This window comes from Sus scrofa, chromosome 9, assembly GCF_054392235.1.
Source record: "Sus scrofa isolate SSC_HxYL_T2T_F1_AM1 chromosome 9, Sscrofa_HxYL_maternal_Yorkshire_Landrace_v2.0, whole genome shotgun sequence".
Taxonomy (NCBI): Eukaryota; Metazoa; Chordata; class Mammalia; order Artiodactyla; family Suidae; genus Sus; species Sus scrofa.
Window position 1 is genome coordinate 98060060 of NC_139391.1, and position 236195 is coordinate 98296254.

At 40.1% G+C, this 236195-nt stretch overlaps 2 protein-coding genes and 1 non-coding gene across 3 annotated transcripts; 2 read left to right on the forward strand and 1 right to left on the reverse strand.

The window, feature by feature from the left end:
- The first annotated feature begins 17324 nt into the window (after nt 1–17324).
- Nucleotides 17325–105859, forward strand: ABCB4 (ATP binding cassette subfamily B member 4). The gene is made up of 28 exons (XM_013989596.3): nt 17325–17336; nt 17851–18464; nt 21376–21427; nt 25055–25205; nt 34217–34274; nt 35662–35853; nt 37093–37264; nt 38925–39049; nt 42323–42494; nt 45610–45723; nt 46749–46859; nt 47081–47206; nt 49535–49738; nt 50099–50269; nt 58703–58864; nt 62684–62854; nt 66069–66215; nt 78256–78360; nt 80065–80142; nt 81415–81498; nt 82684–82887; nt 87169–87269; nt 88711–88851; nt 91901–92057; nt 93316–93513; nt 94983–95189; nt 102990–103136; nt 104708–105859. Exons 1-28 carry the CDS (start codon nt 17325–17327, stop codon nt 104909–104911), a joined length of 4380 nt encoding a protein of 1459 aa, XP_013845050.2. The 3' UTR covers nt 104912–105859.
- A 2119-nt stretch (nt 105860–107978) lies between these two features.
- Nucleotides 107979–152828, reverse strand: CROT (carnitine O-octanoyltransferase). Its single transcript, NM_001243217.1, is given in 18 exon segments — nt 107979–108830; nt 112068–112187; nt 112309–112402; nt 112492–112570; nt 114131–114254; nt 126930–127060; nt 127283–127390; nt 127468–127551; nt 129154–129255; nt 130554–130679; nt 131368–131461; nt 140137–140245; nt 143228–143352; nt 143526–143707; nt 145350–145474; nt 149156–149291; nt 152086–152175; nt 152420–152828. Coding segments are annotated over 16 exon segments (1839 nt in total). The 5' UTR covers nt 149271–149291; nt 152086–152175; nt 152420–152828; the 3' UTR covers nt 107979–108709.
- Nucleotides 152829–197079: 44251 nt separating this feature from the next.
- LOC146400045 (U6 spliceosomal RNA) lies at nt 197080–197186 on the forward strand. The gene has a single exon (XR_014816980.1). It is a non-coding gene; the product is annotated as a U6 spliceosomal RNA (small nuclear RNA).
- The last annotated feature ends 39009 nt before the right edge of the window (nt 197187–236195 follow it).

Sequence of the window (236195 nt, forward strand, 5' to 3'; positions counted from 1 at the left end):
TATTTATTTTTTTCTTTCTTTTTATGGCCACACCTGGGGCATATGGAAATTCCCAGACTAGAAGTCAAATAGAGCTGAAGCTGCCAACCTACACCACAGCTACAGCAACCCAGGACCCAAGCTTCATCTGCAACCTACGCCACAGCTTGCGGCAGTACTGGATCCTTGACCCACAGACTGATTGAGGCCAAGGATCAAACCCACATCCTCTGGCTCAGCCTCATCCCGCTGAGCCACAGCGGGAACTCCTATACCACATTTTCTTTTTCCAGTCATCCTTTGATGGTACTTAGATTGTTTCCATATCTTGGTTATTGTGAATAACCTTGTAGTGAACAGGTAGTGTTGATTTTATTTCTTTCAGATAAATACCCAGAAGTGGAATTGCTGGATCATATGGTAGTTGTAATTTTTAATTTTTGAGTAAACTCTACATTGTTTTCCATAATGTTAACCCACCAAATTTGTGGTAATTGGTTATAGTAGCCTTGGGAAACTGATACAAGCCTCAAATCAGGGAAGCTACACAAGATGATTTTATGTTATTTTATTTTTTTAAAAAAAGAAAGGTAATGAGGCTCTGAGTTGGGCTAGTGAGAACAGAGAAGAATGAGTGGCTGTGAGAAACATTCATAGCGTAGCTGTGAAAGGTGGAGGAGGGAAAAACTGGCTAGGAAAGTCTGTGCCATTGATGGAGATGAGCAGCTCTTTTAGGAAGAAGATGACTCGTTCATGTGGCTTGAAGGTGACATCATAGTAGAAGGTGTTTAGAAGTGTGGCCCTTGGGTACTAACTAAACACAGATGGGTACCACTGTGTACTGTCTGCCTGAATTCAACTTTGTTATTTTCCTAGGTATGTCCTAGGATTACCCATCTCTAGCCAACTCTAAACAATAATGGCGACTTCGTTCACCAGAATCAACTTCTGAATTTAGGCCCAAATGTGTTTCAATCTGCTTCCCAACACACAAAGCAGCCATTTGTTCTCGGGTCTCGATAATAAGTCTTTTGATTCATTTGCCTTACTCTCGTCTCCATTTCAGATGCCTGCTTCTAATGAACATTTTGACAAAAGGACTGTGTCTTTGCACCACTTTGTTCTTTTGTCTGGCAAAGTCCTTAGGATATAGTAGAGGTTCAATAAGTGTCTGTTTTGCCAAGGTTTTTTTTTTTTCCTTTTACCTAATGTGTACCTTCCTCTGGGTCAGTTTTGTTTTATCCAAAATTAACAACTGGGAGGTTCCCATGTGGCACAGTGGGTGAAGGATCTGGTGTTGCCACAACTGCAGTGTGAGTATGATCCTTGGCCAGGGAACTTTCATGTGGCGCCATTGCAGCAAAAAAAAAAAAAAAGAAAGAAAGAAAGAAAGAAAAAAAAGTATATATAGCGATAGATAGATAGATGATATATAGATAGGAGAGAAAGAAAAGAAATTTTTTAGTGTAAGCTATATTGAGTATTCTTATCTAAGGCCATATAGTTTTAGAAAAAAATAGAGAGGGGAACCTATCATTACCACAGACCTGTGACCCAGCATTACCCATGCTATCAAATAAAAGGGGAAGCCTTACAGGAACATGTCCATTATTAGTAAAAGAAAAATGTTTTTAAGAAATTTATTGGCACAACATTGTAAATCAACTATACTTTAATACAAAATTTAAAGAATAAATATGGCAATGTATAAAATTAAAAAAAATTAGAATAGTCTGTTAATAGTATTGTACCAGTGTTAACGTCCTGGGTTTGGATTTGTATTACAGTTACCACCTGCCGTCATTAAGGGAAGCAGATGAAGGGTACAGAGGACACTACAAGTTTTGCAATTTCTTGTGAGTCTATAATTATTTAACAACAAAAAGCTAAAAAAGAAATCATTTGGGCTAGAATCTAAAAAATGAGTAATTATCCAGGAAGTAGTGTGAGTGGGGAAGACCTGCCATAGGGATGAAGGGACAGCATTTCAAGTAGAGGAAACCCCCTGTTCAAAAGCATGTTGAAGCATTGAGAGAAGGATGTTGTGGTTAGAGCTGGCTGAGCAAGGCAGAGAGTGGCATTGGACTGTGCCCCCCCGGCCCCCTTTCTCTGGGAGCTCTGCCTGACAAAATGGAGTTTGGGGGTGCTCTAAGCTGAGGACCAGATCCCCACCTATAATTACCTCTCCCTCTGAGAACCCACCCACCATGCCATAAGCAGTAGCTCAAGATACATGGGGAGGCCACATGCCTTGACCCAGCAGAGCCCCCGTGTCCACAGCCAGTATCAAGTACCAGTGAGTGGGTGGGTGTCTCAGACTTCCAGCCCAGTCAGATCTTCAGATGACCGCAGCCCCAGCCAGCATCTAAGGGCACTTCATGCAGTAAGAACCACTCAGTTGAACCTAGTCAATCTACAGAACTGTAATGGATCCTCATGGAAACCATTCTTTTAAAGCAACTGATAACTTGGAGCTCCTGTCATGGCTCAGTGGTTAACAAATCTGACCAGGAACCATGAGGTTTCGGGTTCAATCCCTGGCCGCACTCAGTGGGTTAAGGATCTGGTCTTACTGTGAGCTATGGTGTAGGTTGCAGATGCGGCTCAGATCCCGCATTGCTGTGGCTGTGGTGTAGGCTGGCAGCTACAGCTCCAATTAGACCCCAAGCCTGGGAACCTCCATATGTTCATGAGTGCGGCCCTAGAAAAGACAAAACAAAAAAAAATGAACAAACAAAAAAATAATAAAGCAACTGATAACTTGAATGAGAAGTAATTCTAGCTACAGAGCCTATAATGGACTTTCACTTGCCTTAACTCTTGATCTTCACAAGCATCTCATAGACTATAATATCTTGGTGGGCACCTGGTTCACCATTGTACTCCAACATAATACCTTGCACATTGAACATCCTCAATAAAAATATTTGTTAAACGAAAAAAAAAAAAGGTTAAGCAAGATTTTTCAGGAGCACCTTCTGTAACAGCAGTCCTTTGTCCCACTTGGAACTCTTAACACCAAGGTGAAAGACCTCTGCCTTTGGAGTTGGGGAAATCAGAATAGCAAAGAGAAAAGCAGGAATGCTTACAAATATGTGCAAGAGGCAAAGATACATGATGAAATACTTTCATTTGGACTCTTTCAAAAGACCCAGTTTTGGTCACAAGGAAAAGTGACCTTTGAAATAGAAACTGAACATTTTTGCTTTCTCCACTAGGCAGCTATAGTTGAGTGTTTTCCCTCTCATTGATTGTTACTTGTTATGTGGAGAAGCCCCAAGACTCCCCTGTTGAAAACCTGGATTTCTGTTCTGGCTGCCTGTTTGTTACACAGATGAGTGTTTGGGCAAGTTATTTTCTCTAAGCCCTTAATTCCTTGTTCAAAGTTAAGGGATTCAGTAGCCACCTCACTGGAGTGCTTGATCACTAAATATTGTAATAAGGTATTTAGGACAACACTCAATGGATGGAATATAGCAAAAAAAAAAAAAAGTGTTGGTTGACTTCACTTATTATGTTTCTTGCTCTTCAAGGCCACCACTTCTCTCCCATGAAAAGGAAGTTCTGTTTTATATTCTTTTTTTCTCTTGACAATTTTCTTAAGTGCCTACAGACTAGATACTAGGAGTACAATGATAAAACAAGGAGCTCACGGTTGAAGGAGACAGGAAATAAGTTTAGTAACGTGTGTAGGTGCCATGATGCAAGACTTTTTGGGAAACTTGGAAAGAAGAGAGCCATCATTTCTCCTGGGAGGGCACTGAGGGTTATAAAAATTTCCTGGAGGAGTTCCTGTTATGGCTCATACACTTAAGAACCCTGTGCTTAAAAAATAAATAAATAAATAAATAAAGAGAGAACCTGATGCTATCTCTGTGAGCATGGGGGTTTAATCCCTCGCCTTGCTCAGTGGGTTAAGGTTAAGGATCTTGTGGGGCCGTGGCTGTGGCGTAGGTCAGCACCTGCAGCTCTGATTTGATCCCTAGCTTGGGAACTTCCATTTATGCTGCAGATGTGGCCTGTAGAACTGAGTATCTGACAGTAGAAAAAACCAGTCATAGAGAGCAGGGTAGAACAGCCTGGAAGGCTGAATCAGAAAGCACTCAGAGTGGGGTGTGTCAGGTGTTGAGTGTTGGGAGGGGTGGGTGGTGGCCATCACAATCTGAGAATTCAGGTAGAACTGAGTCTGAGAGATCAGGTAGAACCCAAGCCTCAAGGGCCTGCTGTGCTCTTGAAATAGTGGTTTATTTGAAATAGTAAGTGTTGAGATATGCCTTACTTTAGATGTCTACATTTCTACGAAGTTATCTATGCAGTGAGATTTTACAAAATAAATCACATTTAATTTCTTAAATTGATTAAGATGAACATAGCACCCTTTTGCAAACTCCTTAAGCAATGAAAGAAGAGAACACACTTTAGAAACCTACCTTGCAACCCATGCGCAAGTGCATTAACATGTAAGAGAGCTACTGTGTCAATATTTCAACCACAAGCCTCAGGGGTCACAACATCCAGCATCTCAAGACAAAAATCATACTACTCTATTTGGAGAAGAGGGGAAAAGACAGGGTAAGGGGAGAAGGAATTTTTTCCCTTTTTGGTGAAGAGATAGACGAAACTAAACAATATTATCAAGGTCATAATTCTAATATTTATTTCTGCAATTAAACAGGTTGCATTTAAGGCTTTCCTCTTCATCAGAATTTGATTATGAGAGGTTTTTTTTTTTTTTTTTTTTTCCATTTCCCAAAGACTTCATTGTTTCTTTTCAGTTCCTCTTGTGCAAAACATGTCTGTCATCATGGACAATGACCCCACTACTCCCACTCTTTAGAGTTTAAATAGATGACTCAGGCAATGAATCATTTTTCCATGATTGCATATGTTGCTTGGAAAAGTGGCAGTTATGGCCAAGTGGTGGCTGAGATGACCCAAGTTATTTGGAAAATACTATGGACACAATAATCTACCTCCTTAGACTAAAAAAATGGTCTAAAATTCTTTGAGGTCGGGGAGGCCAGGTCTGGAACGTGTGCATATCAACAAAACCTAGAAAGAAATATATCAAAGGGAAATGGTTGGGTTAAAATGAAAAAACAATTTTATGGATTTCCTCTGTGAGAGCAAATACTTAAGAGTGTGAGAGGCTAAATACAAAATATTGAATGTTTCACAAAACTTCAGGTTCACAAAGTAGTCTTTTGCATATACTTCAATTCTGAAAGCAATTTTTTAGAAGCTATATTTTTTCTCGACCATTAATACATGACTTTAAATTTCAAGTACATTTTAGATTCTCAAAACTTGCATTTATATCAGATGCAATTATACCAGTCTACCTTAGCCAAGAATTTGCATACTAGCATTGCTTATCAAGGCCAACATCATAAGTTAGCTATGCAAATTCTCTGCACCAAAGTCCCATATACTTTCTACACCTCTTCATGTTTATGTTTCACACCGTATTTTAATTCTTTACTTATTTTTCTTTCTGTTTACAGCTATTTAACATAGCTAAGGGCGAGGTCTTTAACTTGACATCTGTACGTCTTCTCTGTGCTCAGGGCAGTATCTTAACATAGGAGGCACCCTTTTCAAAAGAGCTGCATGAATCATAAATAGATACAGCTAGGCAGAAAATGATAGAATTAAAATATCTTTTTCCAGTTTCCAGATTCTTCCACCTTGAGACAGGTGCCAAGTACCCTCCCTTTGCCCTTCCATATTTACTCTCCTCCCCTTTCTCTACACTGCCCTCTGCCCAGGGAGATTGACCTCTGTGGGTTCAGCTAAAGGGGAGTCCAGGAGACAGCTGGAGGGGATCACTAAATATGAAGAAATTGGGTCTAAAATTAATAACCTTCCAAAACAGTAAGCACAACGCCAGTTTGGATTCTGCTGAATTCTACCATTTTAGAAGGAATTCTATCAATTCTCTACAATCTCTTTCAAAGGATAGAAGCAGAAGGAATTCTTCCTAACTCATTCTATAAGGCTAGCATTATCGTAATACCAAAACCAGACAAAGACATTACAAGAAAACTACAGGCCAATATCTCTCATGAACATAGATGCAAAATCCTCAATAAAATATTGAATCCAACAGTGCATGAGAACAATTATACACCATGACCAAACAGGCTTTATCCCATGTATACAAGGCTGGTTCAACATTCAAAAATCAATTAGTGTAATCCATCACATCTAAAGCCTAAAAAGAGGAGTTCCCGTTGTGGCGCAGTGGTTAACGAATCTGACTAGGAACCATGAGGTTGCGAGTTCGATCCCTGGCCTTGCTCAGTGGGTAAAGGATCCAGCGTTGCCGTGAACTGTGGTGTAGGTTGCAGACGCGGCTCAGATCTGGAGTTGCTGTGGCTCTGGTGTAAGCTGGCAGCTACAGCTCCAGTTTGACCCCTAGCCTGGGAACCTCCATATGCCACGTGAGTGGCCCAAGAAATGACGAAAAGACAATAAATAAATAAATACATAAATAAATAGAGCCTAAAAAGAGAAATCACATGATCAAATCAGTAGATACAAAAAAAGCATTTGACAAAATCCAACACTCATTCTTGCAAAAAAAAAAAAAAAGCAATAAACTGGGGAGAGGAACTTCCTTATTAACTTTGTAAAGACCACAAAAAACCCACACTTAACATCACACTTAATGTTAAGAAACTCAAAGCCTTCCCACTAAGATCAGGAAAAGACAAAGGTGTCCCCTCTCGCCATTCCTTTTCAATGTTATTCTGGATGTCCTAGTAATACAGTAAGTTAAGACAGGGAAATAAAAGGTAAACAGACTGGGAAGTAAGATATAAAACTGTTTTTGGTCACAGACGACATGATGTAGAAAATCTGAGAGAAGTGAGAAAAAAAAAAACCTTCTTGGAGCTAATAAGTAATTATAAAAATGTTATAGGATACGAGACTCATATACAAAAGTTATTTGCTTTCCTATACATATACCAGCAGTGAACATATGGAATATGAAATTAAAAACACAATATCCACATATCTATAAGTGAATCACTTTGTTGTGCAGCAGAAATTATCACATTGTAAATCAACTATACTTCAATAAAACTGTTTAAAAAAAGAAATAAAAGCACAGTATCATTTACATTAGCATTCCCCAAAGTGAAATATTTAGATATAAATCTAAAAAAAACCGCATAAGATATTTATGAGGAAAACTACAGATTCTAATGAATAAAATCGAAAAGAACTAAATGAATGGAGATATATTGCATGTTCATGGGTAGAAACACTCAATAATCCCAAGATGTCAGTTCTTCCCAACTTGAACGATAGATTTAAAGCAATCTCAATCAGGTTCTTTTGTGGATAGTCTAAAGTTTATGTGGAAGGGTAAAAGACCCAGAATAGCTAATACAGTATTGAAAGAGAAGAATAAAACAGATGACTGACAACATTACATTTCAAGACCTACTATAAAGCTACAGTAATCAAGATGGTTTGACAACCAGTCAGGTAGTTGCCAGGGGTTGGGCTGAGCAGAGATGAATAGGTGGAATACAGAAGATTTTTAAGGTAGTGAAACACTCTGTATAATACTGTGATGATACATGTTATACATTTGTCCAAACCAATAGAACATACAATACAAGAGTGACCTCTAATATAAACTATGAATTTGGGGTTATTATAATGTGTTAATGTAGGCTCAGTAATTCTCACAACTGTACTGGTTTGGTCCTGGATTTTTTTTTTTTTTTTTTTTTTTTTTTTGCTTTTCAGGGCCGCACCTGTGGCAAATGGAAGTTGCCAGGCTAGAGGTCAAATCAGAGCTGCAGATGCCAGCCACAGCCACAGCAATGCAAGATCTGAGCCATGTCAGCCATGTCTGCAATGGCAGATTCTTAACCCACTGAGCTAGGCCATAGAGCAAACCTGCAACCTCATGGTTACCAGTCGGATTCGTTTCCACTGAGCCACTCTGGGAATTCTGGTCCTCGATGTTGATAATGGGAGAGGCTGTATATGTGTGGAGGTAGAAGGTATATGGGAAATTTCCATAACTTTTGTTTAATTTGCTGTGAATATTAAACTGCTCTGAAAAATAAAGACACAAATCCCCTAAATATAATGAAAAATGTTGAAAACAGCATTGGAAAAATGATGCATTATTATAGGGAAAATTTTGAGTGACAGTGGCTCTCTCATCAGAAGCCACGTGGGCCAGAAGGAAGTGGAAAACCATTTTTCGAGTGCTGAAGGAAAATTTTCAACCATGAATCCTATATCCAGTGAAACTATCTTTTAGGAATGAAGGAGAAATGAAAACATTCTCAAATGAAGGAAAACTAAGGATATGTGTCACCGGCCGACCTACCCTAAAAAGACAGCTAAAGGAAGTTCTCTAAACAGAAAAGATATAATAAAAGAAGGAAACTTGGAATATCAGGAAGGAAGAACATGGTAAGCAAAAATGTTGTAAATAAAGCAGACTTTCCTTCTCCTGTTGTGTTTTCTAAATATTTTTTCTCTTTTTTCCTTTTTTTCTAAATATTTTTCATGGTTGAAACAAAACTTTATTTTTAAAAACTCTGCAATCTGATGTGGGTATAAATATATGTACAAAAAATATATAAGATTATCAGTCATAAATGGGAGGAGTAGGGAGTTCCCACTGTGGCTCAGTGGGTTAAGAACCCAACTAGTATCCATAAGGATGCAGGTTCGATCCCTGGCACTGCTCAGTGGGTTAAGAATCCAGCATTGCCACGAGCCGTGGTGTAGGTCACAGATGCAGCTCAGATGTGGTGTTGCTGTGTTTGTGATATAGGCCGGCAGCTATAGCTTGGATTCGACCCCTAGCCTGGGAACTGCTGTATGGGTGTGGCCCTAAAATATATAAATAAATAAATGGGAGGGGTAAATAGATATGAGGAAATTAGACTTCTACTCTTCAATCAAACAGGTAAAATGATAACAAAAGCAGACTCTGATAAATAATGTGTATATAATGAAATGCTCAGAATTTAAAAAGCTACACAAATAGTCATAGTCAAAAACATGCAGATAAATCAGAATGCAAGTCTAAAAAAATATTCAAGTAACCCACAGTCCCTTTCAGAAAATGCAAGTGAAGAAAATGCTTCTAATTCATTTTATTAAGCTAGTATTACCTTAATACTAAAACCAAAAATGGTGAAGGGAAGAAAGGAAGGAAGGAAGAAGAAAGAAAACTACAGACAGATATCCCTTTTCAATTTAGACACACAAAAAATACAATATATTACCATTAGGGAAACTGAGGAAAGTATATAGGGGATAAATGTGTATTCTTACAATGTATGTGACTCTATAAGCATTTCAAAAAGTTTTATGAAAAAAAAAACAGCAAATGAGAGGGATACAGAGATTTATAAATTCTCCCTAATACTAGTAGAGTTCTGAAAATAATGCACAGACAATTGCAAACCCAAGTTAATTTTGCTTGAGTAGATTTCTGAACATGTCATAAGCTTTAAAGTGGTTAAATACAGACATAATGTTACTTTTTTCTTTGTTAGACTATTTTAGATATATTGGTATGATATTAACAAATATTACAATCTATAGCAAAACAAAATGTAATATTTTGAAAAGATGCAGTTTTAGAATAACCTTAAGAGTCAACATAAATGAACTAAAGTGTAGTGACCCTAGCTGGTGCTTATTCATTTAATCTCTGACCCTGGCACCCAGCAACCCTTCCTGTCTACCCAACAGTTACCATAACTGTCACAGAGCATAAGAATTCCATTAGGCAATGTAACCTTGGAACTCTCAGTGTGCCATCACTCTGTCCTGGTGGAAATGAAATGATGTTGTGATTGGTAACAAACACCCCCACTGCTTTAAATCTTCTTATGGTACCTCTGCAAGTGCATACTGGTTTAAGAGGGTGTAAGGATAAGTTCATTGGAAATGTCAATGGAAGCCATTTTCATTGACAATCAGTACTACCCCCATTTTTAACATCTTATGAATGCCTTCCAGTGCATTGGGGCCAAATTACATGAATGTTGTAATAAGCAAAAAAAAAAAAAAAAAAAAAAGCAAGACCAAAAGGAAATTATTTTGGGGGGGAGATAAAAGGTCAAAGGTAGAGAGGGATTTTTGTTTCATTTTTCAAGCAGGTAAGAAGGTTTTAAAGGAGTTCCTGTTGTGGCACAGCAGAAATGAATCTAACTAGGAACCATGAGGTTGCGGGTTCCATCCCTGGCCTCGCTCAGTGGGTTAAGAATCCGGTGTTGTGTGAGCTGTGGTGTAGTTCGCAGATGTGGCTTGGATCTGGCATTGATATGGCTGTGGCGTAGGCTGGCAGCTGTAGGTCCAATGACACCCCTAGGCTGGGTACCTCCATATGCTGCAGGTGTGGCCCTAAAAAGCAAAAAAAAAAAAAAAAAAAAAAAAAAAATTTGGAGAAAATTATAGATGTAACTTGGTTTGAAGGAAGAGAAGACAGGAGAAATCAAGATTTGTAAACTCTAAGACAGAAGATTTAAAGAGAGGTATTGGTGGCAGAACCTTTGGAATGTAGTAAAGTGTGGGGACATGGAAATATAGTAGTCAAAGATGGCATCTAACCATCTACCTTCAGAGATGAAAAGTCAGAGAATTTTTAGCCACAAATACAATATACTGGGAGAAATATATTATAGTGGGAGAACATATTACCAAGCTAAAGGTCAACTGGACAGAGAACTGGGTTCATCAAAATTAATTTAGATTTAAATATAATATAAAATATTATATAATATGGTATATTCAATTATAATAATGTTATTATATAAAATATATAATATATTAAACACATATATTAAAGTACTTTGGTAGATGGAGTTTGTTCTTCCCTTTGACCCTTACAGGACACTTTTATTTATTTATTTTTTTTGTCTTTTTAGGGCCGTACTCTCGGCATATGGAAATTCCCAGGCTAGAGGTCTTATCAGAGCTGCAGCCACCGGCCTGCACCACAGCTACAGCAATGCCAGATCCTTAACCCACTGAGCAAGGCCAGGGATTGAACCTGCATCCTCATGGTTCCTAGTCGGATCTGTTTCCACTTCCCCATGATGGAGATTCCGTAAGGGACTTTTTTTCAATTTTTTTTCTAGGACATTCTTTTTTACAAGTAAATCTTTTATGCTATAGCTAAAAATATTAATCTATTCAATATGCATTTAATCAGTTGCTAATGCTGTGGGGATTAGATACATAGCCAGCATGGCTTCTGCCTGGCACTGGTCTTCTCCATGAAGTCCTAGTTCCTTTGTGTCCTCATTGCAAGGAAATTTATTTACTTTTTGTGTGCATGTGTCTTTTTAGGGCCACACTCGTGGCATATGGAGGTTCCCAGGCTAGGGGTCAAATCAGAGCTGCAGCTGTCACCCTACACCACAGCCACATCAAGGCCAGATTCAAGCTGTGTCTGTGACCTACACCACAGCTCATGGCAATGCCAGATCCTTAACCCACTATTCGAAGCCAGGGATCAGACCCAAGTCTACATGGTTACTACTTGGGTTTGTTATATCTGAGTCGCAACAGGAACTCCCTGATAAACTTTTTAGGAATGCCAGTTTCCACACCTTTAAACCGAGAATAATAGCTCCTTACTTGTTTACCTTAAATGTACTTTTTCTTTTGAGACTTGAATGATGTAATATATAAGTGTGATGGGCTCCATAACTTTGTAAAACACCATATATATATGATTTTGATACTGGTTTAGTCTCAGTCCATTTTGAGACAGAAACTAAGCCCTGTTTTTCTTTGTAGCCACCTGCACAGGCTCTGACACATGGTTAAGAGTGGTCAGCAAATGTTGGATAGTTCATTGACTAAAACAGAAAAAAATCTTTATGCTCATGGGTCTTACATACTATTGAGGTGACAATAAACTGCAAGCATAATCAATCATTTCATAAACTATATAGTATACTAGAGGGTGAAAAATGGTGCCGGAATGAAAAACTGACTAAGGGAAACTAAGAGTCTTGGGGTTATGCAATGCCATTTTTATTTATTTATTTATTTATTTATTTATTGTCTTTTTGCCATTTCTTGGGCCGCTCCCATGGCAAATGGAAGTTCCTAGGCTAGGGTTCGAGTCGGAGCTGTAGCCAGCGGCCTACGCCAGAGCCACAGCAATGCGGGACCCGAACTGCGTCTGCAACCTACACCACAGCCCACGGCAACAGCGGATCCTTAACCCACTGACCAAGGCCAGGGATCGAACCCGCAACCTCATGGTTCCTAGTCGGATTTGCTAACCACTGAGCCATGATGGGAACTCTGGCGATGCCATTTTTAAAGGGGAGGTCAGGACTGGTTTTACTGAAAAGATGATAAGGGAGAAGTGACTTATAGGAGGTGAAGGTTTTAGCTGTGTGAAGATTGCGGGGAAGAAAATTTGGGGCTGAGGGAACAACCAGCCCTAACCCTCTGTGATGGTACTCTGCCTCTCTTATTTGAGGAACATGCAAGAAAGCAGTGTGACTGGCAGGGGGTGAGACAGGGAAGGAAGTGTACAGTGAAGTCGGAGAAGTTATGGTGAAGGCGAACCCTTGTAGGCCATGACTCAGCATGAATTTGGGCCACTGGGGAGTTGTGAGGAGAGGAGTGACATGGTCTCACCCACATTTCAAAAGCATCACTCTGGCTACTGTGTGGCGAATGGTCAAAGGCAGGAGAGGAGGCAGAGACAGAAGCAGAGAGGCTGTTAGGAAGCTGTTAAGTCATTCAGGTGAGGGCTGAGAGCAGCTTGTACCAGGCTGGTGGAACTGGAGAGAGACATGTGTCAGATACTGGATATATTTTGAAGGTAGAGCCAATAGGATTTCCTGACAGAGTATGGGATGGAGAAGAAAGAGAAGAATTCAGGAAGACTCTAATATTTTTGCTGATCAACTGGATGGCTGGAGCTGCCACTGAGAAGGAGAAAAACCTGTGAGGTGCCAGCTTGGGGGAAAGATCAGGAGTCAGGGTTGGGCACATTAAACATCCAAATAGAGACGTCAGAGATGTAGTTGTATATATGATCCAGGAATTCTGGTAGGATGCCTAGACTAGAAATACAAATTTAGAAATTGTTGGATACCGATGAAACCATGAGACTGGCAGAGGTTACAGCAGGGGTGAGAATAGACAGAGAAGTCCAAGGAGTAAGCCATGGAGCATGCCATTATTGGTTAAGATGCTGAAAGGAAAGGCACAACACCAAAGAAGACTGAGAAAGAGTGACCAATAAAGCAGAAGAAAATCCAAGACATATGTGATATCCTGGACTTCAAGTAAAGAGAATATATCAAGGAAGCGAGAAAGACAAATTTGTCAACGGCTTGACTTTGTCCTTATCTGACTTGAGTCAAGCCAGATAGGGACAAAATCAAGTCAGCTAAGGACAAAGAATTGGCCTTTGGATTTAGCAATGTAGAGGTTATCAGTGACTTACAAGGGCAGTTTTGGTAGTGTGAAAGGGTCAAACTCCTGATTATAGTGGGTTTAAAGGAGAACAGAAGGACAGGAAATGGAGAAAGTGATAGAGATCACTCCTTTAAGAATTTTAGCTGAAAGGTGAAGGAAAGAAAGGTGATGGTAATTGCTAAGGAAAGTGGAGTCAGGAGAGTTGTTTTTTTTTTTTTGTTTTTTTGTTTTTTTTTTTAAGGGGAAAGACATAACAGCATGTGTGTACCCAACAGGGGTGGTCCAGCAGGGATGGAAAAGTTGACAATGTGGGAGACAGGGAATAATGGCCCTCAGAGAAGTCATTCTTGAGGGGATGGAATCCATAGCATAAAAGTACAAACAAAAGGACTGGCTGCCTGGGGGTGTTGGGGAGTGGCATGGATAGTGCTTTTAGAAAAACAAGTGAGAAGGCAGAGTGTTGGGTACAGATGCTGGTGAGTGTGCAAATGTCATGGCAGTTTCCTTCTGAACACTGTGATTTTTATCAATGAAATACGCACAGCACTTGAGCAGAGTGTGAAGATATGGAATGAAAGATAGGTGTCTGAGCAAAGAGGAGATATGAAGAAATGATCTAGGAAAGTGGAAGAGTGAATGAAGTAAGGAAACATGTATGACTATTGGGCAGCAAATGCTGGAGGCTACCAGTGGCAAAGACAGACAAAAATCTCTATTCTTATGAATCTTACATCTCACAGAAAAGTTGACAATAAATAATAAGCATAATAAATACATTCAAAGGGCCATCTCATTCCATGGTGAAACCATTCAGAACTTTTTGTGTTTTTCTTTAGCCATGTTCTACTGCATGGTGGAAGCTTGCAGAAATTAGATATTTTATTTTATTTTATTTTATTTTATTTTATTTTATTTTATTTTATTTTATTTTATTTTTTGTAGAGCTGCACCCACAGCATATGGAAGTTCCAAGGCTAGGGGTCGAATCAGAGCTGTAGCTGCTGCCCCACACCACTATCACAGCAACTCCAGATCTGAACGGTGTCTGCAAACTATACCACAGCTCATGGCAACACCCTGAGCTTAAGGTGGGATCCTTAACCCACTGACTGAGGGCTGGGATCAAACCCACATCCTCATGGATACTAGTCAGTTACATAACCTGCTGAGCCACAATAGGAACTCCAGAAACTTGATAATTTAAATTAGCCAGGGTTGAGGTTTTACCAAGCAAGCCTGATAAAGAGAAAAGGCAGGGGCCGGAGTTCCTGTCGTGGCACAGGGGAAACAAATCCAACTAGGAAACATGAGGTTGCGGGTTTGGCCCCTGGCCTGACTCAATGGGTTAAGGATCCAGCATTGCCGTGAGTTGTGGTGTAGGTATAGAGATCTGGCTCGGATGGGGTGTTGCTGAGCCTGTGACGTAGGCCAGAGGCTACAGCTCCGATTCAACCCCTAGCCTGGGAACCTCCATATGCTGTGGGTGCGGCCCTAAAAAAACAAAAACAAACAAACAAAACAACAACAACACAAAATTTAGGAATAGACAAAGCAGGGGGTTGCAGATGTTTGCAATTTGAGTTAAGAGGCAAGATAGTACACCAAAGAGTGAGGAACAGTTAAAAGTTGGTAAGATTAATGGATTGGAGGAAGAAGCTGTTTAGTCATCATTAACATTTGACCCATCTTCTCCATCGCCACTCACATCCCCGGTTAACGTGGTGGCTAAGGGGTTAGAATTCTGTCTGGGTTAGAATTCTAGCTCTGTCAATTGTAAGACCGCTATTCTGTTTCATTTTAATTTTGCTTATCCCTGTCCAAATCACATTGCCTCAATTGCTATACTTTCATTATAAAAATCTTGCTATTCAGTAAGGCACATCTCCAAATAATGTTTCAAAATAAAGGTGGATTAAATTTTCAGGGGGAAAAAAACAGAAAATTTACTGTCAACTGAAGGAAACACAAAAGCGTTATTCAGATAACAGGGAAATGATCCAACATAGTGGCTCTGAAATGTAGTAAGAAGTAAAGAACAAGATAAGGATAATAAATATATAAGTAAATCTAAATGGTAGTGACTATAAAGTACTATTATTATAAGGGTTATAAACAGATAGAAAAAAAGTAAAGTAACTGACAACAGTAATGTACAAGTCAGAGGTGGAAAAATGAGGTTTGAGATCCAAAAGAAAGAAAAAATTAAGATTAAAAAGAAAATGAAATGAACACAGAAAAAATAAGATCACATAGAGGAAGGACATTAATTCCTCATCAAAGAAAACAAAGCAGATGCATCTCAATATCCTACCTCCAAAAGAAAGTTATGATTTCTTACAAGCTGAGCATTGTCAAGAAATTTCCAGTTTATTTAGTGGCTTACATACCATTTTTGAATGAATGAATAACCAGATGGGTACACCAGGTAAGGTTTCATTGTTAACAAATAAATTGAAAATTAGCCCATGGAGTGGACTGTAACACTGGGAAACACATAAACACAAGCCCTGGCTCCTTTTTCCACAAACACCCTCTTGTTCTAGTTTCTCACATTTGCCCTAGATGCAGAATATACCTGATGAATACATATAGGGACAGCTTTGTGAATTGACTCTGAGAGATGGACAAGCCAAGTCTCATGCCCAGGTACTTTTTGTTTGCTTGTTTTTGTTTTTAATTCAGAAGTTTCCTACTTTCTCAACTACCCACCTTTTCACTCCTGCAAGATTTTTTTTTTAAACTAGAAACTAAACAGGCTACCATCTCTTTATAGGTATTGAGTTTTATAATGTCTTCCAGTCACCACCAAGTTTTCTTTCAAGCTAAACAGTTCGAATTGCTTTAGTCCCAGAGTATCTTAAAATGGTGATCTGACCACCTGTTGGAGGAATTCTGGTTGCTCCAAGGAAAGAATCTTCATGGTTGTGGTAGACTGGATAAGGAGAAAAAAAACATCTTTAGAAAAAATCTTTAATTCATTTCTATCACATAATTCCAGAACATGCCATAGTTTCAGTCAACTCCCAGCATCTCTTCAAATTAAGTTCTGCATAGCCCAAGGTAACAGGCAGAGCAGGGTGGAGATAAGCGGCATATTTTAGAGTGAGTGCCAGAGTGCTGGCTCCTCTCCCAGTGTCTCCTCACCAGCCTCTTCTCATCTTTTAACTATAATCACTTACTAGGTGCCTCTTATATGCCTGGCACTTTACACACATTATGTCTAAACCCAACACTTGTGTTTTATGGATTCAGAAACTGAATCAAGAATTAAATAAACTGTCCAAGGCTGGACATCTAGTAAGTAGCATAAATGAGATTCATGCAAGGGTCTGCTGATGACACCTCCTCCTGTAGGTTGCTTTGCTATAAGTTTCTCTGGGACGCCAAGAAAGCCATGGATGACTCACTTAATAAGGCAGCAGGAGCAAGGACCAGCAGGTAATCCTGCTACCTGGTTGGGAGGAAGGAAAGCCATAGGTGTTCAGTGTGCACAGTTTTAGGCTCAGTACTAACTCCTTTTACCTTCTTAGCTCTCTTACTCCTCACAGTGACTTGGCAAGGGAGATGTTTTGTCCTCAGGTTGCATATGAGGAAACTGAGGCTTAAGAGTAGTGAGCCAACTGTCCAAAGTCTCATAACCAGTAAGATGTGAAGTTTTTTTTTTTTTTTTAGATGTGAAGTTCTGAGTTTGAAACTCACTGGTTTCAAAACCATGACCAACATATTGCTCCCTATTTTAGACTCTTCCTTTGCCAAGTATGGAAAGGGTAATCAAGAGGGACAAGCAAACCACACGGGGGACTTAAGTGGGCGCTAGATGTAGAGACGATTTAACACATGGAGAAGTCCAAGATCAGAGGCGAAGCCAGAGGACTCTGGGGACTGGATTCCTGGTCTCGAGGATGCAGCTTCAGGTCAGACTTAACCCCTGCAGGCCTCAGTTCCTTATTGTAAAAAAAGGGGGTGGGGGTTCATGGAGTTCCTTGGTGGCTCAGCGGGTTAAAGACCTGGCTTTGTGTCACTGTCACTGCTGTGGCGCGGGTTTCTTCTGTGGCGGGGGTTGGATCCCTGACCCAAGAACTTCCGCAAGGCGCGGGCGGGGCCCAAAAAAGAGCGGGTTGTGAATTGGATCTCCAAGAGCCTTTCAGTCCTAAATGTCTGCGTGTTAAGTGTTAAGAGCGTTCTTCCTCTTCGGGGAGCTTTATGGGATGTTTCCCAGTGGCCTTGCCTGGCTCTGGCGGTTCTGTTTCCCGGGGACCACACCTGGGGATGCAGACTCGGGAGGCCAGATTAGTGCCCTTTCTTGGTCCTCGGCAGCCCCATGATTGGTGGGAGTCCAGAAACTGTGCCCCACATGGGTTTAACAAAAGAAAACTGGGCGCCGAGGGGGTGCGACAGTCACTTTGAGGGTCTCGGATGACCCGCTAGGCGAGGCTCTCGGAACACCCGGAGTCTCACGGGGCTGGTCGCCGCAGCTGGCGCCGAGGCCTGGGACTGGCGACTCTTACGGGTGGGCGGCGGACGGCGGGGGACCCTCGGCGGCGAGGGCGGCGCGCTGGGCCCTTCTCTACGCCAGGCCTGGGGAGCGAGCCGGGCGGGCGGCGGGAATGGCTCCCGAGGCCCGGGTCCCTCGCCCGGGGCGGCATCGGGAGGCGTTGCTGGGGCTGGACCCGCGGGGGGCGGGGGCGAAGCCACAGCGAGCAAAGTCCAGGCCCGGTGGCCCTAGCCCCGGCGCTCCCAGCGGATCGGCCAGAGACGCTCGAGGTCCCAGGTGAGGGAAACCGAGTGTCCTCAAACTGGGAGCGGGCGACCCTGGGGACTGCGGGCTCGGGCGGGGACAGCTCGACTCCACTTGGCGTCCTGGGACCCCGCCACCGACGCGCCGGCTTCCACCCACCGGGCAAGGGCTGTGAAGAATCTGGTCGATCTCCCCGATCCGGGGCCGGTGCACTTGAACCTAAGGCTGTGGTTTCTCCCCAGGCTGAGATGGATTCCCGGAGACCCGAGGGAGCGGAGACTGACTTTGAACTGGGCAACAACAGGTACATCACCAGCAGCCACTGCTTTTTAGTTACACGCGAATTCGCAGGGCCAAATTTGGCCGAGAAAAGAAGTTGAGACGATCTTTTGATGCCTTTGGCTTTTGTTTGAAGTTTCTTTAGAATCTTGAGGTTGAGACCTTACCCAAAGAATGTCACTGAGGTCCGTTTTGCAACAGGCTCAGGAAGAAGAGGCTGTGTTTAAAAGTGCCGGCTTGTCTTTGTGCGGGGTAATTCAATCAGTATCTCCGTGGTATAACAGGCTTTGCATTATGAAAATCACAACTTTTCCAAATTCATAAACATCGTCTGATCTTTCGTACTTCAAGAGCGTTAAACATCTGCTGTTGATGGTTATGCTTAAAAAAAAAGGAGTAAAGCAAAAAAATTCCTTCCTTCCCTCATTACTCTTCTTCATCTTTCTCTTACCACACCCAAACCTCTCCTCCCAGATATTGGTTCACTGTTTCTCCTCCCTGTGTTGTGAGGGGTGAGGTGGGGAGAGGTACCTTGAGCAGCCTCATTCTTCCATAACCTGAGTTTCCAAAGCAGTTTCTGTTCAAATATAAGAGGGAAACCTTTGCATTTCTTGATATGTGTCTTTCTTTGATTCCCCAGGGCCCTTGTTACCTGCACTTCAAGGGCCACAAGGGACCAGTCAGTGGCACGTTGTCTTTGTACCTCTTTCACTGTGGGAAGAGTGAATCATTTTCGCCTTCAGACTCAGTTTATGAAGTTGCTGTGGTCTCTGAGTTCATGCCAGGCCACTCAGAACTCATTGACCCATGTCATCCAGTAGTTGCCCAGAGGGACAAATTTATCAGGTTCTGTAGTACATCCTCAGGCTACAAGGGGCCTGATTAGCCAGTGGAAAACATGTCTATCTGATGGTTAAACTGAAGCATTATTTTAATCTGTTTAACTTATTCATACAGTGATCTCGCTATATTCCATGCACGTGCCATGGTATTCATTCATAGAAAATTGAGTGTGCCATGTAAATTTGGAAAACCCATGGATGGTATTGTTTTTACTGGAAAAAATGTGGTTTTCATCCACTGGCTGTTTAGGCTGGGATTGACTGTGAATCTATAAATAGATGGCATTTTCATGAAGCAGGCTATTTATGTATTGCTCTGGTTGAACATTTGATGGGTGTACAAAGGGAGTTATCCTTGCAAAAGATGCAGTGGCATAACAGAACCCATAGAACTTCTCAGAAGTGGGAGTTCCCTTCGTAGCTCAGCGGTTAACGAACCTGACCAGGATCCATGAGGATGCTAGTTTGATCCCTGGCCTCGCTCAGTGGGTTAAGGATCTGGTGTTGCCATGAACTGTGATGTAGGTCACAGACTCGGCTTGGATCCTGAGTTGCTATGGCTGTGGTGTAGGCTGGCAGCTGTAGCTATGATTCAACCCCTAGCCTGGGAATTTCCATGTGCAGTGGATGTGGCCCTAAAAAGCAGCAGCAGCAACAACAACAACAAAATGGTTCTCAGAAGTGGTACTCATAGCCTCGTGGTGGAAAGAAGATAGAAGAGGATTTCTTGAAAGAGAAATAGAAAAAGCTAACAGTAAGCTAAGACTGTGAGATTATGAATTTAAATGTAAGGAGACAAAGTGTTATAAAAAGCAGACCAAAGCTTATACATTAAAGGACGTGCAGCTCTCTTTAGTTATCTACGGCAAATTGGGAGTTAGTTAATGCTTGTTCCAATCATGCTGTTGCTGCCTATGGCACGTTCTTTTGAACATATTTTATTGCAGGTGTCTGTCCCTTGCTTTCAGCAAATTTTCTAGATCATTTGGGATCAAGTCCTATGAGTAAAACTCGATCACTTACCTGGACATTTAAGCTAAATAAATGCATTTTAGGTGAAAAGAATAGTCTGCTCTGCCCTTGTAGACTTTTCATTTATTGTATGGAAGAGAAATATAAATAATACATATGCTGAATAAGTGTTAGAAGGCAATGAATGCCATGGAAAAACAGTCAAGGCTAAAGAAATCAGGAGTGTAAAAAGGAAGTCGTTTGCAATTTTAAGTAGGGTAGTTAATATAGGTCTTATTGAGAAGGCAGTATTTGAGCAAGAAGTTGAAAGAAATGAGAAGAGCTGTGTGGCGTCTGAGGGGGACCATTCCTGGCAGAGGTAAGAAAGACCCTGCCAGGGAGTGTTCACAGAATAGCAACAGAGGAGACCAGGTGGCCGGAGCAGAGCAAGCAGGGGTGGGCAGGGGCAATGTAGACAAGAGAGGTTAGCAATTATGGGGGGCCCTAGAGGCCAATGTACACATTTTGGCTTTTACTCTGAGAAAAGTGGGAGCCATTGTAGGTCTTTGAGCCGAGGAGTAGCATGATATGACTTGAGTCTTTAGATGATTACTCTGGCTGCTGTGTTGAGGATAGACTAAAGTGGCCATAAGTGGAAGTGGGGGGAGACTAGGCAGGAGTTCTCCTGGGCTTTGGGGATAGCCATTAAAGTAGTAAGCAATGGTTGAAAGCTAGATGTATTTGGAATGCAGAGCCTACAGGATTTCCTGACACCACTCCCTGTAATCTTTCAGAAGGGTAGCCTTTACTAATTTTAGATCAATGTGTATTTCTTTAGCCAAAGAAGAATTAATTGATCTGGCAGACATTATTAACATATTCTTTCCTCTGTGAGCTCCTCATGGCAAGTGATCATTTCCCAGTTATCCAGAGATCCTTAATAGTACCTTGGACAGTTACCTTTGTACTTAGTGATTGCCTGGCAATGTTTGTTAAACTGGATAATTATGACAGTTTGTGGACATCACTGTTTCATATTTCAAAATATAGTAGTTGAAGATGATAACTACTCAGCTTTACATTCAATTGACTGTGAAATATTTTGTAAGAGTTTTAAATTCAATTAATTATATTTTTTTACAGCAACCAAGATAAAGCAATGAAGAAAGTAAATTTGATTGGACCATTAGCATTGGTAAGCTGCGCAGTATTAAATATGAATAATTTATGTCTTCATTTAAGTTTAAAGTCTTGGATCTGTAGTTATAGCAGTACTTTAAGATTGTCTATAGGCAGTGATAAATTTTCCCTGCTACACCCATGCTGTCTTCGGGTACTTCATTGTAGTTAATGGCTCACATTCTCAAGATGAATGGTAAAAGGAGTAGGGATAGTCTGGCCATGAGAGCAGTGCTAACTGGTGTGCAGGGAAATTTAAAATAGGACTTGTGTTCATAGCACCATATAAATCAGCCAATTTCAGCAAAATGCATCTCTGCCTTTGTTTCGCACAACCCCCCCCCCATGTAGCTTTAAATAAGCTTGCATATAAAGAAAGTGATTGTTAACTACAGAATTTTTTTTTCTTTTTATGGCCACACCTGCAGCATATGGAAGTTCCTGGGCTAGAGATTGAATTGGAGCTGTAGCCGTAGTCACGTCAACACTGGATCCAAGCCACATTGCAACCTGTGCTGCAGCTTGTGGTAATGCCAGATCTTTAGCCCATTGAGCGAAGCCAGGGATCAACCCTGCATCCTCACAGGCACTATGTCTAGTTCTTAACCCACTGAGCCACAACCAGCCCAGCAGTTTTTAAATGATTAAGAAATCTATGCTCACATTTGGTTTCCAGGAAAATTGACTAAATATGGAGTTCCTATTAAGCATTCAGGTGTATTTAGGACAATTCTCAGTGATTTTCTGCTGGTCCAAGGCAACCTAACATATTTTTGAAAGAAGTCAAATCTGTTTTTCATCCGTAATGTGTCTGAGAGAAGTGACCCAAGAAAGTGCCCACTTTTGGTGAATATGATGTGTTTCAAACTATAACAGGTATTATTTGATAACAAAAAGGTTGGTCTTAAGTGACATGTCAGCTGAAATCTCTAACTTATTAATTATGCAGATGAGAGGACACCAAAACATCCACACTCTGGGGCATCACTGCACATGTCTCATGTCACCACAGAGCCCCTGTTCATCTCTTCTCCTTAATACTTGTGATGCTTTTGCTTAAAAGTCTCTGTAAGAGTAATATTTTTTCAGTTTAGTGCTTTAGAGAATAAATTGTGCAACGAAATCTGGTCTTAATACACAGGTTTTAAATCTGCCTCCTATAGAAAACAAAATGTCACAGAGTAGATACATAGGAAAAACTTCATTTGAATCTAGAAGTTTAACCTGAAATTTAAAGGTAGTCTTTTAAACAGAATTTTTGCTGTTATTCTGACAGAAGTTCAGGATAAAACTGTATTTTATTTTACTTTTAAATTTTTTTTTTTTTTTTTTTTTTTTTTTTTTTGCTTTTTGCTTTTTAGGGCCGCACCCACTGCATATGGAGGTTCCCAGGCTAGCGGTCGAATTGGAGCTATTGCTGCCGGCCTACGCCACAGCCTCAGCAACGAAGGATCCAAGCTGTATCTGCAACCTACACCACACCTCACAACAACACTGAATCCTTAACCCACTGTGCGAGGCCAGTGATGGAACCTACATCCTCTTGGATACTAGTCAGATTCATTTCTGCTGAGCCATGATAGGAACTCCAATTTTTTTTTCTTCCATTTGCTCTTGACTTTACCTGCTCCCTTGGTTCCAGTCCAAGCTCTACCTGGCTTCTGACCCTTTGACTCTTTCAGCTCTCTTGCCTGCTACATGTGTTTAATGATGCAATTTGGCCTCCCCTGACTGAACTCCTGGAACTCTTTGGGAACAGCTTGCGTGCATGCACACACGCACCACACACACACACACACACACACACACACACACACACACACTACACACACACTATTTTCCACCTTGTGTTTTCAACTGCCAGTGTAGATTGACCCCATCTGACCCTGCCTCAACTCTCAAGGACACCACTCTGCCAAGCCTGACTCATCAACCATTCTCTTGATGACTGATCCTTATCCCTCAAAGGAGGTAGGGGAAATAGGCAGAGGGAAAGGTTAAAAAGAGGGGAAAGATGCAATGGAGAGAGGGGAAGGTACAGAAATGGAAAACTAAGAGGTAGTCTGGAAGGCAGAGGAGGAAAGAACAATGAGAGAGCCCCAGAGTTTGGTCAATCAGAAGTGGGGAGGAAAAGTGAGAAATTGGAGAGAACTGAAAATTGATTAGGGACAAAGTTTTGCTTTTTTTTTTTTTACTATTATAACACTGATCAGCTGATTAGTTCTTGGGTATTGTTCACATCACTGGAATAACTAGTATCACCCCTCCCCTCTGTAGATAGGACTAAGTCCAAGGTAGTTGGAGTGGCCCACCAGGCCTTTCAGGCCTCTCTCTAGCATCATCTCCCATGCTTTGTACTGTGCACTCAGGGATTCCACTGTGTGAAGTCACCTGAGCCCTCCATGCAGTATCTAGTCACCCTGCTGTTCTAAGTCTGAATACACCCTACTTCCTCTGCTCTCCCCAATTCTCATTCAGCTAATTCTCCCTTATCCTTCAAGATTCAGCAAAGAGAATCATCTCCATGAGCAAGACTTCCCTAAAGCACACAGTCAGGCAATCCTTAATGTTTGTGGCCCTTCACTATCGAGCTGCCTTCTAAAAGCTAACTTAAGCCTCTTGAAGGAAACTCATCCTCAAAACTTAGAGAATCTGAGTTTATAAACTCATTTATAATTCTCTCTCTGAAATATTTGGAATGTCTTTTTAAAGGGCTTTATTGGTGTGTGTATGTAAATGACATCTACCCCTAGCTGTTCTTAATTTACTCCCTCAAGGAGCTCCGGAAGATCAGACAGTATTTCTTTCTTTCTTTTTTTTTTTTAGGGCTGCACATGTGGCCTATGGAAGTTCCCAGGCTAGGGGTTGAATCAGAGCTGCAGATGCCGGCCACAGCCACAGCAACGCAAGTGGATCGGAGCTGAGTCTTCGACCTATATCGCAACTCACAGCAATGCCAGGTCCTTAATTCACTGAGTGAAGCTAGGGAACCAACCTGCATCATCATGGATACTAGTTGGGTTCATAACCGCTGAGCCACAGTGGGAACTCCCCACAGTATTTCTTAATGGAACCAAACCTTCATGCCATCTGATTATATCAAGTCATTTAACCAAATAAGATACTAATGAAATGGAGTTAGATTAGTTTCCTCACTGAATACAAAATAAAGAGAATCATGAAATTAATCTGTCAGTGATTTATTTTATTTTATTTTTTTGTCTTTTTAGGGCAGCACCCACAGCATATGGAGGTTCTCAAGCTAGGGGTCTAATTGGAGCTATAGCTGTGGCCTATGCCACAGCCACAGCAACACAGGATCCTAGCCGCGTCTGTGACCTACACTACAGCTCACGGCAAGGCCAGATCCTTAACCCACTGAGTGAGACAAGGGATCGAACCTGTGTCCTCATGGATGCTAGTCAGGTTCTTTTCTACTGAGCCTTGACGGGAACTGCAATCTGTCAGTGATGTAGATTGAAATTCTTTCTTCCCTAATACATTTATTTGCAACCATTACAGAAATACTGATCTTAATTAAATAAAAATCCAAAGAACATATCATTGCAAAAGAAAAGAAATTCTCTTACACAAGCTAAGTATTCTTCTCTTTCTTTTCTTTTCTTTTCTTTTTTTTTTTTAGTTTCGATACTCTGATTGGCAGGATAAATTATTTATGTCCTTGGGCACTGTCATGGCCATAGCTCATGGAGCAGGCCTCCCCCTCATGATGATAGTATTTGGAGAAATGACTGACAGATTTATTAATATTGGAGGAAACTTCTCCTTTCCAGGTAAGCATTTCTCTACCTAAATATATATATGGTACTTCTTTGGGTGAAAAATTAGAAATTGATTTTTGTATTCATTATCTACTTGCTTAATTGTTTGGACATTTGAGTGACTCCAGATATTATAGAAGGGGTTGTAAAATTCTCGTAAAATTCTCAGAAAATTCCTCAAATACTCATTTAAATCTCAACAAGTAAGCGTATGCTATTCAACTTTAAATATAGAATAAGGAAATATCCAGGAAGCTTTACATTGAAATAAACTAAGACAGTCAGTCTACTTGAGAGTGGTGGAGCCATGGCAGAGTATGTCTACACAGTGTCCATCACATCTGTGATTATTGATGAGCAGCAAAATACATTAGCATGGCAGTGCTTCTTAGCTGTGCTCAACTTATAGGTCTGTTTATGGTTTCCTTTTTTTCTCTTCCCTACCCTCTTTGCTAAAATTCTACCCACTTTCTGTCTCTAATATTTGGATCAACATTGTTGACTGGAAATTGATAAAACACTTTTACTAAAGAGTGAATGGAATCAATAAGAGAAGAATACACTTTGAAACTCACCCAAAGTACTATAATTATGCAACGGCCAAAGGACTCCCATAAATTTATGTCATCTATGCAAGGGGCCATGTGTCAGCGACATTGGAATGAGGTTCCAATGGACAAAGTTATTTTCATACCAGCCACATTTAACATGGGAACAAAGATATCCGTGTTTCCGTGCTTACTACCCAGCATGATGGCTCAGTTCCTCCCAAGAGACCCATGAGCACTAGGCTGGAAGACCAAGTGAAGCTTTATGGGTACACAGATGGGGAAATAGAAAAAATTGTTAAAGGAAAGGCAGCTTTTGTAATAAAGATACTGAAAAAAGTGGACACTGTCATTTAGATAACACTCAGTAAGAGTTTTCAGTGTTCAAGATGGAGAACTACGTATTTGCTTAGCATTGTAGGATTTAATTGTGATTACAAAGGAGAACAGCATTGCTTAGTTTATACAATAGGATTGCTTTATATAAATATTGATAATATGAATGCCTTTAAGAACTCTAGTAAAGGCATCCTTTGAATATTTAATGCAAGCTCCTACAAAAACAGTTTATTCTCTAGTACTGTTGTCTCTGAGAAGAACCTCTTTATAATAAAAAAATAAGGACAATAATAGCAATCTTTCATTGTGTGTGTTATGGGCTAAGTCTTATTTCACTTAAGCCTCACAACAACAATCCTACACAGTAGGTAATACTATTCTGTGACACATGAAGACACTGAGGCTTGGAGAGGATAAATAACTTGTCCAAAGTTATACAGCTGGTGAGTGTTGGGGCAGAATTCAAACCCCAGTCTTTCTGCCACCCAGTCCTTGCTCATGACTATATACATTATACTGCCAATATAAACAACTGTGCTTTATCTTTTAAAAAATATGTTTGAGAGAAATTTTAATGGATTACATGTGTTTTACCAGTGGCCAAAACTTTAACACAAAGACCATAAAGGTGCAGTTGAAGCATTATAGAATAGCTTAAAAAGTCATTAAGGAAATAAGGTATTTCCTATTTATTTTCCTTTTACTGCTCATAAGATCTATAGATATACAAGGTACACACACACATGGAGACACACACACAGACACACACATAGCAGGATGATGTCTGTATTCAAAAACATCAATAAAAATTGGTTTCAACTCAGGATTTTTGAAGAATCTGATTAATGGATGAATGGATAAACAAAATATATTATATACATACAATGGAGTATTATTCAGCCTTAAAAAGGAAGGAAATTCTGGGAGTTCCCATCATGGCTCAATGGTTAATGAACCGAACTAGTAACCATGAGGTTGAGGGTTCGATCCCTGGCCTTGCTCAGTGGGTTAAGGATCCAGTGTTGCCGTGAGCTGGGGTGTAGATCACAGACGTGGCTCGGATCCCGCATTGCTGTGGCTCTGGCGTGAGCCAGCGGGTATAGCTCTGATTAGACCCCTAGCCTGGGGAACTCCATGTGGCGTGGGTGCAGCCTTCCAAAGCCAAAAAAGCCAAAAAAAAAAAAAAAAAAAAAAGGAAGGAAGGAAATTCTGACATATGCTACAAAATGGATAGACCTTGAGGACATGATTCTAAGTGAAATAAAACAGTTACAAAAAGACAAATAATGTATTGTTCCACTTCTATAAGGTGTTTAGAGTGGTCAAATTCATAGAAACAAAAAGTAGAATGGTGGTAGCCAGGAGTAGGTGCAGAAAGAAATAGAGAATTGTTGTTTAATGGACATAGTTTCAGTTGGGGAAGATGAAAACGTTTTGGAGATTGGTTGTACAGTAATGTGCATATATTTAACACTATTTAACTGTACACTTAAAAAGGTTAGGATGGTTATATGTATTTTATCACAGTTAATTTTTTAAAATTTGATGCAATGTACTTATCACCAGGAATTAGCATTTGGTGCAGTTTCATTAGTGCTGTTTTTGTTTTTGCTAACTTTGAAGTAATTCCACAACTTTCTTGTTTGGAGTAGCTTGCTTGTTTTTATTCAGTTTCTAATTATGCAACTAAATTACTTTGAAGTTGGAATGGCATGCAGGTGCCCTGTACTGTACCCAGGGCCAAATTCAAGGTCTCTCTGGGGAATGGTGTGTGCAAGTTACTTACAGACCTATGGTTGTTGGAGTGATAAACTCAACAGAGTTATCAACATTAGTCTCAGTGGCCTCCACGTTAAATGATTCTTGGTCTTCTACAGTCATGTTTGTCATTAGGCATATTGCTGTCCTGGAGGATTTGAAATGAGAAGTCCCTTAAACGTTATTAATTCCAATGTCCCCTCTTTGATAAATTTGTAAAAATAATATTCTCATTCCTCTTTGGGGAAAATGAAACTGTTGTGTCTCAGAGTTTCTGTTGTGGCTCAGTGCTAATGAATCCAACTAGTATCCATGAGGATATGAGTTTGATACCTGGCCTCTCTCAGTGAGTTAAGGACCCATCATTGATGTGAGCTGCAGTATAAGTTACAGACGTGGCTTGGATCCCATGTTGCTGTGGCTGTGGCGTAAGCTGGCAGCTACAGCTCCGACTCAACCTCTAGCCTGCAAACCTCCACATGCCATGGGTGCAGCCGTAAAAAGCAAAAAAGAAAAAGAAAAGAAACTGTTGTATGTTACACTCTAAATCCAGAGAGCTCACTGATACATTTAAATTTTTTGAGTTTAGCAAAAATCTTGGGGGTTGAGAAAAGAGTATACTTAGCTATGCTTAGCTGAGCTTTCTAGCTCATCTCATAGAGATGATGTTTGTTTAGAGTCTATTCTTTCAAATGGTTGAGTCCTGGACAGCTAGACTAAACGGAAGCCAAAAGAGAAGGGAATGTTAGAAGGAAAAAAGGTTTAAATTACAAGAGGGTCCGACAATGACTTATTGTGAACAGAGCCCATCCTTGTCAAGAGAATAAAGCCTCCATGACAAGGTTGCTCCCTCACAATGACTCAATTGTGCAGAAACTATGCATAAAACATTCTGCCTCCCAAACCTTGAGAACAGAGTCATAGGAAACAATTTTTTCTGTGGGGCGTTAGGAACTTGATATTTTATGCCAAGTCTTTGGGACTGTAATAATGCAGGAGATTCTTTGGAGAAATTGATACAACTTGCATGTCTTTGCTTCCCTTTTGTAGATAAGAGGAAAAGGCAATTTTGAGCCCCAGTTACCTTCATTAATGACTCATTCTCCCAAAGCTGCCTATACAAGCACCAACTTTGTCTTTATGCTGAGTTTTTCTTTTTTTTTTTTATTTGCTCGATCAATAGTTTTTATTTTTTATTTTTTTAAATTTTTTTTATTTTCCCACTGTATAGCAAGGGGGTCAGGTTATCCTTACATGTATACATTACAGTTATATTTTCCCCCCACCCTTTGTTCTGTTGCAACATGAGTATCTAGACAAAGTTCTCAATGCTATTTAGCAGGATCTCCTTGTATATCTATTCTAAGTTGTGTCTGATAAGTCCAAGCTCCCAATCCCTCCCACTCCCTCCCCCTCCCATCAGGCAGCCACAAGTCTTTTCTCCAAGTCCATGATTTTCTTTTCTGAGGAGATGTTCATTTGTGCTGGATATAAGTGATGTCATATGGTATTTGTCTTTGTCTTTCTGGCTCATTTCACTCAGTATGAGATTCTCTAGTTCCATCCATGTTGCTGCAAATGGCATTATGTCATTCTTTTTTATGGCCGAGTAGTATTCCATTGTGTATATATACCACATCTTCCGAATCCAATCATCTGTCGATGGACATTTGGTTGTCAATATAATGAAAGAAGTCCTGGGCAGAATCAAGGAAGGCAGACATTGATTTACTCTGAGACTCAAAGTGGCAGTCAGGACTCCTTATATAATGTTTCCCATGTAATGCTTAAGGTATACATTTATAATTTGGGCCCTTCACTCATGAGCTTAAGACTTTGGGCAAATTAAACTCTGTAATCCTTACTGTTCTCACCTTCGAAAGGTAATCATAGGCTTACTGATAGAATTAGATGAGATGATATATGTCAAGTGTCTGGAACATAAATATTGGGGAAAACTAGCTGTAAGAACTTGGAAATGAAACAACCACTCTTTTTAAAAAAAAATTATAGTTGATTTACAATGTTCTGTCAAATCTCTGCTGTACAGCAAAGTGGCTGAGTCATATATATATATATATATATATACCCACTCTTCTCACATTATCTTCCATTATGTTCTATCACAACTGATTGGACATAGTTCCCTGTACTATATAGCAGCAGGACCTCATTGTCTATCCATTCTAAATGTAATAGTTTGTATCCATTAACCCCGAACTCCCAGTCCATCCCACTCCCTCCCTCTTCCCCTAGGCAACCACAAGTCTGCTCTTCATGTCTGTGAGATTGTTTCTGTTCTGCTCTAGTTTCATCTGTGCCATGTTTTAGATTTCACATGTAAGTCATATCATATGGTATCTGTCTTTCTCTTTCTGACTTCACCTAGTCTTAGAATCTCTAGTTCAATCCATGTTGCTGCAAATGGATTATTTTGTTCTTTTTTATGGCTGAGTGGTATTCCATTGTGTATATGTACATCTTATTAATCTTTTCATCTGCTGTTGGACATTTAGGTTGTTTCCATGTCTTGGCTATTGTGAATAATGCTGCAGTGAGCATATGGGTACATGTATCTTTTTGAATGAAAGTTTTGTCTGGCTAGATGCTCAGGAGTAGGATTGCTGGATCATACTGTAGTTCCATACTTATCTGAGGAGCCTTCATACTGTTTTCCATAGTGGTTGTACCACTTTACATTCCCACGAACAGTGGAGGAGGGTTCCCTTTTCCTCACACACCTTCTCCACCATTCGTTATTTGAGTCTTATTAATGATGGCCCTTCTGACCAGTGTGAGGTGGTACCTCATTGTAGTTTGGATTTGCATTTCTCTAATAATTAGTGTTGTTGAGCATTTTTTCATATGCCTGCTGGCCATCCTCATGTCTTCTTTGGAGAAATGTCTATTTAGGTCTTCTGCCCATTTTTCAATTTTTAAAATTATTTTATTTTATTTTATTTTTGCTGTTGAGTTGTATGAGTTGTTTGTATATTTTAGAGATTAAGCCCTTGTCAGTTGCATCATTTGGAACTGTTTTCTCCCATTCCATAGGTTGTCTTTTTGTTTTTTGTTTTTTGTTTTTAATGGTTTCCTTTGCTGTGCAAAAGCTTTAAAGATTGATTGGTTCCCATTGGTTTATTTTTGGTTTTATTTCTATTTCCTTGGGATACTGACCTAAGAAAACATTTGTACAGTTGATGTCAGAGAATGTTTTGCCTCTGTTCTCTTTTAGGATTTATTTATTTATTTATTTATTTATCGTCTTTTTGCCTTTTCTAGGGCCGCACCCAAGGCATATGGAGCTTCCCAGGCTAGGGGTCTAATTAGAGTTGCTGCTGCTGGCCTTTGCCAGAGCCACAGCAACATGGGATCCGAGCCGTGTCTGCAACCTACACCACAGCTCACAGCAACGCCGGATCCTTAACCCACTGAGCAAGGCCAGGGATCAAACCTGCAACCTCATCATTCCTAGTCGGAGTCGTTAACCACTGAGCCACTATGGGCACACCCTCTTTTAGGAGTTTTATGGTGTCTTGTCTTATGTTTAAGTCTTGAAGTCATTTTGAGTTTATTTTTGTGCATGGTGTGAGGGTGTGTTCTAGTTTCATTGATTTACAAGCAGCTGTCCAGTTTTCTGAAACAACCACTCTTAGATTCTGTTCCCTTATCTGTAAATGGATGAATTATATGTGAGCTCTCTAACGTGAATAAGCAGCTTCAAGAAATCCCCAGTTCTCTGTGATGGGGGCATTCAGGCAAAATTGGAGTTCTCCACCCTGACCCATTAAAAATACTTAGGGGCACTTTTTGGATATAGACTAAACCAAAGGTTTTGATTTAACTGGTCTTGGTCAGAGCCTGGACATCTGTATTTTTTCATGTTCCCCATGTGATTCTCATTGTCAGACAGCATTAAGAACTACTCAACCAGATTAACCCCCTGGAGGTTGATTATGAGACAGAAGCATAATACCTAGCATCTAAGAAGACCAGGTTGAGCCCCTTTCCAGATCTAATTCCGTGAGAGTTCCAGATCTAGAATTCCAGATGTAGTCCCATGACTCTCTTGGGAACATATACAACACACATTTGTCTCATCTTTGTCCTTGGGCAGTGGAAGTTCTTGGTATCCTGGAGCCTTTGGGGTTCCTAGAGTTACTAATGCGGAATTAGATTGCCATTCTTGTCTAGGACTCTGAGAAAAGAGCAAGGCAAATTTGGAATGTTTATAGATTCTTATTTCCTAGGAGGGAGGGACAATCTCAGTTATAATATTGTCATTGAGGAGAGATGAGTATTGAAGGAGAGTAAAACTCATTTTAGATTTCATCTGATTTCTAACTTCAGGGGGGGAAAAAAAGCCCTAAATACATATATCTTCAGGTTTCCCATGGTTTCTAACATTGATGATTACAAACAACACAGCTTTAGGATAGCTTGTCTGCCAAAAAGTTCCAATATGGCGTATCAAAAATGCCATACTGGAGTTCCCGTCGTGGTGCAGCAGAAACGAATCCAACTAGGAGCCATGAGGTTGCTCATTCAATCTCTGGCCTCACTCAATTGGTTAAGGATCTGGCGTTTCTGTGAGCTGTGGTGTAGGTTGCAGCTCAGATCTGGCGTTGCTGTGGCTGTGGAGTAGGCCAGCAGCTTCAGCTCTGATTAGACCCCTAGCCTGGGAACTTCCATATGCTTTGGGTGCAGCCCTAAAAGGACAAAAATAGACAAAAAAAAAAAAAATCCCATATTTATGAACTCAGGAAGGAAAGGAGCTTGCAGAACTGAATGGATATGCATACAGGTAAAATAGTGGCTGATTCCTCAAGGATCTAGTGTCTAATATAAGGAGCTAGGTTAATGAGCAGAAACACTTCACTATGAACATCTGTAGGGGGAACAATCTTCAGGGGAAAATTATGCCTCCATCAGGGCCACATGCTGGGTAATTGATCCTCACAGTAGTTTATGTTTAAAATAAATTTCTACCTTATCTCCCTTTGAAAGAAGGTAAGAATGATACACAGCACCCAGAAAATGTGACCTCAGGGCTATTTACAAGTGATAAAGGAATGTGGCCTAGTTTCTCTCCTAGCATCATGGGAAATGCGAAATGTCTTCCCTGGTATGTTTTCTCAGCAATACTGTGGTGATATTTTATCCTGTTGTTTTGTGAATGCAGGATCTGGGATGCTTCCTTTTCATTTTTTCACTTTGTGTTTTTAAAAAAGTGAGAATAGAAGTTCCCACTCTGGCTCCCTGGTATGGGCAACATCTCTGCAGCACCAGGATGCAGATTTGATCCCTGCTCCAGGACAGTGGGTTAAAGTATCCAGCTAGCTGTGGCATAGGTGGAAACTGCAACTTGGATCTGATCCCTGGCTCAGGAACTCCATCTACTGCGGGGTGGCCGAAAAAGAAAAAAAAAAAAAAAAAAAAAAAGCGACAATGAGTCATTACCACAGGAATCAGTCTGTACAGTATAGTGTCAGGAGCTGCATAGTATCGTGTTAAGACTTTCAACCTCCTTGCTAGCTGCATGACTTTGGGTGAGTTACTTTTTTCTCCCTGGGCCTCAATTTCCTTATCAGTAAAATGAGGAGTTATAAATAGTCCTGCCTGACAGAGTTATGAAAAATAAAAGAAATTAAGGCATGTAAAGTGTTCTGAACAATGACTGCCTGGCATGTAATAATTGCTCAGTAAATGCTAGCTACTATCAAAACACGGAAACCTAGAAAGGATCATTGACATTTTTATCAAATTAGTTCAAATTATAAGGCAATATATTTCCTTCCAAGTGATATTGCTTTAAAAACACCATAATACAGGATTACTGGTAAACAAAGCAGAGAATGCTGGATGCTGACTGATCGCCAGTGATCTAGGGACTTGTCTTGGAGCAACTCAGTTATCTTTCTTGTCTCTAGCTTTTCTTCCTTTGCAATGAAAGTAATTCTGCCTTTTTATCACTTATGTCTTGAGGAAGCATCTAAGGGAAAACACGTATGTAGAAGCAAGTGTCTGTACAGTGCTTTGAGTCACTAAGAAAAACATGGGCCCCCTATAACCTGTGTCTTCTGTGGGGACCATTTCTTTTTCCCTTCTCTGCCTCCTATGTGCCCTTCCTCAGCTCCTCTCTGCTGCCTTAGGAAGCTGCTTTGCTAAAGGCCCAAGGCTGATAGGATGGGGGCAGAACCTGTGAGGGCTTAACTTCCCCATCTGGACCCTAGAGTCCTACAACCGAAACCCTCGGGCCCTTTACACGAGTAAAGTGAAAAGAGGGACTTGAGTGAAAAGGAAAGAGAATATAGATTTAAAACCTGACATTGCCTTTCAAAAATGTCTTATTTTTATTCTGTTTCATTTTTTATTTAGTGAATTTGTCATTGTCAATGCTAAATCCGGGCAGAATTCTGGAAGAAGAAATGACTAGGTAATTGGCTAATATATATGTATATGTACTTATTTATGGTCTGTTTTTTAAAAAACACTTTACTTGAAAATAATTTCAAACTTATAGAGTTAGAAGAACATGCAAAGAGTCCCTGTATATGCTTTACCTCTTGTTATACTCTTTAATCTGTTATCATTTATACCCCCTCCCCTGCCATTCAAAGTATGTTGCACAGAGCATGGCCCTTTACTCATAAATACTTCAACATGTTTCCTAAGAACAGGATATTCTCTTTATAACCACAGTACAGTTATCAATTCAGTAAATTTCACATTGATGCAATACTCTGATCTAATCTACCATCCGTGCTCCAGTTTTGTCCTTTGACTCAGTAGTGTTGTTTATTGCATTTTCCCCCTCCTTCAGCCTTCTTAATAGAAATCCCAGAGTTCCCCTTGTGGTTCAGTGGTCATGAACCTGACCAGTATCCCTGAGGATGTGGGTTCGACCCCTGGCCTCGATCAGTGGGTTAAGGATCCAGCATTGCCACAAGCTGTGATGTAGTTTGCAGATGCGTCTTGGATTTGGCATTGCTGTGGCTGTGGCTGTGGCCAGCAGATGCAGCACCAATTCCACCCCTAGCCTGGGAACTTCCATATGCTGCAGGTGTGGACCTTAAAAAAAAAAAAAAGAAGAAGAAAGAAAGAAACCCCAAAACCTGTCACATAATGTTTGTATGTTTGCATATCAGTTAATGTTGCTGACTTAAATGAGTATTATCTGTTTACTCTAGCAGACCTGAAAGGCTTCTATCTGGAATAGTTTGTAAAGTTATATAACATAAATTTGAAAGTATCGAAACTGAACTTATTATTTTTAAAGATACTAACTTTCCTCTGCTTTAGTTAACACTTCACTCCAAATTGGTTTGAAGTCATGATGTTTTATATTTTACAAAAAGCTTTCAAATTCTGCCAGTTAGGAAGAGGTTTTCTTGCTCTTTGTGTAAACAATACAGGGGAAACTTACATTAAGACCCATTTTGCGTGCTCAATCTGTTTATTCTTATGTTTGCAATGTGTAAATAGTGGTGAACTGGTATACAAGCCTAGAATATTAACTATGAAAAAGTTAATATTTGTCTCTACAAATTGTCATATCAGTTTAAAGATGATTCATTAACACCATTATATTTTTGCAGTTAACCACAAAAGTTTCTTTTACCTTTGGCTGATAATTCAAGTGGATATATTTGTCATTGTCCTCTTATAATCGAATATAAAAGAAAAAAAATAATGTGTATTTATTATAATGTTTCAAACAGTCTTTGTGATATATCAGTAAACTTATTAATTCCCAATTCTGAATATTTCTCCCAAAAGAGATAAAGACCATATGTAAAAGAAACTTTCTAATTATTTTCCAGATATGCATATTATTATTCAGGATTAGGTGCTGGAGTTCTTGTTGCTGCCTATATACAAGTTTCATTTTGGACTTTGGCAGCTGGCCGACAGATTAAGAAAATTAGGCAAGAGTTTTTTCACGCTATTCTACGGCAGGAAATAGGCTGGTTTGATGTCAGTGACACCACTGAACTCAATACACGGCTCACAGAGTAAGTAGATTGTTAACATCACACTTTTATGAAGAAATTAATCTCTAGGAGTTCCCTTGTGGTGCAGCGGGTTAAGGACCTGGCATTGTCATTGCAGTGGCTTGGGTCACTGCTGTGGCATAGGTTCAGTCCCTCACCTGGGAACTTCCACATGTCATGAGTGTAGCATAAAAGGGAGGGGGAATTAACTGCTAATTGTGTGAAAATTTGTCAAGGGAAAATTTTCAATGAAAAAATAATTTATGAGGTTAAGCATTTGGTGTGTGTTGGGAACAGATCATCTGATGGCCATCTCTAGCATTTAGAGCCTGTGGCACAGTGCCTTTTCTTTACCCATTCGCTCTTTTTCCTCAGTTATATAGGAAGTGTATGAAGACTGAGGTCACATCCTTTAGTTGTTTATCTCTCGGGAACCTCAGCACAGGCCCAACCGCTTTTACAGTCTCAAAACGGCTGAGTGAGTGAATCAGTGGTTGAATGAATTCACAAAGAGGCTTATCTTAGTACCTGTTGACCCTTCATTTATTCAACAGATAGTTGAGGGACTTTTCAGTGCCCAACACTATTCCAGATGTTTGTGATATACCAGTGAACCAGACACATCTCCGACCTCTTGCTGCTTACCTTCCAGCAGAGGGAGACAGATGATAAGCTTTTTCTGACAGGAGGTCCTGGCAAGAGTGTGGTGTGCAAATGAGGGCGAAGAGGAGGGGAGTCTAGGGCATTTAGTGCCTGGCTGGCCTCCGTGAGGACCTCAGCTTTCACCCTGGGAGAAATGGGCAGCTGTGGATGCTTTTGATCTGAGCAGTAACATGTTCAGACTTCCATTTTTAAATGGTTCACACCAGCTGCTGTACTGAGAGTAGAGGGTTGAGAATAGCACCAGGGTTAGAACCAAGGAGCCAGGCTCCTCATTACTGTTGCCACACCTTTCGGAGCTCCTGCTTTTAAACAGATTGAGTTGTATGTTCAGCATGCTAATGCTTCTCTGTAGGATTAACTGATTGAATGCTATCAACTTAAATGGTATCAACTTCTTAGAAGCATGAACTAATCCTGAATTTCTTCCTTTGTACAATATTTAGGTGGGGAAGAATATCATTGGAGAGGCTATGACTGTGAAAGAGGCTTGCAGGAGTCTGAAAGTGTTTTGCCTGTCTCTGTGCTTGTTAGATGTCTGCTTCATCTTTTTCACTGAAGATCTCCTGCCTGTAACCACTTAGGTGTGATCTTTTTTAGTGACATCTCCAAAATCAGTGAAGGAATTGGTGACAAGGTTGGAATGTTCTTTCAAGCAGTAGCCACGTTTTTTGCAGGATTCATAGTGGGGTTTATCAGAGGATGGAAGCTCACTCTTGTGATAATGGCCATCAGCCCTATCCTGGGACTCTCTGCAGCTGTTTGGGCAAAGGTATGTGGAACGTGGGCATTTCCAGTTGTGTTAACCCATACAGATAGAGTTTTTGTTTTTTAAATTTTTGGATTTAGGGCCACACCCCCAGCATATGGAAGTTCCCAGGGGTCGAATCAGAGCTACAGTTGCCAGCCTATGCCACAGTTACAGCAACGCGGGATCCAAGCCACACTACAGCTTACGGCAATATTGGATCCTTAACCCACTGAGCAGGGCTGGGGATCGAACCCTCATCCTCTTGGATCCTAGTTAGGTTTGTTAGCACTGAGCCACGACGGCAACTCCAGAGTTATTTTCAATATGCAGGATTCTGGTACTTGTGCTTGTGCAGATCTGTGTTAAATGTCGTTTGAAACCACATCCAGAAGCATGTTGTCAAGAAGGACATCTTCCATCTAAGAAGGACATCTTTTTTTTAAATTTTTATTACAGTTATTTACAATGTTCTGTGAATTTCTGCTGTACAGCAAAGTGACTCAGGACATTTATTTTTAAAGTGATTCAAAAATGTCACAGTTATTAGCTCAATCACAGGTTTTTCACAGTTATTACTGTTATTAGGTAAATCTTCTGGCATAGTTAAATTATATATATGGTTATGTCCTCATTTAAGGAAACAATTTTAACATAAAATTTCTCCAAACTATTGCCTGAATATAAAACATTTAAATAACATTTTTATTTGTTCTCTTTATTTTTAATTGTTATCTATGATAGTTAAATGGCACTTTGCCTTTTTTTTTTTTTTTTTTTTTTGTCCCTTATCTTTTTATGTGCATACCCACGGCATATGGAAGTTCCCAGGCTGGGGATCAAATCAGAGCTGTAGCTGCTGGGCTACGCCAGATATTCAATATGCAGGATTCTGGTACTTGTGCTTGTGCAGCTCACGGGATCTGAGCTGTCTGCCACCTACACCACAGCTCATGGCAATGCCAGATCCTTAACCCAATGAGGAAGGCCAGGGATCAAACCTGCGTCCTCATGGATGCTAGTCAGGTTCGTTTCTGCTGAGCCACAATGGGAACTCCAACTTTGCCAATTTTTGCTTTGCAATAAAATCCACATAACTGGCTCTATTTCAGACACCACTCTGGAGCTGAGAAATTTTATTGGCAATTTTTGCTCATTCTGGGCTTGATGATTTATTTAATAAACTACCAGCAGCTCTTTTGTTTTGATTCTTCCTTTATAGTTTCTCCTGCAATATTTTGTTTAATCATCTTATTATTCGGGAGAATGTCCTGGAATAGGTCTGAAAGTATGGTTTTTATAATAATTAAAAATTGGGACATAACAAAAGAATGGGCAGTGAATCCTTTCCAAGCAGTAAGGTTTTATTTTAGCTTATTTTGCAATTAGCAGACAAAAGAACAGTAGTAGTTGCAGAACTCAATACTGTCCCCAGAAACACTAGAGAATTATGTGTGATTTCCTCTTCCCAACTCCTTTTGCGGAGCATGTCACCTACATGTCAGATCTAGCCTTTGGAGGCAGTGGAAGCAGCCATTGAATCTGAGGCACTGAGTGTTGTTTGCTCCCTGACCACAGTGTTTGGTAAAGGACACGGTTTGGGAAGAAAAAATAAGTTTAAAGAGATGATCAGACTGTCTTTAAACATTTTTCTGTGTACGATGAATGTTTCTCTTCCATCCAGATAATCTCGGCATTTAGTGACAAAGAACTAGCCGCCTATGCAAAAGCCGGTGCTGTGGCAGAAGAGGCTCTGGGAGCCATCAGAACTGTGATTGCATTTGGGGGCCAGAGCAAAGAGCTGGAAAGGTCAGGAACGTTCTTTGCCCACTTGTTCAAAGAACCTGCTTTTACATTTTGTTACGTATTCTCTCGTGGTATGTCTACTGCTTTCCCTTACCTAATGTTAACCCCTTATCCACAAAATATAGGCACTCTTTACTAATGGCTGGTGTTTAATGTCAGCTTCTAAAGCAGGGTTCTAACCTTTTTATGTTCCATAGACTCCTTTGGCAGTCTAATGAAACTTAAGGACTTCCTTTTTGGCACATGGAAGTTCCTGGGCCAGGAATAGAACCCGCACCACAGCAATGACAACCAGATCTTTAATTGGCTATGCCAATTAAACTCCATGATTTTAAATGCATAAAACAGGAGTTCCCTGATGGCTCAGAAGGTTAAGGATCCTGCCTTGTCACTGCTGTGGCTCTGGTTACAGCTAGGGCACTCATGGGTTCAATTCCATGCCTAAGAACTTCTGCAGGTCTTTGGCATGTCCCCTCCCCCTCACCAAATACATAAAACAAAATACGTAGGATTACAAAGGAAACCAATTATAGTGAAGTACAGTTATCAAAACATTTTAAAATTATGAGGCGGTAAATACACATCTCTGTTTATAACCTATTAAATACTAAGAGCTAACTGTGGGTCTAATAACCACTGTAATCTGAAGCAGGGTTGTGAGTAAAAGCAATTTCAAGATATCTGTAACAATTAGAACATGATATGAGGAGTTCCCTTTGTGGCTCAGCAGGTTAAGAACCCGACTAGTATCCACAAGGACATGGATTTGATCCCAGGCCTTGCTCAGTGGGTTGAGGATCCAGCATTGCCGCAAGCTGAAGCGTATGTCTCAGCTGGGGCATATGCGGCTGGGATCCCATGTTGCTGTGACTATGGCATAGGGTGGCAGCTGCACCTCTGATTAGATCCCCAGCCTGGGAACTTCCATATGCTGCAGGTTCGGTCCTAAAGAGAAAAAAAAAGGAAAAAAAAAGAAAGAAAAGAACATGATGTGAAAATGATCTGGAATTCTATTGGCAACAAAGTCACAGTTACTGCTAATATTATAGTGATTTGTTGCCTGCATTAATAATTAAAGGAAATGCTGTATTTCAGTTAGAGGTTAGTGAAATCAAATATATAAATTTTTCTCCCTTCAAGTTCCTTTGCCATGGATTCCAGGTTAAGTACCCTTGCTCTAAAGGAACTTGATAGACAAAAACTTAAATGCCAGAACAAAGCCCCCCTAATAAAGTCTACTCCGATCTATTTAATTGCCCCAACCAGTTTTCTTTAAATAATCCCTTTATATTATAGCTGAAGCATGATTCCATGTAAAGTATTTTCCTTTGCCATTCTACAGGACTCCTGATACTCACCACTCTTTGAAAGAGAAATTCTCTGGAAATTCTCCAGCCTTATAAGCAGATGTTCTCCAGCCTTATAAGCAGGAGTTCCCTGGTGGTCTAGCAGTTAAGGATCCAGCATTGTCACTGCAATGGCTTGGGTCACTGCTATGGCTCGAGTTCAATCCCTGGTCCTAGAACTTCTTCATGCTGTGGGTGCGGGCCAAAAAAAAAGCAAAAAATTTCCCATATCCTCTCTTTTTCATTCCTTCTTTTTTTCTATTCCTTAAGCCCTCTTCAAAACAGCATGTGCCTGGATCTCTAACCTCTTCCTTTTTCTCTCTCGCTGCTGCTTCCTGTACACAGTAGCCCACACAGACCACACTAACCCTCAATTGGACCTCAGGATGTGAGTGTAATTAGTGCCGCTCCATTAGCTGCAGTAAGCAAGCTGCCCAAGTGAAGGTAATTACAGCATGCCCACCACTGTCACCAGAGCCCCATGTCACCTTGGGCTGATGTCAGCTGCCCATACCTCTCGACCAGGCTGCCTGGGTATGCTGGGTGTGATGTGCTGGTTGTCTCCTCAACGACACAGCTTTGCTAAATGAATGCATCACCAACCCTGAGGAAAGAACACTGAAGAGCTGGGTGCTTTAAGTAATCAAAAGACATAAATTTTCATGGCAGCATAGATTTTTTAAAAAATTAATAAATTCTCAACATCTTATTTGGTTAAACCAAAAGAGATATGATGTCGTTTGTTTTTTGTTAGAAACAGGAACGCACTAATGTGTGTGATATTTTCTCCTTAAGTTTCATTGTATAGCCAGGGGATTTTTTTCTTTCTTTCTTTCTTTTTTTTTTTTTTTTTTTTAGATAGCCAAAATTAAGTTTTATACACTTTTTGTGTCTAACTTGGAAAGAAAGACTTTTTAAAATTGATGTAAACAAACATTGTTATTTAACAGAACCATTCTAGACATTTGTATCGTTATGTCAAATCCTAGAAGCCTACTATGAATTTTAGTTAATATTAGAAAATAAGACAGTCATAGAACGAGCAACACTTAGGAAGGGATTAAATTCTAAAATAATCTAAAAATATAGGAATAGGAATTATCAGGTTGTGCCAACTATGTGCCAGCAGCACCGTACTAACAACTTTCTATAGTTATCTATCAAACTGATGATCACTTTTACAAGGTAGGCCTTGGTAACTCCATTTTACAAGTGATGAAACTAAAATCTAGAAAAGTTGAGTAAGAACCTATATCCTCTAAGTAGTGACCACTTTATAACCTTGTACCGTGGCTTAACAGTTGTAGGTCAGCCCAGTTGAAAACAAAGCAAAACAAAATCTGAACCAAAGTTAAACAAAAAAGCAAAGCCCCAAATATAAATAACCAAACAAGTAAAATTTCTGTCTCGCATCTAATGGGGCAGCAGAGAGAGGGTTTTCTTTTCTCTAGAGAGGAAAAATTGAGCTGTATTAAGAATCTGTTTTAAGAGTTAGTGTTTACATTTCGTAATGTACTTTTATAGTATGTACATTTACATTTATATCCAAATAATATTTACATTTTGAGGTCTTTCCTAATTGGCTTGGTTTCTCTTCTTTCACCTTAACCTTGACTTATGGTGCTGGCCATGAAAGTGACGGTGAGGTTCTCCCAGGATTGAGACATCAGTCCTGGAATGGCCATGGGAACATTAGTGGGACTGGTAGGGACTGAGGAAGATGGATCCAGGCCAGTAAAAAAAAGGCTTAGATCAGCTCTAGTTCCAGCTGATCCTGAATCAGTTCAGTTCGCAAGAAGCCGGGTCTCTCACCAGGGGTTTCTTACTTTGATGGCTTTGTGCCTTAAACCTCCAATTATCCAGGAATTGAATATGATTCATATTTTGGGTTGTTTTCTCATTATAATGTGTTCCCCTCATTTTCTGGTAGGTATCAGAAACATCTAGAAAATGCCAAAAAGATTGGAATTAAAAAAGCTATTTCAGCAAACATCTCCATGGGCATTGCCTTCCTATTAATATATGCATCATATGCTCTGGCCTTCTGGTATGGATCCACTCTAGTTATATCAAAAGAATACACTATTGGAAATGCAATGACAGTAAGTCATTTTCCTAATATTTATGAAGAACCTGAAAATATTGTTTATCCATCTACCTTTTCTTTATTTTCCTCCTTTTCTAAGGATGAGCCATGATTATAGGCTTTTTTCTTTTGGTAAATCTTTGCTCTATCCTGTGGGAGGAGCTGGCCTTCTAGAATAAACAGGGCAGAATTATGAGTGGGGGGAAAGGAAAAAGCATGTAGTTAGACCAATTGAGAAACATATGCAACATATAAATAAATAAAAGTTGAATAAATTTATGAATGAACAACTATGGATTGGAGCCATCTTTGTTCTGCCTATGATTTTTATTATATAAGAAAGTAAACATTATTATTATTATTTTTGCTTTTTAGGGCCACACCCACGGCATATGGAGGTTCCCACGCTAGGGGTCTAATTGGAGCTGAAGCTGCAGCCTACACCACAGCCACAGCAACACCAGATCCTTAACCCACTGAGCAAGGCCAGGGATCAAACCCGCAACCTCGTGGTTCCTAGTTGGATTCATTTCTGCTGCACTACAAAGGGAATCCAGAAAGTAAACATTATTATAGATAAGTCGTAGTGTAAAAGAATGTTAAATTTACATAATCTAAAACATTTGTTGGAAATAAAAGATGAAAAGATATTTTAGTTTGTTTTTCTTTTTCAAAATGAAAATAGCTTCACTCATGATTATAAAAATAATATATCAGAGTTCCCACTGTGGCATGGTGGGTTAAGAATCTGACTGCAGCAGCTCAGGTGGCTGCAGTGCAGGTTGGATACCCAGCCTGAGGCAGTGGGTTGAAGTATCTGGCATTGCCTCAGCTGGCCCGGGGAATCCCTGGAATCCCTGGCCAGTGAGTGAATTGCTGTATGCCGAGGATGCGGCCATAAACTCAAAGTAAAATTTAAAAAAATAAAAATAATATACGCTAGCTACACAGAGGATTCAAATATTGAGCGTTTTTTTTGTTTGTTTTTTCTTTTCTTTTCTAGGACCATACCTGAGGCATATGGAGGTTCCCAGGCTAGGGGTCTAATCGGAGCTGAAGCTGCTGACCTACGCCAGAGCCACAGCCACAGCAATTTGGGATCCGAGCTGCGTCAGCAATCTACACCACAGCTCATGGCAATGCCGGATCCTTAACCCACTGAGCGAGGCCAGGGATGGAACATGAAATCTCATGGCTCCTAGTCAGATTCGTTAACCACTGAGCCACAACGGGAACTCCCAAATATTGAGTTTTAAATATTGGAAATTAGGAGTTCCCGTCGTGGCTCAGTGGTTAACGAATCTGACGAGGAACCATGAGGTTGTGGGTTCGATCCCTGGCCTCGCTCATTGGGTTAAGGATCTGGCTTTGCCGTGAGCTGTGGTGTAGATTGCAGATGCGGCTCGGATCCCAAATTGCTGTGGCTGTGGCTCTGGCGTAGGTCAGCAGCTTCAGCTCCGATTAGACCCCTAGCCTGGGAACCTCCATATGCCGTGGGAGCAGCCCTAGGAAAGGCAAAAAGACAAAAATAAATAAATAAATAAATAAAATAATGGAAATTATTTAGAGTTACTTGTGATCTAATAATCTTTATATACTTAATGACAGCTTTGGTGTCTTTCTTCCAGATCATTTTTAATATATAGATATATATATATTTTTCAAAATTGGTACTGTAATATGCATACCTTTTTGTAAATTTTTTTTTTTTATAAACCAGCCACATCTTGTGACCTTCTTGCCATGTCAGTGGCGATCAGGACAGCATGTAACTGCTGTTCAACTAGCAATCTTCTAAAATCCGCATTTCCCTGTGTTTCTGACAGAGAACTCTGAACACAGCTTGGGCCCTTGATGATGACCTGGGGACATTATGAAAATTTATCATCTCAAAATGTCCTCTGGGGTGGAACCTTCAGTCTCCATCAAGGTGTCGAGATATGTTTGGCTGGATGAGCTTTCTTCATTGCTGGGTCTATTCTTTCTCTTTTGGTCTCCTCTCTGGCAGTCAGCCTGAGCTCCTCACCTGTCTCCCCACCACTTCCTTCCTCATTTGCTGAATTTTACGAAGAAGGCAGATTGAATCCTGACTCTGCTCTCCACCCTTTGTGAAGTATGCTTCCTCTCTGGCCTGCTCTCCCCATGGGTAGTATGTGGACAGTGACTCCCCAGGAGGGCTGCAGGGTGGTGCTCTCGACGCAGGGAGAGCAGTGATGCTCTCTACAGAAGGACCAAGGGCGCTTGTGCATTGACCTAGTAATGTTGATTTCGGTAAAGACACTTTTGCTTCCTTTCTTCTTGGTTCTTCTTTGTATTGCAGACAGTTATAGATATTTGAGTTCTGGGTATGTGAAGTGTTATTGTTACCATTTTCTGAGGAAAGCCAAATTATAAGTAGGCCTTTCACCATGTCCAGGGAGAAAGGACTAATTTCTCTTCATTTATGTTTTCCTTGGTTCACTTATGCTAATTATCTGGATTCCTGAAGCTATATTCTTGGTTTTTCTACATCAATTTATTTTCTTAGTGAAAAGAATAAAAAGGGAAATGTGTTAACTTTGTTTAACTGTAGTACAGAATAGTTGTGTAAAGGAATTGTGTAATCTCAGGTGTGATTTCGTGTTTTAAAATATGTGATCTATTACTTTTTGTATTAAAAATCTTACCAAAATATGTACGTAAAATGGTACTTTTGAAGGAAAATTTCATGGGGCCAAAATCTACCATGTTTCATTTTGAATATTCTGTGTAATTCCATGCACAATTAGAGAAAATCATATAGGACTGGATAATAAGACTGATGGAAAATGTTTTCCTCTGCTGACAGTAGCTTCAGAATCAAGGAATTAAGTGAAAAATTTTTCAGTAGACGTCCAGGAGAAGAGCAAGAGATAGTTTGGCAAGCTAGACAAAAAAAAAAAAAAAAAACATTTTTGAGGTTGAAGAAAACCTTTTGTGCAATAAAATACCATATTAATGTTGTCAATTTTGCTTTTTCGCTGAAAAAATTTTAAAGCATCCAACCTAAACTTGATCGTTTGGGTAGTGTGTGATCCAAACAAATCATATCTGAAAGAATGATAGACACCAGAGTGGGGGCTTATCACTTTTCCTTGTGTTCTTTTGCTCAGGTCTTTTTCTCAATCCTAATCGGAGCCTTCAGTGTTGGACAGGCAGCTCCCTGTATTGATGCTTTTGCCAATGCAAGAGGAGCAGCATATGTGATCTTTGATATTATTGATAATGTGAGTCATTTATTATTTTAATGCTGAAAAAATTCTTTGAGTCTTAGATAATCTGGGTTTAGAATAAATGTCACCTGAAAATTAACTGTGTGAAATGAACCTCTCAGTATTGAATGAAAAAAAATGCCCCTTCTTAATATTTCTGCAAGTCTATCTTTACATAATCAGGTAACACTGATCTCATTTTGAGAAGGTACATCTGTGCTAGTGTGCTATTGGGTTCAAAGCAAAGATGTCTGTCTTCCTAGTTTTTCTCCTTTTCTCTATCATTTTGTAGCCAGGCTGAGAATATTATGATTTGTGTGTGGATGGAAAAATTATTGGTGGGACCAAAATTGGTAGTATGTTTTGCCGTGGGTTGCCCTCTTCAAAAAAAATGATCACTGTATGTATGGTATAATTTTGAATCAACTGTATTGAATAGGTTGTACTGAATGCAGTGAAAAAAAAAAGAAAATAGTTTTGATATATTAAAACACAGAGAAAATGCAGACTAGATAACTGAAATGTGATTGTTTAATCCAAGCAATTACTGTTTCATTAATCGAAGTCATGAAAAAATTGTTCAGCTTCTGCTTATATTGAAAGTTTACGTTATTCCTAAATAACTTGGCTCTAACCAGTTCTTCAATCTTCTCAACCCAGTCCATTACATTTATTGTTTAGGAATAAGTTAATTTTCACTAAATGCAAAAATATCTGGATATGTCAATTATAGTATTTTTATCACAGTTGTATAAACATGTATATTTGACAGAAAATTTATGAGGATATACCAGCGAAATAATATATGAAATTAAATGAATATATCCCTTATGTACTTTTCAAGAAAAGCCTATTTTCTGAGAAGGAATATTTCCTTAAGTACACACACAAACTCAGACAGTCTTCAACTTGTGTTCTGTCTCATATGAGGGGAATTATGCCATTCTGGGTCCTATTTTTGGAATTTGCTAAAGCACATTCCTTAAGAATGCAATTGTTTGTCCTATGATGGAATAGTCACTGGATTTTGTTTTATTTAGAATCCTAAAATTGACAGTTTTTCAGAGAGAGGACACAAACCAGTCAACATCAAAGGGAATTTGGAGTTCAGTGATGTTCATTTCTCTTATCCGGCTCGACCTAATGTCAAGGTATTGTAAGTAATAGTTACAGGAATTCCTCATTCACATTGATTGTTTAATCATCTTAAATAATCCAAAGTCTCCATTATTCTGATATGTATGTACTTTTTCCTTTTGGGGTTATATTCCCTTATTTGATTTTTTTTTTCAAATTTAAAATTGGATCACATTACTCCTCTTTTAGGCTTTTGATGTGAAATGTGTTCTTTTTCCTTTCTTTTCCCTCTTAGATCTTGAAGGGCCTCAACTTGAGGGTAGAGAGCGGACAGACGGTGGCCCTGGTTGGGAACAGTGGCTGCGGGAAAAGCACGACGGTCCAGTTGATACAGAGGCTCTATGACCCTGATGGGGGTATGGTAAGTGGGAAGAACCACATTCTCCAAAGTGGGAAGTCAGCTACCAATAAGCCCTTTGAAAATGTTTTTTTATTTTTAGTAACAAATTTGCATGTGAATCTAATTTTGGTAAAAAGATTGCAGAATTGCCATGCATCTGGGTAATGCCTTTAAGCCCTTGGGCTGTTTTAACAAAAGTATTCATGATAAAATCCAAAGAAGCTGGACAATGCTTTCCCCTGTCCCAACTAAGCTCTTCATAGCCCACTAGATCACTGGAAAAGAGTCATGCAAACCACTGAGAGCATTATTTTCAATGATGCCACTGGGTTTGGTCAAAAATATTCCATAGAACAATTGTTTATAGCCTGGCGTTCAGGGTCACAAGAAATCTTAGAACAGTAATAAAATTCATCAAAGACAGTTGAGTTTTCTTAAGTGTTGGAATATCTGGAGGGGAAAGTGGGATAGTCTCTAAAAAACGTCTGGTGATGTGGGGAAGAATAATAACCTAGGGTGAATTTTTTGCCCATATAAAAAAGTTATAAATCCAAATTTGCAGAAATGTCACAAGCAGGGAACTCACATGTACTCTTCGCTCAGATTCACTAATGGTTTATATTTTGACCCAGTTGCCTTATTATCCTCTTTCCCACTGCATGTTCATGTGTATGTATCACACACTCACACATACGTACATACATGCATATTTTTTTCTGAACCTTTGAGAGTGAGTTAAAGATATCATGCCCCTTGACCCCTATGTACTTCAGAATATATTTTCTGAGAAGACATTCTCTTACATAATCACAAAACAGTCATCAAAATCAGTATCTTTGACATTAATACAATACTAGCCCATAGTATTTATTCAAATTTCCTCAGTTGTACCAACTTTAGGACTTTGAATTTACATGATCTTGAAATGTAATCCAACAATCATAAAAACAGAAGTTTACAATTTACAAAGAAAAGCAAAAAGCATCAAAAGGCATTGAGATTCAATAGCGATTGCAAGAATGAATACAAAATTTTCCAGGATACACAAAGTATTTGTTAATTTTTTTTATAAAATTAGCAAACTGTCTTTGAAAAATCTGATATTACTGAGGAGAAATATAAGCCCATCCTCATTTCCTAGAGAAAGTCTAGGTTGGTTCAAGTGTAAACGGTTTTATTTATTTTTACAAAAGAACCTAGTAAATGCTAACCACTGTGAATAGCATTTGAAAACATCTTATTTTAAAAATTATTGGAGTAATACATTTTTTAAGAAAAAAATACATGTCAGCAGAAAAAAAAAAATCTCTTCAGAAATTCTGCAACTTAGAGATATTCACAGTTCATATGGTGACCTAGCAATTTTCTACTGTTGAAATAATAGAAGAAATGCCTAGTGGTACTGTTCACCAATTCTGTCTTTCCTTAAACCTCTCTCCAATAAAAATCAGTAAAATTATAATAAAAGAAATCAGTACATTAGACTAAATAATTTATATATATATAAGAAAACTATTATGTGTAATATTTTAGAAATTAATATAGCTAGGATATGAACATGCAGATCACTCACAAAGAAATCTAGATTTGTAATACATTTCAGGATATGTTCAGCCTCACTTATAATTATATACAAATTAAAACAAATATAACATACTACCACACACTTATTAAGTAGGAAAAAAACATTAAAATGATAAAACTCAGAGCTAGTAAATTACAGTGGGGCAGATATATTTATATATTCCTGCTGATGTAAATTATTAAAATCTTTTTAGAGGGTTGTTCATTCAGCCTTTATTCAGCAAATAATAAATGCCCAACATATACCACACATTGTACAGATGAATCAGTTGTTATGGGGGGGAGGAAATAAATCACACCCTTCATCCTGGTAATTCTCTGCTTTTACAAACATTCTTCAGTGTCCCATGAAGGAAGCCAAATATTCAGCAGGTGGGACATGCTAAAGTATCGTGTGTTACATATAGTAAAACATCATAATGCCATCAAAATGATATGTAGACCAGATAGGTAAATGGATATTTTTAGTCAAATATGATAATGGTAAGCAAAAACAATAGCTATGACAAAAATATATAACTCAGTATATCATGACTAATGGAGAATAAACCATCCATGAAAAAACTGTATATGTGAGATAATAAATATCAAAAGAGAGAATACACTTTTTATTTAGTCTTGCACATTGCTGTTTCTTTCCTATTCTCCTTTCTAACCATTGAAATAAGTTAAATGTTAGCTTTTTTTGGTAACAAATTAAAGAGACTTGATGTTTTATACATCAGATGATTTAAAATATTTACGGAAATATTTCTTTTTTTTCAGGTTACCATCGATGGGCAGGATATTAGGACATTTAATGTAAGGTATCTGAGGGAAATAATTGGAGTGGTGAGTCAGGAGCCAGTGCTGTTTTCTACCACAATTGCTGAAAATATTCGTTACGGCCGTGGAAATGTCACCATGGATGAAATAAAGAAGGCTGTCAAGGAAGCCAATGCCTATGAGTTTATCATGAAATTACCACAGGTAAAACCTCTGTTAATGCAATTACCCTTAAAATTAGAATCTTTCCTCGTGCAACTGTGTTCTTTCTTTCAAAGTTTAAGCTAATGTTTGAAAACAGATGCATTGTTGTCCAACTTTGTTAGGTAAGTCCATTGAATTATGCAGTTGGAGGGTTAAGGAGTATAGCCTGGTATACAAATCCTATAAAATTTTGTGCAGAGTATGTGTTAGCAGTTTTTTAGAATTCAGTATTATTTATTATAACTTGTGATGCATTGCAGTAGTCCAAATGAAGCTCCATGTTGTCTTCCTGAATTTCTAGACTCCATAGGTTTTTCTATTTGAAATACTGCAAGAGCTCCACCATGCTTTTTGTTGTAGAAATTTGACACCCTGGTTGGAGACAGAGGGGCCCAGCTGAGTGGTGGACAGAAGCAGAGAATCGCCATCGCTCGGGCCCTGGTTCGCAACCCCAAGATCCTCCTGCTGGACGAGGCCACGTCAGCACTGGACACAGAGAGTGAAGCTGAGGTACAGGCAGCTCTGGATAAGGTCAGTGGACTTTAGACACCTGAAGGACCAACCAACTGAAATTTTGTTGCAAATTCTTGTTAGGACTTTGGGAGTCTAGATTTAAAAGCATCAATGTGAGAGCCTCTCTCCTGTGGGGCTTTCTTGATTTCTCCTGTCAGCACGCATTGCAGAGAGAGGTGGGCAGCCCATTAACTGCCTTGCTTTGACTGAGGTGCAATAAGCCCCAGTCCAGAACTCTGCAGTGAGTCCCTTAGCTTGCTTTTTTCTTGCACACAGGCTAGGGCTTGATCAAAAGTCGTTGTAGTAATTGCACACAAAAAAAGTCTCATTACCTACACTGTGGTCCAGCTGAAAAAAAGGCTCAAAATACTTGCCTTATTTTGTAGGCAGTACCTCATCTTTATCTATACATGAAAGTGAATGGATGCTTTTCTGGAAATAAGGTTCAACTTGCATATTCGTCTAAGCATTTAAATAAGCGACATGTTTTAGAGCTGCTGAGCTCATGGGCCTGGCTCAGATGTTTCTAAATCTCTCACTTGCTGCGTCCAGCACTTCAGGGTAATGGGAGATCCTGAAAGAGGGATGGCACGGTATGACAAAACACACAAGACTCTTTTACAGTTAGAAAGTGGGGGACCAGGAGGTCTGGAGAACCTCTGGAGAACAAAGGTGCTAGGCTTTAGCCCTCAGGACTTTTATTAAGGAAGGTGATGGGATTAGTGGGATTAAGGAAGGTGATTAGTGGGCAAGACAAAGCTATCTCTTAGTGATATCAAAAAGGCATATCCTTAGGACATAGTGCAGCTATTTATAGAATAGCATGATTAATGCATAAGTCCTTTATCTTGTCTTTGAAGGAGACCCTGTACTTGAGAATTCTGAATGGCATACATGCTTTTCTGGCTTTGCCACAACACCAAGTTTGCTTTCTGCAGAGTTCCGCAGCTCAGTGGTCTCCAACATCACTACCATCTTTACTAAATTGAAGTTTCACAGGAAGACCCACTTTCAAGGTCAATGCTAATGTTGTCTGCAATAACAGCAGTATAAAAACTAGAGTCAGATGACACCGTGTAAAAATGGGTTTCAAATACATAAATATCATAAATATATTTGATTTGAGAGGCTTTACTAATAAAATGTACAAATTATTTGTCTTTCCACATTGCCTCCTGAAATTTTATTGACCAGTTTTATTTTATTTTTTGACTTTTATTGAAATATAGTTTATTTACATTGTGTTAGTTTCAGGTATACAGCAAAGTGATTCAGATATATATATGTACATATATTCAGATGTATATATCTCCTCTTGAAATTTTAGCAATGAGCTTTATGAACGTTATTTTCTCAGGAAAATTTATACTTGAATCCTAAATAAACACAACTGCCTTCTGTGCTATAAACTGTAGTTGTCATGCTTCTTGGTTTATCAGATTAATATTTTGGCTTATCTTATATAGTGTAATTTAATAATGAGAGATTATGATAATTATTCCTTACTAATTTTATACTGAAGTATATTGCTTTCATGTATATTAAGTCTCATGAAATTTCATGTATATTAATAGATTGGTATTAAGGAACCAATCTATAATCCATAGGAGATTTGTGTTTGGTTGGTTCATTAGAAATTATTTCAATCAGGAAATCATAAAAATAAATGCATGCATAAATTAAACAATTAATTTTAACTTATGTACAAATGGGCATTCATGTGTCAAAATAGATTTTTTAGCATAAAGTTAGGGTAGGATAAGAGAGAGATTGATGGGGAAAAAAGTTCTATTCAGCCCTAGGAGACAGGTCTCAACACTTTTGAGGATACAAACATTCAATAGACCAGCTCTTGCTGTACCAAAACAACAGAATTGTTGGAAATGTTGTTTTTCATGATATGAATTCTTTTTTTCCTTTTTTCAAAACTTTTTTTGGCCATGCCCATGGCATGCAAAAGTTCCTGGGCCAGAGATCAAACCCGAGCCGCAGCTGTAACCAGAGCCACAGCAGTAACAATGCCAGATCCTTAACCCACTGAGCCACAAGGGAGCTCCTCATGATGTGAATTCTGTCAGCTAAAGTCATAGCCTTCCAAGTTTTAATTCATATTTGGATAAATTACTTCACTCAGTTTAGTAATTTGTGTTCTCTAGGGTTATGGCCCATTCCTCAGTTGATAACCTTTTATATATTGCTGTTAAAAATAGCTGACAGGAGTTCCCGTCATGACTCAGTGGTTAACAAATCCAACTAGGAAGCATGAGGTTGCAGGTTCCATCCCTGGCCTTGCTCAGTGGGTTAAGGATCCGACGTTGCTGTGAGCTGTGGTGTAGGTTGCAGCCTCAGCTCGGATCCCGTGTTGCTGTGGCTGTGGTGTAGACCGGGGGCTACAGCTCCGATTCAATCCCTAGCCTGGGAACCTCCATATGCCGAGGGAGCGGCCCAAGAAATGGCAAAAAGACAAAAAAAAAAAAAAAAAAAAAAAAAAAAAAAAGCTGACAAACCACTCACAAGGTTTTTTTAAATCTCCAATAAAAGCCCTTAGCAGCTTGGGTAAAAGCACAGGCTGTGGTGCCAGACAGGCTAAGTTTGGGGGCCTGGCTCTGTCCCTTTCTAGCTGCATGACTTTGGGCAAATTAACCAACCTCTCTAAGCCTGAGATCCTGCAGAAGTAATTAGGGAGGAGGGGAGGAAATAATGTGTAGGATGATGGAAAAATTAAATGAGATACTGCCTGTAAAATTTTGAGCATGTACCTTGCATACAGGAAACAATGCTATTACTGTGGTGATTACCATTACCATGATTGTTATTAATTGCATTGATTGCTGAATGGGTTACCTATCACTACATAACAAACCATCCTAAATTCAGACTTAAAACAGTATTTCTGTGGATTGACTGGGTGGATCTTCTGCTGTTCTTACCTGCACATGTAAGTGTATTTACTTGGAGGGTTGACTTAGCAAAAATGGTCCAAAATGGCCTCACTCATATGCTGGCCATTGGTTAGGCATATCGTGTGGCTTCTTGTACTCATCTTATACCATGCTTCTTTACACAAAAGTCTTAGGCCAGTGTATCCAGAGGCAGAAGCTATAAAACATCTAGAGGCTTAGATTCAAGAACTCATACAATATCACTTTTACCACACTCCTGATTGCAGATAGTAACAAGGCTATCCTACACTGAAGGAGTAAGGAAACAGATTCTGTTTCTTGGTGGGTGAGCTGTAAAGAATCTGTGACCATATTTAATCTTCCACAGCATACTCTTGCCACAATTATTTACATTTCTCTCAAGTGCAAAATAAATTCACCTTTTCCTAAGACATTCGAAATATTTGTACAGTTATGACATCAGGTTCAAAGTCCAGTATCTGAGGATCTGTGGGTGATACAGATACGGATGAGATTCTTCATGTTAAGTGAAACTTGATCCAGGGAACTATGAGCTAAAGAGATGTTATCTTCCACACATATACCCAAAAACAATGGTATGCAGAGACAGGCTAATTATAACAGATACTCCTGTTCAAAAAGGAGAACAAGGGAGTTCCCTGGTGGTTTAATAGTTAGGGCTTGGTACTTTGACAACTGTGGCCCAGGTTCAATCCCTGGTCTGGGAGCTAATATCCCACATCAAGCTGCTGCACACTATAGCAACAAAACAAAACAAAAACAGGAAGCAGTTATTGATCCATAGCATTTCTGAAATGTATTCAGGTGCATGTTACCAGTGGGAAAGGGAGCATTCGTTGATTAAGGCCCAGTGCTACCTCCTGATAGTGGGTTCCCTAGTCCATTGTTCCTGGTTTGTAGATCCACCCCCGGGACTCTCAGATTCTTCCCCTGAGAACTTTTTCCTCTTGCATAATGGCCCATGTCTGCAGCTGAGTAACTTCCTCAGCTGGCTTTCTCTCCAGAGAAATTTGAGACCCAGAGGCCTCTTTACATTTTATGTTTTCTTAATTCTCTTTTAGTCCAAATGGATGAACTCTCAAAACTTTGTGAGTTTGCTTTGAATCTGAATGCGGTTCACTCAAGCCCCGTAATCTATTATTTTTTTCAGGATAAGCCTCTCTCTACTTTGGATTGCTTATGAAGCTGCCATTAGAAAACCCTTAAGAGTCTTAAAAGCCCTTTTATGTAGCTGAGAGTGTATTTTGCCTTAAGTCTTTAAGAGATGTTAACAAAAAATCCGACACCTACATCCTAGTATGAGCTTTGGCCTCATTTCCCTGGATGGCTGACAATTCATTTTCCAACCGAGCAAGTACTGGGTCTTCTATGTTGCCTCTAAATTCACTTTGCAAACAAAATGGCTTCTTCTTCAGTTCATCATTCTCTTCCTATACCTAACTGTTTACAGCATGGTGCTTTCAATATTTTACTTAGAGATCCTTAGCCAGATGTACAAGTTCATTAGGTAAAATATCTGTGTTCCCAGTTAGTACATGGAACAAATTTTCCAATTATTCTGAGGTTGCATAACCTGATCACTGCCTTTTCAGCCTCTAATAGCAATTTCCTGACTTGCCTTTCCATCTCCATTTGCACTAACATCACCTCCCTTCCAGCCACTGCCTTCCACACAGATCCCAAAGTGTTGTTTAAAACCAACACTTAGTGGGTTGGCAGGTGTGATTCCTCTGTTGGTTTTGCCTAGTCTCCCCAGGCAACTACTCTTCGCTCAGGGCCAGCTGGGCTAGAATGTTCAAGATGGCCTCTCTCATGTTCCTGGCAGGTGGCTCTTGCCTAGGGCAGCTCAGTTTTCCTGCATGAGGCATCTCATCTCAGATAGACTAGATAAGCTTCCTTTCCAGGTAGAATTCAAAGATGGCAAACACACAAACTATAAAGCCTCTTGAAGCCTATGCTTCAGAAATTGCACAAGCATTAATTCCTTCACATCTTTCAGTCAAAACACGTTACAAGTTCTGCCCAGATTTGAGGAGGTGGAAAAATAGACTCCACCTCTGAATGGGAGTGGCTGCAAAGTGTTTATGGCCATGTTTAACCTACCATAGTGGCTGCTGATAGTTTATAATCTGTCCATCCATTGTAATCTACCCAAACATTGGAAGATAAACTGATACATTTTTGCAAACAATAAACTGTGTTTTTAAAAGGGAACTCCTTCATTTCTCTACTCCCTGCAATGATACTAGCTAATCAATTGGCTGGTCTGTATAGGTTATAAACCAACTTTCTTTTTGAGAGTGAAAAGTTGAATTTTGTGATTATCTTTCCTCTGAGGAACATAAGGATGTACCACTGTTATATCTACTATTATTCCTCCCTGATTACCTATCCTGGGAGAATACTATTTTCCTTTTGTGGATCCTTTATACATTGATCAGTACCTCTTATGTGGAACCAACTTACTGTACTTAGCTATTTATGTATATGCTTTCTCTTTCCTAGAAAGAATAAACCCCCTAAGAGGCAGAATTAATAAATGGTTCATGTTTGTATCTCTAGAACACCTACTCCAGTGCCTTACACATAGAAAAACCTAAATAAATTTTTACTGAATTGATTACTATGGCCTAGCTCATTGAGATGATACATAGCTACATTAGGAAAAAAAACTTAATGACCCTATAAGCATTTCATTGAATAGACAGCAACTGTTCATTGAAATAAACAATAGGTTTTCAAATATGAAATCTGTGGGGGGGGGGTCATTTGTTTATTTGTTCATTTGGGTTTTGTTTTTTTGTTTGTTTGTTTTGGTTTGGTTTTTTTGGCCATGCCTGTGGCATGCAACAGTTCCCTGGCCAGGGATTGAACAAGTGCCCCAGCAGTGACAGTGCCAGATCCTTAACCACTAGGCCACCAGGGAACTCCTCAATATAAGATCTTAAAGAAGAATACAAAAACAGACTTGATATTTTGATTTTTAAAGAAAGTCAATAATCACATAGTTTCAGACCTACACTCATTCTCTCCTCCTCATCGTGTTTCCATAATGGAGGAGCAAGAAAAGAACAGAAATGATCCCGCAAAGTTTCATTTTACGCTTTTTTTCTTCAGAAGTTCCAGAAAGGTTAATGGATTAGTACTGTCTTTGTTTAGACCTGCCTTTCATCCCTACACATCCAAAATTTGTAGAAGTTCCAAATTTCTTAATAGTTGGTATCCTTGAGCCTGGGGTATTTATTTGCCAATGTCTTATCATCACTGGGGTGTTAGGGATCTCTGAGAAAATATTTCTTTGCATCAAATACCCTCTGCTCTGGCCAGTATTTCTTGGTCAAGGGTAACGGTTACTGACTTTGAAATTCAGAAATACCTACTTTGTTACTCCTGCACACAAATCATTCACTCATTAATCTGATTCCAATTCCTCTGTTTCTTTATGTTGACATAGCATAGCTATTATTATCATAATGATAACAATCACTGTTAGCAATTTACTCATCACTGTTAGTATCAAGAATATAAGTAGACTGATCAGATTATTTCCTATATGTCTTATCATACATGGACCAAGCCATGCACCTTCCACATCAGTGAATCAGTAAATATTTTTGAATATTTCTTTGGGGCCCATATGCTAAAAAATCAAAAAATAGTCTTGAATGTTGTCCAATGGAGTTATGCTTTAGTCTTTCGCTTTATGATTTAACTCATATATTTATTTAAACTCAATTGGTTATTTTAGAGTAAGGACTAAAGTAGAAAGACCACATTATTTTTCCACATGGCTACATTATGATCAGTACCACAGATTACATAATCCACCTTTTCTCTACTGATAGATGATGCATATTTATCATATACTAATTTTAAATGTTTTATGTCTATTTCTGAACTCTCTCTTGTTCTATTCATGAATTTGTCTATTCATGTGATAGCTTCCCTTGGATTTTACTGTTTTAATTGCTGTAGCTTTTTATGTTATAATATCTGGTGGAAATATTACCCTCTCATTAACTTTTTTTTTCAGAATTTTCATGAGTGGCCTTTTAAAAAAAATGAAATACAATTTGTTTACCATAAACTTCATGCTTTTAAAATGTACAGCTCAGAGTTCCCTGGTGGTGTAGCAGTTAAGGATTTGGCATTGTCACTGCTTGGCTCAAGTTCAGTCACTGGCCCAGGAACTTCCACATGCCATGAGTGTGGCCAAAAATGCTCAATTCATTGGTTTTTAGTATATCCAGAAGATTTTTCAACCATCACCATGATCCTACTGCATAATAGTTACATCATCCCAAAAGGAAACCTGGTACCCATTAGCAATCACTCTTAATTCCATCCTTACCCTAGCTCTTGGCAACAACTCATCTACTTTCTATCTCTATAGATTTGCCTACTCTGGACATCTAAGTGGAATACAATGTGTGGTCTTTTGTGACTGGCTTCTTTCACTTAGCATAAAATTGTCAAGGTTCATCTGTATTAAAATGTATATCAGTATGTCATTCCTTTTTCTGGCCCAATGCTATTCCATTGTGTGGATAGACCACATTTTGTTTATCTTTTGATCGTCTGAGGAACATTTGGATTGCCCTCAATTTTTGGCTATTATGAATCTAGCCTCTCATTTTTATCATTTTAACTACTTAGGTGAATCGGGCTATACTCTAATAACCATCCTAAGGATGTGGTTTTATTGCCTCAGGGTAGAAGTAGTCTTAAGAAGTTGTTAGCCTCATAAAATTGGGTTGTGAGGATCATTGTACAACTATCAATGTAATAAAATTTATTGAGTAATTTAAAAAAAAAGTTGTTAGCCTCATAGGGTTAGTGAGTATCAAAGGGAGTAACCATTAATAATGATGTAAAGCAAATAGCTTGATGAGCCTTTTCCAGGGTGTAAATGCCTGTTCATAAACCCACCAAGCCAACAACATGTGAGTTCACAGAGCTACTTGGAGGTCGATGTGTAGAGGTCAGCATCCATAAAAATCACCTGAAGCACTTGTTAAAAATCATAGTGACTGGCTCCGCTCTAGAGCTTATGGTTCAGATGGTCTTTGAACCATAATTTGAAGCATCCAGATCTCAGGGTACATTTTCTCTGAGGCTGCCAGCATGTAGTCTATCAGAATTATAATTAAAATCAGGCAGGAATCCTGTGGGAGTGCTCTGGAGAAGGCTGAAAAACTCCCAAACATGCTTCTGCTATAGTCTCTAACCTATCATATAATTCAGATCCAAGGCTCCTCACACAGGTATGAGAACACTTGAGAAAGGTTATAGGCTCCCAGAGTTATCCCAAGTTATCCATTCTAATACTGGAGGGGCTGGCCTCCTGTTGGGTCCCTAATTCAAATCTCCTTTTAACCTTTCATAGACAAGCGATGCCTTTGTGTCCTAATCACACGAGGATCCCCCCATCAGCAAGCACGCCATCCAAGTGCTCACTGTGTGATGTTTGACAGTTCCTCGACACTGTAACCCTGCTGCCCTCCGTGTTTGTCCTCTTCCTCTTCAGGCCAGGGAAGGCCGGACCACCATTGTGATAGCACATCGTTTGTCTACAATCCGAAATGCAGATATCATCGCTGGGTTTGATGATGGAGTCATCGTGGAGCAAGGAAGCCACAAGGAACTAATGCAGAAGGGAGGGGTGTACTTCAGGCTTGTTAACATGCAGGTATCTGCTTACTGGGAAGTTTTTCTGCTGTTTGCTCCCCAATGGAATATTCTTTACGTTATGAAAGTATCGTGCAGCTAACAGCATACTGGGAAATAAGTATCCAGGAAGATGCCTAAAGTATCCATCTCAGACTTTAATTCAGAGTTATTGAAACAATCTTTGAAGAGAAGGGTGAAGGAGAAGGAAAATAAAAGAAACTGCTAAAAACATTTTGAACTTAATCTTTACAACAGAGTGACAGAGTCAGTTGCCTGGGGAATGTGTTAAAACTAACAGGTGCTTTCTGTGGGGAGATTAGGAAGGATCAGAACGCTGGTAGAGGTGAGAGGGCAGTGCTGGGGTCTCTAGTGGTTGAGGAGGTCCTATGTGAGTTTAAAATGCTTCCCAGGTGATCCTAATAAAACTCATAGCAAGATTCTTGGCTCTAGGAAGTGAATAGTTTGGTTTTTCTTTAAAAAAAAAAAAAAAAAACTCTTCACTTTCTTTTCCCCAAACAAGTGCTACTGATAATTATTGGCTTGTCTTATTATTGAACTTTTTTGGGGCTTACTCACTTGAGCAACTTTGCAAAATAACCCAAAAATATTTTATTCTGTAAACGATTCTTAAATTTATAAAAGTATGTTCATTTGCTTTGATATAACGGTAACTAGTATGTACATATTTTTGTTCTTTTTTATTCATATTTCAGATCTACATCATTTGGATACTATCATTTTAATGTGTCCTCAGCTATAATTATATTAATGTGTAATAAACAGCTTAATCATTTCTCTAAAGTTGGATACTTGGTTTGTTTCCAGTATTTCTCTATCCTAGGTATTGCCCTTTGGTAGCACATTTTGGAGGTGGGGAGATCAAAAAAAATTAAATAAAAAATTTGCTTTGTTTTCTGACGAGTAATTTAACTCCTCTGAGCCTCTATTTCCACATTTGAAATATAAAACCATGTAAGGTCGCTATAAGGTTAAGAAACACCTGAATTTTCTTTTTTTAAAAAAAGCACTTTAAAAGGGAGAATTTGGAGTTCCCATTGTTGCTCAGGAGGTTACAAATCCAAGTAGTATCCAAGAGGAGGCAGATTCAATCCCTGGCCTCCCTCAGCAGGTTAAGGATCCGGCGTTGCCATTCACTGTGGTGTAGGCCACAGGTGCAGCTCAGATTCCGTGTTGCTGTGGCTGTGGCATAGGCCAGCAGCTGCAGCTCGAATTCTGCTCCTAGCTCAGGAACTTCCATGTGCTGCAGGTGAGGCCTTAAAAAGAAAAAAGAAAAAAGAAAAAAAAAAAAGGAAATATCTGTTCCTGTATCAGATTGTTTTTTGTTGGGTTATTTGTGATATTCTTCTTATAAGAAGTCCTTATATAAAAAGGAAATACTTCTCTTGCATGTATTGGAAGTATTTTTCCTGTTTTATGCTTTAATTTGGTTCCTTGTTTGCCTGATATAAAAGAGCTTTAAAATTTCATGTAATTTAATTTATATGTAATCCCCTCCATATCTTCAGAATTTGGAGTTGTTCTTAGAAAGGATCTTCACCCATACATCTTTTCAACCTTTTTTGTTTTACTTTTTTATAATTAAATATTTGAATGAGCTGGAGTATATCCAGGTGTAGGAAATAAGGGCTATTGGTTTTCTTTTTTTTTTTTTTCCCTTACTTTTTTTTTTTAAGGGCTGCGCCTATGGAAGGAAGTTCTCAAGCTAGAGGTCAAATTGGAACTGCAGACACCAGCCTACACCACAGCCACAGCAATGCCAGATCCCAGCTGCATCTGCGACCAACTGAGTAATGCAGGATACTTAACCCAGTAAGTGAGGCCAGGAATCACACCCAAATCCTCATGGGTTCATAACCCACTAAGCCACAATGGGAACTCCAGGGCTGTTGGTTTTAAATATATACTTTTTTTTTCTTTGTCTTTTCTAGGGCGACACCTGCGGCATATGGAGGTTCCCAGGCTAGGGGTCTAATCGGAGCTGTAGCCACCGGCCTACACCACAACCACAGCAATGCCAGATCCGAGCCATGACTGCGGCCAACACCACAGCTCACTGCAGTGCTGGATCCTTAACCCACTGAGCGAGGCCAGGAATCGAACCCACAACCTCATGGTTCCTAGTTGGATTCAGTAACCACTGAGCCAAAATGGGAACTCCTTAAATATATACTTTTTATCAACTGGTGAAAGTGGCTATCTTGGCTTTGGAGCTCCATGACTTCAGCACTCACTAAGTGAGGGCTTTAGGTAAGCGCCCCCCCCCCAAATACTATGAGATAGAGAGAGGGGGTTCTTCATTTGGAGGTAGAAGAAGTCTAAAACCAGAATGGGCTTATTGGAAGCGCTGCCTATTGAGATGGACCCCTTGATAGTATGGACAAGGTTATAGGAGAAAAAGATGAGAGAAGGCATTTATGCAGGTGGTTCAGTTTGACATGCCATGAGCTAGAACTTGGGGGAGCCAGGCTTGAGCATGTGGTGGGGATCCATGGAAGATTTTTGAGCTTGGGTGTTATTTGAGCAGGGCTACCCTTTAGGAAGGTGACTCTGGTAGCAGGGTGGGAGAGGTTGGAAGTGGGGATGGGGGCATCCATGACAAGGCTAAGCCTTTCATCTAGCTTGCGTGTCAGTTGGGTGATGGTATAAAACAGCTCCAGAGGAAAGCAAGTGAGGAAGTCCCCCAAGCAGAGCATATCATTGCAGTGAGGTCCAAGGCACCAGGTGGTCTTCTGTTAGGTGTTGAAAGCACAGGTGGAAAGTTTCGATCAAAGAAGATGCAGGGCTCAAGTTAGACAGCCTTCTGTGGGTGCAGTAAGGCACTAGCCATAGGATTGGCTTTGGGGACAGGACCTGAAGAGGAGGAGCAAGAACAGGACAAGACCACAAGTACTGAGGTCCTGGACAAGCCACTTAGATGTGGACTCAGACATGGTGGAAGCAAACAGAGAACAGAGACAAAGGCAGACTCCAGGATGACTGGGTTGATATTTCCTTATCCACCACTGGGCTGAAAGTTCCTTAAATTATCCCTCCTCCTCCTCTTGAAGGAGAGAATTAATCCCAAAGCCAGTCATGAGGCTGAACCCACTGGGCTGGTCACCTGGGGTGAGGTGTGGATGAATCTGAGCAGGACTTTGAGGAAGTTGATTGCATTCAGCCAGGCAAGGAAAGCAGTTTAATTGCCTCCCATGGGGCGTGACCAGCTTTTCCTTGTTTGTAGCTTTAAAAATGAGCCCTTGATAATGTTTCTATTTATTCTTCTGCCCTTTCATGGTGGTCTCTGACTTGTTCTCTGGATTCTTGCATATTGAAGAAATTCCCTCATACCTGCTGGATGGTGAAAAACCTGCCTTTTAATTTAATTTTATTTTTATTTTTGTCTTTTTAGGGCCATACCCGCAGCATATGAAGGTTCCCAAGCTAGGGATCTAATTGGAGCTACAGCTGCCAGTCTACACCACAACCACAGCAATGCCAGATCCTTAACCCACTGAGGAAGGCCAGGGAGCAAACCTGCGTCCTTATGGATCTGCGTCCAGATTCATTTCCACTGAGCCATGTTGGGAACTCCCACCTTTTAAATTTTAGACAATACTTTTATATTCCAATTTTCATAGAGTTCAAATTCAATTTGACTTTTCTGTCCTTTGCAACTTTTCTTCCTTGTGTTGGTTGATACACTTCTTGACAGTTTGCAGTGAACCTTGACCGAGAAGGTGTTATGGAACCTAAAAGTCTTGACACATGTGATATTCAAATGGCTCTCTGGTTCTAAACTTGGAGACACACACAATTCAACGTCCCGTTCTTCTTTTAGACATCAGGAAGCCAGATCCCATCAGAAGAATTTAAAGTTGCACTAACTGTTGAAAAGCCTCCGATGGGTTTGGCCCCAGATGGCCAGAAAACTCATTACATACTTAGGAATAAAAGCCTAAGAAATTCACGGAAGTATCAGAGTGGCCTTGATGTGGAGATCAATGAACTTGTAAGTTGTTTTTCACTTAATTTTTTTTTTTTTTTTGTCTTTTTTGTTGTTGTTGTTGTTGTTGCTATTTCTTGGGCCGCTCAAGCGGCATATGGAGGTTCCCAGGCTAGGGGCTGAATCGGAGCTGTAGCCACCGGCCTACGCCAGAGCCACAGCAACGCGGGATCCGAGCCACGTCTGCAGCCTACACCACAGCTCACTGCAACGCCGGATCGTTAACCCACTGAGCAAGGGCAGGGACCGAACCCGCAACCTCATGGTTCCTAGTCGGATTCGTTAACCACTGCGCCAGGACGGGAACTCCAGGAAATATCAAATTTTAAATGTATTTGTCAATGAATGGAAATCAATCCAATTAAAAAGGAATTTCCTCAAGTTCTCGCCATGACGCAATGGGTTAAGAATCCGACTGTGGCAGCTTGGATCCTTGTGAAGGTGTGGGTTTGATCCCTGGCACAGTGGGTTAAAGGATCCTGAGTTCTTGCAGCTGTAGCATAGGATGCAGCTGTGACTAGGATTCAATCCCTGGCCCGGGGGAATTTCCATGTGCCTTGGGTTGGGCCATAAACTTTTTTTTTTTTTAAATGGACTGCCAATGAAAAAAATCCAAAAGCATAGTCTTTGTGCTGAGATGCTTAAAATTAGATATTTTAGGAGCTCCCTGATGGCCTAGTGGTTAAGGATTCAGCATTGTCATTACTATGGCTCAGGTTCCATCCTTGGCCCTGGAACTTCTGTATGTCATGGATATGGCCCAAATAAATAAAAATTAAAAAGTAGATATTCCATTCATTTTTGAGATCCAGGGGTAAATAAGGCTTGTCTAAAGTAAGAGGCTCTGATATTTGGTTACTAGGTAGGATTACTCTTGATTGCCTATGCTAGGAAACCCAAAATAATATCAGTTTAAGAAAAACAAGAGGTTTATTTCTATTTTACATTAAAAAAAAATAGAGGAAAGAATCCCATGCTAGAATAATGGCTCCTCTATGGCTATCATGGATTCAGGCTACTTTTGTATTTATTCTCACTCTCCCAGCATGTAGCTTCCATTCTCAATGATCTGAAAGGGCTCCTGCAGCTCCAGTCATCACATTTGTGTACCAATCAGCAGGAATAAAAAAGATTTTCTAGAAGTCACCCACAACTCTTTAACTTATGAGTCCTCGGCCATAACTTATTCTTAACCACGAGGGAGGATAGAAAACTGAATCTTGTTGCTATATACATTGCTACTCTAAATAGGATTGGCATTCTCTTACTAAGAGAAAGGGGAGAATAACCAGAAAGACCAAAGTGTACCTTCTTTAATGTTTCTCACCTGAAGACTTGGGATAACATTATTTTGTTCGTTTCATGGTAGAGTAGTTGTCCATTGTGTATATATACCACATCTTTTATAAATGAAAAAAAAGACTTGGGATGTTATTAATTCAAGCTAACAGAAGCTTTTATAATAGAAAGGGAATCCATTCCAAAAAAAAGATATTTTTTTATTTTAAGAAATGGTTTGAGAATACAGTTTGATATTATTTATTAGTAAAAGCTGAGTTTACTTTTACGCTTGTGTTGGCCTGAAGAAGCTAATCCTACCAGGAGTTTATGTGTCTGTTTTTCTCTGCCCACAATATCATTTACTGCAGAGATGATGAGGGCTCTCTTAGAGGTCTTAATCTTGGTATATTTATGGAAAGAGGATAACAATTGTGTTATTGTAGAGCTGCATTATTGTAAGTAGATAGACATTTTCCCCCTTTGGGGCTACAGAAGTATTTTCTTCACATTTTCTCATTTATCTGGACATTTATGCTACTAGATCTTTAGAGTTTGGTATTTTAGAGGAGCTCTGTTCTTGGAGAAATGCACAGAGAAGAAGGGAGGTAGAAAATGCCACAATCAACAAGACGGTCGTGTCATAGAGGGAGAAATAATGTGCCCAAGGATGGGGGACATTAATCCTGATTAGAAGGCCCTGGGAAGACCTGTTTGCAAGTGATGAGCAGCCCAGCTCATTTATCAGGCTGGAGATCAGGACTAAAAGATAATGTTAACTAGGGATGAACCCCCCCACCCCAACCAAATGCAGAGAAAATGGGGGGTTTGAAAGAAGAGGGCTCAGTAGGAACTGTTCCTATATTCTCTTTGTCATAGACACAAATATGACCTTTTTTTTTTTTTTCTTTTTAGGCCACACCTGTAGAGTATGGAAGTTCCCAGACTAGGGGTCGAATTGGAGCCGCAGCTGTTGGTCTCCGCCACAGCCACAGCCACACCAGATCCTTAACCCACTGAGCGAAGCCAGGAGTTGAAGCCGCATTCTCACAGACATGATGCCGTGTTCTTAACCCACTCAGCCACAACAGGAACTCCAAGCATGATCTGTTTAAACAACCATGAGCCTGTGGGATTCCAAAGGCATATTCTGTATCTAGTTTAATGTTAAACCACCTCTGTAGTCACCATCTTCTTCTTTTTGTGACCTAAATCTTTCATGCTTAGCCAGACTTTAAGTTCAACATTTGCTGAGAACCCGATAGGTGCCAGGCATTGGGCTATTTCTAGGGATATAAAGACATAGTCTTGACCTTAAAAAAAAAAAAAAACCTCACAGAGACATGTAAACAAACAAATGAGGCAAGGCAGGGTGGGGGGTGGGGAATCACAAAACAAGCTAAGCTATGAACTAGAAGTCTGCAGAGGGACCAGCAGTAAGAGAGAAGGGGAGTAGTTACTTCAGTTGTGCGTTGGGAACGTGTAACAGAAGAGGCAGGGCTGGGCAGGGCTCCAGAGCAAGGAGACCAGACACAGACCCTTGAGTGCATCATGGTGCCTGGCGTTGGTGAGGACACTTACCCATCCATTCCCAGTTCTTGTCTCACATGACCCCAGCATCATCCCGGAGTTGAGCTGGGATTTGAATTCTAGGGCATTTTTGTGCCCAGATCCTTCTTCCACTTGCTCTGCAGGGGCTGGAATAGAAGTGGGCTGGTCACACCATGAAGATTGCTTCTGGGGTGAAGAATTCCTGCTCATCTGATGCCCTGCAGTCAACACATTGTTATCATTTTAGAACCTCCTGTCTGACCCTCTCATCGTTTGCTGTAGCCTGGTCATCCTCTGCTTCTAGTTTGCAAGGTCCTTGAGAGCGATGCCAGGCCTTATCTACATCCACGACCTCTGGTGACTGTTGTGTCCTGATATGTGTGTGTTTTAGGAGGAAAACGTGCCATCGGTGTCTTTTATGAAGATCCTGAAACTGAACAAAACAGAATGGCCCTACTTTGTTGTGGGAACTCTGTGTGCCGTCGCCAATGGGGCCCTTCAGCCAGCCTTCTCTATCATCTTCTCAGAGATGATCGCAGTGAGTCTGAAAGCAACCCTGCACAGTGTGGATTACATTGGTTCACCATGAAATCAGTTCTCATGCCAGCCTCATCACCGGGTGTATTTTGGAGTAAAGCGGCCTCAAATTAAACCAAGCCAAAGGTTTTAATTCCCTTCAGAGGAATGCTGTGAGGCAAAGGGAAAAAGAGCCAATCAGAGAAATTATGAAGTATAAAATCCCCGAAGGAGCCATTCTAATTTTCTCTCTGCATTTGGGTGAACTGGTGTCAGACAGGGATCCCCATCCTGTTTGTGGAGAGATGCACGTCTCACAGGATAGCGGCAGTGGAGGTAGGGGTGGAGGGAGGAAAGCAGGGAGAGGAGAGTCCACATCTCAAGTGTGTAAAAGGACAGGCTCTGGGCACAGACCGGCCTCACCACTTAATTGCTGTGCAAACTTGGGCACATGCTTTCCCTCGCCATGCCTCAGTTACTGTAAAGTAAACCTACCTCCTAGGATGGCTGAGGATTAAAAGAAATAGTAAAAGTAACTACACAGAAAGCATTTAAGAGTGTCTGCCTTGGATTTCCCATGGTAGCTCTGCAGAAACAAATCCAATGAGGAACCATGGTTTCGGGTTCAATCCCTGGCCTCACTCAGTGGGTTGAGGATCCAGCGTTGCCGTGAGCTGGAGTGTAGGTGGCACACGCAGCTCGGATCCTGCGTTGCTGTGGCCATAGTGTAGGCCGGCGGCTACAGTTCCAATTAGACCCTTAGCCTGGGAACGTCCATATGCCCTGGGTGCCGCCCTAAAAAGACAAAAAAAAAAAAAGTGTCTGCCTTGATGTAAGTATTCAAACAGTGCCAGCTAGCCAGCTACTACATCATTATTTAGCAATCCTTACAAAGCTTGCGGAAGCTGAGACTAAAAAGGAAAATGCATACTATGCAATTGTTTAATTACCTGGGGGATATTTATCACAGGTGATCAGAAATATCTAAAGCTCCATAAAATCCAACATTTATATTTTATTTTTTTAAATTTTCTTGAAGTATAGTTAATTTACAATGTTGTGTTAATTTCTTCTGTTATGTGGTTTCAGTTCCACAAATATATCTTCTTTTTCATATTCTTTTCCATTATGGTTTATCATAAGATATTGAATATAGCTCCCTGTGCTATATATAGATTCAACGTATGTGATATCATGTAGTATTTGTCTTTCTCTTTCTGACTTACTTTGCTTAGTATGAGAATCTTTAGGTCCATCCATGTTGCTGCAAATGGCATTATTTTGTTCTTTTTTATGGCTGAGTAATATTCCATTATGTATGTATGTACTACATCTTCTTTATCCACTCATCTGTTGATGGATGGTTAGTTTGTTTCCAAGTCTTGACTATTGTAAATAGTGCTGCAGTAAACATTCGGTGCATGTATCTTTTTTTTTTTTTTTTTTTTTTGCATCCTCCCTTGAGCCCCCCCCCATATCTCTTTGAATTACAGTTTTATCTGGATGTATTCCCAGGAGGAAGATTGCTGGATCATATGGTAATTCTGTTTTTAGTTTTCTGAGAAATCATCATACTATTTTCCACAGTGGTTGCACCCATTTAGATTCCCACCAACAGTGTAGGAAGTTTCCCTTTTTTCCACCCTGTCTCTGGCATTTGTTATTTGTAGATGTTTTAATGATGGCCATATTGACTGGTGTGCAGTGGTACCTCATTGTAGTTTTCATTTGCATTTCTCTAGTGGTTAGTGATATTGAGTGTATTTTCAGTTGCCTTTTGGCATCTGTATATTGTCTTTGGGAAAACAACATTTATATTTTATAATCTTAGTCAATCTCTAATATTATTGGAGAGACTTTTTGGTTAAAGGTGAATTATTCTCCATCATGTTGAGTTTATAATGCTTATGACTTTGAACATTTGTCTATGATTCAGACCACTAGCCAAAAAAATGAATAAATTAGAGCCCTCCAGCTGCTTTTAAATTTAAAAATAAGGCAATCCCTGACTTTGTTGCAATTCAAGAACTGTGTTGATTGTAGTTATATTTTGGAGTATCTCCTTTATGTCAAATGCTGCTCTAAGCACTGGGCATTCAGCAGGAAACAAAATAAACAAAGCCCTGCCCTCAATAGTTTAATTTCTATTGGGACAGACACACACCACACAAACTAGAGCCAAATATATAATGTGTCATAGGATAGCAAGTGTTCAAAAGCAGGATTAGGCAGTAGAGGGGCTGGAGATGGGGGTGCTGTTTCATGTAGTCTGGTGAAAAGAGACCTGTCTGGGCAGAGGCCCTGTGGAGTGATTGATGGCTGGTGAGCGGGGACCAGGGAGGAGTCCAGACAGAGGCAACAGTAAATGCAGAGGAGGAGAAACAAACAGTAAAATGTGAAGACACACACAGTCTCTATGCAGTGTTTCAACCCATGTTAATAGCTGTGTATTCCTCAAATTCATAGAGATAGGAAGTAGAACAGTGGCTTCCATTGGGCTGGAGGAGGGATAACAGGATGGGTAATTACTCTTTAATGGGTACAGAGTTTCAGTTGTGGATGATGAAAGGGTTCTGGAGATGGATGGTAGTGAAGGTGGTATTATGCTTGAATGTAAATGCCACTGAATTGTACCCTTAAACTCTACCATTAAGCCATTTTATTTTATATATATTTTATTGCAGTTAAAAAATCCCATATTCAAAACCTAGCTTTTTGGGGTTTGGTTTTTTTTTTTTTTTTTTTTTTAGGGATTGAGAAGTTTTATATTTTGTATTTTTAAATTTTTTTTCACTTTTTAATTTTTTTTTATAATAGTTGATTTGTCAATTTCAGCTGTACAGCAAAGTGACCCTGTCATACAACTGTACACACTCTCTTGCTCACATTACCTTTCATCGTGTTCCTTCACTACTGATTGGACATAGTTCCCTGTGCTATACAGCAGCAGGACCTCATTGTCTATCCATTCTAAATGTAGAAATTTGTATCTATTAACCCTGAACTCCCAGTCCATCCCACTCCCTCCCCCTCCCCCTTGGCAACCACAAGTCTGCTCTTCTTGTTTATGAGACTATCTCTGTTCTGGTGATAGTTTCATCTGCTCCATATTTTAGATTCCACATGTAAGTCATACCATATGTTATCTAGTTTTTTCTCTTTCTGACTTACTTCACTTAGTATGAGAATATCTATGTCTGTCCATGTTGCTGCAAATGACATTATTTTGTTCTTTTTTATGGCTGAGTAGTATTCCATTATGTATATGTACCACATCTTTTTTTTTTTTTAACTTTTTAGTGCCTCACTCCAGCATATGGGGGTTCCCAGCCTCGGGGTCCAATTGGAGCCACAGCAATGCCAGATTCAAGATGCATCTGCATCTTACACCATAGCTCACAACAATGCCAGATCCCTAACCCACTGAGCAAGGCCAGGGATCAAACCATGTCCCCATGTATACTAGTCAGGTTCATCAACTGCTGAGCCACCAAGGGAACTCCAGTACCACATCTTCTTAATACATTCATCTGTTGATGGACATTTGGGTTGTTTCCATATCTTGGCTATTGTGAATAATGCTGCAGTGAACAGTGTCTTTTTCAAGGAAAGTTTTGTAGGGATAGATGCCCAGGGAGTGGGATTGCTGGATCATATGGTAGTTCTATATTTAGTTTTCTGTGGAACCTCCATACTGTTTTCCGTAGTGGTTGTACCAATTTACATTCCCACCAACAGTGAAGGAGGGTTCCCTTTATGTCATACCCGCTCCAGCACTTGTTATTTTTAGTCTTACTAGTGATGGCCATTGTGAATGGTGTGTGGTGGTACTTCATTTTAGTTTTGACTTGCATTTCTCTAACAATTAGTGCTGTTGAACATTTTTTTCATGTGCCTTCTGGCCATCCCTATGTCTCCTTTGGAGAAATGTCTGTTTAGATCTTCTGCCCGTTGTTCAATTGGGTTGTTTGTTTACTTTTGAGTTTTATGAGTTTTTTGTATATTTTGGAGATTAAGCTCTTGTCGGTTGCATCTTTGGAACTATTTACCCCATTCTGTAGGTTGTCTTTTTTTTATGGTTGCCTTTGCTATGCAAAAGCTTATAATCTTGATTAGATCGTATTGGTTTTATTTTTGTTTGTTTTTTTTCTGTTACCCTGGGATACTGACCTAAGAAAACATTCATAAGGTTGATGTCAGAGTATTTTGCCTATGTTCTCTTCTAGGAGTTTTATGGTATCTTGCCTTAAGATTAAGTCTTGAAGCCATTTTGAGTTTATTTTTGTGCATGGTGTGAGGGTGTGTTCTAGTTTCACTGATTTACATGCAGCTGTCCAGTTTTGCCAGCACCACTTGTTGAAGAGACTTTCTTTTTCCCATTTTATATTCTTTCTTCCATTGTCAAAGATTAATTGACCATAGGCGTCTCTGTTTATTTCTGAGCTTTCTAATATGTTCCATAGGTCTGTATCTCTGTTTTTATACCAGTACTACACTGTATTGATTACTGTAGCTTTGTAGTATTGTCTGAAATCTGGGAGAGTTATGCCTCCTGTTTGGTTTTTGTTCCTCAGGATTGGTTTGGCAATTCTGGGTCTTTTATGGTTCCCTATAAATTTTTGGATTGTTCTAGCTCTGTGAAACATGTCATGGGTAATTTGATAGGGATCGCATTCAATCTGTAGATTGCTTTGAGTAGTATGGCCATTTCTACAATATTAATTTTTCCAACCCAGGATCATGGAATATCTTTCCATTTCTTTGAATCCTCTTTAATTTCCTTGATTAATGTTTTATAGTTCTCAGCATATAAGTCTTTTCACCTTCTTGGTCAGGTTTATTCCTAGGTATTTAATTTTTTGTGGTGTGATTTTAAAAGATATTATATTTTTATATTCCTTTTGTAATATTTAATTGTTAATATGCAGAAATGCGACCAGCTTCTGAATGTTAATCTAGTATCCTGCTACTTTGCTGAATTCATTGATCAGTTTGAGTAGTTTTTGGGTGCAGTCCTTAGGGTTTTGTATATATAGTACCATATTATCTGCATAGAGTGACAATTTTACCTCTTCTCTTCCAATTTGGATACTTTTTTGGTTTTTTTTTTGTTTTTGTCTTTTCACCATTTCTTGGGCCACTCCCATGGCATATGGAGGTTCCAGGCTAGAGGTCAAATCAGAGCTGTAGACACCGGCCTATGCCAGAGCCACAGCAACACAGGATCCGAGCTGCATCTGCAGTCTACACCACAGCTCACGGCAACGCCAGATCCTTAACCCACTGAGCAAGGCCAGGGATCAAACCTGCAACCTCATGGTTCCTAGTCGGATTCGTTAACTGCTGAGCCATGATGGGAACTCTGAGGATACCTTTTATTTCTTTCATTTGTCTGATTGCTGTGGCTAGGACTTCTAATACTATGTTGAATAAAAATGGTGAGACTGGGCATTGTCTTATTCCAGGTCTTAGTGGGAAGGTTTCAGCTTTTCTCCTTTGAGTATTACATTGGCTTTTATTATAATTAAATTAAATATAATTAATATAATTAATATAATTAAATTAAATTAAATGGCTCTTATTATGTTAAGGTATGGTCCCTCTATACCCACTTTGGTAAGAGTTTTTATCATGAATGGATGTTGGACTTTGTCAAATGCTTTCTCTGCATCTATTGAGATGATCATGTGGTTTTTGACTTTTTTTTTTGTAATTGTAGTGTATGACATTGGTTGATTTGCATATGTTGAACCATCCTTGTGAACTTGGGATGAAACCCACTTGGTTGTGGTGTATGATCTTTTTTATGTGTTGTTGCATTCAGTTTGCTAAAATTGTGTTGATAATTTTTATGTCTATGTTCATTAAAGATATTGGCCTATAATATTCTTTTCTGGTACTATCTTTGTCTGATTTTGCTATTCGGGTGATGATGGCTTCATAGAATGTCTTTGCTAATGTTCCCTCTTCAACCTTTTGGAAAAGCATAAGAAGGATGGGTATAAGTTCTTTGTATGTTTGGTAGAATTCACCTGTGAAGCAATCTGGTCCTGGACTTTTGTTTGTAGGGAGTGTTTTTATTACATATTCCATTTCATTTCTACTGATGTGTCTGTTCAAAAGATCTATTTCTTACTTTTTGATCTTTTTTCTTTTTAGGGTTGCACCTGTGGCATATGGAGGTTCCCAGGCTAGGGGTTAAATTGGAGCTATAGCTGCCAGCCTTCACCATAGCCACAGCAGTCCTGGATCAGAGCTGTGTCTAGACCTACACCAGAGCTCATGGCAATGCCAGATCCTTAACCCACTGAGTGAGGCCAGGGATTGAACCTGCATCCTCATGGATACTAGTCAGGTTTGTCAACCACTGAGCCGCAACAGGAAGGAACTCCTAAATGATCTTTTTCTTCTTGATTCAGTTTTGGTGGGTTGCATATATCTAGAAAGTTGTCCATTTCTTTTATTTGAAACTTTTTACTTATTTATTTTTTGGGTGCCCCTTGTTAGGTGGAGTCCCAGGCCAATAATCAGATCTGAGCCACAGTTGTGACCTAACCTGGAGCTACTGCAACATTGGGTCCCTAGTCCCTAATCTATTGGCCAGGGATCAAACTTGCATCCCTGCATTCCCAAGAAGCCACCAATCCTGTTGCACCACAGGAGGAAGTCCCCATTTCTTTTAGGTTGTCAAATTTATTGGCATGTAATTGTTCATAGTATTCTCGTATGGTTTTTTGTACTTCTGCAGTATCCATTGAGATTTCTCTTTTTTGTTTGTTTTTGTTTTGTTTTTGTCTTTGTGCCTTTTCTAGGACTGCCTCCTGTGGCATATGGAGGTTCCCAGGCTAGGCGTCTAATTGGAGCTGTAGCCACCAGCCTACGCCAGAGCCACAGCAACGCAGGATCTAAGCCAAGTCTGCAACCTACACCACAGCTCATGGCAATGCCAGATCCTTAACCCACTGAGCAAGGCCAGGGATCGAGCCCTACAACCTCATGATTCCTAGTCAGGTTCTTTAACCACTGCACCACAATGGGAACTCTGAGATTTCTCCTTTTTCATTTCTTATTTTGTTTATTTGGGTTCTCTCTGTCTTCTGGGTGAGTCTGACCAGGGGGTTGTCAATTTTATTTACCCTTTCAGAGAACCAGCTCTTGGTTTTACGAATTTTTTTCTGTTGTTTTTTTGTCTGTATTTTATTGATTTCCTCTCTGATCTTTATGATGTCCTTCCTTCTGCTGACTTTAGGTTTTGTTTGTTCTTCTTCTAATTCATTTAGATGGTGGGTTAAGTTGTCAATTTGAGATTTTTCTTCTTTTTTGAGGAAGGCCTGTATTGCTATGAACTTTTCTCTAATAACTGCTTTTGTGGCATCTCATACAGATTCTGTATGGTTGTGTTTTCATTGTCATTTGTCTCTAGGTATTTCTTTTTGATTTCATCATTGGCCTTTTTTTTTTCTTTTTAATAGCATGTTGTTTAGTCTCCATGTAGTTAGTTTTTTCTTATTTCTTTTCCTCTGGTTGACTTCTAGTTTCATGCTATTGTGATCAGAGAAGATGCTGTAAATAATTTCTATACTCCTAAATTTGTTGAGGTGAGTTTTGTGCCCTAGTATGTAGTCAGTCCTTGAGAATGTTCCATATGCACTTGAAAAGAATGTATATGTTTTTTGGATGTAATGTCCTGAAAATATCAATTTAGTTTAATTGTCCTATTGTGTTATTTCACATCTCTGTTGCCTTACTGATTTTCGGTCTAGAGGATCTGTCCATTGATGTGAGTGCAGTGTTAAAATCTCCTACTATTACTGTATTCCCATCAATTTCTCCTTTTATGTCTGTTGGTATTTGTTGTATGTATTTAGCTATTCCTATATTAAGATCATATATGTTGACAAGTATCATATCCTCTTTTTGAATTGGTCCTTTTATCATTAAATAGTATCCTTCTTTGTCTCTCTTTATTGCTTTTGTTTTATCTTTTTTTTTTCTTCTTAGGGCCACACCTGCAGTATATAGAAGTTCCCAGGCTAGGGGTAGAATAGGAGCTATAGCTGCCAGCCTATACCACAACCACAGCAATGCCAGATCTGAGCCACACCTGTGATGTACACCACAGCTCACAGCAACACTGGATCCTTAACCCACTGAGCGAGAGCAGGAGTTGAACCCGTCTCCTCATAGATACTAGTTGGGTTCATTACCACCAAGCCACAAGGGGAACTCCCTATGACCTTTGTTTTATGACCTTCTATTTTGTCTGATATGCAAATCTTGCTTTCCTGTAATTTCCATTCACATGAAATACCTTTTTCCATCCACTCACTTTGAATTTATATGTGCCCTTTGCCCTAAGGTTAGTCTCCTATAGGCAACATACTGTAGCCTTTTGTTCCTTGATCCAGTCTGCCACTCTGTGTCTTTTGATTGGAGCATTCAGTCCATTGACATATAAGGTAATTATTGATAATATGTATTTATTGCCATTTTAAACCTTCTTTTCTAGTCAATTATGTTTCTCCTTTGTTCCTTTCTTTTTTTGGTTGGATGATTTCCTTTTACTTTAGGCTTGTGTCCTCTTCTTTGTAGTTTCTGTGAATGCATTTTTTGGTTTTGATTTGTGGTTGCCCTGTTTTTCAGTATGTTAACCCCATCCTATATTTGCATGTTTTATCCTGATAGTCATATATGCTCAAAAACAGTCTAAAAAAAGAATCCATATTTTCTTACTCTCCTTCCCTATGTTTTATGATTTTGATGTCCTTTTTTACATCTTTGTGTTTATCCCTTTGCTGTTCTTTGTGGTTGTCATTGATATTACAAATAGGTTTTTTTTTTTCTTTAAGATCTGTGTACTGGCTTATTTAAGTGATAACTTTCCAGTTGTGATTTCCTCCATCTTATATTTTCTTACTTCTTTCCTATTTAGAGGAGACCTTTCATATTTCTTGTAGAATGGGTTTAGTATTGCTGTATTCTTTTAGTTTTTGTTTGTTGTAGAAATTCTTTATTTCTTCTATTTTAAATGATAATATTGCTGGGTAGAGTACTCTAGCCTGCAAGTTTTTCCCTTTTAGAACTTTGAATATATTTTGCCACTCTCTTCTGGCCTGTAGTGTTTCTGGAGAGAAATCAGCAGATAGCCTTATGAGGTTTTCCACGTAATTAACTGTTTTTCTCTTGCTGCCTTTTGAATCCTCTCTTCATCTTTATTTTTTGCCACTTTTAGTGTAATATGTCTTGGTGTATGTGTGTTTGGGTTCAACTTGTTTGGGGCCTTTTATGCTTCCTGTTTCTTGATATCTGTTTCTTTTATATTTGGAAAATTTTCAGACATAATTTCTTCAAATATATTTTCAATCCCCTTTTCTTTTTCTTTACTTTCTGGAACCTTGTTACGCATAGATTGGCCCACTTTATATTATCCCATAGATGTCTTAATATTGCTTTCACTTTTTTTATTTGGTTTTCTGTCTGCTGTCCTGACTGAGTGATTTCCAATATTCTATCTTCCAAGTTGCTTATTAGTTCCTCTGCATTATTCATTCCACTCTTCAGTGCCTTTAACTCAGCTTGCAGCTCTACAAATGAATTTTATAATTTTTCTTGGTTCGTCCTTATATTTTGTAGTTCCTTTCTAAAGTAATCTGCATTACTGTTCATATCCTTCCTAATTCCTTCAATATTTTCACTATCTTCTTTTTGAACTTGGTGTCTGTTAGACTGCAGAGGCCTGTTTCATTGTTTGCTCCTTCAGGGGAATGCTCCTATTCTTTAAACTGGGATGGTTCCTGACTTTCTTCATTTTGCTTATATTTTTCTTATTCTATGAGTTTAGGGAAACCAACTATTGTAGTCTTGGAGGGCTATTTATATGTGATAGCACCCCTTTAGTTTGTGAGGGCTTACTTTTTTTTTTTCTTATTTTGGTATGGTGTCTGCTTTTGGTTCGGATGCTTGTTGTTTCTTTCCTCAGTGTGTGCAGGCTGTTATCCCCTTGATAGGGGATGTGCTGTTGTGAGGCCAGTGCATGCTTCCAGAAAAATGGAGGTAATAGGCAGGGCCAGTAGTCAGTGCCTGGTTACTGGGCCCTGCAGTGGCGAGGACCTGTGGGGAGTTGGCACAGGCTGCTCCTGGTTGCAGGGAAGTGGAAATGACCCTCAGGGAAGTATAGGCAGTGCCCAGAGCCTTTGATAGTGAGGCCAACGGGTGGCTCTAAGTTGCAGTGCCCTCCTTCACAGCAACCCCAGAGGTGACTGGGGCCATAGGAGGTGCCTGTTCCCAGACCGCTAGTGGTGGTGGGCCATGGCCACCTCTGAGTCTGAGATGCCTGAGGGGGTTTGCTGCTGCCAACTTCAGCTTGCACAGGAGGCACCCTGCCAGTCATAACCTGTACAAGAGGTACCTTGCCACCTGAGAGCCTGTGCATGTACAGAGAAAGATAGTCCTATGGTGGTCTCGCCCCTCATCTCCTTACCGTCCCCAACAATGCCACCTTGCTTCTCCTGTGGGTCCAGACCTCTTCCAGCATTCCTTTGGCTGTGGCTCAGGTTGTGATGTCTGAGGGTGGTGGCATCAATGGTCTGTGGAGCTCCCTTCCTGCTTTACCTCCTCAGTCTGGGTGCTGTGCTTTTCTCTGAGGCTTTGAGTTTCTCCCTCTGGGACTGTGGCCTCCCAGAGTGTGAGTGCCTCTTCTCCTTGACTGCTCCCTCTCAGAAGTGCTGGACCCATCCTGATTCCTTTTTTTTTTTTTTTCTCTGCTCTCTTTTTTTTTTCCTTTTGTTCTACCCAGTTATGTGGAGGGTTTCTTGCCTCTTTAGGAGGTTTAAGGTCTTCCACCAGTGTTCAGTAGATGTCCTGTGCCATCATTCTACATGTAGTTTTTTTTTTTAATTTGTTTATGAGAGACCTTGAGCACCATATCTTACTCCTCTGCCATCTTGACCTCACCCTCAAAATGTAGTTTTTAAAATGTGATGCTCCAGACCAGGGGAGACAGGGGGTGTGGAGGAGGGCTGGATTGGAAGTTTGGGGTTAGCAGATGCAAACTTGACATTGCAGAGACAGCAGTGAGTGATGGCTTAAAGTGAAATCTTAATTCACTGCTCAGGAATTGAACCTGGGCAGCCTGGGTGAAAACCAGGAATCCCAGCTGCTAGACTAGGGGCTAGAGGCTAAAAGCAAAGTTGCCCTGATTCATGCCCCCATTGAAAACAAGAATGTTCCAAGAAGGCAAAAGCTGTAAAAAGAGGTACAAAGTTTATTATTAGAAGCTCATGTGGGAGAGCACTTGGAGAAGCAGTTTATTTAAGACAGAAGCAAGGCAGTAATACACTTGGAGAAGTGTGGGTGTGGGTGTCCTCCTGAATGAGGAATGCACCAGAGAGGTGATTTAAATCACATATATAGGGTAGTTCTTCTGGGTCTTTGTTTTCCTTTGGCCAAACATCTTGTATTATTTCCCACACCTCATCAGACCCAATACAATTTGAGCATCTTTTGGGCAAGATGGATTCTAGAGCAAGGGCTTATGAGAAGGTTAGCAGAACTTATTATGGTGTGGTGTCCACCCCTACTCCTTTTTGACCCTGAGGCGTCTCTCTGCACTTGGGTAGTCAGGGAGATCTCCTTGACCTCAAGAGTGACTGATTTAGTCATCTTACCTTTTTACTCCAGCAGAGCTCAGCTCCTGCCATTAACTTTATCCTTGAAGTGTCGAAATGAAGCAAGGCCTAATTTACTCAGGCTAACAAGTCCCAGCTCTTCTCAGCCCAGGGGTCCATCTACCCCCTACCTCAAACTATTATATATAGAATTGATAAACAACAAGGCCTAACTGTGTAGTATAGGGAATGATATTCAATATCCTGTGATAAACCACAATGGAAGAGAACATTTTAACTGAGTCACTTTGTGGTACAGCAAAAATTAACACAACATTGTAAATCAACTGTAATTCAATAAAAAAAATTATTAAAAATGTGATGCTCAAGCCATTTATGGGAAGAATAAGCAAGGCTCATGTAATCCAAGTGGGCATTTTAAATGTTCTTTTATAGGTTTTTGGACCAGGGGATGATGAAGTGAAGCAGCAGAAGTGCAACATGTTCTCATTGCTTTTCTTAGGTCTGGGAATTATTTCTTTCTTTACTTTCTTCCTTCAGGTAGGTACCTATGATTTGATCTTTTCATCATGTCTATATTCAGTTAGAAAGTATAGATGTATCTATTAATTAGATTTTATTAATTTCCTGTTAATATAGATTATCAACTACTCAAAACCCAATCAAGAAACAGGTGACCAAAACCTTAGCTTTTGGAACCTAGAACTTCCAAATCATAGACTGAAATGAATTGTAGACACAATTAGCACAAGGCACTCATGGAGGGCAGCACCCTCAACAGGAGGAATTGTGACTTCCCTGTATGCTAAATTATATCATGTTAAAGGCTGAAAAGGTGTATATACACACACACACACACACACAACTGAGTCACCTTGCTGTACAGCAACATTGATTACCAAGGAAGAAAACACTTGAATTCACAGGACAATATAAATTAAACTCAACTAGTTATACACTGGGAAGAAAACTGGTACCATGGCATTCTCTTTTTGTTACTTCTCACATAATACCAAGTAACTTCTCTGATTTTTTCCTTCCTTAATTAAAGAACTATTTGAAAAATGCACATTATATTGCATTTAGACATTGCAGACCTGGCCAAAATGGACTAGTAAGCCTTGCTGTGATTGTACTTGTCTCCCTGATTTTTACCAAATTTCCTTTGTTTCTTTAACTCAGTGAGCACCACACAGGCCTTTCCAGTGCAATCCATTAAGTCCACGAAATGAAATTTATTGATCATGCCCAGCATGCTTCTCCTTTATCACTGTTGAGCCAGTGGTAAAAGGAAGCCACACTTTTTATTTGAGAATTCATTGCCTTGCTGGTAACAACTCAAAGATCCAATCCAACCACAAGCCCTAGTGTGTAAGGGAGTGGAGTTTGTTACACACATGTGCCACATGAACACAGGCTGATGGGTAGAACTGTGGTGCCCTCTCGGGCCTGAGCGATCTGCCATTGAAGGCAGGGAGAGACCAGGGCCATCTAGGCCTGGACCCCGGGGGCAGACTCACCCTGGGCACTGGCCACTGATCCTCCTGGCTGAGTGAAGACCTTGGTTGTATCATCCTCAGAGAGCACCTCACATGTCTACACCAACACTCAGTGTGGCTGGAGGCTCCCCCACCCCATCCCAGATGCCCCAGAAGCAAGCCTAGCTGTGCACATCTGGGCTGCTCTCCAGTTTGAACATGGTATAATTCGAAACAGGCAAAGTATCTGGCAAGGATGCCGAGGGAGGAAGAGTAGCTTAGTGGTTTCCTAATCCGAGTACAGGTGGAGCTGTGACGGGAAAGCAAGCTCATTGGTCATTGGAGCTTGGTACGACGGACATCCTCCCTCCCTCTTCGCTGTGGGAGCCTAGGACCTTCCTGCAGAGAATGTTGTTACTTCCATTTGAGACTGTTTTGCTTAAAGTATTAGCAACACAATGCAAGTTGTAATTAAGTATCATATTATTCTCACTGAGATGTTGTCCTTGAGAGTTTGAAAGAGGAAGCCTATTTAGAATGGTTTGGATGCCTGAACGAGACACTTGCAAGGGTTCTTCCCATTCTATTGCAGACTACAGATTAAGCAGTACACGCATTTTCAGTTGGGACTTTGAATTCGTATTTGGTCATAGACTTTGAATAGAGGATTCATACCTAAGTAATATAGACATCCGTGTGAATACACCCACTTGTGTCAGAATGCTCATGATGATCAAAAGAAACAAAAGCTTCTCTTCTCCCCCAGGGCTTCACATTTGGGAAGGCTGGCGAGATCCTCACCACAAGGCTTCGGTCCATGGCTTTTAAAGCGATGCTGAGACAGGTAAGTGTGTGCACAGGAGAAGTTCTTTCCTTTCAAGCCTCTTCCTGTTCTTATTGGTGTCCTGCTGTTCATGTTGTGCGTCTCGGGTGTTCAGATGAGGACTGGTCAAGGCCCTGCAAGTTGTCCTGGTCCTTTAGCATCTGCAGACACATCAGGGTTTTTATGGGATTAGGTTTAACTTAGGTAGCTTTGGGGTTTATTTTGCAACTCTCTCTCTCCACATACTGTCCTTTCAAGGGCCTGTATCTCTTCTCTAGATTCTGTGTGGAACCTGGTGAGTCATTTGAGACTCCAAGATGCCTTTAGACAAAGGAAAGGGCGGTTGGCAGTATTCTTGTCTTAGAGTTGACCATACTAACTGAAGGTTTGACCAAATGTTGGTTATTGAGTTCTGCTTTCACATTAACTCACTTGTTAATTCACCAGAGCATGTGCTGATAGTGGGAACTATAAAAAGCATTATCTGCCCTCTTGGGGAGGTCACAGCCTAGTGCAGAGCATGTGGCAAAATGTGCAAACAGGAATTTTCTGTTTTTATAGAGAAGGCTTAAGAGAGGGCCAGACTGTTATGCATCCAGTTGACAGGAATTGGTGACATTCCTGCTCACAAAAGGGTGCGGAGCAGGTATCATATTTTGGGCAAGTCCAAGTTTGCAAACCTTTTTTCAGTGTCTTTTAAACTATTGCTATGCAGGAAAAGTCATTCTATATAACTTTATAACGTGGATGAGTAGCTTGTAATTAAACTCGCATCTAAGACGCTTCTAACCCTTGTTTCAAAAAATCAAAAACAAAAGCAAAACAAAAATGGGGTGAAAAAGCAGGGCTGTGATCTCACACCTGGAATTTATGAGAAAGAGCCGTGTCCAGCACAGCTCCACCACCCTCTGTGAGAGACACCACATCAGGGAGGAGGTGTCCATAGTACAAGTTGTGAGGATTGGGTGCTGGCCCCAACGTGCACCCACAGCCTCCTCGAAGGGGCTCTGGAGCACGGTGCAGCCTGGTTAAGCCCCGCCCCCATCAGCGTGCTCCCCTCCCCACCCCAGCAGAGCAGCGAGGGGCCTGGTTACTGAAGGGCTTGGAAGTGAGTGCTCAGGGCAAGGATCAGGGCTCCCCCCTGCATGTGAGGTCTCCCCTCAGCTCCAACACCCAAGGTAAGTGTGGGCATCTCCTCAGCACTGAAGGTTTCATCTGACTTTCTCTGCTTACTTTACTTTGGAACTAATTTAAAGGGTTTTGTTTTGTTTTGTTTTGTTTTTTGTGCCATAGGACATGAGCTGGTTCGATGATCATAACAACAGTACTGGTGCACTTTCTACAAGACTTGCGACGGATGCCTCCCAAGTCCAAGGCGTACGTATATCACCCTTTGCTATCATTTTTTTGTTTGTTTGTTTTTTAGGGCTGCAACTGCAGCATATGGAAGTTTCAGGCTAGGGGTTGGATTGGAGCTACAGCTGCTGGCCTGCACCACAGGCATAGCAATGCAGCATCTAAGCCACATCTGCCACCTACCCCACAGCTCACGGCAATGCTGGATCCCTGACCCACTGATTGAACCCTCATCCTCATGGATACGAGTTGAATTCATTTCTGCTGTGCCACAATGGGAACTCCTGCTACCATTTTTCTTGAACATGGTTTGGAATAAACATATGGCATAGCTGCAGCCATTAAGTGTCTTCGGCTGCAAATAACAGAAAACTGAAACTGACCTAAGCAATAAAGGAGAAGGTTAGACTTCAGGCTTAATTGATTCATTGGCTCCCAGGTGTCCTGAATGTGCCCTCTGACTGTTAGCTCTGAGTGGCTTCTGTCCTCAGGATTGGCTTCATCCTGAGGCTCGCTCCCTCATGGCCATAGAGTGGCTACCAGGAGCAACCAGAGCTACAAGCTTCCTTGTTTCCCATCCAGTAAAAGAAAGCGCACACCTGGACCTTAATCACCAAACAAACACTCTTCCCTTAAATCTGATTTGGACTAATTTGGGCCACATGCCCAACCCTGAACCAGTAACCATCTCCAGGGAAGGCCACTGAATCCCTGGTTTCTGTCCCTACAACAGCCTCCTTTCTGTGTGATGCAAACAGTACTTCAGCTTTATGCATGCTTTATGGGGGTGGTCTCTTGGGGTATGTACCTTTCCTAACAGATGGTCTTTTGGAGCTCATGAATCTCCCTCTTACGTGTTTGAAGCCAACAGCTTTAAAATGACCAGAGTGTCCAGGGTTAGTTTCCTTTTTAAACATTTCCTTCATGAAAAAGTGTGTGCACCCCACAGCGTCTCTCTAAAGCAGAGCAGCTGATGACTTGGTTCTGCAATGCTGAAGTTATGTGGGCAGGAGAGGAAAGCAAGTTGAAAGCACAGAAAAACCTGCAGAGCCTCCCAAGTTAGGCAGGTGTCTTGGGTTTATTGTAGTGAAAGGGAGCAGAAGTTAGCACAGGCGCAAAACCCTTTCTCGTGAATCTGACCAGGAAGTCAAGGCTGCAGCTCATAGATTTGCAACTCAAAACACAGCTCTTCTTTTGCTCTTGCAGGCCACGGGGACAAGGTTGGCTTTAATTGCACAGAATACAGCCAACCTTGGAACTGGTATTATCATATCGTTTATCTACGGTTGGCAGTTAACCCTTTTGCTGTTATTGGTCGTTCCAATTATTGCTGTATCAGGAATTGTGGAAATGAAATTGCTGGCTGGAAATGCCAAAAGAGATAAAAAAGAACTGGAAACTGCTGGAAAGGTGGGTCCAACGAGGCTTCAGGTGGTATCGCTATGATTTGTAGACGAGTCGATTGATGGCAACATGCATGTTTTTTTCAGGTTGTGTAATAGTTTTTTTAAATGTATAGTTGATTTACCGTTTTGTGTCAGTTTCTGCTGTACAGCATAGTGATCCAGTTATACATGCCTATGCATTCTTTTTCTCATACTGTCTTCTATCATGTTCTATCCCAAGAGACTGGATATAGTTCCCTGTGCTGTACACTGGGACCTCATTGCTTATCCTTTTTGAATGTAATACAACATGCATGTTTTGATACTGTTTGTTCTCACTACAACTACTTATTATCAACACTGTGTATGAAATATTTTACTGTTTCAATGTCTAGAACCTGAAAACAGGATAATTAATATAAAGCTTTTAGCTTGTAGGAAGTGCTTAATGTGTAGTTTTCAAAATGTTCTGAATTCTCAAAGTTTATTTTTACCTTTTACTTTGTATACTGATGCAATTGTTAGGGAAAAAGATACCCCTATTTTACGGGTGAACAGTCTTTAAGAAAGAGAATTATAAGTGAATCATTCAAAAGGACATTTGCCAGTACTTGAGACAGTTTTGGCCTTGACTGTGATTTCTGTAATGAAGTAAGGAGGCCACCAGAGGGCAGTAAAGCTCTGATTTGTGCTTCTAGCTAGACTGGCTATTGGGCACACACTTAACTTGGGCCTTACTTTGTGCCAGTTATTGTTCTAAGTACTTTTATGCGTCAACTCTTCCTCATGATAGTCCTAGGAGGCAGGTACTTCTCTTACACTCATTTTACAAATGTGGAGCCTGAGAATCAAGCAAATTATAAGCATGGCTGGGATTCAAATCTTGGTCTTTTTTTTTTCAAAGTTCTTTACTCTATGGCCTCTTTATATGGGTTTAAATGTGTCTAAATCAACCTATAAACATTTTATTTACACGTACATGTATTTAGATGTTTAAACATAGATTTCAGCCAGGACATGTTTTACCCTTATTCATGTAAATATTATGCTTTATTGAAACATTAGAAGGTGAAGCAGAGAGTGATTATAAATTGTGATAGTTTCTACAGTGCGGACATTTAGAAACTTCTTGCACAAACATTGCTGCATCTGGTCTTAATACAATTATGCGAGGTGGGGCAGAGACTATCTCTCCATCATGGGGAAGAAAGCGGTCAGAGGGTGGGTGACTTGCTCCCCTGTGTGGCATGTGAAGGGTGAGAGTAGATTCCAGTCAAGCATGTTTCCACCGAACAAATTATATCCGCTGAAAACCTTGCCTCTTTGGTCTGAACTGGTGTCAGGTGCAGTACATTGCAGTGTTAGTATTATCATTTTTTCCGTGAGGATTCCGCCTTCTCACACATGCCCTGCATCCCCTCCTGGGGTCAGAGTTGTGTCTCCAAGACAATGCGTGGTTCCCAGCCAGGTTCCCTCGGCTGCTGGCTGTGTAAACCTCAGGGCATCATTTTCGTCATTTCTTACACAACTCACTACTGAAAAAACACCCTGCAGTGTTCATTTCCTTTCTCTTCCTGAACCCTGCTGCTTTTCTCATTTCAGAAGGGAAATTGTCAATAGGTAGTTTGTCTTAAACTAGTTACATGAAAGAAATCATCTTGAATCGAGTTAAGATAATAGAATCTTAATTCTTTTAAAAATGGCAAATGACAATGAAAGTTGCCAGAGTTTGGGCAGGGGTAGGGCCGTTGGATTGGAGCAGTTTGGCAAACAAAACACCATCTTGGATCATCTGTCTTGGCCTGGCGGCTGCTCAGTGTACAATCCTGGAGAAGATCCTCAGCTTCTCTGGTCCTCACTTTGCAATCTTAGAACATTAGAGGAGTTCCCGTCGTGGTGCAGTGGTTAACGAATCCGACTAGGAACCATGAGGTTGCGGGTTCGGTCCCTGCCCTTGCTCAGTGGGTTAACGATCCGGCGTTGCCGTGAGCTGTGGTGTAGGTTGCAGACGTGGCTCGGATCCCGCGTTGCTGTGGCTCTGGCGTAGGCCGGTGGCTACAGCTCTGATTCAACCCCTAGCCTGGGAACCTCCATATGCCTCGGGAGCGGCCCAAGAAATAGCAACAACAACAACAACAAAAGACAAAAGACAAAAAAAAAAAAATATTAGAAACCGTATGATAATGTCCCAAGCTCCTTTCAGCTAGTGCTCTCTGGTTCCAGGGATCAGAGAATGAATAACCCAGACTGACCAGTCTGAAATACTTTCAATAGCTACTCTAACCTAATAAGGGTTTTATTTTGTTTTTTTAATGAGAGATTGAATGCTGCTAATTAACATTTCAGATTTCCAACTACAATTCAGTTTTGTATACTCGGTCAACTCTTGATTAACTCAAAATGAGGGTTAGAAAGAAGGTCTTAGAAACCGCCCTCCTCCCTGCCGCCCACCCCCCCCCCCATCCCACCACATCACTTAAAAAAAAAAGTTCCTGTTGTGGCTTAGTGGGTGAAGGACCCAACATTGTTTCTGTGAGGATGCAGGTTCAATCCCTGGCCTTGCTCAGTTGCTGCAAGCTGCTGCATAGTTCACAGATGCAGCTCAGATCTGGTGTGGCTGTGGTGTAGGCCAGAATCTGCAGCTCTGATTCGACCCCTAGTCTGGGAACTGCCATATGCTGTGAGTATGGTCCCAAATAAAGCAAAAGAAGAAAGGCAAGAAAAAAAAGATTTCTCATTGACCTGGGTACAGATTAGTCATGGTTCTAGAAAGTCTTAGTAGTGAGGGTGCTGGTTGCTGGGCTGGGAAGAGGTGAGGGGAGGCTCTATAGTAACTCTCTTGACTCAGGCCTAATGACTGAGATGAGAAACCAGAATTAACCCTCACAGCACTTACTCCATGCCAAAAAATTGAGATTTGAAAGCCCCCACAACTAGTTTCTCCTTGTGTAAATTACAAAGCCAGGGAAGGAAAAGAGCACAGTGCATTAAGAACAAGGACTTGGCATCAGGTAGCCTGATGCGGAACCTTCGCCACCTGCTTCTTAACTCTTGAGCTTTAGGCCAGGCATGTCCCCTCTCTGTGCCTCATCTGTTTACCTGAGCAAACAGAGTATGAACGTGAACCTTCTGGGGTGGTTGTGAAGCTGAAGGAGATCTGTCAGCTAAAGGAGGTAACAGCTGGCACAGGGTAAAGGCCAGGAGGTATTCTCTGTTCTGGCTATAACTGCTGTTAGATGTTTCCATTACGATAAAGCTACAGAGTATTACCGTACCTTATGTTACTTCAGCCTAAGGTATTAAATATCTGGCTTTCTTCTGGTTACAGAAGCTGAGCACGGAGATAAAAGTCTCTAAGCTGATAAGACAAAAATCTAAAAGGAAATCTTAGACTCCTTGCCCAGTGGTTTAGCTGACTCAGTGGCAGAACTCTGATTTAGACTAAGTAGCTGAGTTACAGATGAGTAACTTTAGCCAAGGGTGGCTTGGTGGTCGAGTCAGAAAACTGGCCCAGCAGGTGGGTTTGGTAGAAGGGCTTTGCTTAAGACCCAGAGAAAGGCAGGGCATCCAGGCGGCTCCTCATTTAAAGCCCCCAAGTCTCAGTCGCTGAACATTCAGACCAGCTTCCTACACAGACCCTGGTGACCTTCACCCTTAAATCTGCAGGCCCACCCAGGTCACGCAGCTGCCTCCAAGTCCAGGGAACTGAATCAGAGTGGCCTAGAGTCGTCAGGTGTCTTTCTCTGGCTTAATAATCAGGAGTTGTAGGCAAGGTCATGATGTTTACATTTGGGAAGTTCTTGATTGTGGGTAAATATTTTTTCTAAAAAGCAGTTCGCTTTAGGGAGGAAGTGACTGGCACCTCCAGGAGGCCCATAGAAATCACTTAGCCAAATTCTCTCTTCTAGGCTCCTCCCCTATGAAGAAAGCAAAGTCACAAAGGGGTTTTACAAAAGCCAGTCAAGTAACTGCCCAGTGGAAGGACTGGGAATGGAACTGGGCTTCCTGTGCCCACACCACCATTCTTACCCTATGCTGCTCAGTCTCTATGTTTAGCACAACCAGAGGTGCTTTTAAGATTGCTGGTTTTGTTGTAGACCTTGTCCTGAAGAATGCATTGTGCCTTTGCTTTCCAAATGAAAGGAATTTGAAACCCATCAACATAACCTTTGGGATTCTTTTGATAGAGCCCTAAGGGGTGTGTGTGTGTGTGTGTGTGTGTGTGTGTGTGTGTGTGTGTGTGTGTGTATAGTTTGTCTCAGAAGTAAAAGCCCCCCTTCTAATCAAGATCTGTTCTACATTACAGATTGCAACAGAGGCCATAGAAAATATTAGGACAGTTGTGTCCTTGACCCAGGAGAGAAAATTTGAATCAATGTATGTTGCAAAATTGTATGGCGCTTACAGGTAATGAGCATATGATTGTCCCCAAGAATTTAGTGTTTTCCTAGGCCGACTTATTGATTCTAATTTTTGTCGCTGCTACAAACAGTATGATTTTAAGGATGACTTTTCTTTTCAATAATTATCTCACTGAAAATAAGTTGCTTTTTGATGCAACTGGACCATAGGATTGGATTTTTACATCTCTTGTAAAAACATTAAGGTTGGGTCTCCAAGAGCTGAAAGGTACAGAGGGCTGTGCAAGCATTTGTTCATTGACTCAGGCAACATTAACCCAACTGGGTGATTCAAGATAAATATTCTTTTAGGAGATTGCTCAAGCCTTTGTTTTCAGTGGATTATGCAAAGGTGAAACTTATTGTTTGGTTAAAGTGTTTCCTTTATTCTCTGGATGAAGACCAGATCCATCCTACTCAGAAAACAAAGATGCATAGCCTATTCCACTGGTTTATAGCCAAGCAATTCAGCAAACCCCCAGCATCTGTTCACTACTTGCTTCCAGCCAAAGCCGATTTTATAAATATATTTGAGCACAACCTGAATCACAACTTTGTAGTATAAGAGTTTTGAACACTTCCATTTGAAGAGGGATAGTTGAAGTTCTCAGTGTATACACTTTCTTAGTTAGATATACCACTTGCAGCTACCTTTTGCTGTCCATTTGATATTTGACAGATGTCTGTCCACGGCATTTGTACATTGTTCAGTAACATTAAGTCTTGTAACACCATGCTCATAGCACAAAAGTTCAACTATCCACATCCATCATATTTTGAATTTCCCCTCTTGCCAAATGCCTTCCTTCTAACCTGAGAGTAAGTAAATTCTTTTTCTTCTGAAGGATTTAGAAAAATAAAGTAGCCAAACTAATAAAGGATAGCATGAGGTCTTGTTAGGAATGGTGCAGAAGAAATTGTGCTGGGGCTGGTGGGGTCTTGCTCTGGAAAGAACTTCTGGTGTGTTTATTAAACCTCAGTGACCTTACTTCTCTGAATTTAAGATGTGACAGACTATAGCCACAGAAGAAAAGACGATAAAGCAATCCACATTTAGGCAATTCAAACTATAGTCCTAACTTGGACATCCTTTATTTTGACACATCAATCATGTTTACATCATAAGGGTTGAATATCTGAGTTACCAGATAATCACATGTAATAATAACAGCAGCTATCATTTGAGCAACCACTATGAGCTGGCTACTATGCTAGATGTTTACCTTGTCTATTTCGATTTCAAAACAATTCATTATCACACTAGTTATCCCCATCTTAACACATCAGAAAACTGATGTGTAGAGAGGTGAAGTCACTTAAACTGATTATCACTAGGGGCAGAATTTAAACACAGGTTGGCTTGATTTAGAAGCTGTGCTCTTTGTACAACACAGTGCTAAGAGAGACTAAGAAAGAGATTGTGACAAATAAACCAATCTGCTTTTCAGGAATTCTGTGCGGAAGGCACACATCTATGGGATTACTTTTAGTATTTCACAAGCGTTTATGTATTTTTCCTATGCCGGTTGTTTTCGATTTGGTGCCTATCTCATTGTGAACGGACACATGCGCTTCAGAGATGTTATTCTGTAAGTACCTTTTAATATACTGAGATTAGTCCATAAATTTGCAATAGGTCCTTGCAAAAGTCTGGAGTAAACAAACTCACTTGTTTTATTCATTGAATTGTTTGTTTGTTTATTGCTTTTTAGGGCTGCAGCCATGGCATATGGAAGTTCCCAGGCTAGGGGTTGAATTGGAGCTGCAGCCATTGGCCTACACCATAGCCATGGCCACCCTGAGCTGCATTTGACACCTACGCCACAGATTGTGGCAACGCCAGATCCTGAACCCATTGAGCAAGGCCAGGGATGGAACCCATGTCCTCATTACCGCTGAGCCACAATGAGAGCTCCAAAACTCACTTGTTTTGAAAAGAGGTAGAAAAGATGAACCAGCTATAGAACTCTGATGTTGTCAGTATTCCAAGGACAGTTTATCTGAGTAGACAAAACTAACCAAGGTCATGAAACTGATCAGAAGCCAGAATTTTAGTAATATATAGAAGTCCAGTCAGGAGGATAGAAAACATTCTCAATGCAGAGATAAATCACAATTAGAAAACTGCTAGCATCCATGGAACCAATACAGAGTTTAACTAGCTTACTATCTATCTGCAACCAAATTGCCTTGATGATGGGAGGGAAATGCTTGACTGAAGTCTGGTAAAGGCTCTTCCCTAACCAGACCTGGGATGACCCTGCCAACTTTTGCTTCCTAGCCTTTCCTATTGTCTTGGTTTCCAAGGCCAGCTAATGGGATTTCAAAATATACTACATGCATTCAGGCCGCAGTCTAGTCTTGCCAAAAGGAAGCCATTCTTTGTATAGTCACTTGGCATATTTCTACTCTGACGGGGTGATTTTTAAAGCAGAAGCAAGCGACTTAAACACAAACAAAAAAACAGGGTCAAGACAGACAAAGTGAAAGTGTTTAAGAGCTATTCTTTTGTTTCCCTCCAAAATTAAAATAATCATGAATAAAGAATATATAACCTTTGCACCAGTCAGGATCCCAGCAGGAAACAAATGGCACAGCTTCTGGGGTAACCAAGGAGAGTTTGCCACAGGGTCTGTGAGCGTTAAAGATCAGTACTGCCCATCCAGGAATCACTAAGACCTTACTTAAGCCTAAAGGGCGAGAGGAGGGAAAGATTTTCAGAACCCAGCACAGGGGCCCTCTGTGGTCTTTGCAGGAAGAACAGTGATGCCACAATAACCCAATAAGAAAGAGGCCAACAAAACAAACATCATGGACCACTTCTTCAGCCCTCCTCTCCCTGGCTATGCTGTTTCTTGCCAAGGCCCATCGGGAACTAGAGGACCAGAAGACCTAAGAGGCAGACTGTAAAGGTCAGCCTCTTAGGCACAGAGGGGAATGGTGTAAAATGGAGATGGAAGAGCAGAAAGGTTTTGGAGAGACAAATGGAGATACCCAGCTGAGAATGGCAATGTGGAGTACTTGTATTGTCTAGGAAAATACCAGTAAGAAAATTGGTCCTTTTTTAAAAATGGTTTTATTTTTACCATTAAAATGCTAAATTCTGGATAAGTTAAATCTTTCCTACTAAAGTTGCATTACTGGCTATGTTAATCATTCTTTTTTTAAAAATTATAGTTGATTTACAATGTTGTGCCAATTTCTGCTCTACAGCACAGTGAGCCATGTATATATATATGTGTGTGTATATATGACTTTGTCTCTATCTCCCATCATGTTTTATCCCAAGAGATTAGATACAATTTCATTATTCTTCTAAATGTGGATTTTTGATAACCAACCATGTCAAGTATTTAAAGAAGAGCCATGCCGTACACCATCCCAACCCCCATGTACTTAAAACATATTTTAATATCTAAGTTTGGGAAAATACTGTTTTAAGTTCTCCATCGTTAATAGAGATTTTCCTATCCCCTCTTCTTTCTGGGGAGTTCTGGTGCCAAAAGTAAATAGCTTTGTGTAGATGTGATCTCCGACTCTCTATTCTTCCTGTAAGTTAGAATCCATATCCATTCTTTAAAGAGCACAGAATTGGAGACGAGACCTTTAGCTGAATTTCAGTTGCTTTTTCAGAGTTTTAGCAATGGTTATTCTACTTGTAAGTGAAAAGCTATTTGCACTGAAGTTTTTTTTGCCTGATAATTGTTTAACCTCCGCAACAATGATTATTGTTTGAGCAGGAGTGTGGAAGAAACCACAGACTGGAGGTCCCAGCTGTAGAGTCAATAAGAAGCCTCATTTCTTGTCTGGGACCAATCAGGTCCCTTAAGCACTCGGGGCTTCAGTTCTCTCCACTCTAAATGGCATGTACAGCTAGTTTGTGGAATTACCCGAGATCACAAATCAGATTCAGTTATCTGCCGGTCCTGAGAGAAAACTTTACAAAGTTACATGACATTAGAGTTCTCACTGTGGCACAACAGAAATCAGCAGTGTCTCTGCAGCACCAGGATGAAGGTTCATTCCCAAGCTAGCACAGTGGGTTAAAAGGATATGGTCTTGGGAGTTCCCATTGTGGCACAGTGGAAATGAATCCAGCTAATATCCATGAGAATGCAGATTCAATCCCTGGCCTTGCTCACTGGGTTAAGGATCCAGCGTTGCCCTGAGCTGTGGTGTAGGTCGCAGATGTAGCTCGGATCCCGAATTGCTGTTGGCTGTGGTGTAGGCAGGCAGCTGTAGCTTTGACTCCACCCCTAGCCTGGAAACTTCCATATGCTGCAGGTGCAGCCCTTAAAAAAGCAAATAAATAAATGAATGCTGTTGACACATCTGCTGTGTGTAGGTCGCCTTGGATCCTATCCCTGACCCGCAAACTCCATATGCCAAACAGACACAGTTACATGAAGTTCAAGAAGTGAGAAGCTCCTGAAGGAAGCCAAAAGGCAGTAGAGGAAAAGGAAACCCTGCCTCTCCTCCAGGGAATTCTGTAGAAATGTGTGTGGGTGGTGGTGGTGGTGGGGGAATGACTGAGGGAATAAAAACATCCATACTGGTAAGCAGTATGTCTTTGGACTTTCAAACATCCTGGAGCTAATGATATAAGCTAATTTAAAAAACTCCTCTGCTTCTGTCTAGGGTGTTTTCAGCGATTGTGTTTGGTGCCGTGGCTCTAGGACACGCTAGTTCCTTTGCTCCAGACTATGCTAAAGCCAAGCTGTCTGCAGCCCACTTATTCAGACTGTTTGAAAGACAACCTTTGATTGACAGCCACAGTGAGGAAGGCCTGAGGCCTGTGAGTTGCCTGTTGTCTGATGAGCCCTTAGTTAATTTTCTCCTAAAGGTTTGCTGTTTGCTAGATTGTAACTGCAGGATAAATTTGTACTGATTACACTGACATTAACTTTGCTAGTTTTGTGACAGCTACCAGACTACTGATATTTGGCCAACTTTCCTGGCATTTTAAAATTTCATAGGTGGTTGCAAGGATTCTCATGTGTAGCACATCAAAAGTAAAAAAGCAAAAACCAGGAGTTCCCATCATGGCGCAGCAGAAATGGCTCCGACTGGGAGCCATGAGGTTGCAGGTTTGATCCCTGGCATCGCTCAGTAGGTTAAGGATCTGACATTGCCATGGGCTGCGGTGTGGGTCACAGACGTGGCTTGGATTCTGTGTTGCTGTGACTGTGGTGTAGGCCAGCAGCTACAGATCTGATTCAACCCCTGGCCTGGGAACCTCTATGTGCTGTGGGTGTAGCCCTAAAAAGACAAAAGAAATAATAATAATAAAAAAAATAAAAGGCAGCAAAAAACAGCTCCAAACCCAGATGTGCTGGAACTGAATAATTTCCACAAAAATTGTGAGTCATTTCTGCATGGAAGATATGTGATTCTGTATTAGCAATCTGGCTTCGGTCACATTTTGTAAGGCCTGTGTTACACTTGGTAGAAGGCTACTTTATTCAGAGTAGGAGGAAAAAATCCTATCTCCTAACTTAGATCTGAATGTTCTTTGTGTTCTTTGTATGACACAAGTCACTGCACATTTTAATGCAGGAGAAGCAGCGTGGGCAAAAAGACATGGGGACTTAAACAGTTTTGGGGGACTTTACCAGGTATTTCGTGTTCTGAGAAAATTGCTGTGCCCAGTGAGTGAGATTAAGAGGCTGCCAGGACTCGAGACAAGGGCTATTCACGGAGACTGCCAGTAGAAACTGCTCTCAATCCCCAAGCCTTTGAGCTTTTAGCTATTGACTTGGTTCTGGCCACAGAATCATCAGTAGGGAAGATTAAATGTTTGTCTCAACCAAAGCAGAAGATGAGTTGAGATGTCCACTCTTGCTGCATGACTCTTTCAACTAACCTGTTCCCTCAGCTCCCATCTTTATGTTATATAACAACCTGCTACCGATACTGACTCGAGCCGGTACTTGTACTGAAGATGAACTTTCTATTTCTCTGCTATCGTCTTTGGTAACATTTCCTTGAAATTATGCTTTTCTTTGCCGTAACTGTCAGACCAATTATAAGAGCAATATAAATGTTATTTTTAGGATAAGTTTGAAGGAAATGTGACCCTTAATGACGTCGTGTTCCGCTATCCCACCCGGCCCAACGTGCCTGTGCTTCAGGGGCTGAGCCTGGAGGTGAAGAAGGGCCAGACCCTGGCCTTGGTGGGCAGCAGCGGCTGTGGGAAGAGCACGGTGGTCCAGCTCCTGGAGCGGTTCTACGACCCAGTGTTTGGAACAGTGGTGAGCACACTGACATAAATTAGTAACCTGACCTAAGGCAGTATTTCTAGTGGCTAAACCCATATTCCTATAACAGAAAACAAAAACTAGACAAGACCTGTAGTCCTCATTGAGAAAATGACAACATTTTATACACTCCAAACTGGCACCCCTAGTCAGACACATACTTGGGGACAATAGGGTCAAACATCTGGAATTGAGTCTAGTGAGAAAATACTGACTGTGAAGTTTATCTCTACCCTGTGCTGGGCCTTTGGAGCCAGCCTGATCCTGCTGTGTGAACACTCACTCACTCCCTGGGTTAGGAAGGTAAGCCACACACTCCTCCAGAGCTCTCCGTAGACTCCCACCCCTGCTCCTGCTTTGCCTTCTCTCTCTAACCTGAACTCAAGGCTCTCTTTGATCCTTACCTCCAGCTCTTGTGTATTTGCTTTCAGACTGATTTTGTGGCGTCCAGCCCCTGGCTGTCTTCTATAAGGGGAGACTCATCTCTTAGCAATAATAATGCCTGCATCTCCCATTACCTGGCAAGGGTGCCTACTGACCTAACCCAGGGAGCCCCCCGCCTCCAGTTAGACAGTCACCAGAGGGTTCAACCTTGTTGCGCTGTTTCTTTGTGGGAAGTCTTATGCTTCCACTACTACACTTACTCTAATGCCATGAATATAGGCAAACCAGCTCAACAACTCTGTAGGTAGGCTCTGCTAATTATTGTGGTGGGATCTCCTTTCTTGAGAGGTTAGGATGGGTTGGATTTGTGTCTGCTTCCTCACCCATGACCTTCTCTTTGCTGGAAGCTGTATTCTCACTTATCCTATCACAAGGCCCCTCTAGAACCACCATGCCTCCTGCTTACAGCAAACAGAAAATGATCCAAACCACCACCGCCAAAACTATTCTTCCAAAGATAAAGATATTGCCCTGGGAGCTCGTCTGCTTTCTGTTGAACTCTTGCCCTCAGTGCTCAGCGTCAAAAAGAGACATGGGGGAAGCTGAAGGCTGGTAGTTCTCAAGGGAAAGACAGATAGAGGCAGGACAGGAGAGAAGGCTCTTTGAGAACCTGGGGCCAGGCTGCTGATCTGCTGTTTCCCTGGTGTGCCTGGAGGTGGAGGGAAAGTTGAGTTGAAAGGTGACATCAGATACACGGAGGACTTACTTCCTAAAGGCAGAGGATGGTACACTTGCTTGGAGGAGGGCAGATAGGAACAAAGAATGTAGTATGGAAGGATGGGGCCAAATGTGCTACCGTTTTGCCAGGCAGAACAAGAAGGGAATAACCTAGTTACTGTAAAAAAACATTCTGTTGGCTGTCCGCCTCCAGTAGTGTGAAAACTTACAGCCCGAGAGGCTTGGGATTTTACAAACTGCTGTGGCTCCCTCCCAATGGGAAACCTAGACAGTAACTTAATGTCTAGAAAGTTACTTTGTTTTTAAGCCCATCTGATAGTTTGTGGACTCTGGTGTTTCAGCTGCTAGATGGCCAGGAAGCAAAGAAACTCAATGTCCAGTGGCTGAGAGCCCAGCTCGGCATCGTGTCCCAGGAGCCCATCCTGTTTGACTGCAGCATTGCCGAGAACATCGCCTACGGGGACAACAGCCGCATTGTGACCCTGGAGGAGATTGTGTGGGCGGCCAAGGAGGCCAACATCCACCCCTTCATTGAGACCTTACCCCACGTAAGTCAAAACGGTGACTTCCTAGGATGGAATCAGCATCAACTACAACTGTTGGCCCCCTCCAGCAGTTCCCAAGGTTAGACTCTAGTCCTTGGCTCTGACCTGGTACTGTGACCTTGGACAAGACTGAATTCCATGATACCAGGTTTCCTTACAGTAAGGGGAAAATGAGTCATCATGTCTACCTCACATATTATATGAATGTCCTCAGAAACAAATGAGGTGATATTAGGTCACCTCAAACCGGTGTTCGTGGGCTGCATTCTGACTGTAGCCATGTTTACTGTATCCCTTGTGGTGCTTTCTTTGTGAATTCAACATTTGAGATCATTAGAGGTTCTCAAGAGGTGTAAGGAATAGAGATCGTACGTACCCTTTCTCTAGTTTCCTTCAATGAATGACATCTTGCAAAACTAATACAAATTACAACCACAGTACTAATTTGATACTACCCACTGATCTTATTTAGATTTCCCTGTTTTTACTTGTGTGCATTTGTGTATGTGTGTATTTTGTTCTATTCCATTTTATTGCGTAAGTAGAGTCATGTGTCCAGTACCACAGTAAAGATATGGAATGTTTTCATCACCTCAAAGATCCCTCATATGCTTTTAAAACCATACACCACGCCTTCCCGCCCTGACTCCCCACAACCTCTGGCAGTCACTAAGTATTCTCTTATTTCTGTAATTTTATACTTTAAGGATGTTATATAAACACACGTACAGTGTTTAACCTTGTGAGCTTAGCTTTTTCACTCAGCACAATTCCCTGAAGCTGTTGTTTCTAACTATAGTTCATTCCTTTTTCTCGCTGGGTAGGATCCATGGTCTAGACACAGCTTGTGTGACTAGTCATCTCAAAGCACATGTAGGTTGTTTCCAGTTTTTGTCGATTAAGAAGAATAAAGCTGCCATAAATGTTTGTGTACAGGTCTTAGTGTGAACCTATTTTTATTTCTCTAGGATAAATGCCCAGAAGTGCAATTGCTGGGCCATATGATAACCGCATGTTTAATTTTATAAGAAACTGCTAAACTGTTTGCCAGAGCGGCTTTCCCATTTTTTGTTCCCACCAGCAAGTATGCATTCTAACAGTTTTTCTAAATCTTTGCCAGCATTTGCTATTGCCATTTTTTTATAGTGTTATAGTTCTCAGCATCTAAAGCTTTCACCTCCTTGGTCAGGTTTATTCCCAGGTATTTAATTTTGGGGGTGCAGTTTCAAAAGGTATTGTATTTTTATATTCCTTTTGTAATATTTCATTGTTAGTATACTGAAATGTGACCAATTTCTGAATGTTAATCTTATATCCTGCTACTTCACTGAATTCGTTGTTCAGTTTGAGTAGTTTTTCAGTGGAGTCCTTAGGGTTTTCTATATATAATATCAGGTCATCTGCATAGAGTGACAGTTTGGATACCTTTTATTTCTTTTGTTTGGATATCTTTTATTTCTTTTGTTTGCTGTGGCTAGGACTTCCAATACTATGTTGAATAAAAGTGGTGAGAGTGGGCATCCTTGTCGTGTTCCAGATTTATTGGGAAGTCTTTCAGCTTTTCTCCATTGAGTATTATATTTTTTGCGGGTTTGTCATAAATGGCTTTTATTATGTTAAGGTATGTTCCCTCTATACCTACTTTGGTAAGAGTTTTGATCATGAATGGACGTTGGACTTTGTCAAATGCTTTTTCTGCACCTATTGAGAGGATCATGTAGTTTTTTACTTTTCTTTTGTTAATGTGGTGTATGATGAACCATACTTGTGAACCTGGGATGAATCCCACTTGGTTGTGATGTCTGATCTTTTGTTGTTGTTGTTGTTGTTGTTTTGACTTTTTGTCTTTGTGTCTTTTTAGGGCTACACCTGCAGCACATGGAGGTTCCCAGGCTAGGGGTCCAGTTGGAGCTGTAGCTGCAGGCCTATACCACAGCCACAGCAATGCTAGATCTGAGTCATGTCTGAGACCTACACAGCTCATGGCAATATTAGATCCTTAACCCACTGAGCAAGGCCCGGGATCAAACCCGCATCCTCATGGATGCCAGCTGCGTTCGTTAACTGCTGAGCCATTACAGGAACTCCAAGTGTATGGTCATTATTATATGTTGCTGGCTGAAATTTTGTTGAGAATTTTTGTGTATATATTCATCAAAGATATTGGCCTGTGGTTTTCTTTTTTGGTGGTATCTTTGTCTGGTTTTAGTATTAGAGTGATGGTGGCTCCATAGAATGTCTTTGGGAGTGTTCTTTTCCTTCAGTCTTTTAGAAAAGTTTAAGAAGGATGGGTATAAGTTCCTCTTTGTATGTTTGGTAGAATTCACCTGTGAAGCCATCTGGTCCTGTACTCTTGTTTGTAGGAAGTGGTTTGTGTGTGTGTGTGTGTTTATTTTTCATTTTACTACTATTATTATTTTTTAATAGTTATTTCCCCAATGCAGTTTTTTTCCTACTGTACAGCATGGTGACCCAGTTATACATACATGTACACATTCTATTTTCGCACATTATCATGCTCCATCATAAGTGACTTGACATAGTTCTCAGTGCTGCACAGCAGGATCTCATTGCTAATCCATTCCAAAGGCAATAGTTTGCATCTATTAACTCCAAGCTCCCACCTACCCCACTCCCTCCCCCTCCCCCTCGGCAACCACAAGTCTATTCTCCAAGTCCATGATTTTCTTTTCTGTGGGAAGGTTTATTTGTGCCATATATTAGATGCCAGATATAAGTGATATCATATAGTATTTGTCTTTCTCTTTCTGACTTACTTCACTCAAGATGAGAGTCTCTAGTTCCATCCATGTTGCTGCAAATGGCATTATTTCATTCTTTTTTATGGCTGAGTAGTATTCCATTGTGTATATATCCACCATATCTTCCTAATCCAATCATCTGTCAATAGACATTTGGGTTGTTTCCATGTCTTGGCTATTGTGAATAGAGCTGCAATGAACATGTGGGTGCATGTGTCTTTTTTAAGGAAAGTTTTGTCCATATATATGCCCAAGAGTGGGATTGCGGGGTCATATGGTAGTTCTATATATAGGTTTATAAGGTATCTCCATACTGATCTCCATGGTGCTGTAGGCAGTGTTTTCATTACATAGTCATTTTCATTTCTAGTGATGAGTCTGTTCAGTTGATCTATTTCTTCTTGACTCAGTTTTGGTGGGCTGTAAGTATCTAGAAAGTTGTCCATTTCTTCTAGGTCATCAAATTTGTTGGCATATAATTATTCATAGTGTTCTCTTGTTTTTTTTTTTAATATATATCTGCAGTATCCTTTGAGATTTCTCCTTTTACATATCTTATTTTGTTTATTTGGATTTTTTTCTCACCTCTTCTTAGTGAGTCTGGCCAGAGGTTTGTCAATTTTGCTTATGTTTTCAGAGAACCAGCTCTTGGTTTGATTGATTTTTTTTTCTATTGTTTTTTTAATCTCTGTTTTATTGATTTAAAGATTTAAAGATCTCTGATATTTATGACGTCCTTCTGCTGACTTTAGGTTTTGTTCTTGTTTTTCTAATTCATTTAGATGTTGGGTTAAGTTGTCAATTTGAGATTTTCTTCTTTTTTGAGGAAGGCCTGTATCACTATGAATTTTCCTCTAAGCACTGCTTTTGCGGCATCCCAGAGAGTTTGAATGTTATGTTTTCATTATCATTTGTTTCGAGGTATTTTTTAATTTCCTATTTGATTTCCTCATTGATCCATTGGTTTTTTAAGTAGCATGTAGTTAGTTTTTCTCATTCTTTTCCTGTGGTTGATTTGTAGTTTCACTTGCTACTCTCTTCTGGCCTGTAGTGTTTCTGTAGAGAAATCAGCTGATGACCTTATGAGGGTTCCCTCATAATTAACGTTTTGTTTTTCTCTTGCTGCCTTTAGAATCCTCTCTTTAACTTTTGCCTTTTTTTTTTTTTTTTTTTTTTTTGGTCTTTTTGTTTTAGGGCTGCACCCATGGCATATGGAGCTACCCAGGCCAGGGGTCAAATCAGAGCTGCAGCTGCTGGCCTACACCACAGCCACAGCAATGTGGACTCCGAGCCGAATCTGTGACCTACACCACAGCTCATGTCAATGCTGGATCCTTAACCCACTAAGTGAGGCCAGGGATCGAACCCACATCCTCATGGATGCTAGTTGGGTTCACTAACTGCTGAGCCATGACAGGAACTCCAACTTTTGCCATTTTTATTATAATATTTCTTGGTGTGGGCCTGTTTGGGTTCAACTTGTTTGGGGCCCTCTGTGCTTCCAGTATCCTGATATGTTTTCTTTAGATTTGGAAAGTTTTCAGACATAATTTCTTCAAAGATATTTTCAATCCTCGTTTCTTTTTATTCTCCTTCTGGAATACCTATTATGTGTAGATTGGCCTGCTTTATATTATCACATAGATCTCTTATAATGCTTTCATGTTTTTTCATTTGGTTTTCTATCTGTTGTCCTGATTGGGTGATTTCCATTATTCTGTCTTCCTAATCACTAATTCATTCCTCTGCATTATTCATTCTGCTCTTTAGTGCCTTGAGCTCAGTTAGCATCTCTGCAAATGAGTTTTCTAATTTTTCTTGGTTTGTCCATATATTTTCTAATTCCTTTCTAAAGTAATCTGCATTACTCTTTATATCCGCTCTTAATTCCCTCATATTCATCCTTAATTCCTTTGGTATTTTCACTGTCTCCTTTTCAAACTCAGTGTCTATTAGACTGCAGAGGTCTGTTTCATTGTTTGCTCCTTCAGCAGAATGCTCCGGTTGTTTTAACTGGGCATGATTCCTGAGCTTCTTCATCTTGCCTATATTTTTCTTTTTATGTGAGTTCAGGGAAACCAAGCTGTAGTCTTGGAGGGCTATTTCTATGCAAGAGCACCCCTGTGTATTTTGTGGGGGGTTACTATTTATTTTTGGCATGGGAGTTTGGATATTCGCTGTCTCTTTTTTCACTGTGAACCAGCTGTTATGCCCAGGGTGCTGAGTGTGTTTCCAGGGAGAAGGAGGCAGTGGGTAGGGCTAGTAGTCAGTGTGGGGTTGCTGGGCTCTTAACAGTGGCAAGGACCTGCAGAAAGGTGGCACAGGCTACTGCTAGTTGTAGGGGCCTTGGAAGTGGTAATGAGCCTTAAGCAGATTTAGGAAGTGCCCAGAGCACTTAGCAGTGGCAGTGGCAGGGTGTGTGAGGTCCCAAGGGAGTGAGAGCAATAAAAGGTGATGTTCGGTTGCAGTGCCCTCCTCTTTGCTGCCCTCTGAGGTGACTGGGGCTGCAAGTAGTGCCTATTCAAAGACCCCTAGTGATGGCAGGCCATGCCCACCTCTGGAGTCAGAGATAACTGCAGTGGTTTGCCCCCTCCACCTGTAGACCATGCAAGAAGCACCCTGTCCTGCTTAGCCCATGCAGGAAGTGCTGCACAGGCTGCTCATAGTTGCAGGGTCCTGGGAAGTGACAATGATCGAGCATGTGGGTGCTGCTCAGAGTGTTTGGCAGTGGCAGCGGCAGGGTGGGTGTGTTCCCAGGGGAGTGACGGCAACAACAGGTGGTGCTCGGTTGCAGTGCCCTCTTTTTTGCCGACCTCTGGGGTGACTAGGGCCACAGGTGGATCTGGTTCACAGACCTGTAGTGGTGGCAGGCCACAACTCCCTCTGGTTTCTGAGATGATTGCTGTGGTTTGTCCCCAGCACCCATAGATCAAGCAAGATTCACCACATCTCACTTAGCTCCCAGCTGCCCTTAGCCCACATAAGAGGTGCCCAGTCTCCCACAGTCTGAGCAAGTGGCCTCGCACCACCTGTAGCCTGTGCCAGGGGTACCCTGCTGAAAGCCCACGTGTGCACAGGGAAATTCATTTGGCCATCTGTCCCTCCTCCTCTTGCCCTCCTCAGCAGTGGTGCCTTACTTCTCCTGCAGGCCTAGACCTCTTCCAAGCTTTCCTTGGGTGTGGCGTTCTCCTCCCCAGCCCATGGCACACCACCCCTTACCCCCTTAGGCTGTCTCCACACAGCCAACCCTAGTCCTCTCCTGGAACTGACCTCCAGAGCCTGAGTTTCAGCACCCAGCCTCTGCCTGAGTGTCTCAGGCTGTGGTGTCTGGGGCAGTGGTACAGATGATCTGTGCAGCTCTCACTCTGCTTTGTTCTCCTCAGTCCAGCTGCTGCCCTTTTCTTGGTGACATTGAGGTCCCTCATCTTGACTGATGTCCCCCTCTGTTAGGCGGCTTCCCAGGGTACGAGCACCTTTTCTCTTTCACGGCTTCCTCTCATGAATGCTAGTCCCGGCCTGATTCCTTTCCTCTTTTTATTTTGTTCTACCCAGTTATGTAGAGGGTTTCTTACTGTTCTAGGTTTTTCTTCTGCCAGTGTTCAGTATATGTTCTGTGCAAATTGTTCTACATGTAGATGTGTTTTTGGGAGAAGGTGAGCATGACATCTTAATCCTCCCCCCGCTAAAAATTTTAGTTTTACATTTTACATTTAAGTTTATGCTCCATTTTAATTTTGGTATAAGGTTGTTCAATGTTTCATTTTATTTTTGAAGAGCACCTGTACTCCCCAATTTCCATGGTACCCAACACTCCCTATTACCTTCTTGTAGCTGTTCTGACTGTAGCTAGATTGCAGTGAAGTCAATATGAATTTGAAAACTAAAGTAAGGGTTTAATGATTTTCTCAGTGACTAGTAAACATGAGTAGTCCTGGAAGATGACTTGAGAGCCCTAAAAGTGATGGCAGGGATTATTTATTCTGTGGCCCTCACCTAGCATCTGCAGTTGCACTGGATTAAGCTGAAGAGGAGCTTATTTTTACTGTCATATTCTGCTATAATTTGAAATCATACTCAAATAAGATTCTAAACTCTCCATGTTAGTGAGCGTTAGCAACTCTTAACACATAGTCTTTGACTTCAGTCAAGTAATGGATTTGACAGTGAACAGAAAAACTTTGAAGCTTCAGCTTTTGATTTGACATTGGACTTTCCAGGTCATTAGTTCACATGATGTTGAATGTATATGATATACACTGAGTTCAGTTCACTCCAGAGTGAGCCCACTCAGTTTATGCCTTTATTCATTCTGTGCTTTTGCAGCCTAGACTGGTCTCTCAATATGCAGCTTACCACCTTCTCCACAAAAGAATCTTCGCATTTGAGCTCCCCTTTTCCTTCTTTTCCCACCTTATCTCCATAATTGCTATGTCCCTCTTCTGATCTTTCATAGCATGTTACATAACAACCCATTCAGTACTTCCTTGACTGTATATTGTTACTTTTTTCTCTTTAGATAATAAATCCCTTAAGGGTAAGAAAAAGGCAAATTCATTTTTATACTTCCCACAGTTGTGGCATTATAGGAGTCAGTAAATGTTTAAGTGAATGAATGAGTTTGAAAAAGAATAAACTAGGCTCTATGTGGGTCATGTGACTATTTTAAAGTTAAAAATGTTAAACCTTAAACAGTAACTTGTAACCATTTCAGGACTCCAGTGACAGCAGGTCAAGTGACATTTTGATAATGGTGGGAATTGGAGAATTTGTTGCAGAATACCATTGAGAACTAAGGTCATTCATTTTTCTAGTTTGATTTTAAAAAGGAATGTATTGTTAAAAAAATTAAATGGGCAACTTGGTAATTATTAAAGACACTTTCTTGATTCTAAGTTTTTTTTTTTTTACAAGTAGAACCGTCTAAGACTTTTTTACAAGTAGAACTGACTGTCAAACGTTAAGAACTAAAAGTTTATTCAATATACTGTTAGGATTTTTCTGAGTTAGATGTTTATTAACTTTAGTAATGGCTAACTTGCAGAAATATGAAACAAGAGTGGGAGATAAGGGGACTCAGCTTTCAGGAGGTCAAAAACAGAGGATTGCTATTGCCCGCGCCCTCATCAGGCAACCCCGAATCCTACTGCTGGATGAAGCTACATCGGCTCTGGACACTGAAAGTGAAAAGGTATGGCCTCCAACCTCATGCTCCATTTAATTTCTAAAACAGATGTTTTTGTGTGATCAACCATGAAAATAATAGGTAAGCACACAAATAGCTCATACAGCTCAGTATCAAAAAAACCCACACAATCCAGTCAGAAAATGTGCAGAAGATCTACACAGACATATCTCCAAGGATGACATACAGATGGCCAACAGGCATGTGAAAAGTTGTTTAACAATGCTAATCATTAGAGAAATGCAAATGAAAACTACAATGAGGTATCACCTCGAACCAGTCAGAATGGCCATCATCAAAGTCTACAGATAAGAAATGCTGGAGAGGGTGTGGAGAAAAAGGAACCCTCCTACACTGCTGATAAAAATGTAAATTGGTGTGACCACTATGGAGGACAGTATGGCGGTTCCTTAAAAAACTAAAAACAGAACTTGCATTTGATTCAGCAATCCCACTCCTGGGCACACATCTAGACAAAACTATAATTTGAAAAGATACATGCACCTGTATGTTCACAGCAGCTCCACTTACAATATCCAAGACATGGAAACCACCTAAGTGTCCACTGACAGATGAAGCTTTAAAGATGTGGTATATGTACACAATGGAATATTACTCAGTCAGAAAAAGAATGAAATAATGCCATTTGCAGCAAGATGGATGGACCTAGAGATTACCATACTAAGTGAATTAAGTCAGGAAAAGAAAAATATATGATATCACTTAGATGTGATATATAAAAAAATGATACAAATGAACTCATTTACAAAACGGAAATAGACTCAGACATAGAAAATTTATGGGTACCAAAGGGGATGAGGGGGATGAATTAGGAGTGCGGGATTAAAATGTACACACTAGTATATACAAAATAGAGAACCAAATAGATAAACCAACTATTGATTATAGTTTCCTATACTATACTATTAAGTACAGTTTCCTATTGAGTAATTTTCTTACGCTCAATAAGAAACTACACTCAGTATCCAGTATGATCTATACTGGAAAAGAGTATAAAAAAGTATTATGTATATATAAAAATGTATAGCCTAATCACTTTGCTGTACATTTGAAACACATTGTGAGTCAGTTATATTTCAATAAAAATTTTTTAAAGGTAAGCACAGGAAAAAAGTAAACAAATGTAATAGTGGTTATTTTGAGGTAGAGTATTTTCATTTCATTTCTTCCAGAATATTCCAAATTTTCTAAAATTACCACATACTACTTTTATAAACAAAAAAATAAAGCATTCAAATGAAATAACATGGTGAAAATGTTTAATAATGGAAAAGCTGGGAAATAAAATACTCAATAAAAGTAAAGTTTAAACCATTTGTGACTAGCTATAAAATTTATAGACTTGTCAAGATTTAGTGTGAGAATCTGCTTTTATTATAAAGAACATAACTATGCAATATTAAATATGTAAAAACACATGCATAAAGCCAAAGATTCAAAGGGATATGAAATGAAAGGTAATTTTCTTTTGTATGGATGGTAAAATATTTAGATTTCCTTTACTGTTAAAACATATTTCCACAATTTTTAAGATAAGGCTTCTGTTTTATCAATAGATTGTCCAAGAAGCCCTGGACAAAGCCAGAGAAGGCCGCACCTGCATCGTGATCGCTCACCGCCTGTCCACCATCCAGAACGCAGACTTGATCGTGGTGATTCAGAACGGCAAAGTCCAGGAGCATGGCACACACCAACAGCTACTGGCACAGAAAGGCATCTATTTCTCCATGGTCAGCATCCAGGCTGGGACACCAAACTGATGAACTCCTGTTATAGTGTATCTTCAAAATAAATTCCAATCATTCTACAACTTTTGGTGACTTATGTAAGAAGTTTCTAAGTCACCATAAAATATAGGTATATTGTATTCCAGATCAAGGCAGAATATCCAACTTGGGGTTTGCTGTTACAAACAAGCATTTGAAATTTAGGAGTTACAAGTGACACCTAGCTTGATGAAGTATGAAAACAGCCTAGTTCTGAGTTATCAAAAACATGGAGGAATATTACTCCACCATGAAAAAGAATGAAATAGCACCATTTGCAGCAACATGGATGGACCCACAGATTATCATACTAGATAAGTCAGAGGAAGACAATTATCATGCGATATCCCTTATATGTGGAATCTAAAATATATAAAAGGACTATAAAAACTGACTCACAAATTCAAACCTATGGTTACCAAAGGGGAAAGGGAAGGAGGGATAAATTTGGGATTAACAGATATACACTACTATAAATAAAACAGAAAACCAACAACCATCTACTGTGTAACACAGGGAACGATACTCAGTATCTTTTTTTGTTTGTTTGTTGTTTTTTTGCCTTTTCTAGGACTGCTCCCGCGGCATAGGTTCCCAGGCTAGGGATCGAATTGGAGCTGTAGCCGCCAGCCTACGCCACAGCCACAGAAACGTGGGATCCAAGCTGTGTCTGTGACCTACACCACAGCTCATGGCAATGCCAGATCCTTAACCCACTGAGCAAGGCCAGGAATCGAACCTGCAACCTCATGGTTCCCAGTTGGATTCGTTAACCACTGCGCCACCAAGGGAACTCCTCAGTATCTTGTAATAATCTATAATAGAAAAGAATCTGAAAAAGAATATATGCATATGTATAACTGAATCATTTTGTTGTACACATGAAACATTGTAAATCAACTATATGTCAATAAAAATACTGTGGAGAAAGTAAAGAGAAAACTTTAGGTATATAAAACTAGAATTAGAAGAAGTCACGGACAAGGGGAAATTCTTATGGTCCCAATTAGCTGAGTAGATTACAGGGTAGTTTGGGAACAATTGTCCTTGTTACAAAGGAAAAATACATTGTTCAATAGCCTACTCTCACCCTTGGTAAAATTTCAAATTATTCTATTAGGGAATTGAGGTTTTTAAAAAAGAAATATATTCCCAGCTTTATCACCAGAGTCCAAGAGAAAATAGAATTGTCCTTAGACAAGCTAACTGCAGGCAACATTTGTCCCATCTAAAGCAAGAAAAAGGCACATTTTTTAGAATGTTTAAAATGCATGAGTAAAAACTGTACATATTATCTCAGTGCAATATAAAACACTGGAAGGAAACATCAATAAAATGCTGTTTCTAAAGCAACTGCATTACTTTTTACAAATAATCTTATTTTCCTAGAATATATTTTCCTAGAAGTATTTTTAGGCCAAAAAATATTCTAGGCAGCCCTTGGAAGCTAACCACTCTGAAATGTTTTTTCCTTTACTGCAGCAATAGCAATTCTCATTGCTGTGACAGGTCATTTAGCTATGTTATCTATTCACATCAGGTCTTGTATATGTAATAAGCCACAAGGAATTTTTCAAATATAACTATGTATAACAGTAGACTGAATTTCATTTAACCAAGAAAAAAGTGGGGCAAAGGGTATGTTACCCCGGTGACTCAAGGGGAAAATTCAACCAATTCTTGTTCACTTATTCTCACAGTTGCCTGATAAGGATCATGTCACATTTGCCCCTGGAAATTATGACTCAATAGGTATGGGTAAGGCCCAGGAATCTCTTTGTAAAAAGCATTCCAGTCAACTCAACTTCAGACAAATTAGAGAAACATGTTAAAGTATCAGTACAAAGAGGTTTCTCTGTGAGAAGTGGTCAGCTTCTAAGATACACAATTCTTTAGGTATTGTTTAAAAACAACAAATGATTCTAAGTGGCCTGGCAATCTAGTCAACAACTGTACTAATAAGAAGGTCCTAGTTCAGGTATCATCTTCCTAGTCTATATTAACTGTTAATGATATATCAAATGCCATAGAAGCCAACTCCTAGTGTTTTCACAAAGAAATAATAAACCAGACTTATCAAAATCAGAACATATGATTAGCCACAAAAAGACATATACAACCAGTGCACGAGACATATTGTAATGTTTGTGGTAGAATCCTGCAAAATGGCCCCTCAAAACCATGCCCTCTTGTGCCCACTCATTTACATTTACCAAGTCATTTATAGCTATTCCCTGGTGGCTCAGGGGGTTAAGGATCCAGCCTTGCTACTGCTATGGTGTGGGTTTGATCTCTGGTTCAGGGCATGGCCAAAAAAAAGAAAAAGAAAAGAAAAAAAAAAAAACCCACATACACAAAAAACAAAGTAATTTACAAAATTATCTGCTGCTGCTCTATGAGATAAAATCTTTTCCAGGAGTTCCCATCATGGCTCAGCAGAAACAAATCTGACTAGTACCCTCGATGATGCAGGTTCAATCCCTGGCCTCGCTTAGTGGGTTAAGGATCCGGCATTGCCATGGTGTAGTCCAGCAGCTACAGCTCTGATTCGACCCCTAGCCAGGGAACCTCCATATGCCTTGAGTTCAGCCCTAAAAAAAAAGATGAAAAGAAAAAAAAACAAAAAAAACCAAAAACCTTTTCCTCCTCCTAGCCAAAAGAATGCAGAACAGACATAGTGAGACCTGAACATGACTTCAGAGCCTAGGCCTTAAGAGACCTTGCAACTTCTGCCTTTCCCTATTGGAACATTCCTGGCACCAAATAGAGTCCACGTTAGAGTGCCAAATGATCAGCGACCACATAGTGTGTGCCAGCCACCGGGCAGTGGGTGAGGCCACCTGAGACTTCCTAGCCTCAGCCAGAATCCTGGTAACGGCATTTGCATCACTAACTCAGGCAAGACAGCAGCAGAACCATCCAAATAGGCACAACCGGCAGACACAATGGTGAGAGATGATCCACCATTATAAGCGACAGTAAGTTTTGGGTGATCACATAAGTGATCAGAAAGCAGAGGGTCAAACAGGAATCAATCACTTAGACACAAAACAAGAAGATATGTGATTCTGAGAATTTTATTTTCATTGAGTAGAAACTACAAAATTGAACAAAGGAAAAAAATCCTGAGAATCTGATTTCATACTTAGTTCTTTTAAAGTCACTGACTTTAAATATAAGTGCTTTAATTTTATACTCACAAAACTATAACAACATACTATAATAAATTTTGTTAGGGTTTTTTGTGTGTGTCAGAGGATATAAACCTCCTAACTACAACCTAATTCTTCTGCCTGTCCAACACAAACTCTTTCTAGAATAAATTGTAGTGGTCTTTCCGGAACATGGGCTTGTACCCCTATAGAATCAATCATTTCAGGGAAATTAGCATCCAATCATGGATTTCATATCCTTTGGCAACTAGAAAATTTAAAGTGCTTGAAAGACAGACCCTATGATGATGTTCAAAAAGAAGACTTACTGCCTATACAGGTACCAACAACTGTATTTAAGAGAGTAAGATCTGCATTGTTAAAATTGATAGATTTGCATTGTTGAGGCTTAAACTCTGCATAGTTCCATAGTCCCATCATAATTTGCATTGCTGCTGCAAGAGAGGAAGTTAAAAATATTTCTATTTTCTATGTCAGGATAAATTTAGAGAGCATGATTCTACTAATTTCTACATTTAACAAGTTTCCTTCACTCAATATTCCTATATATTTCACCAACCCACTCCCAGCACCTAGTTTCATGACATATTTTGCTAAATGCTTAGTAAATGATTAGTCTCTAAAGCTTAGCAATGTTCATCAGCTGCATCATATCATGGAAAGCACAAAAAACCTGCTGAACTAGCTTTTCTGCATCAGTTTCCGGACATGATTTCCAGGCTGTACAGGACACAAGAAATCTGTGAAGCACAAAGAATACATGGTTACATACAATGCAAAAATCAACAGAAAAAGCTCTGAGTGGTGGTGGTGAATAGAGCCATGGCCTTTATCCCCGCTGTTCACATAGGAAATAGATGAAATACGTACAGGATTTCCTGCTCACATTAGGTAAATGTAACCTGGCAAAATAGATAGTAAAGCCATATTTATATGTAATGCTAAGAAAAGCTAATTTACCACATGACTAGAATGACTAGAGCCTAAGGATGAAAGGGAACAACAAAAAACTAGCCAGAGCTCAAGAGTGCTCTGGAGTCAGGTCTTACTGGGTTAAACAAACCTATCTTTTCCTGAATAAGACTTTCCTAATATGCCCCAAAGAGAATGAGTTAGAGTATGAATTCACACTGCAGTGAAACTTGAACTATTTTTAAAGAAGAATGTCATGCTTGATAGTGCTTGAAGAAAATTTAATAATAAAATAGAGAAAGAGGGATAAAAGGAGAGAAAGGCTGTTTCTAGAAAAGCCAAAGGCAAATTCTTGAAACTAAGACATGCCATCCACCACCGTGTCCTTTCTAGCTCTTCCTGGTGAAGAAATCCCCTAACTGGCTGATGATACAAGTGGCCCCAGGAAGCTGAAATCAATAGGACAGAAGCCTGGCTTCTGGGGAGCAGAAACCTAGCCACCAACTCTCTTGGAATTAGCTGTCCCCTTTCCAGATACATGAACTTTCTACAGCAAAACATGCTTCATGTTCAAGTTAAAACCAAAATGTTGTGTAAAATAAAGCTTTGTGGATGACCATGCAATTTTTCTATTACTAAAAGACAGTAAAGTACACATCTTTGACATACATTTTAGATTAAGCAGAATGAAATAAAAACACGTTTTGGCCCATGTTTATGTGGGTCATATCTGGCCCAGTAATGATGAAACGGTTTGGTTTATATTTACTGAAAGATATACAGGAACCTACACCGAGTCCTGCCTTGTTTTCACCTAATGATTGACAATCACTAGGCATTTTCTAGCTACACTGTGCATATAATTCTCAAATATTTAGCATCTAAATATTTCTTTGCAAAGATTAACAATTTCTACTCACGTTAAATTTTTTAAAAATTCAGTTATCTTTTTAAATTACAGCAAGAACAATCTTTCCTATATGTCCAATTCATAAAAGAAATAAAGAAAAATTAGGAATAATAGAGAAATGGTTAAATTATGGAAATCCATAAGACTAGTCATTATTTAACCAACTATCCAGCATATTTAATGACATTGGGAAATGCTTGAAAAATAGAGAATGCAATTTAAAAATATGGCACTAAAATATTTAAAATATGATCTCAATTTATAAAAATTTATACACACATAACCTATATACACTATAGATTAAAAAGATAACAGTTTATTCTGTAATAGAAATGTTAACTTTTAATAATTTTTGCTATATCTTAACAAATTTTTTACAATGAGCATGAAGTACATTTAAAATAAAATGCTATTTCAAAAATAAACCAATTTTCTCCAAGTCACATATTTTCAGGCTTAACAATGAATAAAAAAAATTCTGTCCAGAGAATTTCCATGTATTACAATTGACAACAATTTTGGGTGTATACACAGTAATGACTCATAAACGTACGTATACACCTTGGCTCTGACCTCTTTGCTGAACTTCCTGATACATTCTCTTGTACATAAATACAACAAATGCCTGTATTAGCAGAAATGTCAACCACTATGTCCAAAACAAATTTGTGGAGTCTACCCTAACCCCAAACCCATTTCTCCCCTAATTTTCTCCAACCCAGTAAATGCCTCTATCGGAATCAGCAATCCATCAGTAAATCTTACTGGTTATACCCCCAAAATCTCTCTCAAATCCCTTCTCTCCACCTTGAGAGAACTGCCTCATTCAACTTATCATCCATGCTTCCTGATTTCCTTCATCTCATTCTTGCTCATGTTACTGTCCACCTAATTTATATTTCATACAGCAACCAATGGTCCCTTTCACGTGTAAATAAAATATTTAACTTTCACGTGTAAAATTGGTAAAAATGCCTCTGATTACTCTTAGGAGGAAAGCAAAAATATTCCTTACATGTTAAGAGGCCCTACATCAACTGACTACCCCAACCAACCAGTTCCTCCGGGAGTACTGTTTTGAAAGCTCTCCAGGTGATTCTCATGCGCACTCAGGGTTGAGAACATTGCCCTATCAGCTTGACCTCTTGTGTGCCTCTCTTCCATCTCTTCTACCACCTTCCCACCCCATTGCTAATTTATAGCTATACTGCCTTTGTCTTGTACCTTATAAATGCGAAGTTCTTCCCTCCCCCGCGACCTGTATACTTATGTTCAACACCAAAGTCATTGTGAAACATTTGCTGAGTGCAATAAATTTATGAGGCATTGTTACCAAGCTGGAGATACAGAAACAAAGACCCATGTTCCTGCAGGCTTACAGTGTAGGAAGCCAAGAAAGATAACATACAAACATACATACACACTCCTATCAGGTGGTTATAAATGTTAAAATGCAGCAGGTGTGTGGGGGGAAGGAAGGAATGTGTTATTTTAGGTGGTTAGGGAAGGCCTCTCAGATGAGACCATGTATTTGTATGACATAAGGGAACCATCCTTGCACCCATTTCAAGGAAGACACTACTAGGTAGAGGAAATCATGACAGTGAGGGCCTTTTGGAGGGAGCTTGCTTGGCAGGTTCAAGGTACAAGGCGGCAGTGCGGCTGGAGTGGAGTGAAAGGGTGACAGTGTTGAAGGAGACGGAGTCAGAAAGGCAGATGAGAGCTAGATGGTGCAGGGTCTCAGAGGAGGATCAACATCCTTTTCTGCATATAAACTAATTTACCTAGTCTCTCGTCTTGGCCTCAGTACTGTCTACGACTACACCAATCACCACGTGTTTATGTACCATCAGATTTTATCTGAACTTAAGATCAAACACCTTGGGTAGAATGAATATGGTAATACGTGTACTGATTTTTGTGGAGGATGATATGATTACTGAATCAACTTTAAATGATGTTCTGCACAAAACATCTAAAGGACTGATTTGACAAATGTCTCAAAAGCAGGAAAGAGAATTGTTTCAATGGCTAAGTGGTAAAAACAAATGTCCATGCAGCAAGTGACAAATGACAACACTATCATAACCACACGGTAGAAAAGAGATTCAAACAATAAAAGTGAGCACAGTAAGAATAAAAAGAGCAGCCTCACCTGTCATCTCTGATGTGATAGAAAAATCCATAGCCATTGTGTACCATTGGAACCACTGCTCCCTGGATTCTAAAATAACCAACCAGACTTGTTGAGAGGACAAAGTTTCCACCTCCTCCACTGTACAGAACAAAGAAAGGATATTTTATTAGGCTTACAGACGCTTACCTGGCTTCTGAAAAGCTTTTAACATTCAGGGAGAAAGAAACTGATGAAGTTACAAAAAACACAGTTCTATTACCTTCTGGAGAAAAGTGGGTCTGTAAAGAGTTCTGGAACAGGAAGACCTTCCTCTTTTGCTATGAGTGACAGACCTAAAAGATGACGGTCAAATCCTGTAAGAAAACCCCAAATCTCAAGTTAGAAAACAATTTTCAGCATGAGAGAATTTTTTTAAAAGTCAGAATAATTCTAGTGTGAGTACCTTTTCCAGCTGAACAATCTTTCATCATTTTATTATGTTTTGCAAAAGCTTCTAACATCTTGTGCTGCCGCTCAGAAAGCTGTGTTTAAAATCAAGAGATATTTCAATAACAAACTGTTCAGAAACCAAAAAAATAAAAAACCTGAGCTCAAAGTAATAAGGATCTGGGTAACTTGGGAGGGAAAAAAAACTTCTAGAAAGAGCCTGAGACATATAGACACATAGATCTGTGTCTCTTCCTTACTTCTTCCAATTCCTTTTCTTTCCTATAGGCCCTGTAACTTAATTTTTTCTCCAGCAACAAGAAAACAGGAACTGCGGGCAGCTCCAAAGTGACATTTACAAGTGTAAAGACAGAAGCAATTACGATTTCAAAACTAAAGCATAACCCAGAGTTCCCATCATGGCTCAGTGGTTAACAAATCCGACTAGGAACCATGAGGTTGCGAGTTCGATCTCTGGCCTTGCTCAGTGGGTTAAGGATCTGGCATTGCCATGAGCTATGGTATAGGTCACAGACATGTCTTGGCTCTGGCATAGGCTGGAGGCTACAGCTCTAATTCAACCCCTAGCCTGGGAACTTCCATATGCCGTATGAGTGGCCCTAGAAAAGGCAAAAAGACAAAATAATAATAATAATAAAACTAAAGCATAACTGTACAAAAATGATAATGAAGCAGCTCTAGTAAGATAAAATAACATATACATTTCTATGTCTATCAAAACTAAAGACACAAACATAATACCAAAATAGCAGTAGAAAATACCCCTTTGTCTAAATGCTTCAAAATAAGTATAAAACAAAACATACAAAGTTTTTCTGGTTCTAACACATGAAGAAAAGAATCTGACTTGAAAAATATTCAACCACATCAAGAAAAGCTTCCTCCTATCACAAGGGCCAAGATATGGAAACAACCTAAATGTCTATCAACAGAGGAGTGGATCAAGAAGATGTGGTACATACACACAATGGATTATTACTCAGCCATTAAAAGGAAAGAAGTAACGGCACTTGCAGCAACATGGATGGACCTAGAAGTTATCATGCTAAGTGAAGTCAGTCAGTGAGACACAAACATCATATGCTATCGCTTATATGTGGAATCTGAAAAAATGACACAATGAACTTTGCAGAACAGATACTGACTCACAGACTTTGAAAAACTTATGGTTTCCAAAGGAGACAGCTGGGGGTGGGGGAGAAGGGCTGGGGGTTTGGGATGGAAATGCTATAAAATTTGGTTGTGATGATCATTGTACAACTGTAAATGTAGTAAAACTCACTAATTAAAAAAAGAAAAGAAAAGAAAAGCTTCTTCCTGAAGGTACTTTGGCAGTCTGCATTTTATGGGTGTTATTCTAAAGTCAGATCAATAGTTGTGAAATACTCAAAGCATCGAGGAAATTGCCTAGAAGATGACACAATTATGCTTTTTGTGTCATATCTCTTGTTTCTAATTCTTTCTAAGTACACACTTCACGGGTAAAAGAACAAATGTTTGAAAATTTCAGGAAAAAAGAAAGATTTGAAAGTGTTCTACTGATCCAAGTAATTGAATAGGTTACTTATTCAAGGGCCAAGCTTCCTTTAGAACAAAAAAATAATCTTGTTAATTTTTTCTTTTCAAATACTCACACTGGTAGAAGGATCCTGCATGGACTGGCACCAACTAACTGCTTCTACTGTACATGACCGCATGGTTTCTGTACGGCCATGATAAAAGTATCTTGTCATAGCTGTTTCATAGCAGCAACCAGGGCTACAAGAAAAAATGAAAATAAGAGAATGTGTCATAAGAAAGAAAATGCTCTAATGTTATTACGGAGAGAGTTTACCTAATAAAGTGGGCTTTGGTCAGAGACTAAGTTCTACAATACAGATGAGAGTTGAGACTCTCAATAACCAAGAGGCCATATCAAAGAGCAAACAATACTCTGGTTTGGAATAACAGGAAATGTGTCAAAGGCTTGGCTGGGGAGTTCCCGTCCTGGCGCAGTGGTTAACGAATCCGACTAGGAACCATGAGGTTGCGGGTTCGGTCCCTGCCCTTGCTCAGTGGGTTAATGATCCGGCGTTGCCGTGAGCTGTGGTGTAGGTTGCAGACGCGGCTCGGATCCCGCGTTGCTGTGGCTCTAGCGTAGGCCGGTGGCTACAGCTCCGATTGGACCCCTAGCCTGGGAACCTCCATGTGCCGTGGAAGCGGCCCAAAGAAATAGCAAAAAGACAAAAAAAAAAAAAAAAAAAAAAAAAAAAGGCTTGGCTGCTGTCATGTTGTATATGTTGGTGTCTGTGATAGGTGGCCTCTAAGATGCCTCCAGGGATCCCTGCCTCTTGCTACTGACTCCCTGGTATAAGCCTTCAAGGTGAGTGTGAGATAGACTTAGTGTCTTCCTTCTAATGGAAGGAATATGACAAAAGTGAGTGATGAGATAGTAACTGTGAAATCAGATTACAAAGAGAGCTCTCTCATTTCCTTACCAAGAAGAGAACCAGCTATCATGCTGCAAGCTGCTCTACAGAGGTGCTCAGGTGGCAAGAAACCTCTGGACAGCAGCTGGGGAGGAAATGAGCCCTACTAATAAACATGTGAGTGAGCCTGGAAAGGGCTCCTCATGGAGGAATACCTTCAGATGAGGAAACATCCCTGGCTACACTCTAACTACAAGCTCACAAGAGACCTGAAGGCAGACAGAGCTAAGCTGCACCTGTATTCTTGACAAAAAAATGTTAGAGGATAAATGTTCATTGTTCTAATATGCCACTAAAATCTGGGGTAATCCATTACACAGCTATAGATAATACAGAGTCCTTGGCCTATAGTTCCCTCATATAGAATGTGAAGGACTGCAGAATTAAATAAAAGCATTATTTAAGAAGTTTCCTAGGTGCTGTTTCCCTAGGTTGGAGAATGATTTAATAATTTTGGTATAAAGTTCTTTTACTTTTCCACTGATAGGAATTTAGAGTTAGGAATTTAGAGTTAAAAGTTCAAATGGAATTAGAGTAAAAGGTCTGAACATGGGCATTAAGAGGGCTTAGTTATTGAGTCTCCTCTGTTCAGTGTTTCAATAAGACTGCCTCTGAGATGAAAGAGTATCCTTGTAAAATGTCAAGCAGAGAGTGTAAAAAATTTAAACCACTAAAATGACATACTTTAAAAAACAAATTAAAAATAAAAGCAGGAAGAATTAATGAAGTATTATCACTACTCTGCAACCTCTAATGAAATCATAGATCTTGTTAATGATATCAAACAGCCATTAAAACCACTGGGTAAAAATAAAATCAGAGAGGAAACTTTATAATGGACATTGGCTAACAACTAAACTTGCTCTCAATCTGAATGAGATGAGATAGGGAACAAATAACATTAATTATCTCATTTACTTTTATTTAAAAAAATAACTGATAACTAGTCTTAAGTTTCCAAATCTAACTACCAGCTTACAGCAAACATGGGAGATAGAGAAACAATGTTTAACAATTTTTTTTTTTACTTAAAGGGAAAATAAGATAATAATATAAATGTATGCTAACAGATACAATGTAACAAGATGCAGTCAAGAGTGGAGTACAGAGATGTATGAAAGCACAGTGTATACACTACTGAGATTAAACTGATATTATTCAAATTAGGTTCCTATAAATTTAGGATGTTAAATGTAACTGCCAAGACAGCCATAAGTAAAAAAGCTTTCAAAAACAGAGGAAAAGAAAGAATAGGGAAATCAAAATGGTACACCCCAAAAACTCCACTCAACACTAAAAAAGGCAGTAATGGAAGAACTCAAGAACAAAAACACGTAAGACCTACAGAAAACATAGCTAAACGGCAGCATTCTCCCTATCAGTAGTTATCTTAAATGTAAGTAGACTGAACTCTCCAATCAAAGGCAGTGATTGGTAGAAAGAACAAAAACCACAGTCTACCCTTACATGGTCCAAAAGAAATTCACTTTAGTTATTATTTTGGCCATGATGTGCAGCTGCTTGATGTGGGATCTCAGTTCCCAGACCAGGGGCTGAACACAGGCAGCAGCAGTGAAAGTGCCAAGTTCTAATCACGATGCCACCAGGGAATTCCCAAGAGATTCACTTTAGATATCAAGATACTAAAAAGTTAAAAGCACAAAGATCAAAAAAGACAGTAATCAAAAAAGTTGGAGTATATATTCTTTTTTCACTTTAAGTGGTTGTATTATTAGACAAAATACATTTTAAGTAAAAAGGTTGAACAAGACAAAAAGGACATTACATATTGATAAAAGCCTTAATTCATCAAGATATAACAAATATAAAGATACATGCACCAGGAGTTCCTGATGTGGTGCAATGGAATCAGCAGTGCCTCACCAGTGCTGGGACACAGGTTCAATCCCTAGGCTGGCACAGTGGGTTAAGCATCTAGTGTTGCCACAACTGTGGCTTACATTGCAACTGAGGCTTAGATGTAATCCCTGGTGCAGGAACTCCATGTGCATTGGGGCAGCCAAAAAAGAGAGGATTTGAACAACACTATAAACAATTAGACCAGAAGACATATATAGAATATGCCACTCAGGAACATCAGAATACAAATTCTTCTCAGGTGCATGCACATGGGACATTCTCTAAGATAGACCATCATTTGGTCACAAAATAAGTCTCAATAAATTTAACAAGACTAGAATCATACAAAGTATCTTCTTTAATGACAGTGGGATGAAGCTAGCAAACAATATCAGAAGAAAAACTAAAAATCTCACAAATACGTAGAAATAAGACAACACGCTTTTAACCAAGTGATTAGGGAGAAATCACAAGGTAAATTAGAATACACCTTGAGATGAATGAAAAGTAAAACACAACATACCAAAACTTATGGAATGAGGAAAAGCACTGTTCAGGGGGAAATTTATGGCTCTAAATACTTACATTGACAAAAGACCACCTCAAATCAGTAAACTAACTACACACTTCAAGGAACTAGAAAAAAGAAGAGCAAACTAGTCTCAAAGCCAGCAAATAAGAAAATAAGATTAGAGAGAAACAAACCACAGAAACGAAAAATAGATAAAGTTAACTAAACCAAAAGTTGGTTCTTTTAAAAGACCAACCAAATTGATAAGCTTTTAGCTACACTGACAAAGAAAAAGGGGGGGGGGTCTCAGACAAGATGGCAGAGGAGTAGGGGGACACGTTCACCCTCTCTCACAAACACAACAAAAAAAGCACATCTACAGAATAAATGACTCGCACAGAACAGCAACCAATCACTGGCAGAAGAACCTAAACTCCAATAACGGCAAGAAGTTCGTGACAGTACTAGGCAAAACAAGAGAAAAGAGGAGAGTGAGAGAAGGTGAATCCGAGCTGGACGGGCGCTCCCGAAAGGGAACTGAGGAGGAGAAAGGGATCCCGCACCCTGGAAAGTCACCTACTCGGGGGAAAGATCAAATGAACCAGAGGAATCTCCAGATGCAGAGAAGAGTGTAGCAGTAAGTTGGAGTACTGAAAAGCCGATCAAGAACCGAACAGACCATCTGAACTACGGACACAGTCACCAAAAACTGAGATGCCCGGGTGGGGGCTGGGCACCGAGTCCTCGGCTCCAGAGGTTAGTCCCCGGGAAAGGGCTGGGAGCGGGGGGGAGGGGGGGATGGAGCAGAAACTGCTTGGGAGGTCTAGAAACCGGTCTGTCAAGTTTGACGGGGCAGAGACTGCCTGGGAGACTAGAAAACAAAGCTGTCGCAGAGGAAGGGAGCAATACTCTAGGGGCGGGGAAGTGGAAAGCCGCATCAGAGGGAACCTGGGAGAAGAGCCTGCTCTGCGCCCATGCTGGGGAGGGGAGAGAAGAAGGGGTGGGTCCCCACAGAATACTCCTCACGCCACAGCAAGCTTACAGGCCCGCTAGCTAGCTGAAAGCTGTGCTTCCCAGTGCATCCCCTCCCCCCACCTCCACCACTCCCTACGCTCTCACCAGACCTGGGGCTGCCTGCCATCCAGGAGGGCTGGCCTCAACAATTGCCTGAAGCCTACCACCGCAGGGACTGTCCCTGCACAGGCCTGCTTGCCCTTTGGAGGGGCTACACTTCCGCAGAGCAGCACCAAACACCACCAGCCCCCGAGAAAAGGCCTGCAGCCCAGAAAAGCTAGAACAAGCCTAGCCAGGCTGTGAATAGATCTGCCTAATTCTTGGACGGTCTTTCTGAGTCGGGCTGCCCTGGGGAGGAGCCTCTTGGGTTTTCAGCAGCCCTGCTACCTGCCCAAGCCCCCAGGGGGTGCCGAGACCTAGTGGATCAGCTGCATAGGACTGCCAGCTCCAGGCAGGACCCCCTGCAGCCCAGAAAAGCTGCAACAAGCCTGGCCGAGCCATGAAAAGATCTCAGACGGTCTTTCTGAATCGGGCTGCCCTGGGGAAGAGCCTCTTGGGTTTTCAGCGGCCCTGCTAGCCTCCAAAGCCCTCAGGGGGTGCCCCACTCCCACGGAATAGCTGCTCAGCACCACCAGCCCCCTGGAGGAGCCCCTGCAGCCCAGAAAAGCTGCAACGAGCTTGGCCAGACTGTGAAAAGATCCACCTACATTCTCAGGCCGTCCTTCTGAGTTGGGCTGCCCTAGGGAAGAGCCTCTTAGGTTCTCAGTGACCCAGATAGCTGCTCCAGCCCCCAGGGGGTGCTGCACTCCTGAGGAATAGCTGCCCAACACCACCAACCCCCTGCAAGAACCCGACAGCCTAAAAACACCAGAGCAAGCGCTGCCTGACCGAGTGAAATCTGCTACCATCGTGGTGTGGACCTCCCAGTCCTGTCTACCCTCAGGAAGTCCTCCTTTGCTTCAAAGAAACCCTGTTAGCCCCATCAACACTCCAGAAAAGCCACACTGCCTCAAAAAAGATTGACCAACAACACCAGCCCTCAGGAAATATTCCACGGCAGTGACAAGGCAAACACTGCCCGATAACGGAGATTACAACTCCCTCAGGAGAAAGAAAACAACAAGCAAGATGAAGAAGCTGAGAAACCACCCCCAGTCAAACCAACAGGAAAACTCACCTAAAACAGTCAACAATGAAACAGATCTCTGCAGTCTGACAGACCTGGAGTTCAAAAGAGAAATAGTGAAAATACTGAAGGAATTAAGAGAAGATATGAACAGTAATGCAGATACCCTCAGAAAGGAACTAGAAAATATAAGGAGGAGCCAAGAAGAACTAGAACATTCATTTGCAGAGATGCAAACTGAACTAAGGGCAGTAAAAACCAGAATGAATAATGCAGAAGAACGAATCAGTGATATGGAAGATAGAATAATGGAAATCACCCAATCAGGTCAGCAGACAGAAAACCGAATTAAAAACAGGAAAGCAATATAAGAGAATTATGGGATAATATAAAGTGGGCCAATCTACGCATAATAGGAATTCCAGAAGGAGTAGAAAAAGATAAGGGGATGGAAAATATATTTGAAGAAATTATCGATGGAAACTTCCCAAATCTAAAGGATACTGGGTTCAAGATACAAGAAGCACAGAGGGCCCCAAACAAACTGAACCCAAATAGACCCACACCAAGACATATCATAATAAAAATGGCAAAAGTTAGTGATAAAGAGAGGATCCTAAAGGCAGCAAGAGAAAAGCAGAATGTTACCTACAAGGGAACCCCCATAAGAATATCAGCTGATTTCTCTACAGAAACACTACAGGCCAGGAGGGAATGGCAAGAGATATTTAAAGTGCTAAAAGGAAAAAATATGCAACCTAGAATACTCTATCCAGCAAGAATATCATTTAAAATAGAAGGGGAAATAAAAATTTTTCCCAACAAACAAAAACTTAAAGAATACAGCAACACAAAACCCAGGTTAAAGGAAATATTGAAAGGGCTTCTCTAAACCAAAAAGAAAGGAAGGAAAGGGAAGAAAAAAGAAAAGAAAAAAAAAAAAAGAAGAAGAGGAAGAACTAGGACTGAGGAAACTGCAATCAGAGAGCAGTCACTCAAATAAGCCAGCATACAGATTTAATCATGAACATGCTTCAAACAAAATAAAATTAAAAAGAAAAAATAAAAAAGAGTCATCAAAACCATAAAATGTGGGCAAGGGATGTTAGGAAATAAATACCCCTTTTTGTTTGTTTGTTTGTATGCTTCTCTTCTTAATTTTAATATAGTAATGAAGTGTTTGAACTTACAGGACCTTACAGACCAAACACACAATTATGGGAAGGGGTTAGCATACTTAAAAAACAGAGCAACCACAAGCCAAAACCAAACATTGCATTTGCAAAAAATTTAAAAAAAAAAAACAAAACACTCAAGCAGATAATAACAGGAGACCATCCAACCAAAAAAATAAATAAATAAATAAAGGAAGAATGGAGAACCATAGAATCAACTGGAACACGAGGTTCAAAATGGCAATAAATAATCATCTATCAATTATCACCTTAAATGTCAATGGACTGAATGCCCCAATCAAAAGACACAGAGTGGCTGAGTGGATAAAAAGGCAAAAACCTTCAATATGCTGCCTACAAGAAACTCACCTTAGGACAAAGGATACTTATAGATTGAAAGTGAAAGGGTGGGGAAAAATATTTCACGCCAATAGACATGACAGAAAAGCAGGAGTCACAACACTCATATCAGACAAAATAGACTTTAAAACAAAAGACATAAAGAAAGACAAAGAAGGAAACTACTTAATGATTAAGGGATCCATCCAAGGAGAGGATGTTACTATCGCCAACATATATGCCCCAAATATAGGAGCACCCAGATACATACAACAAATATTAACAGACATAAAGGGATATATTGATGAGAATACAATCATAGTAGGAGACCTAAATACCCCCCTCACATCAATGGACAGATCCTCTAGACAGAAAACCAATAAAGCAACAGAGATCCTAAAGGAAACAATAGAAAAGTTAGACTTAATTGATATCTTCAGGACACTACATCCAAAAAAAGCAGAATACACATTCTTCTCAAATGCTCATGGAACATTCTCAAGAATCGACCACATATTGGGACACAAAGCGAATCTCAATAAATTTAGGAGCATAGAAATTATCTCAAGTATCTTCTCTGACCACAATGCCATGAAATTAGAAATCAACCATGGGAAAAGCAAAGAGAAAAAACCTACTCCATGGAGTCTAAACAACATGCTACTAAAAAACCAATGGGTCAATGAGGAAATCAAGACGGAAATTAAAAACTACCTTGAAACAAATGATAATGAAGACACAACCTCTCAAAATCTATGGGATGCTGCGAAAGCAGTGCTCAGAGGGAAATTTATAGCAATCCAGGCCTTTCTCAAAAAAGAAGAAAGATCCCAAATTGACAACTTAACCCTCCACCTAAACGAATTAGAAAAAGAAGAACAAAGAAGTCCTGGGAGTTCCCGTCGTGGCGCAGTGGTTAACGAATCCGACTAGGAACCATGAGGTTGCGGGTTCGATCCCTGCCCTTGCTCAGTGGGTTAACGATCCGGCGTTGCCGTGAGCTGTGGTGTAGGTTGCAGACACGGCTCGGATCCCGCGTTGCTGTGGCTCTGGCGTAGGCCGGTGGCTACAGCTCCGATTCAACCCCTAGCCTGGGAACCTCCATATGCCGCGGGAGCGGCCCAAGAAATAGCAACAACAACAACAACAACAACAAAAAAAAAAAAGACAAAAAAGACCAAAAAAAAAAAAAAAAAAAAAAAAAGAAGTCCTAAAGTCAGCAGAAGGAAGGAAATTATAAAGATCAAAGAAGAAATCAATAAAATAGAGACTCAAAAAACAATAGAGAAAATTAATAAAACCAAGAGCTGGTTCTTTGAAAAGGTGAACAAAATGGACAAACCCCTGGCCAGACTCACTAAAAAGAGGAAAGAACCCAAATAACCAAAATTATAAATGAAAAAGGAGAAATCACAACGGATACAGCAGAAATACAGAAAACCATAAGAGAATACTATGAACAACTATATGGCAATAAGTTTGACAATCTGGAAGAAATGGACAATTTTCTAGAATCTTACAGCCTGCCAAAACTGAATCAAGCAGAAACAGACCAACTGAACAGACCGATCACTAGAAATGAAATTGAAGAGGTCATAAAATCACTCCCTACAAATAAAAGTCCAGGACCAGATGGCTTCACAGGTGAATTCTATCAAACATATAAAGAGGAATTGGTGCCCATCCTCCTTAAACTCTTTCAAAAGGTTGAAGAAGAAGGAATACTCCCAAAGACATTCTATGAGGCCACCATCACCCTAATTCCAAAACCAGACAGAGATACCACCAAAAAAGAAAACTATCGCCCAATATCACTGATGAATATAGATGCAAAAATTCTCAACAAAATCTTAGCCAACCGAATCCAACAACATATCAAAAAAATTATACACCATGACCAGGTTGGGTTCATCCCAGGTTCACAAGGATGGTTCAACATATGCAAATCAATCAACGTCATACAACACATTAACAAAAAAAAGTCAAAAATCATATGATCATCTCAATAGACGCAGAAAAAGCATTTGACAAAGTCCAACATCCATTCATGATCAAGACCCTCAACAAAGTGGGTATAGAGGGAACATTACTGAATATAATCAAAACCATTTATGATAAACCCACAGCAAATATAATACTCAATGGGGAAAAACTGAAAGCCTTCTCACTCAAATCTGGAACAAGACAGGGATGCCCACTCTCACCACTGCTCTTCAACATAGTTTTGGAAGTCCTAGCCACAGCAATCAGACAAACAAAAGAAATAAAAGGCATCCATATAGGAAGAAAAGAGATAAAACTGTCACTGTATGCAGATGACATGATACTATACCTAGAAAACCCTAAGGACTCAACCCAAAAACTCCTTGAACTGATTAATAAATTCAGCAAAGTAGCAGGACATAAGATTAACATTCAGAAGTCAGTTGCATTTCTGTATACCAGCAATGAAACATTAGAAAAGGAATTCAAAAATATGATACCTTTTAAAATTGCACCTCACAAAATCAAATACCTTGGAATACACTTGACCAAGGAGGTAAAGGACCTATATGCCAAGAACTATAAAACTTTAATCAAAGAAATCAAAGAAGATGTAAAGAAATGGAAAGATATTCCATGTTCATGGATTGGAAAAATCAATATTGTAAAAAATGGCCATACTACCCAAAGCAATCTACAGATTTAATGCAATCCCTATCAAATTACCCAGGACATTTTTCACAGAACTAGAACAAACAATCCAAACATTTATATGGAACCACAAAAGACCCAGAATTGCCAAAGCAATCCTGAGAAACAAAAACCAAGCAGGAGGCATAACTCTCCCAGACTTCAAGAAATACTACAAAGCCACACTCATCAAAACAGTGTGGTTCTGGTATCAAAACAGACAGACAGACCAATGGAACAGAATAGAGAACCCGGAAATAAACCCTGACACCTATGGTCAATTAATCTTTGACAAGGGAGGCAAGAACATAAAATGGGAAAAAGACAGTCTATTCAGCAAGCATTGCTGGGAAACCTGGACAGCTGCATGCAAAGCAATGAAACTAGAACACACCCTCACACCATGCACAAAAATAAACTCTAAATGGCTGAAAGACTTAAATATACGACAGGACACCATCAAACTCCTAGAAGAAAACATAGGCAAAACACTCTCTGACATCAACATCATGAATATTTTCTCAGGTCAGTCTCCCAAAGCAATAGAAATTAGAGCAAAAATAAACCCATAGGAACTCATCAAACTGAAAAGCTTTTGCACAGCAAAGGAAACCAAAAAGAAAACAAAAAGACAACTTACAGAATGGGAGAAAATAGTTTCAAATGATGCAACCGACAAGGGCTTAATCTCTAGAATATACAAGCAACTTATACAACTCAACAGCAAAAAAGCCAATCAATCAATGGAAAAATGGGCAAAAGACCTGAATAGACATTTCTCCAAAGAAGATATACAGATGGCCAGCAAACACATGAAAAAATGCTCAACATCGCTGATTATAAGAGAAATGCAAATCAAAACTACCATGAGATACCACCTCACACCAGTCAGAATGGTCATCATTAATAAATCCACAAATAACAAGTGCTGGAGGGGCTGTGGAGAAAAGGGAACCCTCCTGCACTGCTGGTTGGAATGTAAACTGGTACAGCCACTATAGAGAACAGTGTGGAGATACCTTAGAAATCTATACATAGAACTTCCATATGACCCTGCAATCCCACTCTTGGGCATATATCCGGACAAAACTCTACTTAAAAGAGACACATGCACCTGCATGTTCATTGCAGCACTATTCACAATAGCCAGGACATGGAAACAATCCAAATGTCCATCGACAGATGATTGGATTCGGAAGAGGTGGTATATATACACAATGGAATACTACTCAGCCATAAAAAAGAATGACATAATGCCATTTGCAGCAACATGGATGGAACTAGAGAATCTCATACTGAGTGAAATGAGCCATAAAGACAAAGACAAATACCATATGATATCACTTATAACTGGAATCTAATATCCAGCACAAATGAACATCTCCTCAGAAAAGAAAATCATGGACTTGGAGAAAAGACTTGTGGCTGCCTGATGGGAGGGGGAGGGAGTGGGAGGGATCGGGAGCTTGGGCTTATCAGACACAACTTAGAATAGATTTACAAGGAGATCCTGCTGAATAGCATTGAGAACTTTGTCTAGATACTCATGTTGCAACAGAAGAAAGTGTGGGGAAAAAATGTAATTGTAATGTATACATGTAAGGATAACCTGACCCCCTTGCTGTACAGTGGGAAAAAAAAAAAGAAAAAGAAAAAGAAAAAGGGGGGGCAAGACTCCAATTACTGAAATTAGCTATGAAAGAGAGGGCATTACTACTGATTTCACTGAAATAAAAAGGATTATAATAGAATATTATGAACAACTGTATATAATAGTTTGGATAGCCGAGATGAAATGGATGTATCCTGAGAAACATAAAAACTACCAAATGTGACTCAATTAAAAATAGAAATATGACTGGACATCTATAAGTATTGAGAAAAATCAACAATGAAAAGCCTCCCAACAAAAGTAAGTCCTGGATCAGACGGTTTCATTGATTAATTTAAGACTTAAAGAATTAACACCGATCCTTTTCAAACTCTTCCCTCCTTGTAATATGAGGCCACCCTGATATCAAAACCAGGCAAAGACACTACAAAAAAAGACACTATAAACCAATATCCCTTAACGAATATAGATGCAAAAATCCTCTACAAATTACCAGCAAACCAAATTCAGCAGCAGACCAAAAGGATGATAACCTTGACCAAGTGGGATTTATCCAAGAAATGCATGAATGGTTCAACATATGAGGATTGATCAAAAGTAATACCACATTAATAGAATGAAGAAAAAAACCTATATGACGATCAAAAGCAGTTAACAAAATCCAGCAATCTTCCATAATAAAAATCAAGGGAACAAGGGAACTTCCTCAATATGATAAAGGGTATTTATGAAAAATCCACAGCTAACATCATACTCAATGGTGAAAAACCAAAAACTTTCCACCTAAGATAAGTAAGAAAAAAAGGATGCCAACTTATGTCATTTCTGTTCAACATGGTACTGGTTGTTCTGGCCAGGAAAAATAAAAAATAAAAAATAAGGCATCCAAATCAGAAAGGAGAAATCAAAGCTATCTCTCTTCACGGATATCTCATCTTATATTTTAAAAAATACAAAAAAATCCACAGAAAACTGTTGGAGCTAACATACGAATTCAACAAAATTTCAGGATATAAAGTCAACAAGCAAAAATTGGTTACATTTCCATACACTACCAATAAATCATCTGAAAAGAAAATCAGGAAAAACAATCTAATTTACGATAGCATCAAAAAGTATAAAATACTTAAGACCAGAAGTTTCCACTGTGGTTCAGTGGAAACGAATCCAGCTAGTATCCATGAGGATGCAGGTTCAATCCCTGGCCTTGCTCAGTGGGTTGAGGATCCGGCCCTGCTGTCAGCTGTGGTGTAGGCTCAGATCCTGAGTGGCTGTGGCTGTGGCGTAGGCTGGCAGCTGCAGCTCAGATTCAACCCCTAGCCTGGGATCTTCCATATGCTGCAGGTGTGGCCCTAAAAAAAAAAGCAAAAATAATAAATAAATACCTAAATAAATAAATAAAATACTCAAGCTTGAAAATGTTTGTTGTTATGCAAAATGGAAACTACTTCTCTCAGAAGAATGTAGAGAAGTCACAAGTATCAAGGTAGTGAAAGACTGTGTCACAGTTGGAAACTCTAATAACATGATTGATAAAGTACAAATTAGGGCACAGCGCCTTGTGGGAAAAACATCAGAAAAACGTTGAGGATAGAATGGTAAAGATACACCCTTGGATTTAAAGATTCTGAAGAGGGAAAATGAATGGTCCTCACCGTCCATGAAGTCTATAATAGCCCAGCTGAAGTGCCAGCTGAATAAACGCATCAGGGTGAAGCTGCTTCTTCTTGGTTTGCTTTTTGCCAAAAGATGTAAAGGCATACACCACAAGCTGCAGGTCAGATGCCTGACAAAAATAATTAAATGGGAACAATGAAAGCCCACCTAAGAAGAATACCCTGATGATAACCAAATTATCATTTGCATTAATCATCAGACATAAATCAAAGTATTAAAGCTATAATTTTTACATGTTTTATGCCATCATACTTGGATGATAGCCAAATATTCATACATAGTAGTTAAAAGATAAAGTATCACTAATCAAAGAGAAATGTGAAAAGTCTACCTGCATGAAATACTGGGCTTTAGCTTGGTTGATGTCGTTTAATACTTTTTCATCCACAGTGAAAACAAGCTCCTCTGGAAGTGGTATTTCTCGTACTTTTTCTGAACCCTGAAAACAGAGATTTTAAAATATTTTATCTATAAAAATATGAGAAGAAAAGGGATGAAATATTTGTTCTAATATACCTTCCATCTTCCTTCGTTCTCCAAAACTTTCTGATCAATATAATGGCTGAGGTTTACCATAACCATCGCATCAAAAGGAGAATGCTAAAATAAAAATACGCAAGAATTTGAATACTTTATGTCAAGTTAAAATTTGACCCAATATTGTATTTTCACTTTCCCTCTACTCTTAACCCAATAAAAGCACAGAATTCTCAAATGCCTTATCCCTAATTATAGACCTATGGGTATTTTATGGAATAGTATGTAATTGAGGAACTCTATATTCTGATGATGATGGTAACTAACCCTTACATAACATGTAACAGTCAGTTTGACAATTTAGCATACAGTGAAACAAAACTCTCAAAATGAGAATAATAGGTAAAAACTGGAAAAGTAGAACTGTAAGCTACTTATGCAGAAATGGTCAATGAAACTATTAAAACCAGAGAAGAGAGCAGGCACAGAGGAAAATGGTTATGAATAATACTAAGGTCAGTTTTAGAATCAGAAAATAGAGAAGGACTGTTAAGAGAGGAAGGCAGTGCCAGCTCATATGAAAAATACAGTAGTCAGGAGTTCCCGTCGTGGCTCAGTGGTTAACGAATCCGACTAGGAACCATGAGGTTGCGGGTTCGGTCCCTGCCCTTGCTCAGTGGGTTAACGATCCGGCGTTGCCGTGAGCTGTGGTGTAGGTTGCAGACGCGGCTCGGATCCCGCGTTGCTGTGGCTCTGGCGTAGGCCCGTGGCTACAGCTCCGATTGGAACCCTAGCCTGGGAACCTCCATGTGCCGTGGGAGCAGCCCAAAGAAATAGCAAAAAGACAAAAAAAAAAAAAAAAATACAGTAATCAACTGCAGCTGACCAGTCAAAGAGAAAGGGAGGCAAGAGGTCAGAAGTTGTATAGCTGCTACACAAAGGGGAAGTTTTGAGGAAATAGAGAGGATATAACCTAGACTAAGAAGGTCAAGCAGAATCAAACAAGGAGCTAAAGAGAAAAAAGCTGAAGCAATAAACAAGAAACAATTTTTTGTCAACAGTGGACTCCTAGAAAGAGGAAATCTTTCAAAACAATTCATGGCAACTTTTCACCCTGATGAGTTACTACAATAGCATAGTTTCTATTACCTGCACATCCACCGCTCAACTTTCTTTGGCAATAATAGCTACTTTGTTTTTCTTTTCTTTTTCATTTTTTTTCCCATGAATACTAGTTGGAGTCATTTCTGCTGCACCACAATGAGAACTCCCAATACCAGACATTTCAACATCCAGAGGTAAATAATGTTCCAAAGATCATAGGTCATTTTAGAAAAAGTTACACAATTACTAGGTAAATCTAGAAATATATCCACATGCATTTCTCTGTGCACAGAACATATACATAGTGCTTTACCTTTTAAAATGGGTTGTAATTCTCAGCAACAGGTAATAGTAGATTTTAAAGCATTTATACAACATAAAAATATACGTAAATTTTGTTTTGCAGATATACACCAAACTGTTACCTGACTATAGAGGAAAATAATTTGTCCTATGCTCTGCTTTCACTGAGGAATTCCTAACTAAACCCTTGACTTTAATGCCATAAAGCTAAGAAGTATTTACTTATTCTACCACAGGACATCATTGGTATTGTAGATTACTGCCATTAAATTAACCTAAAAGAGTAAAAGGAAAAAATAACTTCAGCAGTTTACTTACATCACAACTACAGCCAAATACTCCATTAGAAAAGGAAATCAAGTTATAAGATTTGTCACCCCAGCGTACTGTTGGATTTCCAGTAAGAATCTCTGCAGTTACCTAAATACATTTAACATTTCCAAATTAAAAGGACTGTAATATTGGATTTTAAGTATGTATGTCTTAAATACACACATAATCATACAAGAAAAATTTCACTTTTCCTCTTTGGGTAAATCAAATGTAATCAAATGGTAAGAGTTCGACTCAAGAGATAGTAATTTTGGCCCTGACTTTAAACAGCACTCAAAATCCAAGAAATTCTATCAGAAAAGAGAATGCTGATACAATATTCATGGATGTTTAGAGAATATACAATTCAAAGAACAAGGCTTTTGCAATTTGAACAGTGTACGAGGCATTGCTAAGTTTAGTCATTAAACATAGTTACAAGGAAAATATTTCAAGATTGCATATCTCACTAAGCCTGTTTCTCAATCAGTGAGTTTTGGTCATTAGCGAGTCATGAAACCATCGTAAATATTCTTTACAAAAACAAAGTATGAAACAGAACATAAATATCAGAGTACATCGCAAAGTAGTTTTAGAAACTTCTAGAGTGTGTGAGCAATGAGCTATAATCTAATTATGTCTAACTATCAACTGCACTTCATTAAAACACAGTCTTCCTCAAGATGTTTGGTGATTCTGCTAAAAAAAATATATAGCTGAAGAAGAGGAAAATATTGGTTTCCAGGTACAATGCTTTCAAGTCTATTTTATTTTATTTCTTTCATTTAATATTGATGAATGCATTTATGAAGTAACTTCAGTGTTTTCAGAAGACTCTGAGACTCCTACAAATATTTTTATTACCTTTTATTCTTTCCCAGGAAATGATATGGCCCCAGAAAAAAGAAAAACAGGCCACAATAACCCCTGATTTCACTAAAGCAACTGTGTTCTAGAAAACCAAATGTTAACAATAAATCACAAGACTGATAAAATTCTTTGGACAGATTTGACCAACTAAGGTGTCAAGGTACATTGGTGTGAGTTTATAGGTAGGTTTCATGTAATCTTTGGTTATGAAAACCTCATTCATTCCAGTGTACTATGCAAATTTCCTGTATATACTAACAGTGAAAAGACTGGGAAACATTGACATGTGAGAAGCAAGTAATAATCAGACTTCTTTAAACAACACACAAGATATATCTAAAGGGACCTAAACAACGTGGCAAGAATTTACAAAGCATTATTTGTTTATGTATAAACTTCATTTGGTACATGTATATACATAGCTAAGAAAGTTTTAAGAGCCTTCAGGTAATAAATTTCTTCTCATGTTCAATATACACAAGAGTCCACCAAAAAAAATTTTCAGGAAGAAATAACAAACCAAGATGATTAAATACCTGAGAATAATCTTCTGGTGTTACATGTGGACTGCCATCCTCTAAGGAATATACCAGTAAACTGCTCTCAATTTTTTCTAACAGAGTCAAGTTCTCTGGATTAAGTCTAATCAAATACTCTCGTGCCTAAAGGGCAAGGAGATAATTAAAATGTTACAAGTTAAATACAAAATATCCAAAAAAATCTTAAAAGCTTCTCAAAAGGTTAGGGGAAAGGTTCATCAAGAAAAGTGTAAATGCAACACAACATTGTAAATCAACTATACTTCACCAAAACTTAAAGAATGCGAAAAAGAGTAGATTCAAGGACCTCTCTGTTCAGTCCTGAATAGGTTTTTCCTTCCATTGCATGGCTTGTAATGTAAAAAGTACACAGTTATGCCACCCCCCTAGATTTTCTCTAATTCTTTAATATTGTGCAATATTAAACACATTGCACATTTAAAGCTATTTTTTATCTTTGTTTCAAAAATGTGAACAAAGGGGCAGCATATACTGGATCTTAAAATTTGAAATTTAAATGTAAATAAAATAAAAATCATAGCATAATCCCCCCAAAGAGTATAAATTATAGTTAATAATATCATTATCATCATACATCATTCATTTTCAAATATCACTTGAAAGTTGCTAGAGAACAGGTCTTAAAAGTTATCACAAGAAAAAAGTTTCTAAATTTCTATACAGTGATTGACATTAAAGAGACTTACAGTGGTGATTATTTTTCAATGTATACAAATATCAAATCATTACATCGTATACTTGAATATACTGATTCTCAAATATACCGCAAAAGAAAAGTATAAATTATAACCTTAGCCCATCGAGTTCGCTCCTCGCTAGTTAGCGCTGCTATTCCTGGTCCATCGGGTTCACTGTGGCACTTCTTTTGGATAAATGTCAACTGCCTTTTGGAAAATTAAAAAAAGAGGATTCAAAAAAAATGCAGGCAGGTTGGAGTTCCCATCGTGGTGCAGTGGTTAACCAATCCGACTAGGAACCATGAGGTTGCAGGTTTGATCCCTGGCCTTGCTCAATGGGTTGGGGATCCAGCGTTGCCGTTAGCTGTGGTGTAGGTCGCAGCCGAGGCTCAGATCCCGCATTGCTGTGGCTCTGGCGAAGGCCGGCAGCTACAGCTCTGATTAGACTCCTAGCTTGGGAACCTCCATATGCCACGAGAGCGGCCAAAGAAATGGCAAAAAGACAAAAAAACAACCAACCAAACAAAAAATGCAGGCAGGATCACTAGCTACATGGCCTTTAATAGCTCATCAAGTTTATCAGTATTTAAATATGTTTTGATAATTATCCAAAGAAAGGGATAAGGTCTCAACAGCAAGGGATTTATTTCCTAGATCTACAATTTTTTTTTTCAGCCGCACCTGCGGCATATGAAAATTCCTGGGCTAGGGGTCAAATTGGAGCTGCTCCTGAGGCTTACACCACAGCCACAACACTGGATCAGAGTTGTGTCTAGAACCTACACTGCAGCTTGCAGGAATACCAGACCTTTAACCCACTGAGTGAAGGCAGGGCTGTAACTCCTAACCTCTGAGAGACAATGTGGTGTCCTTAAACGCACTGAGCCACAAGAGGAACTCCTACACCACATCTTTTATTTATTTACTTTTTTATTATTGTTTTTTTTTTTCTTTTTTTTTTTTTTGCTATTTCTTTGGGCCGCTCCCGCGGCATATGGAGATTCCCAGGCTAGGGGTTGAATCGGAGCTGTAGCCGCCAGCCTACGCCAGAGCCACAGCAATGCAGGATCCGAGCCGCGTCTGCGACCTACACCACAGCTCACGGCAACGCCGGATCGTTAACCCACTGAGCAAGGGCAGGGACCGAACCCACAACCTCATGGTTCCTAGTCGGATTCGTTAACCACTGCGCCACGAAGGGAACTCCTTTATTATTGTTTTTAATGGCCACACCTGTGGCCTATAGAGGTTCCCAGGTTAGGGGTTGAATCTGAGCTGCAGCTGCCGGCCTACACCACAGCCACAGCGATGCCAGATTCGCACCATGTCTGTGACCTACACCAAAGCTCATGGCAATGCCAGATCCTGAACCCACTGAGCATGGCCAGAGATCAAACCTGCATCCTGGTGGATACTAGTTAGTTTCTTCAACCCTCTGAGTCACAATGAACTTCTACATCTTTTTTTTTTTAAGTAATTTTGTGGCTTATTAACATTAAAAGTATATTTGATAATACCTGAAGTAAATAAATTTGGTGTTTGGCTAATGTAATTTATACTTTCAAAATTTAATACATGTTCAGGGTCTAAGTAAATACCCTGTATAATGGAGAACTTAAAAAATATTCTGGTAAATCTCACAAATATCATGCACATTTTAATCTAACTGAAAACTTTTTGCATGTATATGTAACAAAATATTTTATACCCAATTAATATTTGGGTTTAATCCAAAAATAGAAGTATTATGAAGTCAGTTTTAAATTTCACATGTGCCACTGTTATTTCTAATCATTATATTCTAAAGACTATTAGCTAAGGATAATCTATTCCCCCCCAAACACAGCATTCTACACTCCCAGTCTGATGAGTTTCAAGTATCTTTAAACATATGGCAGGTAAATAACAGGGTTCCTCCATAAAGAAATTTTCTTCAGTCAAAAATCCACCATTTAGTTTCAGCCCTACATCCTCATGGCATATGCTAAAAAATTACTTCAATTTAAACTCTTCCAAGGGTTTCTTAGAAAGTGCACTAACAACAGCTTAATAAATGGTCAAAAGGCACCCCTAGTAGCCATCCCTTATTTGTGACGTTCAAAACTGGAAAAAAAAAAATTACTGATTTGCATAATTTCCTTTATTCCTTAGTTATTTCTGTAACACTGGTGAAGAAATAAACTATTTGTTGCAAAATGCCCCCCTCTTTGATGAGGGCTTATAAACCAAACCATCTGGATCAACAGTCGGAGCAACTTGCCTTACCTCTTCCTGCTAACTTGTCTCTCCAACTCTGATTTTGCTTCAATTGCAAATAAAGATTTTAGAGTTAGTGGTTCCGTGGTAAGCACAGTAAGCAGCAAAAATTCTGAATGCTTAAGGAATAAAATCTTCCTCACTGTTTTTCTCCCTATGGTATAAGGTGCCGCCTTTCCAACTTCAAAGCACCAGTTCTGACTATTAAACTTCTTCCTGCTCCCTGATATGGCCATTTAATATTCAGCAGGAAATGACCATCTCATTAAAAAAAATGGTCACCAACAGAGCAATTACTAGGGAAAATGTATTCAACCTGAAATGACATTTTAAGTTTGATAAGAAAAGATCAGATAACAACTGCCAACTCTTCACCATTAAGAAGTCCATACTACTTAAAGTGATCAACAGCCAGTGTAATCCCTATCAAAATCCTAAGGCATTTTTTTACAGAAATAGGGAAAAAAATTCTAAAGTTCATACGGAACCACAAAAAACTCCACATAGTCAAAACAGTTTTAAGCAAGAAGAACAAAGCTGGAGGCATCATACTTCCTGGTTTCAAAATGTATTACAGAGCTACACTTATCAAAACAGCATGGCACCAAACAGACATACAGATCAATGGAACAGAATAGAGAGCCTAGAAATAAATCCACTTATACACAGTCAGCTGAAGTGCCAAGGGTACCAAAGAAGACAAGACTACACAATGGTAAAAGGACAGCCCCTTAAATAAAGTGTTGGGAAAATCAAATTCCTACATACAAAAGAATGGACCTGGATCCCTACCTTACACCACATACAAAAATCTTAATATAAAATGTGAAACAATAAAATTCCTAGGAAAAAACATGGGGGAAAAGCTTCTTGACACTGGCCTTAGCAAGCATGTCTTAGATATGACACCAAAAAGCATAGGACAAAAGTAAAAACAAACAAGTGGGATTACATCAAGCTGAAGGCTTCAGCACAGTAAAGGAAACAATAGAATGAAAAGACAACCTACAGAATGTGAGAAAATATTTGCAAATCATATATGTGATTATAGGTTAATATTAAAAATATTTAAGGAACCCCTTTAATTTAACACCAAAAAACTCCAAACAATCTGAGTGAAAAATGGACAAAGGAACTGAATATATATTTCTCCAAGGAAGATATACAAACAACTATAGGCACATGAAAATGTGTTAAACATTGTCATTATGGACAAGAATCCATTAACCAGAATGAGATCCCACTTCATATCTTCTAGGATTGCTACAATCAAAAAAGGAGATAATAAGTGTTTTTGAGAATGTAGATAAATTGGATCCCTCAAATATTGCTGATGTGAATGTAAAAGGGTGCAGTCATACTGGAAAACAGTATGGCAGTTCCTCAAACGGTTTAATACGGAGTTATGATCTAGCAATTTAACTCGTAGGTATATACCCAAGAAAAATGAAAACGTATGTCCACACAAAAACTATCTACACAAGTGTTCAAGGCAGCATTATATTCCCAGCAGCCAAAAAGTAGAAACAACACAATCCATCAAAAGATGAATGATTAAATAAAATGTGTTTTAGCCATAAATTAAGTATTATTCAAACAAAAATGGAAAGATATACTGACATATGCTACAACATGGTAAACATAACACTAACTAAAAGAACCTGGACACAAAAGGCCATATAAGATTCCACTTATATACAATGTCCAGAAGAGGCAAACACATAGAGATAGAAAGTCAAGTGAAAGAGAGAGAAAGGTTGCCTAGGGTTGGTGGGGTGGGAATGTTTGGGAGATATGAGAAGTGTCTGTTACTGGATGGGGTATGAGTTCGGGAGCAATGGGGAGTTACTGCTTATGAGTTCAGGGTTACTTGTAGGAGTGATAAAAATGTTCTAAAATTGATTGGGAAGATGAATGCACAATTCTGAATATTCCAAAAAATGATAAAATGCTGTCACTTTAAATGGGTGAAAGGTATGGTGTGTGAATTGTCTTAAAGTGATTATTAAAACCCAGAAAAAAATTGAAATGGTTCTTCTGTTGCCTCCTGTTAAAATATTACCTGCCTACTCAATCATATTGAATGTCTTTCTTTCTAAATCCAGATACCAATTCATACTAATTTTAACTCCAAAACACTTTCTGCATTTATCCTATGTTTAAAAAAAATTTTTTTAAATTGAAGTACAGTTGATTTACAATGTTGTGTTAGTTTCTGGTGCACAGCTAAGTGATTCAGTCATATATATATATGTGTGTGTATATATATACATATAAAGTGTATATATATGTGTGTGTATATAAACACATATATACTTTTTCAGATCCTTTTCCATTATACATTATTATAAGATACTGAATATAGCTCCCTGGGCTATACAGTAGGACCCTGTTGTTTATCCATTTTATGTATAGTGTCCCATCTTTTGAGGTTCCAACTTCTTCCTTCCTTCCTAGATGGCTGCTTAATACATTTCTCTTGAGGCTCCAACTCACTTAGATTCAGAATCTGACCAATCTATCTTATACTTCTGATATGCATCTTGTTTCCAAATAAAATTTCCTACATTCAGCAAAGGAAATAAAAAAAAAAAAAAAAAAAAAAAGACCTGGCAAGTAATCTCTTGAGCTCCATCTGCATATGAAAACAGAAATCAATAATTTCAATACAATTTAAATAATCAATAGAGAAAAACACAAGGCTACAAAGAGATTAAAGGAGGCTAACTCCTTGGGTATGAAGAGAGGAAAGGGAATGGGAAATTAAGAGAAAGGGCATCAAGTAGGAAGTATGACCTTGTGGAGACATGCAACCAGAAATATAAGGCATGAAGAATTCTTACATAAAAGGTGGAAAAGGCACAAGGCATTCCAAATAGTGAGCACATGCTAAGACCACAGATACCCTAACATGACAGAGCTGCAAGCAGAGAAAAGGGTAAGAGGATAGGATGCACAAGGACAAGGCTTAAGAGATGAATGGAGGTCAAATCCAGCTCACTGTTTAGGAACTGGGGCTGCATTCCAGTCGCTAAGGAATCATTTAAAAATTTTAAGCAGAGGTGAGATACAATCAAATTTGAATTTTAAAGCTACAGAACTGATGACTGTAGAGCATGTAGAGAGGCAAGAATACAACCTGTGAGGCTGAATCAACAGAGTTAAAACCTGAACAAATAGGACTTCCATTTATTTTTTAAGGGAAACCAGAAATCCATATTTTTATGTGAATTCTCTTCATTTCTAAATAGTGATTTAAGTTGTCTGTTAGTCAAGCAAAACAGGCCATAGGCTGAATTTAGCCCTCATATCACATGTATGCGATTTCTGGCAAAGTGGCTCTTGAGTAATCCAATTAATAAGCCTGATCTAATAATTATAAGTCAAATTTGGAACAAATTAAATAGCATAGTTGCAATGGACACGAACATTATTCAAGACACAAAAGCAAAATACCTGAAAGATGGATAACGCTGCCTACATCAAAATTAACAATATCTATTCAATTACCAAAAAATTTTGTTAACTGGAGGAAAATGTTTGCAATACATATAATTGATAAACGATTGGAGTCCAGACATGCAAGTAAGAATTTTAAAAAAACAGCCCAAAGAAAAAAAGGCAAAAGCAACTCAAAGAAAACACAGATCGCCTATAAACATATATAACAATGTCTAATTTCTCTAGTAATGAGGGATGCACCAATTCAAGCAACAACAAAAACCATTTTTCACAAGTCAGTTCACCACACTGTAAGTTTAACTACACTGTCTGCAATGATATGGAGAAGTGAGTATCCTCATAAAATACTGGCAGGGAACATAATGCTGCTTTGAATGACAACGGACTTCCTTTACAAATTCAAATGCAGGTATCCTATGATCCAGAAACTTCATTTCTAATAACATAGATACTTTCTCACAAATACATAAAGAGGCAAGCTTGAAAATGTTCATTGTTTGTTACAGCAACAAATGGAAACTACCTCAATGCATACTAACGGAGAAATGATCAAGCTACAGTATGTCCACTTGGTGGAATATTATACAACAGTTAAAGTGAGTAAGGTATATGTGTCTATTCCAATAAGAAAATATTACTATCTTATTGACTAAAAGAAGTGAACTGCAGAAAAATACCTAAAAGATCACTATTTCTTTAAATGTATAAAATTACGCTTTCTTCATGCCACAATCAAAAATCAATTCTACGGAGTTCCCATTGGGCTCAGTGGGTTAAGAGCCCAACTAGTATCCATGAGGATGTGGGTTCAATCCTCGCTTGGTGGAGTAAAGATCTGGCATTGCCACAAGCTGTGGTGTAAGTCACAGATACTGCTCGGATCCTGTGTTGCTGTGGCTGTGGCGTGGGCTGGCAGCTGCAGGTCAGATTTGACTCCTAGCCTGGGAACTTCCTTAAGCCACAGGTACAGGCCCTCCCCGCCCCCCCCAAAAAGAAACAACAAAAATCAATTCTAGGCAGACTGTTAATGTAAATGTGCAAAGGCAAAAAAAGAAAAGTCTAGAATGCAATATAAGCAAATAGCTTGCTCGAGTTCCCATTGTGGTGCAGCCAAAACTAATCCAACTAGTACCCATGAGGACTTGGGTTTGATCACCGGCCTCCCTCAGTGGGTAGGGGATCTGGAGTTTCTGTGAGCTATGGTGTAGGTTGCAGAAAAGGCTCAGACCCGGCAATGCTGTGGCTGTGCTGCAGGCCAGGACTTACAGCTCCGATTCGACCCCAGGCCTGGGAACCTCCATATGCCGCGAGTGTGGCCCTAAAAAGCAAAGAGAGGGAGAGAGGGAGAAAGAGAGAAAGAGAGAGAGAGAGAAAGAAAATATCTTCCTGACACTGGGTTAGGAAAAAAAATTTTTAACAAGATAGAGGAAGTATAATCTGTATGGTAAAAGATTGATAAATTGGACTAGGTTCAAATGAAAAACTTCTGTTGATCAAAAGACAATTTTAATAGAACAAAAGAGCACACATTAAACCAATGAAAAGCTCATATCCAGAATATTTAAGAAACTCCCACAACACTCTTACACAAGTGTTGAGTGTAAACACTGTGCTTTCCAAAGCACAACTACTTTGGGAAGCTGGCACCAACACAAGCTGAATGTATACATATGCCATGACTCCCTGAGTCCTCTCCTGCGTGTAATCAAATATGAATGTATGTGGGGCATCAAAGACTCGGACAACAATCTTCATAGCAGCTTTTTTGTACTGATAAAAGCTATAAGCAACCTAAGAGATCATGCTTGAGAAAGAGGGAAAAGCCCAGCAACGGGGAAGTAGTACAAGGGGGATTTCTGGAATAGTGGAAATGTTCTATGCCCTGACCTAGGTGGTGGCTGCATAAATATTTGGCGATATACTTCTATGTATGCATCTATACATGTTTGTAATACTCAATAAAAGTAATTTAAAACATATATCAATATATACAATTCAACATTTATAAGGCAATCTAGAAAATCTGTACTGTTTGTATATTAATATATCAAAGATTTCCTATTAATTTTTTTTTAAAAAGCAAGTCACTAGGTGTGATAAGGTACTATGTATTTATGTTTTTAAGAGTCCTTATTTTTTAGAGATCCATACTAAAATATTTATAGTGAAAGTATATTATGTCTGAGATTTTCTTTAAAATAACCCATGGAGGAGGTTGAGGGGAGGGGCAGAAGGAGGTCTAATTGAAACAAGATGATGAATTTCTAACTGCTGAAGCTAGGAGTTAATAACTGTTGAAGCTGGGGGATAAGTACATGGAGAAGCTTCATTATATAATTCCCTCTACATTGGAATATTTCTATAACACCAACTTAAATTTAAATATATAAAACAATATTCTATATATACATTATTTATATATACACACTATTTGTATGTATATGAAATATACATATATCTTCATATATGTAAATTCACTGCAACAGATCTGAAAGGAGAGAATATACCAAACTAGCAGTAGGGATTAAATTGGGGGCAAGGAATGGGATAGGTAATAACTATAATGTTTACTTTTTCTCTAGGGATAATATATTCATATACATTTAGTAAAAATAAAAGAATTTAAATTAAAAATAAAATACAGATTTTTTTAATTAGCATATATAAAATTCTTATTTCTCATCTTACTATTCACCTTGTTTTTTTTTTTAGGGCCGCATCCAAGGCATATGGAGGTTCCCAGGCTAGGGGATGAATCAGAGCTACAGCCACTGGCCTACATCACAGCCACAACAATGCAGGATCCGAGCCATGTTTGCGACCTACACCACAGCTCACACCAACACCAGCTACTTAACCCACTGAGCAAGGCCAGGGATCGAACCTGCATCCTTATGGATGCTAGTCAGATTCGTTAGCCATGAGCCACGACGGGAACCCCGCACTGTCCATCCTTTACAAAGGAAATTTGGGGGGGAGGGTACACCCACAGCATGTGGAAGTTCCTGGACCAGGGATTGAACCCAGGCCACTGCAGTGACAACACCGGATTCGTAACCCATGGCACCATAAGAGAACTCCAGCAAAGCTAATTGTAAGCATTTATTTTTCAATGCAAGCAAAAGCTTAAGGCCTAATGAGACTCAATAAAGTAGTTTGAAAACCTGAGAATCTCTGGTGGGGTGACCAAACATCCTTTGTGCATTACATCGAAGATAAAAACTCGACCTCGACACAGCACAGCAACGTGAGTTGGACAATACCCTTCACTCTCTGGAAAAAGAAACAGAGAACATAAGACTCAAATTTCTCAGAGGTGAACAAGAGTAAAGCTGCATATTTATGTCCAAGAGAAAAAGAATCATTCCCCTGATATTTTATTTATCATATATTCATCAAATGTATCACATTAATAAAAACACGTTAATAAGTGACACAATTTTAGTTATGTTATAAATACATACACTTGAAACCGCTCCACGGGAAACATCCAGGAATCCATCAAAGTTTCAAATATTTGTACATATATTTGAATCACTTAAATTCCAAACTACTGAAGGACTTTCTAGTTTTATGTATGTACAGGATGGGAAGGGAAAGGGTAGCAAAGAAACCCTGCAGGAGAGCTATTTGAATTAAGTTTCTTTGGGGGATGATTTTATTTTGTTTTATTTTATTGGTCATTTTAGGGCCACATCTGCGGCAATATGGAGGTTCCCAGGCTAGGGGTTGAATCAGAGCTGTAGCCATCGGCCTACACCACAGCCATAGCAATGCAGGATCTGAGCCGTGTCTGCGACCTACACCACAGCTCGCAGCAATGCCGGATCCTCAACTCACTGAGCAAGTCCAGGGATCGAACCTGCCCCAGGCACAGCCCCCCACCTCCAAAAAAAAAGACAGAGAGAGAGAGAGATGGGAAAATTCAAAGAAATGGAAAGATATTCCATGTTCCTGGGTTGGAAGAATAAATATTGTAAAAACGGCTATACTACCCAAAGCATTTCGGAGGTCAATTAGGAACTATTTTCAATGGACCTGTTTTTGAATTCAGTCTGTATTAGTATGTCTGTACATAAGTCCTTTAAGTTACAGTGTAAGATGGGGATTGATTAATAATGTTCTTCTTGATACAGTGGTTAAGCTGTCATGGTTAGTATGTTCTTGAATTTATGGCCATGTGAAAAAAGGGCATACGGATGGAGCAGAGTAGGCAGAGTACGTGTAGAAGCAGGTCTCTCTTGCTGGCTGCTCCTGCTCTGACCACCAAACACTGTATTTGATTGTGATCAGTACTGTGCAGATAATCTTCATCTATATGTGTTCCAAAAGTAATCTTAGCTCTTCTGTGCTTGATAATGCTGACTCCTAAATCTATCTGCAGTCCTGAATTCTCCCCAGAATTCCAAACTTTGCATCCAACTGCCAATGTACATCTCCACTCAGATGTCCAAATGGTACCTTAAATTCAACACAGTCTTAAGGAAACTTTTCCTTCCAATTTTTCCCACCTCATTACCCAGTACATCTATCTAGCCCCTAGATACTCAAGAAGAGTAACCTGAAGTCATCTCTGATTCCTCTTTTTCTCTTACATCTCACAATCAATCTACAAATAACTCTGCTAACTCCAAATCTAAAAATATATCCGGAATCTAATAATTATTCACCACCTCCACGTTACCACCCTAGGACATGCCATTAGCATGGCTCACCACTACTAAAACAAGCTTCTACCTGAGCTCCCTGCTTCTACATGTCTCCCTCCTCAAAATCCATTCTTCACACAGCAGGTAGAATGATCTTTTTAAAACATGTATCTGTTCATAGCATTCTTTTTTTTCAAAACCCACTACTGGTATCTATTCACATTTTAAGTAAAAGCCAAAGACTTTAGTTGGCTTACAAAGTACTGTCTCATCTAGACTCGAGTTACCTTTCCAATCTGCCCCTTTCCTTCTCACCTACTCTGCTCCATCCATATGCCCTTCAAACATGCCACATGTATTCATGCCTGGGAGATTCCCCTGCAACACATGAACATACCACCACCACCAACCACAACAAAGTGAACTAAACAAAAACAAAAATTTAAAAAAAAAAGTGTCAAATCATCTTATTATTCAGATCCTCAGGTCTTCCAAGCTGACTGCCTAAACTAAAACAGCCACACAGTTACTTATGTGGTCTGAATTGTATTTGTCATAAACTTGCTGATATTTCTTCATGTTTTCTGATTACATCAGCTTTATCTCTATTTGCACCTTTTCACATGGCCATAAGTTCAAGAACATACTAACCATGACAGCTTAACCACTGTATCAAGAAGAACATTATTAATCAATCCCCATCTTACACTGTAACTTAAAGGACTTATGTACAGACATACTAATACAGACTGAATTCAAAAACAGGTCCATTGAAAATAGTTCCTAATTGACATCCGAAATGTCTGTCTTTGCTACTGCTTTTTTCCTATCAATTTTCTCCTGTTCATCTTTTCAATTAATATTTGAACATTAAACTTTATGCCATAAATAACCTGGTCCCTTAATTCTTTCTTTTAATTCTGGCTCTTGCAACATCAAGGTAAATGTGCCTGGGCTTAAGGACATTAAATACCTAATGAGTTTTCACAAAGAGAAGTTGAGTTTTACTTGAAAGTAAATCATACCTCTCATACTATAAGCAAAACTGGCAAATGAAATTTTATTTTTATATAAAAATTTATATAAGAAAAAATATCCATTTATAATGACATTCTGCAGAAATACTCAATTATTAAAATTCTAAGAAAAAAAATTCTTGAACTAGAAGCCAGAATTTTCTATTTGAAGATATGCTAGGACACCAAGCAGAAAGTGCCATCAAAGTGACTATGAACACAGGAGTTCCTGTTGCAGCTCAGAAGTAATGAACATGACTAGTATCTATGAGAATGAGGGTTTGATCCCTGGCCTTGCTCAGTGGGTAAAGTATCTTGCGTTGCTGTGAGGTGAGGTATAGGTTGCTGATATGGCTCAGATCCTGTATGGCTGTGGCTGTGGCTGTGGTCAGCAGCTGCAGTTCCAGTTCAACCCCTAGCCTGGGAACTTCCATATGCTGTGGTATGGGTCCCAGCCGCAGCTCAGATTCCATCTCTGACCCAGGAACTTCCATGCACTATGGATATCACAGAAGAAACTGTGACAAATTGTAGCAAAACTACCCAAATCCCAATGCTTTTACCAAAAAAATTACATGCTTTCTACTTACCAGTCCTAAAATAATTCATAACTGAATCTCTAGTGATTCCTGGAACCTTGCAGGTGGCAAACAGCATCCGGAATTGATACATATCTAGAGGAGTATTTCCAACTTTTTGGACAGGTATTTTTTCTCTATTAAAACAAACCAAAAGAAAATTATATTGACCAAGAAATCATTATAGTACTTATAAACCAAACAGTCACAGCTATAGTATTCATCCCTAAATGCATAAATTAAGCTTCTTAACATTTGCCACCTGAGGCCTTACATAAATACATAACTAAATTCACCTAACTATCCTTACTTTCTTAATAGCTGCCAGTAGTTCAAGACATGCCAAAGACATATACTTCCTCTTTCCAGTTGAGTGCCTTCCTTTGGAGGCCAGTAGTTTTCAATATGGGGCGCAGGACCCGCAAAGTTGACATTCAGTTGTGACGGTGTACGAACATCCAGGTAGGCAACATTCAGCCACCACTCTTCCAACTGTAAGAAATTAAGAACATCAGCCTGATATTATTGATAATACTTACATGTGTAACTGCTGGGGGGACACTCTATTCATTTTCTTTTTCTTTTATTACAATGCTATTGTGATCATTTCTTTCTTTTGGAATTACAGGATCTTAAATAAGTACTATACAGTGTTAAAAACATGACACAAGAAAGCACTGAAACAGATACCTTCAGATAGATCATAATGAAATCACAAACACACAACAAAGCACTCTAGGTATGTTTTCCCAGAATACCTGGGGTACAAGAGATATTCCACGAATCCTCAATTACAACAATTACGAAGGCATTATCATGTTTCTTATTCAAGCAAAAACTGAAATACTAAATTAGAAATATACAATATTTTCAGTAGGCTTAAAACTAATTTAGATTTTTCAGAATTCCCATTGCAGCTTAGCAGGTTAAGAACCCGACTAGTATCCATGAGGATTCAGGTTTGCTCCCTGGCTTTGCTCAGCAGGTTAAGGATCTGGTGTTGCAACGAGCAGCAGCATAGGTCGCAGACATGGCTTGGATCTCTCATTGCTGTGGCTGTGGTGTAGGATGGCAGCTGCAGCTCCGATTCAACCCCTAGCTTGGAAACTTCCATATACCACAGGTGCGGCCCTTTAAAAAAACAAACAGACAAACAAAAAAACTAATTTAGATTTCTCACAGACACTGCTTTCTATGCGACCCTCTTTCACAACAGAATTTTACATTTAAATAAGTAGATCTCATCAAATTGCCCAGAGCACTTTTTGAAGAATGTGATGTCATAAACTATTATGAGTCATTTGGAAAAAGATCTAACTGAAAAGGATATAAGCAGAACAAACAACTTCTTTACCTTTGCCCTAATTTAATTAAGTCAATCAAGGCTCTAGATTGAGGAACAAAAATAAAGTATAAAATTTTCTAATTCCATCATAGGTATAAAAGGCTAATGAAAAAAGATCAGCCTGCTTTTCATTTCTAAAACTAAATGATAGTTATAATCATTATTTCTAGACTGAGGCAATATCTTAAATTATGAAATCTCATCCCCTGGTTGATACTACAGAAGCGGAGTAGTTAAAATGAAAAAGTCAAAGGAGATTGCTGTGATAATTATTGAGGATCTCAATAATTTTCCACAAGCAATCTTCTTCATCTAACTGAAACACAGAATACTCAGCCACTTTTCATTCCAATTTTGTAATGGCCCTTTTCTTCCATGCACTGTTTAAATATTTCTACGCCACCAATGTGATGTCCTATTTTAGTGTTTTGAGGTTTTTTAGGATACGATTATTTGGACAAAATGTTTTTCTCAAGCATGGCCTACAAATCACTAGGATCAGAACTACAAAGAACAGTTTTTAAAATAAGGATTTCTGGGCCCCCATTCCACAGGTACTGAATCAGAATCACTGGTCCTAGGAACTCTGAATTTTAACAAGTTCCCCATATAATAAGAGAGGAGCCCACAGACAACACTCAAAACTCCCCGGAATTAAGCAATTCATTCATTCTTTTGAATGATGAAAATGGCAACAATAAGAGTAAGGATTTTAAAATGAAAGCTGAGTACACTTTTATTTTCCATTAAGTATCAATATTCTAATTATAAATAAAATAACATAAATACCCAATTTCGTTTCCCTTTTGCCCTTTCGAGTAATTTCTTCTGCAATTTTTCTCCAATACCATTTTGAAATTTTTGGACAATTGCTTCAGTTTTCTTATACTCTTCTTCATTGGCAAATGGCTTTACTATAAAGAAAAAATATGCATTATTTAGATGTCAAGTACCACAAACTCAATTATTTTTACTTAAATCTTGAGACTCAGTTATATAAAGCAATTACATTTACTGGACCACAGACCAACAAATTATAATAGAGCTTACAACATGAAAAAGGCTGAAAAGCAATAATGCAAAATAGTTAAAAAATGAAACAGTGGATACTAACCATTTGCTAACCATTTCCCAAAAAATTATTTTAAAATCATTCTAGGTGATGACAGTTGAAATGACAGACATGACTATTATTTAGCCCAAAAGGAGAGTAAATCCTGTTTAGCCATGACTAGGAAAAGTTAAAGCTTCTTTCCATTAATGTTCAGAGTTTTAAACATTATGAATGTAAATGCAGTATATATGTAAATTTAAGTGTAAAGCCTTCTCGAGGCAGTTTAGGGTCCCCTGTGATCAATAATGGTTTCCTTCACTCACACACACACACACACACACACACACACACACACACACAAAAGGATCAGGGTTTCTAATCCATAAAAACCAAGTATTCTGAAAATTAAACTATGGAGATGAAAGTTAAGTCAGAAATCAAGGCACATTAATATCTTCCTTTTGTTTTATTTTGATTCTAAGTCTTATCTTAAAGTTAATTTAAATAGCTGTATTCAGAGAGCACAAGTGAGGTGAATAATCTGAATTTTTTTTTAAAAAGAAACAACAATTCCCAGATGAAAGAAAAAAAAATTTTTTTTTTAATCAGAGGGCTGCCAGTTAAACAAAGTGAACTAAATACATAAATTTATTTTTACTTCTAGAAATTTGCTAAAATAAGAGCATAACTAAAAAGGCATAACTTCATAAGGACAAAGAAAATGAAAGAAGAGAGGACAAGAGACAAGTGAAGCTTTTTTACAAATAAGAAAACACATGGGGGAGTTCCCATCGTGGCGCAGTGGTTAACGAACCCGACTAGGAACCATGAGGTTGCGGGTTCGGTCCCTGCCCTTGCTCAGTGGGTTAACGATCCGGCGTTGCCGTGAGCTGTGGTGTAGGTTGCAGACGCGGCTTGGATCCCACGCTGCTGTGGCTCTGGCGTAGGCCGGTGGCTACAGCTCCGATTCGACCCCTAGCCTGGGAACCTCCATATGCCGTGAGAGCGGCCCAAGAAAATGGCAAAAAGACAAAAAAAAAAAAAAAAAAAAAAGAAAAAAAAAGAAAACACATGGGAAAAAGGTGACTGACCACAGAATGGACAAAGTTAGTATCCAGAGCCTGGAGAGTGGACGACAGCGAGAGATGGGGTGGGGTTAGGTGCAAACTAACACACAACCCCAGGAAGGTTCTCCAATTCAAGACACATGGACTTTCAAAGGCAGGGGACAAAGTGACAACTGAATCAACATCTGCAGAAGCAGCAACAACCACCCCATCCACACTCAACCCTAGAGATCTCCTTCATGCTTGAAAGCAGGCAACTACTCCCAAGGGCAGTAGAAATCTGAAGGTTTACCCTCAGGAGAAGTTGTACCCAACAAGCAGAATACATGGATTCTAGCCCTCATTTTAAAAACGGGGATTACAATCAAAGTGTACACCCCAACAATGAGCCATCCCATCCTCTTCCCCTACACAGCCTCCAAAACACTAGCATTCAGGCTTATGCCTTCTTGACAAAAGATTTTCTTTGGGGAAACCATCAGTCCAAGAGAAAGGAGTACTGGTATCTGGATATGTCCTAATGGAACTGCTAGATCTCTGTCCCATTACCTACAAGGCTCATTGTAAGGCCCACCACTCACCAAGCCCTAGCCATGCGCATAGGGCTCCTAGTAAGCTTTTTAGGGTCAGACTCTTAAATATGAATGATGAAAGATTGCCCGATATTTGAGAAAAGACTCTCACATGAAAGTCACAGAGAAGAAAAAATGAAAAAAAGGATTGATGATACCTAACAGTAAATAAACCAAAAAGGAACAGGCGCCAATAATGAAAGGAAACAATTTATTTTTTAATTAAAAGCTTCACCCAGAAAGATCTAGATCCAAATAACAGGAGTTTCAGAAAGACAGGGTTAAGAAAGGAGGAGAAAACTATCACAGAAATGATATTTTTAAAATTTCCTAGAGCTGAAGAATGTGGCTTTTTAAACTAAAAGAACCCATTGAGTATTCAGAGAAATAAATGAAAAAAAACCCATGTACCACAGAACATCACTGAGATATTCAGAATAACAGGGATAAAGAAAAAGATTCCAAACACATGCAGGGAGTGCAACACAACAGGTCACATATAAAGGATCAAATAACAGAATGGCAGCAGACTTCTTAAGAGGAAAAAAACAGTGCCTTCAAAACTGAAGTCTTTTCCAAGCTAGAATTCTATACTCAGTCAATCTAGTATGAGTAGCATAAATACCTTTTGTGGTCTGGATATTCTCCTCCCAGACACCCATTCTCACGTAGCTATTGAAGACGCACTTCAGCAAAAGAAAGGAAGAGAAAGAGTAAGACAGAACCCAGGAACTGGAGAATCCAACACAGGAGAGAAGTGAGAAGAACACCAGGAAGATTGCCACAGAGAGCCCCAGGAAGATTGTCCAGCCAGTTCCAGAAAAGGAAGTGCTGAGTGGATCAAGTGGGTAGAGGGCCCTGGAGGGATGTCTCCAAGAAGAAATGACATTGAGGAACTATCTAATGTATTTAAGTGGATTCAGGGATTTTCGGTATATTTGGGAGTGAATTAGTTGTGGATGGAAAGCAAACTAAGCAAATGAAAACTGAGGAAAATTAAAAAAAAAATTGAAGCAAAAGGGTAATCAAAGAACTGTACACTGAATGGTTCTCTTGTGAATAACTGAATAACCATAAATCCTCAAAGGTTGGGTAAATTAATTCAGGTAAATCTTGTGAATTTAAATCAAGTGAACACTAAATGGTGATTTTTGTACAACTACACTGAGGAAATGAGACAAAGTGCAGAGACTGCGTAACTATCGGGAAGGGAAGGGTTAGGGGGTATAGGAGAGTGAAATCTACATCTTTTTAGGAACTAACATATAATATCTACAATTTAGAAAAAATCCAACAAATAGTAGTAGAAGAATGTTAGTTTATATCCAGAAGAAGCAGATAAAATATCTGAAAATGCTTGCCTAAAGGAGTGGGATTTACAGCAGGGGGAATGAGGCAGAGGACGGCTACTTCTTATTAGAAGCCTAACAGTACTACCTGGCTTTGAAACTATAGAAAAATGAACATGAGAAAGAAAGACAGAAATGTTTTGGCTGTTTTAAGGATACTTTTAATTATCATGAGCCTAGAGAAAAAGCAATTAGACCCTTACCAACTTCTAACAATTCTGCAGTTTTCTAAGTTGCTAAAAACATTAACAGATACAGGGAGTTCCCATCATGACTCAGTGGTTAACGAATCCGACTAAGAACCATGAGGTTGCGGGTTCGATCCCTGGCCTTGCTCAGTGGGTTGAGGATCTGGCGTTGCCGTGAGCTGTGGTGCAGGTTGCAGACACGGCTCAGATCCTGCGTTTCTGTGGCTCCGGCGTATGCTGGCAGCTACAGCTCTGATTGGACCCCTAGCCTGGGAACCTCCATATGCCACGGGAGTGGCCCTAGAAAAGGCAAAAAGACCAAAAAAAAAAAAAAATTAACAGATGCTAAAAGAGTACAACCATACCTGATTCAAGGTATTTTTTTAATGATTCCTCAAGCGAAGGAACAGGCAGTGATGGAAGAGAATCCTGGTACTGAAACGTCCGTTCTTCAGTTGATTTAGCCAATTGACTTTCCATGATGTGATCACAATAGTAAGACTAAAGAAAAAAGCACTCACAATTTAATCTCACAAACACCCTTTTAGATGCTAGTTCTAATTCACTATGTCAGTATTTAAGGACCAGAGCATATCCAGGACTTGGTCATAGTCCTTACGCACTGGTACACTTTTCAGAGCGAGAAAACCAATTTTAAAAACAAACAAATGGAGTTCCTGTTGTGGAGCAGAAGAAACGAATCCAACTGGTATCCATGGGGGTGCGGGTTCGATCACTGGCTTTGCTCAGTGGGTCGAGGATCCAGTGTTGCTGTGAGCTGTGGTCTGGGTGTTGGACATGACTTGGATCCAGTGTGGCTGTGGCACAGGCCAGCAGCTGCAGCTCTGATTCAACCCCTAGCCTGGGAACTTCCATGTGCCATGGGTGCAGCTCTAAAAAGTAAAATAATAAAATAAATAACATAAAACAACATAAAGTAAAAACCAAAAAAAAAAAGAATGTAGACTTGCTAAAGGTCAAGGAGTCATCAATGGGACTAGTATAATTACCACGTACTGAGCACCTACTATTTGCCAACTACTGCAGTAAGTGTTAAAGAAAATGAGTTGTCTCTGTAATCTTCATATTATCTCTGAAAGGTGGCATTCACTGCCATTTTATATAGGAAGTCAAAACTCAGAGACTTAGTAACTTGCCTAATGTCAAACCAACAACTGAAACCCAGATCAGTTTGCCCACAATTTTCCCCCTATACAAAGGCTACATGATAGTGGGTGAAGGGACCTACAGCAGGTCTAAACAGGCAGGTAGAAATCAGATGTGTAGAAAAGGATAATGGGATGAGAGAAGGACTTTGAAAAGCAAAGTAGGAAGAGGTGTCTAAGAGTCATCCAACAATAGAGGTACAAAATATTACAGAATACTTAAATCGTATGACAAGCTGCTGTAACCTAATCCTGCAGATGGTGTGAGGCCTACACAGAATGATCTCATGTATCCCCAACAGTCTTAAACATTTTCCACAAACGTATTCATTTTCATCAGAGAAATCAAAGTAACACAAAATGTGAATGACGTAAGAGTCCTCAAAGAAGCCTTCATAAACTGTATGTTAAAATAGCCATTAAGGAATCGAGGAACATTAATATCGAAGTTCCTGTCCTTTCAAATACTACATGTTAAAACTAAAAGCAAAAATATTCCACTCACAGAAAGTTACAGAATAAAACATTATCAAAAACAATAGTTTGGCAGAGACCGTTTTCAACCAATGTCAATTTTCCCCCTTTTTAACAGAATGCCGAGTTTCTGGTGGGTATAAGACACATAGCTTTATCTTTCTACCCTCCCTCTGAGGTCAGTATGGCTTAGTGACCTGTATGCTGCTTCCAGATCATACCTCTGTAAAGAACTACACGTGTTCTCCCTGTGCTTTCTCCTTCTCACCGCCTTGCAAGAAAAGTGCCAAGTGGAACACCACCTTGGACCATGTATGGCAGCCATGTATTGAGGGTGTCAGAATCTTCCTACTAGCTCTGGACTCCTTCCTCTTGTATGGGGGTGGAGGGAAACCAAACAAACCTTTTATTTATGCCTTTGCAGTTTGGGCTTTCTTTGTTAGGGGAGAAGAACTTGGCTGACACCACTAACATAAAGAGATAATCCAAAAATGAGGTGCAACAAAAATCTCATAATTCCTCAGCTTCTTCTACCTAATGACTCTGGCTGCACCACACTTTGACCATCTGTAAACATGGCTTCAGATCTAAAGGAAATGTAGATTCAGGCCTAAATACCAACTCTGTCACTTTCTAGCCATGTGCCTCCAGACAAATAACTAAATGCATGTGTAGAGAAGATACTCAAATCAGACAGAATTGTTATGATTTAATACCTGCAAAACCACATTATAAAAATAATCTGGTTGAGCTAACTATATCATACTAGGTGGAAATTCTTTGAATGGCTCCGCATGATTCTGCCCGTCTAATACCCAGAACCTGGGAATGTGAGATTATCACCTTTTTGACTGTGATGGTCTTATTGCACAACTGACCATAAACTAAGAATATCCAGGTGGGCCTAATCTGATTACTTGCGAGTTCAGGGGCAGAAAGCTTTCTCCAGGTGTGGCAGATGATGAGCCCGGGAGAATAAAATCATGAAAAGGATTGGAGGTAATGTTTGGCTTTGAAAACGCAGGTAGTCTTGTGGAACTGAGAGGCCCCAGCTGACAGCCAGTAAGAAAATGGGGACCTCATTCCTGTAACTGCATGGAAGTGAATTCTGCCAACAACTTAAATGACACTAGAGGTGGATTCTCCCCCAGAGCTGCCAGAAAACCCAGACCAACAAACTGATTTCAGCTTTGTGAGATCCTAAGCAGAGTACCCAGCTAAACCTATGCAGAATTCACAGCAATAGAGCTGCTAGTTAATAAATTTGTGTTTACCTGTTAGGTTTGTGATAAATTGTTACAGCAGCAATAGGAAACTAACATATGTAGAAAAGATAAGCTATTCTCCATATACATCCCTGCCAGTTACTAGATTCCAGAAAACTGAGGCTACCACCAATTCCATACTCACCAGTCTTAACTCACCATAAGTGACACAGTAAAAATACAAATTATCAGATTCTTTCATGGAGGATTATTTGTTCTGAATTCTCAATCACCAAGATGAAATAATACAATTCCAAAAAAGCTATAAATGCATTAAGAAAATGATGATGCTGGATTTAATTACAGTGGGCTTCCTGGGAGCAGTAAGATGCAGGCTGAAGTGGAAAAGAGAACCAGGAAAACAAGTAAAATAAATAGATTATCACATACCAGGACACCAAGATGAATTGTTTAGGATTGCCAGGAGCTTGTTGCAACAATTCTGTTTTGAGGTTACAGGGGTTTGAACTGGGCTGGTAACTGTGGGGAGGAAGAAAACAGCTTAACAATTGCAGGGGAAGGGGAATTAACAAAAACTGGTAAAAGAAGGTGGAAGACAACGTCGGGGCTGGGAGGCCCCAAGCCTCAAACTTTTGGGAATCACAGCAAACACACGCAAAAAGTCCGTCTGCCAGAGAGCTGTATAAAAATGACATGATTAACTAAGTTAACAACTAAGACAATGGCATTCCTTTCCATTAGACAGGATCCCGGAAAAAGGTACCTCCCAGTGCCCGGATATCTGGTGCCGGCGCCCAGTCGCAGGGCTACAAGTTCAAAGCTTGGCTCTAGAGACAGGAGTGGAAGGCGACGAGAACTCGGAGACTCCTCCCACCAACGAAAGGGCAGCTCCACACACTCAAGAAACCACCAAGTGAGAGAAATCCAACCAAGCACCACGACGGTCCAGCCTAGTGGCCCAAGTTCGAGGATTCCTCTCTGACTTGGGCAAGCGAGATGCCAGGTGGCAGGACACTCCCGCCGGGTTCTAACACCTCCGTTTCTCTACACTACGCTCCACGCTATCTAACTCTGTTCAAACTACTCCCCACCCCGAAGGGTCAGGGAAGGGAGGGTACGCTGACTCCGCGGGCTGGCTAGTCACTGCCCCGCGAGCTTCGCCTCCTCGTCTGCAGCCTATGGCTGCGCGGATCGGGTCCCTCACTCCTGCTCAGGAGCGAGAATTGGATGGAAAGTCGAGAGGGTCCCGCCCCACGGTCACCGGAGATCGGGGATTGGCTGGAAAGCCGTGTGGGTCCCGCCCTGTACTTGAAGCCAGGGGTGGAGGGGGCGGGGAGTGGGAGTAGGGAGGGGGCGAGGGTGGGGGTGGAGCGAGACGGGCCTGCGCGCTGGTGGGACCGGGCCCCGCCTTCCCCGGGCATCTTCGCCGGGGCCTGGATTTTACGCTGCAAGCTTGGGAAAGGCTCGGCGGTGGAGACGGCCGAGACGTAGGGTCTTTACCCATCTAGGCTGCAGTGAACTGCTTGCTGTAGGAGGAGCACAGCGCCTTGTCCGGGACAAGCAGGCCGGCAGCGCTTTGCTCCCTCAGGTACCTAACCCTCTGGAATGGATGCAGGAACTGATGGCCTGTTTTCACCCAAGTTGTGCAACTTGGAGCTCTGTTTCCCTTGCTTTTTTACCCCAGCTTCTGGCTTGCCGGCCGTTCTTACCTCATCCCAGTGTGACGCTTTTTGTAATCCTCAAGCAAGAATTTATACTAGCGCCTTATAAGGGAATCTTACTGTTCACCCGGGTCCTAGGAAGAGAACAGTATCTGCGTAGAATACTTCTTGACCTCGCTTTTCCTGTATCCACTAAGGCTGAAGTTTGCACAGTGTAGAGGTGCTGCCTAAGGTCCTTGACACCCCCAGGGACTCACACAAGCGTGAATTTGATCTGATGTCTTTGAGTATCTCCAAGAAAAGGAGTTTTTAACCAGAGGGAACTAGGAAAGTACTAGGGAGATCAAAATGTAGTTAACTTAGTTTCACATGCAAATCTATCTTACATGTATTTCCTGAAATAAAATATAGTTTTAATTCTTCATTTTAAATACACTTTCATTTTTTTTCTTAAGGCTTCACCTGTGGCATATGGAGCTTTCCAGGCTAGGGGTGGAATGGGAGCTGCGGCTGCCGGCCTACATTACAGGCCAGCAACTGCCAGATCTGAGCCTCATCTGCTACCCATGCAGCAGCTAGCAGCAACGCTGGATCCCTAACAGACTGAGCCAGGCCAGGGATCAAACTGGCATCCTCAAGGAAACTATGTCGGGTTCTTAACCCGCTGAGCCACAATGGGAACTCCACATTTCATTTTTGTGGAAGAAAAGACCAATATTTCACAGTGGCTCTGAATTGGATATTAAAGGTAAATAACTGAGTTTCAAATGAATATGTCATTACAGGTTGCAATCCTTTATCTGTCTTTTCTAACTTCCTTGATAATGAAATCTGACCTGAAAGGAACTGAGACTGTGCATAATTGAATATTCACATGTGGATATGTTATTTTTATTTTATTTTTATTTTTTGTCTTTTTGCTGTTTCTTGGGCCGCTCCCATGGCATATGGAGGTTCCCGGGCTAGGGGTCCAATCGGAGCTGTAGCCACTGGCCTACACCAGAGCCACAGCAACGCGGGATCCGAGCCGCGTCTGCAACCTACACCACAGCTCACGGCAACGCCGGATCGTTAACCCACTGAGCAAGGGTAGGGACCGAACCCGCAACCTCATGGTTCCTAGTCGGATTCGTTAACCACTGCGCCACAACGGGAACTCCAAAAGTTTGTTTTTCTAAACCTGTTCAGTAATTTCATCAAATATTTGACTTGACAGTCACTAACAAGCAGGTGCAATAACTGGTTATAAATCTGAGGAACCAAGTTGGTAAATTTGAATAACTATGTTAAATTCTTCAGCAAACCTTTGGGGCTTCTGAGTTACTCAGATACTCTTTAACTAGGGCTCTCAGTTTGGCCTTTGTCCAGGGAACACAAGAAATTTGGGGGTTTTTTTGGACCCTCGGCAGAGTTAACTTTAAAGGGACAGGTGGCTGCCTTCAGAAAAATGGGGGAGGGGAGGGAGAGGAGTCAGAAGTTTTCTTGTTTTTCTTTCTTTGTCCCCGCCCTCCCAGATCTCTGAAATATTTACATTACATGGTCTTACAAATGACTGCTTTAAAATGTCAAGGACAACATTTTTTTTTCTTTTGTTGTTTGTTTGCCTCAATTTATAAATTGTATTTTGCAGAGAAGCAATATTAGAGTCCCTGATAATGCTTTGAAGCCTCAAAATATTAATCGAAATATATGTCCCATTAAGTTTGGACAGTTTTAGAGCCATAGCTGTCTAATTCAGCTTGTCTGAGGAGTTTAAAAGTTCCTCATAAAGGCCATGAGAGGTTTTTTTTCCTGTAGAGAAAAAAGAAAAATTCCTCAACAACAACACAGTTACAATAGGGACAGCCCAGTTCCAAAAGGAATCAGGCTAAAAGCACAGTTCCATTGACCAGCTGATAGAGTTCCAGCAGGAACAGCCCCGTTCCCAAGGAATTGGGCCAAAGGCCAAATGGGCACTCTCTGGAGGGACAAAGCCTTTAAACAGATCCTACAGAAAGCCTGGAGAGCTGAGAATGCAAAGAGCTTGAAATCCAAGAGAGACACCCTCCGACTCCAGGATCAGTGAGAAAGCAGTGAGCTCAGTGGGCCCTGGGACACCAGCACGCGTTTGCTCACAACCTCAGAGCTGCTGGAAGTCTTCTTTGGATCCCATTTCTGATTATTAAGTAATGTTGACCTTAAAAATAAAAGTTCTTTCACCAGCGAAAACGGGTTTATTTGGGAATAGCAGAGGAGTTGCAATACAGAACAAGCAAGCGACAGCAAAAGCAATAGGCAAGTTCAAGAGAAGAAATTTTATGGAGACACGGAGTTAGGAAGGGTTGTTTTGAACAAGTCTTTTGGAGAAAAGTGCAAGTTCAGGGTGATGGCACTTTCTCCCTGGCTGAGTTGCTGGGGGCAGCTGTTTCCTGAAGGAGATGCAATGTACAGATTTTCCTGTTGGGGGGTCTGTAATCAATGATATTTTCTTGCTAATGATTCTGTTGGGGTCTGTAATTGACAATTTCTCCTGTAATTGATGTCAAGTGGTACTGCATGAATGCTCCCTCCCTGCCCTTTCTGGTCTCCTGACTCCATTTAATTAATTAATTAATTGTCTTTTTAGGGCCACGACCACAGCATATGGAGGTTCCAAGGCTAGAGAGAGACTGAATCTGAACTGCAGCCACAGCAACACCAGATCCAAGCCGAGTCTGTGACCTACACCACAGCTCACCACAAGGCCGGACCCTTAACCCACTGAGCAAGGCCAGGAATCAAACCTGCATCTTCATGGATCCTAGTCAGATTCGTTTCCACCAAGCCACGATGGAAATTCCCTGACTCTATTTTAATGAGGTTTCCCTTTATGAATTTTCACAATACAAAACCTTTCCTTTTTCTCCTTCCAGTCAGTGGTTCCTTTCCTAACACAAACTCACAAGGTAACTACGCTTCTTTGAAGAGGTAGTTTCATCTTTTATTAGTGCCAGGTGGAACCATCTGTTCCTTGTTGAAACTTCTAATAACCACTGATTTCCCCCATGCTGACCTTCCCTGCCCTGCCGAGCTTTGCTTTAGTTCTGTGCATTTAGCATCTGTAAAAGTTCTCATCTCCTCTGGCTTATTTGTGATTTCCTTTAAGCTTTCCCTTTCTCTGCATTCGTAGGACCTCTAAAACCATCTGTGTTTTTTGAGGTTTTTTATCTGTTTTGTTTCCCTCTGAGCACAGGAACTCACATGAGCCTAGAGCTCAGAGGACCCACTTGAGGTGTAACTAGGCTCCTGTATCGTAGCTCAGAAGCACTCTGTTCATGTTGAATGGCCTTGAAACAGAGGGTATGTTCAGTGAGTATTTGGGTGTATAAATCAGGAGCACAAGAAAAAGTTTGCACAAGGCTACAAAGAAAATATAGTTATCCTCTGAAATGCCAGAGGAAAAAACGTAATGAGCTTTTGATGGAGTTCCCAATGTAGCTCAGTGGTAATGAACCCGACTAGTATCCATGCTGATGTGGGTTCAATCCCTGGCCTTGTTCAGTGGGTTAAGGATCCAGTGTGGCCATGAGCTATAGCGAGGGTCATAGATGCAGCTCTGATATGGTGTTGCTGTGGCCGATGTAGCTCCATTTCAACCCTTAGCCTGGGAATTTCCATATGACTTGGGTTCGGGCCTAACAAAAAGACAAAACAAACAAAAAACCATAGTGAGCTTTTGAAAAGAACTCCAGTCTCCACAGCGCTCCCGGCATATCTCTATCCTGTGTCCTGGGTTCTTCCCGGAGATAACTTATTACTGTCCACTGGGGTGCTCAGTTACCTTCCTAAACCAAGGTGAGGAAAATGCTGTTTCCCTTTGGTTCAACTGGAACATACCTAAACTTTCAAAAAGAATATTAAGAGGATCTTTAAGACAAAGTACCTGGATATGCTAATATAGAGTACAAACGTGTCCTGACGACTAAAATCTAGCCATAAATTGGCTTGACTGGTACTATGGGGTACCAATCTCGGCACATTCTAAAGCAGTAATTCTCGAAAGGGGTGATTTTGCCCATCATTGGACATTTGGTAAACATCTGGAAACATTTTTGTTGATCATAGCTATAAGCGGGGATGTTACTGGCATTTAGTTGGTAGAGAGCAGAGTTCCTGCTAAATATCCTGTACAAGACAGCCACCTACAAGAAGGAATGATCACAGTATCATTCCTACAATGTCAGTAGTGCTGAGGTTGAGAAACTCTGGCATAAGGAGATGTGTGAGAAGACTGGTGTTTGATTTCAGTTTGTATATCTGGGTTTTGTTGTTGTTTTGGTTTGGTTTGGTTTTTTTGGCTGCCCTCAAAGCATATGGAAATTCCTGGGCCAGGGATCAAATCCAAGCCACTGTTTCAACCTACCCCACAACCGCAGCAATGGCAGATACTTAGCTCAATTCGCCCCTCCAGGGATCAAACCTGCACCTCCATGGAGACAAGTAGAATCATTAACACACTGTGCCACAGTGGGAACTCCTAAAATCTGTTCTAATTCAATATAACCAGAATCTTTTCAGCCTGACAACCCAATTCCCCTATCAGTGGGAATTCCAACTCCTAATTTTCTGTGCAGAGAAAATAAACCACTGATTGAAACTTTATTGGAGTTCTCTCATGGCTCAGCAGGTTAAGGATCCAGAATTGTCACCACTGTGGCTATGGTTATAGCTGTGATGTGATGTGGGTTTGATCCCTGGCCCCAAGAACTTCCACATGCCCTGGGAATGGCCAAAAACAAAACAAAACAAAAAACTTGTTTAATTTAGAGACCTGGCTTTCTCTACCTCCCCAGTTCTCTTTGATTATTTAGATGTCCCTAAGAGGAAAGCATTGCAGACTTCCATCACTAGTTTTTAACTAAAAATAATGTAAAAAATCCCTTAAAGAGGTCCCTAACCAGTATTTATTTAGAACCTATTGAATGTCTAATAGTCTGCAAAGAACCAAAGAGAAATTTTTTTTTTCCTGCAGCAAATGGAAGTTCCCAGACTGAAGGTCAAATTGGAGCCGCAGCTGCCAGCCTACCACAGCCACAGCAATGCCGTATCTGAGCCGCATCTGTGACCTGCACCACAGCTCATGGCAATGCCAGATCCTTAACCCAATGATCGAGGCCAGAGATGGAACCTGCATCTCATGGATGCTAGTTGGATTCTTAACTGGCTGAACTACAATGGGAATTCTGAGAATTTTTTTAGTGTCATCTTCACTAATTTTGTTTTTTTGTTTGTTTGTTTTGTTTTTGTTTTGTTTTTTGTTTTTCTTCTTACCTTTTCTAGGGCCGCTCCTGGGGTATACGGAGGTTCCCAGGCTAGAGGTTGAATCAGAGCTGTAGCTGCCGGCCTACATCACAGCCACAGCAACTTGGGATCTTAGCCGTGTCTGCAACCTACACCACAGCTCATGGCAACTCGGGATCCTTAACCCACTGAACAAGGCTAGGGATCAAACCTGCAACCTCATGGTTCCTAGTCAGATTTGTTAACCACTGTAACCACTGTGCCACGACGGGAACTCCATCTTCACTAATTTTATATTACTGTTTTGTCTTCAACTCATTTGGAAGCCCTCTCAAGGAGCAACTGCGTGAAATTTGAAAAACGCTGTAAAGGTATTAAAGATATCGTTCACTACATCACTTACAATGTATTCTATGATGTCCCCACACTAAAAAAAACTTTCTTTTAGGGTTAAGTTAGGGGAAAGTTTGAGTTGGTTTGGTTTCCTCTTTTCTAATGAAATTTAAACAAATTTTCCTTTAAGCTACGGCTACCAGTAAACTCAGCAAAATTCCAATTATACAAACGGTGACCTTTGTCCTACCTCTTTATCCCCCGCCCCTTGTTTTGTTGTTGAAATCGATTTCAAATCCTGTGTAAGAGGGAAGGTTGGGCAAGAAAAAGGAATCAAGAGGTAGAAAAATGTTTATGCAATTGAAGAGTATAGAAATAAATGGACATGGAAAAATAACTAGAGAAAATCATGTGTCTTAAAAATTGAGTGCCAGGAAGTGTCATATTGTTCATAATTACTGGTGCCACAGCATTTTAAAACATGAGTGAGTTATCATGAATTCTAAATCCTAGAACATGTGGAATAAAATGGCCGCAAAGGCGATGTGTTCATTGGTGAGGAGGAAGGAAGATGAGCTTTGCTTCTGAAAGTGAGAACCATATGGATACATGTTTAAAGGACAGTGAGCAGGTCTGGTGAGATGGGAGATCCACACTGGGTATGTATATGTATTCGTGTGTATCTATATAAGAGAGAGAGAGAGATGGATAGACGGTTGTAGTAAAGAACCTTGAAAGCTATGGAAAAACATTTTTTTTTTTTTTAAGGGCCACACCTGGGCATATGGAAGTTCCCAGGCTAGGGGTTGAATTGGACCTGCAGCTAGAGGCCTCTGTTGCAGCCATAGCCACGCTACATCCTAGTGGCATCTATGAAACTGCAGCTCGCGGCAACACCAGATCCTTAAACCACTGAGCGAGGCCAGGGATCAAACCTGCAACCTCATGGACTCTATGTCAGGTTCTTAGCTCACTGAGCCACAACAGGAACTCCCCCCCACACACTTGTAAGGCTAGAAATACAACCTCTTATTTTAAAAAATAAGAGACAGAGACATTCCCCCCAGACTCTGGAATTAATTCTCCCCCACTGCTAGTAGGGTCTCGAAGGCAGAATTCCTTTACTCAGGGCTCTTTCTGCTGTGCCACATTAGCTCTCAAAATTTTGCTTGAGAGTAGAAAGCTGTTGTAGGTGTATAAACTAGGGAGCATTTTTGAAAGCGTGGCAACATGGGCGACAAGCTGTGAAGAGAAAGAACCAAAGAGTCTTTACTTGTCAAGAAGGAAGTCATTACTGAGGAAACAACAAGCTGGCTGGTTAGGAAACCCTCTCAATGCCCAACTGCACTGTTGTTATAGTTCTTACATTGCAAAAGGCAACATTAGTATACAAAGTCCCCATTTAGCAGGATTGATGTCTTTCTGGAAAGGATTATGAATTTTCCACCTGAATGGTGCCTGTCTCACCTGACTTGGAGGACCGCTGGTTTCTTTTCCTACATTACTTCCTATCCAGAAGTCGGACAAACTAGATATTGATAATAGGAATTTACATAAAGCGTTTTCTTAGGAGCAAGCTCTCCAATGTATTGAATAGAGGATTCTCTTAAGAAGTCATTTTTCCAATGTATAGAATGTGTGATTCCATATCATCGCTACTTTTTAGGAAAAATGAAAGGCACTGAAAGCTGCCTTTCCCCACATTTCAGAGAGTGAGTTTTATGAGTGCGTTTAAATAGTATGGGTTTAATGCTTATGTTTATTACTGGATACAAAATATTTCGGGGGAAACTTTCATTGAATCAGTCACTGAAACAAGAAAGTTAAGGCACTTTTGTAGTTTTTCACTTCCATAATGAAACTTTTTCTCCCAAGAAATACAAACTTGACAGCTTGAAGTTTTTGTGGCAAAACTTCAAAAGACCTACTCTTAGGTCAATAGGAATAAAATAGTTTTGAAGCACTAAGATTAAAAGGTACTGTAATATCTTCTCAAAAGCTTAAAAATACTCTGTCATATTCATGTTTACACAGTAGTGTATCGGCTTTTATTCAAGATAGTATTCTTGCTTCACTGAGGTAAATGTGTTTTATATAAAGTTGTGAGAATGCCTGCCATGTTTCCTCTGTCTCTTCTGGGTTCTGAGACTTACTTGGTGCACAAAACCATGTAGACTTTCTGGCTATCATCTTTCCAGGTAGATTTTTACAGATAAGAATGTAATATTTTTGAATAAACAAAATTTGTAAAGAAATTTCAGAACACCTTGGAGACCCTCAAGATTCCCTAGCAGACCACCAGCACTGTGAGGGGGCGGGGTGTGAGACCAACACCAGGATACCACCCTCCATCCAACCTCAGGACAGTGGCTCCTGCATGGACTCAAGGTACCAGACTTCAGGCTTCCCAGTTCTCAGACCTCAGACTCTTGTTTGTACCTATATCTAAGGGGACAGCTACAAGAATAAATCATCCGACACCAAGAAATTTGCAACAACCACGTCACTCCCTCACCTTGCCTTTCGAAGGGCTTTGCTGAAAGCCTTCAGGGAGTTCAGGGCATTTTAAAGCACAAGCCACCCATTTCTTTGCATGGCCCTGCAGTAAACCCTTCTCTGCTCAAAAAAAAAAAAAAAAAAAATTCTATAGCAGGACCACTGTAATCCAGATAATGTGTAGTATCTAGTGTCATAGGCCCCTTACAGATAGGTCCAGAAACCTACTTGTGCTGCTAACAGGCCAGTGTCTTTGAGCTAATCATTCAAACCCCAGATAGCCCTCAGCCTTCCCTGGGAAACAAGCTCTCTGAGTTCCAGGGTCCCCACCTATATGGGAGTTGTAAGAAACTCCCAATGAGCCCTGTAGGGTATCCCAATGCAGGGCTCATCATGATGCCCCCTGCTGGGCAGAAATCCCATAGGAAAGTGGAGTGGTCATGACATGTGCGCGCGTGAGTGTGTGTGTGTGTGTGTGTGTGTGTGTGTGTGTGTGTGAGATTTACCATCTGCCACAGGAAACTCATGGGATTCCTTAGGAAGCAAGATGATGTCCACCATCTCTTGAGTGTGGTACCCACTCTTTCTTACATAGAACTCCTGGGGAAACCCATCTTTCTTCCTCCGCACCAATGAACCCTGAAGGGTTCCTTGTCTTGTCCTCTTCTCAGCTTTTTTACAAGCAACCCAGGCTGACAGCACAACCTGATCCCTCACAGACCTTTTCTACTGGCCATCCTTTTCTGTGACCAGATCAAAACATTCTCGGGTGCGGTTTCTTCCTGAGTCCCTGTGCTGCTGAGGTTGGCTGACTGGGACAATAATTGTGACTGGACAACTTGATAACACTTGTTCCCACTGGCAGCCTGATGTTGTTCCTTTCATGTTAGCATTTCTGATACCTTGGACTCTGCTTTGGTGTGGGTAAGGTTCACTTTGTTTTTTCGGTGTCACAGAAGCTGATATATGTTTAGATAAAGAGGTAAAAGGCTATACAAAAAAGTGTTCTTGAGTACTATTCCTTGCCTGGTGTTATGTTAAATACAGGTACAAACCAACAAGTCAATTCTGTGTTTTCCAGTTTTCTGTTTCATAGATATGACAGCTCATAGAAGATAGGAGACCCCAGGCATTCTTTGCTGTATTTTACGGTAAAACAAATACATTGTGAAAAATAATAGTGGGCTGCCAAGTATGTAGCTTCTACAAAAAATGCATTTGACATTCTGCTTTGATCAATACAAGTGGTGTATTGTGTATATTTTCACAGCTTATACAATTCTATAGGACTTAATGCTATCCCTTGCATTGATGTTTGCTTTTAAATAAAAATTTGACCCTTGGCACACATCATTTTATTAGACACACCTTTCTCATCTCTAACACAATGCCAAACCAAAGTGGGTGCTGCTGTAATTTTTATGTTGTGGGAAAAAAAAACTGGATAAGAGCTATTATCTCTGGTTTGTGAGAACATGGATTATTTTGATTTCTTTCTCTTTTATTTTGTCTTTGTCTTTTTAGGGACACACCCGTGGCACATGGAGGTTCCCAGGCTAGGGGTTAAATTGGAATTGCACCTGCCCACCTATGCCACAGCCACAGCACCACCAGATCCTAGCCGTGTCCAAGACCTACACCACGGCTCATGGCAACACTGGATCCTCAACCCCCTGAGCGAGGCCAGGAATCGAACCTGCAACCTCATGGTTCCTAGTCGGATTCATTTCCTCTGCGCCATGACAGGAACTCCTATTTTGATTTCTTTACACTTATCTACATTTTCCTAAAATATATACTATTATACATACCTATATATGTATGTTTGCATATATCTATATCCACATGCATATTTTTATGAGACCTCAGGATTTCATACAGTCCCATGTCCTCCTTGCAGTAAGCTTACATGCCACTGCCCTTATAAAACATCAATCATCAGAAGCCCAGAAATATTAAGTGACTTATCTAGAATTATACAAGTAGTAAGCAATGGAGGATAGGCAGGAACTAAAATTTTTCTAGCTATTGGTTTTGTGTTTTTCCCTTTAAAGTGAATATGGCAGGTGAAAGTGTGGTACTACCTTTTTTCCCATCAGTATATGTATGTACTGCTTTATGTTAAATATTTGGTATTTTAGAATTAAAACAAAGTGTGCAATCTGCAGTCTTTCTATGTGCCTACTGTCCTTAATTTGAAAATGTTTTTCTTTGTTTTATAGGAGTTTTATAGGAGTGCCTTACACAGTAAAATGCATATATTAGACTCAATATCTTAAAGAAAAGATAGCAAAATATTAACAGTGCTTCATTCTGGGTTGTGGGTTGTTTTCCTTCTCATTTACAGCTTCCTATTTTTTCTTTTTATAATGAGTACCTCATAGTTTATCATTAATCAAAACTGATTTCTTAAGGAAAAAAAGAGTCAATATTCCAGAGTCCATGTTGTGTGCCTCAAAAAGGGAGGAAGATTTATTTTATTTAACAGGGACAAATATATATTCCAGGTAAATATCTAACATGAAATGCATTGCTTCAAAAAAAAAATTTGTTGGGAGTTCCCTGGTGGTCTAGTGGTTAGGATTCAGTGATTTCACCACTGTGGCCTGGGTTCAGTCCCTGGTTTGAGAGCTGAATTCCCACATCAAGCTTCTGCACGCTGTGCCCTCCCACCCCAATTTTTTTTCCATTATAGTTTCCTTTAATAATCGGTTGGAATTTATGAACCTACGCTCAGAGAAATACCAGTACACATGGAAATAAAATGTTGTAAAACATCTGGAGGTTCACAGATTCCTCTGAAGCTCACTCATTTAAACCCTCTGCACTGCTGCTCAGACATGGGCTCTGATTTTCGTCAGAACACCTGGCATGTTTTTGTATGAAATGCAGATTCCCAAACCCTAACCCAGACTTTCTGGATTAGAGGGATCAGTGGGACCTGGGAATCTGCCTCTTTCACAAGATTGCCCCCCACACTACCCTGTACCCTCCAAGAGAACGAAATGCACAGCAAGTGTGTGTCTCAGGGCCTTGGTGTCTAAAGATGTCGTCTTCAGAATCCCAAGTCAGAATAGCAAAAACTGAAATGACGGAGAATAACCAGAGCCAGTTTCTTGAGATTGGGAATCTGAGCAGGAGTTTTTCAGGAAAAGAAAGGAAGAAGAGGGCATTGAGCTGAGGAGGGGGCAGAGCTGGGCAGATGGCAGCAAGGGCACAGTAAAAACAGGTGCTAGTAACACATTGGACTGGGAACTGGAAAGAATTAAAGCAGTTTGAAGGGCTCATACTAAATCATGAGCAAGTCTTCAGGAGTGGCATGTAGCAGCCATGAGGCCAAAATTGATGCCAGGCTCAGGCTTCTGTGGTTTGGGGAAATTAACTGATGTTTAAAGTAGCCTTGGTGACATATAGGTTTGTTTCTCAATGTGGGAGTAGACGGGGAACCCCATCAATGAGTATGGAAACAGTATTTCTCTAAAGAAAAGTTCGGGGCTCATGAGTGCTTCAAAAGCTATTTTGGAATTAAATGTTAATGATAGAAACCTTATTAATGACCTCTTCCAACTTTCTCATTTAAAAAAGAAAATGCTTTAAAATTTATCGAAGTTTGTTTAGTCACTATCCACTGAAGAATACTTCCAAGTGATAATGTAATAGGCTTATCTGACACATTTCCTCATGTTGGATTGAGGTGAAAAGTGATGGCATAGCTTGCCTCCAGGTTGCATGTTGAGGTGAAAAGTGATGGCATAGCTTGCCTCCAGGTTGCATGTTGAGGTGAAAAGTGATGGCATAGCTTGCCTCCAGGTTGCATGTTGGCAGAGCCGAGTTTGTGGACAGCTTCTTAACTAATGCAACCCCTGACCCAGATAGGCAATAATTGAGTATTTATGCTTGTGTATGTGTATGTACAAATGGCCTTTGTCCAAGTGATATACTCTTTGCATGCTAAGGAGTGAGAATGCATATATGAGATAGCTACCATAGCCTTCCACCTTGCACTGTGAGTCAGTACCATGACAGACAGGGAGGAAGTAGGCAACTCTGAAATCTGAATAGCTACTGGAAGTAGAGTGAGCCTTAACCTACCAGAGCAGAAGTGCTTTCAGAAAATGTGAACTCAGCCGGTTGAATTCTATTTGTGGTGAATGAAATGTAGGCTTTAAAGATGATATTTAACCCTTAGGAATGCTAGCAATCCTAGATGAAAGTCCATAAACCCATAACCAAGTGAAAATTTGCATCCTGGTGAAAGACTCTAATAATGTGACACATTTCATTTTTCTCGGTTGTTCATCCGTTTATCTTTTCAACTGTGTTTATTATCAATCATGGTACAAAGTGCAGGAGATAGGAGGATAAGACTGATAAGCTTTCTAGCCTACAGAGCTTACAGGCTAGTTGGAGAGACAGTCATCAAGCAAATTAAATACAGAAAAAAAACCCATGAAATTAAAATTTTTATTATGTTCTATTACATGAAATAAAATACTCTTTTAATACATAATTTGGTGATAAAGACTCTCTTTAGTGATAACATTAAGCTGAGATCTGAAGGCCGAATAAGTTACCAGGTGCAACTTGGTAACCAGGTTGTTACCAGGTGTAGATGGTTGCAAGAGCCTGCTGGGTAGAGGAAAGAGTTGTGTTCAAAGAATTTGAACGAACGCAGAGAAGATCCGTGTGACTAGAGCGCTACGTCAAGAGAAGAAGCAGGAGAGAGGTTCAAGCAGGTATTTCACATCTTCCAAAGTGCTTGAGAAATCTTAGCCATAGGTTCAGATGTAAATGGCCATGCTAATCCACCTGGGTGTGTTTTAGAAGAGGCCTCCTTCAGCTGCCAAAGGGCAGTTTTGCAAGACAGGCTGTCCATATTGTTTCACAACAACCCGACAAGAAAATTTTTAGCCAGGGGTTCATTTTTTTAAAATTTGCTTCACCAGGCATGTTCACTAAATTCCTTTAAGCATTCAATGTGTTCCAGCTTAGGATAGGATAAAAAGATAAGCTTTTATTTAGACGTATACCATTAACTAGTATTTTTTAAAACAATAATAGTTCCCAGTGTTCCTACAGATTTGGGGTGTGATGATGTTACCTCGGATGGCAAAAGAAATTTTACAGATGTAATTAAGGATCCTGAGATAGGGAGGCCTTCCAGGATTAGTCATCTGGGCCTCTCCTCTAGTCACAAGAGGGACACAGGTGGGTCAGAGTCAGAGATGGAGGTGTGAAAATGGACCTAGAGGTAGGAGTCCCCTGATTGCTAGCCTTGAAGATGGAAGGGGGCTGGTGGGGCTTCGATTAAAAAGAAGTTTTTAACAATAATTGTGTTAGTTTCAGGTGTACTGCAAAGTGATTCAGTTGTGCATATATACATGAATATGTGGGGGGTTTTTAAGATTCTCTTCCATTATAGGTTATTACAAGATATTGAATATTGTTCCCTGTGTATACAGTAGGTCCTTGTTGGATATCTATTTTATATATAGTAGTGTGTGTATTTTAAACTCCTAATTTATCCCTCCTCCACCTTTCCCCTTTGGTAACCATAAGTTTGTTTATTATGTCTATTTCTGTTTTGTAAATAAGTTCATTTGTATCACTTTTTTTAGATTCCACATTAATTGATATCATAAATTATTTGTCTTTGGCATGCTTCACTTAGTATGATAATTTCTAGGTCCATCTGTGTGGCTGAAAGTGGCATTTTTTTCACTTTTTATGCCTTAGTAATATTCCATTGTGTATATATGCACCACATCTTCTATATCCATTTATCTGTTGATGGACACTTAGGTTGCTTCCATGTCTTGGCTATTGTAAACAGTGCTGCTATGAACATTGGGATGCATGTATTTTTTTCAATGCATGGTTTCTTCCAGATATATGCCCAAGAATTGGATTACATGATCGTATGTTAGCTCTATTGTTAGTTTTTTAAGGAACCTCCATACTATTCTCCAGAGGGGCTATAAGCATTTTTAGCAATATACAATGTGCTTTACATACATAAGTTCATGCATCCTTTGCATATATTACATTTTATTAAAGACCTTTAGTAACACTGGATGGCCATTCAGGTTTTATGGTAACTGCAATGAATGGAAAGAGTAAAGAGGGGGGAAGATAAAAGAATGAGGGCTTCTTATATGTTTGAGTATTTGAACAACTGCCTTCTGTATCATGAGAAAAGCAGATTCAGGCCTGAAATGAGTGACAGAAATGGCCAAGTGCCCCAGGGAATGGTTCCTGGGAATTGATGTGGCAAAGTGGTTTTTAAAGGTAGTCCAGTTAGGGCAACCCTAAAAGTTACTTTGAAAAACAAGCTCAGAAATATCCCACAACTATCCAAGAAATAGGGTGCTAGATCCTTTCCTACTACAGAAGAAAGGAGAAAAAAGATTGATTCTACAGTACATGTGTAAAGTCCTTAAAAATGCAGACAAAGCAGGTTTTCTGTGAATGCCTTGCTGATTTCTGTGCAGAGAAAAGCATGAATTTGCAGAAGCTGTAGAGAAAGTTCTCATAAACCCTTCCCCCAGTTTCTCCCAATGGTTAAATGCTAAGAAGTTGACATTGGAACAATATATGTATACAGTTCCATGTTATCTTATCACTCGTGTACATTTGTGTAACCACAGTTGCAATCAGTGTATTTCATCACTCCGAAGAATGTCTCTGTGCTACCCTTTTATTTTATTTTATTTTTTCTTTTTCAGCTGGTATATGGAAGTTCCTGGGCCAGGGATGGTATCTGAACTGGTGTTGTGACCTACACCACAGTTGCAGCAACACTGGATCCTTAACCCACTGTACCACAGCAGGAACTCCCTTGCTACCCTTTTAAATTACACCGACTCCCCTCCCCTTCTCCACCATTCCTATCCCCTGGTAACTACCAATCTGTTTTTCATCTCTATAACTTTGTCATTTCAAGAATGTTACCTAAATGGAATCATGGTTTCTCCACTATTTCACTGACATTTGGTGGAGTTCCCGTCATGGCTCAGTGGTTAACGAATCCGACTAGGAACCATGAGGTTGCAGGTTTGATCCCTGGCCTTGCTCAGTGGGTTAAGGATCTGGCATTGCCGTGAGCTGCGCTGTAGGTCGCAGACGTGGCTCGGATCCAGTGTTGCTGTGGCTCTGGCATAGGCCGGTGGCTACAGCTCTGATTCGACCCCTAGCCTGGGAACCTCCATATGCCACGGGAAGAGGCCCTAGAAAAGACAAAAAACAAAACCAAAAAACATTTGGTATTACTGATTTTTTAAGTTTTGGCTATTCTAATATATGTGTAGTGATATCTCATTATTGTTGTGATTTATATTTCCTCAGCAGTTTAGAGATGTGGAACATATTATCATGTGATTATTTGCTATCTCTATATCCTCTTAGTTTTACCCATCTTCTAATTTGATTTTTTTTTTTAGGTTTTTTTTTAACTGTTGATTTTGAGAGTTCCTTGTATATTCTAAATACAATTGATTATCTGATACTTAATTTACGACTGTTTTTTTACCTAGTCTGTATTTGTCTTTTCATCCTTTTAATAGGGTCTTTCTAGAGCGGAAGTTTTTCATTTTGAGCAAGTCCAATTAATCAGTTTTTCCTTTTTTGAATTACATTTTGGTGTCTAGTCTAAGAACTTTTCACCAAGTCCGAGATCCTAAAGATTTTTCCATTTTTCCCTAAAAGCTTTATAGTTTTATATTTTACATTTGAATTTTCCATTTTGAGTCAATTTTTGAATAAAGTGAGATTTGCTCAAGGTTCTTTATTATATAAATAATCTTTTCTGAATATTAAAATTTTATCAGATGTATGACTTACAAATATTTTCTCCCACTCCGTAGGTTATCTTTTCACTCCTTTGGATACTGTCTTTTGCACAGAAATTTTTTATTTTGATGAAGTCCAATTCATCTATTTTTAATTTTATTGCTCGTGCTTTTGATGTTATATCTCACAGTCTACTGCCAAAGCCAAGTCACAAAGATTTACCCTTTATGTTTTCTTGGTGTTGTTGTTGTTGTATTGCCTTTTTGTCTTTTTCTAGGCCCATACTCGTGGCATATGGAGGTTCCCAGGCTAGGGGTCAAATTGGAGCTGTAGCCTCCTGCCTACACCGCAGCCACAGCAATGCCAGTTCCGAGCTGCATCTGTAACCTACCCCACAGCTCACGGCAATGCCAGATCCTTAACCCACTGAGCAAGGCCAGGGATCGAACCCGCAACCTCATGGTTCCTAGTCAGATTTGTTAACCACGGAGCCATGGCGGGAACTCTCCCTTTACATTTTCTTCTGAGTGTTTTATGGTTTTAGCTTTTATATTTAGGTTATTGATCCATTTTTATTGGAGTGAAATATTTATAACATAAAATTTATCATTTTAACCACTTTTAAGTGCATAGTTCTGTGGCATTAAGTACATTCACGTTGTTGTGCATCTATCACCACCATCCATTTACAGAATATTTTCATCTTCTGCAACCAAAATTCTATACCCATTAAACACTAACTCCCCATTTTTATCTTCCCCAGTCCCTAGCAATCACTGTTCTACTTTCTGTCTTTATAAATTTGACTGCTCTTGAACTTTTTATAAGTAGAAGCACGCAATATTTGTCTTTTGGTACCTGGCTTATTTTTCTTAGCATAATACCCTCAAGGTTCAGTCATGTTGTAGCAGAATTTCTTCCTTCTTAAGGCTGAATATATTATGTTACATGTATAAACCACATTTTCTTTATCCATTCACCCATTGATGGACATTTTGGGTTTCAAACACATTTTGGTTATTGTAAATAATGCTGCCATGACTGTGTTCAAATATCTTTCTTTTGCTGCCTGTGCTTTTGGTGTCATATCCAAGAAATTGTCAAAATCATCATCATGAAGATTAACCTCTATGTTTCTTTCTAATATTTATACTTATACCTCTTACATTTTAGAGTTTTTATTCATTTTTATATATGGTATAAGGCAAAGGTCCAACTTCACTGTTTTGCATGTGAATATCTAGTTTCCCAGCACAACTTTTTGAAAAGGCTGTCCTTCCCACATTGAATGATCTCACCCTTGTCAAAATTCATTTGACCATACTTCCAGAGCTTTGTTTCTAGGCTGTCCTACTCCAGTAGTCTATCTGTCTATCTTTCTGCCAGTACTGCATTGTTTTCCTTACTGTAACTTTGTAGTAGATTTTGAAATCTGGAACTTGGAATCTGACTTTTTTTTTTTCATGACTGTTTTGGATAGTCCATGTAAATTTGAATTAGGGTTTTTCTATTTCTGCAAAAACATTGTTAAAATTTTGATAAGGTGTACACTCAGTTGATAGACTACTTTGGGTAGTATTGACATCCTAACAATATTAAGCCTCCCAATCCATGAATGTGGGGTATCTTTCCAATTATTTATTTATTCTTTAATTTCTTTCAGTAGTGTTTTATAATTTCTTTGCACAAGTTTTTCACCTCCTTGGCAAAGTTTATTCCTATTATTATTTTTGATGCCCCTGTAAATACAATTGATTTCTTAATTCCTTTTGCGATTATTCATCATTAGTTTATAGAAATGTTAACTGATTTTTATGTGTTAACTTTTTGTCCTGCAACTCTTCTGAATTCATTTAATAGTTGTAATAGCTTTTCTGTAGTCTTTAGAATTTTCCATATATAAGATCATGTAATCTATGAACAGAGATAATTTTCTTTCATTTTTTTTTCCATTTTGGATATCTTTGGATATCTTTTCTTTTTCTCATCTAATTGCTCTGGCCAGAATTCTCAATACCATATTGAAGGGAAGTAATGAAATTAGACATTCTTGTCTTGTTCCTGATTTTATGGGCTAGTTCTATTAAAATGTATACTTTTTATTGATGTTCTCATTTTTATTTTCATTTCCGTCTGTTCTCATTTGTCTGTTTCTGTTTTTCTTTAGTTCTTTGTCCATATTTTACGTTAGTTCTTCGAGCATATTTTAACAGTTTTTTGAAAGTCCTCATCTAATATGTGCAATATTTGGTCTTCCTCAGATGATTTCTTTCAATTTATTTTATTTTTCTCTCACTTTGATTTTGGATGGTTCCCTTGGAGGATGGAAACTTAGAGCTTCCTGTCCTTTTGCTGTCATTCCCTGAAATGATCTTTATGTATGTCTCTAATAATGCTTTCTGCTTTTAGATCTGTTTATCTGCTATCAATATAGTTAACCTAATAATATTAGTATCATCATGGTATAACTTTCATCTGTTTCCTTTTCTACATTTCTACGTCTATGTGTGTATGGCAATTCTTGCAAATGGTATACAGTTAAGCTTTTTTGTTGTTGTTGTTGTTGAAGTATAGTCATGTACAATGTTGTGATGGATCCTGAATTCTTTCCTTTTTGTTTTTGTTTTTGTCTTTTTGCCATTTTCTTGGGCAGTTCCCACGGCATATGGAGGTTCCCAGGATAGGGGTTGAATCGGAGCTGTAGCCACCGGCCTATGCCAGAGCCACAGCAACATGGGATCCGAGCCGAGTCTGCGACCTATACCGCAGCTCACGGCAACGCCGGATCCTTAACCTACTGAGCAAGGCCAGGGATTGAACCTGCAACCTCATGGTTCCTAGTCGGATTCGTTAACCACTGAGCCACAATGGGAACTCCCAGTTAAGCTTTTTTGATACAATCTGACAATTTTTTTCTTAACTGAAACACTAAACCCTTTTATATGTAATATAAATGCTCATATGTTTGATTTTTTATTTTAAATCTATGTTTCTTTTTAGGTTTTCTAATTGTCTCTCATCTTCCATGTTTCTTTTTTTTTCCCTTTTGTTGCCCTGTTTTGTTTCATATTTCATCATTCCATTCTTTTCCCTACATTAATTTGAAAATAACATATTCTATATAACTTTAATTGTCCTTATAGAAATTAAAACACGCATGCATGCTTAATATATCAAAAATATAAACTTAATCAAAATATTTACTGTTTTCCTATTTAATACAAGGATACCTTTCTCCCAACATATATTATTATTTATTTTAATTATCTTCTTTTTAGTCCCATAAGAAGTTAATTTTTAATAATGGTTTTATTGAGATGCAATTCACTCACATAAAGTATATAATTCAGCATTTTTTCAGTATATTCACAGAGTTGTGCAACCATCACCACAATCAATTTTAGCACATTTTTATTGCCCCCTCTTGGGCTGCACCCTGCAGGTCTACAAGGCCTGTACTTGCCCAGTTTTAAGACTGAAGAAGGAACTCAAGAGTCAGCAACAGAGACATCAGTGGTTTAATTGACAGGGGTCTTAGCCATAAAAAGCAAGATCCTAGAGCAACATCCCACAGTGTGCAGTGGACAATGGGGCAGGACATGGCGGCAGGCTTCACTCCCAGGGGTCCAGGAGATTGCCCGTTATAAGGAGAATTATAACAAGTGGGCTCATTAGACTTCAGGTCTTGGATGAAGGTGACTTCCTTCATCCAGATATTACTTGCCTTCTACCAGTTGCCTTAGACATGTGCTAACTTGGGACCACTTGGGACCCTGCATGTGTTTGCAAGGGCTGGTTTAATTATGCATTTATTCTTTTCCTTGAGGCATATCTTTTTAAGGTCCTGGTTTGGTGTGAAAAGGATATCTTTTGATTTTGTACCTCAGGTAGGGTCAGGCTTTTGCTTTCTGTTTCTCTTGCTGTGCAGTGTTTCAAAACCAAAGTTCAGGAGTTCCCGCCATGGCTCAGTGATTAGCGAATCCGACTAGAAACCATGAAGTTGCAGGTTCGGATTCCTGGCCTTGCTCAGTGGGTTAAGGATCTGGCATTGCCGTGAGCTGTGGTGCAGGTCGCAGATGCGGCTCGGATCCCGTGTTGCTGTGTCTCTGGCATAGGCTGGCGGCTACAGCTCCGATTCGACCCCTAGCCTGGGAACCTCCATATGCCGCAGGAGCAGCCCAAGAAATGGCAAAAAGACAACAACAACAACAACAAAAAAAAGTTCAAATTATGTGATTGGGCATTTATCTATTTTTAAGGACAATTTTTCTGTGTTTCATATGACATTTTAAATTTTCAACCAGAGTGTTGGCCTGAAAAATCTAGCCTGTCATTACCAGAATGATTGTGTATAATAAGTTTTTCATAAAAATAAAAGTAAAAATAGTTCACATCAAGTTCTCAAGAAAGGAGTTCTCTGGTGACTCAGCATTTAAGGATCTGGAATTGGAACTGCTATGGCTTGGGTCACTGTTGTGGCATGAGTTTGATCCATGGCCCAGGAACTTCTGCATGCAATGGGCACAGCCAGACCAAATAATAAATAAATTAATTAAAATTAAAGGAAGTATCTTTTAAATAAAGTTCTCAAGTGATATTTTGAAAACTTGGTTTTATTGCAGACATTTGAGGATTTTTATCATTTTCTTTAGAGGAGCAGAGGATGAGAAATTATTTTTCAGAGACTAATCAAGGGCAAGACAAAAAATGCTTTTGGGAAATGTAAAATGCTATAAAACATAAATCAGCACAGTTGTCGTAGTTTTTATTTTCTTTAGATCTATGCAAGTCTCTCATCATCCCTGGGATCAAATTCTGTTGAAGATTCTGTTTATCAGTAGTACAATGATGTAATTAACTCAGGAAGATGGAAGCAGTGAAGAGCAACAACTCAATGATATATATCTCAAAAATTTTTTACATTAACAGAAGCTTCCTGGGAACAATTATATTTAAAATGAATGACACTTTTTTTCTTCTTAGGGCTGCACCCTCAGCATATGAAGTTTCTCAGGCTAGGGGTAGAATCAGAGCTGCAGCTGCACATAGCAATGTGGGATCCGAGCTGCATCCGCAGCTTATGCCAGAGCTTGTGGCAATGTCAGATCCTTAACCCAATGAGTGAGGCCAGGGATCAAACCCACATCCTCATGGATACCAGTTGGGTTTGTCACCACTGAGCCACAACAGCAACTTCTATATGACCCTCACTTTTTTTTCCTAATGATTTTTATTTTTTCCATTATAGTTGGTTTACAGTGTTCTATCAATTTTCTGCTATACAGCAAAGTGACCCAGTCACACATACATATATAGATTCTTTTTCTCATGCTATCCTCCATCATGCTCCATCATAAGTGACTAGATAGAGTTCCCAGTGCTATACAGCAGGATCTCATTGCTTATCCATTCCAAATGGAATAGTTTGCATCTATTAACTCTAGATTCCCAGTCCATCCCACTCCCTCCTCTTCCCCCTTGAAAACCACAAGTCTGTTCTCCATGTCCATGAGTTCCTTTTCTGTGGAAAGGTTTATTTGTGCTATATATTAGATTCCAGATATGCGATATCATAGGATTTTTGTCTTTCTCTTTCTTACTTACTTCTCTTATATGAGAGTCTCTAGTTCCATCCATGTTACTGCAAATGGCATTATTTTGTTCTTTTTTATGACTGAGTAGTATTCTGTTGTGTATATGTACCACATCTTCTTAATCCATTCATCTGTTGATGGACATTTAGGTTGTTTCCATGTCTTGGCTATGGTGAATAGTGCTGCTTTTCTATTGAACTATGAACACACCCTCACACCATACACAAAAATAAACTCAAAGTGGCTTAAAGACTTAAACATAAGACAAGATACCATCAAACTCCTAAAAGAGAACATAGGCAAAATATTCTCTGACATCAATTTTACAAATGTTTTCTTAGGTCAGTCTCCCAAAGCAACAGAAATAAAGGCAAAAATAAACCATTGGGACCTAATCAAACTGACATTCCCTTTTCAATTTGAATCACTGCCCGACACACTTTGAGATTTGTACTTTTCACTGACAATTCTGCTCACAGCAGTAAACATGCCCTCCTTCCCCACAAGTGGACATAACCTTCAAAAGGGTCTGAGTAGGCAACTTGAAGGCCAGCCTATCCGGGAATTCATTTTAGCTCCTGTTGATTTTCCAAATTCAATTTATTTACTTACCTCAAATGAGTTTACAAAATCAAAATGTTCTTACTTGGATTAAGTTTGTTTCAACTCGTATAGTTTACGTTGCTGTCAGAAGCTGTAAAATGTCAAGGTTAAAAAAATAACCTAAGTCCAGAAGGCAAATTTCAAAATAGGAGGGACATTTTGGTCCCTTTACGAATATTTTGAAAAAGAAGCAAAGAGAACACAGAAGGTCATTAGCACTGAAAAGAATAAATATGCCCCCTTGATATTGCTAATATTGTAATGATCTCCAAGTAAATTGGGACACCAATTCCATCATATGTGTGTTAGTTTTCTAGGGCCGCCATCACAAAATACCACAAACTGGGCAGCTTAGACAACAGAAATTAATTTTCTCACGGTCCTGGAGGCTAGATATCCAAGATCAAGGTGTCAACAAGTTTGGTTTCTTCTGCAGCCTCTCTCCTTGGCTTGCAAATGGCCACTTCTTGCCGTGTCCCCACCTGGCTGTTTGTCTGTACATATGGATCCCTGGTGTCTCTCTGTGTCTTAATCTCTTACAAGGACACTGGTCAGATTGAATTATAGCCTGGCCCCAACAGCCTCATATTAACTTAATTGTTACTTTAATTTAAAATGCTCTTTAAGTGTGGTTGCCAAGGGGAACAGGGAGGGAGTGGGACAGACTGGGAGCCTGGGGTTAATAGATGCAAACTATTGCATTTGGAATGGATAAGCAATGAGATCTTGCTGTACAGCACTGGAAACTATATCTAGTCACTTGTGATGGAGCATGATGGAAAATAACGTAAGGAAAAGAATGTGTATATGTATGTGTGACTGGGTCACTTTGCTGTACAGCAGAAAATTGACAGAACACTGTAAACCAACTATAATGGAAAAAAATAAAAACCATTAAAAAATTTTTTTAAATAAAATGCTCTTTAGGATTTCCCTTGTGGTACAGCAGGTTAAGGATCTGCCATTATCACTGCAGCAGCTCAGGTCATTGCTGTGGCAAGGGTTCAATCCCTGGCAAGGGAAATTCCACATGCCTTGGCATGGCCAAAAAAAAAAAAATATATCCTCTTTAAAAGTTTGATTTAAAAATTGCCAAAACTGGAGTTCCCGTTGTGGCTCAGCAGGTTACAAACCTGACTAGTATCCATGAGGGAGAGGGTTTGATCCCTGGCCTTACTCAGTGGGTTAAGGATCTGGCATTGCCATGAGCTGCAGTGTAGGTCACAGTCACTGCTCAGATCTGGCATAGCTGTGGCTGTGACATAGGCTGCAGCTGTAGCTCTGATTGGACCCCCAGCCTAGGTACCTCCATATGCTTCAGGTTTGGCCCTAAAAAGCAAAAAAATAAAATAAAATAAAAAGAAAAACTGCCAAAATGCAGTCACATTCTGAGGTAATGGGGACTAGAGCTTCAACAAATGGATTTTAAGGGATACGACCAGTTCATAATGACGTGTAAATCAAAGAACCACAGGTCCATTAGTACTTTACTAATATGCTAATACTTCTAGAACTAGTGTGGAATAAAGGATTATACTAAGGTTTCTTTTTAAAAGACTTTAGGTTTAGGGAGTTCCCTTTGTGGCTCAGTGGTTAATGAACCTGACTAGGATCCATGAGGATGTGTGTTCGATCCCTGGCCTCACTCAGTGGGTTAAGGATCCAGCGTTGCCATGAGCTGTGGTGCAGGCCAGCAGCTGTGTTAATTTCTGCTGTACATCAAAGTGATTTAGCTATACATATATATTTTTTAATATTATTTTCCATTATGGTTTATCATAGGACATTGAATATAGCTCTCTATATTCTGTAGGACCTTGTTGTTTATCCATTCTATATACAATAGCTTACACCTGCTCACCTCAACCTCCCAGTCCATCTCTCCCCCAACCCCCTCCCCCTTGGCAACTGCAAGTCTGGTCTCTATGTCTGTGACTCTGTTTCTGTTTAGCAGACAGGTTTATTTGTGTCCTATTTTAGATTCCACATGTAAATTATATATATCACTTATAAGTGACACTTAGATTCCACTTATAAGTAATGTCTTTCTGGCATCATTTAGTATGATAATCTCTAGTTGCATCCACATTGCTGCAAATAGCATTCTTTCTTTCTTTTTTTATGGCTGAGTGGTATTCCACTGTGTATGTACCACATCTTTATCCATCCATCTGTCAATGGCATTTAGGTTGTTTCCATGTCTTCATCATATATCTCTTAAAGAAAAAAAAAATAAGGTGCTTTTATAAAGTTTGAATATAAAAGGAACGCTTGAGGTCAGATATAGCTATTTAATCAATGGGAATTTGTAAAACATCAAGAGATACTTCTAAAAGTAGTCAAACTTTGAGTTATAAGCTGAATTAATTCTAGAGATCTCATATACAGCATGTTGACTACAGTTAATAATATTGTATCATATACTTGAAATTTGCTAAGAGAGATCTTAAGTGCTCTTATCACCTGCAACTCTTTACATAGCATTCACATTGTATTTACAACTATTTACATAACATTTATATTGCATTAGGTATTGTAAGGAATCTAGAGATGATTTCAAGTGTAGGAGGATGTGTGTAGTTTATGTGCAAATACTACCCCATTTTGTATAAAGGACTTGGGCATGATTCGACTTTGGTACTATCGTAAGTTCAGGGGACTACTGTATATTCGTATCACAAGGTGTTACTCAGCAGTAAAGAAGATTGTAGGAGCCCTTGTGCCACAGTGGGTTAAGGATCCCGTGTTGTCACTGCAGCAGTTTGGGGTGCTGCCATGGCATGGGTTCAATCCCTTGTCTGGGAATTTTCACATACTGTTGGCACAACCAAAAAAAAAAGGAATGAACTATAAATATATCCAACAATCTGGGTGCTGATTGTGAAAAAGCAAATCCCCTAAAGTTAAAAATTGTGTGTTTCCATTTATGTAACATTCTAGAAATTACAAAATGAGGAAAACAACAAATTAGTGGCTGTCAGGAGTTAAGGAGGGCATAGGAGTGAGAGGGAACTGGTGTGACTATAAAAGTGTTACAGGGGGAGGTCCTGTTGTGGTGCAGTGGTTAACGAATCCAACTAGGAACCATGAGGTTGCAGGTTTGATCCCTGGCCTTGCTCAGTGGGTTAAGGATCCAGCGTTGCCGTGAGCTGTGGTGTAGGTGAGCTGTGATGCAGCTCGGGTTCCGCATTGCTGTGGCTGTGGCTGTGGCATAGGCTGGTGGCTACAGCTCTGGTTAGACCCCTAGCCTGGGAACCTCCATATGTCATAGGAGAGGCTCTAGAAAAGGCAAAAGAGAAAAACAAAAACAAACAAAATAAATGTTACAGGGTGCAACTTCCTGTTGTTGCTCAGTGGTTAGTAGCGGGCCCTACTAGCATCCATGAGGACACGGGTTCGATATCTGGCCCTGCTCAGTGGGTTAAAGATCCGGCATTGCGAGGAGCTGTGGTGTAGGTTGCAGACTCGGCTCGGATCCCAAGTTGCTGTGGCTCTGGTGTAGGCCTACAGCTACATCTCTGATTGAACTCCTAGCCTGGGAACCTCCATGTGCCACAGGTGAGGCCCTAAAAAGACCAACAAAAAAAAAGTGTTATAGGAAGGATCCTTGTATTATTCTGTATCTTGACTGTATCAATGTTAATATCTTGGTTGTGAAATTGCACAAAAATAGTTTCTCACAAGATGTTACCATTAGGAAAAACTAGGTAAGTATACACAGGCTTTCTGTATTGTTTCTTAAACTGGATGTTAGTCTACAATATCTCAAAATTAAGAGTTTAATTTTACAAATTTCATTTTAATTGGAGAAAGAGCCTTTAGAGTCAGAATTCATCATTTCAGTCTAATGGATTCAAGTAACCTTAGAAAAATTACACAGTATGTTAAATGTATCTTTCTTTATTCCTTCAACTGAATCATTGTTTATGTTCTCTGCCAGGCAGAGGGATTGATTCAATACCTGTATTTTTTTAATATTTATTTATTTAGGCTTTTTATGGACACACTTGCAGCATATGGAGGTTCCCAGATTAGGGGTTGAATCGGAGCTGGAACCACTGGCCTACACCACAGCCATGGCCACATCCACGCCTGATCTCAGCCGTGTCTTTGACCTACACCACAGCTCACGGCAACACCGTATCCTTAACCTACTGAGTGAGGCCAGGGATCAAACCTGTGTCCTCATGGATCCTAGTTGGATTTGTTTCCACTGAGCCATGACGGGAACTCCTGATTCAGTATCTTTTCAGATTAGTGTGTCATTATGGGATTTTTCTTGCCTAATATTTCCTGTTCAGTAAATCCTATATAACAGGGCTCTGCAGCAGACACCAAAATTCTTTGGTGCAATTGGCCTTTGACCCTCTAAAAACTTTTAACTAAATGGCTCCTTTTCAGTCCAGGGAAGTCCAGATAGATTGAGCAAGTGTGCTAGGTCTGGAAGAGTTTAGAATATTCTGTCCTTACCAGTAACCATTTCAATGGGAGCTGGGCTAGTGATGCTGAGTCTTTGTTAGCCTAAGAAATTTCTTAATTTCTTTCATCATATCATTGTAGAAGTATTTCATCATGAAAAATTTCTCATTAAAAAGTATATAAGGTTCCATATTTTTCTATTAGTTTTTTTTCTCGCTGTGGAAATGAAGGAATTTGTCAGTATTTCCTTGGGCATATCTGTAGAAGTTATACATTTCTTTCTTTTATTTTCTTTGTTTCTTTTTTTTTTTTTTTTTTTTGGCCATGCCTGCAGCATATGGATCGAACAGTGGTCCCTTGGTATCTGCAGCACCTAAACTGCTGTAGTAACAATGTCAGATCCTTAACCTACTGTGCCACAAGGGAACTTCCTAGAAGTTACACATTTCTTATTTTTCTAGAATTCTAAATAGTAAATTCATTTTAAATCCATATTATAAGTGTATTTTAATTTGCCAAAACAAACCTAGTGGCTTTACAGTCCTATTTTGTACTGTTTAAATTTAATCTGCCACTCTACCAAAAGAAAGGGTGGATTTTTTTTTTCGTTTTTTTGTTTTTTGTTTTGTCTTTTTGCCTTTTCTTGAGCCGCTCCCATGGCATAGGGAGGTTCCCAGGCTAGGGGTCTAATCAGAGCTGTAGCCACCGGTCTACACCAGAGCCACAGCAACTCAGGATCCGAACCACATCTGCGACCCACACCACAGTTCATGGCAACTCCAGATCCTTAACCCACTGAGCAAGGCCAGGAATCGAACCTGCAACCTCATGGTTCCTAGTCGGATTTGTTAACCACTGCACCACAATGGGAACTCCAAGAAAGGGTGGTTTTATATGAACACCTTTTTGGCATACGATTCTATAAATTTCATTCAAAAATCTTAGAAGTTTGCAGAAGTAAGAAATGTGTCAGTGCAGTGCAAATACCCCTCTCATTCACTGGAACCAATGTTTGTAGGCTCCAAAATGAGAAGCATATGAGTGAGATGTCTTTTTACAAATATTGTTCTTCCATAAGTTTTATTTTAGAAAATAAGGCACTTGGAGGTAGTCTATAAGGCCTCTGTTAGGAGATTCAAGAGCAGATCCTTCACCAGGTTCAGACCCTAGAAGAAACCTACGATGAACCCTAGACTAAACCTAGAAGAATAGATCCAACTTATCCAAATAGGCCTTATCCTAGTAGCAGTTCCTGTTGTGGCTCAGTAGGTTAAGAACCCAACATAGTGTCCATGAGGATATGGGTTCGATCTCTGGTCTCACTCAGTGGGTTAAGGATCTGGTATTCTCTCAAGCTGCAGTGTAGGCCACAGATGTGGCTCTGATCCGGATGTGACCTTAATAAATAAATAAATCATAAAAACCCTATGAGATTACTATAAAATGCTAAATGATAAAATGCAGGTATATTTCCATATTATGATTCTACTTATATAAAGGAGGGAAAAGGCAAAGAATTCATGGGACAGAAATATCCCCAAATGTCTGAAATGGTTGAGACTGCAAGATAAACTTAAGAAGATTTTGTTTGTTTCTATGTTTGCTTTACTTCTTTAAAAGTTTCAGACTTTCTCTTAGGAGGTAAGAGGTTCTTTTATTTCCAGGCAAAAAATGGTAAAACATAAAAGGCCTGAGGAAAAAATAATCACTTAGCGTCCATGACTGTCTTAATCTCCTCTCCCCTCATAAAGGCCAGAACATTGGTTGGGGTAGAGCTAAATGTCCAGTGAAGGACATAGGCCTGGGCCTTGTTAACATTCCACAGGGCCAGTATAAAGCAATCAATGCAGCGCCTAAGTCTCCCACCACAGCCCCCTTCCTTAGAAGAACAAAGTTAGCTGATAAGGAGGACTGTAGATGCTACGAGGTTACCCATCTAATTACCTCTTTGGCACCGGCATAACCTGCCTGCTTGAAGTCAGGAAATACGGCCCTTACCATAAGTCATTATTATTAACCTAAACACTATTACTAGTTAAGGTTTAAAGTAATTTAACCTCTGCTTTGCTTTTGTACCCCTGCTTATGCGTGCGCACCCCCTCCCAACCTGGATGTAAGTTTGCCTTTATAAACGCGGTCCGTTTCTTTGTTCGGGGCTTCACACTCAAGCCGCTTTTAGGCAGTGTGTGGCCCTGGTCATTAATAAAGACTCCTAATTTGTTTCTTCTCAGTTGGAGTGGTCTCTGTTCTTTCAGGGCACAACACCCATAGGGTTAAATTCTTTTAATTTCCAAGCAATACCACCCCATCTTTTTAAACCACCAAAGTCTCAATAAAATGCCAAAGTCACCCAAGTGCCCAAATCTACAATGTCAGCGTATTATTTCCCCAACTCCCAGAGATTCTGTAGCTCTGTCTAGATGTAAGATGGAGAATTTGCAGAGACAAAAAGCAACTTAATACTAGGTGGAACCCTGAGCCTAGTCAGTTCCATTCAGGTCAAGCTCTCAACATCCTGCCTGCCCCATCTCTAGACCAGAGTTACAGCCTAGAACTCTTCCTATCTCTCCCTTCTTGTCCCACTCATCACTGGCCACTGCAGTTCTGCCCATTTCTGGGCTTTCTTCCACTGATTCTCACTTCAAAACCTCCCATTCTGGTCTCAAGCCACAAATCAGTTTCCAAGAGACCTCTCTAGAAATACAGCACTTTCTTAAAATGCTGCCATCTCCTGACTCTACCTGGAGACCCTGAGGTCTGTCCCCTGACAAAGGTGCCTTCCTGTGTCTCAGTGGAGTCCTCTCTCTTCCACTAACCCTTACACCCTTGTCTTGCAACTGGGAAGCAGGGTTAGGATAATCTCGGCTCTGCCTTGCCCCCCTTCAACTCAGTTCTACAACCTTCCCTCAAAAATTCTTTCCTTCATTGAGCCTCACCAGTCCTCACCTTGCCTTCAAAGATGTTCAGTTCCATTTCAGGAACTCACATGCCAGGTCACAAATCAGTATTTACCACCCTGAATCACTCTTTTAAAACTTTTCAGTCAAGAAGGTAAATTTTATGTTACATGCATTTGATGATCATTTAAAAAAAAGAAAAAAAGAAAAAGAAACAAACCTGTCATAAGTTCCCTTTTCTGCCACAACCCTCTCTCTTCCACTAAATCTTTTTAAAGATTTACTGTCTGCTGACTTCCCCATTTCTCTGTTTATCTCTAACTCCCAAAGGAAATGGAGGCCAGCAAGTTATGAATTCCCCCAGCTTCGTTTCTCTGTACCTCTGGACCCACCCACATATTTACTAATTCTCCATGCTTCCTTCCTACTGCAGAAGAATAGAAACCAGTTTTCACCTGCGTTACTGATGCTCTTATCGCTCATCTTCTAAGGGACCTTGCTCATTGTGTGTCACCTCATCCTCCTTTATCTTTAATCTCTATTCCTCTCCACTAGATTCTTTGCTTCATTTACACAAATTGCTCTTTTCTTACAGATACTAAAACAAACCCCCAAAACTTTCCGTGGACTGTGCCTTCCCCCTAAGTCCTTTCTCTTTTCACCTGTAATTTTCTTGAAAGACTAGACTACCTTTCTTCCTCTCCTACTTGCCTGCCTTGTACTCCACTGGATTCCTTAAAATGCCCGTGCTTTATTAAAAAGACAAGAAAGAATAAGTTTGCGAGAGGATTTGGAGAAAAGGGAATCTTGTACACTGTTGGTGGTAATGTAAACTAGTGCGGGCACTATGGGAAACTGTATAGAGATTCCTTCAAAAATTATGAGGAGGAAAACAACTGTATAAATCCAGCTATTCTATACTGAGTCTGTACCCCAAAAATACAAAAACACTTGTCCAAAAAGATATATGCATCTCTGTTGTAGATTTACAGTAGCCAAGATATGGAAGCAAACTAAGAGTCCATTGATGGATGAATGCATAAAGAAAATGTCACACACACACAGGAATACTACTCATCCATTAAAAAGATGGAATTCTACCATTTTCAAGAACACGAGTAGACCTTGAGTGTATTATGCTAAGTGAAATAAGTCGGAAGAATAAAGATAAATACTATGTAATTTCACTCAAGTGTGGAATTTAAAAACAAAGCAAAACAAAATCAAATAGACACAGAGAACAGATTGGCGGTTACAAAAGGGATGGGAGGAGGGCAAAATGGGTGAAAGGGCTCAAATGTATGGTGGATGGGAACTTGACTTTTGGTGGTGTGCACACTATCATATACAGAAGTTGATGTTGTATAACATTTAATGTTATAAACCAATGCTACATCAATTAAAAAAATCAATAAATGAAAAGGTCCATGCAAATGCCACTAGTGACCTCCATCACAGCCGCCAAGGTCAATGAAATTCAATGACCTCCTCCCCTTCTCAAACCTCTTCTTCCTTTACCTCTGCAGGATGTCAGACTGTTTACCATCTCCCCACCAGTCTTCCCACCTCAACTTCCATGATGCCACTTTCTCCTGTGTTCTTCCTCTCCCTCTGAATATTCTCTCTTACACTCCATTTTAATAGACTCTTCAGTTTTCGCTCTCCATCTTCACATTCACCTTCTCACAAAATCCTGTTAGTTAACATCTAGTTCTTGAATCCATCCATTCCTCTCCATTCACTGCCATGAATTTGGTCTAAGCCCTTCACCCATTCACATCACTTCCTCTTACTCTCCCGAACCACAGCCTCCTCTGTCCAGCCCTCCAGAACTATCTGCCTAAAACCCAAATCTGAGCAATTCACTCCTCTGGACAAAAGATGAGTGGTTCTCACTGATCCCAAGATAACATAGTGGTCCTAGCTACTTTTACTCACTGGCCACCACTCTGCCTTGTGCTCTATACCATATGCTAAGCCTGATAAACTCCTCCTTCTGCTTCAAAGCCAGATCAAGTATTACCTCCTCTAACAGACCCTTTTTAGTCTGTCTCCTTTACCTCTTCCTCTCTTTTACTGACCTTGAGGACCTAAAATAAGTACATACAGGGCTTTTTCGGAGTACAGAGAGAGTCATTTCAGTACCATCTTCGTACTAAACATTATGGTACATTTAATTGTCATGAATAAGGCTGCCAGACAATATATAGGACACCTGGTTAGATTTGAATTTCAGATAACTACAAAAAAAATTTTTAGTATGTCTTGTGCAATATTACGAACATGTTATGCTACAAAATTATCAAATATAGTTGTCCTAGAAAATAAATTTATACTAAAAGTGAATTACTGTTTATCTGAAATTGAGGTGGAATTGAGTGTCCTCTATTTTTATTTACTAACCTGGCAATCTCAGTCATCAGCTATACTGAAGAGTAGACAAAGGATGCCCGTTTCACAGTTCATGAAAGGGAATGAAACTCAGAGGGACAATATCCCCACAGTCAGGTAATTAAAAAAATGGTGAGATGTGATTTGAGCCCAGATTTAGTTCATTGCCCAGGATTACTCCTCTGTCTCAATAACCTGAGGCAATGGCTTGAAAGCAGGAGGGAAGTGAGGGAATGAATGTTGCGGACCTACAGCTGCTACCAGCTGTCTCTGCTTCTAAGAGCAGGGCACTCAAGGTGGGTGCATCCTGCCGGCACTGCCCCACTGCCCCCAGCACCAGTGTAAGTCTCCTCGCATGAAGGGACCCACTCTGTACTCTTGTGTTTGTTTGGTTTTTGAACTTGCCAAGACCTGCATGACACAGCACTTGTCTTCCAGACATGTCACTGCGGCTGTGTCCTCATGGAGGTCTTACATGTAGCCCCTCCTCCACCAGGTCTTAACACCTAGTGGACCACTTCCACCCAAGTTACCAGATAAAGGGGGGAAAAAAAGGTAAATTATAGACCCCAATCTGGGCTACTTGGCTGCTGGCCAGTGAGACATACCAAGTGGGGCTTAGTCATATGAATAGTAAAATAACAAGTAACTCCCATTCATTCATTCACAGCTACCTTGTGCCTTCCTGGATCTTCTTCTTCTCAGCTATCTTCTTTTTTTTTTAAGGTTTTTATTTTTATAAAGTTTTATTGAAGTGCAGTTAATTCACAAGGCTTTGATAATTTCTGCTGTACAACAAAGTGACCCAGTCATACATATAAACATATCCATTCTCTCTCAGGTTGTTTTCCCCATAGATTATCACAGAACACTAGGTAGACTTCTCTGTGCTAGACAGCAGGTCCCCGTTGGCCAATTTTTCCATATACCTCAGTGTGCATGTGACAATCCCAAACACCTAGTCCATCCCTCCCACCCCACCCACTTTGGTAACCATAAGTTTGTCAAAGTCTATGAGTCTGTTTCGGTTCTGCAAATAGGTCACTTGCTGGATCTTATGCGTCCATCGTCTTGTACAACCTCTCGACACTCCTGGGCAGAGATACTAGTATTCTTGTTACACAGGCTTAGGGAGGTGAGTAACTTGCTGAAATCATTCATCAGGGCCAAATTCCTGTCTAGCTTGGTTTGCCCCTGAGTTCCATGACACATCTGCTGTCCCTGTCAGGAAACTCTACCCAGAGGCAACAGTGGCAGCTGCCCTAAAAGCTACCCCAGTTTCAAAAGAGAGCACAGCAAGGTCTGGATTTAAATGAACAGCTCTCCACCTAAGGTTGTTGCCGAGGCTTCTAAAGAGGTTACTTAAGGAGAAACAGCTCCCACCTACCACTGCTGCTTTTCCTTTCTTTCTTTCCTAATTAATCTGATGGGCCATAAACTAAAAGGTACATCTGACCCCCATTTTCCCAAGAACCGCCCCCCCCCACCCCGGTGAAGCTCTGTGTCTCTTGTGGGGCCCAGAATGAATGAATAGGATCTTATCATTTGGATTTTTTATACAGTGAGCAGAGCAAGTACACTTTTTTCCTCTGAGCAAATTCTGCAGGTGTAACATTTTGGCGAATAAAGTACAAGATGAAATGTTTGTTCTGCCGTCTCAAGGATTCCGAGAGGAGCCTACCTAACTCTGTGTCAAGTAAGGAAATAAACTGTGAACATCCTATTAAGAAAGCAAAAAAGTGACATTAGAGTCATCCTCTTATCTAAGAAGTTTGAAACATTAAACCATCAAAGAGCCATGGGAAGTGAAGTGTTTAAAGATAATTACTGCTGTAGTTGTTTTTAATTTTGAAAGTGTCAGGGAAGGGGAGGCACTTGATCAGATGAACCCCACATGGGCTTTGACTTTCCAAGTCTTCGGGTCTCCTTGGAGAATTCTCTACAGGCACGAAATGAGTACCTTTTCCTTCTTCCAGCAAGCTCCAAATGGACCTCTTCCCCCACTCCTGCATGTTCGCCCTTCAAAGAAAACAGTGGGAAAGTATGGAGTCTAAATCCATGTGAAGGGCGAAGGAGGATGAATGCTCTGAGAGTTTAGGGTTAGTGGATGTAAACTATTATATACAGGATGGATAAACAACAAGGCGCTACCCTAGAGCACAGGGAACCATATCCAATCTCCTGGGATAGACCATGATGGAAAAAGAATGTAAAGAATATATATATATATGTATGTACAACTGAATTGCTTTGCTGTACAGCAAAAATTGGCACAACATTGTGGAACAGCTATACTGCACTCAAAGTAAATATATTAAAAAATCCAGATGAAGGATGAAAACCATTCCTCTGAGTCCCACTTCAGAGGAAGATTCCCCCCGCCGCGCCGCTTCCCTCAGGGGAGAGAGCAACTCACTCTGTCATCTTCTCTTTGTTCATTTCTCTGCTTCCAGACCTTGCCTGGAAGCCTACTAATCTTTTCATCTTTAAAAAAAAATTAGTGTCTTTCTGTCGTTAGAGACTATAATCCTAATGTCTACCCTTTAGCCCTACAAAGTCCAGACAGAAGCTCTGATTGTCAGTTGTCTTCACTTTGGACCAAATCAAGCTCTTGGACATGAGTCTCTATAAGCAGAGGATAAGCAGCTTAAAGAATTCTTTCCCCTCTGTCCAGAGTGCTCCCAGAGAGCCTGGGTTGTTCTCGCCCCTGCATAGCTAATCTCTATGGAATTTCTGAAGGCCACTTACTGTGACCATTTTTCCCGCAGGGAAGAGAAAGATCCAAAGCAAAATGTGCTAGGTTCCTAAACAGCAGTCATTGCACCTTTAGCACCTGTTTCCTGCCTACCTCAGGGCGCTATCCCTTTCGCCATGTCAGACTACCTGGCAGGTGGTCAGACCACCTGGCTCCTGGCTCTGAAACAGTCCATTGAATGCCTAGCATAGGCTTTACTCTTAGTTTTTGACAGAAGTATTCACTGAGACTAGATTTCCTACAATGCCTTTGTCTTGAATGAAAGCAAACCACACATTGTCCCCTCACTTTAGTGAAAGTTCCCAGCATGTACGCCACTTACTGAGAATCTTCAAATATCTGACTATAAAAGAAATAACTCAGGAGACTCCCTGGTGATCTAGTGGTTAGGACTCCTGTGCTTTCACTGCTGTGCCTGGAGTTCAATCCCTGCTCAGGAAACTGGGATCTCACATCAAGCCCCTGCACTCCATGCCTCCCGCCCCCACAAATTAATTTAAAAAGTACTTCGAGAAGGTAAAAGTAATATAAAAACCTGAAAGTTTTCCTCCGGGTAATGATATGGTAAATATATGCACTTGGGCACAGCCTGGTAACTAATTACTAGGTTGTAAATTTAGAGAAATAGATTCAGTGAGGAGCAGGTCTTACATCGGCCGGCTGCATGGTGGAGCGACACCTTCTGGCACATATGGAGTACTGCATGCCAGCCGGCCTCCTCTGAAGAGGCCTGCACTCAGGTTAGCCTTAAATGAAAAGTTCAAATCAACACTACTAATCGAGTTCTACCGGGCAAATAATTTCCACTGCTCTCTTTTACAAGTGGTTACTGACCACTTGCCTTTTCGAGAAAAACAAAGCTGCCTCAAGCACACATATCATCTACAATTATGGAAAGTATTGGCCAGGCCAAACCCTACCTTTGCTTGTCATCCACCATCCACCCAGGAGCAGACTTCATAGGACCAAAAATTCAAGTCTTTGCAACAGTGGTCAGTCCAGAACCTTTCTGGGTGACATGGGTAGCGGACCAGTTGTTAAAAAGTATTTTAGCTCATACCATTCTGCTCAGGGGAAAACCCTAAGCACAATAATGGGGCTCCTAACGTCACGGGAGGAAAGTAGTATATGCCTATTTAAATGTGTTAGTTTGCTAACACTGTTGTTACAAAGTGCCACAAACTGAGTGGTTTATACCATAGAGATGTGTTTTTTCACAATCCTGGAGGCTAGAAGTCAGAGAGGAAGGTTTCTGCGGGGTTGGTTCCATCAGAGGGCTGTGCAGGAGAACCTGATCCAGACTTCTACCCTAGCTTCTGGGAGTTTTGTGCAAATCTCTCACGTTTCTTGGCTTGTAGACACATCATCCCAATTTTTGCCTTTATGTTCAGATAGCTGTTTCTCTGTGAGCAAGTGTGTTTCTGTACATGACATTCCTTTTTAAGGATTCTAGTCATATTAGCTTAGAGGGCCACCCTTCTCTAAGATGACCTGATCTTAATTCACTCCATCTGCAATGAACCTATTTCCACATACAGTCACATGTGGAGGTCCTGGAGGGTTAGAACTTCAGCATATGAAATGGGGTGACACAACCTGTAACAGTTTGCCCCCCGAGTCCCCCAAATTCATGAGCTTTCATGCAAAATAAAGTCACTCCATCCCAACATCCCCGAAAGTCTTAACCTATCCCAGCATCAACTTGAAGTCCCAAGTCTCACCTAAGTCAGGTGTGGATGAGACTCAGGGTAAGTTTCATCCTGGAAAAAATTCCTCTGCATCTGTGAACCATGAAGCCAGACAAGTTACCTGCTTGCAAATATGGTGATGGGACAGGCCTGGGATAGACAATCTCATTCAAAAAGGAAAAAATTGAGATGTTACATTTATCTGTACCCATGTTTTAGTTTATATTTTGAAAATATTGGCCACATCCTTTATCTCACCTGGCATTCTCTACCAAGCCCACTCAGTAGAAGAAATTTGGTTTTGCTCTCCTGTCATCCATATACAAATGCCCATCACTCTCCAATTCCTGGATTCTTCAGGAAGGAGGTAATGTCTTGAAATTCTGTTGCCAGCACACCCCACACACGTGTACATACCCTCAAAAATATATGCACACAGTACAATATCACCAGAGTTTGCTTTAAAAAGCTAAGACTGGGCAAGTGTTGATGACTACAGAAGCTGGGTGATGGGTACTTCGGGTTTCCTTATAGTAGTCTCTCTACTTTTGAATATATTTGGAAATTTCAACCATAAAAGTACTTTTAAACTTTTTTTAAAAGAGGAAAACTGGGGGGGGGGCAGGGAGGGATCAATGGTCCCTAGCAAGTTGGAAACCAAGCATGGCAAATATCATTCGATTTTGAGGCATGAAAATAATCTTCTTTAGACAAATACTCTGTCCTCTGGGTACAAGGGGGCGGCAGTGGCCCTCTGATACCAGAGACTGTCTGGAACTTCAGAGATGCTGGCCCTGCAGGGACATTCTTCCCTTTTCTTGAAGAATAGTGTATGTTCATGGTCAGATTGCTCTATTGTTCTGTTCCCTGCCTGGAGAGTCCCACAAGGGCAGAAGCCTCCCTTCATTTCTTCCAGTCTTTGTCCCTTTCAGTCCGAGCTTGCAGGGTTTTGCAGAGGTGGCTATTGTGTCCCCAAGTCACAGACCTACTCCCTCAGCACACTCTTGGTGTTCTCTAGAGCACACTTGCTCACTCTTTGCAATATGGATAGGCTGAGAATTTTCAATTCTTCTGGTTCCTTTTTGCTTAAAATTATTTTTCCAGTTTATTTCCTTCCTCTTGCATTTAGTACAAGCAGCAAGGAGACTCCAGGCTGTAAAGGCAGCATTTCGTGTAGAAAGCTCCTCAGCTAAAGATCCAAGTTCATTGCTTAGAGTTCTACCTTCTACTCAACAGAAGAACACAGTTTAGGATTTCCCATTGTAGCTCAGCAGTAACGAACTCAACTAGTATCCATGAGGACATAGGTTTGATCCCTGGCCTTCCTCAGTGGGTTAAGGATCTGGATTGCCATGAGCTGCGGTGTAGGTTACAGATGTGGCTTGGATCCTGCATTGCTGTGGCTGTGGCCAACAGCTGCAGCTCTGTTTGACCCCCTGCCTGGAAACTTCCATGTGCTGCAGGAGCAGCCCTTAAAACAAACAAACATACAAACAAACAAACAAACAAAAACACAGTTCAGCTAAATTCTCTGCTACATTATTTTATGGATCCCTTTCCTCAGATTTCAACAGTATGTTTCTCATTTCTGAAACTTCGCCTAAAGTGCTGTAAATGTTCACATTTCTACCAACAATTTGCTCAAGACATTCTAGGCACCTCAAAACTCTTCCAGTCTTTACCCTTGCCAGGTCCAAAGCCACTTCTACCTCTTTCGGTGTTGGTTACAGCAGCTCCCCACTTTCTCGTCCTAAAATCTGATTGAGTTTGCTGGGGCTACCTTCCAAGGGTCTTAGGGAGAATCTGTTCCCAGACTTCTTGTTCAGGCAGTGTTCTCTCTGTGTGCCTGTCTTGCTCTATTATGATCTCATCTGAACTACTTATGTCTGCAATGACCTAATTTACAAATAAGGTCATACTCGGAGGTCCTGGGGGTTAAGGCTTCAACGTATGAATTTGGAGAGGAACATGATGCAGTGCAGAAGGAACTATTTTCCCTCTTCTCCAAAAAGCAGTAGCTGCCCACGAAAGATATGCATGTGTGTTCTAACAGGTTTCATGCTTAAAAAACAAGGATGGGGAGTTCCCATCATGGTGCAGTGGAAAACGAATCCAACTAGGAACCATGAGGTTGTGGCTTCAATCCCTGGCCTCGCTCAGTGGGTTAAGGATCTGGTGTTGCTGTGACTCTGGCCTAGGCCGGTGCCTACAGCTCTGATTAGACCCCTGGCCTGGGAACCTCCATATGCCGAAGGTGTGGCCCTAAAAAGACAAAAATAAAATAAAGTAAAATAAAATAAAATAAGATAAGATAAGATAAAATAAACAAGTATGCCAAAATGTTGGTGAGAATATTGAGAAGCAAACCAGGATAGAAACCCACAGGAGACCTCAGAAGCTACAGTGGCAGCAGCCCTTGCCTCTCCCCTGCTATGTGAGCTGAGCTTAGCATCATTGAGAGCTTAGCCATGTCCCTGAGCCTCCTCCAGAGTCAGTGACTCAGATACATGGAGAGGATGAGAAGGGACTCAGGATCTGTTACTGTCCCTGTGGTGGGGGCTGCTTGCCGGAGAGAAATGGTTGAGAACAATCTGGAAAGACTGGGCTCTTGGGGATGCAGGGAGCACATATAGGAGGGGACCTCCCCCCTTTCTTTGAAGGGCCCTTCATCCTTTGATGCTATCCCAGTAGGACAAAGATCTCATTAATAAGCACTTTGGCCTTTTTTTCTCCATGGTATAAATCCCCTTTGAAAATTTCCCTAACCTTTCAAAAGAAAATTTTATATACTTTTATAGGAGAGTCTTGATGGAGAGAATCCAAGGGTTAGAGAAGAAGCCTGAGTCACCCATTTGGTCCTTGGCTGTGTTAAGTGTCCCTGTCTGGTTAAGTGGACTATTTAATGAGTGATTACCCAGTGGGGAGCTGGGCACAGTGGGGAGACCATCTGATAGGGAAGCATGCTCTGTCCAAGAGAGGTGGTAACCTTGAGCTGTCTGCTGTCTAACTGGTAGAGGAGCCTGGGGGAAAGTGTGGATGTCTAAGTGCCGAGGTGAGTCTAAAAAATTCCAGTCATTTCCGGGAGCTTTTATTTGGTAAAAGAATGAGGACGGCTCTCTGAATAGAAGCTACTTTTCTTTTTTTTCTACTAGTAGAAACAAATAAGGAAATCCCCCTGTGGCACAGCAGGTTAAGAATCTGACTGCAGCAGCTTGGGTTGCGACAGAGGCTTGGGTTCCATCCCAGGCTGGTGCAGTGGGTTAAAGGCTCCGGCATTGTTACAGATGCAGCATAGGTCACAGCTGCAGATCAGATTCAGCCCCGGCCTGGGAACTTCCATATGCTGCAGGTATGGCCATTTAAAAAAAATAAAATAAAAGGAAATAAGTCTTCTGCATATTTCTTAGCCCCGATTTTTTTTTTTTTAGGGTCGTACCCATGGCATATGGAAGTTCCCAGGCTAGGGGGTCGAATCGAGGGGCTGCTGGCTCATGCCGTAGCCACAGCCACGCCAGATCTGAGCCACGCCTGCGACCTACAGACCTGCAGTGTAGCTCATGGCAGTGCCAGATCCTTAACCCACTGAGCGGGTACATAGATCAAACCCGCATCTTCATGGATACTAGCCAGGTTCATTACCATTGAGCCACGACGGGAACTCCCAGGATCCCCAGATTTTAAACTTAGAAAATAGTTTCTAAGTCATTGAATTTTGGGGAAATATTTTCAGCTTCATCTTTGAGAATAGATTCATCAAATTAGTGCCATACTCACTAAAGGATAGCAGCCAGAAAACGGGGAGTAGTAACTGTTCCCAGCACTTCAGTCTTATTTTCAAAGGCACATTCAGCCTACTGTTGTTGGTTACAAGCAGAAGACTTAGGACAAGACAAATATATTTTGGCAGCTTTGGGTAATGGATAAAGGGTAATATAGGATATATTTTAGACTGAACATCTAGAAAATGTTGTCAATGAAAAGCATTATGGCTTCAATAATTCTCCTGATATATCCTCTCAAATCACATATTTCCAAATCTCATCTGATACAATCACAATGTTTGATTGTTGGAAGGGCCCTTAGCAAGCAAGGACCTTTGGCAAGGGTAGCAAGGGTCCTTTGGCAAATAAGGAAACAGACTAAAAAGGAGAAGTGTCTGTCCAAGAGCCTGCCCCTAATTAGTGGCTACCTTTAGTTACTGCCTCTAGAGCAGGAGTTCCTCCATGTCAAGTAAATTAGTATCACCTGGAAGGCTTGTTAAAACATATTTGCATCCTAGGCAATGCTGATGCTACAGGCCCAGGAGGCCCCAGTTTGAGAACCACTGTCTAGAGGTTAGAAATGAGAAAGAAAATGGATGTGCAAAGAAACTAAAGCTTCAGATTGTCTTTATCGTGATGGATGGGTTATTTGTGTTTAGGACAGAAAGAAACACACATTAACTGAATTAATAGAGGTCTACTGTGAGGATATAGAATATTGTTTGCATTTAACACATCATGATGCTATAGATAAAAAAAAAATTTAATGCAGAGGATGTTAGTATAAAGTGAGACCATACTGGAAAAACAGGGACTGCAGCTCAGTCAGGCTTCTAAGTGACCAGGATGTGGTTTAGAGCCGAAAAGTCATTCAAAATCTAGTGACTAACCTGGTTAGTACCCTTCAACCACCAGCTGAAGATTTATTTTCAATAATGCAATGTAAACTATCAATAATGCAGCCCACTGGGGAGCTTTGAAGAAACAAAAACAGAACAAACCTGAATCCTGGGTCTCACTGTCAGAGATTGTAAGATAATTGATGTGTTGTATTGACCGGACTTTGGCATTTTGGAAAGCTCCCAGGTGATTTGATTGTGCTTCATGTTTCAGATGACGTCACCTGACTCTGCTTCCAGCAGCTTTTGAAACCACCAGTCAACTTCCTCATCTTCTGCTCCGTGGGGCAGGTAAGCTGCTCATTACTTGAGGCCTCTGGCTACCTATGTTCTTCTGGCTTATTTTTTATTTGTTATTTTCAATGCCAACTCATTGACTGTCCCCTGAGTCTTGGTTTCACCTTTGAAGAAGACAGGAGCTAATTAGTCTACGTAATTACTTTTTAATCCCTCTTAAACAACACTCACGTTAGGCCAACCCATAGGTAACTTCTAACTAGGGGTCCTCCTGCAGCTCAATCTGCTGAATTGACGATGGTGCGTTATAAAGAGCAAAGTGTGGTAACTCCATGGAACATAATCCCTTAGAAAGAAACAATAAGTGTAGGATTGCCGGTGTTGACTGAAAAAAACAAAACAAAACAGCACAACCTAAAAGTTGAGAAGTGTTTCATTCATTAGTGAGGACATAAGGCTGAGAGGCAGCCTTTCAGATAGCTATGAGGGACTCCTCTAGAAGAGGTAAGGGGAAAATGTAAGAGTCTGGGCTTATTGAAATCATTACTTTGATATGTACCTTAACTACCTAGGGCCAGTATCCTGTGCTTTCCTCCATCCTGAATCCCCTCAGGGTACAAAACCAGGAGTGGAAGGAGATGTGGGAGGTGTGAGGAGTGAGAAAGTGGTTGCAGTGGATAAAGGATTGATGTTTGAAACATCTTTTTTAAAATATTATTTTAGGGATTTCCTGTCGTGGCGCAGTGGTTAACGAATCTGACTAGGAACCATGAGGTTGCGGGTTCAATCCCTGACCTTGCTCAGTGGGTTAAGGATCTGGCGTTGCTGTGAGCTGTGGTGTAGGTTGCAGACGCGGCTCGGATCCCGCGTTGCTGTGGCTCTGGCGTAGGCTGGCAGCTACAGCTCCAATTAGACCCCTAGCCTGGGAACCTCCCATATGCCACGGGAGCGGCCCAAGAAATGGCAAAAAGACCAAAAAATAAAAATAAAATAAAATATTATTTTATTGAAGTATAGTTGATTTACAATGTTGTATTAGCCTCTGCTATAAAGCAAAGTGATTCAGTTATACATGCACTGTTTTTCACATTCTTTTCCATTATGGTTTATTCCAGAATATTGAATATAATTTCCTGTGCTATACAATAGGACCTTTTTGTTTATCCATCCTAAATCTAAATGTAATAGTTTGCATCTGCTAGTCCAGAACTCCCAATCCATCCCTCCCTCTACCCCTTGGCACCCGCAAATCTGTTCTCTAGGTCTGTGAGTCTATTTCTGTTTCATGAATAAGATCATTTGTGTCCTATTTTAGGTTCCACATGTAAGTGATATCATGTGATGTCTTTCTCTGACTTACTTCATTTAGTATGATAATCTCTAGGGCCATCCATGTTGCTGTAACTGGTATTATTCTTCGTTTATGGCTGAGTGGTATTCTGTATATACACACACATACATACCACATCTTCTTTATCCATTCATCTGTCAGTGGACATTTAGGCTGCTTCCTTGTCTTAGCTGTTGTAAACAGTGCTCCTGTAAACATAAGAGTGTGTGTACCTTTTCCAATTATAGTTTTGTCCAGTTATATGCCCAGGAGTGGGATTGCTGGGTCATATGGCAACGCTATTTTTAGTTTTTTAAGGAACCTCTGTACTGCTTTCTCTAGTGGCTGCACTGATTTACATTCCCACCAGTGGTGTAGGAAAGTTCTCTTCTCCATATACTCTCCAGCATTTGTTATATGTAGAATTTTTAATGATGGCAATTCTAAACAGAGTGAGGTGGAACCTCTTTGTAGTTTTGATTTGCATTTCTCTAATAATTGGCTTATGAGCCTCTTTTCATGCAATATCCTTTGTTTACTGATATGGCAGGTGACATTCCTTAGCCACAGCAGACTTAGCAAATAAAGGTACAGAATTCCAGTTAAATTTGAATTTCAAACAAACAATGATTAATTTGTAAAATATAAGCATATCCCAATATTGGAGACAAACTTATACTACAAAAAGTACTTAGGCTCAAATACTGCATGAGATATAGGTATACTAAAAAAATATATATTGATGGAGTTCCTGTCCTGGCACAATAAAAATGAATCCAACTAGGAACCATGAGATTTCAGATTCAATCCCTGGCCTCGCCCCATGAGCTGTGATAGAGGTCACAGACGTGGCTCGGATCTGGCGTTGCTGTGGCTCTGGCATAGGCCGGCAGCTATAGCTCCAACTGGACCCCCAGCCTGGGAACCTCCCTATGCACGGGTACGGCCCTAAAAAAACCCCAAAAATTCATTGTCTGAAATTCAGATTTGATGGAGCATGGTATATTTTATCTGGCAGCCCCATGTAGGTAACAATCCCTTTGATAGCTATGGCTTGGCCTATACAGTGTATTGAGGTGAAGTTCTGGTAATATTTCACATCCACCTCCCTGGGGAAAACACCAAATAGTTGAAAACCTTGATTCTAAGTGTTTGTTAATTTGCATGGAATAAATATTCCCATGGTGACTGATTTTACTGCCAAGCTGATGTCACTACAGTCGAAATTGGTTACTTATGTGCAGTAGCTCATCATTATATAGTCCATCCATACAGACCTCTTACCCTAAATAATCTGAAGAGTATATGATCAGTGCTCGATTCAGCAGCACATATACTTAAATTGGAACAATACAGAGAAGATTAGCATGGCTCTTGCATAAGGATAACCTGCAAATTCATGAAGCATTCCATATTTTTTAAAAGATGACTAGTAGGAACCAACTGTATAGCACAGGAAGATCTACTCCATAGTTTGTAATAACCTGTATGGGAAAAAAGAATGGATGTATTTATATGTATGACTGACTCACTTTGCTTTGTACACCTGAAACTAATACAACGTTGTGACTCAACTATATTCCAATAAAATTAAATTTTTTAAAAAGTACATAATCAAATGCCCAAAAGTGATCTGGAGGTGATGAGTTCTGTGTGTTTACTATCTTAGTTTTAAATAAATTTATTTCATTATAAGCTTTTGTACTTTAATTTTTTAATTTTTTATTACATTTTATTTACAATGTTCTGTCAATTTCTGCTATACAATAAAATGACCCAGTCATATATATATATATCTATATATATAGATATATATACACACACACACACACACACATACATACATTCCTTTTCTTACATTATCCTCCATCATGTTCCATCACAAGTAGTTGACTAGATGTAATTTCCAGTGCTATACAGCAGGATCTCATTGCTTATCCACTCCAAATGGAATAGTTTGCATCTACTAACCCTAAACTCCCATTCCATCCCACTCTCTCCCCCTTGGCACCCACAAGTCTGTTCTCCATGTCCATGAATGTGTTTCTTTTCTATGGAAAGATTAACTTGTGCCATATATTATATTCCAGATAGAAGTGATATCATACGGTATTTGTCTTTCTCATTCTGACTTACTTCACTTAATATGAGAGTCTCTAGTTCCAATCATGTTGCTGCAAATGACATTATTTTGTTCTTTTTTATGGCTGAGTAGTATTCCATTGTGTATATGTACCACATCTTCTTAATCCATTCATCTGGTTGTTCCCATGTCTTGGCTATTGTGAATAGTGCTGCAATGAACATAGGGGTGCATGTATATTTTTCAGTGAAACATTGTACAGATATATTGCCCAGGAGTAGGATTGCTGGGTCATATGGTAATTCTATTTTTAGTTTTCTGAGGTATCTCCATATTGTTTTCCATAGTGGTTGTACCAATTTACATTCCTACCAGCAGTGTAGGAGGGTTCCCTTTTTCCTACATCCTCTCCAGCATTTGTTATCTGTAGACTTACTAATGATGGCCAATCTGACTGTTGAGAAATGGTAGCTCATAGTAGTTTTTATTTGTATTTCTCTAATAATTAATGATGTTGAGCATTTTTTCATGTGCCTGTTGGCTATCCATATGTCTTCTTTGGAGAAATGTCCATTCAGGTCTTCTGCCCATTTTTAAATTGGGTTGTTTGTTTACTTGCTGTTGAGTTATGTGAGTTGTTTGTTTATATTGGAGATTAAACCCTTGTGGTTGCATCATTTGAAACTATTTTCTCCCACTCCATAGGTTGTCTTTTTTTTTTGTTTTGTTTTATGATTTCCTTTTCTGTGCAAAAACATTTAAGTTTAATTAGGTCCCACTGGCTTGTTTTCGTTTTCATTTCTATTGCTTTGGGAGACTGGCCTAAGAAAACATTTATATGGTTGATGTCAGAGAATGTTTTGCCTATGTTCTCTTCTAGGAGTTTTATGGTGTCTTGTCTTATGTTTAAATCTTGAAGCCATTTTGAGTTTATTTTTGTGCATGGTGTGAGGGTGTTTTCTGTTGTCATTGACTTACATGCAGCTGTCCAGGTTTCCCAGCAATACTTGCTAAAAAGGCTGTCTTTTTTCCCATTTTATGCTCTTGCCTCCTTTGCCAAAGATTAATTGACCATTGGTGTCTGGGTTTATTTCTGGCTTCTCTATTCTGTAATATTGGTCTGTATGTCTGTTTTGATACCAGTATCACACTCTCTTGATTATTGTAGCTTTGTAGTATTGTCTAAAGTGTGGGAGAGTTATGCCTCCTGCTTGGTTTTTGTTCCTCAGGATTGGTTTGGCAATTCTGGGTCTTTTATGGTTCCATATAAAATTTTGGATTGTTTGTTCGAGTTCTGTGAAAAATGTCATGGGTAATTTGATAGGGATTGCACTGAATCTATAGATTGCTTTGGGTGGTATGGCCATTTTCATGATATTAATTCTTCCAACCCAGGAGCATGGAGTATCTTTCCATTTCTTTGAATCCTCTTTAATTTCCTTGATTAATGTTTTATAGTTCTCGGTATCTAAAGCTTTCACCTCCTTGGTCAGGTTTATTTCTAGGTATTTAATTTTGGGGGGTGTGATTTTAAAAGGTATTATATTTTTGTATTCCTTTTCTAATATTTCATTGTTAGTATACAGAAATGCAACCAACTTCTGAATGTTAATCTCTTGTATCCTGCTACTTTGCTGAATTCATTGATCAGTTCAAGTAGTTTTTGTGTGGAGTCCGTACAGTTTTCTATATATAGTATCATATAATCTGCATACAGTGACAATTTTACCTTTTCTCTTCCAATTCAGATACCTTTTATTTCTTTTGTTTGTCGGAATGCTGTGGCTAAGTCTTCCAGTACTATGCTAAATAAAAGTGTCGAGAGAGGACATCCTTTTCTTGTTCCAGGTCTTAGCCAGAAGGCTTTCAGCCTTTCTCTGTCGATTATTATATTTGCTGTGGGTTTGTCATAAATGGCTTTGATTATGCTAAGATATGTTCTCTCTATACCCACTTTGGTAAAAGTTTTTATCATGAATGGATGTTGGATTTTTGTCAAATGCTTTTTCTGCATCTATTGAGATAATCATGTAGTTTTTTACTTTTCTTTTGTAATGTAGTGAATGATGTTGATTAATTTGCTTAACCATCCTTGTGAACTTGGGATGAATCCCACTTGGTCAGGGTGTATGATCATTTTTATATAATGTTGGATTCACTTGGCTAAAATTTTGTTGAGAATTTTTGCATCTATATTCATCAAGGATATTGGTCTATAATTTTCTTTTTTGGTATATATTTTTTTCTTTTTTGGGTAATTTTCTTTTTTTGTCTGGTTTTGGTATTGGTTGGTTGTTTAGTAGCATATTGTTTAGCTTCTAGGAGTGTTTGTTTTTTGCTATTTTTTTCATATACTTGATTTCTAGTCCCATAGCATTGTGATCAGAGAAAATGCTTGAGATAATTTCAATTTTTTAAAATTTACTGTGGCTTGATCTGTGGCCCAAGATGTTTTCTCTCCTGGAGACTCCCATATACACTTGAGAAGAAAGTATATTCTGCTGCTTTGGGGTGAAAAGTTCTACAGATATTTGTTACTTCTATTTGGTCTAGTGTATCATTTAAGTCTTGTGTGTCCTTGTTGATTTTTTTTGTCTGGATGACCTGTCCATTGCTGTAAATGGAGTGTTAAAGTCTCCCACTATTATTGTGTTACTGTCAATTTTCCCTTTTAGGGCTGTTAGTAGTTGCCTTATATATTGTGGTACTCCTGTGTTGGATGCATATATATTTACAGTTGTTATTTCTTCTTCTTGAATTGATCATTTAATGTTTGTTATTTAATGTCCTTCTTTGTCTCTCATGACCTTCTTTATTTTAAAATCTATTTTGGTTGCATAAAATCTATTCTGTCTAATATGAGTATTCCTACTCCTGCTTTTATGTAATTTCCATTTTCATGTAATATTTTCTTCCACCCACTCGCCTTCAGTCTGTATGTGTCCTTGGGTCTGAAGTGGGTCTCTTTTAAACAGCATATATACGTGTCTTGGTTTTTAGTCCATTCAGCCAATCTGTATCTTTTAGTTGGAGCATTTAATCCATTAACATTTAATATAATTATGGATAAGTATGTACTCATTGTCATTTACTTAATTTTTCTTGATTGCTATTTTGGGTCTTTTTTCTTCCCTTCCTTTTTTTGTTGTCTTTTCTTGTGATTTGCTGACCATTTTTATTGTTATGTTCAGCTTGGTTTTTCTTTTTTATGTGTGTGACCATTATAGTTATCTGATTCATGGTTCCCATTATGTTTTTATATAGCCCTCTATATGTGTGATGAATTGTTTCTGGTTGCTGGTGTCTTAATTTCAAATGCATTTTCAGTGTTCTGCACTTGTCTTCTCATGCTTGCTAGTTTTGATATATTTGTCAATGAGTGATTTCCTACTTTTATATTATCTTTGCCTTTCCAGTGAGCTTTTTCATTTGTATATTCTTGTTTCTAATTGCGGCCTTTTCTTTTCTGCATAGAGAAGTTCCTTTAGTAGTGGATGTAGAGCTGGTTTGGAGGTGCTAAATTCTCTTAGCTTTTGCTTGTCTGAAAGCTTTTGATCTCTCTATCAAATCTCAATGAGAGCTTTGCTGGGTAGTGTATTCTTGGTTCTAGTTTCCTACTCTTCATCACCTCAAATATATCTTGCCACTCCCATCTGGCTTGTAAGGTTTACACTGAAAAAAATCAGCTGGTATACTTGGGGGTTCCATTATATGTGATTTGTTGCTTTTCCCTTATAGCTCTTAATATCTTTTCTTTTAATGTAATTTTGGTCAGTTTAATTAGTATTGTCTTGCTGTGTTTCTTCTTGGTTTATTTTGTATGGAATTCTTTGTGCTTCTTCCACTCCAGGGAGTGTTTCTTTTCCCATATTTGGGAGATTTTGGGCTATAATCTCTTCAAATGTTTTCTCTGGCCTTTCTCTTTCTCTTCTCTTTCTGGAACCCCTATGATGTGAAGTTGATACATTTAATGTTGTCCCAAAGGTCTCTTGGACTCTCCTCAGTTTTTTTCATTCTTTTTTCTTTATTCTTTTTTGTGGCAGTGATTTCCACCATTCTGTCTTCCACATTACTTATTCATTCTTCTGCCTCTGTTAACCTGCTGTTGGTTCCTTCTAGATTATTTTTCATTTCAACTATTGTGGCATTTATTTTGCTCTTTAAATCTTAAACATTTCATTTAGGTTCTTGATCTGTGTCTCCACTCATTTTCCAAGATCTTGGATCATCTTTACCATCATCACTCTGAATTCTTTTTCATTTAGATTGCCTATCTCCCCATCACCTAGTGGGTTTTTTGTGTTTTTGTCTTGTTCCTTTGTCTGAAAGCTGCTTCTTTGTCATCTCATAGTGTCTACCTTTCTGTTCATCATCCCCTTGACAGTAGGTATGTAGATGTAGCAGCGTATGCCAAGTCCTGGAGTTCTCAAGGGTAGTAGTGGTTCACATGTACCCAGAGCATGTGTTGGGAGCAGTGGTATCACACTCCCTCTCCTGGAGCTAAGCAGATGCTAGGAATGGGGTCAGTGAGGCAGGTGGCAGTAATTCATGTTCACAAGGTTGCTTTTGTATCTCATGGGGGTAGCACTATCTCTTGCAACCCCTCTACCACCAAGTACCTTTCAGGGCTATTTTCTGTAGCTTTCAGTGTCAGTAGTTTCTCCTGCCTCCCCTCCCTTTGCTGAGAAGGCTCTAGGGAGGGACTGCTCTCTGTAGCTATAGGGGCAGGTGCCACCATTCTGCTGTCACTCCCCTTGCTTGGCCACTCTAGAGATCTCTCTCTAATGATCCAGGGGTGAGACTTCTCCCTAATTGTTGCTAAAAGTCTCTGTCTGCAGCTGCAGGATGTCTGTTTCTGGAGGTCCCTCCCACACCTTGCTGCTGGTAGGAGTGCTGCTGTGGATAGGAATGTGGGTTAATGGGTCTCCCACAGCTCCCTTGGTGTGGAACGAGTGCCACTACTGGCAGAGGCCCTGTGTCTTTTTCTTTTCTGCAGTCGGGTAGCCTGCAGTTCCTGCAGGGATTAGGCATTGGCAGCCCTCTCGTGGCTCTTTTTGGCACAGATCAGCCCCTGCAGAGCCTCTAGTCAGAGCCACAGCACTTGTGTTTTCACTGGTCAAGCAGATTACTGTTCTTGCAGGAAATGGGCTCCACTGCAGGCAGCTCTTCTGGTGCAAGTTGGGGTCCACTAGCACGGGACCACTGGCAGGAACCATAAACTTGTGTTATTCCCCCAGGCGGTTACTCCACCTGCTCCAAGAAGTCTGTAGCCCTAAGGGTGGGGCTGCTTCCCAGCCTTTACTAGGCAGCTGCTGCCACCAAGTGGTTCCTTGAGCTGAAGCAGGCAGTGTCCTGCAGCTTGAGAGAGGTCATGGTGGATCTTGCCCTTTCCTTCCAGCACTCCCAAGCAATGATGACTAATCTCTAAGTCCAACTGGATCACTTCCACTTAGATGCTCTCAATTGTGTTCACCCTATATTCTAGTCCCTTCAGGCTAGAAAGGAAAATCCACTCAGCTTACCCTGGCATTTTTCCCCAGGTAGCCAGCCCCAGATCCCTCTTCGGATCTGATCTCTAAGGCCAGAGTTTTAGTTGCCTGTAGCACTGATTGTTTGTAGAGGATTGTCTTCTTTTTAACTGATTCTCACCTTTTGTCCAGAGTCCACCATTTGGGCTGATCTCCTCACTGGGGGGGAACTTCCTGGGGTGCAATAGCTATTCCTCTTGCCAACTCCCTCCTGATAGAGCAGATCCCATCTTGTTTCCTTTTGCTTATTTTTCTCTTGTTCTTCTTGTTTCTTTCTTTTGTCCTATCTGGTTTTGTAAAGTTTTTCCTGCTCTGTCATAATCCTGAGGTCTTTTGTCAGTTTTTTGTAAATTTTCCATGTGAATCGTTCTACGTGTAGTTGTGTTTTCAGTGTATTTGTGGGAGTAGGTGAGCCTCACATCCTGCACTCTGCTATCTTTTTCTTATTCTGTGAATATAAGCTACCAAGTAGCTTTCAGGGCTGTTTCCTGTAGTGAAAACAACTACTGCAGTCTTAGAGGGCTATTTATATGCAAGAGTACCCCGGGGTATTTTATGAGGGCTTACTATTTATTTTTGGCATGAGGGCTTTTGGTTTGGAGGCTTGCTATCTCTTTTCTCAGTGTGTACAGGCTGTTATCCCTCTTGATGGGGTGCTATGGGTACTTCCATGGAGGTGGAGGTAATGGGCAGGGCTAGTAGCCAGTGCCTGGTTGGTGGGCCCTTGACAGTGGCAAGGACCCACAGGAAGATGGTGCAGGTTGCTCCTAGTTGTAGAACTCTGGGAAGTGGCAGTGACCCTCAGGGCAGTGTAGGTGGCACCTGGAGCATTTGGCAATGGCAGCAGCAGGGCATGTGTGTTCCCAGGGGAGTGAGAGCAACAACGGGTGGTGCTTGATTACAGTGCACTCCTCTGTGCCATCTTCTGAGGTGACTGGAGCTATAGGTGGTGCCCCAGTCACACACCCCTAGTGGTGGTGGCCCATTCCCACCTCTGGAGTCTGAGATGACTGAATTTGTCCTCACACCTGTAGATCACTCAAAAGGATCCCCATGACGCTTAGCCCACTAAGAAGGCGCCAACACCCTTGGCCTGAGCAAGAAGGGCCTGCCACCTATAGCCCACACAAGAGGTGCCTCACCGCCTGTAGCCCCATCCTCTGAGAGTCTGTGTGTGCACAGAGAAAGATATTCATAAAGCAGTCCACCCCTCCTCCTCTTTCCCTTCCCAACAATGACACCTTGCTTCTCCTGCAGGCCCAGACCTCCTCCTGGGTTCTCTTGGCTGTGGAACTCCACTCCCCAGCCTTTGGTGCAGCACTCCCTAGCCACACAGCCAACCCTAGTACTTTCCCCAGAACTGAAATCCAGAGCCTGAATATCAGCACCCAGTCCCCGTCCAAGCATCTCCAGCTGTGGTGTTCCTGTAGCTGGTACTGATGGTCTGTGCAGCTCTCTCTCTGCTTTGCCCTCCTTAGTCCAGCTGCTGCACTTTTCTCTGAGACTTTGAGATCCCTCCGTCTTGCCTGATCACCAGGGTGGCTTCCCAGGGTGTGGGTTCCTTTCCTTTTTACAGCACCCTCTCAGGAGCACTAGTTTCGTCCTGCATCCTGACTCCTTTCTCTCTCTCTCTCTCTCTTTTTCCGTTTGTTCTACCCAGTTATGTGGGGGGGGGGCAGTTTCTTGCCCTTTTGGGAGGTTTAAGGTCTCCTGCCAGACTTCAGTAGATGTTCTGCATGAATCATTCTACATGTAGATTTTTTTTAATGTGTTTTTAGGAGAAGGCAAATGCCACGCCTTATTCCTCTGCTGTCTTAACCCTGCCTCTGTGCTTTTATTTTTAATTATGGCTGAGATTATTAATTGGCTCATAGAGTTCCTAAAAATTTAACATTTTGTTTGTGAAAGCTGGTAGGGGCTACCTCTAGGTCACCACTAAAATTTAAAGCATATTTCAGGAAGAAAATAGTTTGCTAAACTCAAAACACTGCTTCAGAGGGGGAAGAAGGAATTTCAGGTGGGTTAAAAGAGCAGTATCTTATATAATCTATTGTATTTTATGTCCTGTTTTTGAACTATCATCAATTTGAGATGCAAAATATTCATAATAATACCAAATTCCTATGACAAAAAAAACCCAAAAATTGGTTTCACTGCAGTCAGAGGTCTTAATGATTTAAAAGGAAAATGTTTCTTTGTTTAAGCAGTTTTTCAAAAGTTATTCACAGTTGAGTAAGTCCGTTATATTTTGGTATACTTTAACAAACATTCTGCTATATCTATCAGTAATGACACCTTTTATTATCAAGTGTTGAATGCTCTGAGCATAGTTTGAATGGCCACTGATTTTTCTACAACTGCTAAAATCTTTTGCCACACAGAAGTGATGTAGGTTGCATAGTTTATTATTCTGCAATTTAGTTGTGTATTTTGAACGGACTCAGATGGATTATAAAGCTAAAAATGTAGAACTTGGCACTACTACTAAGCTGTGAGGTATAAAGCACCAGGGGTTCCTATTACAGGGAAGATTGCTCTTGCGACATTTGGGAAACAATTTAGTGCTAGACGGAAAATGAACCATTTTGAAGTGTTTAATATTTAGTACCAAGATTTGCAATTCTGAGACGCATGCTGATTTCCTAACCAGCCTTAAAACTTTTTCCTTTGTTATATCCTTTCTAATCTAGTACATCTTTTCTTCCTGTAATTTAGAAATATATGAAATGAGTGGGGAAAAAAATCCTTGGCTCACATAATTAATTGACTTGGCATCGGTGTCACCAAAGAAAATACATAAAGTTAAACTATGTCCGTGTCTGTCAGCTGAGTTTTCTGAAGTTCAAAAGGAGCTTCTGTGTCCTGAAAGGCCTACTTACAGTTACGTGTGCTTATTCTTCAATTTATTAACATCACAATTTTAGTTTTTCTTAAGATATTAAGTTCAACTTGGAGATATTAATTTTCCATTTATAAACAAAATAATTTTGCATATCTTAAGAAAAATCAACTATTCTTTAACTGATGTTCCTCTGACAATTTAAGCTCCCCTGAACAAATAACCTATTTATAAACTTATTTAATTAAATGATCTGAAGCCAGTGGTTCTTGAACTTCTGGAGAGCTTGTGAAAACACAGATTGCTGATCCCACCCCATCATTTCTGACCTAAGAGATCTAGGGTGGAGCCCAGGCATATGCCACTCTAACACATTTCCAGATGATGCTGACGCTTCTGGTCTTGAGGACCTCGCTTTGAGATCCCCTGCCATAATCCTTTAAAGCAACAGGTGCAGAAATAAAGTATCTGGCTTTCTCCAGCACTTCAAACTTCCAGTGACGCTTCCAAACAGGATCTTTCTTAGTATTTAACTCTTGTGAATCAAGTTCTCTTAAACATTCAAATGCTGTTTACAAACTTAATCAAGTTCTTCTATACATGCCAAATCAAAATAGAAAGTCTAATATCATTTTCACATTTCAGATAAAAAAAATCACAGGGCTAACATTCTCTAACAATTCAGGTTTATGAACACCTTAAATAACAAGATATGTAAGGTTTATCTCTGTGAGTACAAAGTTTAAAAGCAGAGTTACCATTGCTAATGGTCTCAGGTTACCAGATTGAAGGTTTTGAGCTATGAAATAATTACCTGTGTGAAAGGAGAGGCTCAGAGAAAAAAAAAATTAAGGAGTTTTATTTGCAAACTTTTGCAAAGGAGTCAGATTTTAAAAGAACTGGTTCACCAAATTTAAAATAAAAACAGTATTTTAAGAAAAAAGTTACTGGAGTTCCCTGGTGGCCTAGTGGTTAAGGCAAGGATCTGGCATTATCCTTGCCTTTAAAAGGGCTTTGCTGAAATCCATCCAGGAGTTTCAGCGCTTTTGGGGCAAGAGCCACCCATCTCCTGGATGGCCCTGCAATAAATCTTTTTCTGCTCCAAACTCTGATGTTGCTTGAGTTTGATCCCTGGCCTGGGAACTTCCTCATGCCATGAGTACAGCCAAAAGAAAGAAAGAAAGAAAGAAAGAAAGAGAGAGAGAGAGAGAGAGAGAGAAAGAAAGAAAGAAAGAAAGAGAGAGAGAGAGAGAGAGAGAGAGAAAGAAAGAAAGAAAGAAAGAAAGAAAGAAAGAAAGAAAGAAAGGAAGGAAGGAAGGAAGGAAGAGAAAGAGAAAGAGAAAGAAAGGAAGGAAGAAAGGAAGAAAGGAAGAAAGAAAGAAAGAAAGAAAGAAAGGAAGGAAGGAAGGAAGGAAGGAAGAAAGAAAGAAAGAAAGAAAGAAAGAAAGAAAGAAAGAAAGAAAGAAAGAAAAGAAAAGAAAAGAAAAGAAAAGAAAAGAAAAAGAACAAGATTGATGTGTTTGTGTCTGAAAAGCAGCATTTCCCCACTCCACCCCCAATATGAATATTGTATCTTCAAGAGTCATTGCTATCTCTAGACATCAGTTATGCAAATTTCAGGGTCAAATCTGGTTTTGTCAGAGAGTCAGTTTCATTTAACGCTGAGAATACATTTTAAAAATTACACTTTAACTAAGAAAATGAACAAATATAACAAAACAGAAACAGACTCACAGATGCAGAGAACAGATTAGTGGTTGTCCGAGGGGAGAGGGATGGGGGAGGAGCAGAATGAGTGAGGGGAATTAAGAGGTACAAACCAGTAGGTATAAAATAAGTAAGTCACAAGAATGTAATGAACGGCACAGGGAATATAGCCAATATCTTATATTAATTTTGCATAGAGTATAATCCATAAAAATATCAAATTCATACGTTGTACACTCAACACATATAGTACTGTAAGTCAAATACATTTCAACTTTTAAAAATTACATTTTGGGAGTTCTCATCAGGGCTCAGTGGAAACAAACAAATCTACTAGTATCCCACAAGGATGCAGGTTCAATCCATGGCCTTGGGTTAAGGATCCAGGATTGCTGTGAGCTGTGGTGTAGGTCTTAGATGCATCTTGGATCCTATGTTGCTGTGGCTGTGGCGTAAGCCGGTGGCTACAGCTCCGATTCAACCCCTGGCCTGGGAACCTCCATGTGCGTAGGTGCCACCCTAAAAAGACAAAAAAAAAAAAATTAAAAATTAAACATTACATTTTAAGATGTCATTTTACATTAGATTACATTTTAGGTTTGTTTGAATACAGCTGCAGGACAAGAGGTCAGTTGGTCTTCCTCACTTGTTGATCGGTAATTGGGATACCAGGTTGGGTTTGCCTGAGCTATAACTGTAATACCAAACCCTTTCTTAGAGTTGATATGTCCAACAAGATACACGGGGAACCCTCAACCCCGTGGGACTTAGTTACATGATGCACAACAGCACAGACTCCCTCCACATCTTCTGTTACCAAAAACAAGTTTGTGTGCCCGATACAGAGAGAGGCCAAAGCATAACAAAACATCAGAGTTTGGAGCAGAAAAAGGTTTATTGTAGCGCCATGCCAGGAGATGGTGGCTCTTGCCCCAGAAGCCCTAGAGCTCCCGGAAGCATTTCAGCAACGCCCTTTTAAAGGCAAGGTGGTGGATGGGTGTGGTTAGTTGTGGCAGATGTCTTGATGTAGAAAAGCTTTGTTCTTGGCAGCTGTCCATGTAGGTCAGGTCATGATATGCCTCTAAACCTCCAACAAGAGGTTCTGCAAATTTTTATCTCTATATAACTGGGCTCTTAAAGATCAGAGCCTTGAGAATAGGCTGTCTTGCATATTTCAGGCTATAGGCAATATTCTTTTAGGAAAAGTGCAGAGCCAGCATGACTAAGCACAGGCGGCAGAGCACAAAGATTAAAGTAAAAGAAACAGATCTGATATACAGTCAGATTTGTTCTTCCCTATTACACTTTCAGATTCAATCATATTAAGATTTTATCCTACTCTTCTACTTTTATCTCCTGATTTTATTTGATAGGTTTTATTCTCTCATCTTTTTCAAATTGCTAAATTTCTTTATTAAGGATTCAACTAAGTCTTTTTAGTTTGATTGGTTCTACATCCTTTTCCTCTTATCTGGATTCACATCATTTATTGGCAGTCCTTAATAGGCAGAAGCAGTAATGAAAACTCCATAGCTTTACTGAAAAACTAAACCATAACAAAAATGGTTCACCATAGCAAAATAATAATTAATCTTATTTTATCTCTTGGGAAAAAAACTGCTTCATGTGTACACAATTTAAGAAGTATTCTTAATAAATCTGTGTGAAAACATGAGATTAAAATTTGAAAATGTTTCACATGCCTTAGTTGGTACTCTGATATTCATCTGGCATTTTACTTGGGAGTTTTTTATATTCTAGAAGAGACATTATATTTAAAAGATTATAAGGATTACAACAGCATTTCCAGACAAACTTAAAAAGATTCCTATTTAGGTATTCAGATATGTTGCCCAACAGTGAAGAATTCAATTGTGATGCTGCTTTGATGGTAAAGATGAAAAAGAACTCTTAACTCAGCTATTAACAAGCAAAAAAAGAGTTCCCGTCATGGCGCAGTGGTTAACGAATCCGACTAGGAACTATGAGGTTGCGGGTTCGGTCCCTGCCCTTGCTCAGTGGGTTAACGATCCTGCACTGCCAAGCTGTGGTGTAGGTTGCAGATGCGGCTCGGATCCCGCGTTGCTGTGGCTCTGGCGTAGGCCGGAGGCTACAGCTCCAATTCGACCCCTAGCCTGGGAACCTCCATATGCCACGGGAGTGGCCCAAGAAATAGCAAAAAGACCAAAAAAAAAAAAAAAAAAAAAAGCTAAAACTATTAAAAAAAAAAAAAAAGGAAAACCAAAAACAATAACATTGACTGAAAAACAATTTTTTTTCTTATCAAAAGGAGCAGAAGCTGGTAGACAAACTTGTGAGGCAAATTGAAGTTGTATTTCTTCTGAGGCAATGACTGAATATATTAAAAAGACATAGAAGACATTTGCCATAACGTTGCATGCTACCAGGCTTAAACTGCTAATGACATCCACTCCTGGGTAAGGAAACAGGATACTGTGCTTAGATGATGTGCAGCATAGTTAGCTATCCCACACAACTTTTTAAAGGGAATTTAGAAGAAAATGCAAAGTAATTTTTGTTGTTTCTGATTAAAAGGAAAGAAATTATTCACGTCATCCAAGAGAAAATCCCTACCTCCCTTCACCAACCAGAATGAACCACAGCTTTGAGGGTGAAATTCTCATGAACGCAAACACATTTCTCTGCCAGGGCATTAACAATAGTCGCATGAATGTATATGTTGATGCACTCATTTGGCAAGAAATAATAATGTGTCCCACTTTCTTACCCTGTAGTTGGTTTCCAGAAATGAGTGATGCTGCATTCCCAAAATTGTGAACATGAAGAATGGATTTCAGGACACATTCTCTGGTTTAAAACTTGAGGAAAAGGAACTGATATCGTATGGGTTTCTTCTTGCACTTAACATTGATAGCATGAATGAAGAGCTAAAAGCAGAACTTTTTGAACTGTGTGGCACAATATAGTTGTAAAAACCTAATAGGAGGCTGTTGAAGAACCCTATTTGTTGTGAATAGCTCTGAAATTGCCTTTTTTTTTTTTTTTTTTTGGTCTTTTTGCTATTTCTTTGGGCCGCTCCCGCGGCATATGGAGGTTCCCAGGCTAGGGGTCTAATCGGAGCTGTAGCCACTGGCCTACGCCAGAGCCACAGCAACTCGGGATCCGAGCCGCGTCTGCAACCTACACCACAGCTCATGGCAACGCCAGATCGTTAACCCACTGAGCAAGGGCAGGAACCAAACCCGCAACCTCATAGTTCCTAGTCGGATTCGTTAACCACTGCGCCACGACGGGAACTCCTGAAATTGTCTTTTTAAATATAAATTTATATGTTCTTTTTATGTTTAGAAGTACCTGTGTTTGTGAATTGCTATTTTCCACTTTAAATAAAGCCAACTTTTGCTTCCAATTTTGCTTCCAAGGCAAAAATTCTGTAATAAGTACAAGATCTGAGCCTGACAAAAACAGCAGAAAAGGTACCAGGTTTTCAGTTCCAACTTAGAGAAGTAATGGATTATGAGGCAGTGTGATAACTAAGATGCTTTTCACAATCATATTTAAAGTATCTTCAACATAGTACATGTATAATATCTTCCATATATTTAAGTATATAAGCACAGTTCCTGTGTGTTTACTGTTTCCAATGCCCTTTCTAATCTCTGCTTTTTCCTTCTTTCCACCCCCAAAATCAGAAGACCCAACTCACTTGTTTAAGAAGCACACTTGTAAGGTAAAATTTTCCTTCTCCAGAAACTACATAAGACTCAGACTGGGGAGAAAAAAAAAAAAAAAGAAACTCTTAGGAGTTCCCATCATGACTCAGTGGTTAACAAACCCGACTAGCATCCATGAGGACTTGGGTTCCATCCCTGGCCTTGCTCAGTGGGTTAAGGAACTGGCATTCATTTCCTTAGGTAGATAGATCGAAGATCCAGCTCAGATCATTGCTGTGGCTGTGGTGAAGGCCTACAGCTCCGATTTGATCCCTAGCCTGGGAACTTCCATATGCAGCAGGTGCGGCCCACAAAAGACAAAAAAAAAAAAAAAAAGTCTGAGACTAGGGAGGAGGACAGAGGAGTGAAAAGAGAAACAAGGACAAGAGAGGAGAGGAAATAGAGAACCCAAGTCCTGGCAAGGGAGGGAAGAAAGAGTGTCCATCCCAAGTGCCAGGGAACCACATGGAAGCGATTCCCAGCCTAGCTATAACAGAGCCAGGACCATCAGCAGCCAGCCCATCAGATCAAACTTTCCAGTAGTACCTGCGATGGACTGAATGTTGTGTCCCCCTCCCCCAAATTCATATGTTGAAATCCCAACCCCCAATGTGATAGAATTAAGGGATTGGGGCCTTTGTAAAGGAATTAGGTCAGAAGACTGGAGCCCTAGTGAATGGGATTAGCGCCCTTGTAAAATCAACCCCAGAGAACTCTCTTGCCATCTTTCTGCCATGTGAGGATACAAGGAGAAGTCGGCAGTTTGCAGCCTGGAAGAGAGTCCTCATCAGAACCCAACCATCATGACACCCTAATGTTAGACTTTCAGCCTCCAGACGTGGGAAAGAAACTTCTTTTGTTTTTAAGTCACCCTATCTATGATATTTTGTTATAGCTGCCCCCCCCCCAAACTAGAGAGTATCCCAGGGCAAGGCAAGCTTCCAGAATAAGAGTGGGGTTGGAAGTCAGTGGCTGAAGAAAAAGATCCCACCCTTGAACAAGGACTGCAGACTAATTTGAAATTTCCCTAGGGGCCCAGCAGAAATAGACACATTATTCCTACTCTTGACTATGCTCTTGGACATGCTTCCACAACAGCTTAGTAAAAATAAAGAAAATGTGAGTGTCATTCTGGGAGTTGATGATTTCTTTTTCGTTTTATGGTGGCCGAGGCTAAGGGTCACATCGGAGCTACAGCTGAGGCCTATACCACACAGCCATGTAACACAGGATCCGAGCCATATCTCTGACCTATGCCAAAGCTTATGGCAACACTGGATCCTTAACCCACTGAGCAAGGCTAGGGCTCAAACCTGCATCTTTATGGAGACTACGTCAGGTCCTAGTTGTCTGCGAGAGTGTGTGTCACCCACCTTCTCTTTTTTTCACTGGCATTACATTAGAGACCAACACAGAGAGGATGGGGTCTTGGTTACCTGTATGGCACAAAATAAAATTAGATCCTTATTTCAGATCAAGTACGAACATATTTCAGATGCATTAAAGATCCCAAAGTGAAAAGCAAAATGTTAAACATCTAGAATGAAATACAGGGGTGTATCTTTATGACCTTGGATGGAAAAATGCTTCGAGAAACAAGATGTAAAGAAAAATATTAACACATGGAGTCTGTCAGAATTAAAACATCCGTACATCAGAGGAACCGTTTCAAAAAGTGAAAAGACAACCCATGGATTGACAGATGTTCTCAGTGTCCATGGCTGACAAAGCATTTGTATACAGAATATATCAGAGAATTCCTACAAATCAATAGGAAAGGGACTAACAATCCAATCACAAAACAAGCAAAGGGAGTTCCCGTCATGGCGCAGCAGAAACAAATCTGACTAGGAATCATGCAGTTGCATGTTCGATCCCTAGCCTTGCTCAGTGGGTTAAGGATCTGGCGTTGCTGTGAGCTGTCTTTTAGGTCACAGACACGATTTGGATCTGGCATTGCTGTGGCTCTGGTGTAGGCCAGCAGCTGTAGCTCCGATCAGATCCCTAGCCTGGAAACTTCCATATGCCACCACGGGTTCGGGTTCGGCTCTAAAGAGACAAAAGACCAAAAAAAAAAAAAAAAAAAAAAAAAAAACAGGCAAGTCACTAAGGAGAAAACCCAAAAGGAAATAAATATTTGAAACAAGGCTCAGCCTCACTAGTAAGATGGCAATTAATACAATGAGATATAGTTTAAGACTGTAATATTGGCAAAAATTAAAGCATCTGGCAATACTGAGCCTTGTGAAATATGGGACTAAACTGGCTCTGATGCACAGCTGATGGGAGCACAAAAACTGTGCAACCTTTTTGGTAAGGCATTTGGCCAAATCTAACAAGGTAAAACATAACTCATCTCTTCCTACCTGCAGTTTTGGCAAGATGCTTCCACATATGGTACAAAGTTCAAAACCATCTCTATTTCTATTAATGGGAAAATGCATACATGTATTGTGGTACTTTCAAACAATAGTTAAAAATGAATGAACTAGATGAGCTCCATGTATCAATATAATATAAATCTTAAAAAGAGTGTGAAGAGAAAAGCAAGTCGCAGAAGAGTTACACAAGCTTGAGGAGGGAGTTCCCTGGTGGCCTAGTGGGTAAAGGATCTGGCATTGTCACTGCTGTGGTGCAGTTTGGATCCCTGGCCCCAGAATTTCTGCATGATGCAGGCACACCCCCCCCAAAAAAAAAGCATGATGAGTGTGACAAACCTCTGAGGAGGGGAGGACAGGAATGAAATGGATCAGAGAGCTTTGATGTTATCTATTAAATATGTTTCATGTTTTTCTTTTCTTTTCTTTTGCTTTTTAGGACCTCACTGGCAGCATATTGAAGCTCCTAGGCTAAGAGTCGAATAGGAGCTACAGCTGCCAGTCTACACCACAGCCACAGCAACACCAGATCCTTAACCCACTGAGCAAGGCCAGGAATTGAACCTGAAGGCCAGGAATTAAGTCAGATTCGTTTCTGCTGAGCCATGAGGGAACTCCCATAAATATGTGTCATTTTTTTACAAACACTATGCAGCAAATGTGAGCAAGTGTTGGCAAAGCTGAAGTTGGTAAATACATAGTGCCTTAAGTATTATCTTTAAAAGGGAAAAGAAAAAGCTTTAGCATCTGCAGACTTGATTTCAGATGGTGGCTAAAAACTTAAGCTCTGTCACTTACTGACTCTCTGCCTTCAGGGGGGTTACTTTTTGGGGTCTTCACTGCTTTACATACTTACTTTGTTCTGATACTCGTCTGATAATTCTTACTTGTAAAGCCTTTATAGTTCTGATTTTGGTGTCTGGTGCTGTTTTTTTCTGTGAGCCTTCATTCATGGCTATTTGTTTCCTTTTGAGTGTTGTGGTTATTGACAGTAAGTTCACATTTCTTGGAAAGTTCTCAGTGGGGCTTCTTGGAGTACTGAACTTGAAGTGTTTTTCTCCAGGAAGTGTATTTTATGTTCTTGTCCTGAGGGGTTTCCTCTTTCCATGGTACCCTGAGAATGCTGTTTGGGGACAGAGCACCTATCGTGAGGCCATTGGTGGCTATACATTCTCCCCCCCCCATCCAGTATCAACATTTGAGACAATTCATTTTCCTTGCTGCTCTGTAGAGAAAACTATTTGTACTTTACATTTATGCTGAGGAGGTAGCCCTATGGGACCTCAGCATAAATGTGGAAAAATAGGAATCTCATACCGGCCCCCCAACCCCACCCTGGCCTTGCGTGGATTCTGGGTTTGGGGCACTGTTCCCCATATCCTTAGAAACCACTAACAATGGAAGCTCAGTTGGGTTGTTGAAATCATCAGGGTTTTCTTACTTTTTTTTTTTTTTTTTTTTTTGTCTTTTTGCTATTTCTTTGGGCCGCTCCCGCGGCATATGGAGGTTCCCAGGCTAGGGGTCGAATCGGAGCTGTAGCCACTGGCCTACACCAGAGCCACAGCAACGCGGGATCCGAGCCACGTCTACAACCTACACCACAGCTCAGATCGTTAACCCACTGAGCAAGGGCAGGGACTGAACCCGCAACCTCATGGTTCCTAGTCGGATTCGTTAACCACTGCGCCACGACGGGAACTCCAGGGTTTTCTTACTTTGATTGATTTTTACTTTTGCTTAGTTTTTTGACTCTGAGAATTCCTTTCTTTCTTGTTAATTCTTTAATGCACTTAAAAATTTATTTTCTTTTTTCTTTTTTTAGGGCCACACTGGCAGTATATGGAAGTTCCCAGGTTAGGGGTCAAATCAGAGCTGCAGCGCCGACATATGCCACAGCCACACAGGATCTGAGTGGAGTCTGCAACCTGTACCACAGCTGACAGCAATGGCAGATCCTTAACCCAGTGAGCAAGGCCAGCGATCAAACCTGCATCCTCATGGATACTTGTTGGGTTCATTACTGCTGAGCCACAACGGGAACACCTAAATTTTTTCTTTTAAATTCTGCATTAAAAGCATTTTAGTGGGGTGTTTCTTAAATATACCTCATCCATAAACTGCTGGGAACTGATTTTAATGTTCTTTTAAAAGGATTACGTGAAATCAGAACAAAAAAATAAATAAAAGGATTATATGAAATCATATCTGAGATCTGCTTTAAAATAATTCCATCTAAAAATAATAATACAAGACCGGCCAAATGTTGAAACTGAGTGTTAGGTACAATACCGTTCTTTCTACTTTTGTGTTTGAAAATTTCTTTGCTATCTTTTTTTTTTTTAAGTATAATTGATATACAACATTGTGTTCATTTCAGGGGTAGAGAATAGAGATTTGTTTTTGTGGGGCTTTTTTTGCAGATTATATTCCGTTATAGGCTATTTCAAGATATTGTTGCTTTTCTATTTTAGGTGTAATAGTTTGTTTATGTTAATTCCATACTCCTAATTTGTCCCTCCCCCCACTCCCCTTTGGTAAATACAAGTTTGTTTTCTGTGTCTCTGAGTCTGTTTCTGTTTTGCATATAGATTCATCTGTATTCAAAAATTTATTTAATAAAAAAATGTTAGGAGTTCCCTGTAAGGGCATAGTGGATTAGGAATCCAGCTGCTGTGGCTCCCATCATTGCAGAGGTGTGGGTTCAATCCCTGGCCTGGTGCAGTGAGTAAAAGGATCCAGCCTTGCCACAGCTGTGGCTCAGATTCAATCCCTGGCCTCGCAACCTCCATGTGCCATGGGTGCAGCCATCAAACAAAAACAAAAAAAAATTTTTTAAGGAGACAATAGAGAAAAAAAGAGAATCCAGGTGTTTCACAAAATGTTTCCTTTTCCATTTCCCTCAAGAATTATCTACGCTTCACCCCTTTTAGCCTCTAGCCACAATGTTGAACCCCTTCCATTCTTGAAACCGAATGAACGGGCTTGTTGCCCAAATACTCGTCCTGAGGGCACTTTTGCAGAAGAGAAGAGGCTTTATTGCAGGGTGGCCAAGTAAGGAGACAGGAGGCAAAGCTCAAATCTCTCTCCCCAACTGGGATTCTGTCAAACTTTTATGAGTTGGGGGAGGGGGTTGAGAGGAGGAAGTGCTGGCAGCAGGTCTTGATTGGCTGACTTTGGAACATGGCTGTTTATGGTCTGATGCAGGACCCAACTTTGGTACTGGATCTTTTGGACAGTGAATCCCTTGCTTCTGAAAGGGTTCTAGCACTAGGGTTTGGGTCATGCCTTGGTCCTTGTTTCCATGGAGGGAGAAACTTTGGTTCCAGGTCTTATTTGAGGTCAAAATTGTCTCCTCTGTTCGTGTTCGTTTGCATGACTTACAGTTTTGTTCTGTTGTCTCTAAAGAACAACTCAATACCTTGTTAAAAACACGGGAGGGCCAGTATGGGCTGGTTCTGTGGTTATGCTTTCAGTACACATAAAAGTATAAACGTGTGAAAATCATTATTACAGTTTTACCCATAGCTAGTATGTATTATCTTTGCTCAGTCCCAAGTAATATCCCCACAAGGGGCCCAGTGAGAAGGAATCCTTAATATTTATATTTACAGATGAGGATGCAGAAGCTTAACTAGATTAAAAATAACTTGCTGATCATCATACATTCCATCAGTGGTGAAGTCACTAAGTCAATGACTGAAAATCATTTTCTGTCTGTACGGATGCAAAACTCCAGAAGATCGCCTCCCACTGCACCCTTACTGAAAAGGAAGAAAAAGACCAAGGCATGAACTCCTCCTTCTCCATTTGGAATTGTTCTTGCCTCAGCTCAGAGGAGAAAGTGTTGCCTCCTTTCCCCTTCCCTGCTCTGCATCACCTCTGCCTGCAGTTTGCTGGACCCTTTCCTCACCTCCTCTAACTTCCAGGTCTGTGTCACCAACTTCCTGTTGGGAATTTTCTATCAGCCATTCCTCACAACCAGCTCTTGTAGCCATAATTCCTTTCTCATGTTCACTGGCAGGACCCAGGCTTAGGTAGGAGGTCTTGAGTTCTGTAATAGCCTCTTAACCTCTTTCTCTCCTCCAGTCTCTTATTTCTCTAGCCTTCTCTGTATTTCCCACAGTCAGGTTGCATGAAACACTGCTTTGTGTTGACTTGGTTCAAAACCCTTCAAGTCATCCCAGGACTCACAGCTGGAATGACAAACTCCTCTCACAGAAGCATCCCCTGTGCTTTGCTGCCCCCTCTCATTCTTACCCAAGCACATGCACTACCAGATCACGGCTTACTCCTCTTTCAACAACGTGCTCCTGGAGATCCTAGCACATCCTTCCTGCATGGGGCCCAGAGCCCTGAGGGTGAACTCCTGCTCCTGGTCAAGGCCCTCCCCCAGGACTCTTTCATTCTTCCAGTGAAATCTCAGTAGATATTTCCAGGAATCCTTATTCAAATCCTCATTCTTTGTCCATGGACATATCTGGTACTTTTTCACCTTGGCTTTTGCTCTTTGCTCATGCTATTTCCCCAGTTTTGGTTCCCAAACTCTCTTCTCAACCAGGGTCAGCTCAGAGTCTATCTTCTACACAAATCCCCCTGGATTTTGCCTCAACCGATGTGCCATCTCCCCCACTTAAAACTTTCTCCGTCGTCTGGCCCATCTCTTGCTGCCTGACAATGACCACTCATAAGTCTTACTGTCTGTCTCTCACCCCACCCCTTTACCTCTTACCCCCTATAGCTCGCAGGAGCTTGTTTGAAACACAGTCTCGTTGTTATTAATTTCCCAAGTAAAGAATCAAAAGTGCAGAAAAGTTCAAGGACTTGCTCAGTGTGACCCAATAGGTTTGAGCTGCCTGGGTATAAAATGTCAATTTCTGGGTCTTCTCTCCAACACTGTGCCACTTCCTTCACTAACTAAAGGCTAACTTCCTGCAGAAAGAACAAAAAACATGTATTTAAAAAATTTTTTATTAAAGTATAGTTGATTTACAATGTCATGCTAATTTCTCCTGTATAGCAAAGCAACTCAGTTATATATACATACATACATACTCTTTTGTTATATTCTTTTCCGTCATGATCTATCATATGGTCTCTACTGTGCTGTACAGTAGTACCTTGTTATTTATCCTTCTAAATGTAATAGTTTGCATCTACTAACTCCAAACTCCCAGTCCACCTCCCTCCCTCCCCACTCCCATGTGGCAACCACAAGTCTGTTCTCGGTGTCTGTGAGTCTGTTTCTGTTCTGTAGGTAGGTTCATTTGTGCCATATTTTAGATTCCACATATAAGTGATATCATATGATGTTTGTCTTTCTCCGACTTCACTTAGTATGCATTCATGTTGCTGTGACGGGCATTATTTCATTCTTTTTTTTATGGCTACTATTCCATTGTATATATATACATGGTGTGTATATATACCACATGGGGTGTGTGTATGTATGTATGTATGTGTGTGTGTGTCTTTATTTATATGTATATGTATATATGTATGTGTGGGCGTGGGTGTGGGTGTGTATATGTATATACATATATATATATATATCTCACATTTTCTTAATCCATTCATTTGTCGATGGACATTTAGGTTGTTTCCATGTCAGGATAGTTGTACACGTTCCATTCCCTCCCTCGCACACACATGTACCTTTCCCATGCCTAGCACACAGTGGTGCTTTATATACACATCTGTAGATAATGGAACGCCTATCCCATTTGGAACTACGGTATTTGCATAGTCTCAAATATGGAAAAAAAAACTCTTTTTTTGAGAAGAGGAATATTTTGACACGTAGCCACCAGAGCGAAGCAGTAATAAGGAAAAAAAAAAAAAAAACAGTGCCTTAAACACTCTTATGTGATCATCCAGTTCTCGGAATCACAAAGAAGGGATACTACCTCCCTTTGCCCAAGGCCATTTTAACTGCATAGAGTAGCTCAATCTAATGTCTTCTTTCTTCTGACTCAAAAATTCTGCTCAAAAATTTATTGCAGAAATAAGTTGTGGTGACCATGATACTTTATTCAACTAAGATGTGTTGAAACTAGCTGTGTGCAGCACTTGTGCTCATCCAGAGTAGAAGATTCAAAAGGGAGAGTTTCACGGGTTAATGGGGACATAGTCACATGTAAAAGTAACCCAACATCAAGACATGTTCTCAAGATGCTCTACTGGAGGGTACAACATCGATGGCCAGTGAGCACTTGAAAATCATTCTACCTCACTAGTAATCAAAGACATAATAATAAATATCATTTCCTGATCAAATTGGCAGGGTTTTTTTTTTTTAAATCATAACATCTAGTGTTGACTAGAGTTTGCGGGAAATGGGCTCTCAAAAACTGGTGGTAGACATATGATATCATTTATATGTGGAATCTAAAATATATCATAAATGGGAGTTCCTGTTGTGGTGCAGCAGAAATGAATCCAACTAGGAACCATGTGGTTGCGGGTTCAATCCCTGGCCTCACTCAGTGGGTTAAGGATCTGGTGTTGCCGTGAGCTGTGATGTAGGTCACAGACGTGGCTTGGACCTGGCGTTGCTGTGGCTGTGGTGGAGGTGGGCAGCTACGGCTCTGATTAGCCCCCTAGCCTGGGAACCTCCACATGCTGTGGGTGCAGCCCTAAAAAGACAAAAAAATAAATAAATAAAAATTTAAAAATAAAATAAAATATAGCAAAAATGAACTTATCTACAAAACAAAACAGACTTACAAACATAGAGAACAGACTTGTGGTTGCCAAGCAAGAGGGGGAAGGGAGAGACTGGGAGTTTGCAGTTATCGGAGGCAAACTACTACATATAGGATGGGTAAACAACAAGGCCCTACTGTATAGCACAGGGAACTATATTCAGTATCCTGCAATAAACCATAATGGAAAAGAATATATTAAAAAAATATATATATATGTATAATTGAATCACTTCGCTGTACAGCAGAAACTGACACATTGTAAATCAACTGTACTTCAATTAAAAAATGGTGGTTGGAGTTCCCATTGTGGCTCAGTGGTTAACGAATCCAACTGGGAACCATGAGGTTGTGGGTTCGATCCCTGGCCTTGCTTAGTAGGTTAAGGATCCGGTGTTGCCGTGAGCTGTAGTGTAGGTCGCAGACACTGCTCAGATCTGGGAATCTGGTGTAGGCCAGTGGCTACAGCTCCAATTGAACCACTAGCCTGGAAACCTCCAAATGCCGCAGGTGTGGCCCTAGAAAAATACAAAAAAAAAGTGGTAGACGATCCTTTCAGGTAGATAATTTAGTAAAATACTTAAAAACCTTAAAATGTACATATTTCATATAGCAATTCTTTTTCCCTATGTATACGTAATAAAGTCTGTTTCCAAAGATCTTCCTACAAAAATGTTCTTTGTATCACTATTTTTACATGTACTGGTGAAAAACTGGACACAATCTAAATAATGATAAGAGCTAGCACTGAGTTGGGTATTTACAATGAATGTCTCCAACACTCATCTGAGCCCTTTACGTGGGTTAATTCTTTCAGCCTTCTTAAACAACTCTGTGGGGAGGTACTATTATTATCATCATGCTCATTTTACAGATGAAGACTGGGGAACAGAGAGGTTAAGTTACCTGGTCATATACACAGTAAATGGAAGAGCCAGGATTTAGCCCCAGCAGTTTAACTTGAGTCCATGCTCTTAAACAGTCCACTCCACCAACTCTCCAATCTAAACATCCAATAATAGGAACATGGTTGAAAACAGTAATTCTCAATGTGCGTGTGTATGTGTGTGCGCGCGCGCGCGCATGTGCACGTGAGAGAGCGAGAGTGAGAAAGAGAGGAAGAAGGGGAGGAGGTAGTGAGGGAAGGATGGAGAGAATGAATGTAAGTGTCACATACAGAAAAATTGTCATGAGAGTGTTATTCAGGATACCAGTTACCCTAACTGGTTACCCTTACTGGTCGGACTGTTCTGTATTCTTTGAGAGTAAAGAGGAGGGGAAAAAAGAGAGCAAACCACTAAGTTGTATGGGTTATAGCACATTGATACAAATAAGATGCAATCATTAAAATTCTAATGTATAACTGTATTGAGTTCTAGACAGTGTCTTTCAGATTCTTTTGATATGATCTTTGCTAAGAAACAACCACTTTGTATCCCAGCCATGCTCAACCATAACACGTTGAGGGTGAGCTGGCTCCCACCAGTTTAATTGTGCTAGTCATTTATGATGGGCGTCTATTTCTGTGTCATGCTAGTTTTAAAAATTCTGAATATCATATACATTGTTTTACACACACACACACCTGAAACAAAAGTTTCATGAAACAATACTTAATTACAGGGTGATGCACTCATATATTCTGTTCTGCTCCATTCTCTTCTATGCTAGACCAGTCTGTTTTGTTCCATTCTGTTCAGTTTTGTTCCATTCAATTCCACTCTCTCCCATTCTTAAAATCCAGTCTCTAGTTTTTATCATCTTAAATTAATGCACCCATAATTTAAAAGCAATTCTGGAAGTTATGGTGCTTGTAGTAGCCAACATTTCCACAAGAGGGCACTATAATTCTAAAGAGACACATTTCATGCAAGAGGATAAAGGGGACAGCTGACAGGGAGGGACAGAACCATATGGACCAGCGGTAGGTATCTTGCCTAAGGATAGCCAGTCTCTTTCTCTCTCTCTTTTTTTTTCTTTTTTTTTTTTAGGCCTTGCCCGAGGCATGTGGAAGTTTCCAGGCCAGAGATCAAACCCTCACCACAGCAGTGACCACACCTTAACCGGCTGCACCACAGGAGACCTCCAGGATAGCCAGTCTCTTGACCATTAACTTATCAAGAGGTCTGACACAAAAATCGCCTCCTCTAAGGAGACTATCAGGGTCCATCAGAGTCTCCTTCTCAGGAACCTGAAATGGAAACTGCAGAGATTGAAGTGGTTGACAGAGTGAGGCTAAAGGTGAAATTCCATGAGATAAGGAGAGGCTAGAACGATAATAATGGATCAAGAAAAAGCCAAAGGTTTTGGTGAGTTGAAGTCATGGGAAAGAAGAAACTGAAAACACAGAAGATATAAGGAGCTGAAAAAGCTATGTAGGGCAGGGAATCCTGTCAGTATAAAGAAGAGCAGCATGTACACTGACAGGTTATCACTATGATGGTAGAATCTAGAGGGAGCATCTCAAACACCTGCCAGAGTCCTGAGCCTCTGTAAGGCCTCATACTTGCTTTCCCTTCTAGGATTCTCATGGACCCTGTATTCCTTAGTGCCCCAGCATCCTTACAGTAAACTCCTCCTCCTGCTGACCTAGCAGCCACTGAAACTCTTCTGTTTATTTCTGCAAAGGAAGTTGATTGAAAAAAAAAAGAAAGAAAGGAAAAGAAAGATGTTCTTGAGTTCACTGCAGTGACTTGGGTCACTGCTGTGTCATGGGTTCGATCCCTGGCCTGGGAACTTCCACATGTCACAGAAAGAAGGAAAGGAAGAAAGAAAGTTGGGTTTTCCTAGTATATTAAATTTAAAGGGTATCATCTAGTAGTACTTCTTTATGGTGTAACTTTTTATAATGTATAATAGAGGGAATTCCCGTGGCTCCGAACTACGGCTTGAACCCGACTAGTATCCATGAGGATGCAGGTTTGATCCCTGGCATCACTCAGTGGGTTAAGGAGCTGGCTCGGATCTTGTGTTGCTGTGGCTGTGAGGTAGGCCAGCAGCTGCAGCTCTGATTTGACCCCTAGCCTGGGAAATTTCATATGCCGCATGTGCGGTCCTTAAAAAGCAAAAAATAAAAATAAAATAAAGTGTATAATAGAATATAAAGTCTGAATCAAGATATTAAATTGGTTATAGCTGAGTGACGATATTGTGAGCATGCTTTGTTTTTTTGTGTGTGTTTTTTTTTTGCACAAGGATTTTCTTTCTAATATAAGCGTATACTAATTATTAAATGTTTTAAGTGCAATGCTCATCAAAAAGGAAAGAATTTTAAAAACCAATATATGTTTAAAGATAACAGTACAAGGTTGCAGAATATCTCCAGAAGGATCATGTGATGTTAGCTGGGCCCCAGGGCCTTGCAAGGTACAAATGTCCTGGAAACTTTCCTTAAAAGGGCCACACTAGTAAAGTCTGAGCGGCCAGTGCCTCCAGGGAATTCTGGGAAAGGGGGAGGGACTGACCTTAGCCAAAACAGAGAGCACCCAGAGATCATAAAAGACACAAATTTGAATGTATTTGGTGGAGATTATTTTATTTTTTCAGCCTTTAAAATCATGCAACATTTGATAGATATTTTTAAAGATATAATTTATGTTATAAAGCATAATAATAAAACAATAAAAAGATATCCATTACCTAACTTCAAAAAGTAGACAATAACTAATATCCTTAGAGACATCCTTTTACCCATCTCTGAACCTATCAAGCTCCCTCCCTTCCAAAAGTAAGACTCTCAACAGACTTTTGGTTGCTATGGTGGAGTGGGCCAGTGGTATGGACTGGAATTTTGCTGTTGGTAGATGCAAACTATTGCATTTAGAATGGATGAGCATTGGTTTAGCACAGGGAACTATGTACAGTCTCTTGGGACAGAACATGTTGGAAGATAATATAAGAAAGGAAATGTGTATACATACATATACGTATATATTATACACATATATGATGGGGTCACTTTGCTGCACAGCAGAAATTGGCACAATATTGTAAATCAACTATATTTCAATAAAAAATAAAAATAAAAAAGGAGCTCCTGTTGTGGCACAGCGGAAACGAATCTGATTGGGAACCATGAGGTTGCAGGTTCGATCCCTGGCACCCAGAGTGAGTTGGGGATCCATGGTTGCCGTGAGCTGTGGTGTAGTCTGCAAAACACATCTTGGATCTGGCGTTGCTGTGGCTGTGGCACTGACTGTCAGCTACAGCTACGATTGGACCCCTAGCCTGGAAACCTCCATGTGTCATGGGTGTGGCCCTAAAGAGACAAAAGGAAAGAAAGATGGAAGGAAGGAAGGAGAGAAAGAAAGAAAGAAAGAAAGAAAGAAAGAAAGAAAGAGAGAGAGAGAGAGAGAGAGAGAGAGAGAGAGAGAGAGAAAGAAAGAAAGAAAGAAAGAAAGAAAGAAAGAAAGAAAGAAAGAAAGAAAGAAAGAAAGAAAGAAAGAAAGAAAAAGAAAACCACTCTTTTGAATACAAAATGTTGTATTTAACATTTTCCTTATGGCTTCATTGCTAATGCATACATCTTTAAGAATAGTAATAGCTGGAGTTCCCATTGTGGCTCAGCAGTAATGAATCGACTAGTATCCTTGAGGATTCAGGTTCCATCCCTGGCCTCTCTAAGTGGGTTTAGGATCCAGCAGTGCCATGAGCTGTGGTGTAGGCCAGTGGTTGCAGCTCCAATTCGACCCCTAGCCTGGGAACTTCCATATGCCACAGGTGCAGCCCTAAAAAAAAAAAAAGTAATAGCTAACATTCTTTGATAGCTTGCTCTTTGTAACACTCTTCTAAATTCTTCACATATTTTAACTCTAGACCTCACGGTAACCATAAAAGGTAAATACTGTTTTCATCCCCACTCAGCAGATGGGAAAACTAAGGTACCGAGAGGCTAAGTGACTTGCTCAAAGTTGCATAGCCAGTAAGTTTGAAACCCCAGCAGCCTGCTCTAGCTTCTATACCCTAACTACCTGATGCATCCATTCTTAACAATAGATTGTCATCCTACTTATTTTTGAATCAAATACAAATAGAATCCTACTGTCTTAGTTTTTCCTGCCTAGAGCACACTCTGAAATATGGACCCCGAGGCAAGTCGTTTCTTTGGGAGGCAAGCCACTGTGTTAGCCAGGGTTATCTAGAGAAATAGAACTAAAGGGATATATATAGATACATATAAGAGGAGATTTGTTTTTATTATAGGAATTGGCTCACGTGGTTGTGGAGGCTTAGAATTGTCACCATCTGCCGTCTGCAAGCTGGACAACCAGGGAAGCTGGTGCTTTGATTCAGTCTGAGTCTGAAGGCCTGAGAATCAAGGCCCAGTAGTGTAAGTCCTGGTCTGATCTGTGAGCCTGTAAACCAGGAGCGCCGATGTCCGAGGTTGGGAGAAGATGGGTGTCTCAGCCCAAGCAGAGAACAAATTTGTCCTGTCTCTGTCTTTTTGTTCTGTTTAGCTCCCTAGCGCTTTGGGTGATGTTCACCCATGTCATGGCATTGGTGAGGGCCACCTTCTTTACCCAGTTTGTCCCTTCACATGCTGATCCTTTTCCAAGGCACCCTCCCAGGCACACCAAGAAATATTTTACCAGACATCTGGGTATCCCTTATTTAGCTCAGTTGACACGTAAAAGTAACCATCACAGCCACAAAAGCCCAGCCAGGGAGTGGGGAATGGAGACAAGGAAGAAGCAGCCAACAAAGAGGTTACTAACCCCAGTGGGCAACTTTACCTTAATCACACTGAGGAACCAGAGTAGAATATACACTTGGGAATTATCCCTCCCAAGTATTTATACACAAGTGCTGCGGATCATTGGCTGAGGGCTGACTTGAAGAGGGAGTTGATTCCCTGGCACTTCCAGCCTGCCCCATGTGCTGGCAGAAGAGGCTTTGCGAACAGAGGAACCCCTCTGGCAAAGGGTTGACGTGATTGACAGTTAGGGCTTGGACTGGCCTGGGCTGAAATGATAAGGCGTAGGGAATATGAGCAGGGCACCTCCAGTGACTACCATATACTTCACACCAGCCTCTGCAACTTGCCTTTTGTGTTGGTTACAGTTCAGCATTATGGTTGTGAGGGTTAATCCATGTTGGCATGTTGATGCATTTAACTGTGGCTCCTTCACTCTCCGTGCGATACTCCCTTGTATGGATCTAGTCCATTAATTTATCCATTCTTTTGTACATGGACATTTGGGCTGTTTCCACTCTTTTGGTATTGCAAAGAATGTTACCTTGAAACTTCCATGTCTCTTGCCTCATGTGCGTAAGAGATACTTCTACACGCCTAGGTTTAGAACTGTTGGGGTGATAAGTGCTGGCACCTGCATCTTTACTATCTAAGGTCACACAGCAGTTCTTCTGGAAGAAGTGCCAGCAGCAGAGGTCCTAATGTTCTATGTCTTTGCTTAAAAGTGCTACTATCAGACTTTTAATTTCTGCCAGCCAGGTGGGTGTAAAATTATAAGTAACAAAATTTTTTCATCTTTTGAGAATATATAAATATATCCTCATATATATGTAAATATATCTATACTTATGTATAAACACAAATATATCTTTAAATATAAGTGTGTGTGTGTGTGTGTGTATATATATGTATTTAATTTAAAAGTCATGTGGGGAACTCCCAAAGTGGCTCAGCAGGATCGGCGGATGTATGTGCAGTGCCAGGGCCCAGGTTTGGTTTTTTTTTGTTTTTTTTTTGTATTTTTGCCATTTCTTGGGCCGCTCCCACGGCATGTGGAGGTTCCCAGGCTAGGGGTCTAATCGGAACTGTAGCCACCAGCCTACGCCACAGCCACAGCAACGCAGGATCCGAGCCACGTCTGCAACCTACACCACAGCTCACGGCAACATTGGATCCTTAACCCACTGAGCAAGGGCAGGGACCGAATCCGCAACCTCATGGTTCCTAGTCGGATTCATTAACCACTGCACCACGACGGGAACTCCCAGGACCCAGGTTTGATCCCCTGCCCTGCACAGTGGGTTAAAGGATCTGGTGTTGTTGCAGCTGCAGCGTAGGTCACAACTGCAGCTGGGATCTGATCCCTGGCCTGGGAACTCCACATGCTTCGGGGCAGCCATAAAAAGAAAAAGTCATGGATCCAAGTTGAGTATTGGTTCCTGTCTTTGTAATTTAAATTGCCTGAGAAGAAATTAACACTTGGTAACACTTGGAATTGTGACTATATGTGAATGAAATTGTTTTGCTTGCATAACTTGTATGATGCTTAATTTTGTGTCAACGTGACCAGATTGTGGGGTTCCCAGATACTTGGCTAAATGTTATTTCTGGGTGTGTCTGTGAGAGTCCTTCCAGATAAAATTAGTATTTGAATCAGCAGATTTGGTAAAGCAGATGTCCCTCTCCAGCCTGGGTGGGCATCTTCCAACCTGGGAGGGCCCAGATAGAACAAAAAGGAGGAGGAAGGAAGAACCTGACCCTTCTGGCTGATGACCTGAGCTGGGATTCCCATCATCTTCTGCCCTCGGCATGCCCGGTGCTCAGGCTTTCAGATCCGCCCTGAAAGCTCCATCATTAGCTCCCCTGGTTCTCATATCTTTAGATCCAACTAAATCACACTACCAGCATGCAAATGGCAGATCATGGTGCCGGAGTCCAGCTCCAGCAGCCAGGGTGTCCCTCTGGGGATGGACAGTGTCGGCGAAGCACAAGGAGACAGCCTCTTTGTCCCTTCTTTCAGGGTGCTGGACTGCTCAAATTTTATTAGCATAGGTAACAGTTTATATATACAGCTTAATTGTAACTTACATCACAGTGCTTAGATCATATTTTCAAAGGTTAAATTTTAGACTACATGGTACAGCAGATATGCATTGTGTTCTAAGAATTTTAATTAAAACTAACGGATACAATGCATCATGTAAAATTATAATGGGTACAAAACATTATGTGGAAAAACATTATATGAAAATAAGGCAATTCAGTATAAAACATCTTGTGGTTACTCTTAGCAAGTGCCACCCATTATTGTTTTAAGCTAATCTTTAACAACGAGAAAGGTCACAAGCACAAGGATTTAACATTTACAAAAACTCATTTTTTAGATTTAAGCTTGGGGTACTAACTTCAAAGCATTATGGTCAGGGGACAGTATGAGAAAATATTTTTTATATCAAAGCAACTTAATTTCATAAAACTTAAAAGCCCCCTACAAAGCTTATTAAAAACAAGATTATTATTTTTTCCATCAAGAATAATGTATGTCTACCCTATTCTAACCTATTGTACACTCTACAATGACCTAACTCTAAAACCTATTCTTACTTGTAACAAACCAACGAACACTTTGTTTTTGCTTACATTAGATCTGAATAGGGGGAATTTCATCAAGGTGAAACTCTTATTATTTTATTACTGTTCCAATGTTTGTTGTTCCAATTTTATTGAATCACAAAACAATATAGAAAAATAACAAAAAATAAACAAATAACAGGAAAGATTGAATAATAAGTAAATGGCAAGAAAGACTGATTTTTCCAAGAAGCGATTTTATTCTTGCACTGTTGTGCAAAGCCTTCATTTTGTTATTGTAGCCATTCTTGTCAGGTTAGCAGGTGAGCCTCATTATTTTTAGAACTTGCCCTCGGAACTGTGCCACCGGGTAAGCCCTTTTCCCTATTTCTAAACCTGCCCTTGGAACTGTGCTGGCGGGGAGGCTTTTTTTCCTCGGTTAGGAACGCTGCCTTCAGAACTGTGCCGTCAGGCTAGTTCCCTTCCTTGGCCTCCTGCATCTCCTCGGCTCCCCGCATCATGGGATTTCTCAGCCTCCATAATTGCATGAGCCCATTCCTTACAATAAATGACTCGCTTGCTCTCTTTCTCTCTCTCTCTCTCTCTCTCCCCACACACACACACACACACATACACATGCACACGCACGCACACACACACAAATACTCTATATATATACACACACACATATGTATTTTTTCTCTCTCTCTTTCTAGCACTAATACAACTTCCTGACAGGTTCTAAGGCCAGTTACTAAAGACTTTCAAAAGTGTTGAGTGAGGGTAGAAACATGAGTTAGGTAGGACGTGTAAGGATTGCAAGGTGACACTAAAGTTCTGCATGTCTATTAAAAATTCAGTATCCCAGGGTCCCATTGTGTATCAGCAGGTTAAAAGCCTGATGTAGTGTCTGAGGATGCTGGTTCGATCCCTGGCTTCACTCAGTGAGTTAAGGATCCGTTGCTGCTGTGAGCTGTGTTGTACTTGCAGATGTGGCCTGGATCTGGTGTTGCTGTGGTCTAGGCTGACAGCTGCAGCTCCGATTTGACTCCTGGCCTAGGAACTTCCATATGCTGCAGGTGTAGTGATCAAAAGAAAAAGTAAATAATAAAGTAAAAATTCGGGGTCCTTATTTTATAGGCAGGTGTCATACTCTGCAGGCAATAGATTTGCTTCTCTGTACTCCTATTAAATGGTTTTCTTAGGACCCTTTTCACTTTGGAACAAGTGGTTCTTCTAGAGGACTTACCGCAGGAGAAAGCTTGGTCAATATTATTAAACTCTTACAACATCTCTAGTCAAAGAGGAAGCCGTTCCCAGTAGACGTGGCCAGTACTCGTTTGTAGGACTGCTGTAACTAATTACCACCAACTGGATGGCTTCTAACAACAGAAATGTATTCTTTGGCAACTTTGGAGTCCAGAAGTCCAAAGTCAAGGTGTCAGCAGTTGTTTCCTCCTGTTAACTCTGACGGAGACTCTGATCCATGCCTCTCTCCCAGCCTTTGCAGCTGCCAGCACCCCTTGGCCTTCCTTGGCTGTGTAACTCCAGGCTCGACTGTCCTCACCTGGCCTTCTCTCTTCTAAGGGCACTTGTCACTGGATGTATGGCCCATAGGAATCCAGCATGATCTCATCTCTGGATTCTTACCTTCATGATACCTGCAAAGATCCTTTTTCCAAATAAGGTCACAGTCACAGGAGTTTGGGAATCCACAATTCAACCCCCTACAAGAGGGATCAGGAGACCTGGTTGGCAGGAGAAGCTAATTATCTCAGATAGTCACAGGTTCTGCTCAGATCTCTCTTTTAGGGGATGAAGTTGAAAAATACCACACTGGGCGTTAGAGATGAGATTTCTTCCTTTGTGTATTCTGAGAGTTAATACATTTTCCCTAAATAGAGGCTCAGTAACAGATGTCTGCTCTCACTGTAGCGAGAGTCAAGGAACCCAGCCAAGGGGAAGTGATGCTAATATTTTCACTGGGGGGGTGGGGTGGGGGCGGGAAATAAATGACTCTTGAAGAAGAAAAAATGTGTATGCTCTTGGATGGACAGGTTGTAAGAGAATTTCTTTATCTTGCTTGTTATTTTATTTATTTTTTTCTTCTGGATCTTAATGTGTTTCTTTTTGTCTTCTTTTTTAAACCCTCCCCAAAGTTCTTACCTGCAAATACACCTATTCTGTAATGTTCTATTTATTTTACTTAACAAGTCAGAAGAATGACAAAATGTTAAGTTTTTCATTTTTGTTTTTTAACTTGTGTGTATTTCTACAGATATAAAGTTAATTTGATAAATTTCCCATAATTAGCCATAGCTATCATAGATGTTCTGTTAAGCAATACCACTTGCTTCTTCAGATGTTTATTTTTTGCAATGAACTTGGATTACTCGTGAGATAGTTGGATTCCTGCGTAGTCTGTCTTTAAAACATTAAAGTGACATTATTCTAAGAAAAGAAGTGTGATTACCCAGTTGTCAGGTCTATTTAGAGAACCACTTTAGCAGTGTGGGGAGGGCACCCTCTTAGCAAGGCTGGCAGGTTAGGGCTTGAGTGTGTGTGATGCTGTGCTTACCGTCCTAAAAATATCTAATTGTCCCCAGAGAAAACACTTTTGTGAAAAAAGACCTTAACCCCCTCCCAAGACCAAAGAAATCTCATGTCACTAAATAAAAACTAATATTACTACACTGCATCCAGAAACCACAACCACAGTTTCTCTTTCCTTTCCTTTAGCTTCAGGCCTTCCTCTCTGAGGCCCTAAGAGTCACATGACATTCATGCCACAAATCTTTAAAAAGCTATCTGTCCCATCGATCTCATTCATATTGAGGAAATGAAACCTATGAGGTTAAGTGAACAATTGAATGTGACACAATTAGTAACAAAGCCAGGGCACAGCACACATTTCTTCTAAAGCTAACTGCCGGAATCTTAAATCATTTACTCAAAATCATTATCAGGAATATTCCCAAGCTTGAAAGAAATGGTAACAAAAATAACTGCTCAATGTCATTTGCATCATTTTTCCCCAAGCTTTCTAAAGAAATGTATTATAGTTCAAAACCTAAAAATTCTCTACCTTATCCATGAAACTGTACTTTGGAATTTCTAAATCATGAAATTAGCTAAAAACAACATGCACACAATTTAAAACTCAGAAGTTACTGTAGGAACGTCAGTAAACTGTTCATTAGATAAACAATCTATTTGCTTCTCCATGAGAGGACTGGCTTAGATTTTAGTGTATTTGTTTAATTTCTCCCTGCAAATTTCACACTTTTCAAGTTGAGAACAGTGTTTCAGCTGTGGGCAATAGACTGCTGTTTCAGATTTTTATCAACTTCAGTAGCAATGCTAAATCAATTTCTTTCATAAGATTCTCCTCCTTCCTCCCCATCCTTCCCCTCCCCCTCCTCCCCCCCCTTCCTTCCCCTCCTCCCCCACTCCCCTCTCCTCCTCCTTCCTCCTCTTCCTTCTTTATTTGGCCTCAGCACAGCTTGAGGTGGGATTTCATTTACCAGATCAGGGATCGAACCCTGGCCACAGTGATGAAAGTGCCAAGTCCCAACCACTAGATCCCCAGGGAACCCCTTACATCAATGATTAAAACATCTTAAAATATGACTTTTTATCATATTCAACTGGCTCATTCCTGTTGAATAACGCTTGAGGGTATAAAAGTCAATTTCGCCTATCACATCTCATTTAATGTTCACACTCTCTGGGGAAATTTATTTTCCTTAGTTGTTAATGGATATAAAACTGAACCTCTGACATTAGCTCAAGATCACAGCTCTCTACTACACGTCAGCTTTATTTAAAAATAGCAAACTCCAAATAAAGTGTGTAGTTTAGTGAACAGTATTACAGCAAGGCTAATTTCCTAGGTTTGATAGTGCCATGGTTGTCTAAGAGGATAACATTGGGGAAAGCTGGGTGAAAGGATAACTCTCTGTGCTATCTCTACAACTTTTCTATAAATCTAAAAGTATTTCAGTATTTAGGAAAATTCTCTAGTTATTCTCACCGTATACTAGCATTTCTGATCTGGTAGGGTAGAACATAATTTTTCCTATTACAACTGAGGAAACTGGTACCCGTGTTAACTTTCGAAAGCTCAGACTTGGAGTTCCCATTGTGTCTCAGTGTGTTAAGAACCTGACTAGTATCCATGAGGATGTGGGTTGGATCCGTGGCTTCACTTAGTGGTTAAGGATCCAGCATTGCCCTGAGCTGTAGTGGCGGTTTCAGACATGGCTCGGATCCCATGTTGCTGTGGCTATGGTGTAGAGTGACAGCTGCAGCTCCAATTCGACCCCTAGCCTGGGAACTTCCCCATGCTATGGGTGCTGCCCTAATTAAAAAAAAAAAAAAAAAAAAAATCATGCATCTTGTGAGGGAGGAAGCCAGGAATCAACCCAAGTTCTGTTGACTCTAAGTCAGTGCTATTGACTTGTCAGATAATAGAATGAGGACCCACAGAGGAACTCCAGGCCCAGATTCTGAGCCCAATATCTTGCCCTTAAAACAGTGATTCTCTATCCAGCTGCACACAAGGGTCATCTGGAGAGCTTTAAAAAGCTACTGCTGCCAAGTATCATCTCCAGAGATTCTGATATACTTGGCTTGGGGTGTGACCCCAGGCATCAGGGTATTTGAAAATCCTAAGTATTTTATTGTCCATCCGGAACTGAGAGGCTCTGCTCTCCCGGGCAGCTAGAGATGATGAAAGAGGAGAAACACGGTGAAATCATACCTGAAATGAATGCGTGATTTCACTTCAAAAGTGGCTTTTTTTTTTCCATAAATGATCTGTCTCCTGGCAAATTGTGGAAGTTTATTTGTATAGGTTTGGGAGTCATCAGCGCAGAGATATAAATTGATGCCATGGATATAAGTGAGGTGGCCCTTGCAAAGCATGTGGTGAGAAGGAAAAACGACTAAGGACAGAGCATTGGGGGATACTATTTAAGAGAGGTGCAGAGGAAGAGCAGAAGAGCTGTAGTAAAGGCTATTTCCAGAATTTTTAAACACAAAGTGCTGCCAAGAGGCCAGATAGGAGAAGGCCTGAAAAGGGCCCAGTGGATTCAGCAGTAAGTCCTTACTGGAACCTTCATGCAAGAACAATAAGGAAGCAGGGCTGCTAAACCAGATTTCAGTGATTGAGGCAAATTTTGGAGGGAAGGAAATGGATACAATCTTTATGGACCTTTTTACACAAATTTTGCCTTTAAAAGTGTGTCAATATGGAGTTCCCACTGTGGCACGGTGGGTTAAGAATCCTAATGTAGTGGCTCAGGTCACTGTGGAGGCACAGGTTTGATCCCAGGAGCAGTGGGTTAAAAGGTTCCGGCACTGCTGCAGCTGTGGTATAGGTCACAGCTGTGGCTCAGATTCAATCCCTGACCCAGAAACTTCCATATGATGTGGGTGTGGCCATTAAAAAAAAGTGTCAGTTGGTTTTCAGCTGTCAGCATGGGAATACCCAAATAAAAATGACCTAGACGACAGAGGCACTCCCATTACACACACACACACACACACACACACACACACAACATATAAAAAGCCCAGAGGTGTGTGGTTCACAGTTTGACTCTAGCTGGTGTCTCTGGGATATTCTTGGCCATTCTTCATGGTCATAAGGGGTACAAGCATCACCAAATATTACATCCCCATGTGACAAAGTCTAGTGGGACAGCTCATCTCAGATGCCTGTCTTCTTTTATCAGAGAGGAAACCTCCCTAAAAGCCCCCAGCAGACTTGCCCTAATGACTCACTGGCCCTCCCCCAGCTACTGGGGAACAGCTGGTTTTTCCCTTTATAGAGGGACGTAGGCTCTGCTTTCAAGGGAGTAGGGGGAGGGGGTAAGATGGTTCCCAAGGCAACCAAAAGTTCCAGGAGGGTGTGGGGGCAAGAGAGTGAGGCAGGCAGAGGAAGACCTAGGCTTCATGCAAGATTTTTGTGTGTTTGTTTTAACGTGATTGAAACTGAGCATGTTTAAATGCTTTCCATAGGGGGAAAAATATGTATGTATATATCTATATGTAATCATAACAGTGAGACCCCTGTGATGCTGGGATGTAATGGGCTATAAACATGAGGGACAGACCAGCATCTCTTCCATTCTCATTGGAGGGAAGGAGGACTGCAAGAGCCTGGAGAGAGGTGATATGTCAGGTGTGCTGATAAGTCGAGGGAATTTCCATCTGGTGGTTTTGGTTTCTTCTGAGTCCCCTGCTGAGGCTAACAGAGTGTAGGCAACATGAGAGAAAGCTGTCCAAACAAAGCCAGGGTTTGCAGGTGGTTTTTAGGGCACAGTTGAGGTTGGCTGCCTTGAATTTAAAACTATACTAATTAGGGGCATTTATGGTTTTTTCCCCTCTAGCTGAACTAGACACCTGGTCGCAGGTGTTGAGAAAGCAGAAGGATTAATATATATCAGGGGACTTTCTGCATAGGTGTGGTAAACTAAATGGAGAAAGGGAACTAAAGATATTATCAAAAGAGCAATGGCAGTGATAGAGCACACAATCTAAGCTGGGAGATAGTGAAAATGGGAAAGAAGATCTGATGAGAAAAAGTCAAGAGACCAAAGGACCAGAGACATTAAAGTGACCAAGGGACTGATACTTTGACCTTGAGTGTCAAAAGGACTGGAGGAGAAGGCTTGCCAAATGGTGTGTTTATTTCAAACATGGTGCAATTCTGGGTGTTGCCGAAGTCCAGAATGTTACATTGGAGTGTGTGGCTGAAGCACAATGAAAATCAGTATGAAAAAGAAAAAAAAAAAAAGAAAAGAAATAAGAAGCAGTGGTTATTGGGAGGGTCATCTATATGGCCTGTAGCCCGATTTGTAAATTGGGGTGTATTTACGCACTTCAATGTACATATGAATCCCCTGGGGATTTTATAAAAATGCACATTGTGATTCAGTAGCTCAGGGGTGAGGACTGAAGCTCTGCATTTCTAAGATTACCAGGTGATGCCTTGCTTGTGGTCCAGGAACCACAGTTTGGGCAGCAAGACACTGTCTATTCCTATCACTGATTTGATACACACATATGCTCTATTTAATTAATCCTCTTTCTCTACTCAAGCTGGTGGTTCTTAGAAAATATGGTCCCACTTGTTGGCTGTTGAGGGTGGAGGACCTAAAGCAATTAGAAATCAATCCGTAATTTAGAGTCAGCCAATTGAAATTTCTCATGGGGATTGGAATTTGAA

Bases quoted from the DNA above. Each gene is read 5' to 3' on its own strand.
- ABCB4 (XM_013989596.3), top strand. The intron at 37,265-38,924 runs GTATGTGGAACG...TCTTCCATCCAG, and splicing joins CTGCAGCTGTTTGGGCAAAG to ATAATCTCGGCATTTAGTGA. The intron at 93,514-94,982 runs GTGAGCACACTG...CTGGTGTTTCAG, and splicing joins ACCCAGTGTTTGGAACAGTG to CTGCTAGATGGCCAGGAAGC.